The sequence below is a fragment of the Stigmatopora argus genome, chromosome 11 (assembly GCF_051989625.1).
Source record: "Stigmatopora argus isolate UIUO_Sarg chromosome 11, RoL_Sarg_1.0, whole genome shotgun sequence".
Classification (NCBI taxonomy): domain Eukaryota; kingdom Metazoa; phylum Chordata; class Actinopteri; order Syngnathiformes; family Syngnathidae; genus Stigmatopora; species Stigmatopora argus.
This window is the reverse complement of record NC_135397.1, coordinates 13,368,960-13,592,172: the sequence shown is the minus strand read 5'-3', so window position 1 is coordinate 13,592,172 and position 223,213 is coordinate 13,368,960. Positions and strand designations below refer to the sequence as shown.

Sequence of the window (223,213 nt, the reverse complement as noted above, 5' to 3'; positions counted from 1 at the left end):
CCAGAGCCTGTAAGAGCTTGTCACGTAAAAGCCCAGAAGTCCAATTGTATCTTTGTCATTCATGTGTGTTCCATTTGATAAGTATTCAATGATGCATCACGGGTTAAATAGCATAGTAAATCACCAAAATGCAACACTTGAGGAAATCTAATCACGATCTGGACCCATTCCAAGGATTATTTCCCAGCATCCATCAGGAATATTATCCTCACGCTCGGAGGAACAACATTGCGGGTGTGGCCACACATGGAGAAAATTAATCATGCTATGTTCCAAAAAGGGTGTGGGATCGGAGCTGTTGGTCTTCTAGAGATTTTCAACCTTTTTACTGTTATTTCTGTCTCAAAAAGCATTTTATTAGACATTTGTGTATGTGCATGGGTCCGCAAATGAAGATTTTTGAAAGTCAATAGGAATAAATGTGGATTTTTTTTGTTGATCTTTATGTCTCATCTCATTTTCTGAACCGCTTTATCCTCATTAGGGTCGCGGAGGGTGCTGGAGCCTATCCCAGCTGAGAGTCGGGGGGCACTGAATTGGTGGCCAGCCAATCGCAGGGGACAAGGAGACAAACAACCATTCACGCTCACACTAAAGATACGTAGAGCCAATTTAGAGTGTCCAATCAGCCTACCATGCATGTCTTTGTAATCTGGGTGGAAACCGGAATACCCGGAGAAAACCCACCTGCGAAGAACATGGAAATTCCGCTCAGGTGGACTGACCTGGATTTTAACCCAGGTCCCCCACTGTGAGGCCGACGTGCTAACCACTCAGCAGCCGGGCCGCCCTGATCTTTATGTGATAATGTGAATTTATTGTTCAATGTTAACGTGTTAGGTTTAATGTGTCATTAAAAATGAATGTGCCACATAATAGTCATTATTTCAAAATTACTTTGTCAACTTGACACCTTTATTTTATATTTTCCCAAAAATTGGGTGGGCTTCTCTTCCACCAGGCGAGTTTTCTGGGGGAAAATGTTATTTAATTGTGTCTCTGTTTGTTTGTTTGTTTTATGTCGAAAAAATATTTTTGGGGGCAACGTTGGATTTTTCGGCTTACTAATGAAAACCCTGCATCAAGTTAATTTTTGGAACATTTTTAGAGTTGGAATGAACAAGAATTATTATTTTTTTACTAAAAAAGGAGCAATAAAATCTAAATTCCATCGTAAAAAGAAACATGGATTGGACATCTATGTCCCTCAATGGCAGTTGACAGATTTAATAGTTTGAATGAACTGCCTTGCTAACCCACCATGTAAAAAAAACAAGTCACAGGAAGCATCTCCGCTAGTGCCTGCAGCTTGTCTGTGTCATTTCCTAGAAAACAATGTGGATCTGTCACCCAGCGCTTTGCTTATGTGACCGCTTTTGTCCAGTTGCTCGGCGCCAAATAGTTGACAAACAAACCTCATTTGTCCCCCTTCCTGAGGAACCCACAGAGCTTTTGCACTTGCAAACTTATGCGTATACGTGTGATGTGTGAAATGAGAGCAGGCCAGGTAAGCCCACTCCCCAGGCTGCAACAGAAGGCCTTTGTGGGCCCTTCCGAAATCAAAGCTTGTGCTCTTGCTGACTGACAATCAACTCGTTTCAATGCGGGGTCACATTCGACAGACAGGGTTAGTTTAAAAGATAAAGACAGAAAAAAAGGAGATGCCAAAGTGATCAACTTTAGCCACTAATTGCTATGATTATAAACCTCAAGTCATTGAACTACTGAAACAAAATGAGGCTCTCAATGCTTAGTAAAAGAAGTGTGTGTATATATATATATATGTATTTATAATGCACATAAAATAAATATAGTAGTATTTACTATCTTCACTATCTATCTCAGGGGACCACCCTTTTAACTATTATTGTTAGACCGCCTGGAGGGAGGTCTCAGGTTCCCGCTCGCTTTTATTCTTTTTATTGTTATTCATCATTTCGGGAAGTATACTAAGTAAAATTGCTAACCTTTTGTTATCCATCATAATGAAATTTGGTAAGAATATTCTAGGAGTGTTTTCACATTGATCCAGAGACAGATTTTTATTATTTATTTATTTTCTCTCACAGAAATGATTAGTTAAATGAATTAATTGTAGTAATAAAATTGAGACTCCTTTGTTATGCATGAACAGATCAGAATGAGATTTGGTTGGAGGTATATTCTCAGAATGTATACGCATGAAACCCTAAAGGATGACTTAATTTTTTTGTCTCATGGCTGATTCATTATGTAATTAGATGTGCACTTGCTTGTAGGTGAGTTTTCATTTTAAACAAAAATAGCCGAATAGGGGTTAAAATGTCATCAAGCCATCGTCATGTTAGCCGACGCAGATAAACGATAAATTACTTTTTGGTTTGGTTTGATGACATTTGTGCGCCTGTGCGAGGGTCCGTTGTGATGTAAATTTTGGTTGACAGCAGAAAATGCCTGCCTGTTTATACTGTTTGTGTTTTGAGTAGCACACTGTTGATCAGAATGACGTGCCTTGACTGGCGGAAAGACATAAAACAGATTCTTAGATAAAATACCAAAGTTGACCAAATGCATTACCCACCAATCGTTTGGCGCGTTCTTTTCCTCCCTTATCTCCATTCTCATCCCTCAGCACTTTGCCTAATCACTCTCTTGCATTATCAGCCCGTTCCGTCCCTCCCTCCATCCCATGTGCATGTCAAAAGTTCAGACTCGTACTTATCATGACAAAGGCGACTCCCTATCCCTCACACACGGCCTGGTGTGTTGCCTTTTCAACTCTGTCAGGAGTCACTGTTTAGTAGGTCACGCGATTGTCTCAGGTCATCCCGCCAGCTATTTGGACACCAGAGCATACTAATCTTGGCCTATGTCATGCAGAACCCAACATGATCATGTTCCATTGCTACACGTGCTCTCGGGGTCTGTCAATCTCTATCTTACTCTTTGTTCTGCAAGAGATGTTTGCCAGAACGGCCCCGGTAGCCACAATCAAACAAACAAGTCAACCACCCTCTTCGGGCCTGTTTGGTATTTTAGGTAATTGATACGTAAGGGGCTCCCTCACAGCCCAGCGCGCCCAGAGAGAGGGGCCCCTGTTCGTGACGGGGACCGCAGCGTAAGAAGCCGACTTCCTGTGGAGTGCCACTGCGAAGTGGTTGTCGAGGAAGCCAACCCCCACCCGCCCCCTTCAACTCTCAGGGAATACTGCCTTTCACTGTGAGAACGTTACACTCTTGTTTTTGACGGGGTGTTCCCTGACATCAATGCAGCGATGCCTCACTTCAGTCTCCTCTCCTCGATAAACCGAGTGTTGTCATCCATCAAGAGACACTTCCTTCGTTACAGAAATTAATACAATCAGATGACTTTGTACTAAATGAGAGTTGGTGTTGCAGTTCGAACCTCAGTCCACAATTGGACAAAAATCAGCATTCAAGACAGTCATTGAGTCTGTTGCCATCGGTACTCGGACGTTTGGTCGAAAGACGTTTGGTCCCCGGACGTTTGGTCGACGGACGTTTGGTAGAACGGACGTTTGGTAGAACGGACGTTTGGTAGAACGGACGTTTGGTCGCTGGGTTCGCGAGTCCCGAGGTTTGAGTCACAAGACTTACATTTGTTTAACCCTAACCCTATTCACTCAATGTTAAATAATAGTCATTAAATCCCTATTCACCCAATGTTAAAATCTATCAATTGCATGCGAACCTGTTCTACCAAACGTCCGTTCTACCAAACGTCTGGGGACCAAACGTCCGGGACCAAACGTCCGGGGACCATGGTTGCCATCAAGGAGAGAAAACATCGTTCTCTGCCAACCCGTCAAATTCAAATGGATATATATGAATATATATATTATTTGCATCATGTTGATGGAACATTACAAATCTTGATTATTACTATTATTGCGTCATCTACTGGAGATTGTGCCTCTGGATTATGCATGTACAGAGCAATAAAAATTGGATCATTTCCACGAAAAACATGTTTGTTAGATTTACTATCTGGGACGCCGAAAAGACGAGTTGTCCAACGGATCCATCGCTACGGTGATTAGTGTACAGAGTTGTACGTCCTACAACTGTCTGTTAGGGTTAGTTGGGGCGTTGGTTGGTTTTGTTATACCTTTTTCCCTGTGTGTCCTGTCTGTGTGCTTTTCGCCTCTTGTGTCCCTCCGGGCTTCCCTTACTCTCGTAACCAGCTGCGTGTACTTTGTGATCAACCCTTGTCTGTCTATTTAAATCCCATGTGTTTGTTAGTCATTGTCGGATCGTCTGCTTTGTTTGTACTATGCCGTGTTTCCATGCCAAGTTCCTCGTTACCCCATGTCTTTCACTTCAGGTTTAATATTATTTGCATCATTTCCACTCTTGCTTTGTTTCCTGTGACCCCCAACTATTTCCTTCACTTCCTTACGCTGCCCACCACAACAGGACGTGATAACCGGGAGCTTCCTGCATATTTTTATGTATCACCAACTCCACCCTTTGCTATTTTTTGTGTTCCGGTGCCTGTAGGCTTTCGCATATGCAGCACTGTTTTTGTTCAGTCACCTGACCACCTAGGTCTTCAAAGCAAGAGTGTGTTTCCCTTTAGCCCAAGGCTGCCCGGATCTATAATTTGGTGTGAGGTGACACATCGCAGGCCGCCACTGAACAGCCATCAGTAGTTAATTGAAACGGACTGAAGCAACGCTTTGACTTGGGAGGAATCGTGATGGAATTTTAGCATTATGACATTTTATAATGCAGTGACAGTTCTTAATTGAGTATGGATTAGATATTTGCTGCAAAACTCGAGTTGAGTATGGTGACAGCTCTTGGGAAGAAACTGTCCTTAGTGGAAACCGATGCGGACATATGACTCAATGAAAAACAGGAGTTCAGAGTCATTGTCTTTATTGTGCGATGAGTCCGAATATGCGATTGGAAGTGGAACAGACGAGGAACGTGATTCTTGGAGAATTTCAAACTGGAACCACAATCACCATAACATGACACAAGTGAGGGAGACACAGAGAGAGAGAGGTCTTGGCGCGGAAGCATCTTGGCCTCCATTAACATTAGCGGACGCCTACTGAATGGTAAATGTCCAACATTTAAGCCTCTTGACTATACTAGAAGTAACCGTAGCAATTAGAAAATGTATAAGGTAAGTGATAATATTACCTAAAACAAGGATTTTTTTCATTGGTGCAATTTTGGCTAACATTAAATGCAGTCACTTTCTTCAGCCTTATGTCAGCCTTTTTATCAATCAAATTATTAAACTATTTTGTGTTGAATTTGGCTGCTAAATATGTCATAATATCCATCAATCAAGGTGTTATTTTGCTGCATGCTTTTGTTTTCAAGGTCTGACTTTTCACAGAATGTTCTTGAGCATTGCTGAGCAGAACAGGAGGAATGTGAAATATGTCTGGCCATCCGTCAAGCAATTTTCATTCATTTTACAAAATTTGAATGAATCCACATCTGAATAATGATTAGATTAGATAACTTTATTCATCCCTTATTTGGGAAATTTCACTGTCACAGTAGCAGGAGGGTGAGAATACAGACACAGGAAAATACATTTTAGACATAAATAAATAGGTAATAAATAAGTAAATAAATAAATAAAATAAAACTATAAAAATAAATATATATAAATAAGTAAATAGGTAAATAAATAAATAAATGAATAAATAGATGAATAAATAAATGAATAAATAAATGAATAAATAAATGAATAAACAAATGAATAAATAGATGAATAAATAGATGAATAAATAAATGAATAAATAAATGAATAAATAAATGAATAAATAAATGAATAAATAAATGAATAAATAAATGAATGAAGGAATGAATAAATAAATAAATAAATGAATGATGGACATGTTATGCAAACAAGGACATATTTCAAATTGTACTAAAACTAGATTTTTCTGTTCCACTCTCCTGCCTCCATCAAAATTTCTCCCAAACAGCTGGTTGTTCTCATACCACTTCCTAAGTCAGGCAGTCAATGATTTTATTCTAGAATTTATTCCACCTATAAAACGGCCCTCCACTGTTTTCTTATTGCCGCCTGCGAAAGTGGCCGCATGGGAGCGATTAAGAGCTACTCGCCTATTACAGCTCGGCCGTCTGTGTTTAAGGTGGTGCACCTGTAAATACTAAAAAACTAAGTGGTACATCTGTAATTCAAAAATGTACCGTTAACAGCGTCGCTCCCACTATTCACGGAGCGCAAACATCACACAAGAGTTGAACGTCTCCCCGACAAAGGTGCAGCTGCAGACATTTGTCACATGACTGTGACAAGCCTTCATATCCACGAGGCCTTTGTGTGTTTGCTGCATTCAGGAAGTGGGTGTCAACCTTCACTCATCACCTGCTCGCTCAACTACAAAGCGGCAACTACTTTCTTGTCTCTTGTGGTTGAGAATTCAATCCATCCTCCTTCCTTCCCTCTTGGAAGTTCTGGTAACCTGTTCAACGAACAGGACTCAATTTTAGACATAATTAAAGTATACATTACACAGGAAAACTGATACCCAAACATGATTTGAAATACGTTTTGTAATACGTAATAGTTTTGTAAGTGCATTTTTAAAACCAGTATCACAGGTTGTCAGCAACAAATAAAAATTTAAATTGCGTGTTCGGTACTCTCAGTAATTTATGGCTTTGACGTGAGCTGAGGGAAAGAGACTAACTGATAACATGCTAATCTTGAGACATTTTGATGGAACATTACAAGTCTTGATTATTACATTTATTGTGTCATCTGCTGGAGATTGTGCTTTTGGATTATACGGATTAACGGATCCATCTCTGTGGTGATCAGTGTACAGAGTTGTACGTGCTACAACTGTCTGTTAGGGTTAGTTGGGACGTTGGTTGGTTTTGTTATACCCTTTTTCCTTGTGTGTCCTGTCTGTCTGCTTTTCGCCTCTTGTGTCTCTCCGGGCTTCCCTTACTCTCTTAACCAGCTGCGTGTACTTTGTGATCAACACTTGTTTGTCTATTTAAATCCCATGTGTTTGTTAGTCATTGTCGGATCGTCTGCTTTGTTTGTACCATGCCGTGTTTCCATGCCAAGTTCCTCGTTACCCCATGTCTTTCACGTCAGGTTTGATTTTATTATTTTGATTTCTATGTCCTTGTTATTTTCTAAAGCAGAGGTGGGCAAACCGGTCCTCGAGGGCTGCTGTGGGTGCAGGTTTTTGTTCCAACCGATCCACCGCAGACACTTTAGCCAATGAGATTTCTGCAGAAAACAAGAAAAGCACCTGACTGCAATCCATTGATTGCACTTGTAGGACACCAGATTGGTGAAAAGGTGTCCACTTTATGCATACCTGTCAACCTCTGCCGATAACTGCCCTTATAAATGATTATGATTCCCCTTACAACCCCCCCAAAAAAACCTTACAAACAGTGTACGAGTTGTACGGTATTTGTAAGGTTTTTTGGGGGGTTGTAAGGGGAATCATAATCATTTATAAGGGCAGTTATCGGCAGAGGTTGACAGGTATGTTTATGGGTTGGAATGAAAACCCGCACCCACTGCGGCCCTTTGTGGAATAGTTTGCCCACCCCTGTCCTAAAGTCTCTGCCTTAAGTATTTCAAGTTTTGTGAGAGCACTCCATTCCACCCGTCCTTTGATTGCTTCCCTGCATTTGGGTCCAATTACCTCCGACGCTGCACCAATTGTGACAATGTCTCCGTGATACGAGAGGAGATCACGTCTTTTTGCTTGACCTTTACTGGTATCCTTTTGTGGTGGCATCACAAATTGCTAAGTTTCTGCCATTGGCTGTGATAGGCCTCCAATCTATTTTGACCCAAAGGGCTGATAGTGATTATATGCCGCTAACTTTAAGATTATCACCGTCAGTGGTACCGACTGAGTAAAAAAAATATAAGAAAGAATGCTTAAAGATGTAATGTAAAAAAAAAGGCCGGACGGTGTTCGAGTGCTTAGTCAAGATCATTAGTTAGCTCAAGGGTTCAATCCCCAGTGGGTTCCAACTGTCTTGTGTGGAGTTTGCATGTTCTCTGTGTGCCTGCATAGGTTTTTTCCAGGTACTCCGATATTCTCCCACATCCCAAAAACATTCATGGTAGGCTGGTTGAACACTCCAAATTGCCCCTAGGTGTGAGCGTGAATATTTGTCCGTCTCATTGTAACCTGCGATTGGCTGGTAGTTGGATGGGATAGGCTGCGGCACCCTCGTGACCCTTGTGAGGATAAGCACAACAGAAAACGAATATGCATATTATATATAGACATTTTATGAGAAAAATACGCAGAAATTAAGAATATCTAAAGGGCTTGTCCTCCCACTGTGCAACTTTTTGTATGTCAGCCTCTAATTCCAAAGGATTGTGAATATTAGGTGAATTGAAGTTTGAAGAATGATCGGAATAACAAATTCCGTAATTGTTTATTTTAGAACAGGTCTGGATTAAATTGCAAACTTCAGTTTCAACATTTTTGCTCAACCTGAGAAACTGACAAACTTTTAGGCTGCAAGCTGTGGGCTTAACTAGTTCCTGTAAATGAGATGCAATTCTGCTTTTTAAAAAAACTGCCCCGAAGCACCACTCTGTTGGTGTAACATTATATCTTTTATCCACACTGAGCTGGTGTACCTGTTTCGCCTTGCTGCTAAGGCTAAAGTGGTAATTTTACACGACTGCCATAGTGGCACATGTTCAGACAAGACTTTAGTCAGAAAACCTACCAAAAAATAACTCGATGCAGCATCTTTTCACCTGTACCTGTAAGCAAATGAAAGTAGATTGGAAAAAAAATGATTTATTTAAACTCCTGTTTCTCAAACCTATTGCAATGTGTTACGGCTGTCAGCCTGGGTACACTATATAGTAGGGTGTGTTGTTTTGTGTGTGGTTTCTTTTTCTTTACAGGTACCTGGAGCTGTGGCTCCACCCCTGTCGCAAAGCCTTGCCCAGGCCAACACAGCTGTGACTACTTCCCAATCATCCCTCCTCCAATCAAGATCCACTTCCTGTCCTTATTTAAACCCTTTTTATTTTGCAGTTTGACCCTTGACCTTTGGCTCGTGGCTTTTTGGCTTTCTTGATGCCTTTGACTCCCTGACTGCATGTGATTGTAAATGCTGAGGCAGTGGAGTCCTTACTTTCTTGAGATAGCACTTATTGTCTAGAGATAAGTACGTTTAGTTTGCCCCAGCTTCACCTGGCATTGTAAGTACGCTACTCATGGTTATGTTGAGTATTTATGTTGATAATTAATTATTTTGGGGCTGCATAGGGGGACTTGAGATAAGTTTAGACACCCCGGGGTATACATATAGTTTGTTGCATTTATACATGTAGTTCATTCCCCTGTCTAGACTTTTATTACATCAGTTCTGACAGTGGCAACCTTAGGCCTTATTTCCTGTATTTTGTGGGTGTTCAATTGAACACCTGTCTGGGAGGGTGGTTTTTTACTGTTTTTATTTGAGGATGCCGCTTTAATATCTTTTGCTTCCCCTATGTTGTCCCGTAGTCCAGGTTTTGGTGGATATTGTTAATAAATCCTCATTGAAGGCTACGTGCAATGTGTGTCTGGCTCGTCATTGACTGAATCTTTCTGCTGTGGTAGTTGCGACTCCCTGGTATAGTTTGCCATCAGGGCGAGTCGTAACACAATGCGTAAGAAGTCCCGTCACAATTAATCCACTAAAGAATCAATCAAATTAATTGAAAAATATTTTGCCGAGCACATAAACGTTTCCCTTAAGACTGCAAAACCTATTTTTGGCCTTTTCACACTAGTAGAATATATGTCTTTGATCTGTTTTTTAATTTTAATTATTTTATTCATTCAGTTTCCTTAGTGCTCATCTTCACAAGGGTTGTGGGGGTGCCGGAGCTTATCTCGGTCAACTATGGCCACCAGCCAGAAGACACCCTAAATTGGTAGGCAGTCAATCTTTATTTATGAATTTACATTATTTTATTTGGAAAAAGAAATAAAATGAATATTTCTGTTTTATGAATTTCTAAATTATTTATTTTACCAAAAATAACATAAATGTTCTTGTTTTTTAAAGGTATTTTGTTGAATAAGTTTGATATTTTATTTTAATAAAAAAAGGTGAAAATATCAATCAAAATATTCTCATGTTATCTATTTTTAGAGAGGTTGTTGACCCTTTTCATCCTTGTAAATTGCTAAATTTTTAATATAAAAAATATGGCAGGGCAGTAAGCCACCTGATGGTGTTATAGGTTGACTTGCCTGACTTCAGTGCCAGCAGGTGTGGGCTCAATTCCCGTTGGTGGCGGTATGATTGTGAGTGGGGTTGTTTGTCTCTCTCTGTGTGTGCGCTATGGCTGACTGGCGACCAGTCTAGGATATAGTAAGCCTTTCGCCCAAAGTCAGCTGGGATAGGCTCCGGCAACCCTTACAAGGATGCACAGTATGGAAGATGAATGAATGGCAATCCAGTAAAAAAATTCAAATTTTTCTTGCATATGATAAAACCAAATGATTATCTTAATGAATCAAAATTACTTATCTACTTTTCCCTAGAAAACAGCGATATATAATAGTTAAATATTTATTCCAACTTTTCCTCAGTGCTTATTTTGCACATTAACAGCTAAAACATTAAGTTAAGAGGGATAATAATTATCAGTGGTTAATCAACTAGACAAATATTAGTTTGGGCCAGCCACGTAAGTCAAAATCTCACTCTTCCTAACAGAGTGATAGGTCACCAAAATGCAGATGGCGCAAGCGTGCTTTGCCTGCTGATTGGGGTCATGTTCATTCCTGGCAGGGTGGTAAAAAAGAAGCCCTTTGCGGTGTTTTGGTTTGATCCCCAGAGCCAAGTTCTCCAAGCGGGACCAGATGTTAGTGACGCGATCCAAGCATACGCAGCCGTGGCCCCCACGTGAACACCTGAGTCTACTTAGCGCATGGAAATGGACGGTACGGGGTTCACCCTCATTATGCCGCCCTTTCACTTCTTAATAATCACTTCTCGACATTTTGGCAGCCAAATAGAAAAAAATCGAAAGACGCTTCACATTTACCATATCGGCCAATGAGACATTGTCATATTTCTCATCTGGATTGCATTAGTATCAAACAATAAGGAGGGCTGATTCCTATTCCATATCCATGTGTTTTTCTACCACAAATCTGATCTACTTTTGATTGTTAACAGATATGCTAAAATAGCAAGACTTTTCCTGTGCAGGAAATCCTCAATTGTTGGACTTGGGAATGATTTATTGTAGGTGTAACACAGACTTGTAAGAATAAATAAGCAAAGTCAGAAAAATAAAGTTGAACCTCAAATGTCACATTTGGAAATTGCGAGAGTTTATGCTAGAAAAAAGGAGAAAAGAAAATAACCTCAGTTCAGTTGGATTTAACTCTTTTAGTACATGTTTTTTTTCTTTAATTCACCGCTTATCTGCACAAGGGTTGCAGGGGTGCTGGAACCTATACCAGCCAACTATGGGCAGTAGGCGGGGACACCTTAATTGGTTGCCAGCCAATCGCACAGCACATGGAGATCAACAACCAGACCAACCTGCCATGTATGTTTTTGGGGTTGTGGGAGAAAACTGGATTACCCAGAGAAAACCCACGCAGACATGGGGAGAACACGTCAACTCCCCACAAAAAGGTTGAGACCCAACCACGAGTTGCACTCTATTTTATCATTTTTGTTGGACCTTTTTGTTTCACTCAGTGGTTGCCAAACATGGTGATCGACAAATGGTCGCTATCCGCCCTTCCATTGAAAATGGATTGGACGCCTATCACTGTAAATGGGAGTAACTAAGCAATTTGTGATGCCACCACAAAAGGATACCAGTAAAAGTAAAGCAAGTAGATGTCATTAGAGCATGTTTGTGATATGTCAATTGCACTGCTGGGAGTTCCCATAAGACCTCTATTTGAGCGGCACCTCTAATAAAACGGCACCTTGGTGGAAGAATTGAAAAATAGAACGGCATCCTCTAATTGAACGGCACCGCTAATTGAACGGCACCTCTAATTGAACGGCACCTCTAATTGAACGGCGCTACCGGGGAAAGTTTGAAAAATAGAACGGCATGCGGTTGAAATAGAGGTTTTACGGTAAGTTAAATTTTCTTGCACAATCTTTGTACTGATGCAGTTGAGGCCAAGATTGTGTTTTTTTTATTAAATCACAAACCCGATTGAAAAATGTGACGTCTTCACATTGACCTTGTCGATGTAGATTTTGGAGGATGAAGTCAGTCTCACTGCGTTGGCCCAGCTCATGTATTCTTTTCATGTGTGGAGGAAGCTCAATATCCTGTTGCATGCAGCCGCTTAATGCTTACTACAGGCAGAATGGAACCCAGGGCCTCCCGAACGCCGCTTGAAAGTAATGCCAAAAAAGCTTTTGGGGCACGTGATATACGAGGTGTGCGTCCATCTCAAAGCGGTGGCTAATGGGCAAAAAGGGGAGATGTGGTTCTCATTTCCAGTGCGATGCGGTGTAATGGCTTGCAAGTTGAACAAATGCGAAGATTGGACGCTTGGGAAGGAGATTTACTCGACCACTTTTGATCTTTTAGTGTCTTATGGACGTCCATTTGGATCTTGAAGATTAGTTCCACCAGCAAAGTCGACTTAAAGCAGCTTTAAAAGTTGCACGTTTGCTGTATGTGCAGTACAGTCCATATATATATTTTCATAGTAATTATTTTGCAATATTTATTGTTGTGATTGCACAATCTATTAGTCTAGGCAAAATATTAGGATTGGCAAACTGAAGCACAATTCTCTAACTACTCCAAACCACCACAATAATTCACCATGGCCAGGTTTACCAGAATTATTTCTTAGAACTCATTCATTCATACATTTATTTTCTGAACCACTTTGACCTCTTACGGTCACGGGGGTGCTGGAGCCTATCCCACCTGACTCCGAGCTAGAGGCGGGGGACATCTGGAATCGGTGGCCAGCTGATTGCAGGGCGCAAGGAGACAGACAACCATGCTTACTCACACTCATACCTAGGGGCAATTTAGAGTGTCCAATCAGCCTACCTTGGATGTTTTTGGAATGTGGGAGGAAACCAGAGTACCCAGAGGAGACCCACGCAGGCCCTGGGGAGAACATGCAAACTCCACACAGGTGGACCAACCTGGATTTGAACCCAGGACCCCAGACCTGTGAGGCCAACGTGCTAACCACTCATCCGCCAGGCCACCTCTTAAAATTTCGTTATTTCTAATTACATGTTGCTCCTCTTTTGTGTCAAAATTTCACATTAAAATTTGGAGGCTGTGAAATTAGGTTATAATGGCCTTTTATTATTTGGATTTAGGAGTGCCGGTCATATTCCTTGCCCCCGAGCCAGTTTATTTATTCCAACAGTGGCTACGTTTACATGGACATTTTTATTTAGAATACCAATACTTCATGTGCACACGCCATTTGGAATATTTTACCCCGATCCAGCCCATTCTGATCAAGATTCTATCCCAATATAAACCGAGGCTGTTTATGTCAATTGATAATCCGATCGGATGAAATAAATTTGTTCTGACCAAAAGTATGATGCCTGAAGAGTATGTCTGATCATAATTATTTTTACCCAAATGCTGAACAGATAAAGGAATTTTGTCCATGTATATTTAGCCACTGTCACCACTTGGCACAGCCTCAATGAAATGTACATCTTTTCTTTTGGTGTTTTCCTTAAACATTTTGATTATTCTGTTGCTTTGTAGTCCATCAACATGCAAAATGCATTTTGAAACCTCAATAGTTTTTCACTTGATTTTGATCCCCTAAAAATGATGTGATTAAATCTATATAGGGTGGCGGGTGAGTAATTAGCTTGTCATTCCAAAAACACGCATGCCAGGCTGATTGGACAATCTAAATTGTCACTGGGTATGAGTATGAATGTGAATGCTTCTTTGTCCCCTGCTTTGTGCCTGAAATCAGAGGCTCCAGCACCCCTCGTGATCCTAGTGAGGATACAATGGTTCAGAAAACGAATGAATTGTAATTAAGCGCATTTTAAATAAGCATATGAACTAGGACAAAGCACAGCTGATTGCTTTTTTTTGTAATTAAGTGCATTTTAAATAAGCATATAAACTAGGACAACGCACAGCTGATTGCTTTTTTTTGGTTTGTTGTTTGTGTTTTTTAATGATTGGCAATACACACACCTGTGAGCAGTGGGAGGTCCACCTGTGCATAGCCCTTCCTCCTCCTCCTCCTCTTCCTCCTCCTCCTTTTCGGCGTCTTGTTTCCCCTCCTCGTTTGTCCCCCACGTCTGGTTCTCTGGTTCTTTTCAGTACTCTTCTCGGGACCCTCCGAGTGGAAGGAAGGATCTCTATAGCCCACCCTGTCCCAGATTATGGTCCCAGGGGACAAAGCTGCAGTTTAACTCAGCGACTCCACTTTTAGTCGCCCTTCTCCTTCCCTTCGGAACTCTGAAAGCGGCGGGCATGTCGCTCCATCCGCCGCGGGTCGTGCAGCTCTCCGGGGCCGCCTCGCTCGCCGTGGTCTTCGGCGACGAGGACGAGTCGGCGGCCGAGAGCCACCGGAGCTCGGCCACCGGGCTGGAAGTGTTCGCCGACTTTAAGGCGCAGAATCGGCGAAGCTTCTGGAATAAGAGGCTGGTGAAGGCCATGGACGAAGTGCACTTCCAAGGTTGGCTGGACAATTTGGTGCTTTTTATACGGGGAAGTTCGGCTAGTTTGGAGGTTCTGAGGGAAGCGTGGATGAGGAGAGCCCTGAAGTCTGCCGCCGGTTTGGTCATCAAAGTTGTCGGTAAGAACCAACCACATAGTAGATCGACCCCAAACGTTCTTAAACTTTTAACAGCAAACTATCATGTTGCATTAAATGCAAGTTGCACTTAATACACGTCTGCAACTTTCATGCCTTTCATTCTGATAACTCTTTTTATTGACTGCAATAGACCATCCTAGCCAATCCATTTTGACAGGGAGTATTGGTCAGCCGATCCATCGTATGAATGATCATTCGCTGGCAGTCTTCCCGTAAAAATGTATTGGACGTGTATTGCAGTCAATGAGTAAAACAACAACAACAACAAAAACATAAAATAATCCCTTTCCCAGTAGAATGAATGGGAATGCTATTAACTAATTGAATGTAAGTGCAGCAGGTCCTTGCATTTGTCTGGTCGTAACTCAAATGAACTCTTGTCTGCCAAACACAAGTATACCTGTCAACGTATACGTTTGTCCCGTATTTGATGTTTTTTTGATTTTCAAATTGTGTACGCCGTATAACAACTTTTGGACGGGAATTTTTTTAAGTCCGTTTTTTTTGTAAAACTGATCTCGTTTTAGCCATTTCTGCTCTAATCCGGATCGTCTCCTTCACTGGTGGCAGACGATAACATCATAGTCCACTGTTAATATTGGCATGCTTCAAGGATGATATGGGCACACGTAATCCCCTTCCACATGGCGCGTCAGCAAGCAATGTACCCAGACAGTCAAGCTGTCAGCCGCCGGTGTCATACAGCGACATCTACACAATCTTGAATTTAGTCACTAAATTTTAATGCATACAAAAGGCGCACCGACTGATTGGGCGCTAGTACGTCTCCTTTGGGGTACATTTTAGACTTAAGTGTGCCCTATGCAGGTAAATATGTGCATTTGTGCGGTTTATTATAACTTAATAAGGGGAATTGCAATCATTAATAAGGAGAACAGGTTGACAGGTATGTACAAAATGGTGTTTGAGTCTCATGCCGCCATTGAGGTATGAGCCACAGGTTTAAAAACAATATTTGATAGATTACAACTAGAAAAGATGATTATTCAATTTCAAGGATTAGTCCATTGTTGTTTTTTCCCCATGTTGATGAACCCACAATTCACTATTTGAGTTCTAGCCAGTTTTATTAATTTATGAGCTTTCACACTGAGACTTCAACATGCGTTTACAACTCTGACTAAAAGGTGTCAAAGCCATAAAATTTAGTTTTTTTTCCCAACCAAAGCACATAGAGTAATATTTCATTTTACGCACAGCATTCCAATTGGTCAAATCTGTTTTAAATGTCTAAAAGTTTAACGACATGACGTCCAGAGTGTAATCTGATGTCCTGTCTCCTTCCCTCATTTGAGTTTAGTAAATGGCATTCATTAATTATTTTAATAGATTTTCATTATTAAGTATGGTGCAGTCATATAAACAGCATGCTGATTTTTTTTGTTCAAACAAAACATAAACTTTAGCAATAAAGAATGATGTCTTCAATAACGTTATGTATTGTACTTGTGACATCATCATCCAGCAGTCCAATGTGGAGTTGGGCCATCTGTGTTATTTCAGGCCTAATGATAGCTTTGTAAGTGCGTCCGTTCCTGTTTGGTGACTTAACAATCAGGAATTCAAAATGCACCTTGTCGTTCGTGTACAAAGGATGCGAAATTGGACTTTGCAGGTAGAATTGTCAAAATGGCACTTTTTTCTTTGATTTTAAAGTAACGGCCGAAACAATTATTACAAAATGTTATCAGAAATTGGGGCACTGTCAATATAAAATGGATATAAATGAAAATATATTTTAAAAAAATAAGTACTGATGACAACTTGTCCAAAAGTGTTGTTCACACTAACTTTAGTTAAAACATGTTCACAATTTTTGTTTTTTGTTTTTTTTTGTTTTTACATTAATGTTCCAGAATGCCTTTTACATGTAAACAGATAATCTAAAGACCCCCCCCCCCCCCCCTTTCACTGACGACCTTTTTCAGTAGTTGGACTTCAACGTTAGAATTGTTTTTTTCCTAAACTACCACCTGAAGAACTTTTGTCAAATTTTTGGGTTAAGCAATTCTGTTTTGAAAACTGTACAAACATTTAAACTCTTTCTATGGAACATAATTTTATCCACATTGAATTAAGGATGTCATTTTCAAAACCTCGATTGTCTTTGTTCTCCACAGTCACAGCCTGGTTGCTGTTTCGCTTTGTTGAGTGCTAGATGGATGTCAGGACTCAACACAATCCCACTGTACAATAAATATGTCAGCCATGAATACAAAAGTGCTTCCAAACATGCAAAAAGCCATAAGAAGATTTACAGCAGCTAATTGTAAGCTTTTATTTTCGTTCCCATTTCATTTTCTTATTTGGTTTTAAATCATAGACGCTTTCCAGTTGGTTCCTCCCTAATAAAAACTGGGCTAGGAGGCATTTTGTGTTTTCAACCTCAGTTTTCAAACCCTAGAACTAAATAAGATATAGGATTGTTTCTTAAATTGGCGGTCCCAGAGAGGTGTCGCGTGAAGGGTTTGCTTTTTCTAGATACAAGCTGCCAGTCAGCCCAATTTCTGCTCAAACAAACAAATTTAAATTAACTTGGATTAATATATACAGACACACTCAAACATACGTTTAATGTAACTTTACACAAAACTGAATTCTAATTTTGTTTTAATTTTTTTTACCTTTGTTCTGGGCGGGTTAGCTGTTTGCCACGCCTCCACTCTCAAGTTCGCTATCGATGGGCGGTTTGCTGTTGTACTCCCTTCAAAATATTCCGAAAACGATGCACACAAATGTCCTCACAATAGGATAACGCACGACCACTTGCCAACGAGAAGTAGTCTTGAATGAGTGATCGCGGGAGCTAACAGGCTAAGGAAGGAAAAGCAGGAAATGCAACAGCTCAGCCTACCCACGTATTGATTGTGCGTCATGAAGTTTTATTCTGAGAAAGGGTGCCATTGCCTATCGGTGTTGTGTGCACGAGTATACTTCATTACCCAGAAAGCCCTCTTTTTGCCCGTGCATGCGCGTTGTGCGTTTCCTGGTTGATGCTAGGAGAAACTCGTCTGAATAAATCGTTCAGTGCTCGTAGATATCTGTTATACACGAAAGAGATGCAGCAAAAAAAGACGCTACAATGATAAACAGGGTCTCATGTCATGGCCACCTGGCTTGGTCGCGTCTCGAAATTTTGATTGTATCTCGGGCGAATTATTCGATCGAAATTTGCATCGTACCTCGAGCATGTCGTAGGTACAGCTGATCGTAGGTCGAGGTACCACTGTACTTGCTTGGCCTGACTGACGACATGTTCCTCACACAAGGTGCGTGAAAGCAGTGTAATATTTTTTGTGTTTAAACCATATTGTTTCCATCATCAGACATCTGAGAAATGTGCAAAGAGCATACTGAACTATTTTGTGCAACTGTCTTTCACATGGAGGTCATTTATTCTAGGTCTCTTGCATATGGCAATGGCTATTTGATCAAAAGCAGAGGGATAAAATCCCACCAGTAAAAACAACAAATATTACTGCAAATTTTTGAATTCACATTAGATGGTAAATTCTTCTTTCTTTATGACTGCATGATTGAATTATGCTGCCGTCTGGTGGTAGAGTGAAGTGAAACGAAATGATTCAAATGTTCTGCCACATTATGGGCAACATCAGTGTGCACTTAGATGACCGAATTAAATCTTCGGTCATTTTAGGTGTGAACACGGCTTTCACTTGGGAGACATGCAAAACACTTTGGAAAGGCACCATCTTGGCATTGAAAAATGATTTGGAATGAGATTGCTGTTGTCCAAACAATAGAAGAACCCAAAACTTCCTGGCAACTGCGTTGTCGGACATTTCACGTGGGAATGTTTGATTTAAGATGGAATGTCGTATCTCTTGTGTGCGCTCCTCCTTCACCCTTCGCTAAAAGAAAAATATCACATTCCCATAGAAGAATCATTTTTATGAGTGATCTGAGACCGAAGCGGTTCTTGCCTGTTTGTCTTCACTTTTCAACGGAATGTGTTGAGGATTTACGGTAAAGCCTGCCTTACTGTATGCTTTTTTCCTGTAGAGTAGTAGTTTGCATGCAAAGGGAATGGATTTGTTTTCTCCGAATTGTAGAACAAAACTTGTCAGCTACAACAACGAAAGTCTGTTTATTTTCAGGGGATTTATTCAATTGGGTTTTACTCTGGGAAAACGTATCGTCCTCAAACATATTGGTTGGACTTTGGTGTTAACGTGGGAGTCGAGCTTTGTCATCCAGCGGAAAGGAAGCAGGATGGAGACGAAGCGTGTGAGCAATGTGAGCGAGGTTGAGGCCGAGGCTTCCTGTTGTTGGCTGCCTTAAAGAAACACTCAACATGAGACACCTGGAAAAGGATCACAAAGAGGGCTCCTTTTGTATTTTCGAAAACTTAAATGTAACCAACAACAGGTTAAGTCTTCATTTCGGACCACACACACAATAATCATATGTGAGTAATTCACATATTTGATACTGTACAGTAATACCTTGACATACGAGTGCCCCAACATACGAGAAATTTGAGATGCGAGGAAAATTCAGAGCAAATTTTTGCCTTGAGGTGGGAGACGATGGTTCCCGGTGAGGCTGTTTGGGTGGCCGAGTATGCAAGAGGCTGCTTATGAGAACAGCATCGCTCTGTCTTTCCCGCCACATCTCCTTCGCGTAAAGAATCTACAAGCATCGAGCCCTACAGGTTGCATTTTTTTTACTGGAGATAGACCGAGTCGATAAGCTACTTGGACTTGAAAGCAAAGCGAGCATCTGAAAAAGACACCAGTGGAACCCTTCAAACCGAGTCGTGCTTGGTTAGATAATTTAAAAAAACGAACTGGGATACACTTGGCACTATGGCATGGAGAAGCAGCATGTTCTTTGCCTCGGTTATTGCACAAGAATGTTTAAATTTAGTGTAATGAAAGATTAAAACTTATTTTTCAGTGTGTGTATAGTAATCTAAGTTCATTTAAGTTCAATTTAAAGTTTATGTTGTGTTACAAGCGCATTGCCATCCGTCAAGTCTCTCTTAATTTATCTCCAAATACTATTTAAAGAAAAATAGTATTTTACATATACTTACAAATAATAAAAAAGAAAAGCAGTCAAAGTATTATTACAACAAATAACACAATTTATAAATGAACTGATAAGTTCATCTTTTGCAAAAATAATCGGACAATAATCAACTACCAAAATAATTGCAGCCCTACTTTAAATACTCACCTGTTGTCACCTAGAATTTGAGTTGCATTCTGTAATGTAATAGTAATAAAAGTACCCCCTATTTGTATTTCCAATAAAAACACTGGAGGCGTTCGTGAGCTCGTCAGTCAGCAGCAGCTCAGGTTTCCCTCGCAGGATTTGTTTTTATTCTCACTCTGCCCCCGACAAACGACTTGGCCACGTTATATTATGTGAAATTTACTGTCAAAACACCAGGCGCTCTACTGGCACTATGGTATGTTTGTATGAATGGCAAAATGCTGGATACTCTCTGTAGAGGTGGCAGGAAATGCTCGACATCTGTGTCCAATGAGGGCCGTCGCTCTTGATTAAACGCCGTGGGGGGTGCGTTGAGCCGACGTCTCGTACGCTGGCGTTCAGGTTGGTGGTGAAAATGGAGAGAATGCTGAATAAACATGAAGGTGTAAGAGGACACTCACACTTCACACTTGACCTTTGGCACCTCCTCAAAGAAAAAAAAGAAGGGGAAAAGGAGACAAGGAAGTGATTAGGCCGGCTTGCAAATCAATTGCAACTCGGAGAATCATTGACGAAGGAGACTGTGGAAAATACTGCGCGCTTACTCGTGTGCGGTCTTTTGGTCGCCATCTTTTTGTCGCCGTCTTTTGGTCGCCGGACTTTTGGTCGCGGTCTTTTGGTCGCCCGGACCCAAACAACGGGCGACCAAAAGTATAAGAGTTTGTATGTACATGAGTTGTCCCCTTAGGAAGGGACGTCAGTCAGGGTCTTAACAAGTTCTCCAACAAAACACAATAAAAGTACGGGAAACTTGGAGCTTTTCTTTAGCGTAATAATTAATAGGGCATTAAGTATGACTAAATAATAATTCACAGTTTGTATTTAGGGAATTTGAGCAACGATTTAAATGGTAATTATCAATAACCTTCCGGGCGACCAAAAGACCGGCGACCAAACGACCGAGTACCGCGCTTACTGAGGCTCTTCGTTTCATCTTTGTTTTTTTTATGAAAGGGGGGTTATTGCCAACTTTTTTGCATGTTATGCCATTACTCTTGTTAAATTAAGACTTGATTGAGAAACTGCAAGTTTTTTGTATTGTTTGTCTCAAAAATGGTTTCTTGTTAGCATGTTTTTTTAAACATCTCAGTGGTCTTTTTTTAACTTTATTATCCTATGATAACTTTAAATGTTTTTTGGTTTAGTGGTGTTTTAGTACTAGGGTTTCTTAATATTATTTTTGGGGAAAAATGAAACTGTTATTCTTCTATTTTCTTCCTGTATTGTAACATTTACAAAAAAACACTTATTAATTTTTGGTTTGGTCTTTCTTCCTAAGAGTTTTTGATGGAACATTTTGACACCATTATTAGAAAGTTTTTTTCTTAACATTAAACTTTTATTTGAATGCCATTACAGTATTTAAAAAAGTTTTTTTTATCCTAATTCATCAATTTCACCAACTTTTTTTCCCGTTATTGACTTTTTCCTCTTACAATTCTTACTTTTATTCTTGTTAAATTTGGTTTCTATGTTCAGACTCTTTGGTTGAATAGTTATAAAGTTATAGTCATTACCAGACAGCAAAAATAGTGAATATTTTAACTTTATTTGCGTCATTTTGTCTCTCATTCAGTACTTTTACATCCCCATTTTTAACAATCTTTATCCCATTGATCTGGTATCATTATAGTTGTACTTTTATAGCTGACTTTTTTTAATAATCACCAAGGCCAAAAAGAGACTCAGACACATTAGTAATGGAAACGAGACACTGTCCTGACTGCAAATTGTGATAGAACAGCATCAAGTGTGCATCTTTGCTGGACTGTCTGACTCTGGAAGGCCATTCATTATGTCTCCTGTCTGCCCCCCACCGTCGCGCCCTCCACATGCACACAAGTGCATTAGTATCACATTTCACAGAGAGCTCTCAAAGACACGACTGTCTTGTTTCAATTATAACAATACGGAGCAGGCTGGTAAATTACAAAACCCGCTTAGCTGCTTCTTGTCTTTAAATTTGGATTAAAGTTCATGCAGATGGTTGACTATGTGAGTGTAAAAAGTTCTTGCAGGTTCAGACCTTCAATGCAAACCAAGTGCGCATTCATTCTTGCCTTTTCTTTGGTTTTGGTTGCCATCGCACTAAAGGTTTCTATGGCGACAGCTGACAACACAAAACTCCTGGCTTGTTTTACTAGTTTCTTTTGATTTTGTCTTAGTTAGCTTAATATTTATGTTTAGGTTTCATGGGAGGGGCTTCTCTGCTAGCCCTTTCAGTCACAATGGTTTGGATGATTGGTGACTTAATAATGGTGAGGCAGCTACAGCCCAACTTTTTTGCTAATGGTGGCAGTCTTGTTAGCATCATTTTTAATGGTTTCGCTGATGTTGATAGTAAAGTGCTCTATTGCCACGTCTAGAGGGACTTGCTTTTTACGAGGCCACTTCTGCTGCCAGAAACATGTCGGTGCGCTGGGGAAGGACTCAAAGTTGGAAAATGTCCTGCACAGACAAAGAACTGAGCATTGTATTGTATTGTGTGTATGTATGTATATATGTGTATGTGTATATATATGTGTGTGTATATATATATATATATATATATATATATGTATATGTATATGTATGTATATATATATATATATATATATGTATATGTGTATATATATATATATATATATATATATGTATATATGTATATATGTATATATGTATATATGTATATATGTGTATATATATATGTATATATGTGTATATATGTATGTATATATATATATATATATTCCACGACAACGCACTCGTAAACGGAACAAACAAATTTAAATTAACTTGGATTAATATATACAGACACTCAAACATACGTTTAATGTAACTTTACACAAAACTGAATTCTAATTTTGTTGTAATCTTTTGTTACCTTCGTTTTCCGGGTTGGCGGTTTGCCACGCCTCCACCCTCACGTTCGCTATCGATGGACTGTTTGCTGTTGTATTGCCTTCAAAATATTCCCAAAATGATGCACACAAATGTCCTCACAATAGGATAACGCACGACCACTTGCCAACGAGAAATAGTCTTTAAAGAACGATCGCGGGAGCTTCTTTCCTTAGAAAGAATAACAGGAAATACAATGGTTGAGCGCACCCACGTATTGATTGTGGGTAATGAAGTTTTATTCTGGGAAAGGTTGCCATTGCCTATGGGTGTTGTGTGCACGAGTGTACTTCATTACCCAGAAAGCCCTCTTTTTGCATGCACGTTGCGCGTTTCCTGGTCTTAGGAGAAACTCATCTGAATTAATCGTTCCGTGCTCGTAAATATTGTTATACACGAAAGATATGCAAAAGAGACCTGGCTTGGTCGCATCACGAAATTTTGATCGCATGACGGGCGAATTATTCGATCGAAATTTCCGCCGTAAGACAATAATTTTGTATGACGAGCGGTCGTATGACGAGGTACCACTGTATATATATCTTTGCAGACTACTACACTATTTTAGAATTTATATCACCACTGAAAGCACACCAGCCGTATCGGCAATGTTATTTTATAGCACAACCTTTATTACTACTAGTATGTATGTGTGTGTATATGAATTAATAAATTTTTACATTTGTTCTATAATCTGTGCATTTTTAGTTCAATACTTTGTGATCTTTTTTTGGCTTTTTAAAATGATTCCTTTCCTTAATAGTTTATTTCTTCTATTCTGTGGTTTCAGACACCCTTTTTATCAATTACATGCACATTTATGCTAATGTATTTTCTGGCTGCTGTTTTTGCATTTTTAAATGGTTTTGTTTACTAATTATGTAATGCTCTGCATTTCATGCTGTTGTGGCTGGTCAGTGTGTACTGCTTTTCTATTGACGCGTATAGATGGCTTATTGTATGGGTTGAGTGATGAAATCGGACTCATGTGGCAGCTACCCAAATGGCCATGTGGCACTCATCAGGCTCAGAAGACTTAAGAAAAAAAAAAGAGAGAGAAGGTGGTCCTGTTTTTCCGTTCTCTCCCATGAAAGCATTTCATTCTCACAGGGACACAGTTTTTCTTTTTTTAATCTCTTCATCAATGCAAGGGATTAAAGTACTTATGTGGATTTCTTTGCTTTTTGCATTTGATCTCATTCTGTCTTTGAGATCTGCTTCCTACATTACCCATCATGCAACTTCATTATGACCAATCGACAAAGTCAGGTAAAGCATTTTCCCAGTTTCCCTAGTTTAATACTCAAACTGTCACTGTAGTTGCAATGGCAGCCAGCCAGCAGGTTATTCTTTCTCTGTAGGACAAAAGGAGTAGAATGCCCACAAAACAGGCAAAAAAACGAGTGAGGAGGGACATACATTTTGGCATTACAGTATTTTTTCCTCAGGTTTTTGAGTATGAATAAAAAGAATATATACTGTGATCCTTCTTCACTTAGCGGCTTTTTTCTGATGTGTATAAAAAAAAGTTCCGAAAAATGTAAGTCTACGCTGAAACTTGCAACAGGTCATCGCTCCATCTCTCAGCCCCAAAGAAGGAATATACAATAGCGGGGGAATAGAATATCATATCAAGTGACTTGAGAGGAATTATTTTCACTGAGTACAGTACTTAAAGTGTTTATGTTTTTTTTAAATTTATAGATTATATTCAGACATTAATACATTATAGTCTTCATATACCTGTAACTGATATTTAATAAATACACTTAATAATTTTACATGTGTACTTTTATTTTTGTACAAGCCTGAAAACATGTAGTATGGTATGTAGTAATAATAGGGGTGAACCTAATTTGCGGTTTTTCGATTAGCATTATCCGCGAAAAACGAGGGATTACTGATTACGCCCAAAGACAGCTGGGATAGGCTCCTGCACCTTTCGACCCTGACAAAGATAAGGTGTTTTGAAAATGAATGAACTATAAGTTGTTTATAAAAAAATAATGTCCCTTGCTTAACACGGTAAAAACGTTTTTTTTTTCACGTAGTATTCAACTTGTTGCCTGTCATTGACAAGGATAGACGTCCAATTCATTTAAATCAGACTTTGTTAGAGAAAAGCACCATTAAGTCACTTCTAAAAGATTGAATTGTCAGGAGATTATTGAGCCCTACAATGTTAATTGTTGCCTTTCCTTTTGTCTGAGCTGATCTGAGCTTTGCTCCCTGCATCTGACAGTGCATCACATTCCTATAGGAAGCGCAACACAATGAGGAGCACAGTCAGCAGTGCAAATTGACTGGTCAGGCTGAACTGTTTAGAGTTCCGTAGTGAGGTTGTGATGTCCTGCACTTCGCGTGTGCTGTTTTTTTTTTTTCAACGTTTCCCCCAATCCCCCCATGTGTCAGGATCAGGATGACAAAAAGCACCCCCTTTCTACTGATTCTTACGAGCTTTAAGTGCTGTTAATTGTGTTTTTTTTAACTTACATAAGCATCAAATTATATATGTACACAATGTCCTTTGTGGTTTTCCTCTATTGATTTTGCAAATATGTCGGTGTACAATCCAAATAAAAACACTTGGTACAGTTCATAGACTTTTTCGGCAGTATGCGCTCCTACGGCAGATGTGATGTGATGTGTTGTTTATTTCCCCTGTCTTGTGCGTAAGTGGCTCAAATGCGACGGTCGTAAATGTTTAGTTTACATCAAGTGCTGACTTTGCTGTGTTTGGGGGCGCGTGTACGAGCTTCAAGTTAAGCGGAGACCCAATACAGTTGTTATCGTTTTCGTTAGCTATGCTGTACTAACTCAACTTTATTTGGAGGAGCCAAAATGTATATAATCTAAAATAATGTTGATGATGGTGTTAAGTAAATCAATTCATTTGTAATTTAAAAAAAAAAAAAAAGTCCCATGTGACCTCCTTTATCTTTGGATTATTCATGTTTTTCCCCCCGTCAATCTAAAAGGTGTATTTATATATTATTCATATTAAATTAATTATTTATCTGTTTATTTTTTTCTCATTAGGTTCCTCAAATATGGCATCTTTCATCAATTTTTGCAAGTTACTTCTCATAAGTTTTGTTTTTGGTACTTCCAATGTATTGTTTTTGCCATTTTCACACGTTTGTGTATTTTTAAGTTGTCTTATTTTAATTGTCTTTTCCTGGTAAAGTTTTAGTACTGTTTTTTTTATCTTACCACTTAGTTTGTGTTGTTGGGAAATATTTGTTTTATTTGTTTGATTATTTTCATCCATTTATGCGCTATATGCAATATTTTATTTACCATTTTATCTTTAGTAAAAGTAGTTTCTTACACATTTTCATTGCTATGTCATTGTATTTTGTCTACAATTTTTCCTAATATTTTAGCTTTTTGTCTCGTATTTCAACCTGATACCAGATACTATGTATATATTTTTGATTGTGACCTGAGACTCTGGAATGTACTGACATTAATTCCCTGAGGTGTCATTGATTAACTCCAGTCAGATATGCAGCTCTGGTCTTTTAAATGTTCTTATTTAAGGCGTCTGCCCCATCCAGTCATCCACTTTCTGCTTCTGGGTTATTTCAGAGCATCAGTAATCTACAAGTAAGATTTTTACACTTGTACTCGTCATACAAAGAAATCTCAGTCAGTGATATGATCCAGACCCACCGGCCATGGGAACAACCATGAATCCGAAATGGCTTGATTGATATCCCATCTACATTTTTACTATCAGTTTCCCATAAGAAAGCGAACTGTCCATGGGTTCAGTTCTGATGTGGTTGACATTGCATGGAACTTACATTCAGACTACAAGAAAAAAATAATCATGTTTTTCCATGAGTACGTCTATGACAGGGGTAGGGAACCTATGGCTCGGGAGCCATATGTGACTCTTTTGATAGGTGCATATGGCTCTCCGCTAACCTGTGAGGTAAAATTTGGGAACCAACCTCTGTTGAAAAAGCTCAGTCCTGAACGCACTAATAGCGTGACCGGACGTTTGGTCGACCGGACGTTTGGTCGCCGGGTTCGCTCGCTGTCAAATTATGACAGAGTTTACTATTGATATTTTGATATTAGATATTTAGATATTAAACTCACTCTCTCTCTCATGATTATAATTTTGAGAGCTGGTTTCAATAGTAACAACCCGGCGACCAAACGTCCGTTCGACCAAACGTCCGTTCTACCAAACGTCCGTTCGACCAAACCTCCGTTCGACCAAACGTCCGGTCGACCAAACGTCCGGTCGACCAAACGTCCGGTTGATCAAACGTCCGGGGACCAAACGTCTTTCGACAAAACGTCCGACGACCCACCAATAGGAGCGTTGCGTGAGCATTGTGGCGCCGACACTATTTCCAGTGCGGCTTTAAACATTTTTATTTCCATTAGATTCTCCTGCATGCATACTCCCATTGATTATCATTGATTAGCAACAGTGTGACAATGTTGTCAAAAGATCTCAGAACTTTTGTCCTTAAAAAGTAGTTAAATTACTACAAATAGCACACATTTTAGTGTGTTTTTACTCTCCATCATAAAAGGTTCCCGACTCCTGGTCTATGATATGGGAGTCTTAAAAATACACAGGGCGAGATATGCGATCCAGCCAGCAGGCGACCTGCAGGCACTGCTGCGGGGAGTGGCGGAATTCTGCGGTTTGTCCTGGTGCTGCTGGAATGTCCAACGCAGCCAGACAGCCACGGTTCATGTGACTTGCATAAATAGACAGCCGTGGTTGGGGCTTAAGAAGTGGTTAGTGGGCAAATTTCAGGATTGTTTGGAAAGGCTTGAATTCAGGTGCGGTTGCATGCATTTCCACCTGCACTTTCTCACAATCAAACGTTTTTGCTGATGTTTTGCAGGAGACCTGACCCCGTTGCAGATGTCCCCCATTCCCCAGTCTCAATTTATCCCTTTGGCAGAGGTGTTGTGCTCCGTCATCTCAGACATGAACTCCTCCCAAGTTGTCGTCAGCCAGGAGACGCTTGTGAATCACATGAGCAGGTCACATCCAGGTCAGTAGTGGAAAAAAAATCCATCGTAAACGTTAGCGTCCCAGTTGTCCTCAACTACACAAGGATTAAAAAGGCTCTTTTTTTCAGGAATAACAATCCCAACTCAGGACATCCTCTACAGTACCTTGGGCACTCTGATCAAGGAGCGCAAAATTTATCACACGGGCGAGGGCTACTTCATCGTCACACCTCAGACTTATTTTATCACCAGCAACTTGGACCGAGAGAACACCTGGTGGACTTCGGGCTCCGCGGAGGAACCCACCTCCCCTCCTCCTATTACTTACCTTCTGAGTAACGAAATTTGCGTGGAGGGCATTCAGACAACCCCGGCGGCTCACTGCAAGTCTTGCAGCTGCTTCAATGCACTCCAGACATCCACCAGCTTACCACCCAACCTTCCCCCTCCTGCTGCTGTTCCCGATCAGCAGTCTGTCTCGGTTTCCGTCAGCGAGGGCACGGCCAAGAGCTTGAAATGGCCCCGACCGTCAGATCACAAGCCCTCGGTGCACCACCAGACAACATCCACGGCGGCAGACTGCCATGTAAGCGTGCTCAGCAAAGCCACGGGTATAGCCAACACCGCTGGCCGCAAAGAGAAAGATAACAAGTTGAGCAGGAGGTTCGGTCTCAGTTTGTTTCGTAGAAACGGAGCGAAAAAAGAAAAGCCGAAGAAAGAGTATGTCTCATTCTCAGGGCAGTTCCCACCTGAAGAGTGGCCGGTAAGAGATGAAGATGATCTTAATAACTTGCCTCGCGACCTTGAGCACGCCATCATCAAGCGCATTAACCCCGAACTGACGGTGGACAACCTGACACGTCACACGGTCCTGATGAAGAAGCTGGAGGAGAGACGAGAGAAGGCTGTGGACAAAGGTGTAGACAAGGGGATGTCGACGGATATTGTGACGAGTTCAAAAGCGCGGCACCACCACTCCAGGTCGATGAAAAGATCCGCCCAGAAGAGCTCTCGTAGTAAACGTCGGGTGCACTCCTCCCGAGAAAAGCAACGGGACAGGATCAAAAGCAGGCTTTCTGCATGTCCCCATGCTTTTCCAGAGAGGGAGGATTTGATCCCTACCCATCTGCCGGTAGAAATCCCAATTGATGAACCAGATAAAGCAGAAAATGCCGTGGAGGGAAAATTGCTTTACAAAAAACGCATTGAAAACCCCTTCCCTCCCCTGGAGACTGGAAGTCTTCATCCCGCCGCCAATTGGGAGCATTCAAAATTAAAAGAGGGCAAACCGTCAGGAAAAGACCGAACAACTCATCGCTCCAAATCTTGGGACCAGCATCAGACAAAGATGAGGTTAGCCATTAAAGAGCAAACAACGATGTCCCCAACGTCTGAAGACACGTATGATCAGGACAGGGAAACCAATCGCGACCTTCTGCCGCAGTCCGACCTTAATCTTAACTGTGATTCCCTGGCGGGCTACAACTCAACATACCCGCAGAGCTGCACCTTGCGGATCGACGACAAGTTACGACGTCGAAGGGAAGGGAGCGGTATGCAGAGCAGAGAAAACCTTCACCTCAAAGATGACGGAAACCAATTTTTGGACGCGGACCTCTCAAATATGCAACAGTACGCCAATTCTGATCAAATTTGGACAAAGAGTTCTTTACAGCGGAAGCACTCACTCAGACTAACCAGTGGCTCGCAAACGCCTGATGAGCTTTCAACAAATCTAAACTCAAAGGACGCAACAACGATACCTGTCAGCCGAGAGCAAAGTACTCTCGGTATGGTAGAACCAGTAGTTGATGACCTTGCTTCAGTAACAGAACATGAAGATGACCGCAGACTATTTCAGAGAGCAGACCATCTTGAGGATGAGGATACCGGTAGCTCCCTGTGCTTGAATGAGGAAGAAATCGTACCAAACTGCCTTCACCAGCATTTAGTTTACCATCAATGTGATACCAAATCTAAACGTCATGACTCCATCGGTCACTGTTGCGGCTCCAATTTTCACCACCAACAACTCGCCTCCATCGACAGCCACACAATGAACCAGAGGGGAACTTCTCTGACCCTCGGCAAACTTGACGTGACCACATGGATGTGCCAGTATCCTCAGCAGAGTACCTTATCCCTTCAAGATGAACCGAGCTCCAGGGAAGAGGACCTGGTCAAGGAAACGGTACACGAGTCCTGTCTTAATTCAGAGCACCCCGAACTACCCGGAGCCTTTGACAGCAGCATCTTTGACTACTGTCCGGTGAGTGAAGCGGAGTCTGACGCGGAGACCATTCGCAAGTCTACAGACGAGGCCGACGGAGAATCGACCCACTGGACGGAAGCAAAGGAATCGCCAGGGGAGGATTATCACCAGATGGGATTTTCCCGGACTACTGGAGCTGCTTTCAGCGGGCCCAGGGCGGGGGAAACGGGAGAAGCAGGAGAACTGGTGGAGAACCACAGCATAACAGGAGACAGCGGGATAGATTCCCCACGGTGAGAGGCTGTTTGTTGTTCATAAAAGTTTACATCAACACTCACTTAATCAAGCCACAAACATTTTTATTTAGTTTCCGGCAACAGCACAATCTTCAGATTGCTTCGCTTTTCTTGCTATTATTTGGAGCCACATCACAATTGTTAAGTCCATGACACAATCCAATAGAGCCGAAGGCAGGGGTGTCAAACGTACAACTCGCAGGCCTGAAGTGGCCCACTAGGGGGTCCGATCTGGCCTGTGGGATTGTTCTACCAGACAGAGACTGTGAATTTCATTCATACTGTACATAGGGAATCAAATGCCTATTTTGGGGGGGAACACGTGGGGCACAACCAGAATTTTGTGAATTGCGTGATTGAGTGCGTGCACTACTGCACTTTGCACAATTTTGACTCTGGAGTCACATTCGTTCTTTCATGCCCTGCAGTCAAAACGGCGCCTTAAATGGCAGCCAATGAGTCAACAAGGACCCTTAAAATGCCCCAAAACCAATAGAAAGTAACCTGCAAATGCCCCAAAATCAGCAGAAAGAGACCAATTAATAGGAATCGGCCCTTAAAATCCCCCCAAATTAATAGGAAATAATCCAAAATGTACAATGTCACCTTTAAGTACTCTAAAACGACAAGGAAGTAATGCAAAATTAACCAATTTCTTGCCATTGAAAAAGATAGGGGTCCAATTCAATAAAAGAGGCTCGAACGCTCAATCGCCCCTCCTGTCCTGTGTCGTCAATGGGGCCCCTAATTTAACCTTTTTAGCCGAAAATAAATCATGACGTCTAGTAGGCGTGAATGTGGCCTGTGAACCAAACTGAATGTGACACCCTCACCCTAAGGCACAGGTGTCAAAGTGGCGGCCCGGGAAAGTAAATCATGAGTGCTGACTTTCTGTTTTAGGATCAAATTAAAATGAAGAGTATAGATGTATATTAAATTTCCTGATTTCCCCCCTTTTAAATCAATAATTGTAATTTTTTAATCCATTTTTCTGTGTTTTTAGTTCAAAAATCATTTTGTAAAATCTAAAAATATATATAAAAAAAAGCTAAATAAACATTGTTTTAGATCTATAAAAAATGAATATTCAGGGCTTTTAATCCAGTTCTTTTAATCCATTTATTTAAAAAAATCTAAATATTATATCTAAAATGGTCCGGCCCACGTGAAATCAAGTTGACGTTAAAGCGGCCCGCGAACCAACCGAGTCTGACACCCTTGCCTTACACCAACACAGCTTGCTGTGACCAGAAACCCACCTGGTCTCCGGCTCCAATATCCTCCTCCTTGAATGCCATCAAAGATATTAAACGTGGTTATATTTGTAATTTGTCGCTATGAAAATTCCCTGCTTCTGAGAGATTGCAGATCTGAAACAACTGGAACAACTTGCAACATTATGAAATATAAAACTTGACATCACAGCTGCTGTTTAAATCATGTAATACTCTGGCTTCTTCGCACCAGAGTCAATTCCTAAAAAAACGTTGTAGTCAATCGGGCAAAAATAAACACTGTAGTGAGAGAAGTGGTAGACCTCCAGGCCGTATTGCTGCTTTTCATCAATTTGTGTTTCTTTCCTTCTAAAGTAAAAGGCAATAAAGCTGAACAAACAGCTTGTAATGAATGCTAACATCCAATACTTGGACAGCAGGCAATGATTTTGATAATGAAGCATAATTGCTGTGCCGTGCTTCAATTTCACAATTAAACGCTTTGAACTCACTAGTCTGCCTTCCGTGTAGGAATAGATATGTTATTGCCACCCGAATAATGCCATTTTTATCAAATATACCATGCAATATCTCCATGCAGTAACCACATAAGTTTGGCCTCGAGCAACACCGTTATTCTGGAAGGTCTCAAGAGGAGGGGCTTCCTCCAGAATTTGGACAAACTACACTCCAAGAGCAACGCCATCCGACCACAGAGCTCGCTGCTGCAACTCACCCCCGTTATGAACGTGTAAGAAGAATCTCGACATGTCCACGTGTGCTTCAATCTCAAATTCTATGCAAGTGTTTCTACAGATATGGTTTGTATATTTGTCCTTATTGTGAATATTTTCTAAAGCGGTAAAAATGTAAAACTAGCAGTGATTGATCAGTTTCCAGTGCCATTGGCAATGATCGATATCCAATCCATTTAGTTTTGGTGGGACTGGCACTTGTTTTTAGTGTCACAGAATATTGTCTAGTATAACTGCATGGACTCAGAGCATAAAAAAAGAAAAGTTAGATACCCATACAGTGGTACCTCGACGTACTATCTTAATCCGTTCCGGGACTGAGCTCGTATATCGAGCTTCTCGTAACTCAAGCGAACGTTTCCCATTGAAATGAACTGAAAACAAATTAATTCGTTCCAACCCTCTGAAAAAACATCAAATACTGGATATTGGATTGGAAAAATATTTGCATTTGTTCTAATTCGCCATATATTGACAAAGTAACAAATAATGAGTGGTTTAATAGTACTAAAATGTGTTTAATAGAACTATAAAATTAGACGTGGAGGACACACAGACGGACATACACATACGTAGAAGCAGGCGGGGGGACTTTATCCACGGCAACAACGCACTCGTAACCGAACAAACAAATTTAAATTAACTTGGATTAATATATACAGACACACTCAAACATATGTTTAATGTAACTTTACACAAAACTGAATTCTAATTTTGTTTTAATCTTTTTTACCTTTATTCTACGGGTTGACTCCACCCGGACGTTCAGCCGGAGTCTTCAAAACGAACGCATCAAGAGTTGTTTGTTTTTGCCTTCCCTTCAAAAATATTTCGAAAATGACGCGCACAAATGTCATCACAATACGATAACGTGCGATCACTTGCCAGCTTGTCAGGGTGCCTCTTTTCTACAAAATCCGAAAACTCTTGCCACTTCGTTGTAACTTTCCTGGGTGATAATCGAGGCAAATGTCTTGATAAATTCCACCGCAGCTTTCAAATTGGAACTTGCTGCTTCCCCGTGTCTGATTACCGAGTGTATTCCAGATCTTTTTTTACATTTTTCGAACCAGCCATGACTCGCTTTAAAGGCTTCTGAAGGTGTTGAAGACTCCCCCTTTTCAGATCCTTTCGTTGTTATCAAATCCATGTAAATTCCGCTGGCTTTTTCACATATAGTTGACTCGGTCACACTATCTCCTGCTAACTGTTGTGAATGTTACTGCGCCGGCGGAAAAGCAAGCTCGGTGACACGTACACCACTCTCATATTTTTCAATTATTTCACGCTTAATGTTGATTGTCAACGTTCGCCTTTTCTTTGCACAACTCTGTAACTTTGTTCACTTTGTATGTGGTATTATGCATTGACTAATGCAAAGCTCCGCCCCGTGATCGTAGATATATTTTATACACGAAAGAGATGTGGCAAGACAGTGCCTTGGCCACCTGGCTTTCTCGCATCTCGAAGTTTTTCCCGTATCTAGGGTGAATTATTTGATCAAAATTTTCATCGTAGCTCGAGTATCTCGTAGGTAGAGCTGCTCATATGCCGAGGTACCACTGTATTTCATCATAAAAAAATATTTTCCACTTTTTAGTTATGAGCAGTTGAATATTATAAACAACCTTGTTTAAATGTAGCGAATGACTTTAAAAAAATAGCTCAAAGTAACAAGACGTAGCAAAATAATACGTAGAAAAAACAATAATTAGGGAAATGTGACACGAGCTGTACTGTACTGCTAAAGTACTCCAATATTTGAAAATCACTAACTACACTGTGACAAAGTGATGTGGACAACAATGCAAAGGACCGAAAAGGTAAACTGGCATTTTTTGAAAATGTTGATAGTATCTGTATAACCCATTAATATACCATATTTATTCGAGTATAACGCGCAAAATTCTGTACCAAAAAACTGAAGCAAAGTTCGGGTGCGCGTTATGCATGAATCCCGGTGAAACACTGCCCTGTGCCGGTGATAAACTCCCCTCCGTCGCCGTTATGGATAATGGGAGACCTAGAACTTGTCTTTGTCCGCCAGATGGCGACAATCTACCTTCTTTTACAAAAGCCAGCCCTCTCCAAATAGCCTTCGGCAAGTTTATAGGGTAGTAGTGGTAAAAATATTTTTTTTTAAAAAGGAGTCCGCTATCCTTGCTCAAGAAGAATGGAATCAATTGTTTGGTGAATCTGATGATCAACCCGACTTAGAAAAATGTTAAATATTATGATGATGAATTAGACTTTTTAAATTCCATTTGAGAATTGTGTTCATATTGGTAGTAGTTTGTTTTAACAGGTTTCCATACCATATGTTGTGAATAAATGTTTTGTCATGCCGACTGGTGCAATCCTTGGTGTGAGTGGAGAAAAACTTTTTTTTTTAAATTATACCAATTTTTAGTCACAAATTATGGGTGCGCGTTATACACGGGTGGGCGTTATACTTGAATAAATATGGTATCGCTAATATAACAATACCAAACCATACAGGAAGAAAAATAAATGATGGGAGATTTGAAATCAGTGACCACAAATTGTGTGGAATCAGTTTAAAAAGCATATTAATAAAAACAGAAAAAAATGTTGGACAAATGATTTAACCATGTACAGTTTTGGTCTCTTGGATGATGTCCTTCCATTCTTGTTGCAGTGGAAAATAAAAATGTACACAGTAAGTTGTCTTAATGAATTTGCAGAAATCTTATACACTTTAAAAGTATGAAATTATGCTAATCTTGTCTTTTGAAATAGCAATGAATTTCATCCGGTGTGTTTTAAATTCCTTACATTTTAAATTGTGTTGCATGAAATATTTGAGCTAGATTTGAGTTCTTCATGTATTATTTTAGCCTCTAAAATTTGCCATGCAGTCACTGTTGAATTCTGTTCTAAGTGGTCTTAAAAAATATTGTATTGGCCAGCTAAAACCCATAAGCACCCTGCATATAGTGACATTTTCCAATCATAATTGAAAATGTATGACAGCAAAACAATAGGTGTCTTGATCCTAGATTTAATTTGGGGGGCGGGGGAAGGTTTCTCTGATCTAAAGCTCATTTTTAAGGCATGCGTATTCCCAATCTTACTCATTGATAAGCAACAGCGTAACAATGTGGTCAAAAGAATTCAGACTTTTTCATACCTGTCAACCCATTTTTCCTGTATTTTAATCATTTCAAATTTACGGCATATAACAACTTTTGAACAGGATTTTTAAAGTAAATTTTGTAAAAAAAAACTGATCTCGTTTTACCCATTTCGGATCGTCTCGACCACTGGTAGAAGACGAAAACGTCATTGTCGATTGCCAATATTGTCATGCTTTAAGCATGATATGTTCACACCTTTTCACTATATAAATACAGTGTGTCAGCAAGCAAAGTTCCCATACAGTCAAGCTGTCAGCGACATATACAGAATCATGAATTTAGTGCACACTAATTGGGCAAAAAATTATAGACTTTGAAATGCGCCCTTTGTGAGTAAATATGTGCCGCTTTGCATTTTTACGTTAATTAATTAATAAGGGGAGCAATAGTTTTCCATTCAGTTATGCAGTACTTATGTATAATTTAAAAAAACATTGGCACACTATATAGGCATTGGCTAAAAAAACCAGCCAGATATTTGTATCAGGAACAAAAAATTGCAGTCTGAATTATTTAAATGAAGATTCCCTGCATATTGCATGACCTTTTTTTCTTTCATCTTCCATACCGCCCATTGTCGAAAGGGTTGCAGAGGTTGCTGGAGCCTAACCCCAGCTGTCTTCGGGCAAAAGACATACTACACCCTAGACTGGTCGCCAGTCAGTCGTAGGGCATACAGAGACAAATGACCAAACGCACCCCCAATCATACTGCCACCAGCGGGAATTGAGCCGGCATCTGCCCACACCAAAGTCAGGCGAGTGAACCACTACACCACAAGGCAGTTTGCAAGACTTATCCTAAATGACCACCAAGTTGAACTCGAGATTTTAGTGATTTTTAAGGTAATAAACTATAAAAACAAACTAAAAGGCAGACGACAGATAAAAGCGGATTACAAATGAAGGTTACAGCCTTAAGAGGGAACCCCAACAATACATAAGAGGAACAGATACCCATCAGCGTGGGAAAAACACCAGCTATCCCAGTGGTCTTAGAATTCTCACAAGTTCTCTTGTTAATGTGAGGGTCATCCAGCCAAAACCAGCAAGTGAGAATTTTTATAAAACAAGAGCGACGCCGTCAGGATGTCGGATGAAGTACAACGCACACCAATGAAAAGCAGCACCATCATGTAAATTCTGTGCCGGATGACTTGACGTTGAATCCAAATGGACAAGACAGGAGGAGAGTCAACAGCCTTTATTTAGCCATATGTGCCACTCAGGAAAAAAGGGAGATGTTACAAGAATTGCCCTTCAAGAGAAGCCTCAATGGATTCTTTTACATTACTCTTCTACACAAATAGGCCATTTCCGAGAACGGATGAGGGGAGAAATTAAAAGACAATATACAATGTAAACACGATAGTATACGTAAAAGCAAACAAAGGTGTCATTGACGTCAAATCAAAACGAAGGGGTATGAACATAAACTAAAAATAAATTCATCCTGCATCTTTTTTGTTAATTAACAACAGCTTGGCATCCATTTCTACAGCATGCAATAAGGCACCTAACTAATACAAGAAAACGCTATGCTACACATTGAGGCAAAAACAAAGGTGGGGCGAGGGGGGCAACTTTAACTCACTCGGTACCGTTGACGGCGATACCGGTCCAATCCATTTGTGTCGGAGCGGCATTCGCTTCCAGGCAAATGGATTGGACGACGATCATCGCAGCTGGGAAGGGGTTAAAAAAATATATTGCTTTTCATGCCCTCCTATAAAACCATCTTTCTTTGCTCCCTTTCATACTCTCCTCTCCATACCTAAAAAAATATGTTTGTAAAAGTTTTTTCAGTATTTTATTATTTTTTACACATCAGTCAAGCGCCACGCCACCAGATTTCTCTACATCTCATTTTTAGTATACACAAGTCTTTAGCTCCGGTTTTGATAGCAGTTACTCGTGTTGACTATCAAGCCTATAAACAGGTTATTTAGTTAATTCATCTCAAGAGGAGGATGGAATAAGCAAAGAAAGGAGACTGGTGTAATATGCTAACCAGGGTTTTTATTCAGTTTATGGCCACGTATATCATTATATAACGTCAGCGCATCAGCCGGTCGGTATTGCTCTCTGTACACAAGAAAATAACCTCATAAATATACACAATGGCGCATTGATCAGATGTTGGAAAACACAGCATCACATAATGGAGGCCAAAAACCTGTAGAGACAACGCTGGGCATGTCAATTGAAAACTTTTTTTTTTTCGTTGGGGGAGAGGCAGCACACTAATCACCCTATACATATAAAAGTAATGGAGCAGTATTTACAGTGGAGGTGCCGAACAAGTGAAGAAAGACGAGTGTCTAATTGGAGTTTTGGTGTTGACAACCTTGTCGGGGAAAAAAGCTCCCGCACTTAACTGGGAAACTTGGTCCAAAAGGGTCAGGTAACAATTTTTCTGTTTTCGTTAAAAGTGTTCGAAAAGGGGAAGGGGCGAGAATCCAAGAGAGTGAGCGAGGTTTTCACGGAATGGAACGGGAGGGCTGCTCTAAATGGATCCGGTGGTGTCTGGAGAGGGAGGAGGAGTGGTTGAAGCCCTTGCCGCACTGGGTGCAGCGGTAGGGCTTCTCCGGGGAGAGGAGGTGTTGCTTAGGGAAGGAGTTGTTGGGGAAAACCTTGGGCGAGGGGATGGCGCTGTACTGCTCGGGCGCGGGCAAGGGGGGCGACTGCGGCGCCGGCTCCTGCTTGATATCCAGGTGGACCCTCTGGTGGCGCGCCAGCGAGGAGGAGTGGTTGAAGATCTTGCCGCAGTGGCCGCAGGTGTAGCCTTTGCCCTCGGAGTGGACCCTCTGGTGGCGCGACAGGGAGGAGGAATGGTTGAAGCCTTTGTTGCAGTGGTGGCACATGTAGGGCTTCTCCCCCTGCAGGTGCACCCTCTGCTTGGGAGGGGTGCCGAAGGCCATGGGCTTGCCCGGCTGCGGCTGGGAGAAGACGGGCACCGGCAGGTGGGTCTTGTGGTGGCGCGAGAGGGAGGACGAGTGGTTGAAGCCCTTGTTGCAGTGCCGGCAGGTGTAGGGCTTTCCGCCGGCGTGGACCTGCTGGTGCTTCTTCAGGTGGCGCTTGCGCACAAAGCTCTTGCGACACATGTTGCACTTGTAGGGCTTCTCGCCCGAATGGATCCTCTGGTGCTCCCGCAGCGTGGCGGCGGCGGCGAAGCACTTGCCACACTGCGAGCAGCGGTGGGGCTTGTCGGAGAGCACGGCGGCGGCGTGGGCGGCGTGCGCCGCGTGGGTCTTCTGATGCTGTTTCAGGTTGGAGGTGGTGGCAAAGCCTTTGCCGCACTGGCCGCAGGTGTAGGGCTTCTCGCGGGCGTGGACCTCCTGGTGTTTCTTCAGGTGCCTCCGGCGCACAAAGCTCTTCCGACACTGGTTGCACTTGTAGGGCTTGTCCTCCGAATGCATCTTCATGTGCTCCCGCAGGGTGATTGCGGCGGCGAAACTCTTGCCGCACTCATTGCAGCGGTGCGGCTTGTCTGGCAGGTGGATCAACTGGTGGGATTTGAGGCCGAAGGCGTCGATGACATCCTTACCGATGATCTCCACGCCCGTTGGCACGTAGGGGTTCTCTTTCATATGAATCTTCATGTGTTGTTTGAGACTGGCCTCCACCGCAAAGCTCTCGCCGCAGTGGACGCAGATGTACGGGTTGAGGTCCTTGTGGATCTCAAAGTGTTGGTGGAGATCCGAAATGCTGCCGAAGATCTCGCCGCACTCGTTGCACTGCAGCCCGTGCGCCTCGTGGATGATGACGCCGTTTTCCGACTCCACAGTCAGCTCGCCGGCGTGATCCGACTCCACCTTGATCTCGTGCTCGTTCTTGAGCAGCACTTCGCCCAGCAGCGCCTCGCCCGTCGTCTTGATCTCGGCGCCGGCGAAGCAGTGCATGTCGTCGTGTTCCACCTTGATGTAATCGTGGTCCGTCTCCACGATGCCGTCCACATAGGCCACCGCGCCCAGGTCTGCCCCCAGCCCCTGGATCTTGAGCTCGGTGCCGTGGATCTCCAATTCCAGACCGCGCTTTTCCTCGGTCATGATTTCCGTCTCGGCGCCGTAGTGAAGGTCGACATGGCTGTGGGCTATGACACACTCCGACCCAAGTGTGTCAAGGCCCGGCGTGTCACACTCGGTCTCTTCCGCCATGAGCACACACTCCAACCCCACGACCTCCGTTTTTGAGCCGGATGTGAACTCAACTAAGAATCGGGGTATTGATTGTCGTCTGGTTGAGCGCGCCGCCGGTCGGTGCCTTTTGTCTGTGAGCAGATCTGGAGGTAGAAGAAGGACGGCAATTGTCAAGTCCAACCTGCTATTGGCCATCAATGGTGGTGTTCGATGGCGGCTTACTTGCCTTTGAGAGTTTGGAAGTTAGCGCTTGGTTGAAAGAAGTCGGGGAAGCTCCACGGCCGTGCTGATCACACGAACTCTCAGATATCTGGAAAAGATTTAGAATTTTATATTCTATTCCAGAGAGGAAGAATTTAGCAGGTGTGAGGAGCAGAAGACAATGAATACTTATGAATCCATTCTCAACGAATTCCTAACACAAAGACATTTACACTGCGGCAATTCAACTTGTCGACGAGAGTAACTGGTAAATCGCTGAATTGCATGAAGGAAACATGTTTTATTGCTTTAATATACACTAACAAAAGAAGCACTATTATAAATACACCTAGCGATGGATTACGGACATCATAGATGTCTTTATTCCAACCTTATTATTTCAATACCTGGACAAATTTTGCCATAAAATGTAATTATCTTATTTTAAATGGAAACTCTAATCTTGAGTTCTTAATGTTTTCCTAAAAAAAATTTAGATGTTGGCAGCAAATGTCCACCAAAGTGATTGGACATCTAGCACCAACAATGGCACTGAAACATGAGCAATTCCAGCAAGTCGACCTAGTTTGAACGATTTGGATGTGAATCTTGTCCGAGGAGGTCAGTGAGTTATTCATTCATACTCTGTACCTCTTATTTCCTCACATGGTGGTGCTGGAGCCAAATCCAGCTAACAAGGGGCAGGGTATACCCCGAACTGGTTGCGAACCATTGCCAACAGAGCACAATTAGAACCGTTGGAGCTCCCACCCACACCAAAGTACAAATTTGGAGCATTGAATCAGCCCCGTATGTTTACAGGATGTGGGCGGAAACCCGCATGGGAAAGAACACGCAAACTCCACACAAGAAGGCTGCCGACAGGGATTGAAAAGCTTGATCTCAGAACTGTGAGACAGACCATTCAACCACTATGATTCCAGCAAGGATTTGAATTCTGTACAATTCTAATTAAATCATCTTAAGTGTTCAATTGTATTTCCGATGTATTAAATTGTATTAGCCTTTTATGAATTGATTAAAATATTTTTAATGCAATAATGAGTTCTACCTGCTGTCATTATATGTCATCTTGTAGGCCACACTCACTTTCTAAATATAATTATGGCCTACACTGCCCAAAATGTAATATCCACGTGGACGCCAGATCTAGGTGGTTACGTTTTTTAAATTTCCAAAATTAGTCACTTGATAAATTGACAAGGAAAAAGGGTAATTCAATTTAATATTTTTAATTACAATTTCATCCGTGGAACCGCTTGTCTGGCATCTTTTGAAAGTAGAATATTAAAACACACATATATACACACGTCTAAATGTACAGTAAAGTTAAGTGAGTTCTCCTCGGCAGAACACAGGCCAAGTGTCAATTAGCAGGCTACGTTAGCAGTCATAACGAGCTAAAGAGCGTCAAAGTAGCCAAAAATCGTCATCTGGCTCGAGTAGAGTTTAATCCGCAAACACGCAGGACAGCCACCCTGAACCCCTTTCACCTCACGCGGCCCTTTGTGAGCCATCCGACGCGACGTCCACTTTGAGACCAAGCGTCGTCAAAGCAGTGTTTTATTATCAAAATGCTGGACCGGTGGTTGAATAGCCTCGTCCCACCGCGGCTACAATAGCTCCCGTAGCCGCTAGTTAGCTGGCTACGGTCGAGGAGAAACTGGTTAACGCCGTCGGAGCATTTTGTTAGCAGCTAAGTGGTCGCCATTTAGCGCGCTAACTTTAGCCTCGTAGCAAAAACACAGCGAGCAAACGAAGTGGCTCGCAGCGATACTTACGTTGGCGAAAATACAGTTTTAAGAAGAGCGGACGAAAATTGGGTTTCGAAGTAAGTCAAGGGCGCGGTTGCCGACGCGGAAATGGGTCTTCTTCCGCGCGTATTAACAGTCCATCTTGTAATGCCACACCAGTAGTTAGCTTAGGACTACAAATGCTCGCTAAAATGGCTGCCGCGAGCTAACGTAAGCCAACTTAGCTTCCGCCCTCCCCAAACCGCATTGGATCAGCGGCAAAGCCCCGAGTCATGTCCAAATAAGTCAACTACCTCGCACCAACGTGACAAAACACGAACGCGTTTCCCCGGCAAAATACATTTGGTCATAAAACAATAATGACGCGAGGGGCTCGACAGCTAATGGCAAAGTTAGCCTGCTAAAAGAGTTGGGCTAGTAGCCCAAGATGGACAAAGATGACAAACATTGGGGGCGACGAAAGCAGTGGGGGAAGCCCAAACAGGTTCTATTTAGGTTTTAATGAAACGCATGGTCCGCACGAATACACAAACAAATGTGTGTTTCGATAACCACTCCATAACTTTAATTAGATTCCACAACTCGTAGTCTTAAGTGCGAATATAGCATGCCGCACCACCGTGAGACTTGTTCGTTGTTGGACTGCGGCACCCTTTTCAATGGCGGCCTTGCTGGCTAACTCAGCTCCAGCCGGCGCTAGCGTGGCAGCTATGTAGTAGCCGCGGTCTGCGAGCTAACCCGTCGGCTAGCCGCTTCTCCGGTTACCGGGTCCATCCCGCAACTCTAGGTGATGACTTTTAACATTAAAACACCTCACCAAGCAAACAGTTTATTTGCGTTAACTCAAGCCTACGGCGTTTACTCCATTTCTTTATGGACGCGGTAGTCGATGCAGAACTAAACAACGACTACAAAAACACAGACACTTGGGGACAATATTGCTTGTAAAACTTTCATACTAACAATCTGCAAAGCAGTTCCAGTCTCCAAAAATTTCCATGACAATGTTGCCAGGCTGCTTTAAATACAGCACGAAAGCCCAGAAACGGGCGAGCATCCGTGCAAAGCTCCATGACGTTCGTAACTATGAGAACCCCTTGCCTTGTGAGTTGACTATTATTTTCAAATATACTAAAGCAATTCGAGGAATATACCACGCCGATTTTCACGTTTCGGACATAATAACCTACCCACCTTTCTCCCTTCTTCGTCTGGAGGGGAACTCAGAGACAAACGAATGGCTCGGTGGCGTTCGAAGGCTGAAAAACAAAGTCCGGCTTGGTATGAGTCTGGTCTGGGCTCTTGTCTTGTCTTGGTGTCCCTGGTACACTGGTGCTGTGCCGAGCTGGCGCCACACAGCTCATCTGGCGCCAACGTTGGACCGCCGACGCGCTTTAGCGAAAAGTAAGTGTTGTCGTTTATCCACGCCACTTTCCCGCTACCGCCTCCTGCAGCCGGGGAGCCGCGCAACAAGGTACTACCACAACGCCACATCATAGGGGAATCTTTCAACTAAAAGTAACCTTTATATGTACAATCAAAGGGGTCCTATAAAATCTACATTTATTAATGTAAACATTTTTCCCTTTACAGTGTACAGCGTGTACACCAAAAACACCCCCTGACCTAAACAGATTAAGAATGTTGGAGTGCAAACCCCAGTGATGCGATTCTTTGCAGTCTCTGTAGCACACGTGTTTGTGCAGAGAAGCTTCGTTACTCTACAAAACATATATAGAAACAGGCTAGATTTTTTTCTCATTTCATCTCATATTCTGAACAGCTTTATTCTCACTAGGGTCACGGGGGGTGCTGGAGCCTATCCCAGTTGACTTTTCGTTAGAGGCAGAGGACTCCCTGAATTGGTGGCCAACCAATCGTAGGGCGCAATAAGACAAACAACCATTCACACTCATACCAAGGGGCAATTCAGATTGTCCAATCAGCCTACCATGCATGTCTTTGGAATTTGGGAGGAAACCGGAGTACCCGGAGAAAACCCACACGGCCTGGGGAGAACATGCAAACTCCACACAAGTGGCCCGACCTGGATTTGAACCCAGGTCCCCCACTAGGAGGCCGACGCACTAATCACTCATCCGCCGGGCCGCCCCTAGATTTTTTTTACAATATTTATTTGTCGGCCAAATACAGTCAACAAATCAGCTCTGCCGAGGCGAAGAATACGCCCAGGAGGCCAAAAGCCAAGGTGCCTGTGTGGGTGTTTGGGGTGAAATGGCAACACACCCAAAAGCTAAACACTCCAAGCTCTGCATTACCATATGTATACTAATATCCAGGCCCACATATGACCCACTGATAAAGCCTGGTGCAATGCAAACCATGTTTGTTAGCTCCTCCCCTCTCCCAGCAAAACCCCTGCAGGGCCCCGCAAGATTCTGAAGCATTCTCAAGGGGATCCCTTTCTATGTCATAGACCACAAAATCAAGATGGCCCTGACAAGGCCTATGCGTAAGATGCCCAGAGAAGGAGTGCATGGAAGCGTGGCAAGGAAATCTCGCAAAATGCATCACACTCCAGAGGGATCAATAGCAAGACAACAATTGACAATTGTTCTCAATGGCACCACCATGGAAGGGGTGCTGGAGCCTATCCCAGCTAACTATGGGGACCAGGCATGGGACACCTAGAATGGGTGGCCAGCCAATCGCAGGGCACAAGGAGATGGAAAACCATTCACGCTCACACTCGTACCTTTAACCAGCCTACCGTGCATGCTTTTGGGAAATGGGAGGAAACTGGATGACCTGGAGAAAACCCACGCAAGCTTGGGGAGAACATGCAAACTCCACACAGTGAGGAGCCACCTGGGATCGAACCCTCGACCGCAGTACTGTAAGGCCCTTCTCAATTATAATTGTACTATATTTTTTCATTACAAATATTGTATTTTCTGCACTTTTTTCATAATTTGTTATTTATAGTTTGGCTGCGACTTATGCCTTTGTTTTTTTTCTGCCTCTGGCTGCCAATAGCTTATGTTGTGTTTTTTTTATGCTATATATATATTTTAAAAAAACTGTTTGCATCACATTAACAGGTGCTTATTTGTGTATTGTTCCCTTTTTTATACTATGACTTTATCATATTATCTTGTATAATGTATAACTCCAATGCGACTTATATGCTTTTCCCTTTCATTGTGCATTCTTTGGTTAGTGCGACTTATAGTGCGAAAAATATGGTAGTTATTGTTTTTATGAAATAATTCATGAATAAATACAACATGTTAATAAACTAAATAGACAAAATTAAAACACTGGTTAGGACTTCCAAAAATACTGTAGAGTTCTTACCTGCCACTGACAATAATAACTGCAGAATTCATTATACTTGGAAGTACTGCCTGTGAATGCTTATCATTTTGTGCCATTGACTGTGCTAGACGTCCAATCACTTTTTGCTGGGAGGGCAGCGAGCAAATGGACGCTGTAAGCCCTCACAGTCAAAAAGGATTGGACGCCCAGCACTGTAAATTGTAGCCAATGAGTTGATTGAGGGCTCTATAAAGCGGAAAATAGCACAATATTCTAAAGTATATCATTACAGTAGGCAGTTTATTAAGTCTTTCTGATAGTTTTCCCCTTGTCAATATAAAGATATCATAACATTATTGATTTTAGTTTTGGTAGGCTTAGGGTTAGGGGTTAGGGTAATAATATTTATTAGTTTTCTCTCATTTTTAATTTCTCTCTGTTAGTGAGTAGTTGTACATTTAAAAGTGTCATGTGTAGTTTGTTTAGTTTCAGGTAGCACTACACGCCCACCTTCCTGACTGGGAATACTGGTTTTACAGTGTAATCAAACCACATAGCTCACATTGTGTCAGTTTCACTGAAGTGGATCACTAAAGGAACTCAACATTTCCTGTTAGGTAGATCTCATACCTCTCTTTCAAACATTGACTTAATATTATTGTTTTTCTTTCTTCTAACAAGACACTTTGACCCCCACGAAAAATGTCCAATGCCGGCACTCTGGATTTAGACCGAAACAGCACCATGGATCGATCCCGTCGCTCCTTAAGCCACAGCCAGAGCCGACAGGCGAAGCAAGGCGAGGTCTTGTGTGATTTTTGCCCCACCAGGAAGCAGAAGGCCCAGAAATCTTGCTTGGTGTGCCTGGCGTCTTACTGTGAGACCCACCTCCAGTCCCATTATGACTACCCGGCGCTAATGAAGCACAAACTGGTTAAAGCTACCGGTCAGATGAGGGAGAAGATTTGTGCACAGCATGATAAACTTCTGGAAGCCTATTGTCGCACCGATGACATGTCCGTGTGTGTCCTGTGCATGATGGATGAGCATAAGCACCACGACATTGTCCCGGCTGGAACTGAGAGGACTGAAAAACAAGTAAGTAAGCACCGGTGGCTTTCACGCCTATAGATGTCCAATCCATTTTGAACTCATTGAAGGATGGGCGTCGTCATTGTACACACTGAGTTGCAATTTATTCATATGTCAAAAGAAAGGGAGTTGTTAAAACACCAGTGTCGGGCCGAAATCTTTTACCCCATTTTCGGGCAATGTTTTTCCGGTACGCCATTGACGTTCATCGCTGTCTTTTCCCGGGAAAATCACCCCCCTGGCCCGGTTGTAATGTCTGAAAAGCTCTGGTGTTTGTATTTAATCATTAAATGCTGCTAGGAAGTGGATTTTACCCCATTTTTGTGTGTTGGTTTATTGATTATTTTTTATGTGTCGCAGCTGTAGCTGCAGTAGATTTTATAGCCATAAAATAGTTTTTGAGGGTTGGATTGATTCGTTGAAGGCGCTACGAGAAAATGCATGGACCGCCACTGAAAAACACCAGTAATAATGACAGTCCCACATTGTGTAAACAAGGCTTTACAGATACAATTCTGGTACCACTGTGGGTTTAAATGAGCTAAATATGTGTCAATTATTTTAAAGTGTAGCTAACAAATGTCTAATAATAGTTTTCTAGCTGCTGCAACCAATGTATTTGTTACATTGTTCTCTAACACTATTTTTTCTAAGTAGAAACTCTTTACTCGTCTATTTTTTTAAAGGAAAAAAATCAAAACTATCTATGTGACAAACCTGTTTATATATGTTAGAATATTGTATTTGTGCGTGTGTATGTTTTTTTTATAAGTGCACATGCATGAATCATAAAAAGACAAGACTGGAATTAGCCAAATGTAAAGGTGTGTTTATTATATATCCACTACTCGCACAAAATTAGTGGCGATATTCATTTTTTGGGTGAAATTTTCAGATGATTTTTACAGATTAATTTAACAAGCAACAAAAAGTACTGAAATATCAAAATTGATCATATCTATTCAAAAGTAGCGGCCCTTGGGCCTCACAATTATGGGGTCCTGGGTTCAAATCCAGGTCGGTCCACCTGTGTGGAGTGTGCATGTTCTCATGTTTGCATGTGCCTTGTGTGGGTTTTCTCCAGGTACTCCGGTTTCCTCCTTTAATTGTTGTCACTGATTCATTTATTTCAGATTTATTGGTGCCTATGTTGCCTTAAGGTTACAAGTTAGCCAGTAATGGGCATGTAATGTCTTCAGCTTGTAGGGTTTTCGTAGGAAACTAGTTCTTTGTTATTTTAATCTTTTATCATTTCTTCCATAGAAAAAACTCAGCACCACGCTGCACAAATCGCAACAGAGGATTGACGAGCGAGTCAAAAAGTGGCAAGATCTCCGACAAGCAGTGGAAGCTATAAAAGTAATATGCCTCAATTACTTTCTTTATGCAAATAATGCAGACGAATTTTCAATTTCAAGTCCAAATTAAATATAAACACCACAGTCATGCCTTACGATAAAGCCACTATCTTGAATCATCTTTTCCATCATTTCTTTACGCCACCAGCACTCCGCTGAGTCGGTCCTGGAGGAGAACGAACGGATCTTCACAGAACTCCTTCGCTCTATAGAGAGGAAGTACAACGAGGTCAAGGAGATGATCCGCTCGCACGAGAAGACCACAGTCAACCGTGGGGAGATTCTACTTGACCGCTTGGAGGAAGAGATCACCCTACTGAGGAAAAGACACACTGATCTGGAGAAGCTCTCACATACAGACGACCACATCCATTTTCTACAGGTGAGCCTAAAAGAGAAGATTCTACATCTTAAAATCTCTGTTTCTACATTTCACTTCATTTCTCACCAGAGTTGGCAGTCTCTATCTGGCCCGTCGGGTTACGAGGACCTGAACAACGTCAGCGTCGCTCCCAATTATTCTTTCGATGCCACTAAAAGAGCCGTAGCCGCTCTGAAATTACAAGTCGAGGAAATCAGCAAGAAGGAGACGATGAAAGTCTCTGCAGCAGGTTGGCAGATTTATGTCGCTTTGACACACCATTCATTGTCCTCTCTACTTAAACTGTCACTTTCTCCTTGGTTTGTCACTAGTGAAAGAAGTCCACATCACACAAGAAAGCGAGAAAAGAACAAGAAGAGAATCATCAATTTATACCGAAACACGGATGATGGAAGAACCAAAGACTAGAAGCGATTTTTTGCAATGTAAGTCATGGTGAAAACCTGTCAGTTCCCAATATGTGACCACCATTTGCCTCATACAGTGCAGCAAATCTTTATGTTTATACATTATTTTTTGTAGAGGATATATTCTTTGAGAAGGTAAAGATTCAAACCACATTCTAGTGCATACAGTGGGATTTATTCCTTTGAATTTTTGGCTTCAAAATGGTAAGAACACCACACTGTGTAGGGACTAAAAAAAACTGTGATCCAATAACACAGTGTTTCCCAACCTTTTCTGGGCTGTGGTGCACTTTTTGCATTGAAAAATTCTCAAAGGACACCATCATCTGAAAATCTTTTAATTTAAAACTATGTCGCCTTTATTAACAATAGTCATTCTCATCAAAGTTTTATCAGCAGGAATCACATAAATCTCCAAAATTATTCCAAAATCAATTTTTTCATGCTGACCTAATGTCACCAAAAGTTGATGTCTGCAGACCCTGAACAATTTCCGGTTCGAGTGATGCAAAAATAAGTAATGAAATATTTTTAATCGCATAATTTTATGACTTTTCTCCAAATATTACTTAAATCGTCTAATATTACGCAAAAAATGTGCTCACACAGACTTTACGTCACCAAAAGTTGATGCCCTAGAAACCAAAAAACTTCTGGTTTGTGTTAGAGAAAAATAAGCAGCAAAATGACTGTTTCACAATTTGAATCTTGTAATAGTATAATCTATAATTTAACGTTCATCATATTTTGATTTAAACCTTGTAATAGTTCAATTTTAATCTCATTATATTCACATTATTTTTTTCTCTGAATATTACATTGTATGGCTTCTTGCAATTTCCCACGGCACAAATGACCATTGCTCACGGCACCCCAGCGGTTGGGAAAGACTGCAATTACAACCAAGACGGAACAGGTTTGGCGAAATGGAACAAAGTAAAGCTGAGAATCAGCTTTAGACAAACACAGTTGTTTTATGCTAACTGCAAAGAACCATTTAACAAACAGTTTCAACATCAACTGGCTTGGTTTCTTTCAGATTCTTGCCAGCCAATTCTGGACGTCAACACGGTGCATCCCAACCTTTATCTGTCAGAGGGCAACCGGACCGCCACAATGAAGAGTGAGCCTAAGAACTACCCTGATCACCCTGAGCGATTCGACCACTGGCAGCAGGTGCTTAAATCATTGCTTGCCATTGACACAAACAAGTATTTTCACAGCCGATTAATCATTGATTGTTTTGCAGTAAGTCAATATATTGGTTTGTTTATAAACCAAAATGTTATATAGTAGCACGTCGGCCTCACTGCTCTGGGGTCCGGGTTCCTGGGTTCAAATCCAGGTCATGTCCATCTTCGTGGAGTTTGCATGTTCTCCCCGGGCCTGTGTGGGTTTCCTCCGGGTACTCCGGTTTCCTCCCACATTCCAAAAACATGCATGGTAGGCTGATTGGACACTCTAAATTGCCCCTAGGTATGGGTGTAAGTGTGCGTGGTTGTCCGTCTCCTTGTGCCCTGCGATCGGCTGGCCACCGGGTATTCAGGGTGGTACTCGGTCGTTTGGTCGCCGGTCTTTTGGTCGCCCGGAAGGTTATTGATAATTACCATTTAAATCGTTGCTCAAATTCCCTAAATACAAACTGCAAATTATTATTTAGTCATACTTAATGCCCTATTAATTATTAGGCTAAAAAAAGCTCAAAATTTCCCGTACTTGTATTGTGTTTTGTTGGAGAACTTGTTAAGACCCTGACTGACGTCCCTTCCTAAGGGGACAACTCATGTACATACAAACTCTTATACACTAACACGTCCGCTCAGTGAAACTGTTCAGGGCCATTGTTGGCTTTGATTGATGCATAGACCGTGTTGTTTTACCTTGTTTTGTCGCCGGTCTTTTGGTCGCCGGTCTTTTGGTCGCCCGTTGTTTGGGTCCGGGCGACCAAAAGACTGCGACCAAAAGACCGGCGACCAAAAGACCGGCGACCAAACGACCACACACGATTCAGGGTGTCCCCCGTCTCTGGCCCGGAGACAACTGGGATTGGCTCCAGCATCCCCTGCGACCCTAATGAGGATAAAGCGGTTCAGAAAATGAGATGAGATGTGATAAAGTGTACTGTTATTCTGAGCTTTATATTTTAGCTGGAAATGTGCAATTCAACTATAGATATACATACAATACATTGAGAAAAAAGGAGTATGGACATAAAATTTAATTTATTATGATAAATTACAATGATCGTCCTCTACTTTCATCAAGGAATTCTCAATTAGGTATCTAATTTAGTTTTTGCCCCTTTCACTTGTAAATACAATTGAAAATAGAATATAATGGTAGGCTGATTGGACACTGAATTGCCCCTTGGTATGAGTGTGAGCGTGAATGGTTGTTTGTCTCCTTATGCCCTACGATTGGTTGTCCACCGATTCAGGGGGTCCCCCGTCTCTGGCTTGGAGTCAGCTGGGATAGGCTCCAGCACCCCCGTGACCCTAATGAGGATAAAGCCATTGAGAAAATGAGATGAGATGAGAGATAATAAAATTAAAACAAATGATGAATTTCCCAATTCCACTGAAGTTGGGGTGTTGTGTTAGATATAAATAAATATTTAATATTCATAACTGATAAACTTTATTGCTGGTCATGAGTTGCAAGTCACTGTATTCTTTTCTATTTATTTTTAACACAATGTCCCAACTTCATTGGATTTGCGGTTGTACTTTTTTTAGGCTAAAAAAACTGGATTTGGATAGTTTTTTGTCAACAATTATGAAGCTGCTATCATTGCAAATGTTTATTCATTTTTTAAATCACTCAAGTGTTAATTAGCTAATTAATCTACTGTCAAAATAGTTGACGGTTAATTGAATAAGTTGTCGATTGTCGACAGTTGTGCATTTCATTTCTATTTGGAGGGCTGGACAGGATTATTCCCCTTCCAATTCTATGGCTATCAATGGCAATGAATTAGTTTTATTAAATGATGTCTAATTTTGAATGCGTTTTTTGACATTTTCCTTACCTTTTTCTTCAAGGTGCTTTGTAAAGAAGGCCTAACTGGAAATCGCTTTTACTGGGAAGTAAGCTGGAGGGGATCAGAAATCGACATAGCGGTTGCCTACAGGGGTATTTTCCGTAAAGGAAACATCAATGTGTGCAGCCTCGGCTTGAACGACAAATCCTGGAGCCTCTACTGCTCTGAGTCCAAATTCTCCTTTGTTCACAACAACAAAAGCACCGACCTACCAGTACCGAGGTCATCACGCATCGGCATCTATTTGGACCATGCCGCCGGTGTGTTGGCGTTTTACAGCGTGTCCGAGGCCATGCAGCTTCTGTACCTCACCCGCACAACATTTACGCAACCCGTGTACCCCGCTTTTAGTGTGTGGGGCTACGGTACCACCATTAGACTGTAGAAGAATGGATCATTAGGATTAAACAGGATAATCCATCAGTGGTGGTAATCATTAGAGATATTTAAAAATACGGCCTTTCTTGATTTTGACTGAAATTGAGAGAATTTTGTGTACCTTGCTTACTTTGATCAGAACAGTTAACATGCTTTTATTTTTACTGTTATAAAAAGTGATCACCAAAATGATGTTTCGTATTTCACACAGAGATTGCTTCCCTTTGTGTATGTGAAATGACTGTAATGTTAATAAATATTGTCAACATTCAAATAAAATGTGGTTCATGCATAGTATTAATTCATTCATTCATTTTCTGAACTGCTTTTCCTCACACAACAGTCACGGGGGGTGCTGGAGCCTATTCCAGCTGACTTCGGGCACAAGGCGGGGGACACCCTGAATTGGTGGCCAGCCCGAGGAGAGAGAAGACCATTCACAATCACACCTAGGGGAAATTTAGAATGTTCCATCATCCTACTATGCATGTTTTGGGGATGTGGGAGGAACCCACGCAAGCCCAGGGAGAACATGCAAACTCCACACAGGAGGATCCACCTGGATTTGAACCCAGGACCCCAGAGCTGAGGCCGTCATGCTAACCACTCAAGCCGCCGGGCCGCCCACTTGCTAAAATAATAATAATAGTAATAATAATAATAAAAGAATACTATCCACACATACTATATCTATAATATGATCTGAACTGCTTATCCTCACAAGGATTGCAGGGGGTGCTGGAGCCTATCACAGCTAACTACGGGGGAGACCCTGAATCGTTGGCCGGCCAATCGCAGGGCACAAGGAGACGGACAATCATTCACGGTCACACTAATACCTAGGGGCAATTTAGAGTGTTAAGTCAGCCTACCATGCATGTTTTTAGAATGTGGGAGGAAACTGAAGTACCCGGAGAAAACCCACACAAGCCCGGGGAGAACATGCAAACTCCACAAAGAGAGGACCAACATGGGATCGAACCCTCGAGCCCAGAACTGCAAGGCCAACGTGCTAACACGCAAAAGTAATGACTTGCCCCATAAAAAGGGTTATAAACCGCAATGACAAGTGTTCTACGGCAGGGGTCACCAACTTCGGTAGTCGAGGGCACCTAGCCAGTCTTTTTTCCATATCTCCCTTCTCCAACACACCTGAATCAAATGATCAACTCAACAGAAATCTGTCCAGAAGACTGATAACGATCCCGATTATTTGATTCAGGTATGTTGGAGAATGAACATATGGAAAACAGAGTGGATAAGTGCCCTCGAAGACCGGAGTTGGTGACCCCTGCCTGATCAAAGGGAACTCAGCAGCGCCCTCCTGCGCCACTCATCGGCACACCACCGGCACAGGTTGCGGGGGGCGGAGTCAAACAGCTGGATAGGATACCCCGGAGTGTCTCGTGGCGTCTATCTATGCAAGTCGGGCTACAAGTCGAATGCGGACGAGCTGCTACTTCTTTCCCTTCTAAAACGTCCGTCCAAGCGGCAGTTCGTCGTCGAAAACGCCGGTAAAAACTACTCGTCTTGCGTCCCTTTGGCTGCATTTCGGCTACCCGAGGAAGAGAGAGGATAAGTCGAGAAGCTCAAAAGTTAAGCAAGAATCTAGCGTTTGGAGAAAAAAACACCACTTGTAGAATCTAACAGCGAAAGGTGAGTTGAACTGAGAAGGTTTGCTGTTGATGCTCGCCTTGTTTTGTTCCTAGCTTGCGGCACCAGACGGCGTGTAGCATTCGGATTTATCATATATTGAATGAAAAGGTGACCTTACTACGTGTTCCACGATAAAGCAATACAAACGGTGGTTTTGTCGCTTGAAAATGCTCAGCATTAACAAATAGTAACGGTGCTTTTTCCCTCTGTTTCAGCAGCTATCATCAATCTCGACCTCGACTTGTTACAATGACTCATTTGGCGTCTTCGCAGATGTCAGTCCCACACAGTTAAATGTTAGAACTACTTGAGCACATTTTGCTCGGATGGTCGAAAAGGAAAAAGAGGAAAGAGGGTTCGAAGTGCCTGCCATGTCTCTGTGGGTGATACTGCCTATTAGCCTCCCAGCACTGACCATCACTGGGATCTGGGTTGTGTAAGTAGTTGCCTTTTTCATATTCATTGCACATAAAAACAGTAAAAACAAACATTAAGGCATCTGATAGTGTAGCTTTCATGTATGATTTTTTTTTTACAATGTCAGGGTATGACCCACAGTCAGATATACCCTTGAAAACTCAGTAAACCAATGATTTTTTAAAAATCCATGTACTACCAGTAGTTTTTGCACACACTAGTAAGAAAGACAATTTGGTGCAATACTAAAACAATTATGAATCATCTTTTCCCCCAACTGCATAACATATTTTGTAAACTACAGTACCCCTCTCTTTTTCAAGGATAAGGAGAAGGATGGTACTCTAGCACAGATAACAAAAATCTATGGACGGACCCCCAGTAACTGAAGGATGCACAACATGACATGTCCTTCGTGCATGGAATTGTAATAGCAAAAAGCATACTAGTGATCGTCCGATATCTGGCAATGTGACGTATATCGGGCCGATATTTGGCAATGCGACGTATATCGGGCCGATATTTGGCAATGGGACGTATATCGGGCCGATATTTGGCAATGGGACGTATATCGGGCCGATATTTGGCAATGGGACGTATATCGGGCCGATATTTGGCAATGTGACGTATATCGGGCCGATATTTGGCAATGTGACGTATATCGGGCCGATATTTGGCAATGTGACGTATATCGGGCCGATATTTGGCAATGTGACGGATATCGGGCCGATATTTGGCAATGTGACGGATATCGGGCCGATATTTGGCAATGTGACGGATATCGGGCCGATATTTGGCAATGTGACGGATATCGGGCCGATATTTGGCAATGTGACGGATATCGGGCCGATATTTGGCAATGTGACGGATATCGGGCCGATATTTGGCAATGTGACGGATATCGGGCCGATATTTGGCAATGTGACGGATATCGGGCCGATATTTGGCAATGTGACGGATATCGGGCCGATATTTGGCAATGTGACGGATATCGGGCCGATATTTGGCAATGTGACGGATATCGGGCCGATATTTGGCAATGTGACGGATATCGGGCCGATATTTGGCAATGTGACGGATATCGGGCCGATATTTGGCAATGTGACGGATATCGGGCCGATATTTGGCAATGTGACGGATATCGGGCCGATATTTGGCAATGTGACGGATATCGGGCCGATATTTGGCAATGTGACGGATATCGGGCCGATATTTGGCAATGTGACGGATATCGGGCCGATATTTGGCAATGTGACGGATATCGGGCCGATATTTGGCAATGTGACGGATATCGGGCCGATATTTGGCAATGTGACGGATATCGGGCCGATATTTGGCAATGTGACGTATATCGGTATCAGGACTTTTTTAATCCGACTGGCCGATATGAAGATATAAATTTGGGTTATTTCGGCTCAGATGCAGCTGGGCCTCTCTCCTGTCTCAGCCTCTAACATAAACGACCAGCTGCTCGTTAAGTCAAGACTTTGATGTTGTTACAACTGCTATGTTTCAATTCGCAGCATCCTTTATTGGTAACAAGCAGAGGTGCCCAGCTCCGCTGGTCCCACCTGCTTGTTGTTGCGCTATAAAAAATTCTCTCTTGAAAAATGCGTTAGACGAGAAATGAAAATTTCAATTACATGCAAAGTACAGCAAACATTTGTATACAATTATGTACAGGTATGATACAAAGAAGTTCAGCACTTCAAATCAATCAAGCAAAATGTGCAGATATGATATGAGAAGCAATTCAGCAGTTCAATTCAATCAAGCCAGAGCATCAATAGGATACCAAAATAAAGTAGCACACTATCAGTTTGAGGAATATGTAGAAATAGAATTCTCCTTCATGGGGATCCTGAAAAGTGAAAGAAAACATGAATATTCTGGAAAGAGCTAAGGTTAAAATGAAGTTTACTTACCAAAAACCAAGACCGCAACTCCCATACAGTCAGCCCAACCCCATTGGAAACAATAACCACCAAGACGAATTACCTAAATCAACCAAGCAGCAGCAACACTTTAAATGCATATTTAGCATCATTTGATTGTGTTAACGACGACCATCAACTCGTCACCCATAACTCTGCATCCATGCCCTATTTACAAAGCACAGGAGGGCCGAAGACAGCTATACCTCGAAATGCAAAAAAAATCAGGGCTAATCAAGGCTATACATGAAGCCCACACGAGAGCACGAACGTATCTACCGTAAGGCGTAGTCAACATGGAAAGAAAACGGTTTTCACGCACCTGGAAACTCGCCGAACAATCAGACATGTAAAACAACGATCCATGCATCAACTCTGCTTTCAGCTTTAACAAATACAAAGCTTGAGTTTACACACTTAAAGAAGGTGAAGAAATTCAATCACTCGCCTATTAGGATCCGTAAGCCGTTTCTTGCCACCATGAAAAAATTCAAATCTCTGCGATGCACGGTTTGGACAAACGTAGCGTGAGAATCTTAACATATTCATCCATAAGTCACGCTTTATAAGGATTATATATAATAGATAAACACACAGACTAATCAGCAAAAAGGTTTAAAGGTTTTAGTTGGTAGTTATTTTGAGGACTGTGGAACTAATTACATAATTTACTTCTAAAGTACTGCTCTACGAAAAATTGAAGTTAAGTAAAAAGTTGTGGAACCAAGTCATTTTGTGAGTAGGCGTACGACTAGCTTGACCCACGCAACTTTTGGTATTGTCTTGGTCAAGATACCTTCTGCTTTTGGGTGAGTCTTGATCTAGCACAGTATGGTTTTAAGCATAACACTATCTAACAAGCCTATCATACAAATGTGGTGATTCCTCCTGGTTCCAAGCGAGCATTGCTGATTGTTTACCCAGAATTCCTGGAATCCATGACGATTGCATGTGGATTACTTCTCCAGGAAGAAGGGCTTCATGATTGCACTTTTTTTTTTCTTAAAGGAAATGTTCGTAACAACTACAGGTCGTTCCTCTTACTTTTGTGCACTTGAAGTGAGTGCAAACCTCCTAGTCATGTTGGGGCTGACACCGCTGGTATTGTGCTGTGTTATTAGAAGAGGAATGCAAACCATAGGAGGGAGTCGGGGTAGAGAGACAGATGGCCTCGATCTAAATGTTCACTGTAGTGTATATAGAGGGCAATTTAATCCAAGCATATAATGTCATGTTATTCTGTTGGCCCAAGAATGAAATTACAAAAATCGTAGTACAGGTACAATTAATTGTGATAGTTAAATGCTGATCGGTCTGTAATTTGGTGGACTTTGATAACAAAATAAGCCTGTTGGGGTGTCACGATTATATGACAAAAGATAAGTATTTGAATAAACATTTAGAGACACAGGGTGGCCCGCTGGAATGAGTGGTTAGTGCGTTGGCCTCACAGCTCTGGGCTCCTGGGTTCAAGTCCAGGTCGGTCCACCTGTGTGGAGTTTACATGTTCTCCACACTGCGTGGGTTTCCTCTGAGTACTCCGGTTTCCTCCCACATTCCAAAAACATGCATGGTAGGCTTATTAGACACTCTATATTGCCCCTAGGTATGGGTGTGAGTTGTGCATGGTTGTGCGTCTCCTTGTGCCCTGCGATCGGGTGGCCACCGATTCAGGGTGTCCTCTGCCTCTGGCCTGGAGACAGCTGGGATTGGCTCCAGCACTTATTCAAATCCAATACGCTCTTGTTTTTTAAATTTTGGAAACATAGTTGAGTTGAAATTATTTGGGTTTTTTAATTCATTTAAAAAGGAAGATTTTTGAAAACACTATTTGGATAGTTTTTGGTTCAAATCCTAATTCCTAGCAGAGCCCATAGTACTATTATATAGCATCAAGTGATTTATCTATGAGCCGATTCGTTGATGCAAAAATACATGATGATTCGTCTATCAATATAATCTTTCGTGGCATTCCAATAATCATCCAGAAAATGTTCTATTGAACAATGTTTGCTAAAAATATTTTTCAAGACCTAATGGTGTCATCAATTACCTACTCTGTGTTGACGGGTACTCAAATGCAAGTACGATTGTACCGTACCTTTTAGTTATGTTGAAAATCTATCAACACTTGATGATCTCTCATGACACGCTGCTTGTACATTGGTGGCCCTTGTTATAATTCAATTCAACGTTTCTGAAAAGCTGAATAGTTAGTATAGGTCACGTGTATGCGCCCCTCCTCCCAATGTATTCAGGCGTCGCTACATTTCTCTCTATATCAAAACCAATTTGAACCACCCTTAAATCCAGGTTCCATCCTGTTTGCATTGGTAAGAATGTCTTGTTTTAAAGAGCACTCAAGGGTCTTTTTCCCCTGGATGTCAAAGGATGTGACCTGTTCATAACTTAGTCCTTTGTCTAAAGGGGAGTAAAGTAAATCCTGCAGGGACATATCTACGTAAAGTTTGCCATACAATGATGGCCATATTTGTATTGAGCAGTTATTTAACAACAGCGCAAATTAAGATTAGGATATCATCATGACAGCTGCTAATAAAAACATAACACTGACAAGCTTTGAAAGCATGAGCTAGGCCAGTGTTTTCCTACCACTGGTTTGCTGTGAGCAATGGTCAGGTGTGCCATGGGAAATTGAAGAAGTTATACAATGTAATATTGAGAGAGAAAAAATAATATGAATATAGCGAGATGAAAAGAACTTACTGATTAAAATCAAAATATGAACGTTAAATTATAGATTAGGCTATTACAAGATTGAAATTGTGAAACAGTCATTTTGTTGCTTATTTTTCTCTAACATGAACCGGAAGTTGTTTGGTTTCTAGGGTATCAACTTTTGCCGACATAGTCTGTGTGAGTGCAACATTTTTTTTACAGAAATTTAGGAGATTTAAGTAATATTTGGGGAAAATTCATAAAATTGTGCGATCAAAAACATTACATTACTTATTTTTGCCGAAAGTTGTTCAGGTTCCGCAGACATCAACTTTTGGTGACATTAGGTCAGTGTGAAAAAATGTTGGAATAATTTTGGAACTTTATATGATTCCTGCTGATAAAATTGATGAGAATGACTATTGCTAATATAGGTGACATAGTTTTAAATTAAACAATTTTCAGATGGTGGTGTCCCTTGAGATTTTTTTTCAATGCAAAAAGTGCCAGAGCTCAAAAAAGTTTGGGAAACGCTGAGCTAAGCATACTATATAAAATATAAAGATTAGACCCCTTGCTTATCTTTAGTACCATGGATGGTGATAGACATCTAATCCATTTGGACACGGGAGTGTTTGGTAGCAAATGATCACTGCCAGAAGGATATGGTGGGTTTTGCAAGTCTGTGGGCCTCGAGTTTGACACCAGCCTAAAAAAAATTACCAAATTTTGGCCTAAAAATAGAAATATGGCCTCCTGTCCACCGAGTCTTATTTGAGCTATACAAATTCATAGTTCATGCATCACACCCTTTCCTGTGGGTGCTCTGTTATTTTTGCACTAGCCTGGAACTGTTGACCTTTGCAGATTTTTCCCAGAATCAACCTCTTACATGTTCCAGTTGTTTGGGGGGAAAAAGAAGTACATTCTTCGCTTCACCTCGATACGTAGTTAAGAGTTTACGGCTGCCACAGAACAGCGATAGACGTCTCTTAGTCTCTTATTAGTTTACAAGAGCTGAAGTTTGTGATCCCTCACTGGTGTTTATAGATGAGGAGAAAACCATTTAGCAACGTCAACCAGGCACAGTCTCTCCTCTCATAGTTAAACGGATATCCACTATTAATCTTGTCTGTTTGGTAATATCCTTCTTTGTTTTTGTCAGTGTTCAAGATGGCATTTATCTTTAAGCTTAAGAAGTTTGTTGTCTTGTTACCTCAAGGCTATATTTCAGGCTTACCTGTAGCTTTTTCAGCCTAACCCTTTAATGGCCCCGTGTCTAATACCTCACTTATACCATTTTGACAAAATGACTCCTATTTTTTTGCAATTTGAGGAGGGGAATACTCATTCTCAGGTGATGACTGAAGTCAGCGGGTTCATTTAATAATTCGATGATACATTTTTGAGACAGCACTCTCCCTATTCAAGGATTCACGTGTTCAGCCTTGACTATTGTAGTTTTTTCCGATCGTCCATTTGTTGCAGGTCTCACCTCACAGATCAAATAGTTTATCAATACTCTAACATAGGGATCTCAAACCTATTCCGCAAAGGGCCATTAAACATTGAGTCCTCCCTTTTACTATCTTTACAAGTATAGCTTCCCTGCCTGTGCCCTTGGTAAATTGTCACGGTACTTTGTAACGCTACTAGTATTTACACTCATGTAGCATGTATGTTCCCGATGTTACAAAGCAAAAATGCACCAAGCAAAACACTGTTTTATTGATTTTTGCGTCTGAAATCATTTTTGAGGCACGAACATGGTTTAAATTATTTCATACCATATTCCCTTGCTTCAACTTCCACTGTACATCACACAGCAATGCCGCATATTCTGACAGTTTGTGACAACACCATTCATCTAGCCAGGCTGTGCGCAGTTATTCACGTGTGAGGAGCAGGTGTGCATGTCAGAAGACGCTTTATGGCACATGTGTCAAACCGATTCCGCCGAGGGACGCAGTGGGTCCTGGTCTTTGTTCCAACCAATCCAGTGCCGACATTTTAACCAATCAGGTGTCTTCTAAAATAAGTAGCACCTGACTTTAATTGACTGATTACACTTGCAAAAAGTATCCTCTTGTTGAGTTGGAATGAAAACCTGTACCCACTGCGGCCCTTTGAGGACCGGTTTGACACCCCTGCTTTATGGCAATGGGCCTTGGAAACGTACTTAAATGGCATTCAAACTCTGGGTGAACCGTTTTCTATAATCACTACAAAAAATGCTTTCTAAGCTTCCTTCAGGAAAATATTTTTGTGCTTATAGCAATAAATAAAGGGGCATTTTTTCTCTTGCAGACTTATACAGCAAATACTGTGTAGTGTATTGAAGAAAGTCAGAAAGCCATTGGCGCCTTTGATGATTTCATTAAGTTCCGTCTCATTTTCATGTCTACTTTTGGAGTAGATTAAAGATTGTCAATCGATTTCACTGACGACGTTATATCATACTATCTAAAGAACAGTAGTGGTCATCATTTGCAGATAATGGTCATTTAGTCACTCACTGTTGCAATGATGCAGCTGGTCAGCGACCTGACTTAAGTCAACATCTCTGCTGGACCGAAGCCACATTTTATAAGTTTGACTGAAGTAAAACTCTATTATCAGCTGTTGGTTTTATTGAGTTGGCCATGAGGTCATTGGCAGGGGTGCTACTTTATAGTTAGGGATACACTCAATTGCTGCAGTGAAACCAAACCACATATAAAAGATCATAATTAGGGTTTTATACCAACCAGAGCTGGGTGATAAAATGATAACAATAATTATCGTGAAATTTTTGTCTACAATAACATTAAAAACTTATAATAAAAATGTGATAATTTTAAACTGTAAATACACCACCTGACCACCACAGAGAACGGGGGCGCTGTTGCGAGACGAATGCTAGTTCCAGACCAATGCTCAGGAGAACAGGATGACAAGGAAACGTGTTTTTAGCATGCTAGCAATTGAGGCTAATACAGAGCATGAACGCAAAAAAATAAGCGACTACAAGATGCAGGACAACACCGAGCTGACCCACTAAAAGCTCCAAGTGAATTCTCCCTGGCGTTTTCTTTCCGTTTTTTTAAATGCCTGGTACCTGTTCGGCCTTATTGAAAATGTCCTTAAACCACTGTCCTGATTGGAGGACGGCCCGTAATATTTTTCTTAGTTGATATCAAGATGTTTGACCATTTTATGCAAAAATTCTGAAAACATTTAAACATCTAAAACTTGTTATCTTGGGTTAATATGGGTTAAGTTCATCCAACTTTTTTTGTTGTTGTAAATGGCCATATGTGAGGTAAATGTACTCTGTTTCTTTTTGTGAGGCTGAAAATAGTCTGCTTGCCAATGGTGATGATGTCTTCAGTTGATTGTTTCATATTGCACAGCAACTTTGGGTCTGAAGGCAAATTTATAAAAATAAAGACACCTGTCAAAATTTCAGCAGGTTTTACTCTTTACTTTTCATAGTGTAAGGAGTTGTTTTATCTTTATTGCACAGGAGAACAACAAAAAATATTTTAAAAATCATCATATTTCATATTCTCTTTTCTTATAAAGTAAGGTAACATACTGACTTTCATATTTGAATGAGGAAAGTAATTTATTTTTCACAGAAGTTTGAAGTTTCAAATTTGAAACAAAAAGATGTGATAGTTATCGTAATAATTATCGATCTCGACTGATAATTTTTTTTAATGTGATAACAATTTTTGTCATATCGCCCAACTCTAATACCAACTATATTTTTGTACAGTACGTAAACAAACAGCTTATCTTGTTTTCAAACAAGAAATGATGATTTCCCAAATAAAACAAGAGATTTATTGATTTCTTTTTAGGAAATTACATCAACTTTTTGACTCATGTAAATGTTTATTAAAAACACTGATTAAAGTATTAGTTATTGATTGGGCTTGATTTGCTTAATACAAATTAGACAAGGATTTTGGCCTTCATATTGATATCATGTTACAGTGCCATTGATGACAATGGACATCTAATGCATTGTGACTGCCTGATGTTGTCAATTGCATCCAAAGAGTTGAATGTTTTTTGTTTTTTTTAGATATTTTTGTATAATTGTTTTTTTTATTGGCTAAAATATCTAATGTACTAATGATCATCCCATAGTTTCTAATGTTCCATAAAATACTGAATGAATAGCCAGGCAAAATTCATACAACGCCAACCTAGTGAACTCCAGCGGTGTTATAATACACTAATATTGAGCAATATATTAATTGGTTAAGCAACAATCCATTGACAAAACCTCAATTGTTATCATCTGCTAGACTTGCTGTTTTGTTAAAATGGTTTTCATTCAAAAGTCCAAAATGCTCCAGAAACAAAATTGTCAATTTGCCTTGTATCTTTTATTGGTTTGGTGGTAACTGTCTCAAATGTGTGTATCGTATGAAATCGATCAAAAGCCCATGAATCAGGTTGAATTGTGCCAGACTTTTTACAAATATATTGTCCAAAGAATCAATGTCCTAAAACACGCATACCAGTACAAATATGGAAATGACACTTAAAAGGTTAAGAAGCTGATTGTTAGGGGAGCAGAGTTGCAAAAGCTAGACAGCCAAGAAGTCACAAATTAAGAAGCATCAATCTGGAAAAAGGCCAAGTACATAAACAACACCCCATAAAAGAAGTCAATTGTTGCCATTTCCTTTGGTTAATTATGCTTGCTCTCCTCCTCCAGGTATGCCATGGCCCTTTACAATCAGCATGTCTGCCCTGTGGATAACTGGTATGTCCATTTGACTATTTTTGCACTTGGCAAAAGTTATTTGTTTGGGGTCAATTTCCAAAATACCAGGTAACATTTGGAATTTAAAAAATGTACAATTTCCTCATTTAGCTTCCTTATTTTTCTTCTTCCTTGTAATTTGCTGTCTTTAATGTTATGACTTTTAATTTTGGATGTAAGAAAAATGTGATTTAAGACCACACTTACATGGTAATGTTCTGAAGGGGACTTGCACAAAGTGATGCTATTTTTTTTAAACCAAAATAAAGAATTGCGATAAGTGGGGGTGACAGTATTCGAGTGCACTGAAGAAGGTAAAGCGAATGCCAGAAAATGAGTGAATGTATACTGTTCCAGGTTTTACAACCAGTCATGCGAGGAAGAGCTGTATTTGCAGAGTGGACCAACGTTGTGCTGCACGCTTGACAACGTACCTCTCATCAGGTCAGTGAGACCTCGCCACCACCGGCTCCTGCCAGTCTTGTAGCCCTTCGTGTCTTTCTGATGTTTTAAAACAGGAACACCAGTCTATTGTTACCGCTTTGTGGATAGAAGTCACGTGAGCCGAAAGGAGACACTTCTCCTTATGCACGTGGACTGTTATGTATTTGGATGTGCAGTGGGGAAATGACTTGAGGTTGGAGTATCCTGCCTGCCACTGTCAGTTCATAAGCAGAGTCAGGCTCCACAAAACCGTGTAAACACACTGAGGAGGGGTCAGTTTACATTTTTGGGAACAAACCCAGGCGCTTGCTCTTTTGTTTAACCTTCAGGCTTTTGAACATGAAAGGCTAGTTGGACCCTTGATAGTTGTATTTTATGTAACATGTCTGGGTGAAATCTTTTCAAGGAATTCCAATAATTCATGCATTCTGTCATGAAAGGTAAATAATAATGGTGACCAAACAAAGGAGCAGAGCAGAGATGAAGCTGCAGGGGTGACGTGTCTGAAGTTTTCTTAAATTGAACATGTTTTTCCTGGCTTGTGCAGCGTCGGCAGCCTTCTACCAGTTTTGGTGAAGATAGGGTTGCCAGTTCTTGCATAGTCCAGCTGACGGACAAACACCAGAACAGGCAGCTGCAATGTAATAATCCAATGTAAACAGAATTTCAAGTTAACTAACTAAACTTGAATCCATATTTTTAGACAAACACATATGCATTCAAATAATAAAAGTGAAGTGCCCTGCGTGAGACTTCTGGAGATAAAGAGAATTAATCTATAATTGTTTTTTTTTGCTTCTTAATAGTAGGGTGGTCCTAAGTGGAGAACTCTATTTGACTGTATGAACCAAAAAACGCATGTGACTGTAGTCAGCTGAGTTGGCTTTTGGTGGGCAGCAGTTCTGGGTACAGACAGTCGCCCTCTATTTGCTGACCTCCAACAAAACATTTGCTGTTCTTTGAAAGAGAAGCTGTGTGTAAAAAGTTGAAATCTAGCAGCCTATATCTCACTGCTTATTATGATTCATACTATTTTTTTAAAATTAATTCTGGTTTATGGTTCACCACTTTGTGAACATAAATGTGAAGGGGAAAATATCTAACAACCTGCTTCAAGCTAAAATTGCAAGCAATTTAGAGATTCCACCATGTATGGTTCAGAATGTGTATGTGTGTATATGTATGTATATATATATATATATGTATGTGTATATGTATGTGTATATGTATATATGTGTATATGTATATATGTGTATATATATGTATATATGTGTATATGTATATATGTGTATATGTATATATGTGTATATATATGTATATATATATGTATATATATATATATGTATGTATGTATGTGTATATATACATGTGTGTGTATATATGTATATATATATATATATTATATATATATATATATATATGCACGCACGCGCACACACGCAGTCTGTGTATATGTGTATATGTATGTATGTATGTGTGTGTGTGTGTGTGTGTGTGTGTATATATATATATATATATATATATATATATATATATATATATATATATATATATATATATATATATATATATATATATATATATATATATATATATATATATATATATATATATATATATATATATATATATATATATATATATATATATATATATATATATATATATATATATATATATATATATATATATATATATATATATATATATATATATATATATATATATATATATATATATATATATATATATATATATATATGCACGCACGTGCAAACACGCAGTGTGAATGTGTATGTGTATGTATGTCTGTATTTCTGTGTATATACATGTTTATATGTATGAATGTGTGTGTGTATATATGTGTGTGTAGATATATATATATATTTTTTTTGCTGTTGTGTTATCATTAATGTTTTTGCTCTCTTGTCTTACAGTAAATGTGGGACGCTTCCGCCAGAAAGCTGTTTCTTCAGCCTTATCTGTAGCACTGGCTCATTCATGGGTAAGGCATCATGTGCTCAGGGTGACACAGAATTATTGAGAGTCATCCTTATTTCTTTGTTTACATTGTAATCACGCCTGAACTTCAATTTTCCAATTAATAGAGAGATACAAATTGTTAAATGCAACTGGCCAAGTGACTTAAAACACTTGTACTGACATTATAGAGTAGTCTTCCATTGTTGTCTTGAAATCGTAATGCTTTGTACTACCTACTTTTCAATTGCCTTGCAGAAATGCAGAAGCATGACTTGACATATCCAAGTATGATATTTAACTCATTGATGGTCTAGAATATAACACAAATAGTTGTAAAAGCTGCTTATTTGAATGGCCTTCCTAACACCAAACTTACTCAATTATGACATATGCATACCATTTTATCAAACTGTTTTTATGGAACAAAATAACAAACCGAGTCCCTTACACGTGTTCCACCAAGTTCCAGGAAGCAAATAATTGTCCCCAAGAAGGCATTCCCGCCAAGAATGAATTAAAAAAAAAATGCATTCGACGACCTCACACGTGTTCAATGTGTGCACTCTTGTAGAATCCCCCCCTGATGTAAAGTCTTGCGCTGGTCCAAACGTTGTTTGTTAGTCTACACGTGCTGTTCCTTGTGCTAAGTGCTGGTACTGACTGCCTTTGTGTAGTTAATGTTTCCCAGCTGTTGCTCACACATGCTGTGTGTATCTGTGTATTACATGAAGGAAATGTGCAGGGAGAGCGGGCTTGCTTCTTCTCCTTGTTTACTAAAGAGAAGTCAATGTCTCTCCCCTTATTGGCTGTCACCAGACTATTGCCTCAGCCAAACTTTTATCTACTTATGAAGTGTATAGTTTAAATTGACACACCTATCGGCACTGTTGAGCATTCATTCATTCTAGCCACGGCTGGCCTTTTGCTAAGAACCAACCAGTGAATACTGTTCTGGTCCTCAAAAGGGCATTCAGGATTTATTTTTGTAGTTATAGTTAGAGAGCAATCCTATTTTCGAAGAGTAAAGTTGAATTCGATTGTGAAAAGTAAACCGGATGTGGTTAGGTTATCCGCTTTCTGTTTAAAGTCTTGCACAAGAAGCCACACAAAGCTATTTGCAGCTCCATGTCCTGAGAGTCAAGCACTGACTGCAAATGTGTATAGATTGTGTGCGATTTTTATAGAGGTAGTGTTTATTCCAAGGTGACAGATGCTAAATAATGTTTCTCGGGGCATGGTTATTAGGAAACACTCCAAGTAGCTAGAAAAAAATAATCGTGAAAAAATTGAGATTGTAATTTAAAATAAAATAAATCATACATCACATCTTTTTGCTATATTGCCCACCCTTACTTTAAGTATGTCCCGGTTGATAAAAATTCAGAAATCATCAACAGCTGTCATCATTAGAGGCGTTACTTGTCTGGCTACAGTGGGCAAGTAGTGGCTGTGTAATAAATAGCATGAATAGGTCCAAACAGATTTAAACTCTAAAGATTAAGTAGTAAGCAATGTACTGTACTATACCCCTATTGTCTTGAAATGAGCTCATTATGATAAAGTTGAGCGTCTTTGCAGAGTGGATGTTCAACTTTGGCTTTTCCACCGCATGAGTTCTGTGCCCTCATCACCTATTCTTTGATTTTTAATTACTGTGATTATAGACAGAACATGGCATGTTAATACCTACTATCGAGTGGTAACTGCCTCGAGGGCAAAGTAGGTTAAGTTGATGTGGTATGTATTTGTACAAAAGCCCATTGTAAAATAGGGTTACTAACTAGCCCTTTAGCTTCTTAGCCGATTGAGTTATACGCACCATAGGTTAACTTGATGAAGCGATCACTAGAATTCACACTTTTATTCTTTGCCTAGACAATACTTCAAAGATAATCCATGTATTATTTCTTTGCATACCCCCTGTGGGAGAAAATGCAACAATATGTTTGGTTTGAAACCGAGCCCCAAGTGGGAGACAGTGGGGTTTATTTAACTGCAAGGTGGGGTTCAGTCCATTTGTGAAAATGTGCAAATGTAATGTTTACCCTTTCTGTGTAACATTGTCTGTGATGTTGCGACACGATGCGAAGCACGCAGCTTCAATGTTTAAATCAGCACGCCACTTCCTGATCAGGGTTTTCTGATGTTGGAGTAGAGTAATCCGGTTTGGATCGCGATTTGGAAGGTGATCAAAGCGTAGTCATGAGTGTGTGTTCGGGATAAATCAGTCTCATTCTTTACGGTCGCATAAGAAGTTATGTAATATTTGGAACTACTACCTTGCCTCACCTTTTTTTATGTGAAATGTTGACTGTGTTCCGTACCATGAGGACTACATGAGGCTTTTTAAAAATAATAAACAGAACCAACTAAGATCACAACTAGCGCTGCCATGAAAAATTGACTAACCCTATAACTAAACTAACCAATCATCACATTGTTGACAAAATTGTATAGCTTTTTTTCTATTAGTATATATATTTTTCTTTCCATTCATTTTTGTACTTTTATTTGAAAAAGAATAACGATCTTTTTTATTTTTTTTAATTTAATTTCAAAATTAAAAAAATCAGGAAAATAGCTAAAGATTCTCCTCTTTAAGATTTCTTAATCGAACCAGCAAGTCAACTAATCGCAAGAACAAACATTGACTATTAACATAATTGTTTGTGGCAGTCCTAACCGCATGCCAAAGCTGGTCCAGAACCTTTCATTGATGTGACCAACTCACACAACCGCTTCCTATTAAGTCATTTATACATCGAATAAAGGGGGACATGTACCATATTTTCTCGCATATACACCGTATTTGTAACAAAAAAAATGATGACTGAATCAAGGGTATGGCTTATATGCGCACAAATTAGACTTGACATGCACGAAACTTCAAGGTGACAAAGACGAAATGCCATAACGTAAGACAGCACGGCCGATACGGTAATTTATTTCAAAATAGAGAAAAGATAAACCGATAAAACGCTAAACGAAATTGATTTGGACGTCCATGAATGAAATTCAAGAAAAAAATAAATCGTATCTTGCATAAAACGTAAAAAAACTCACATGTGCCTGCCATTGCTCGCTCAGGGTGCCGCCATCTTACCTTTTACTGGAGACTAGAACACACTTCCTGGTTGTGACTTCCTTTTTGAATTCGTCCATGTGCAAGCAACACCCTTTCAGAATGTGCAATCCAGCAGACGATTCTTTCGATTCATACAGAAATACCACGTGCGGTGATTTTTTTCCTTAAGGTTTTCCCATCAAACTAACACATTTGTACTCCTATTAAAACCATGAATATGGAGGTGAAAATTGTGAATCAGGGAGTGTCTTTTACGAGAAAAATCATAAAATTCAACGATTTTAAGGCAATTTTAAGGGTACAGTTTATGCGTGGAGGTGGTCAATATGTGAGAAAATACAGTATTTATAATAATACAATGCTCAATTCATCCAAACAAAAATGCAAACATGGATGGTACATGTATCTGACAAGTCAAATGTTTCTTATTGTTCACTTTCCGTTGCATTTGGACATTTTGCAAGTGTCTAATGGCAACAATGTGAACCATCCTCATCTGTAATGATTAAAAACTCATTTTGTTGGAAAGGGAAAAGGTCCACAGCCGGCCAGTCTGCAGCACAGAGACTGAAATGCCATAATCTAATATAGTGCTGTTGACTTATCCCTTCAGTGAGATTGCATGTTTTTCATTTTATACAAGAGGAAGGGGAAAAAGACAAGATTGTTTTCAAAGAGATGTTGCTGTTTTTTTTCTCTAAAATTCAATTCAATTCAATTTATTGGCGAAAGAAAAGCACAAAGGCTAAGGGCCATGAACTGCATTAGGCCAAATGAATGATAGAATGCACTAACTTGTATAGTTTAGAATCAGCTGGTGTGCACCTGCATATCAGTACCCGAGGCAATAACAGTCCAGAATGTTCTTCTGTTTTACCATTTTTTACCAAAATTGTTTCTGAAATTACTCCGAAAGGATGTCTGTTCACTCTTGGCTGGCATTGACAGGTGGAAGGGCTGGGATTGAACATTCACTGCAAGCCCCTTCCTGTTAAAATGGCCTGGACATCTTTTTGCTTCAGTGACAGCCAATACTTAATCGTTAGCTTAGAACACTGGCTCCCCATTTCTTTGACTATGTAAAACATTTTTCTTGGATGTAAGTGAACTTGTTCTATGCTCAAACTGGCACTGTCATAAAACCTTAATTAGCCGTTTGTGCAATCGTGTAGCAGTTTGACTTTTAAATGTCATACCAACGCAAAAAACAAAAGCAGTCACTAGGGCTGTAGCATAGTACCGTAATGTCTTTGCATTTTGTGTCAAGATTGTGATGGAAATGTGTGGGTTTCACTTTGTTGAAATGTTTAAAAAAACATACAAAAAACACCTTTCTTGAACGTGGCTGAGGTTTCAATCAAATTAAATTTTTGATGTGGTAGTCCTCTGAACAATGTTGCCAAACAATTGTTGCATGTACTACTCCTCGCAGTTCTGAGATCAAGGGTCCAATATCTGGTGGATTCAGACCTTCCTGTGTGTTTTTTGCGTGTTCTCCCCGTGGGTGGGTGGGTTTTCTCTGGGTATTCCAGTTTGCTCCCACATCCCCAAAAAATGGATGGTAGGCTGGTTGAACACTAAATCTGGGGTAGGGAGCCTATGGCTTGGGAGCCACATGTGGTTCTTTTGATGGATGCATATGGCTCCTTGCGAGCTAAAATATAGAAAACCACTGGTGAGAGAGCTGGATTCGTACTGTGCACTTTTTACTAGGATAGACTGCAGCACCCCCACAACCCTTGTGAGGATAACTAGTATGGAAAATGAACGAATGTTTGAACTTTTCGGCTAGAAAAAAAGAAAAAAAATATATATATATATATACATATATATATATATGTATATATATGTATATATATGTATGTGTGTATATATATATATATATATATATATATATATTTATATTTATATATTTATCATTTGAGTGCAGATGACAGATACTAGTGTCCATGCATCCCCAACAATCACAAAATAAAATTAATACTATGAAGTTGAAGTGATTCAGTCACCTGGAGCATTATGTAACCAAATTGAAATAAAAATTAACAAGACAGGCTGCTAGAAAAAGTGCATCTTGAATGCAGAAAAATTCACATGACTGCTACTAGTATACTAGAAGGTCATGTTGATAGTTATGTAACGCAAACCATTATTGAGACATCTGCTCTGACATGTCCCTTTCCTACAAGAAGTGAGGAAGAGCCTATCAACTTTACAACAGCGGAGTGTTTCCTCAGTGTGACTACGCTTGCCATGACAACGCTAGTTTGGCGGCAAGCGCCCTCCAAATTCCCCCTCTCCCACAAAGAGACCGTGACAACAGTTTAGACTGGGCGTACAATATATGAGCTGCGTGTCAAGACACCAGGGGCGCCTTGTCCCCGCCATCTTGCCTCCGTGGCCCACTTTTTGGGCCCGGCCAGCCTGTATCAAACAAAGATTTCAGACAAAGACAAACTAGTGGGAGCTTGCTGGTCAGCGTACCAACAATACACCCAGTCACAACCCATTAGAGCAACAGTCCTTACAGTTCTGTAGACGGTTTTCCTTCACCCCCACTCTCCTCACACTTCCACGTCATCTCATTTTCCTGTCTTGCCAGAGTAATTCCTCTTCCTGTAATTTTCATTCTGGTCCAAATGAATTCTTGTGATTTTTGGCATAAACCAGGTGGCTCGCCTCAAGGTTAAGATTGAAGCCAGACCCAGTGGCAACACAAATTGTTCATACTGTAGTGTTTTCCTTTTTTGTATTGTATCTGATAAATAAATTATTCCCCAAGTTTGTGCTCAACGTCGATAAACGTCCAATACATTTGAACTAATATGGGATGACAAATCCCTAGACGATTGCTGCTTCACCTCCCAGTCAGGAAACATTCGACATTTATTGTTGTCAATGATAGCTGGTGAGTTCAAAGTACTAATACTGCACAGTCATACCCCTACTTATGAATGCCTCTAGGTACGAAAGTTTCAGTTTTTTTTATATACAAATGAGTGACTTGAGATACGAAAAAGATCCAAGTTACAAAATCCCCCAAAAAGTAAATGCATTTCCTTATCTGTTATTTTATTTTGTATTCCCCTTATTAAGCGATTAAAAACTAAACAAATGCAACGTGGCACATATTTTACATTAACTACTTAGAGGCTCATTTCATGCCTATGAAACATTTTAACTGTTCAGAATCAGCAAAAAAATATCATTAACATGAGACAAAAGTCCTCTTTTAATCTTGGTTCATCCATGAAAATAAATTGTAAAATGTACTGTATTCCTAAAGTTCCATGTCCCACTTGTGGATTCTTGACTCTTGTGCTATTAAAAAAATTGGCTATACATGACGTTTCTTGTTGCTCTTCCATTCACAGTCATGGTAATTGTGCTTCTGCGCTACGCCCACGTCATAGAGAAGCACCAAAACTGTGTCCTCAACACGGCGAGTCTCTCCACAGGCTGGATCTGTGCTGCAGGACTCATCATGGTGGGCAACTTTCAGGTAAATTAGCAAAGCAGAATGCTCAATTTCACTAATGTGAAAAATCTGACTCTGAATTGTGGAATTCAGCCAACAAGGAGTTGGTTTACCAACCAGTTTTTTCCCCACCAGAAAATTTACTTCATATAGATATTACAACTCTGATTCCAATGAAGTTGGGACATTATGCTAAAGATAAATGAAAACAATTTAATGTTCAAACTGATCATTTTTGCTGTATATGTAATATATAGGGTGGCCCGGTGGCGCGAGTGGTTAGCGTGTCGGCCTCACAGCTCTGGGGTCCTGGGTTCAAATCCAGGTCATGTCCATCTGTGTGGAGTTTCCATGTTCTCCTCGGGCCTGCATGGGTTTCTTCCGGGTACTCCGGTTTTCTCCCACATTCCAAAAACCTGCGTGGTAGGCTAATTGGACACTCTAAATTGACCCTAGGCATGGGTGTGAGTGTGCGTGGTTGTCCATCTCCTTGTGCCCTGCAATCAGCTGGCCACCGATTCAGGGTGTCCCCCGCCTCTGGCCTGGAGACAGCTGGGATTGGCTCCAGCACCCCCACGACCCTAATGAGGATAAAGCAGTTCAGAAAATGAGATGGAAATATAATATACGTAAATATATTATATGTATGTGTATATATAATGTGTATATATGTATATATACTATATTGTTTTTATTTTTTTGTCATTTCTCACATATTTCATACAAAATTTTATAATTTTTAAAGGGTTTGGAACCATTTTGATACAAGTTCATTTCATAAGTATAGGTACCATGGTATATGTATAAATGTATATTTATAAGAGGACATCAAATCCTTTAGAGTTTAAATAATTCCCATGCAAAATACTAAAATATACAGTAAATAAGTACATTTAATCATAAGTAAAACTAAGAAAAAGGATGTTGGAAATATATATGAAAGCCCCCCTTCTGTAAAACCTAGTGATTGATCCAACTGAGTCATGTGTGTCATGTAACTGGATTCAATTGGGCTTTGACAAAACACAACTGGGATGCAAACCTTGAAGTAAATATTTCTGAGATGACAGTGATGCCTAAATTATTCTAAAAACATGGCGTCAGATCTCATTCGAAGCATCTCACGTATTGTCAAACTCAAGGTCATGACTGCTTTCTTTTAGGCATTAAAAGTGTCCCTAAGACACACATCTCATTCAGAAGGAGGAGTCCATTAATGTTTATTAAAATCTGCCCGACAGAGTTGTTCCTGTCTGTTTCACTGTAGATGTTTGTTCTTTGAAAAGAATCTTAGTTTAAATATTTGGGGAGCTGGCTGGCTGCCTGGATGGATGTCTGCATTTGTACACTTCTTTGAAAGATGGGAGGGAACGAGAGGCTTACGGGAATGTCAAGTCGCAGTTATGTGGAAATAAGTAGTAATAAAAACTAAGAAATGCAGCAAATGCACTGGATAAAAAACACATTGCTTTAATTACACTGTTGTAACACACTGCAATCATGTTAGACATGCTGCAATGATAGTATCTTCCTTTTGGAGGATTTTTTTGCTAAGACCTATGGTCTACGGGCTCAGTCTGGAACCAAACAAGGACTTTAACTTGGCATGTACCCTTGGCATGCCTGAGGGAAGAAAATAGAGATGTAAATGATGGTGGATGAATTGTGACTCTCCGTCACAGAATGCCAGAAAGTGGGAAAAACGGTTTGGACAGCGCGACGGAAAACATTGATCATTAAGGCAGGAGACGCGTGACGACGTCTCCCGCCCTCTCGCCTGCTGTAGCTTGTAACATAAGGCGTGGTCCAGGCATGAAAACTGTGGTGTGGCAAATGAGGGTTTTCGATGTCATGCAGCTCGCCACTCTCTTGAACTCTTTCAGTGCCATTGATGATAGATGTCCAATCATGTGGGTCTTTTCCTTCTTCTGCTGTGAATTTAAATTAGTTTGGCGCTCATTAACTCCCAAGCAATTTGATGTATTGGCCCCAAATTAAAAGATAGGTAATTACCTTCTGTTTAAGGAACACATTTTAGTTTTTCAATAACACACCATTTATTATTGTTATTAGGACCTAATATCTTCAATAGCTCCCAAGCAATTTAATTGTGTTGGCACCGAATTTACAGAAAAGATAGGTATTTACCTTCTGTTTAAGGAGCTTGGGAGCTATTGAAGATATTAGGTGCTAATAAGGATAATAAATTGATAATTAATAAATGGAGTGGGTTGTTGAAAAACTAAAAATGTTTGTTAAACAGAAGGTAATGACCTATCTTTTCTGTAAATTTTGTGTCAATCTGTCAAATGGCTTGGGAGCTATTGAACAAAATAGGTGCTAATAACAATAATAAATTAATCTATAATCCTTATTAAACGTGATTTATGGGTGTGTGAGTATGTGTGTGTGTATGTTAAGATTCTTTCGCTACGTTTGTCCAAACCGTGCAACGTAGAGGGTTGACATTTTTTATGGTGGCCAGAAATGGCTGTCGGATCCTAATAGACAAGTGATTGAATTTCTTCATTCTCTCTAAGTGTGTAAACTCAATCTTTTATTTGTTAAACAACCATTTTCAAGATATTTTTTTTAAATAGCGCAACAATTGTCTTTTGTTTCTAACCATGCTTGTTTTCTTTAAAGGGGCACAAGAAAACATGTAATTTCTTTTTTTTTTGTATGTCCAGTATGTAATGCAAATTTGACATTTACGTTGACTTTGACTTTATGTTTAATCAAAATCTGGCCCGTGGTGTTGAGTTTAACACCCGTCAAATATGGCTTTTCTGATTTATTGAATTTCATTGATTTTATAGTGCTACCAGTTTACTGTGTTCACGTCACCGTATCTTTTACATATTGAACACGGCCCAGTGTCTTGTGCACACACATACTGGATAACTAGAGCAGTGCAAGCTTTCTGCATCATTACTCCTTCTTAATGATGGCAATTAGTCACACAGGGTGGGACAGTGACCAGCAGGCTTGCATGTAAACAACAGTCATGCACATGCTTTATTCACACCAATGAATGAATTATGTATGTAGTATTTATTCAATCTTAGAAGAATAATCACAACGTAAAGGAAAAGGAAGTGCAGGAGCTGAAGGGTGGCATGGAAAATGAATTTGGAGGTCCATCAAATGTAATTGCTCAGTCTGTTCAAAATAGTAAAACGCCAAGAGCTTGCTGAAAAAGAACAATTTATCCTGATGGATATTCCTGAAATTGTGGCTAGCGCTGTCTTCCTTGCACGGGCAGTTAAGGTTACATTTTGAGAAAAACAACAAGTAACAATAATAATGATTAAAAATAAATCACTTGAACAACTCATATTTCAGCCCGCGATCGTCTGCCCACCGATTCAGTGTTCCCTGCCTCTTGCCCGAAAGTAAGCTGGCATAGGGTCCAGCACCCCCTGTGACCATTGAGGATGAAGTGGTTCAGAAAATGAATGAATGAGCATATTTCAAAATATAAAAATCAAAACTGAACTATAAGTGATTGTTACAAAAACAAAATCAACCACAAAATTACAAACTTATCTTATCGATTATCCTCTGGTGTTTGATATTCATTTAACACACTTTTCAAGATGGACAAACACAAAAGTAAGCAAACAACAATATTTAAATTCAAATGTAATGAAAATGTAAATATTACAAAACATGAAGATGGCTGCACAGTGGGGAGTGGTTAACAAGGGATCAATCCCTGGTATGTTCTAGCCTTCCTTTTGGGAGTTTGCATCTTCTACCCGTGCCTGCTGGGTTTCCTCTGGGTACTGCGATTTCCAAACCAAGGTTTAAGGTTTTTTTTAGTTTCCAAAAAATGAATAAACTCCTTGTCATTGTACTAGGTGGACTATGCCAAGGTTCTCCACTATGTCGGAGCAGGTGTAGCCTTTCCCACCAGCATGCTGTTCGTGTGCCTCCAGTCGGCGCTGACGTATCGACTAGCCAAGACGCAGGGGGAGTACAACGTGGCCCACCTGCGCCTCTGCATGACCCTGCTGGCCTTTGTCGCCCTGGTGCTCAGTATCCTTTTTGTTCTTCCTAAGGTCCACTAGCATATTGACTGCCTTTGACGGCAACAGCTGTTCAATCCATTCCAGTTTAAATGGATCGGACTTCTATCGTCGTCAGTTGTGGCAAAAATGTGGGGCTCCGGGGTTCCAACATCTATCTCCTTAACGGCATTACCAGGTGGGGTGTTTTTCTGCCAGGAGAGCTTCACCCTGCAACACGCCTCAGCTATCTTTGAGTGGGTCTTCTGTGTCATCATCATGCTCTTCTATGGGACATTCGCCTTTGAGTTCGCCGGCGTGTCGGGAGACACCATGGCCGTGCTGGCCAGAGGGGGCTCACTCCACAAGGCCGACACGCTGGGGCCGCACCCACCGCCTCACCAACCTGAAAACATTACCATCATGTAGCACCTGGCACAGGATTATCCTTTCATTTCAACGGAGAACTTTCCCTCCCTTTTGCCTTGTCTGCATTTTGCACACGCGTGAAACCAAATGTTCCATCCGGACAGTGAGAGCAAAAGATTCGTCAGAGGAAGAAAACCTGTTGTAACCAGTTTTCCTCTGTCTGCTTTTCAACAAGTGACCTTGGATGATTTCCTCTTCAGGTGATTGCAACGAGGCCTTTTCATTTCATTTGGTGAGTGCGCCCGTTCTAATTGAGAGGCCGCTGGACGGCTGAAAGTACTTCAACAGTGCTGCCTACGTCGTAGCCGCTGAGGAGGAAGGTCAGGACGCGAGCAATAACCTCACTTTGACGAGTGCATCGAAACTCTTACGCAAATAGTCTTACACACAAAAGAGGAGACCTGTTATGTTTTTTTAGTCTCAACAAGGGCTGCCATAAACAATTAGTTGACTAATCGACTTAAATATGGATATGTCACAACTGTTAAATTAAACTAGTATTTACATTTTATCTGGATGTCTGCATTCGGACCCAAAACAAAGCATTTTAAAAAAATTCGAACGGAATATTACATAACTGTAGCATATCTGTTAAGGATTCAACATCTTAAGTAATGATAGAAAAAGTTCTCAATTAATTTGATAATTGATTAGGTCTCGAGTAGTCAATTCATTGTGGCAGCTCTTGCTTGAACAATGATTGTGCAAATTAAACATCTCCAAAGGTGTCCAAACCAATAACTTCATTCACTATAGCAGATATTAAAAACAATTTAACTGGTAAGGCAGTAAAAGGAATAATACATTTTCATTTTTCTCGACCTTTATCAGCAACCAATTACCAAAATCACACCATTCTTTTCATAACTCCTAGTTTAATTACAGCAGCAACTGGATCACAATATTTTCCTCCAATTTTGCATCCAAATCTTTGTCGCATTCCAAATTTTACAGTTTTCATGCATAAGATACTTTGGGTCAAAGTGTGTCATCTGGTTAAAGTTGTTTGGGTATGATGCATCTTTGTGCTTCCCACACAAAAATAATGTTTATTTGAGCTATTTTCTTAGTAAGAGAAAACGTCTTTTAATCATTTGTTTTTCATTTCAAAATATATTTTTTATTATGTTCAATATTTAAGTGGAAAACAGAAAATGTTTTTATATTTATTTTTAGACTTTACAAAATACTTTTTGAACTAAAAACACAGAAAAAAAATGGATTTAAAAATTGCAATTATTGATTTAAAATGGGGGAAATCAGGAAATATAATACACATCTATAATCTTCATTTGAATTTCATCCAAAAACAGAAAGTTGGCACTCATGATTTACTTTCTCGGCCCGCACAAAATAATGCGGCGGGTCAGATTTGGCCCCCTGATCGCCACTTTGACACCTGTGTTATAGGGGTGTAAACGACCAATTTAATTCTGATAAAAGTCTTTCGTCAGCAATCTGAGATTTGCAGATGTAATAAAGTCTTGCATGATTCGGTTTTGTTGTAAACACAATATTAGGCGCACAAAATAATACAAAGCAGTTTTAATGTTTTTGACAAATCGTTTGCTAAACATTTCAGGCATTTGAATAAACAACAATCTTTTGAGCAAAACTGAAGATTTAATATGTTGATCAATGTTCTGTTTTAAACGATTTCGATTTAATCTAATTGTTGCCTGACCAATTGATGTACAATATACCAGATTGTGTCGTTACACCCCTAATATACTGTATATATGCATTATTTCTCTCATAGTTATTTTTCTTTCTTTAATATCCCGAGTTAACATTAAATTATATTGCGCAAAGAATTATATACAATTGTGCCGTGGCCCTTTTAGCATGTAAAACTAATTCCATCTGAAGCATTTATTGATTCTATATTTCTGTTTGGGGCATTTGGAAGAGAAGGTTTGGACACCAAGATATAAAAATAACCTATTTGTTAAACATTGGACATGCTTTCAAAATTGGCATGAAAAAAAAAGAATTTTTCAATTTGCATAACAGGTCTCCTTAGTTCACTCTGTCATGTTACTCTTTGTTCGTTCTCCACGTTCAAGTCGGCTTTACAGCCATACCTTGAGATACGAGCCCAATGTGTTGAAGGACCGAGTTCGTATGTCGATTTACTCGTCTCTCACATCAACGTTTCCCATAGAATTGAACTAAATAAAAATTAATTTGTTCCCACCCTCTGAAAAAACACACCAAAAAACAGGAAATTACAATGGAAAAACATTTTTATTGGTTGTAATTCACCATCTACTAACAGAGTAACAAATAACTAGTGGTTATGATGTTTAATACACTAAAATGAGACATTATTCAGTACAACGTGGAATTCGCGGATGATAGAGTCACTTGACGGATGCGCTCGTAACGTAACAAAGTTTAAATTTAACTTAAATGAACTTAGATTCCCATACACACACTTAAAAACTGTTTTAATCTTATGTTACACTAAATTTAAACTCTCGTGTGTAATAACCAAGGCAAAGAGGTTAATGTATTCCACCGTGGCTTTCGAGGCGAAGTTCCTGCTTCTCCATACGTATTGGCAAGCTAGCTCAGTCACGCATATAACAATATTTTTCGATTATTTCATGCTTAATATCGATTGTCATCATACGCATTTTCTTCGCACTATCCTTCATTGCACCTGCTTGCTTTGTACCCATTATGTTTCCCTTAATTCTGCACTGACTATCGCAAAAAAAACGGGAAAAAATGCAACACTCCGCCCAGTGCTCGTAGAGATTTTTGCACGAGGGAGATGCGGCGAGAAATCATAAGCAGCCTCTCGCGAATTGGCCACCTGGCTTTCTCGTAGGCTCGTATCTCAAAATTTGTCTCGTATCTCAAGGCAAATATTTGCTTGGAATTTTACTCATATCTCAAATTCCTCATATTTTGGGGCACTCGTATGTCAAAGTATTACTGTATTGTCCAAAAACTGCCAACAGAACCTCCATCAGTGTGCCATTGGACACCAAAGACGTATGGACACAACGCAGACTCCCCAAGCCTGTCGAATCATTCCATCTGTGTGACTGTAAGCTTTTTACCTTCTTCATAGACTACTCTATACTATAAACGACTCTAGGGCGAATGTTACTGTTAAAAGCGTGCCAAATAGCGGGTCTGTGGCCCCGGTGCTAATATCAAGCTGCTTTCTTTATGTCTGATTGTTAAGTTACCTCATACATGGTAAGCAATATGCATTATTGAACATTATCATCAGTATTTTGGGTACACCACAAACCAAGTACAAATACAAAAACAGTGCTACATCAATTTGCGCATTTCACGAGCCATTGATTAACGGATCCAAGTGATTGGCGATAGAGATCATATAATTTAACTGGAGTGTGTGAGCAATGGAATGATCACTGATAGCCCCCCAAGATTAATTGGATTTGACGTCTATTGTTGCCAGGGGCTCTAAAGCATGATCATGATTTACTGCCAAATGTGTGCCAAGCAAAATCAATCCATGCAGCTGCTCTCATCTTTTTAAATGTGTAATATTCATCGTCACACTTGCTCAAAATGCCTTTTTTTCCGCACACTGATTGTGCGTGACTCCAAAAAAATGTTCTCACTTTCTCCCTCTACTGGGCAAACCTCATTGCAATAGCCACACTTAAATTTCGATTTTTTTTCTCTTCATGCTGGGGCGTCCAAACATTTCCTCTGCTTTTAGAAAAATGTATATACATATATATAAAATATAATTTCTTTTTCCTTTAAATGTTTACACAAATTATTCTTAATGGGGGAAAAATAGCTAAAAAAAATCATTGTTCTAAATACTTTGCAAGGAATTTGTTATCATATTTTTGTGTTCTATTTATATGAATTTAAAAAAAAACCTCAGTACCAGTGACAAAACAAAGTGCATCGGCTGGGGAAAAAATTATCAATTTTTAAACTTATTCATACAATTGCGGAAAATTTACCCTCTTTACTCATTTTAAGTACAAAATCCACATGGCCTATTTAAGAATTGTCATTTTCTTTTTCGTCCATTAAATAGCATCAAATCAAAGCATCCAACAGCAAAGTCTTGTATCGCTTTGCTTCAGCTATTCATTTCATTTTTTTGCAGTTCATTTTTAGTTGTAATTTTCCTCAAACTGCCTAAATTCAACCTTTGTTCTCATTTACCAACTTGTCTTTGTACCAGGAATGTGTTGTAGCTGACGACCCATTTTGAATATTTTGTTCGTATCGTTAGTTCGTTGCGCCGCTCAGCCACACCTTGTTTAAACTTTAGCAAAAGCAATCATGCAATCATTAGTGAATTAACCTGTAAATTTCATAGATATGAAATATGTGTATATTCAGTAGTCAATTCTGCTACCTATGTGCCTTATTATGACTTTGATAATGCGAACCAAAGAGCTGTAAATTCTATTTTGATGATTGTATACTGTGCGTGTATGCCTTAATGTTCAACAAATAAACCGTTTTAAATACGTATTTTCTTTCGCCTTTTGCGCACAACAAACAGAACTCAACATCTTTTCTTTCATGGTTTTTGTTTAATTATTTACATTGTCCTGTTGTACTTGGCCAACATATAGATGACAGCAGAGGACATTTATCACTTCAGCAAAGAATAGTTTTTTTTTGTCAAGCATTAAGACATGATGGAAGAAAGAAAAGAAAATACCAACTAATAATGCCCTTAAAAGCACACATTAAGACTCTTGAATGAAAATGACAAAAATAGAAGAGACTAAGAACTACACAAAAGCATCTTTTTCTAACATAATTTTTGCGTAATCTGTTTTTAGAATTGCATAGTAAAAATAAGATCCTTTTTTTTCGATCACATTTAATGAGATTTGAAGCTTTTTACATTCCTTTTATTTTTAAAATGCATCAAGGGACTTGGCAACTTTCAGAAATTAATAAATATGATGAGTTGATCACTTTGTGAAATTTTTAGTTAATTTGTTTTAGAAATTATATAATTTCAAAACAATAACTTTAAATTACATTGTACCATTTAAGGGCTATTTATTTTACATTTGCTTGGCATCTTTTGAAGACTTTTTTCACAATTTCTGGGCAAAAACAGACTTGGAAGAAAATTTGCTTTATGAGAAATTCTATTTTTAAATTGCATTGCAAAAAAATTAAACACTCAGCATAGGTCAGCAAAAAAAACACTTTGGGGTGGCATTATTTAGTATTAGCTTCCTTGGCATTTTGAGGTCTCTTAGGTTCGGGTTCAGAATCATGTGAGTGTATTATTAGTAGTATAGTATATTCATGAGTATGAGCACACAAACTAGGCTGGATGTGTGTTTGGTTGTAACAAGCTTATGATGAGCTAAAGAGGTTTTAATGACCTGTTAGGCAGATTGTGAACAGCTGTCAAGCTGCAGATATAACTTCCAAAAAAAGAAGAAAAAATAGATATGTTTTAGAGCTAAAGCTTTGGTTAGCAGTAATTACACAAAAAAAAGTGGTTCTAAAAATATCTCCACTTGCAGGCGTTGTACGTTCACAGCATTGAGGTGTTTGCGATTTGACAGTTATTAAAAAAATTAATTTGTATGTTTTTTGTTCCCATCAGATGTCCTTCACATTGTGCCTTTTCACATCCTCTTACAGCCACTAATACAGATCTTTGGTTTGATTGGTTTTGCTTTGGTCCATGTCCTCCAGTTGTATTTGGCATGAGGACATGGAGCACTTAGATGAGCAACTTTTTGGGAACCTCCCAGCTGAACTCGGGTCGCCCGAAATGGCCATAGGTGGCCGTTTGCTGGTAGATTGCTCGTTTCAGTTGAAGTTCCCTGTGAACATGAACATCCAGTTCGGTTTTACAGGCGTTGTTTTTCTGCCCTCTGTTGGCAGTACTGACCATAGAAATGAGACCTCTGCGGTTTTCTTACCTGACGATGACTCCTGGCCTCAGGTCAAAGTTCTTGTTGACGATATGCAGCAGCTCCGACTCGGTTTTGCTGGATGAGCCGTATGTGAACAATGAGATGGACAGGGGGTGCGCCACACCAATGGCATAGGACACCTGGAGGACATGCCCATGAGAAAATGTCTAAAGCACGAGTGCTCATTACGTCGAAGGTACTAGTAGTGGTAGATTGCCTCAGATTTGATCCAATCTGTTAGTTTCCTTCAGGCCTGAACAATGTCTCGTTTTTACCGTGACATTGCAATGTCCCCATCGCAATACTCACACTTTGTTTGAACATGCATATCTGACTCAATTAACAATCGTTAGGGTCTCAAAAAAATCTCATTAATAGATACCTGAAAACACACAGGAAGTCTGCCATAATGGTTTGAAATTGTGATTTTAGCTCGTTGGTGCCCTCTAAAATGACAAATTATCCATTTTATTAAGCAAAATAAAATTTGGGGTTGACTCAGACTATGGGAAGCCCTGTAAAATTGTCTCGTGTCCATGCCTTAAAACACGCGGAGTCGGCCGATATGGTCTGAAGTGTCGATTTTGATCGTCACGCCCTGTTGAGTTGTTTTTAAAAAAAAACTCAGTCCCCAAAGGCTGTTCCACTTAGCAATATAAAAAAATCATGGATTCTATGATGAAAAAATCTAAACAAAACATGATAAAATGTCTCAAGAAACATGGGCTGAAAACACAGGACATCTGCAAGTGCTGAAGTTGACCTTGTAGTGCCTTACATAAATTTTAAACAACTCAGCCCTTGAAGCTGTTTCACTTAGCAATCTGAAATTTAGTAGCTGAATCTGTCTACGATGAGTGGGCCTACTATAGTCTCAAAAATCCATACCCAAAAATACACAGGAACTCAGCTATTTTGACCTTTCATTGGCCAGATACCAAGCTCTAGATTAGTTTTAAAAACCTAGCTTTCAAATGCAGTTCCACTCAGCGAAATGAAAGTTGATAGATGCGCCTATGGTAGATAAAGTAGACCAACACAAAAACAACTACTAAGCCTGAAAACACACTTGGAGTCATTTGTTTCAAATCGGCGATATGGCCAGTTTCAGAGTGTATGTGCACTGTTTGTGAGAAATTGGGGGAGAGCCACCTACCTGCACCAAAACCCTCCTGCAGAGTTTGGCCTTGACCAAAGACTTGGCCACCCAGCGGGCGGCGTAGGCAGCCGAGCGATCCACTTTGGAGAAGTCCTTGCCGGAAAAGGCGCCACCCCCGTGAGCCCCCCAGCCTCCATACGTGTCTACGATGATCTTGCGCCCCGTGACGCCAGCGTCTCCCTTATGAAAGAAAAACGAGTGAGTGGAGGATTTGACCGCACCCATCTGAAAGCCTCACCTGTGGCCCCCCAATGACGAAGCGTCCACTGGGTTGCAGATGATAAATGGTCTTGTCATCCAGGTACTTGGCCGGGACCACCACTTTGATGACCTGAGAGGAAAGTTAATCCAATCGTGACCAGGTTCTCTTACAATATTTGCAACACAAGTGATCCTGATACCAATACCTTCTCCTTTAGGACTTTCTTCTGTTCCTCCAGAGAAATGTAGTCGTCGTGTTGCACTGAGATGACGATGGTGTGGACTCTCTTGGGGATGACAGCGCCATCTTTCTGCTCGTAATGCACCGTCACCTACCCGCCAGAGGACAACAAAGGTGAGCTCATTTGCCTTTAATGAATGGTCTTTTATGACAGACACTTATTTGTTATCGAATGAGATTTTATCAGCAGAAGAATCTGTGGCAGTTGTCTGTGATGAGCATGTGATTATTGAAGCCTCATGTCAAGATAGGGTTCTTTTATTCAAGCTTATGATTAAACTCGGAATTATAAAATAATCAAACCATTAGCCTGTAAAATACATGATTTATTATAAATGTGGTTGTATTTTGGATTTTATAGTTTGACTGAATAGTATTTTCGAAATTGGTTTTGACAGACTAATCTTATTTATTTCCCTTGAAGGTGTAAAAAAAAACAATATAATAAAAATAAGAATAAATACAAAAACTATAATAATAGTTTCCCACAGGCCTATCCCCATTTTTTTCCCTTTACTTTTTCTTATTTTTATTTTTTGCAAACCAATCCATAAAAATCATCCATTCATTCATTTTCTGTACTGCTTATCCTCACAAGGGTCGTGGAGGGTGCTGGAGCTTATCCACTCAAAAAAACAAAAACAAAGCAATGCATGGCTACTAGTTATTCACAGATTTGGATTATTTACGAATCCCCTCATAAATGCGACTTACGGCCGCTTTATAACCCGTACCTGTGTTTTGGAGTCGGGACGCAGCCAGGGGATGGCGCCGCTGCGTCTGAGCTCGGCCATCTTTGAGTTGAGCTTGTGGGCTAAGACAATGGTGAGCGGCATGCACTCCTCTGTCTCGTCAGTGGCATAGCCAAACATCAAACCCTTAAAGACACATCAGGATGAGTTATTTTAATTTCAAGATGCCTTACACCACATGTGTCAAAGTGGTGGCCCGGGGGCCAAATATGGCCTGCCGCATCATCTTGTGTGGCCCGAGAAAGTAAATCATGAGTGCCGACTTTCTGTTTTAGGATCAAATTAAAACGAAGAGTATAGATGTATATTAAATTTCCTGATTTTCCCCTTTTAAATCAATAATTGTAATTTTTTAATCCATTTTTCTGTTTTTAGTTCAAAAATCATTTTGTAAAATCTAAAAATATTTTAAAAAAAAGCTAAAATAAACATTGTTTTAGATCTATAAAAAACTGAATATTCAGTCCTTTTAATCCAATTCTTTTAATCCATTTATAAAAAAATAAATCTAAATATTATATCTAAGATGGTCCAGCCCACGTGAAATCAAGTTGACGTTAAAGCGGCCCCCGAACCAACCCAAGTCTGACACCCTTGCCTTACACCAACACAGCTTGCTGCGACCAGAAACCCACCTGGTCTCCGGCTCCAATATCCTCCTCCTTGCGGTCCACGTGGACGCCTTGAGCAATGTCTGGACTCTGCTGCTCCAGTGCCACCAGGACGTTACACGTCTTATAGTCGAAACCTAACGCATCAAAGTGGCACAGATGATGTCTCTCATTATACTAGTTTAAAAAAAAGTGAGGGGAAAATATAATCATATGGCTGTGGATCACCTTTATCGGAGTTATCGTAGCCGATGTGTTTGATGGCGTCCCTCACCACCTTTTGGTAGTCCACATTGGCACGAGATGTGATCTCTCCACAGAGCAGCACCATGCCTGTCTTGCACACCGTCTCTGCGGAACACCATTTCTTTTCATTTTAATAGTTTTAAACCCTTCCACAAACCGATTTAGAATAATTTAGAGTAAGGTATTTTCCGGACTATATGTCACTTTAAAAAAAAATGTTTGGCTGAAGTTGTGACTAATACTGAAGTGCAATGGGGGTTTTTTTTCTGACCACCAACTGCCTGTTATCTTGTTTTATATTTTACAGTTATCTGAAAAGTATGAGTGTGGGCGTGAATGGTTGTTTGTCTCCTTGTGCCCTGTGATTGGCTGGCCACCAATTCAGGGTGTCCCCCGCCTCTGGCCCAAAGTCAGCTGGGATAGGCTCCAGCATCCCCCGTGACCCTAGTGAGGATAAAGCGGTTCAGAAAATGAGATGGGATGAGTTATCTGAAAAACTCTTATGTTAACTGATGCCTATTTAACTCATTGTTTTCCATTTTAATATTGTTACTTTAAAATATGTTCTTGGTTTCAGATTAAATAAAAAATACCCTCCCAAAAATGCCACTAATACTCCAGTGCACCTTATATATTGTTTTTTCCTTTTCATTGTCTATTCTTTGGCTGGTGCGATTTATAGTCTGAAATATACAGTAGTATTTCTTTTTTTCAACATATTTACTAGTGATGTTCCAGTATCAGCATCTGCGCTTAATACTGCTAATTTAGGAGTAGTCCGATCCATTAGCAACAGTTTTAGTACTATGGTGGTTTTTGGCGTCTGTAGATGGGCGGCAAACATGTCCGCTGACTTCGACCACTTTTCTTGAGAAAAAAATGATAGTAACACATTTAATATTTGTAAACAGGGCATTTCTTGAAGGAGGAGATCTTAATTTAACATAAACAAAAAAAATCATGTCCTTTACTAGTTACATTATTTTTACTGGACTGAAAATATAGCTAATCGGTATCGGCGAAACAGTTCTTACATTTTTTTTAAAATCACATTTCAGGAAAATTTTAAAAAACAGTACTATTGGGACAGCCCAATACAGTGTTTATGTTGTAATTAATTACAAATATAATGTCACTACTGAAAAATGGTCAGACCCTGTGTAGAGATTATGGCTCAGTATTTAGCAGCAAGTTTACTCTGTCGACAGTTTAAAGAGTCTTAAAATCTCCAGATTTTTAATAAAATGATACCATTTAATATCAGCACTTTTTAGCATACTAAACAGGAGATCAAACATGTTTGATTGATATGATTATGCGATTTTATGTCCAAAAACTGTATTTGAACATCTCATGCTTACCTCAACCAGAAAAAAACATAACAATTGGGTTCATAATTAGGATTTTATGTAATATTAAGCATTTGGAAATAATCTTATTCAATAAAGTGAGGGGGAAATGACATTTATATATTATACATTATAAGTAAAAACCATTTTCCCACAAGTAAACAAAATAGACTTTAAATTTTAGGATGATTATAGTCAATTACAAATGAAAGTCTCAGATTGAGATTAAGCTATTTTTAACGTTTTTTGAGGGATCACTTTTTGTTTTCGTCATGCGATGGCTGAGCTCGTGAGCAGTGTCATTTTTTCTCGTTTACACGTTATTTTCCCCATTATTAGAAAACTACGATGTGTGATTCTCATACTTTAATTCTTTGAGCAAATGTATTTATATTAGGTGTCTAGGATCAGTGATCCAGGTCGACAAAATGTACGTGAAAATATATAGTCGTGGTTACGTCATTTTGTGAAAATATGACATGACTTAAATATTTGGGATTTCCTGAATGTCTGTCAGCCCAAAAATACTTCAGTAGTGAGCTTAGTAATGAAATATGGCCCATCATGTAGCTGTAGGCCTTTTCCAAGCTGAAGAAATACACTCCAGTGACTTATTTTCCGGCTGGAATTTAGCCAAAGTGTTGAGAGTTTACACACCACAGGCCACTTTGGCATCAGGGTCCTGTTTGAGATGCGCATCCAGGACGGCGTCGCTGATCTGGTCGCAGATCTTGTCTGGGGGGAAGAAAACAAATCAATAAGGGATAAAGAAGCCTCAAGTCAGACGGCGCTAATCAATCGGGAGTTGTGTATTTTAGCACACGGCTTCTAGAGAAGTTCAAAAAGAGGAAATGCATGGCGCGGTCATGGCTGGACAATGGCACGCTAAGTGCCCCATTCATCTCTCTCGCTTTTTGTGGGCACCCCTCTCAGTGCTGTGATGAAGCAATCCAACACAGAGGTTACATCAGAAAGAGCTTTGGCATTTTAAATTTACGTGGGTCATTTTCAGAACATTTGCTCAATGATGAACAGAAGAGGCAAACATTTGTAGTACAGCTTTTTTTTCCCCTATGCTGCCTTGGTTCAAAATATATATTTTTCCCCCCCTAGGTTTAAAGTCCTACTTTCTTAAAATGATTAACATAACGTTTTAAATCATTCATGGTTTAAGGAATTATTGCGTGTGAACGCAAAATCATTGCCACATAATTGGAATTCACTGCTGTGTATTGCCACAAAACAATGAGGCCTAAGTGAAAAAGACTCGTGTTTACTATTTATTATTTGTTAAAAGAACCCAAAAACTGAACTCTGAAGAAGATACCTTTTTTTCATTTGGAAGACATAACTGTATAGATAGTTTACCATTAAGTTGGTATATTAAGAAACAATTATGATTGTCTGAATGATGACAACCGCCAAGTAACTTTACTTATTGGTAAAATCCATTGATTTTTTTTAAATAAGACATTAAGTACAATTTTCAAATTAATATTAATCAAATTAAAGTAAAATAATCATATGACTATTGCAAAATGTAGTATACTGTATAAAAATGAATTACAATTTATAATTATTTTATTTTTAGATTTTTTTTCCAGAGTGGCAGGAGTAAATCATAGTGTAAGGTTTAACATGTTAATAATGATAATAAAATGAGTTAGTATTTGTTTTAATTTTAAGGGCATATTTATTTATTTATTTTTGTTTTAGTTTACATTTTTTGTATATATTTTCATCCATGATGATGATTTTTTTTTCTTCAATTTAAACGATATGAAAGCATTTTCTGTGCGCACTCACCTTGCCCTATCATATCCTAGTCTCTCCTCTCCTCCCACTTTTCTGTCCCGTTGGTTAGTTGGTGTATGAAGCTGTGATGATTTAGTAACTCTATCTAAAGCTAGGTAGCATTAATATTCATTTGTGTTTCTGTATCCCTATTCAGCATATTTTATTGTTACGTCTCTTTAAACCCATTTTCTTCTATTTTTGACCCCCCCTCACCTTCCCGTATCTGTGAGAAAAGAGCAGACCTCAGAGTATGTTATCAAGTCAAAAGATTATGCGTTGCACTTTGCCTCCAATGCAGCACAAAGCTATCAATTAAATATGAAATATACTGTACAAACAACATAATCACATTTGGTGAGAATTAATATAAGAATTTATATTTAAAAAACCAGCATCACCAAAATAGCTGACTGGTTGATTTTCATACTAAATAAAAATAAAAATGTTCCTGTCATTTGAACTACAATCTTAAATATCTACTTCGGCAAACCCTCCTATTATATTTGATCAAATGAATCAAAAATTCAACTTAATACTGTCCATGTTCCATCATTTTTGTTAAGCGGGCTGCCTCATTATGGATGGAGTAACGTGGACTTTGACAGGATTATGACACATTGACAGGAGAAAGTGGAGGGCGAGAAGTCAATGTAGTGATGCAACCATTTCATTGCAAAGTTTTTTTCCCACTTTTTTAGTGCCATTGAGGGCGCTTGGTGTCCAATCCAGTTTGACTGGGAGGGTTGACAGCAAATGAAGCCCTCCTTTTCAAAATGGATTGGAATGGCAAATCAACAAGTTATTTCATAAAATGTACACATTGAAAATGTGCAGTTCTGAACATGTGCATTTGACTTTTTTTTTTAAGTTACTCACTTTTCATGCAACCCAACACCACAGCCTGCACACGACGACCCCCAGCCCTCACTCCCCCCACTCCCAACACGTGCTATGAATGGGATGCCTAACTCGGGAGTAATATGGAAGCGTTTTAAAAAGAACAAAACCAACCTGGATGTCCCTCTCCCACCGACTCCGACGTGAACATAAATGAGCCGTCCTCCGGCAGATCACCCATTTTGCGTTTTTTGCTTACGGGGGGCAGCTTTGGGCAGTGTGCGTTTCACGGGGTGCTGTGAAAGTGGGATCCTCCGTTCCCAAGGTCGCGCAGTCCTGATGTTTGACAAGTTTATATTCCTGCCGCTGCTTGTTATTTTTCTGCAGGAGGGAGCCGAGAGAGACAACACAAGTTCTGGGTGACTAAACACCACATCGGAGTCTGCATGCTACTTTATATAGGTACAACTCACACACACACACATGCAAGCGTCATGTGAATCCGTGGGATAGTCCATTCCAGGAGAAGAGGAGGAGTAGTGGATGATGGGAGGGCTCAAAGCGCTTGTGGTAATGGGACATTAACCCCTCGTGGGATGCAAAACGATACAGTAAAGCTACCACGGCCAATCGATTGTCAAGATTAATCGACTAATGATCGAATAGCCAATTAATCAAATAACTGGGGAAAACCCACGAGAACCCGGGAGAACATGCAAACTCCACACAGGAAGGTCCAGACCTCGGATTGAACCCTCTAACCGCCTCTCAAAATTATTTATAAAGTAGTCAAAGAAAAAAAAGGTTTTCTTAAACATGAAATTAAGTTACTAATGCTGGTTTGCTTGGCTTTGACTTCATATTTGTAATTTTTGTACATTTTTTATTATACCATCCATCCTTTTTGGTTTCTTCTGTCAGGGGTAATCATATACTTTCCATGACAGATTTGGCGCAGAAAATTTACATTGAATGCCTTTCCTGATAAAGTCCACAAGTGGGAATTGAACCCAGGCCACTACAAATTATCTAGCACCTGTGTACTTTTTCTTTTACTGTAATAATAATAATGATCATTTGTCCATTAGTTCATTCATTTTCTGAACCGCCTTATCCTCACTAAGGTCGCGAGGGGTGCTGGAGCCTAGCCCAGCTGACTTCGGGCCAGAGGTGGGGGACACCCTGAATCGGTGGGCAGCCAATCGCAGGGCGCAAGGAGATGGACAACCATTCACATTCACACCCATATCTAGGGGCAATTTAGAGTCTCCAATCAGCCTACCATGCATGTTTTTTAATGTGGGAGGAAACCGGAGTACCCGGAGAAAACCCACGCAGGTGGACCGACCTGGATTCGAACCCAGGACCCCCGAGCTGTGAGGGTGATGCGCTAACAACTCATCCACCGGGCCGCCCCCATTCATTCATTGTTTAGATTTTTTAAATTTTATAAAAAATATAAAATAATTATAAAAATTATATGAAATTAAAATTATTTGTGTATCTGTGTATATATATATATATATATATATATATATATATATATACATATATATATATATAAATTATTTTTTTGAGAATATTAAGATGTCTTTTCAAATGTAATTTTGTCTTATTTTGAGATCATTGATGATTCACTGATCTATAATGTATTATGATTTTAGTATATTATATTACACCAGTGGTTATTTTTCTTTTTTGCTAGTTGCCCCCATATATAAATGTTAAATAGTTGAAAGTATATAGTAAAACGAAAGAAGAGCAAAAAAGATTTATGTTATTACTGACTCTTTGTACATGGTCCATTACATTACATGAAGGAAATAACTGAGTTTTGAGCAGACACTCACCTGTTTTTCTTCGCTGCATCCATCTGTACGAGGCCTGAGGCCGTCCTCTGCTCTCCACACACTCAAGCCCATTTCCTTATTAACAATGTTTGTCCTGGAGATATCTTCAAAAAAAAATCTCACATTAATGTCCCCTTGAATCCCTCGTTGGTGCACACACAACAAAGAAAAGCAATGCTTGTTACCGAATATAATGGTTTAGATTTTAGTGAGGATCATCATGGGCCTGACATCTAAAGTCAGGAAATCCCAGAGACCAAAAGAAAAAAAACGTTATTTCAAAAGTGGCCTAAATCTAAGCGTTAGTCCATATTTCATAAAAGATGAAAAATAACATTTACTGCATGCAGATGCAGTGGGGCCAAGATGGAGGTTCGAGTTCTCTATCAAGTCTAGACTCACACCGGATGGCGATTGGCCCAGTGTTGCTCTAAGCACCCAGCGCAAGAATGAACATGGTACAGTTGTGGTCAAAAGTTTACATACACTTGTGAAGAACATAATGTCATAGCTCTCTTGAGTTTCCAGTTATTTCTACAACTCAGGTTTTTCTCTGATCGAGTGATTGGAGCAGATACTTCTTTGTCACAAAAAACATTCATGAAGTTTGGTTTTTTAATGACTTTATTATGGGTTAACAGAAAAAGTGATCAAATCTGCTGGGTCAAAAATATACATACAGCAACACGAATTAGTAATTTTGGTGACTTAGAAAGTTGTGTCAGTGAAATGAGCTTCATACCATGGCCTCTTAACTTCTTGTGAGTGATTGAGTGACTACAGCTGGTGACTTCTCTGAGGCCATTTAAATAGTGCTCATTGGATGCAAACGCCCACAAACGCTACAATGGGGAAGTCAAAGGAGCTCAGCATGGATCTGAAAAAGCGAATCCTTGACTTGAACAAGTCAGGAAAGTCACTTGGAGCCATTTCAAAGCAGCTGCAGGTCCCAAGAGCAACAGTGCAAACAATTGTTTGTAAGTATAAAGTGCATGCCACTGTTTTGTCACTGTCATGATCAGGAAGAAAACGCAAGCTATCACCTGCTGCTGAGAGAAAATTGGTCAGGAGGGTGAAGATTCAACCGAGAATCACAAAAAAGCAGATCTGCCAAGAATTAGAAGCTGCTGGAACACAGGTGTCAGTGTTCACAGTCAACCGTGTTTTGCATCTCCATGGAATGAGAGTCTGCCGTGCAAGAAGGAAGCCCTCGGTCCAAAAGTGGCACCTTAAGGCTCGACTGAAGTTTGTTGCTGATCACATGGACAAAGATAAGACCTTCTGGAGGAAGGTTCTGTGGTCAGACGAAACAAAAATCAAGCTGTTTGGCCACAATGCCCAGCAATATGTTTGGAGGAAAAAAGGTGAGGCCTTTAACCCCAAGTACACCATGCCTACCGTCAAGCACGGTGGTGGTAGTATTATGCTGTGGGGCTGTTTGCTGCCAATGGAACTGGTGCTTTACAGAGAGTAAATGGGATAATGAAGAAGCAGGATTACTTTCAAATTCTTGAAGATAACCTAAAGTCATCAGCCCGAAGATTGGGTCTTGGGCGCAGTTGGGTCGCAACAGGACAGCGACCCCAAACACACATCAAAAGTGGTAATGGAATGGCTAAATCAGGCTGGAATTGAGGTTTTCGAATGGCCTTCACAAAGTCCTGACTTGAACCCCATTGAGAACTTGTGGACAATGCTGAAGAAACAAGTCCTTGTCAGAAAGCCATCCAATTTAACTGAACTGCACAATTCTGTCAAGAGGAGTGGTCAAAGATTCAACCAGAAGCTTGCCAGAAGCTTTTGGATGGCTACCAAAAGCGCCTAATTGAAGTGAAAATGGCCAAGGGACATGTAACCAGATATTAGCGTTGCTATATGTATATTTTTGACCCAGCAGATTTGATCACTTTTTTCTGTTCAACCATAATAAAGTCATAAAAGAACCAAACTTCATGAATATTTTTGTGACAAAGAAGTATCTGTTCCAATCCCTATCAGAAGAAAATCAGAGTTGTAGAAATAACTGGAAACTCAAGAGAGCCATGACATTATGTTCTTCACATTTGTATGTAAACCACTTGTTTTGACCACAACTGTATATAGATCTACCTATAGTGGTTAGCGCATCAGCCTCGCAAAGACATGCATGGCAGGCTGATTGGACACTCTAAATTGCCCCTAGGTATGAGTGTGAATGTGAATGGTTGTCCATCTCCTTGTGCCCTGCCACCAATTCAGGGTGTCCCCTGCCTCAGGCCCAAAGTCAGCTGGGATAAGTTCCAGCACCCCTCGCGACCCTAATAAGGATAAAGCAGTTCAGGGGGAAAAATGGTGACGTGTTAGTTTGAATGCGTTATTGGAAACCAATGGGGCTTTTTTTGCTCCAAAACGTGTGTTGTGTCTGAACATTTGGGCTAAAAAGCTCGACCCAGGATTGCGTGAATTTTCGTAACAAGGTGAATCGAGAAGAGACTTGTGCCAAACTTTCAGCCACAAAAAAGGCCTAACCTGTGATGCTTTAACCAAGGTAGTTGAGGTACATCCTGAACAGCACATTAAATAATGTACTGAATTAATATGAGAAAATAAATACTAGAAATAAAATTCCAAATATATAGGCGAGTGATACCAGATTTATTCATTTTGATGCAGGGATGAGCATCCTTGTCAGGTTCTCATCACACAAACTTTGGACACCCGCATTTAAATGCCTGTTTGCGTAGAAACTGGGCCGCTGCTGTTATGTGACCGCGTGAAGGGTATCAAAAGCCAAACAGGAACCGGATTAGACCAGAGAAGACTAGAACGGGACCAAACGGAACCCGTCAAAAGCACAACAAGCGATCCGCCTCCTATTTGTCTTGGATGGCGATGAAGAGGCTATTTGTTAATGACTGACCACCAACGAGCTTATTTTGTTTTCCTGACAAGCTCGTTCTGGTTCTACGTTAAGATAAATGCTACCTAACCACCATTCTACTTTTCCAATAAATTCTACATTGCTGATAATCTCATAATGGGGAAACCCACACTGCTCAATATGCAGCCCACAAAGGTAATGTTCGGTTTTAACAGAAGGTCTTTTAATAACATTTTGTGACTTTAATTCAGGCGACCAATGGACTGGTATATATTTTATAATAGATGCAAATTGGCTAGGAGGTGTTAAATGGTACTGTTGCCATTTGGCTAGTTATCTAAATGATTTATTGCCCCTTAAAAGAACAAATATTCAAATTTGATTCACATTTGCGTGGAGGTGGGCAAGAGGGTGAGGCGAGGACGGCTTTATCAGTCCAGTTGAAAGTCCAAAGCGAAGGCTGGTGCATGGAGCCTGGGCGGCCGGAGGGCCTCTCGCGGGGGACACCAGGCGAAACGATAAAGACCGCCGACCTTTGTGTTGCCTTAAAACAACATTTGCAAACATTACACTAGCAAACGCTCACACTAAGTCCAAACGAGTTAATCATACATGACAGTGTGACATAAGAATGAAAATTTCAATTGAAAAATGCAAAAATATGAATTTGTAAGTTTTATTTCAGAAAAACTATTCACTCGTTAATTCATTCTCTGAACCGCTTTATCCTCACTAGGATCGCGGGGGGAGGGGGTGCTGGAGCCTATCCCAGCTGACTTCGGGCCATAGGCAGGGGACACCCTGAATCGGTGGCCAGCCGATCGCAGGGCGCAAGGAGATGGACAACCATTCACATTCACACCCATACCTAGGGGCAATTTAGAGTGTCCAATCAGCCTGACCATGTATGTTTTTGGAATGTGGGAGGAAACCGGAGTACCCTGAGGAAACCCACGCAGGCCCGGGGAGAACATTCAAAGTCATGGTATGCAATGATTTAAATTTTAAAAAAATCTGTTTCAACTTTTGAATAGCTGTCCACTGCATTGACCCCTGTACATTAAAGGGTTAAAAAGTGGGGGGAACAAATTATAACAGAACTTAATTGCTAAAATAACATGTAATCATTCCCATTACATGACTTCCTATGGTAACAAAATGTGTAGAAATAACTTGGAAGTCAACCAAAGTCATCAACGTTATCAGTGAAATGAACTTCACGTCCTTTTTTGATGGCTTCACTATAACAAGTATAGTAAGCGTGGCCCTCAATGGCTGCACAGGAGGTGGGGTGCAACTCTTTCTCTGTGATTGGCTGCCTTCCCTCCCTCCCCCGAGAAGTTCAATTGGCGCTGCTGTGTGTGTATTATGTGCCAACCTAAGACCTCGCCTGAACCTCCCAAACTGTGCAAAACACACCCTGGTTATTCTCAGCATATAGAGAACATAATATAAAATTACATAACATTGCGTAAAATATTTATGACTGTAGGGTCACGTGTGAAGCAGAAGGAATGAAGCAGCTGGTAACTTGTCACCTTATATCCCAGCCCAGCCAATTTGGACCCATAGCACATTCCTCTTGTCATGCTATAGTAGATTACTATTACTAAACAACAAAACAAAATAATAATGCAATACTGATAGCCTTGTTCCATAACAATATAGCTTTGAGGATCAAACCACTTGCTAAAATTGCCTGAAGGGGGGGAAAATCAAAAGTTTACATACACTTGTGAAGAACATAATGTCATGGCTCTCTTGAGTTTCCAGTTATTTCTACAACTCTGATTTTTCTCAGATAGAGTGATTGGAACAGATACTTCTTTGTCACAAAAAACATTCATGAAGTTTGGTTCTTTTATGACTTTATTATGGGTTAACAGAAAAAGTGATCACATCTGCTGGGTCAAAAATATACATACAGCAACACGAATTAGCAATTTTGGTGACTTAGAAAGTTGTGTCAGTGAAATGAGCTTCATACCATGGCCTCTTAACTTCTTGTGAGTGATTATGAGTGACTACAGCTGGTGACTTCTCTGAGGCCATTTAAATAGGGCTCATTGGATGCAAACATCCACAAACACTACAATGGGAAAGTCAAAGGAGCTCAGCATGGATCTGAAAAAGCGAATCCTTGACTTGAACAAGTCAGGAAAGTCACTTGGAGCCATTTCAAAGCAGCTGCAGGTCCCAAGAGCAACAATGCAAACAATTGTTTGTAAGTATGAAGTGAATGGCACTGTTTTGTCACTGCCACGATCAGGAAGAAAACGCAAGCTATCACCTGCTACTGAGAGAAAATTGGTCAGGAGGGTGAAGATTCAACCGAGAATCACCAAAAAGCAGATCTGCCAAGAATTAGAAGCTGCTGGAACACAGGTGTCAGTGTCCACAGTCAAGCGTGTTTTGCATCTGCATGGACTGAGAGGCTGCCATGCAAGAAGGAAGCCCTTGCTCCAAAAGCGGCACCTTTAGGCTCGACTGAAGTTTGCTGCTGATCACATGGACAAAGATAAGACCTTCTGGAGGAAAGTTCTGTGGTCAGACGAAACAAAAATCGAGCTGTTTGGCCACAATGCCCAACAGTATGTTTGGAGGAGAAAAAGTGAGGCCTTTAACCCCAAGTACACCATGCCTACCGTCAAGCACGGTGGTGGTAGTGTTATGCTGTGGGGCTGTTTTGCTACCAATGAAACTGGTGCTTTACAGAGACCAGTAAATGGGATAATGAAGAAGGAGGATTACCTTCAAATTCTTGAAGATAACCTAAAGTCATCAGCCCGCAGATTGGGTCTTGGGCGCAGTGTGGTGTTCCAACAGGACAATGACCCCAAATACAACATCAAAAGTGGTAATGGAATGGCTAAATCAGGCTAGAATTAAGGTTTTCAAATGGCCTTCCCAAAGTCCTGACTTAAACCCCATTGAGAACTTGTGGACAATGCTGAAGAAACATGTCCATGTCAGAAAGCCATCAAATTTAACTGAACTGCACCAATTCTGTCAAGAGGAGTGGTCAAAGATTCAACCAGAAGCTTGCCAAAAGCTTGTGGATGGCTACCAAAAGCGCCTAATTGAAGTGAAAATGGCCAAGGGACATGTTACCAAATATTAGCGCTGCTGTATGTATATTTTTGACCCAGCAGATTTGATCACTTTTTTCTGTTCACCCATAATAAAGTCATAAAACAACCAAACTTCATGAATGTTTTTTGTGACAAATAAGTATCTGTTCCAATCACTCTATCAGAGAAAAATCAGAGTTGTAGAAATAACTGGAAACTCAACAGAGCCATGACATTATGGTCTTCACAAGTGTATGTAAACTTTTGACCACAACTGTATATATGTATGTCTGTGTGGAGTTTGCATGTTCTACCCGGGCGTGTGTGGGTTTCTTCCGGGTACTCCGGTTTCCTCTCAGATTCCCAAAACATGCGTGGTAGGCTGGCTGATTGGGCACTCTAAATTGCCCCTAGGTATGGGGTGTGAGTGTGCATGGTTGTCCGTCTCCCTGTCCCCTGCGATCGGCTGGCCACCGATTCATGGTGTCCCCTGCCTCGTCCTCGAAAGTCAGCTGGGATAAGCTCCAGCTCCCCGTGCAACCTTTGTGACGATGCGAGGTAAAGATGATGAACGAATGAAATGAGATCTGTAGTTGGGAACCATGATTTGACGGAACATTCAGCCGTACCGCTAGCTTCCTACAGAGGTCAGCATTGATCGAAATTATAGAAATCATAGGGTTTGAATGTTAGAAAACGGCTTCAATGAGTAGGAAAAATGCTTATTTTTGCATACCTGTCAACCTCTGCCGATAACTGCCCTTATAAATGATTATTGATTCCCCTTACAAACCCCCCAAAAACCTTACAAACACCGTACGAGTCGTACGGTGTTTGTAAGTTTTTTGGGAGGTTTGTAAGGGGAGTAAGTTTTTTGGGGGGTTTGTAAGGGGAATCAATAATCATTTTTAAGGGCAGTTATCGGCAGAGGTTGACAGGTATGTTTTTGAGACATATATAGAAAGGCCAAGTTTTCAAATATATACACAGGAAAAATAATCATCAGTGGGAAAAGGTTAAGGTGACAAGGCTACAATGTTAGGAATATACGATGACAAGCTTATTGAAATAATAGAATCCAGGTTTTAGGTCAATGCTTTTCGATGTGTTAAAGCCTCACTTTCCCTGACCTAGCCCCCACCCGACACTGTTGATGTCGACGTAACAGCAGTACCTGGTACTGAAGGCTCAGCTCAACGGCGACCTCGTTTCCCATCAGCCCACTCGAGAGGAATTCCTATTATGTTGTGTTCACGTAAGAAAAGCTTTCACTCAGATTGGACTCATTTCAGGGCTTAAAGTGCAGATCCCCACTCATTAGTGGAGAACCACAGGCCGGTGAGTAGCGTCTTATTATGGGAAATTTTCTCGTTGATGAAATTAAATGCATGTGCACCTCAGGCGGCCATGTTGACGGTCAACACCATCCTGAAGACGGTGAGCTTGTTTGTGGCCGAGCTCATCAGCTCCTTCACCGACTGGTTCCAGACGTCGCCAATGTGGGCCGACCCTCAGGTGCTGGGGGACACTGAGTTGAAGACCACCGGGGGAGGTAAAAGTGGCAAAAATGTGCCAGTTAATTGGATGTTTTTGACGGGTTCAGAGTGAATGATAATTTTTCAATTTGATGTCCAATTCATTTGGACTAAGACGGAATGTTTATCATCAATGGTAACTAAGGCTGACACATTTAATTTCCTGGTTAACAACTAATTGATTATCAAATTAATCGACAAATACTTCTGATAATCAATTGTTTAGAGACATCATTGGCCTATAATAGTAAGAATGATTATATATTTATTTTCTATTATTTTTGTCTATTTTTTTAATTAAAAAACACTTATTTCATTGATTAAAAATACTTTGATGAAAAATACAAAGCAATAAATTGTCATTTTATTTGTTTAATTTCTTAAAATTAAATTAAGTTTTAGATACCAAAATATTTTTGAACGTTTAATAATAAATATGACATCTGATTATTTTATTTTGTTAAACAGAAACTTGAAATGTTGTCTCTTTTCTGTATTATTTGTTTCGTTAAATTGAAAACAAAAAAACAAAAAGGGGGGCAATTTAAATATTCTTTGATTCATGGAGTCCACAAAAGCAAATTAATCCGCTTTGATTCAAATGAGATGTTTGCAAATATTTGCTTTTTCCTTGGAAAAATGATATTTAAATAGTGAGAGAATATTCATCCTCCAACTCTTCTCATCACATTTAGGGGTTCCAATGCAAATTTCTTGCTAAATTATAAAACCCAGAGTCATATGACTGTAATTTTATGATCTGATTAGTGGAATAATCGCAAACATAGTGGATGATTGATCAGCTATTAATTGCAGCAACTTTTATACATCAGTTCATGAGCGACACCAGGCCAGAAGTCTGTGGGAGAAGAGCGGCGCGGTGATCATGGTGGTGCGCCGACCTGGATGATTATTGTGCAGAGAGGTTTGTAACCGTTTGCTGAAATAACCTGGTAGTTGTCAAGTTTTAAAGTAACTCTGTTTTCACATTCAGGAAGCTGCGGAGCTGTCCTCTCTCGAGTCCCAGCTGCAGGACCTGGAGGTTCCTCTTTTTGCTGTTGTCAAGGAGAACCTCGGCAAGGAGCTGGACTGTTTCAAGAAGTTCTTCACCGGAAAAGTCTACGTGGATCAGAAGGTCCCGGCTTATGCAGAATAGGAATTCACTGTTGTGTTGTGTAAGCCATAATCCGCTTTCGTGTTTCCTCACAGAGAATTTTTTTCGGGCCTCAAGAGCGATTGATGTACCTCTCGGTGTTTCTGCGTATTGGTGTGTGGAGAAACCTGCTACGGGCCTACCGCAGGGGGTTCAGGGGGAACCTTAGAGGAGAAGGGCTGGTGCTTGGGGGAGTCTTTGTTATTGGACCTGGAGATCAGGTAGACATGGGATGGCGTGAATATGAGTGGCATCAATGCAGCAAATGTTTTTTCCCCCTGCAGGGTATTTTGCTGGAACACCGTGAGAAGGAATTTGGTGATAAAGTCAACATGCTGGCCATCCTCAGAACAGCCCGTAAAATACGAGATGACATGAAAAGTTAGTGCTGAGCTAAACTGGGTTTGAGGTCATTAGGGTCATGGTGGTCCTCTCACTGCATGTGAATTGTCTAAAATGAGCACTTTGGCAGTTTGCTGCCTCATTCATTCTAGTTTGCTGTGTCTTTCTGTTGAATGCTATGATGAAGATCTACCTCTAAACTCTTCTGAGAGAGCAGTTCTGATGTTTTTACGCCAACAACTACACAGCTAACCTGACGGTTATGAGGAAGAGCAAACTATTGAAGTTTCTCGTCCGTGTTATGATTAAACAAATGTGATTGAACAATAAAAGTCAGTGACTGATCATTACTGGCTCATTTGAGTTTTATTAATCATCTGCTCATCATTCAGGTTGAGAAATAAACTAATTATGATTGATTTCCAACGTACGTGCGTTACATTTTAAGGGAAAGTTGCCCCTACCAAGATGTCTACTCGAGGCACGTATTTACGTAGACATTTTGGCTAGTTTCCCTCACGGCGCCCCAGTTCAATCAGCAGTACGCATGCGCGAAATCTTGGTGCCGTCCGTTTCAGGTGAGACAGTCCGGTGTCCTTTCACTGCTAATATACTATTTATCCGATAAAGTGTTTAATGGCAACAAAAGTAGAAAGAATAGCAGTTTCTTTTTTGTAGTTGAAATGCTAACGCTAACGTGTGTTAGTTGATAGCAGCGTTAAGTTTAAAGCTTTTATTCGCAGCATTTATATCGTTGTTAGCTTGTGTTACGTATAGGCCCTTTGTTACTATAAAATAAAATAAATATGAATTGTGAGACTATTCCAGTAATACATGTTAGGGATCGTATTGATAGATTTTTAAGCGTAAAACTAGTTGTTTCGATACACTACCCGAATGACCTGAATGTCATCGTTATTAACGCCAATATTGGAGAATATGACTCGAAATATTACTTATATAGGAGTTCAGCTTGATAAGATTTTTCCTTCATGAAGAGTATTCGATTCAGAGTTTATCATCACAGACAAACAGGGTTTTTAATTTATGAAAACTGAGTTCATGTACAGTATTTCCTCTAGGATTTCTTTTCAACAGCTGGGACACACTAATTTTTATTGCAAATATTTATACATAAATATCACGTTTTTTAATATGTATTCTGATACAATTTATTTGATTTTTTTTATTTAACCGAAATATTAATAGAATGTATTATTCATTCATCTTCTGTACCGCTCGTCCGCAATGGAGGTGCCGAAGCCTATCCCATCTTAGATTTTGGGCATTGTGATATATATATATATATTGCAATATTAAAATTAGAAGATTTTTCACCAGATGATGTGCATCGCTGAATTTGGAAATACTTTTGTTGACTCACCACGACCACGTTGTATCCATAAAATTCCATTTAATCCAGGTGTAGGGGCTCCATCTATAAATTATGACGATTGCTGAACATAAAAGTGATATAACCCTAAAACAAACAGATCTCAAATATGATAGAAATTCAGCAAGTCACAGTGGCCTTTTATTTACATTACTTCAAAGTAAAATTAGGAAACTGATGACAAAAACTTTGTGATATTGTAAACTGAAATTCCCATGAGAAAGAAAACAATAAAATAAGGCTAGTTTTAACGCTTTTCAGGACAAGTGACTATTTTGCTCATTTAAAATGCTTGATATATTTTCAATTATTGTAATATGTATTATCAATTTATTGTTCACTTTTTAATAAATATATTTATTTTTAAATGAATAAAATGTTGTTAAAAGCAGTATTGATGAAATAATAAATTTTAAAAAATTACTATTTATGGCCTCCCTAACACAGTAATGTTGTCTTATTTCTTTACATTTGATAGTATTTAACTAATTGGTCATTGACAGCGATCTTTCCCTCTCAAAATGGATTGGACTTCTAGCACTGTCATTGGCAGCCAATGAGTTGAACGAGTGGCCAATAAAACGTTCATACAAACAAACCCTGCTTTACTAGATGCTCTCCGTGCTTCTGCGGTAAGATATTCTTCCACAGAAGTCATTAGAAAGCATCAATGAGAGCCTATGACACAATTACATAATCTTTACTCTTCGTTGTAGCCCTGGCTGCTTTCTTTTGTTGTCTTTGTAGGAGTGTGTTATCAGATGTTCCAGAACTCCAAGTCTTTGCTAAATGCGTAGTATTAACTTATCGGTGGCTGTTAATGGCAAGGGAGCTAACTAGATTGGACGTCTATCACCCGTAGTCGCAGTGAATTCGTAATAATTTGCCACGCACGAGTCCCTTAAAGAAGCCACGTTTCGCATAAAGCCTGTACATTTGTTTCCTTTCAGTGTTCGTAGTGTATTGCTCAGCGTGGCGATGCTGGCAGCGTTGAAGCGTATTCTTCCCACACCCCACTCCTGCCGTGGGACGTTCTCTCTGTACGTCACTCCCTATCAAACCAGCTCGATTGCTGCTTTCCACAGAAGTAGTGCCAAAGATAGTCCCGAGCCAGAAAAACGCCCTTCAGGCAAGGTTCCACACTTGGTTATTCGTTATTTGCGTCCTGCTGTTTGTTGTCGAACCGGTGCGACTATGTTTCATTACCACCCACCCAAAAACGTAATAATGAAACACGAGTGAATGAAGTGTTAAGAAATTGGAGATTTGACCTCATTGGAATTTGATGTCATTTGTGCCACAGAATTGGCGTCTGTGCTTGAGGTGGACCAGTTGGGCATGGGTATGTGGTCTCTGGGCCTGGGGGCTGTGGGTGCCGCCCTCGCTGGAATCTTCTTGGTCAACTCCAATCTGACGCTCCCAAAAGTAGGAGAAGCCTCGCTTGAACATCTCGCTGACGCCGACCTGATCTCCACTGTTGACGGTACGATAGGAAAGACTTGGCACACTCGGCGGCCTTCGTTTAGTTTTCTGTTTTTATTTGCGTCATTTGTGTCTTGGTTGTGTCTGCAGATGGCAAGGTCATCAAAGCAAAGACTCTGTGGGAAAAGAACGGCGCCGTCATCATGGCTGTCCGGCGGCCCGGATGATTTTTGTGCAGAGAGGTTGGCTTAGGCAATCAAAATGGAGAAAAATTTACTTGGCACATGTGACATATTTTATCTAGCCATTGCAGCCTGATGAAAGGTTGGCAAATAGAGAACGACCTTAAAAATAATTCAATTCTAGTTTTGAAGGAGCTTTTTGTTGAAATATACTTTAAAACATAACAAAGATGAGAACACATTCTGAGCATTAGATTACTTAGTAATTCAAGCATTCAGTTTTTCAAAACGCTGTTAAACATTAACAAAAATTAGCATGCATTGTGGAAAAATATGGAATAGTCATTCATATATCCCTAGGGGCAGCCCAATGTGGTTAGCTCGTCGGCCTCACAGTTCTGGGATCGAGGGTTCGATTTCTACGGGTACTCCTCCAACACCCCAAAAACATGCAGAGAAGGCTGGTTGAACACTCTAAATTGCCCCCTAGGTATGAGTATGAATGGTTGTCCGTCTCTTGTGATTGGCTGTCCACCAATTCATGCTGGGATAGGCTCCATCACCCCACACGACCTTTGGTAGTGTAAGCCGTTTGGTAAATGAATGTATGTACAAATGCCTCAGGAAAATTCACAGGCCTACTGCTCCTTGCCTTGCATTCCTGAGTAAATTTCTTTACTATATATATTTTTTTCATTTTAATTTTGTTTTCTATTTCAAATATTGACCAAAAGAAGTGTTGTTTGATAGAAGTAGGCTAATAGGATCATATTTTATTTTTATTATTAATTTTATTTTTTGGACTTCAGGCATGCCATCAGTATTGAGTTAAAAGCAAACCAGATTATTTCATTATACATTAGTGCATCAATGCAGTTAATTATCATTTAACATAATAATTTTTTTTTTTTTGGGGTCATATTTATAGGTCTGATGAATAATGAATGTCTGTCTTGATAATTTTATAATATTTGTAATAGGTTAGAGGTCAAGAAACACATTCTTAAGTTGCACTGTAACTTTTCAGGAAAACTAAATAGTGCTTCATTTTCCGATAAATATTGTCTTATAAAATGTTGAACTACTTTCTAGTTTTTAGGTTGTAATAGCATATTTTAAAAAAATATATCGCTATTCATCGCAATATTCCTTGCAGGAGGCTTCTGAGCTGTCCTCTCTGAAGCCCCACCTGGAAGAGCTGGGGGTCCCTCTGGTGGCGGTAGTGAAGGAACATGTCGGCACAGAGATCCAGGACTTCCGACCGCACTTTGCCGGGGACATATACATCGATCAGCAGGTCAGACGTCCTTTTTGGCCCTCGCATTTTTGACAGATTCTTTGCGGCAATAGTTGCCTTTGAGCAACACTTAAAAAAGGGAAACCAACTTTCAGAAACTTTTCTACGGGGCAAAAATGGGCGCTTTTGGGCTCCTACGCTTTGGAGTGTTGCAGAACTTCAAGCGAGCCTGGAGCGCCGGTTACCAGGGCAACATGTTGGGAGAAGGATTCCTTCTGGGAGGTGTCTTTGTCATTGGCGCAGGAGATCAGGTATGATACAGAAAGCATAACTCATTGGCTCCTAGCGACGGCGACAGATGTTAGGTAATATCGTAATGAAATAACTGGAATTCTGTCTATCGCCGTCATTCCCATTTGGGTCTAACAGGGAATCCTACTGGAGCACCGAGAAAAGGAGTTCGGCCACAAAGTGGACGTGACAAATGTTCTTCAAGCAGCCAGGAAAATATTACCTCGCAAATAAATTTATTAGAGGCCTGAGAATAGAAAAATATACTAAGTAGAATGCACTTACACTACGTTCATTATGGCCAGAGAAAAAACAAAGCTGTGAAAGATACAGTTGACTAAATATTACCTCAATTTAAAACTAGACAGGCATGAAAAACTAGATTTTGCATCTCAACTTTGTTGATGAACTCCTTGAGCTACTCGTTTGTCGCCGACACCAACACACCATGGCCTCAAGTTGGATTGATTAGCGTGCGGTTATGCGATTGGGTGTGTTACAATGATGACTTGGCTCTGTAAACTCTGCAAAGAGTGGAGTGGGTCTGATGATTTTACACATGCGTTCTACAAACGCCACCACGGTCGTCATCTTGAGGTCCTCTTGAGTGTTTGTGATGGAGATAAGATTTTGCTTGAATATGAAGAAATTAATAAATGGAGGACACCTGAAAAAAACATTGGCTTTTTATATATACTACATATATTTAAAGTGCTTGAATTGACTCCTATTGAACTTGTCATATTGAATATAAATTATATTTCAATGCCATTAACGGCAATAGACGTCCAGCTCCAATCTGTCAGTCCAATTCAAATGAAGTAATATTCACTATACAAAGTGAAAACCAAATGAGTTAAATAAATACTCACACATTTGATTATGGAGTGAAACATGTCAAGGTTTATTTATGACAACACAAGTTGTACACAGCATGATTGGAAAAACATTTCATTGTTTGATTGTCAATGTGCTTGACATGGAAATCAAATACACACAATGAGATGTGATGTAGCTTATTGGAATAATAATGACATTTTGTTGTTATATATGCATAGAGACATGGAGCAAAAACACTGAAAATAATGCTGGTAAGGGAAGACATTTTTAAATATTGTCAATATTGAGGATACATTTATAACAGCATTATCGACAAGAAATAATCACCCAAGTATTTATTTTTTTAATATTTGATTTTTGTTTTTACAAACAATTGTGAAAACATACTTGGGCAATTATTCTAGCATCACGGTATGTATCAGTACTAATATATTGACTAAAACATTCCAGTATTTCACAAGTGTGACACATAAAACCAGCAGTTTATATTTGAGCGTACTGAACAAGTACAATCTTCAATATTCAACACTTCTGTAGAAGAGTGATAGTTCTTGACAGCAACAAAATTCCTTGACCTGCGCAGTCTTGAACACAGTTTGAAATGAAGTCATGAGTGCAAAGGTGAGATTTTATAAAATGAATATGTTATGAGTACAGGAGGTTGGAATGAAACTAGTCAGGAGGATACTAACTCAAATAAATCAATAAGTGAGCAATGAAGCTTGTTGCATTAGTATGAACTGCATTAAAGCGCAAATCAGAAATACTATGATAAATATAACCTACTATAACCCCAAATCAAGGCATAACTGGAATATGTATTAGCTTCCAAAAAAAAAATCTTTACCACATCCACTTAAATTGTTTTCAATAAACCCAAGAAGAGCAAAAGTACTGTATTTCTGAAAAAAAGTGACTATTAGTAATCATCAAGAATTAATTGCAAACCAAAGCTGCGCCAACCTGGACCCAACAGCCTTCTAAAAATCTGCCTTTGATTGCGCTAAGTTTTGGCAATATAGCATGAACATTTGAGATTGTTCTTACTCCGTTCAGTGAAAAGTAGATAGGCATTCCTATTCGATTGAGCCTATTAAAAGAAGCCCACTACCTGAAGAAATACAGTACATTGTGTTTTGCTCGATAAACCCTACTACAGCAAAAAACACCACAAAATAGTAATATTAGCAAGTTTTCTCGCTGGTGCACATGTGCAGCATAGCATAACATTCAGAATATTTCCACTTTATAGATCAAGCATTGCCCACATTTGAAATGCAGGAGTGTGGTTGGGTTACGAGAAGTTACGGTCGAAGTTTCCCGATCTTGACTTACTTTCCTCACGAAAAGTGTGGCAACATTAGCTGTTTTTGAACATGTTTGTCAGTGCAAGCAGTATTTAGTTAGCTGTGATACAAAGGGCTTAAATTATGCTTAAAACAGGGTTGAGGAATCTTTTTACAGATTGTAAAATCCTCCACGATGATCTACAGTGACTATTGAAAATGTGTACAGCATACAATGCCACAAAGGGCGGCAGTGGGAGCAGGAGTTTATAACAAAACCAATAAGATAACAAATTTTTCAGCAATTTGTGAAGTGCGGCTTGTTTAAGCAGAAACAATGTTTTAAAATGGTCTGGTTGGAACATAAACTAGAACCCACAGAGGCCCTTGAGGACCTGTTCTACATGATAGAAGTGTCTCTTATTTTAATAGTTCAATTCAAAATAAGTAATACCTGTCTTCAATCATTAAAAGGCAAATTCCCACTTAATTTCTATGATAATTTGAATTGTGGATTCTAATTTTCCATTCAAAATCTATTTCCAATCTGACCTTGGATAAAAATTAGGGCTTTAATGATACATCAATCTGGATTGATTGCATCGATTTGGATCGTTAAGCAATGATCCAATCAATTAAAAAACAGGGATCAACTGCTATGAAAAAAGTAAAAAAAATACTTTTTTAACAATATGCTTGTTAAAATTGCTTCTCAATCAAATAACAAAATGCCTCAGCAACTAATTTTCACAAATGCTGTTCGTATTGCTTTTGGTGAATTGTAATTGGTAGTTACAAAATGTGACCATATTAAATTAAATTGTTTAAAGGGTCTCGAACCAAATAGTGCCAGATTTTGTCATTTCTGCAAATATATTGCTGTCCAACAAATTAATAATAAATCATAGTCATTAAATGAGTTATTTACAACTTCAATAATGCTGCCTTCACATGCTTTTGGAAAGATGATCTTTACTAATTGGTAATTACGAGTACTACATCTTGTGCTTTTGTCGTTGTAGCAACAAAAAAAACAGCAGACACAGACTTTGGTTTGCTCTTCAGCTGAACATTTTAGTAAATTTTGAAAAGTAAAAGGTCGACCCGTCTGGGAAACTCTTATCATAATGAATCCGAGTTCTCTGGGAGCAAATATGACTTAAGGGGGCACTCACATGCAATTTTCAACTCTAAAAACAGGATTTACCATAATTACTACAGCGCATGAAGGCAGCATTAAGATGGGAGGCTTTTGCTCGGAAGGAAATAAGAGTTTAACTTTTTGCATTGAACTTAAATGTATAACACCTCAATTCTGTTGATGTGAATGCTTAACTTATTGCCTGCCATGGACAGTGATTGGTGTCTAATCATTTAAACATCAGTATAATCGCTGCCAGCTTCTTTAGTTAAATGAATTGGATGTCTATTACCACAGCCAGTGTGTCAAAGGAAATGAATCAATACTGGGACCGATATTGAGGTACAATTGGAATAAATGGATGGATGTTACATTCAAGTTCACAGTACAATATCAGTAACGGATAAAATATACAGAGATGCGAATTGCTCCTCCGTGTGCTTGACTTGGTAACATTTCCAAGAACAAGATGCATAAATAACTTGTGTAATCATGCGGCTGTGCACATGAATCTCCTACAAGCCTTTGTTGAAGTAAACCATTGTGGTGGACGGGTTGCTTTGTCGTATCCTCTCTTGAAGCTCCGCCTCCAGCCCACTCACTTTTATGGAGCTGCATACAAGTTAATTTAAAAAATAAAAAAAAAGCAAACTACATTGTTAACATAGAGAGACAGGTGGGTGGGGTTTATATTGTGTGTGCTGTGTGACTGTCTGGAAATTGGTTTATTTTTGAATGTCTCTTTACGACTTTTATTGTGATTTAATTGGTTCAAGAGATTGTTGACCTAGAAATTATCCAAATGCTATTTTTTTTGGCATCATTTTTATACACATCCATTTTTGTTAATTTTGGTGGGTTTAGATTAAAGTAAAAACATAACAATAGTCGTTGAATGTCAATGATTATCTTTAGAATAAATCAAAATGAGATATTTGCAAATACGGAACACACCGTTTAAGCACCGGAACCGTTTTAAAAAGTACTGAGTATTAACAGCTATTGGATAAAACCCAACCGATACGCTAGTTTTATAGTCCAATTTTTCTCAACAAATAATTTATGAATGGAATGCACAGCTAAAATGTAAAGCCCAAATCTATAATGGTAACTAACATGATTGAAGTCAACTAATCACAGATTAACCGGTGATTGGTGTCAATGGGACCCATAGATGATGATATTTAATTTTTCTAAGTGTTCCTTTTTGTGTTACCTTTTCTGTGGGAACAGGGCGCAGCACAAAGGGGTTGCAAACACCAGGCTGTCATTCAAAGAGAAGGCGTTTTATTTTTAGCCCAGTGCAAAATGTTACCCGTCAAATCCAAGCGTTGACTTACCACAAGCCCACGAGCCCCACCTGGATCGGGGCGTTGAGAATCGGGAAGCGCTGCAGGGAGGCCACAACGCGTTTAGGTCGGAATGTGGAAAGACTCCTTTAAGTTAAGTGCAAGTACAGACGGAAGAATGTTACCTTCATAAAGGCTCGCTTCTCCAGCGCATTCATAATGACAGGAGGAATAGCTGCAAAACAACAAAGACGCTATTAACATTTGAGATCATTATAAATGGAAACGAGTGCAACACGGGTGCGTTTACCCATGGCGGGCACAGCCATGCCAATCCTGGACACAACCACTTGCACAATGGCCTGCTTGGCCGCGTTGGCAGACTCTCCTAACCTGTTTCCATTTTCATCTGTCACGGGGATACCGTACTTCAACTCCCTGGAGGGACGGAAAACACAAACATGTAGGGTAGGGTATGGATGTCAAAATATGGCACAGGGACCGGATTAAACCTGTGTATGGGCCTGATCTGGTTCTGTAAAGTATAAAAATGAGTTTTGATTTTTCCTGTCTAAAAAATTTCTGATTGCAAAACCTGTCCTTACCATTGGGTGGGGCCATAACAAGCGTGTTAAGCAAGCAAACCATTAATACCGAGGCAACATTTTCAAAATAAAATAACGGATAAGAAAATGCATTTACTTAATGGGGGATTTCGTAACTTGGATCTTTTTCGTATCTCGAGTCACTCATTTGCATATAAAAAATTTCGTAACCTGAAAATTTCGTACCTAGAGGCATTTGTAAGTGGTACAGGGTCTTTTGGTCGCCGATCTTTTGGTCGCCCGGAAGGTAAGTGATAATTACCATTTAAATCGTTGCTCAAATTCCCTAAATACAAACTGCGAGTTACTATTTAGTCATACTTAATGCCCTATTAATTATTAGGCTAAAGAAAAGCTCCAAATTTCCCGGACTTTTATTGTTTTCTGTTGGAGAACTTGTTAAGACCCTGACTGACGTAGCTTCTTAAAGGGACAACGCATGTACATACAAACTCTTATACACACGTCGGTTCAGTGAAACTGCTCATGATAATTGTTGGCTTTTATTGATGCGTAGACCGTGTTGTTTTACCTTGTTTTGTCGCCGGTCTTTTGGTCGCCCGTTGTCGCGGTCAGGGCGACCAAAAGACCGTGACCAAAAGACCGGCGACCAATCGACCACACACGTTTGTAAGTAGAGGTATGACTGTATAATTAATAGCGATGCTAGGCTCCTACTTCTGTAGAAGAGAACTATAACAAAGCTGTTGTTTTTAAGTTATATAGTGTGTAACTTGGTAGGTACAGACCATAATTTTAACGGTCCAGACCACTTGGTGGAGGTTTTTACTGCATGTGGGCCTTAAGCCAGAATGAGTTTGATACCCCTGGGGCAGAGTACAGCTGTTAAAGCAAGCTGATCTCACCTCTGTCTCATGAAGGGGATGTTGATACAGTTTGCAGCGGCAACAGCAGCGAAGGGCACAAAGCGGCTGGCGATGGGTGGGAGACGCTAAGGAGGAACAGCCACATTTAAGACCATCGGAAAAATCACATTTCCCTACGACTAATGGTTGCTTCGACAGGACCTTACCGTGGCCAGAGACTTGAGGCCCAGAGCGGTGACCACGGCGCCAGTCGTCGCACTCACGTATGTCACACCGAGCTGACTGAAAGAATAATTGGCATTTTTTTTCTTAATTAAAAAAGGGAAATTTACAAGTGATTCGAAAAATTCCTGCTAAAATTGTTTGTTTTGAAATGTTATAATTTACTGAAAGTTAGTGAACAACAAGCCACTAAAATAATTCACGAAGATCTTTTAATAGTCTCAATAATTTGAATTTACCGCACACTTATTTGAGGAAATTCAAGATCATGATTGACTAATAACTTTTTTGGTTGCTATAAATTATCAACTCACAAATTACGTGATGAATTAGTTGCAATCATATTTTATGATCACAACATAAATTAATCATACAATAATTAAATATAATTAGTAATTAAAAAAATATACTGTGCAAATAATGACTTTATGAGTGTAATGGACAGTATAGTTCTTATGGTGGGTAAATTGTGCAAGGGGGGAATTTTACTGCATGAATGGGAAAAACATGAATTCTTAATTTTTTGGGATTTGATCAATATTATACAAATAATGTACGCCGTTAACTTGTTTTTTCAGGTGTAGTGCCAGTGGTTTCATCGAGCGTGCATTTGATTCCTGGTGATAAAACCTTAATGAGAACAACTTTATATTGTTAATATAGGCAGCATAGTTTTAAATTTGAATATGTTTAACTGGTGGTGTGCCTTGAGATTTTCTCAATACGAAAATAGTGCCGCAGCTCAAAAAAGGCTTGGAAACACTGCATTAAGCTTATAGAGCAACCCTTGTTTTAGGCTGGGTACTGTTTACAGTCACTTCATCACTTGTTATTATTACAAGCTGAATGCCTGTCAAGTTTGCCACTCCTGATATGTTATTGTTGGGGAAGTGTATCTTTATTTTTATTTATTTTTTAGCTTATCCCAGCCAACTATGGGGAGGAGGCAGTGTAAACCCTACACTGTTTCCTCACCAATTGCAGGGCACATATAGTGAACTAAGATAATAAAAAAAGAATACTTTTTTAAAATAAGTAAAACGTAAAAAAAATTACATGAAAAATTGTGGATTTTACTGCTTTTTCCTTTTTTTAAAAACAATAATTTTATCCATTTCTGGAATCTAATTGATTAATACATTTTTAAACCAATGTAAAATATACAAAAATGCTTTTAACTATTAAAAAAAACAATTGCTTAATACAATAAAACAACATTGTCTAATATGAAAGTCAGCAATTATTTTAAGATTTATATGATTTTTTTTCTGGATATTTTATTTTGCTCTAGCGGTACACATTTCCCCACCAAGATATCAGATAAAGTGGTCCCTACTTGAGAGTGATGGGAGCGTCCCCACTGCGGTTGGTGTAGTTGACCACTGCATTGAAGGACTGGTTAACCCACTGCCAAAACACCACTGCCGGTGTGGTCCTGTAAACACATGACAAATGATTTTATAAAATGCTCCATGCCTTCAGTGAGCATGACGTACATTTTGCCATTGACATACAGTGGTACCCCTACATACGAGCACCCCTACATATGAGCACCCCTACATATGAGCACCCCTACATATGAGCATTTCGAGATACGAGTAAAATTTCGAGCAAATAATTATCTCTAGATACGAGAAAAATTCCGAGATGCGAGAAAGCCAGGTGGCCAAGACATGAGAGGCTGTTTATCATTGTAGCGCACTGTCTTTTTTGCCGCATCTCTTTCGTGTATAACAGATATCTACGTGCACTGGCCAGAGCGTTGCATTTTTTTCAGTGTTTTTTTTCCATCACTCAGCGCGAATGCCGGAGCGATCGCTAATACGAGCATTATATTACTTCTCGTTGGCTGCTCATAAGAACATCAGGGGCACTGGCTCTCTCCCCCGTAACTCCTCGTGTAATATCTCTGGTCGCAACTACCTCTTTGTAACGTCTCTGCGAGCACTGAGCGGAGCGTTGCATTTTTCAGTGTTTTTTCCCCCCCCTTAGCCTGTTAGCTCCCGTTAGCGGAGCGATCGCTAATTCAAGACTACTGGGCAAGTGGTCGTGCGTTATCCTATTGTGAGGACATTTGTGTGCATCATTTTCGGAATATTTTGAGGGGAATACAACAGCAAACAGCCCATCGATAGCGAACGTGAGGTTGGAGGCGGGGCAAACAGCTAAGGCCAGGAGAAGGTATAAACATTTAAAACAAAATTAGAATTAAGTTTAGTGTAAGGTTAGATTGACCTTATTTTTGAGTGTTTAGTTCTATTAAACACATTTTAGTAATATTAAACCACTAGTTATGTGTTACTTTGTTACTAAATGGCAATTAGAAGAAATAAAACATTTTTTTCCAATGCAATATCCTGTTTTTGGTGTTTTTCAGAGGGTTGGAACAAATTAATTTGTTTTTAGTTCATTTCAATAGGAAACGTTCATTCGAGTTACGAGAATATCAGTCCCGGAACAAATTAAGTTCGTATCTCGAGGTACCACTGTATTAGCTATAATAAGCATCTAGTAATCCATTTTTGACTGGGCGGAAAATGGATTGGACGTCTAACACAGTCAATGGGAACCAATAACTTAAGAGGCTTTTCAGGATTAAGCCTCTATTTCAGTCCCGTGCGGCTCTCTTGGTGCGTTTATTTAAATGAAATGTACAGTAAGTCAGTGCCCGCTTAGCTGATTAACATACAAAGAGAGAGAGAGTGACTGATAGGGCGTCACTAAGGCGGTACCTGTAGAAGGTGAGCATGCAGCCAGTGATGGACATGTTCATGGGCACCTGAGCAGACATTCGGCCAATCACGAACATCTTCTCCCCGGTGTCGGGGTGGAAGGCTGAGTCATACACGTACTTGGCTCGCCACAGCTGGTCCTCCGTCAGGCCGGGCATCAGTACACCCGCTCTAAACACAAAAGTGTTTGGACTCTACACATGACTCAGCCCACGTAGACTTTTGCCTCCTTCTAAGCATACCTGTAGTTCTCCACGATGAGGCGGGCCTCCTCTAGCGTGTTGGAGGAGAGGAGGACGTTCCTGGGGTCCGTCACCATGAAAAAGTGCTTGGCGCGGCCCATGAAGGTTGACTGGTCCCATCGCGGCTCTTTGATGTTGATGTTGAGGGGCAGATCTCCAGACATTTTGGGCTTCCTTGAAGAGGAAAAAAAACACAGTTAAATTAAAATAAATAAATTCAAATTATTGAGATTATTAAAAAGATCTTCATGATAAGCGAGAATTTCAATGTGTAGAGAAAAAAAATCAACATGACCTAGAATTTGACCCAAAATAATAATTTAGTCAAGTTAGCATTATGCAAAAAAAAAGCTGTTTTTACTCAAATGTTGCAGCAATGTTGATAACTAACGTGGAAAATTAATACAATTTTTAAAAAAAATGTGTTTCAAAGCCTGGCGCGTGACAGTGAGCTGTCAATCAAACTGGGCAAACCAATTCGAGCGTTTTCATTAAAATCGAGACATGTTGCTGTACAATTCAGAAAGCACCAAAACCGAAGAGGAATCAGACTACACAAAAATCCTGTTTATTTCCCAAATTCCACCATTTCAGCAACCCTCCTGGTTAGCCGGCTAGGCTAGCGTGGATCTTGCGCTCCACAGTCAGATTAGAGTCAAGTTTCACGAAGAGGTTTAAATCACGCAATCATCGCGTTGTGATATCACTCTAAAATATATACACTAAAAGTATACATTAAAAGCAAACGATACCTGGTTTGGAAGACGATTGACCTCTCAATATCACTGCAACCGGCTGGGAGTGTTGTGATGGTTTCACGTTCCCAACCAAGAATTGGGAATTAGGGTCCCATCACAAATTGACGATTTTCACACACTAAAATAGATACGATTCAATCCAATTAACTGTGTGTATTACAAAAATATTTACTTTTCACAAATAAACGACCGAATCTTACATAAATAAAAAGTACATTAATCTTATTTAGGGTTTACCAGATTGGAGGAATTCGAGTTTGTAATAATGTAATGTACTTGAACTCAGCACAACCCTTGTCAAAGCCAGGGCGTGTTTTTAAGGAGGCCTATCAGCAAAAGCAGTTTGTAAAATTCAAAACATCTTATTGGTTTAGAGGACAAACGCCTACTTTTTGATTGGCGTTTTTCCATTTCGCACGACGTGAAATATTGCCATCGAGTTTTTATTATTTGACTATGTCAAAAAAAATGCATATTTTTGTGTGCTTTTTAAGTGTGTCGTTAGGAATTTATATTTCTGACGATTGTGAGAAACCAAGTCGTTTAAAAATCAGTTTTAAAAAAATATATCTATATAATTTTCAAAGTATACGCGCTAATGATTGCAATGTTTATCAAATGGCACTGACGCAAAATGGCCGACAAGCGACGACGGCCGGGCCGGTTGGCCCGTAGACTGTCAAGAAGAACCGACTGCACTAATGAGACAGACCACTTGTGGCCACTAGATAGTGGTGTTTGCCACCTTATTGTTACGACGAATGCTTCTACTGGTAAGCATTAAATCGTTAACTTTGGCGCAGTTTAAACATTAACTCTCTGCTTTATTTTTAGTAATTAAACGTGAAAAGATAGAGAGCCTGACATCATCTAGCCGAATTATAATCCTTCATTATATCCCACCATATGTCACGGTTTACGCTTGATTAGTGTGTTTTGGTTTATTTTCATTCTTGACACTAGATCAGTCTTTTTGTTTGTTTGGTTCATCGTGGTTTGTGCCACAGTGTGTTTTTTGTCTTTACGATTGCCAATTCATGTCACTTGTTGTTAACTTCTCCTTGTATGTGGCCAAACAACTTCTCTACTATCTAATTATCGCCAGCTGTGTCTTGGGTCTATTTATTTTGTCTTTATCTTAAAGTCAAATCATTCCCATGCTTTTCTCACCATCTTTCCTCCATAATGAATTAATATTCTTGTTCATGATAGAATATTGAGATAAATGGACTTCTAAGACCCAGAAAAAGTCACAGGATCTCCCCAGGGTAGCTCGTCACATCAGACACCCTTGTTAATTAAACATGGCTGGAGGGGGAAGCACTATGTCTATTTTCAATTTGGCCTCCACAAACAGAGAGAGAGAGAGCGATACAAAAAGACAGTCATGCAGTTCCAAAGAGAGGAATTCCTCCTTTCAGTTATTTTGTTTTATACCTCAAAAAGGTTTGAATGACTGAAGGGAGGCTTGTAAACACAGTCTCCATGGCTCACTCCCGGAGCGAGATGCCAAACAGGGGCCGGCACCCCCACGTCCACAACCGGGGGTCCCACAGCTATACGCTGAAGAGGCAACAACAAGGACACAGACAGAGGTCTTCATCTCCAGCAGTCATCTTCATCAATCCTCCTGTACTGGGTAAGAAAGTGGCATAACTAGTGTATTTTCTCACATATAAGCCGTATTTGTAACAAAAAAAAGATGACTGAATCAAGGGTACAGCTAATGTGCTTTTGACTCATACAGTATCTCAGACATACTACGTGTGATGATTTTTCTCAAGATTTTCCCTTCAACGTAACACATTTGTACTCACTATTAAAACCATAAATATGGAGGTGAAAAATGTGAATCAGGAGACGGCTTATTACCGAGAAATTGTAAAATTCAATGATTTTTAAGGTGATTTTAAGGGTGTGGCTTATACGCGGGGCGGCTTATATGCGAGAATACGGTACACTATTTGAAAGGAGAAAATGCTGTAATTGAAAAGTGATAAGAGAAATTTGGTATTTTTAGGCAGCGATGACACCAACGAAATCCACACGGTGACAGTGGACAGGACAGTGGATGAGCGTCTCGGTTTCAGCGTGCGAGGCGGATCAGAACATGGACTGGGGATTTTTGTCAGCAAGGTGGAAGCGCGCAGCTCCGCAGGTTAGCAGGAAGGTTCTCTCCGTTATAGTGAAGTACCCATTTACCTATTTACGGGTTCTCTGACCCAGCTCGGGCCGGCCTAGCTGTGGGGGACCAGGTCGTGGAGGTGAATGGTGTGAGCCTGGAGGACATCAGCATGAGCAGTGCTGTCAAGGTCCTGACGGGAAATGTCCGTCTGAGGATGGCAGTGAGGTCTGTGGGTAAAATCCCTGACATATGCTACGCTGAGGAGAAGATTATGTGGTGAGTGGAAACACAAGGAATTTATTTATCACTTTCAATCCAGCCAAGGAAAATCAAAATGAGAGAGTGATACAATCAAACAGAATAGAGAAATATAATTCCTTAATGGAATAAGGAAAACAAAAAGCTACAGTTTGGGGAAAAAAAAACTTGGCAACAGAACTAACCATTACCACAACATCTGAAAAACATTGTTATAGGGTGGACTTGATACACAGACGAATGGTGATGATGGACAGCGGACGCTCGCTTTCCGAAGCTGCCTCGAACAGCGCCCTCTGTAGAACTGTTCACCTCTTCACCACGTCCAATGACTGCTACCTGGGCTTCAACATTCGAGGAGGACGAGAGTTTGGAATGGGAATCTACGTGTCCAGGTAATTAAAATCAATTGTTAAGGCGGTTACAGTACTTCTACCGAGTGGCGTAATGAACGATGGACTACACGTCCTCTTCTCTTTAGTTTCATTACTCTGGGGGCCTGCGTTTTAGTATTTTTTTCCCCAAGAACTTCAATCGTTTTATCAGTCTCATCAGTAAATGATTATAATACGTCTTGTGTAGCAAATTGGAACAACACGGGCACTGACGAAATAAGCATCTATTTTTTTCCATCCGACCCGGCAAAGAACTGTATTGGACAAATACAAGGAAGTGTACCTAGCAGGTGGTAAATTGTTTATTCTGTTGTTTTAATTAAAATGTTTTCCTCAAGACTGCTTTGACCAAATAATAAAGAAATTGTAGCCAGGAGTTTTTATTTTTATTTTTTAGATAAACTGCAGTAAAATATACCCGTGTTAGATGGCTATCATGTGGTCTAGCTGCTCTAGTCAATGGGATGGGAACCAAAACAAGGCTTTAGCCGGTGTTGTTTCCCTGATCAGCATTGTCAAAACTGCACCATTAAGCAATCTCAGTTTTGATTTTAAGTTTTTTTAATCACCAGATTTTTCTTGTGGAGTCAAGAGTTATACATGTAAAATATTTACCTTTCAGTAGATCCTATGTGAATGGAGCTCAAGATGCATTTATCACAATTTCTGAATCACGGGGGCGGTTAATGGTGCTTCAGCCTCCGGTTTTAACTTGTATGGTGCAATCTCATATTTTCGGGACTTGTAACCCACTTTGAATTTTGTAATCCATGATAAAACCAATAAGAACTCATCTACATACTCCTTTTCAGTTAAAGCATACGTCCTCTGCTGGCTCTTACTCGTGACGTTGTTGTTTCACATTTTTGGTACAATTTCAAAATGTATGTATCTGTGTGAATCTTGATCCTTTATTTCTGAATACGATATTATTCTATTATTTAATTGGTGTGTAAAAATCCATGAAAGTGGGTTATTAAATCTGATGCTTAATTGTCAGGATGGACCCAGGTGGCTTAGCGGAGCGACAAGGTATCAAGATGGGAGATCAGATCCTGTCGGCCAACGGGGTCAGCTTTGATGACATCACACACTGTGGCGCCGTGGGGGTCCTCAAGAGCCACGCGCACGTCGTGTTAAGCATCAGGGTGAGAATTTTTCTTGATTAAAATTCTGCTTGACCGCATTCACTTTTTTGTTGAGTCACCCTGGTGAGTTCAAGAGCTATTCATCTCAGCTTGCACGTTGTGAACTGGGTCCGTGTACATTATTGATAGGAGGGCTGGAATCAGGTTCCAATTTTCCCTCATGTTCTACTTCCAGCTAGCAGCCCTATTATAGATGCAATTCATGTACAAACAATACACAGGTAAGGTCACCCCTGAATCTTGTAAATATTTGATTGGATCTTTTTTTATGGGAACACTTAGCGACAATGACAACTTGTTAGTGTACAGCTTGTACAATCGTTAACATTTAAATGGCCGCTCAGAAAAATCTAAGGGCGCTAGGGCCACCCTAAACCGTTTTAGTTTCATTTGTCAAATGGAGCATTAGAATCGGTTTAAAAAGATAACGTACTTAAATGTATTAACTCATTGCCTCCCTCTTGAAAGCTAAAGCATCCACTTTGACCCCAGTCAAATTGGATTGGATTTTTATCGCCATAAATGGCAGTGAAACATGATCACTCAATGCCAGACACATACATATAGTACTACAGTGGTACCTCGTCATACGACCGCTCATCATACAAAATGCTCGTCTTACGGGGGAAATTTCGATCGAATAATTCGCCCGTGATGCGGTCAAAATTTCGTTATGCGACCAAGCCAGGTGGCCATGGCATTTTTTTTTTGCATATCTTTCGTGTACGTATAACAATATTTACGAGCACCGGATGAGCTATTCAGACCAGGAAACGCACAACGCCCATGCGCGGGCAAAAGAGGGCTTTCTGGGTAATGAAGTATACTCGTGCTCGCAACAGCATCCCCGGTAGCAACTCTATCATAGGCGCCGTTCGAGGGGATGCGAACACAGATGCTACAAGCTAAAAGGAGCCGCTAGCCAGCGCCCCTGAAGCTCCCATGAGCAGCGGGGCGATCGCTGATAAAAGACTCTGCTCGTTGGCTGCTCATAAGAACATCGGGGGCACTGGCTCGCAACAGCATCCCCGGTAGCAACTCTATCATAGTCGCCGTTCGAGGGGATGCGAACACAGATGCTACAAGCTAAAATGAGCCGCTAGCCAGCGCCCCCGAAGCTCCCATGAGCAGCGGTGCGATCGCTGATAAGACTGCTGCTCGTTGGCAAGTGGTCGTGCGTTCTCCGATTGTGAGGACATTTGTGTGCATCATTTTCGGAATATTTTGAAGGGAATAGTACGACAGCAAACAGCCCATCGATAGCGAACGTGAGGGTGGAGTGTTTGTTCTGTTTACGAGTGCGTTGTGTGGAAGAAAAAAAAAAACGAAGCCCCTCTCCCCTCGGCGAAATCCGCCCAATTTTAGTTAGATTAAACACTATTTCTATTAAACCACTCGTTATTTATTACTTTGTCAATATATGGCGAATTATAAGAAATTAAACATTTTTTTCAATCCAATATCCTGTTTTTGGTGTTTTTTTCAGAGAGTTGGAACGAATTAATTTGTTTCCCATTCATTTCAATGGGAAACTTTACCTCGAGTTACGAGAAACTTGTCATACGAGCTCAGTCCCGGAACGGATTAAGCTCGTATGTCGAGGTACCACTGTACTTAAAAAATACAATACTATGTTGTGAAAATGTTTTCTTTTGGCAATTTGATATAGAAAGTGAAACCAACAATTTTGGTTGAGTTATTGTACGTATATTCTCAAATGGACAAATCACAAGCAGTGTTTTTTATTTCAACATTTATGATTAATATTTTCTTCTTGTTAAAACCACAAACACAGTAAATCAAGTACTGTGAAAAGCTTCAGTGGTGTACACAGTTGGCACGTGTAATTCAAACACCTGCAAAAGGGTCCTGAGACTTTATTATGTCTGTTTTAGTTTGACTCAGAAGAGTTCAGACATAGGTCACGTGGCTTATGGCTTTATGAAAGAGTTGACTGAATGCCACAAGCCCCCTGATGTTGTAGTGGTTCACTCGCCTGACTTCAGAGCGGGCTTGATTCCAGGCGACCATTCACTCACAATCATACTGCCACCAGCGGGAATCGAACCTACGTCTGCCCGCACCGAAGTCAGGCAAGTGAACCACTACAACATCAGGGGGCTTGTGGCATTCAGTCAACTCTTTCATAAAGCCATAATTAAATTTAACTTAAAATGTGTCAAATAGTTAAAAACAAGAAAAACTGCATAAATACCCTACAAAATGCAATTCGAAAACAGCACACAAGTGTGTTCACCCATTTACATCCACATTATAAATAGTTTTTTCTTTTTTTGAGCCGTGGTTAAAAAACTAATGTTGAAATTATTGATAATATCTTGCAAAAACAAAACGTGTCATTTGAAAAGACCACCGAGGTAGCTAAGCGTAGTGCCGGACAATGACGACACAGGAATGTGTAGACTTTTTACTTGATTGTGTGTTGTTACAGGAAACTGGAAGATATCCTGCATACAAGGAGATTGTTGCCGAGTACAGCTGGCTGGACAAATGTATGTTGACCTTTACCACTAAAACAGTGTAAGCCTGTATTTTAAAACATGTTTTGAATACTGCTGGAAAGGCTTCTTGATTTTACATAAAGTAAAGAAGGGTCTTTTGACCCGGTTCAAAACCTGAGCTGACATCTGTGTCTCTTGGAGATGAACATTCAAAGAATTATATCAGATTCTACAAAAGGAATAAGTGATGGATCATTCTTAGCTCATGTCCTATCTGAGAGGCTTAAACGATTTATAGGACAAGAGGTCAAACTGCTTAGAATTCTCACAAAACATACTTGGAACATTGGGAAAATTAATCTTGGCTGCCCTTCTGCAGGTTGTATGCGTGTTCAAACACACAATCACATGTTTTTAATGCTACAGCAGATTCACACTAACCTTAACATTAATTATAGCCTCATTGTTGGGGTAGTTTAAGCATTTAAGTTTCAGCAATACATAAAACAGGGGTCTCAAACTTGCGGCCCGCGGGCCAACTGCGGCCCGCGGGACGATAATTTGCGGCCCCCGTCTTAATATGAAAGATCGATAATGTTTTTTTTTTTTTTTTTTTTTTTTACCCCTTTCCCCATGATGGCGCAGTTTAAGTGGCAGCCAGTGGCAGTAGCTCTGTCCACTCATGTTTTTCTTGTTTTACAGCATGTTTTACATGAAAAATTAGAGGGAACATTGACATGCACCTGCTTGCGGCAGGTGTGATACTGGTGTGCCGATAGCGAGCAATGATGATGTCGTGACCGGATGATTCGCCTAAAGACGTTTCGCCGACGGACGTTTGTTAGTTTAATGATTAAATACAAATACTAGTATTTGTATTTAATCATTAAACGCTGTTTTCAGCTGGATTTGACCGAATTTGAGAGCATTTTGAGCCGTTTGGCGAATGGACGTCTATAGACGTTTTTTTGCCTCCATCGCGATATCATCCAGTATTTGTATTTAATCATTAAATGCTGTTTTAGGATGGATTTGACCCGATTGCTGTCATTTTACGGCTCGGTTCTGCTACATCTGCCTGCCCAAGAGTGCTTATTCCCGGACTGCCATTGATGGTAGACGAACATTGATTTTTACTATAATTTGGACAACACCGGCGGCGGGCCGGATTAAAAATCCTAACGGGCCGTATATGGCCCGCGGGCCGAGGTTGAAAAACTTGTACACACACGATCCGGCGGGGCGAGCGTTCGAATCCCGTTTCGGCGAAACTTCCGTTCGGCCGAATGAACGTTCGGTGGAACGTCCATTCGGCGACCTGCCCGTCTGTCAAACGTCCGTCGGCGAAACGTCTTTAGGCGAATCATCCGAGTACCGATGATGTCGCTCACACTGGTACTCAGTGCGCTCAGGGAGGTTGTCTTTCTGCTCAGACCAACAAAAAATTAGAGGGAACTTTGGTTCGGAGCTGAATGAACCAATCACGGTGAGGTATACGGCTCTGGAGGGCGGGACATCGGCCGGGCTGTCCAGTGCCTCGCTCACTCACTCATTCATTCCTCCAATCAGCTGGGCGGAGGAGAAGCCGAGAGGCCGATCACTCCGCTCGGCGCGCACACTCCTCCGCTGCTCTCAGCATAGAACTGAATGAGGCGCTATGATCCGTGATCCAGCCTGTGTCAGTGTCTGTAGCCATCTCCGCGATTGAAACGGAGAGCGAAAGTGCACATGCGCCACAAACCCGCGCGACTGAATGTGAAAGATCAACCCGAGACTCATTCCAAGTGGAAAAACATATTACAGAGCCCCAGAGATGTCTCTTTCAAAGCCTGCCGTGAAGAGAAAGGTCGGTGATGAGCACAGACAGTTTCAAGAAAAGTGGGGAGTGCAATATTTCTTTGTTGAACACAGGGGCACCCCGACGTGTCTCATTTACACTGAAAAAGTTGCGGTGCACAAGGAATACAATTTGAAACGTAATTGTACTATGAGACATGCTGAGGAGTACGAAAAATACCAGGGAGATGAGAGAGCCAACCAGGTTGCCAGTCTTAAAACACGTCTTCTGAGGCAACAGGATCTCTTCAAGAAGGCTACCAAAGACAGTAATGCAGCAGTCAAAGCTAGCTACGCCGTTTGTGAGTTGATTGATCCTGTGCTAAGTGATCCCAAATGGCTCATGGACTTGGCTTTTCTTGTTGATATCACACATGAGCTTAATGTACTGAACAAGAAGCTACAAGGCCAGGGGCAACTTGTCAGTGCTGCCTATGACAACGTGAGAGCATTCTGCACTAAACTTGTGTTATGGAAAGCCCAGCTCTCTCAGACAAACCTTTGCCATTTCCCAGCATGCAAGGCTCTCGTGGATGCAGGCACACCATTCAGTGGTGAGAAGTATGTTGAGGCCATTTCGAAGCTACAGGAGGAATTTGATGACAGATTTGCAGACTTCAAGACACACAAAGCCACATTTCAAATTTTTGCGGACCCCTTCTCCTTTGATGTGCAAGATGCCCCTCCTGAGCTTCAAATGGAGCTCATTGACCTGCAGTGCAACTCTGCACTCAAAGCCAAGTTCAGGGAGGTGAGTGGAGAAGCAGACAAGCTTGGGCAATTTTTGAGAGAGTTGACCCCCAGCTTCCCTGAACTTTCCCGAAGGTTCAAGCGGACCATGTGCCTTTTTGGGAGCACATACTTGTGTGAGAAGCTCTTCTCCACCTTGAACTTCAATAAGTCCAAGTACAGGTCCAGACTTACTGATGAGCATCTTCAAGCTCTACTGAGGGTCTCCACTGCTTCCTCCCTCAAGCCAAATGTGACTATGTGAGAAGAAGCGCTGCCAGGTCTCTAGCAGCAAGGAGTAGGCAAAAGAAGCCGTGTTCAGAATATTTAATGTTCAATGTTCCATTCAAGTTCAGAAAGTTAAAGGTTAAAGAGCTGTTAATACAGACATTTGAAACGGAATAAAAATAATTCATTTTCTCTACTTAGCCAGCCAGTGTATATCTACTATATGCTCATTAGTATTATTTGGTTTTATATTACTGATTGATTTATTTTTTATTCATCTTTAAGTTAATTTATTTAATTCATTATTTTTTGTTAAAAAATAAAGATATTTGATAACGTTGGAAAGTTTTATCAGTGCTTTTCTTGTGGAAATCCTGATGCGGCCCAGTCTCACCCAGACTCGGCCTCTAGCGGCCCCCAGGTAAATTGAGTTCGAGACCCCTGACATAAAATGAGTACTCCGAACATTTTTTTTAAAGAAAAAAGTTATCACGAACAGCAAATGGGTTAATTTTTCAGGAAATATGGCCTTTTTTTCACCAAAAAGAGACATTTTTGCTTTGATTGCTCCAGATGTTTTCACTAAACTATCTGGCTAATTTAAAGGCCACCTATAATTGGGGTGACAACGTATCAGAATTTGGTCGTACATCCCCTATGTTTGATTTGACAGGTTCTGACCGGTCGTCGTCGGGTTTCTTCAGAGGATATGACTCAGAATCCTCTGTCTCGTCTTTGTCGTCTGGAACCCCGGTGGGCTCTTTCAGCGGTCACAACGTTGAGGCCCCACGCGCCACCTCCATCCAGATGGAGCTGCCTTTCGCCGCTACTCACACGGTGGGCGCCACGCTGCTGCTCAAGGACACGCTCATACATGGGAGAGCCAATGTAGGGTGGCATCAGTGTCCAGCGACCACTCAGACGGACTTTCTCACAGACCTGAGTCACCCCGGCAAGGCCATCGCCCGGTCACAGAGTCACATTACTGTATCAGGTGATGTAGATTTCACTGAATGGCAGCTTTTTGAAATACATACAAAAAATACAAAAAGTAGTTCTAAAAAAACCTAGTTCTTGAATCTTTTTTACCTTTATTAAAATCAATGTAAAAATGGGTTGGGTAATACTTTTAGGAAGGTGTCAATGTGGGATTTCACTGAATGAAATTTAAATTGGAAAAATATTATATATATTTAAAAACATGCGGACCACATCAAGTCACCTAAAAGTGAAAAAGTAGAATTGGAAAAAAACTTAAATTCAATTCCAAAATGCAAAAAAACATTAATTTACAAAATCAATGAAAAATGAAGTTTTAAATCTGTTTAAGCATAATCAAAATATATGAAAAAAAAACAAATAAATGAGTGACTGAAAAATTGATGAAAAAGGAAAACAAAAAACAAAAGGGAACATAGATTTTTTAAACACTTCAAACATTTATTTGCACCTATTAAAAAGACAACTAATACAAAATTGTAAAATTAAGAGTAAATGCAAAAAAAATAGGGGGTAAAAAAACAAACTTGAACTGGGTTGTGGTGAATGCTCTTCATGTTTACTGCTTGTTGTTGTAGAAACGCAGAAGAAGAAAAAGGAAAACCAGGATATTCCCAACCCAGAAGACAAACCGAAGTTGCGGCGCTCCAAAACATTCGTCACTCTTTTTCACAGGAAAGACAAGAAAAGCTCCAAAGGTCACGTGACCTCATACATTCATCATAGTTACACTTAAATGAACCAATTTACCTAGTCTTTTGTCAGGTTCCACTTGTGAGGATTTGAATGAAAATGTTTTATAGTTTTTCCACCTTTGATATTAGATAGAGGTAAAGTTGGGCTACCGACCTCCCCCATGGACGACCAGTCGTCCCTGTGAAATGTGAATACGTCTAACCAGCTGCTCGAACCCACCCCGGAAAAGGCTGTCAGCAGAAACTGCAAGCAGGTTAGGCCACTGAAGTGTTCATTTGTTGGGGCATCAAGAGTTTTAAAAAAATGTCAAAGACTTTATCATCAAAAATGATTGAAAATAAATTATTTAAATATGTTTTTTTGTTAAAAATTTATAAAGTGTTTCAAATTTTAAAAAAGATTCTAAAATGCATTACTATGTTCACTTTCAGTCTAAAGATGTACAGTAATACCTTGCTACCATAAAAACATTGTCCCTACGTCGTGGTTATTCACCTATAGTTTTAGCAGCGGTGGACCGTCAGGGACTGCAAGGCCTTCTCTGCTGGCCTAAAAAATATCTGAAAAACAGACTGTTAATTATATTTTGTCCATGAATACTTATTAAATAATTCCAAATTGTCTGTCAGCTTCCTTTCATTGCTTTTCCACTGGTTGTGCTGCTTCCAGATGTGTTTTCATATTTAAGCATTTAACCAATCACATTTCAGCCATTATTTGTTGCCAGAATCAGACATCAACCTGGAGGCTTTCACAATCAGTTCTGCAGGCCCTGCAGCATAAAATACGCATCCATAAAACTGTTGCTTTAACCAATCAGATTTCGAGTTGGCGACACCGAGGCTTTCTCACAGGGGTAGGAATACGTCATCGCTTTCACAAACTATGATTGGCTAGTGATAGAGTGGACTAGCCAGAGCTACCAAACTATCTGTAGCGAGCTGCACAAGCAAATAGTACAGTAAGGCTTTTTTTCTTGAAAAACGACATAGTATAGTAAGGCTTTTTTTCCTAAAAAACGACATAGTATAGTAAGGCTTTTTTCCTAAAAAACGACATAGTGTATATAGTAAGGCTTTTTTCCTAAAAAACGACATAGTATAGTAAGGCTTTTTTCTTAAAATACGACATAGTATATAGTAAGGCTTTTTAATTTGTAAAAAATGACCATGTATAGTAAGGCTTTTTTCTTTAAAAAATGACCATGTATAGTAAGGCTTTTTATTTTTAAAAAATGACCATGCAAAGTAAGGCTTTTTATATAAAAAAAAAACCGAACACACTCTTTTACAGCATCAAGACTACAAAAATGGCGACTATAGTACGTCATCTTCCAAACATGGTCATTGAGTCGGGAGGACAAATCACCTCCTATGGGCGTGGTTACGCCCATTGGTGACGCAGGTGCTTAAATTATGCGCCTGCGCAGCATCGCGTCCCTTTAGCAGCCATTTCCATGCCGTCGGTCGAACGACTAGCACCCAAACGAGGTAAGCTCTAGACTAGAGCAATTTACTGGCCTATGTGCATTTTTAACACCCTACCGGGAGATTTTTCTAGGAATCAATTGAGCCAAAACGCCAACAAATCTGTTAGTTTATTGCCAGGTCGAACACACCGTCGACATTTGAAGTATGGGCTCCTTGGCATGTCACTAGCTAGCTTAGCATTAGCCTCACGACATTTGACTTCAAAAGTATTTTGTCCGTATTCTCCTTCCATTATTGAGTCGTGGGGGAAGACTTCATTTTATCAAACAAAGCCGAGATATCAACGGTCAGTTTGCCAGGTGAAGGTGTGTTGAATGTAATGATAGTTTTCACTGCGATTGCTAAACGCCCTTTTCCAATTTGTAATTCTGTTTTTAAAAAAAAAATCATTTATACAAAAATTGTCAAGCCGACTTTCTCCTAGCTTTTAACATCAGTCTGTATATTGAATCGCTTTGTCTGGAAAGGGGAAATTAGCACTGAGCATTCACTAACTTATTTTCATTCTTTATCTTGATCATTTACTTGAAGATTTCTCTTTCCTGTAATAATTGTTTGCGCTTCCCAAATAGCTTGGTTCAATCAAGATGCAGCTATTCCCGTGTGTCCAGAACCATGCACACCCTTGAGGGGAGAGGAGACTGGGCCAAGGTATCAAGGTAATACTAATGACCAAAAAAACCCACCTAAACACATCTGTTGAATCTCCAGTCTCTGTACAGTGGGACCTTGTCATACGACCGCTCGTCATACAAAATGCTCGTCTTACGGGGGAAATTTCGATCGAATAATTCGCCCGTTATGCGGTCAAAATTTCATGATGCGACCAAGCCAGGTCTTTTTTGCATATCTTTCGTGTATAACAATATTTACGAGCACGGAACGAATAATTCAGACGAGTTCCTCCTAGGACCAGGAAACGCACAACGCGCATGCAAAAAGAGGGCTTTCTGGGTAATGAAGTATACTCCTGCACACAACACCCGTAGGCAATGGCAACCTTTCTCAGAATAAAACTTCATTACCCACAATCACTACGTGGGAAGCTCAGCTATGTCATTCCCTGTTATTCTTTCTTAGGAAAGGTCCCGCCATCGTTCCTTAAAGACTATTTCTCGTTGGCAAGTGGTCGTGCGTTATCCTATTGTGAGGACATTTGTGTGCATCATTTTGGGAATATTTTGAAGGCAATACAACAGCAAAAAGTCCATCGATAGCGAACGTGAGGGCGGAGGCGTGGCAAACCGCCAACATTTTATTACTATTAAACCACTAGTTATGTGTTACTTTGTCAATAGATGGCGAATTAGAAGAAATAAAACATGTTTTCCAATCCAATATCCTGTTTTTGGTGTTTTTTCAGAGGCCTGGAACAAATTAATTTGTTTTCCATTCATTTCAATGGAAAACGCCCGCTCGAGTTACGAGAATCTCGTCATACGAGCTCATTTCCGGAACGGATAAAGCTCGTATCTCGAGGTACCACTGTATATGATAACTTTTGCTCTTTGTTTTTGCACGCACCAGGTCCATGGTGATGTCCAGGTGATCTTCCCAGGTTGCCCACTTGAAGATGATGCATCGTCTCTGAACTCTGCTCTGAGGTTAATACCGTATTTTCACGCCTATTTGGCGCATCGTTTCTTACGCCGCAGTGTCAGTAACGAGTGCTATTTCTGTATTTTAGACACACAAAGCACGCACTATTTCGTCAGACGCATATATTTCATATGGATTAAGATCGAAATGCGATAGCGCTGGCTACCGGAAGCAGCTTATTTCCGGGTTATATTGTAATGTATCCAAGTCAAAACATTCCAATCTCACATTATTGTATTGACTAAAGTTGCAATTTACTAACCCCCTCTTATTTTATAGGTGATGTCGCGATCCCTAAGGTGAGGAGGATTTCTTTTTTTTTTTCAATCAGAAATTGCAATAAAAGAGATTTGAGTGTCATTTGTCAAAACACTTGGAGAAAAAAGACCCAAGACCCTCAATGGTCTTTTTTTTTTTTGGTGTTGCTTTTGTCTACGGGTGGAGAACACCAGCTATGCCAATCAATGTGATCCTAAGTGTGCAAATGTATTTCTTTGAATAAAAATTATAAAATGTCATGTTCCTTGCATTCTTTTGCTAGTTCTATGAAGAAAAATACATGAGTATATTTCAAAGGTTTTATTTTCCCACAAAATGGGGTAATTGAGAAGTTCACATAGGTCTTCCAGCATTTAAAGATGAGGTGGTGTTTCCATTGATGAATCTCTTCTTGGCACTGGATGGAATTCTGGGGAGAAAAAAAAGAGGGTCAAAGCACAATAGACTAAGTCCAACATTAAAAAAAATAGACCGGGGGCCAGTTAGGTCAAGGGGTTTTACCAACATCAGAAGGACCCATCTCTCTTTTCGGAAAACATACTGGATAGGGGCCCTCAAGATGTTGGTGTCAAAGGCTGTGCCACGCTCCAAAGTCACCTTTCTTTAGCGTTGATTTGGTAAACTTGGGTGGACCTTGAAGAGAAGCAAAATAGAGTATTTTTAGTACACATGACATGAAAATAATAAATCAAATAACCTGAAAAACAAGTCTTACGTCATACACGACTTCTTTGGTCTTGTAGATTTGGACAGCTTCCACCATCTCCGTGGCTTTAAACCTCTGCAAAACACCACAGCATGATTATGTCATTGCTTATTTAACCATTTTGATGCAGAAATGACTCCCATTCAATCAAAAAAATAAAATACGTCTCACAAAGCTCTTAGACGGAGGAAAAATAGTTGTTTTAACGAGTCAAAAATGACCCCTGTGCTACGGTTGAATGAATGTCTCGCTTAGGTTTTGTCAAAACCACAATTAAAAATCAAAAGGTCCAAGCCCTGAAGTCTTCCTTTAGGAAAGGGAAGGGCAAAGGTATATACGTATTCTAGAAGTGTACTGTTTATTCCTTACACCTCCACTTGATGGCACTAGTGTGAGTTACCCACACAGGATCTTGCTATTAAAAATCAACGCCAACCCAGTTAAAGTGTCTACATTCAAAATTGGAGTGTATCATGATGCTAAACAAGCTAATTTAGGAAAGCCGTGAACACTGGTCGCTGATATCTAAACATTACTGTGACAACAAAATTTCCCGAATACGGGAATAATAAAGTTATCCAATCCAATTACACGGGTAGAGGAATTAGAAGCTATTAAAAAAAAGACTCACTTTGCCGACAAACTGCTCCTTTTTGGCCGTTATGGCCACATTCTTGATGTTTCCCAGCAGTCTGTCCTCGTTGAGGGACTGAAACACACAATGGAAGGGTTTCTTTTTAAACATTAAGAGCAATAGGTGACGCAATGTAGCCAACTTGCTAGCAAACATTTGTGTTTGCATCCACGTCGGGGCTACATCACGCCAATGAAGCACGTTCCCGTCAAAAAGCACTCTTGAAATGAGAACTGGGGCTACGAAATCCCCAAAAGACAAAGTACCGAACGCGCTGCATTGTCCTGGAAGAAGTTTGTCGGGTCTTTCTTCGGGAAATCGTCAATTCTGAGCAGCTCAGCAGTCCAACGCGCCCAGCCTCCGGCTCATCCGCCATTTTGAAAAATGGCGGCGTGGAGGCGGGTCTTTTGAACTCTGACCACAGCCACGCCTCGGCCACGCCTATTACACATAGACACAAAAAAAGAGATCGTTTTCATCATAGAGTGCATTAGTCAGGGGGCTGGGGCTGCAAATACTTTTAGGTTGGGCATTAATACTTCAAAACAAATACATTGTTTTCATAATAACGTACTGTAAATACTTTTTGGTTGGGCTTTAATACTTTAAGATACAATATTGCACATTATGAACATTGCGGTGACATGCACTTCAGTGTTTGTTTTTGACTTCTAAGGTTACATACTTGGATATGCTTTTTCAATTGGGATTCATTTGGCTAAAGCAGGGGTGTCAAACATACGGCCCGCGTGCCGGAACCGGCCCCCAAGGAGGTTCGATCAGGCCCGCAGGATAATTTGAAAGTGGAAAAAATACATAAAAGACATGGAATTAATATTTTTAATTCGCTGCAATTCATGGATTATCCGCTAAGGGGCGCACTCTTTCCATCAGAGTAGAAGACAAGCCGCATCACTGAGACAGACTGAAAACAGCAGCAACTCCATAAATTTTCAGTATGTATTGTATGTGTATGTATGTTTCATGTATGAAGTTTACAGATTTACAGGACAGGCGAACACTTTCTTCATTACACATTTAAAATCACTCTCCTTAGTTTGTAAGGTGCACGCAGGGATTACATTTAGATTTTATATGCGTATGTGTAAGTGGTTTAAAAATTCCTTTCTTTAAAAGTCTCATTTAATCTTAAAGTGCATTACTATATTTTTCAGTACCAATTAAAGTTTTGTGCCTTTGTACAATAAGTGGGATCAGTTGCGATACATATTTGTGAATGATAAAAGTCAATTGCACATTTGTCTAAGGAAATATGAGGTGTTTCATGAAATGTTTTGTAAAAGGATAGTTCATTAAATTTCAATATTTTCCTAATGTTCTTGTGCTTCTTTACACCAAAACAAAGGAAAGACATGATATTTGGGTTATTTATAGCAGAGCATGGTATAATTTTAATGGTCCGGCCCACTTGACATCTCCCTAGGCCGTATGTGGCCCACGATGCCAAATGAGTTTGACACCCCTGCTCTACGCCTTACCTCGTCTGCGTGCTAGTATCCATCAGCATAGAAGAGGCTGTTCGAAAGGAGGAGATACTGCGCATGTGCTTAATTTGCGCAGCTGCGTCGACAATAGGCGTAACCACGCCCATATTCTCGCCATATTGAATGTGGAAAAGATGGTGGCTTGCTTACTGCGCTCCACAGGGGGGTTTGTCTTCCCAACTCAATCTCCATGTTTTGAAGATGACGTAGAATACTCGTGATTTTTCTGGTCTTGATGCTATAATACAGTATGTGTTAGTACACTTTTTATTCTTACCAAATATTTAGTAACATTTTTATTTAGTATTTTACATCAACTCACCTTTATTTCAGGCCATCTGACTCCATTCAAAGTTAACAATTGAAACGCAAAGAATGCTTCATTGTCTCAGCTCATTTTCTGAAACGCTTTATCCTCATTAGGGTCGCAGGGGGTGCTGGAGCCTATCCCAGCTGACTCCAGGCCAGAGGCAGGGGACACCCTGAATTGGTGGCCAGCCGATCGCAGGGCATAAGGAGACAAACAACCATTCACGCTCACACCCATACCTACTGAATAGTACTTTATTTTTGTGTGGAGACCAAATTATTATGTTTATCTTTTTTAATTCGGTTTAAAAAAAAATGATTTTTCAATTTGTTCCTTATTTGTTTGATAACTGATTAAAATGAAAGTTTTATCTTTACAATTTTTTTGTTTTAAATTATTTAATGGGAATATATATATATTTTTAAATTAAAAAATACATAATAAATATATAAATACAATAATAAATTTAGATTTTAGGTTTACATAGAATTCTTCTAAAGGACAAATGCACTCAAGGTTTGCCTAATTTGATAATTAATTAATTGTTGCTTAGTTAATTGTTCGTGGCAGGCCCAACTATTACCGCTACTAATAGTGTTTTTTTGTCTGCAGGTAGGAGTGTGTCTGGCTATAGTTCAGCCTATCATCAAGATTGAGAAAGTCTTTCCTGGGGGGAAGCCTCAATGAATCCTGCCCTCAAGGTACCATTAAAAGCAACTTTATTAACCCACTGGCGGCCTATGACAGTGTTGGAGTAATCATTATTATAAATGTGTTTGCAATGCTTATTTAGGAATATAAAGCCTTATAATATACATGCTTACTATATTAATCAATATATTTGCTTAATAGGAATAGTAATGCTCATCCTAAATGTGTAACTATATCAAACAATATATATATTGTTGATATTTTTTATGTTAGAGTTAGAATTAATATGTGTTTTCAACGAAGACAAACGCTTACTCCAAGGTCACTCCAGGACAGCTGGCTCCAGCTAGAGACTTAACAATTCACTGAGTCCTTGCTCCGAGGACTGATTACTGGAAGCCTCAACCCTTTCCCCAGATACAAGTTCCAGGATCTACAAGGACTCTTAAACTGATTTGCTCTGTTTACCTTATGAAGAAATTATTATGCTTACTGGTGCAAATTCTAATGCCGTTGTTTTGCTTATTGTGCAAATTCTTACGCAGGTGTTCCGATAAAAACAGATTGTTGTGACAGTTGTTTTTATAACCTTCATGATGTTATTCGGTTAAGCTTATACAATTGTTCAAAACAGTTGAGACAGTTGTTTTTGCTTATGCAATTGTTTAAATCAGATTACCTTTGAATGTTTTGGTTATGTGCCGCTAAATGGACCGAAGAGTATGCCGCTCGTCAGAATGTCTTGTGGACTGAGACGACGTCACAAGGCACCTCCTTGCAAGTTGTAAGCAGTTATGTTGAAAGATGTTTTTCCTTTTTTAATTAAATATTACTAATAATGATTTAAAAGGTTTGAATCATTATTCCAACAGACAGTGATAAACATCCAATCCATTTGGACTCCCATTCCAAAAGGATTCGACGTCTATTGCCAACAATGGCACTGAATCAGCTCAACCTCATCAACTCTTACAACTTCTACTACTCTCCTTTTTCGCAATTATGACGAATGCACTAAATAGGATGGTAATGTGACTCAGATTAGATTGTCATCTCTCATTCAAATAAATGACTTTTTTTAATGCACTTTTTAATCCCCTATTTGCGTAAATGGATCCAAATCTTTTCATGCTGCCATCCTCAATGGCTTCAGAAAAAAAATGTTTTCTTTGGTCTGGATAAGCTTAATTTCTTGCCAAATGAAGTCATAACAGCTGGCGAGTGAAAAGGAAGACACGCCTGATGAGTGGACACGACACAATGGTGTGTGTTTCTAACCTTTGCGCAGGTGCTTCCTCATCCTCAACAAAAAAAAATGACATGATGCTGATGCCATTCTGCAGGAAATTCGATGTTTACTTTGAATTATAGTGAATGGCAGAGAGGCCAAAAATCCTTCCTGTTCAAATGTACAATATTAAGATGATGGTATATCTCTAGTCTTTACTTAGTAATAAAAAGGCCAGGAGTGATACATTTAAATAAATACATAAAATGTATGAATTAATATTTCATCATGTATTCATTTAACGATGTATTTAGATCTTTTTAATGCATGGCAGCTTGTGTAATTGCAATGCAATATGACTTTACGCAAACCCTCCCAGAGAGGATTACAGATCAAATTATTTGATGATGTTCAAGGGAACTACAGTGAAAAAATTAAAATCGATAATTGTTTAAATAAATGAAAAATAAATCAACTAAAAAAATGAGACTAATGGAATACATATGAATGAAAATGGAGTAAATATTGTTGACCTAAAGGTAAAGATAAGCCAATAAAAAATTAAGTAAATACACATTCAAAATAAATACTATGTTATTTTATCTCAGGTAAAAGTTGAAATAAAAATCTCTAGACTATTTTGGACTACACATTGCAATTTCTTCACCCTGCTTGACCCCTTAGGTTTATAATCCAGTGTGGTTATTTATGGATTTTGACAGATATCCGATGATCCAATTTGAATACCTGTTTTATAGTCCAGTACAGTAATACCTCAACATACGAGTGCCCCGACATATGAGCAATTTGAGATCCGAGTAAATTTCGAGCAAATATTTATCTTGAGATACGAGACAAATTTTGATATCCGAGCATACAATGGACGCGAGACGGCTGCTTATAAAAACATCATGGGCACTGTGTTTCCCGTCGCAACTCCCTCGCACAAGCACTGGGCGGAGCGTTGCATTTTTTCAGTGTTTTTCCCAATCAGTGTTTTTGACAATCACATGTTTCTTACTTTGGCACTCATAATACTTAATGAATTGTAGTATAAATTTAACAAAAACAAGTGCATCTGAACCTGAAAAAAACTGGAAAAAGTTCAAAAGGAAATAAAGGAAAATCATATTTAAAAATGTGACTAAACGATTCAAGTAAAAGGTTTTGCATGTAGGAGATGAATAAAAATGAAAACATTTGCAAGCAAACCATTCTAAAATATTAAATGCAACTGGAATGTAGGTAAACTGTACTTAAAAACACTCCTTTGAAATACTAACGTAGAGACCAATAATTCATTGTCCTTGTATGCAAAACTGCATTGGCTGTCTATCAAAACATACAATTTTAATCGAATAAAATATTTACAATTGTAACCACAGGCCGGCTACGAACTCCTACGTGTGGACGACGAAAGTTCGGAGAACGTCACCCACCATCACGCCGTCTCCGCCATTCGCCGCGTGTTCGGCAACAAGGCCAAAGACCCCATGGCGCTGGTGGTCAAGGTACCCGCCGACATTAAGTGACGTCTTTATTCGTAAAGTTAACATGCGGCGCCCATTCTGTCAGAAAGGAGATAATCCCCGACTGCGCTATGACATTTATGGTCAGATTAAAATTGGTGTATTATGTTAAAAACCAGGATTTGGAGATTACAAAATGGTTGCCAGTGATTTTGGCGCAGGTTCTGCCCGGTCTGCAGCAATCTGCCACTTTGGGGCTTTAATTACATATTAGGCAGAGATTTGAGCGAGTGAGGCCATGGCACACTTTTACAGTTGGAAAAAAAACAGTACTGTTACGTTTCAGTCCCATTAACAGCGTTTAGACGTCCTGGCAGCGAATGATAAAAGCCACACAACCAAAAATAAATAACTCCTAGAATGTCGGAAAATGTCTCTATTCAATGGCCCTTTAAAACACTTTAAGATGAATAAAACAGGGACTTTTTTAGACCATGCAGGGCCCTCTTTAACATAATGATTAATTTGACTAAAAGCTTGAGTGCAATTTTTAGCTTGTGGTCACACTTAAAAAATTTCGACAAAGCAGAGGTGGTCTTGGCTTATTTTGCGCCCTGGGGGGGACAACCCTCCCGAAACCCCACATACCTCACCTCCAACAAAGATTCAATAATTTTCTGAACTGCTTATCCTCACAAGTTTTGCATAGGGTGCTGGAGCCTCTACCAACAAACAGTCATTCACACTCACACTCAATTTAGAGCATTCAACCAGCCTACTGTGCTTGTTTTTGGGATGTGGGAGGAAACCAGAGTACCCAGAGAAAACCCACGCAAGCTTTATTTGTAGACGGTTTAGGATGTGAATGTAAACTTGTTCTTTTGCTTACGGTATTAAAATGTAAAATGACCCTCCCACTCTTGTGGTCAGGTCATACCTTTAATAATATCTCATCTCATCTCATTTTTTCAACCGCTTTATCCTCATTAGGGTCGCAGGGGTACTGGAGCCAATCCCAGCTGTCTTCGGGCCAGAGGCGGGGGACACCCTGAATCAGTGACCACCCGATCGCAGGGCACAAGGAGACAGACAACCATGCACACTCACACCCTTACCTAGGGCCAATTTAGAGTGTCCAATCAGCCTACCGTGCATGTTTTTGGAATGTGGAAGGAAACCGGAGCACCCAGAGGAAACCCACGCATAAAATAAATATAAAAATATAAAGGGGTGTAGTGAGTGGTTAGCGCGTCGGCCACCCAGCTCTGGGGTCCTGGGTTCAAATCCAGGTCACGTCCACCTGTGTGGAGTTTGCATGTGCTCCCTGGGCCCGTGTGGGTTTCCTCCGGGTACTCTGGTTCCAAAAACATGCATGGTAGGCTGATTGGACACTCTAAATTGCCCCTAGGTATGGGTGTGAGTGTGCATGGTTGTTCTTTGTCTCCTTGTGCCCTGCGATTGGTTGTCTACCGGTTCAGGGTGTCCCCCGTCTCTGGCCTGGAGACAGCTGGGATTGGCTCCAGCACCGCCCGTGACCCTAATGAGGATTAAGCGGTTCAGAAAATGAGATGAGATAAAAATATAAATCCCACACCTGGCCAAAATGAGAGAAATAAAAATGCAAGTCATAGTTCCAAAAATACAATGCATGTTTGTTTATTTTTGTCATATTTTAACCATTTTAGTGCTGTTTTAGGTTCATCATTTGGTGCTCAAAAGTCATACTTAGCTACATTCTCATACCTTGTACCTCCAAGGGCCCTAAACTACCTACATACCCATATGAGGTGAAACTGTAAAAATGAAACATTTGCAAATCTATAAAATATGATCAAAGAATCCCTGTGACGAAAGTTCTAAATCTGGACTTGAATGCATTTTTCTGTGCAAAAATACACAGTCACTGTTACAACTTGCATTAGATAAACTGCCTCTTCCTCTTCACTGGATGCACATATACCACACATGAATATGATTAAGACACAAAATAAAGGAAACGGCAAAAGACAGAAAACTCCAGTCTGCTCGAAGGTGTGACTGTTGACTCCTTACTGAGAAAAAAAACGTCATTTATACAAGAAATTTACACATTTACATGGACGACGTCGATTTTATGAATCGAATGGCACGTAAAAGAAGCAAATCCAAAAAAGAATAAAAAATAAAAATGGATATGAGTTGGAGTTGCTTGGGTCTAGACCAGGGGTCGGCAATCTGCGGCTCCGGAGCCGCATGCGGCTCTTCAGCCCACTTGTACTGGCTCCCGGTGGGCGTGACAAATTATTATAATTTTTTTAATATATATTGTTGTCATTATGTGATAATTTTGTTGCACAGTTCCCTTGGAGTTTTAGTAGATACTATCTTGAATTGAATTGAATGCTTTTATTGTCATTATACAAGTATAATTAGATTTAAATAGTTTTATTTATTCATAGTTTAAATCTTTTTTATTATTATAATTTGTCACTTAAAATATACGTCACATCAACGTCAACAGTCATCGCCGTTTCCTGCTGGCAGCAACCACGGAGGGAACCCCGACCACTGCAAGCATGAAAAGAGCCCCCCTCCCCCCCAAAAAAGTAAAAGAAAATAGTTTAATTCAGCATGGGCATCTGCTTTTGCATTCACCGCCAATGACGCCGGCTCACCTGTGTGCTTGATATGTAGCGAGAAACTATTAAACAACAACAAAAGTAACGTTGAAATAGATTTTCAAAACAAGCATTTAGCATTTGCTGAAAAATACCCAACTGAAGATAAGCGCCAGAGAGCAATTTCAGAATTGCAACAAGCTGAAGAGAGAAAACTATTTTTCAACAAATGCATCAGCTCACCACAGTCAACTACTACAGCTGCTAGTTTTTTGGCAGCTCATGAGATCATAAAGAGGGGGAAGCCGTTCACAGAGGGAGAATACATCAAAGAAACGTTTATTCAAATATCAGAGCATCTATTCTCCGACTTTAAAAACAAAAAGGAAATTGTTCAGAAAATTAAAGACATGCCTCTCTCTGCAAAGACCATTAAGAACAGGACCATTAAAATGGCAGCAAATAGCAGCGGTAAGCAGATTGATGACATTAATTCAACTCAAGCATTCTCAATTGCTGTTGAGCAGACAGCACTATTATGCAGGTATGCCAATGCTGATGTGCTGCAGGAAAAACTGATTGAACTCGTACCGCTGAAGGGCCAAACGCGGGGGCAGGACATACTTTTTACTTTAATGTTTTTACAACTTTCTTTGTTCTGTTAGCCTGGCTTCTTTCTGCCACTTCTTTTTTTGGAACTATCAGCCATGTCTACGCTGTCATACACATGGGACTAGCTGTTACAATATGCAGCAGAAGGAGCAACACCTCAATGCCGCTGGAAATTCGGAGCTGGACAAAAGCGCCGGGAGAAGAAGCTATGCTTCTGACCAACCATTCCATCGTGGGATAAGATGGAAGAGCTGTCGGCGCTTACCAGCAACGGAGTCGAGGGGCTCTACTCTGCTACTGTTGTCTTCAGCTCCAGACTACTGAGGAACTGTGCAGATAAGCTTGGAAGAGTGACTCTGCATATTCTCTACCTCGGTCACAGTCTGCATAAGTTCTCCATCTTGTGGTAGACTTCCTGTGTGTGGTTCCAGTTTTTGTCCAACTTTACAACGTCTCTTTGAGTCTGTATCCGTCTTTGCTACTGCAATCAAGATGGCGCCGTTCAAGTGGCAGCCGGCGGCGGTAGCTCCGTCCACTCTTGCTCGTTTTGTGTTTTTGCTGCTTTTCTGTCTTAATGATTTGATTTGGTGATTCTTAATGATCCCATTTACTTTGATTTGCTTTGTACTTTGTGCTTTTGCTTTGTTGTTCTGTCTAATCACCCTCTGCTACTGCCACAATGAAATTTCCCGAATACGGGATGAATAAAGTTATCCAATCCAATCCAATCCAATGTTGTTTTTGTCTAAAAGAAAAAGGGATAAACACCACTCACCTAGTGTCGGTGTCTACTGACAGTGCGCCAAGTATCAGAGGAGCACAGAAGGGCTTTGTGAATTTACTTCAAAAGTCACTGGGCCGAGATCTGATAATTTTAATCCACCAAAAAGCACTCTGCGCACAAACATTTCATTCTGAATGTGTGGAAGTAATGAACCTTGTTATCAAGATTGTGAAGAAAATAATTGCGAATGGGTTAAGCCACCGACAGTTTTGTTCATTGTTAGAAGAAGTCGAAAACACGTATTCATATCTCCTGCTGTCCAGGGGGGAGGTGCTGAAACACTTTGCTGCATGTTTGGAGCACGTAAAAACCTTCTTGGTAAGTAAAGGCCTCAGCTATCCTGAACTGGAAGACCCATTTTGGCTGGAAAGGTTATACTTCATGGTGGACATGACAAATTACTTGGACATGCTGAATAAAAATTTCCAAGGACAGAGAAGCACGGCATGCTGGAGGAGATTTTGGCTATTGAGCGCAAGATGACAGTGTTCGCCAGAGATGTACAAAATGGTATGCTCTCTCACTTCAAAGAAGCAAACAATCACATAAATTGTGCCATTACTGGAATGCAAGCTGCGTTTGGAGAAAGATTCCGTGAGTTCACAAAGGAGAAACAGACTCTCTTTCTCTGTCGCACCGCTGGACAGCGACCCATCCCTGCTGAACACATCTGCATTCACAGGAGTAAGTAATTAAGTAAATAAGATCTAGAAATTGAACTGGCCGATATTGCGGATAAAGTTTGTGGGTTAACAAGTTCAAATCACTGTCAGCGGATCTTGAAGAAATCGCCTGTCAGAGGGCTACTCTCACTAAAGAGCACAAATGGAGCGTGACCGGACGCTTCGTCGAAAGACGTTTGGTAGACCGGACGTTTAGTCGACTGGACGTTTGGTAGAACGGACGTTTGGTCGAACGGACGTTTGGTAGAACAGGCGTTTGGTAGAACAGACGTTTGGTCGCCGGGTTCGCTCGCTGTCAAATTATGACAGAGTTTACTGTTGATATTTTGATATTAGATATTTAGATATTAAACTCACTCTCTCTCTCTCATGATTATAATTTTGAGAGCTGGTTTCAACAGTAACAACTTAATTTTCAACAGTAATAACTTAATTTAACTCAACTTACTTATTATGCGAGCAAGTTTTCTCAAGCATGAACATTATAAAATCCAAATACGGCTCCCGCATCACCAATGAGACTCTACAGTTCTGCGTGAAGATGAAAATCACGTCTTACAGCACCAACATAGGGAAGATCTGCAGGGAAATGCAGACACAGAAATCCCACTAAACAGGTAAGACCAACATAATTTATTAAGTTATTTAAAAAAATACTCATACTCAACTGATGTAGTTTTTTTTGTATTTTAAGGCTTGTCCATTGATCACTGGCTGTTTGCCAACAAACCCGAAGAGGACGGGAGAACACATGGAGTTACTACTATTAAACATATCATATATTAAAATTGGGCTTGTTTGTTGTATTCAGTGGTTCCAACTGTTCAAATTTAAATAAAGATGAAAACTTTTAGAAGTTTATAAACGCATTTTTGGGGGGGAAGAAGTAACAAAGTGGCTCTTTTGATTAAAAAAAGGTTGCCGACCCCTGGTCTAGAGTCACAGTAGCTATATTGGAAATGTCTGTATAATGCCTTCTACACACAAGTGTTTGACATCTATTTACACTTATAATGCAAGGAACAGTCAGGGACACCCCTTCAAGACATGTTATGAAAATAACAAAAACAATGATGATCAAAATCCTAATTTGTGCATTCATTTTTGTAGGCTTTTTTTTCGCCCTCTGATATATATATATATATATATATATATATATATATATATATATATATATATATATATATATATATATATATATATATATATATATATATACTTCAATGCATCCAATGAATACATCAAATTTAAATCCGATATTTGCAAACATTTGAACCCAATGTCAATGAGCTGAGCAATTGCAAAATAATCATTGATTTATAATTGTTTGTGACAACCCTAAGAGAATTGGCATCTTAAACTCACACTGATAGCGTTACTATATGACAAGAAAAATATGAGTAGGTGCTTTATTAGTCTATGTATATAAAAATATACAACCTTCATGATATAGATATCCTTTTCCTTATATATTTCCCTCTATAAAAATTAAGCTCTGTCATATGCTGGGTAAGAAAAATAAGAAGAATTGAAGTCTGCCTGTGTCAAGTTAAAACCCTGGTGAGTTTTTTTGGGCTGCTGGAAGCTAAATAAAGCCATCTGGAAGGAAGAAATGAAGAAAAAAACTGTGTGCATAAAAGCACACCTCAAGTTCAAAGAGCAGCCTCAAAAAGAAGTTACTGGTCCATTTTTAGTTTTGCAACACAGCTAAAAATAGACTTTTGAGCGAATAGAAGGCAGACGCCGAAAGCGAGAATCATCTTTCAACAACAGATGACTTAAAATTAAACGTTCTTCTTTCCTCAAACAATAAGCTTGTTTCCATCCGAAACAGAATTTCATTTGGTTTCCGTCAATTTTTTGACGCCCAAAAAAGGAAGACAATGTCCTTTTGGTGAAAAGATATTTTCCGTCCAGCAGTGACTTTGACACTACAAACTATATTTTAGTGAAAGAAACTTCTGAACAAACACCGTAGTAGTAAAAACAATGAACAGTAATCCCTTGAATATCGCGGCTTCACTACATCGCTGATCTTTTTTCTGGGGCATATTCTTTTTTTAATACTTTTTTTGTAAGTTCATAAAAATCCACGCTGAAACTCGCAATTGGAAGCCACTCCCCTGTCCTCTGCTTGCTACTAGAACTCGCCACTGAAGAAAAAAAATATTTATTTATTTTATTAAATAGGGGTGACCCTACTTCACGGTTTTTGGTTTATCCATGTCTGGTCTACATTAACCACAATAATCGAGGGATTACTGTAAATGTGCTTGGAACAGCAAGAATAATCTCTTTACAAACATGAGCCTTTCCACTGAATACGTGAAAAATTGGAAATTGGCAGGAAATGCCATCATTTCTTGTCCATTTTTGGATTAAGTTGAAGGATTTTCACGCCACCACTGGCACTGAAAGAGTAACATAATAGCCGACAACATTGAATTCACTTTAAATGTGTTCGGAGCATGTGGGCGGGGCCAAAATATTCAAATGTACTTGCAGATTTTCACGAATTGTTAGTTTCACCGTGATTTAATTTGCTCTAGTTTTGCTCTCCTCGCGCGTTTTTCACGGTTTTGCGCGATTTGAAAGCGCAAAAAGCAAGCGCACTGACTCGAGTAGACGAAAGGATGAATTAGTTTGTGTCCAGACTCGCTATCGCCCTCGTAGGATTGGAGTGGAACTATGTTGACATGCTTAGTTAGGCTAATATCCCCATCTAAAATACACAACATTAAGTAGCAAATGTGTAGGCGCTACCATCACATGACATGCATGCTTGTGCCGTTGTTTTGCGTAAGAAAATGTGCACGTGTCGGACATTTTTTGCAACAATCCTACCCTGATTTGAACACTTCCCAGCGCGTCAGAAGAAGACGTTTTTGTGCTGACTTTATAGTGTCGGAGTCTTTTTTCTAAATTAAAAAAAAGTGCAGGTGAAATACCATATGAAAGATCACGAGGAGTGCAGCAGTAGAGGAAGAACACACCTTTGGGAGCCGTTCGAGTTGTCAATCCAGCGGTGTTGTTTTTTTTCTTTGGCGCTAACGCGGCCCGTTTAGATCTCTGTGGCGGTGATCTCCTCAAAGTGGATGTCGTTGCTGCCGCTGTGCACTTCGTAGTCGTCCACGTCCCTGTTCTCCAGCTCTAGACTTAACTCCCGCATCACACGCTCCAGCTCGCGGTTCCGTCGGTACATCTGGATGTAGTTCTGCTGTAGCTGCTTCTGGTAGCGGATCACCTGAAGAGAGAGACAAAGTTCTTAGGCCCTCGTATCGCTTGACGTATTTTCACATACAGTGGCACCTCGACATACGAGTGCCCCGACATACGAGCAATTTGAGATACGAGTAAAATTTAGGGCAAATATTTATCTTGAGATACGAGACAAATTTTGATATACAACCATACAGCGGATGTGAGAGGGTGCTCATAAGAACATCATAGGCACTGTCTCTCTCCCCGCAACTCCCTCGTGTAATGTCTCTACGAGCACTGGGCGGAGCGCTGCATTTTTTTCAGTGTTTTTTTCCCCCCGTTAGTCACTGCGACTGACGGATCGATTGCTAATAAGAGTATATAGGAGTATATACTAATTCTCGTTGGCAAGTGGTCGTGTGTTATCCTATTGTGAGGACATTTGTGTGCATCATTTTCAGAATATTTTGAAGCGAATACAAAAGCAAACAACCCTCGATAGGTTGCATCTGAAAGTCAGGGTGGAGGCGGGGCAAATAGAGCCAACCCGGGAGCAGAAAGGTATAAAAATTTAAAACAAAATTAGAAATAAGTTTAATGTAAGGTTAGATTAAATTTATTTTTGAGTGTGTCTGCATCATAATCCAAGTTCATTTAAATTTGTTTATATTATGTTACGAGCGCGTTGCCGTGCAAAACCCCTCTCTCTCTCCCTTCACCCCCCTCTCTCCCCTCCGCGAAATCCGTGTAATTTTAATACTATTAAACACATTTTAGTACTATTAAACCACTAGTTATTTGCTACTTTGTTAATATGTGGCGAATTGGAACAAATAAAAATGTTTTTCCAATCCAATATCCTGTTTGTGGTGTTTTATCAGAGGGTTGGAACAAATTAATTTGTTTTTAGTTCATTTCTATGGGAAACGTTCATTTGAGTTACGAGTAAATCGACATACGAGCTCAGTCCCGGAATGAATTAAGCTCGTATCTCGAGGTACCACTGTATTTAGGGATACAAATGTTCGTGCCAAAGATGAAGTTTCTCAAATAGAGCTTGGGAGTACTTTTTACCTTCTCTTTTTCCTCTTGCCAAACCATCCTTTCATGGTCGAATCGACACATCTGCTCCTCATTTGTCCTCCTCTCATACATGAGCTCGCCCTTCAGCCTGTCCACCTGACACAAATGTGAAGACCATTTAAAAAAACAGTAAAAGTAGCAATGGAATACTGAAATACTGTGTTTATTCGAGTATAACGCGCAACATTTTGTACCAAAAAAAATGAAGCAAAGTTTGGGTGCGCGTTATACACAAATCCCGGTGAAAAGGTCTGTCTTTGTCCGCCAGATGGGCCGCGAGACCCCGTTCTATTGGCCGGTGCTCACACTTACAAAAAAAGAACTGAAGAAGATTGGAATCAATTGTTTGGTGAGTCTGATGAGAACGAATCAGACTTAGAAAATGTTTAAATATTATGATGATGAATTAGACTTTAAGGATTTAAAATTGTAAATTCCCTTTGAGAATTGTCTTCATACTGGTAGTTTGTTTCACCAGGTTTCCATACCATATGTTGTGAATAAATCTTTTGTCATGGTCATATGTGTTCAGCATTTGCCAGTTAACAGTACTGGTGTAATCCTTGGTGTGAGCTGAGAAAAAGTGGAAAAAAAATGTATACCAATTTTTTTCTCACAAATTATGGGTGCGCGTTATACACGTGCGCGTTATACTTGAATAAATACGGTAAGTGACATGATTGCAGAGCAGGTTTTGAACACAGATCCACCTAAAAACAGTGACAGAAAAGGCTCAGTAGCTGAAACAAATTGAGCGTTCCCTGATGCATTGCTTTGGGTGGAATAACGATGAAATGGTTAAAAAAACTAAACAAAAAAAACAGCCAGATGCAAACATTTGTTTTCAACATGTAAAATCCCATTTAACATGTTTCATTTAAATTTTTTGACATGATACGATTTCATTCGCGATTAAAGTGGTAATATGAGATTAAAGTCGTAATACAACGAGAGGAAAGTCATACAATTGCAATATCATGAGAGAAAGGTTATGAGAATAAAGTAGTAGTAAAATGACATTAAAGTCTCAATATTATGAGTGTTACTAGACACATTTTAAGATTAAAATTGTAATATTTTGAAATCAAAGTCATTTTTATGCTTATTTTTACATTTTGTGAACCAGAGGTTGTCCATTTTATGGGCTGAGAATTTGGGCAATGTAACATCACAAAACTTTGCATGGTATCATATTAGGATATTGAAATAATATTACAAGACAAAAGTCATAAATTATGACATTGAATTTGTCGTACTACTTATTTTTACGTAATATGATCTGGCGTACGGAGGCTTCAAACAGCATTTGGCGACGCATTATCGCGTTAAAAAAACACGGGGGGTCTGAATACAGCATAAGCCTGATGGGTTGCCAGGCTTTGTTGCGCCCCTGACAGACTAAAAGATATAAGCCATCAACCACGCAGGAACATGTGTCAAGAAAGAGAGATTTGTTTCACACACCGGGGGTTCAACCACACAGTGTACACTATTATTGTATACCACGTTTAGTTTCCCCACGCTCATCTCAATATTCAAGTCGTATTTAAGATTGCCAAGACAAACAGCAGCCAGACCTTTACAATCAAACAAAAAATGTCCTCTTGAATAGCGGCCAAGTCGCCAAAATTGCTTATACTTGAACAAATATTCATGCTTTTCTTCATCTTACGTTGGACAGAGCTACATCAGACAGTTGACTGTACAGTAATTCCCTTCTCAAATCGCTATAAGGAAGTCAATAATACAAAAGTTTTACTTGTGACGTTAAGGAGGAAAAATAATTCTATATTTTACATTTATTTGACTTGTGAATTTCACTGGCAATGGCTATAATTTAAATGAAGCGGAAAACTATCCGCACCCACAAACAGACCGCCACTGCATGGGAATCGATCCCACACTGCCCGTACCAAAGTCAGGTGAATTAACCACTAGGCAGCTCAGATAAACACAATTGACATTATTTTAATGCTTAGTGTTTTTTTTTCCCTCCCCAAACGGTACTTTAAGATGGCACCTTTTTGACGGACAAACGACTTATAAAAAGGCAAAGTATTGTTAATAAATGGATAGATGTCATTTGTATGTAAAATATATTTATCTACTTTTTTACCAAATTATGGTGGCCCACTTTTCCCAACAACTGGGCTTTCTGGATTGAAAAAAGCCTATTACAGTTGACTTCGGGCCAGAGGCAGGGGACACCCTGAATTGGTGGCCAGCCAATCGCAGGGCACAAGGAGAGAAATAACCATTCACGCTCACACTCATACCTAGGGGCAATTTAGAGTGTCTAATCAGCCTACCATGCATGTCTTTGGAATGTGGGAGGAAACCGGAGTACCTGGAGAAAACCCACACAAGCCCGGGGAGAACATGCAAACTCCACACATGTGGACCGGCCTGGATTTGAGCCCGGGTCTCCCACTGCGAGGCCGACATGCTAACCACTCAGCCGCCGGGGCGCGTTTGATCTGTTTATCATTTCTCTATTTTCAAATAAATGTCCGTATCGGCCGCATTGTCTTGCATTATGGCGTTTCGTCTTTGTCACCTTGTAGTTTCGTTCATGGCAAGTCTAATTTGTGCACATGTAAGCCGTACCCTTGATTCAGTCATGTTTTTTTTACTTACAATGGCTTATATGCGAGAACATATGGTAAATGTAAGGATTAAAGACATTTTAAGAAACTGTATATGAACTCTGTATGTGAGTATTTCATTCATTGATGGTGAGCTATAGATAGGTTGGCTATCTATCAGCAGCAATTGAAGGGTACAAATTAATTTGGAAACAGTACCTGTTGTCTGAGTCCCAGTAGGGTTTCTGCATTCTGCCTCTGCGCCTTGGCTTCGTCACTCTCTCCTGCCCAATTCCTGGCCAACTCATCTTCTACATTGCGGTACAAACAGGGGCTGGGTCCCCCCCTTGCCAGCACGCCTCGCCCATGATGGAGGCTCAAGCTGGCGCACTTCCCGCCAGCGGGCGTCAGGACATCCCGCAGGCGTAGGGTGTCGTCCTCGAGGCGAGCCAGCTTCTCGCGGAGCAGCTCGGCTTCGCTCTTCCTCCTCTGGAGCTCGTTCTCGCACACCTCCAGCTCTAGGGACCGCGTGCGAAGGGCGGCCTGGGCCTCTTGAGAGCGAGCCTGGCTGGCCTGCAGCTCCGATCGGGCTTCTCTCAGCTGGGCCCTCAGCACCACCACGTCCCCCGCCTTCTGGCTGAGCTCCGACTGGATCTCCTTTATCTGCTGCTTGAGCAGGGAGATCTCTCCCGATTTCTGGCACACCTGACGCCGCCGAAACACCACACCGTAAGATCCAGAGCTGGTGATTTGTCACCTTCACGAAAATTGAGAGTTCACCTCCCACTTGGTTTCCTCTAGTCTTGGACCCAACTGTGTCTGCTCTCGCTGGATGCTGGCGCACCTCCTCTCCAGAGTTTCTCGGTCCTGCAGCACGGACGAGAAGTCTTCCTGTAGTTTCTTTTTCTCTTGTTGTAGTTGAAATACCTGGTGACAAACATCAAAAGTGACCAGTGTTGGCACGTTTCGGCGGCAATAGTCAAAATGGCTTGGACGAAAAGGGGTGTGCAGTAATACCTCGTTAATCGCGGTCAATAGGTTGCAAGCCCTGCCACAATAGGTGAATAATTGCGATGTAAGGACCGTGTTTTTATGGTATCTATTGAATATTGTTTGGACTTTTAAAACCCTCTCTATACGATTATTTAACTCCCAGAGTCTAGTGCCCACTGAAATAATGTCCAATTGTGAATTGGCTTTTCCCCCCATTTCATGTTTGTATTATTGTAAAAAAATTCATAAATATTTGGCGGATCCAAGCTGCGAGGTGGTAAATCCGCGATAGTCGATCCGTGGCGAGGTATTACTACAATAATACATTGAGTGGTTAGGGAACAAACCAATCAAATGAATCAAACCACAAATTGTTGATGGTATCGCCTTTTTCTTGAAAATATATATATTTTTTTGCTGAATTAACATAATTTATTGTTATTCTCATTTATTTTTAAACTGAGGTTCCCGCTAAATGCCTCTTTCCCTTCTTTTTTTACTTTTACCTGTCGGTCCTTCTATTTTTTTAATTTATTTCATGTGAACCTTTATGTGTGACTTGTCATTGTTAAAAACAAAGTTCTAAAAATAATGATCAAAACCATCAAAATGCTTTTGGTGAAATGTAACAGATTGCATCTTCACAATATCGTACAACATTAAATTAAGTCCCTTGAATTTATTTATATTGAATCATGGCATGCTGTAATATCGGCAAAACATGGAATATTTGTCCAGAGAACCAATATCATAGAGTGAAATGCAATTGATGATTTACACCCCAATTGCAGAGTCAAACCCACCTGTAACTGTAAAACTTGCTGTGCTCTTTGTGCCTTCTGAGATGCCTGCTTCATTTTGCCGGCACAGTTCTGCCTCAGCTCCTCCATTTCTCGCTCACAGCGGCGCTGCTTTTCCTCGTAAACCTAAACATAGAACAATAGAACACAATCTCTACTTGATCAAACGTTCGATAGACAGCGGGAAATTGCAAAAAGTCATACAATGTAATATTCAGAGAGACAAATTAATATGAATATAATGAGATTAAAATTGAACTACTACAAGGTTAAAATCAAAACATGATGAATGTTAAATTATAGATTATACTATTACAAGATTCAAATAGTGAAACAGTCATTTTGTTGCTTATTTTTCCTCTAACCTGAATCGGAAGTTGTTTGGTTTGTAGGGCATCAACTTTTGGCGACGTAAAGTCTGTGTGAGCACAACATTTTTTTTGCGTAATATTAGGAGATTTAAGTAATATTTGGAGAAAAGATTAACATTAGATTGCTTATTTTTCCATCACTCGAACCGGAAATTGTTCAGGGTCCGCAGACATTAGGCCTGTTTGAAAAATTAGATTTTGGAATAATTTTGGAGGTTTATGTGATTCCTGCTAATGAAATCTTGATGAGAATGACTATTGTTAATATTGGCGACATAGTTTTAAATGGAAAGATTTTCAGATGGTGGTGTCCCCTGAGGTTTTTTTTTCAATGCAAAAAGGTTGGGAAACACTGCTCTATACTAAGCCATTTGATCAAGTGCTGGGCGATGACCGTATTTTTCAATCCTAAAACAATGAGTATACATCGCACCAACCAAATAATGCACAATGAAGAGGAAAAACATAGATATATGTGGCACTCACTGAAGTATAAGTGGCATTAAATCGTTAAATGGAGGAAAACAGGCTAAATGGGCACCTGTAAATGTAAGATTTACCATTTTTTAAATAACTCCTGACTAAAAAAACAGGCTTTCTTTCGCGGCTCACATTGAAGTAGTAATCATAGGCCAAACTATCAAAAAAAATTGGAGTGGTCAGACATAAATATATTTCCTCATTAAAACATGAATATGTGCCTAACAACTGCCAATGAAAGTTGATTTTTTCTTGCTTTAGTTCCATTTGAAATTTCAATTAGTTGAACAGTTGACGCACACACTAGTTTATACTAATTTCATTGCAGATTCCTTAAAACTATCAGTGAAAAGAACTCATAAAACCAAGTTCAAAAAAAAAAAATCTGGTTATTTTGCCTTCCAGATCACCCAGCCCTAATTCAGTTTGCTATATTTCTCGACTTTTTGCATCTGCTCTTGAGAATATTTTTCAAAGAACTACTGAGCAAGTTTAATTCCCACGGAGGAACAGACAGCAGAGCGTGATTGTTTTTACATTGTTTTCTGAATGGCAAGCAGTCAATCAAACTGAACTCATACAAATGCTAGGAAACAAAACTGGCTATGTGGAGTAAGAACAGTTTAACCCGGGTAGTGAATAGTACAGTAATAACTTGACATACGAGTGCCCCGACATAGGAGGAATTTGAGATACGAGTAAAATTCCAAGCAAATACTTACCTTGTGATACGGGACAAATTTTGAGATACGAGCATTCGAGACAGCCGCAAGAGGCTGCTTATGATTTCAGCGCACTGTCTTTCTTACCGCATCTCCCTCGTGCAAAGATCTCTGCGAGCACTGGGCGGAGCGTTGCATTTTTTCCGTGTTTTTTTGTGATAGTCAGTGTAGAATTAAGGGAAACACAAGGGGTCCAAAGCGAGCAGGTGCAATGAAGGGTAATGCAAAGAAACCGTGTATGATGACAATCGATATCAAGCACAAAATAATGGAAAAACCTGAATAGTGTACGCGTGACTGAGCTTGCTCGCCATTACGTATGGAGAAGCAAGAAGTTGACCTCGTAAGCCACGGTGGAATACATGAACCTCTTTGCCTTGGTTATTGCACAAGAAGGTTTAAATTTAGTGTAACATAAGATTAAAACTTTTTAAAGTGTGTGTATAGGAATCTAAGTTCATTTAAGTTATATTGAAAGTTTATGTTACGTCACGAGTGCATCCGTCAAGTCTCTTTCTCTCTCCCTCTCTCTCCCACTCTGCGTTGTATTAAATTTCTCATTTTATTATTAAACATCATAATCACTAATTATTTGTTACGGTGTTAGTAGATGGTGAATTACAACCAATAAAAATATATTTTTCCATTGTAATATCCTGTTTTTTGGTGTTTTTTCAGGAGGGTGGGAACGAATTAACTTGTATTTAGTTCATTTCAATGGGAAACGTGGATTTGAGATACGAGTGAATCGACATACGAGCTCAGTCCCGGAACGCATTAAGCTCGTATCTCAAGCTATGACTGTAGTGCAAAACAGGGAGATAAAGGACAAATATTTTGCCAAAATTGATTAAATTAATATTTGACTAATTGGCTACATGTGACGGTGATAGACGTCCAATCCATTTGAAGTAGGAGGGTTGCTTGGTTTAGATGGATTGGAGTAGTAGTACTCGCATACCTGTCAACGTATACGTTTTTCCCGTATTTTATACGTTTTTTTAATCATTTCAAATTGTGTACGCCGTATAACAACTTTTGTACGAGATTTTTTTAAAGTCCGTTTTTTTGTAAAACCGATCTCGTTTTACCCATTTCGGCTCTAATCCGGTTCGTCTCGGTCACTAGTAGAAGACAAAAACGTCATAGTCGAATGCTAATAGTCATGCTTTGATATGCGCATTTCCATTTCACGCGCCCGCCTTTTCACCGTCAGCAAGCATCTAAAGAATCTTGAATATAGTGCATTCTGATTGGGCACACCGTCCACTTGGGAGAAAATATTTGACTTTTGCGCCCTATGTGAGTAAATATGTGCAGCGTCTTTTTTTACGTTGTTTTTATCACTTAATAATGGGAATTGCAACCATTAATAAGGGGAATTGCTATCATTAATAATGGGAGCAATTGACCGAGGTTGACAGGTATGTACTAGTAATACCTAATAATACTGGTACTACTGCCTCAAACTCACTGCAGAGGGATGAAAAGAGCCTCTATTTCAGCATCGACAGCAATGAAAGAGTTACCGTTTCCCGCAGTTTTAGTTGACACGGTTTAAGATCCAGCACCACCACGAACCTTGTGACTTCTGGTCAAGGGAAAGCCCGGTTAAATGAAAAAGTGATTAGTTGTTGCCAAATTGTAACATCGAGAGGCACATTTCCTGATTGAGGGTAAAGTTTGAGAGTACAATTTTGAGGGTTTACTTCTACTTCAGCTTCTGAGCTATGACGCATATTGGAAAATGAATATTTTTGTTTCTTTGCCAATATCTTTGTGTCTTTGAACTTTTTTGCTGCATTGCAACCCTTTAAACACTTTAAATATATATTTTTGAAAACCCCATCTTTTCCACCCGATTCTTTGAAAGACAATGTGATGGGCCCGATTTCTGATCAGATCGATGACAATTCAATTGATGGTACTTCTTACCTGACAGATGGCGGCTTCATTCTCGTCCAGATTTTCCCGCAGATGCTGAAGCTCCACGTCGCGTTCCCTCAGCTTCTCCTCCAAATCCCTCACCACCACCTCATAGCCCTCAGTGGGCGGCGAGGAACGGCCGCACGAGCCGCTGTCCGACAGGGGCCGGCCGCGCCCGCTCAGCGACCCCGACCCGGTGCTCTTACTGGACGACGAACGTCCGCTATCCGAGTGACCGTGGGTCCCAATTCCGCCCGAAGCGTTTCTGACCGAGATCTGCACTGGCTCCGCGTTGGCCGACCCGGAGCCGGATCCTTCGCTGGGTGCCAAACTGTAGCCGGTGCTGCTGTGAGTGGGCAGGCTGGAAAGGGAGTTTCTCCCGGAGTCCGACATGGAGCAGGACCGGCTACCGTGAGCGTGTCGCCCCCCGCCGAAGGAGTCACGCTTTTCTTCCAAAGTGGAGGCCATACCGACGCCGGCTGGGTCGCCGCCGCCGGTTGGACCCGTGAGCGGCAAAAGGAGGTTGAGACTACCCTGGCTCTCTGACAGACTGCAGCCCCCCGGTCGCGGGGACAGGTAATGCACCGAGTGGCGATTCTTGGGGATTACCGGCTTGAACGCTGTTGGACGGATCAGAACCTTCTCCATGTTCTGAAAAAGACAATCACAAACGCTAGGTCACCAACTCCAATCCTCGAAGGCACCTAACCGGTCTTTTTTTCCATATCTTCTACAATCAAATAACCAGGATCGTTATCAGGCTTCTGGAGAACTTGCTGAGGAGGTGATCATTTGATTCAGGTGAGTTTAAGAAGGAAAAACAGACTGGATAGGAGCCCTCGAGGACCAGACTTAGTGCACTTCAAGAACCTGATCAGAAATTACTTTATTTAGTCTACTAGTACATCTGGAGAACTTGTATTGTATTTTAATTTCACTTTACTACGGTTGACTTGTTTTGCACTTGGGTGACTTTTCAAAATTATAACATTGCTCTTGATTTGAACTAAATTCGGTGGTTCACAGCTCATGATTTAACCCTTTATTGGGAAAGTATATATATATATATTTTTGGTCATTTAAAAAAAAGATAATAAGTGTAATCTGCATAAGATACATTTGATGTCCACATATGGATGCTAGGCCCCATTTTTTGTTAAATTTTAGGTGCAAATATTGTGTTCATGGAACGAACACGAGTTGTGACATTAATCAAGAAAAGCGTGCAAGATTAGTAGCTGACAAATGATACATTTTATCATCTCAAGTGTCTTTCTGAGCAGAATGAGGTATAAAATGAATGAGCAACTCGATGGCAGCCAGAGTCCACCAGACAGATCTACATAAATCTTTTATAAAATGCTGTTGGATACTTGCCTTCTCTAGCTGTCCGGAAACAGGGATTAGCTTTGGGGGTGGTCTCTCAATATTTCCATTTGGAGTCCTAATGTCGTGTTGTTCCTCTGAATCGCTGCAGGGACTGACAGGTGCCACGAACAGGTTGTCATTCCAGTCCCCGACAACCATCTGGCTGCTCACGTATCCCGAGATATTATCAAACCCCCCAACGATCTTTACGCATTCCTCAGTCGTCGCTGCTGAGTTGCCAGGCCGAGGTTGTTTCTTGGTGGGCAACGGTGGAGGTAGAACCTGGGCCTGGATCTGGGTCTCCTGCGTTTGGTTGCAGATCACCAACAGTTGCTCCAACGAACTAGCACTGCGGAGGGTATTATCCTGGACGCGGAAGCAGCTGGTGGCCGGCATGGAACGCCGTGGCTTGGCCGCAAATTCACTGGCCGCCCGGCAGTGCCTTTCTTGGTACGTTCGGCCCGATATGAGACTGCTTACGGAACCCATAGCTGCGGTGGAGTTGCGGGAGACCGGGGAGGAACAAGAGGCCGGTTGGCACTGCTGGACGTTGATGCCAGGGATGGGCTGGTCAGTGACGGGAAGAGCTTGGACCAGAGCCATGGTGCCAAGACGGTGTTAGCCACACCACGCACCCTGTGGGAGAAGACAAAAGATTGTTTTAACAGGGGTTCCTCAATGTAAGAGTTGAAATTTTACAATTTTTACAACATAATATCAACAGACACGATCTGTACTTCTTTGTGCATTTGGCAAAGCAACTCCCTGGCAACACCGCTGCTAATTGGCAATTCCGCTAATGAGGCAGGAGGAGAGAAAGAGTTTGTGTCCTGCGATGAGGCACGATCAGTACCATCTGCAGCTGCAGGGTAAATCTCCGGAATGTTCTCATTTGAACCCGGAGTTCCCAAAAGTCACAGCAGAACAATCTGTGCAAAGTGTAAGCGTGGCAGCAAATGAAGTCCTTCCGTTTGGAGATTAATATTATCGGCGGCGGCGACGCGGGTGAACGGTCGCCCTCGTCCTGTCGTGCCAACCTTAAATCCGTCTGGCCGAGCGAAATAATCTGCAGCAGATATAAACGCACACAGTCTGCCAGGGCTAAGTCCAGGGTGACACATTGGAACGCATCACTCAATCCCAGTGGAAATGAATGTCAGGTGATACACTGCATTATATGAGAAAATTCCCATCAAATGTTTTTTCTTGAGGATCAGGAAAAAAAACTAATCAAAAGACGTACAATTGACAAAATGAAATGACATTTGTGCAGGTTGGTTAAAAACACCACAATTCATGACATGTCTTCAGTGTTTCAAATTATAGATAGAGCACATTTTTGGGACCACTTGGGCTTTGCCATGCAATGAGTGGCATTAGTAAATTTGAGTGTAACTCATGGAAAGGTGACAGAAGTGCTTGTCAAACTACATCGTGATGAACGACAAAGCTTCTGGGAAAATATTTTGGACAAGCTATGCAACAGATGTAGGCATTGAAAGAACAAAAACACAAATTTCCTCAGCAACCCATTGTGATTTTCAAACGGGCCAGCCCTCAGACTAAAATAACAGCAGGAAGGTGGCTGCTGTGGAACTCATGCTATCCGGCCATGTGTAAGGAAAACAAGGCTGTATAATTATTAGTCATTAATCAGCCAACTCTGTCCATCATCTCCCTGAGGAAAACCTCATGACCGCATATGATCCAGAAAGTTTACGACATGTTTGCGACCTGATCACTTCCCATGGGCAAAAGAATAACACCTCATGACCACCTTCTGGCTTTTATCCCTTCGTCCCTGGCACCGCTCACCTAGCAGCCCCTGGCGAGGACCTCTAAGGCAAGAATAAAAGAATTAACAATCCTTTGAGAACGTCAAATGTGACCCCCCGAGCGCTAACCCAGTGACCTTCTAAGGAGTGGATGTGAGCTGCCCTCCCACCACTGTGACCCCTACAGTCTGGCTTTGTTCTGGTCGCTCTGACAATAAATCCTGAGAGCTAATTTGCCCTCTGATGTTGTGGAAGATTTAAAGTCCTAGGAAATTTGGACGTTAGGGAATTTACCCTGCAATGAAAAACGTTTGGGTGGCTATTCTGTTCAGAGCTGTAAACCCTGCCTAAATAAAGCTATTCCTACTTTTACCCTTTGACTGAGTGGAACTTGAAACAAAGCCAGGCGTAGAAGAGTAGATTGTCCTCCGATAAAAGGGTTGGGGATCGAATTCTGGGTCTCGCATGTACACATTGTCGTGTCCTTGGGCAAAACACATCCAAAGTCGCTCGTGTGAAAGTAGAGCGAGTCGTTGGTCATGGTCAAAAGGTTCGATGGCACAAATTGGCTGCCTCACTTCTGTCAGGTCTGCCCCGTTGTGGTTAGCCAAATTTTCAGGTTACGAAACCGTTTGATATTAAAATTTTCAGGTTAGGAAACCGTTTGATATGCAAATGACCGCCCCAACATGCGAAAAAAGATCCAAGAAATCCCCCAAAATGTAAATGCACTTCCTATATCCATTATTTTATTTTGAAATTGTCCCCGTAACATTGCAGCCTGCTTTATTTCCACTTGGAGCCTCCCACAATACAGTAATCCCTCAAATATCGCAGTTAATGAGGACCAGGTATGGCCGCGATAATAGAAAAAAATCACGAAGTAGGGTCACCCCTATTATAACTTCTTTCCTTCAGTGCTGAGTCCTAGTAGCAAGAGTGGCTTCCGCTAACGAGATTCAGTGTGGCATGGACTCTCTGTACTGAATGACGAGATGGAGAGACAGCTAGTCCTTTGGAGTTTTGATTAATGCTAAGTTGTTTTGAATTCCTAATTTGAAGTTGTTTAAATGTGTTCATGTGTTAACGTTAGCTTCCTTCTTACTGCACTGTACTACAGCACGAATAGCTTGTTATTCATTTTAATACATTAATAAATAATTTTCTCAACATTTTCTTTCATTTTTTGTCTGTATTTCACTTATTTCATACAAAAGTGCGACAATTTGATCATTTTAAAGGGTTTGTTTAGTTGGTAGTTTTTTTTTTAGGATCGTGGAATGAATTGCAGAATTTACATATAAAGTACTGCTCTACTTACAAAGAATCCAAGTAACGAAAAAAGTTCATTTTGCATGACTGTATCTTATTGCCACCTAGAGTGGAATGAAAGATGAATATGTCGTAAAGCATCCGAGTGTCCTGAAAAAATGCTGTAATAAATCCAATGCATCATTATAATTATTACTACACCATCAGTTATCATCATATATCATATAGTTGAACAGCAGGACATTCAAATCCAGACATTACCTTTTTTTACCTTAGGTGGAGAATGCACATTTTGTGTCTATATCCACTTTCTCTGTTACAAGCATCATCCTCAGCTAACAAGACAGAAGTAAGGGAAAAAAAGAAAAGTCCTATTCCCTAAAAATAGAAAGCATCTTAAGAGCTCAAACTCATACAGATAGTATTTCCTGGGATTGTTCTCTCAGCAAGATGCATTTGAGCCGTCGTTTAAAAATAAACTGCAATCGAGTCACAGCCAGACATCACAGGTTCAACCCGGGGGCACTTTACACCTCATCCTCATATTCCAAAACTATCAATTGATGCATCTTATTGTGTTAGACGGCAAATGAAGGTGGTTGCATTGCGACCAACCGGCTCACAGTAATGACAGAAGAAAGGGCTTGTCAGGTATAGTTCTCTAATGGCAAGGCACGTTAGCAAGGTCCTTGATGGGCAAATAATCCCGTTATTTAAAAAAACGTTAATACCGGCAACCTATTCCTGCAAGCAGGAGCGTATTATTTCGCAGCAAAACATCATTCCCCGCAATCGCACGCAACCTTCAAGCTGAGTTGTTCCGAAAGCTCGGCGGGACGGCCAAAGAAGTAGATGAAGGTTTCATGGGCGATGAGACAAAAGAGGACCGGGCGGGGGGGGGGTCAGGATGGGGAAAGGGAGGGGGTTTGGACTTCTGAAGAATTCCATCCAGTACCTGGCTGTCTAAAGAGAGGCGCCACAGAGGCCAAGGGAAAAGTAGGACTTGCTAATCCTGTTTGGTGTATGCATAAATGCCTTATGATGTCCTAGCAGGGGAAATCAAATGTCAATGGAGCCTCGTTACAAATACAATCATTGCACCAAAATGTGTCTTTTCCTATCTGTCTTTCTAACATTGGTTCCTATAAGACACTAAAGCATTTATACTTTGTAGCCATTCAGTCGTTAAGTAATTTTCTGTCAGTTAATCGTCACCAATGGCATTGAAAACATGATCATTCACTGGACATTTTTCGCATGAAAAACAGCCACATTGCTGGATGTCCTCCACTGTGGTTCTTTGTTTACTGTGTAGCACTCTTTGTTTATTCATCAGTGGGTCACACTGTGTTATGCAGCTATGATGTACACCCAGCAACAGAAACAAGCTAGATCAGCTTTTACTGTTCCAAATTGTACCGAGGCAGGATGAACCCAACAATTCATTTCTTTGGCACATCCCTTGCTCTTGTCATCTCTTTGGTGCGGTGATTAATTTCAAGCAATACAAGAAATCTCAAATGGGGCCGTCTAGCCAATCCCCCCCTTCCACCGGGGCTGATTTTCAATCTGCTTCTATATCGGCAACAAGCACAGCATGACTAACCATGGGAAAAGCAGCGTGTCGAGGAGAGCGACAGGTGGGAAGTGTAATATTGCCGGATCAGAGCCCCCGTGTGAACAGATATCGGAGTATACATCTGGGAACCATAGAAAGAGTCTTTCGTTAAATTATTTTTGGGATAATTTCATGGCCATGTATGTAAGAAACAAACAATGACTTAATTTTTTAGTTTCAAAGAACATAAAATGATACATGCAAGAATGGACTGGACAGCGAGACACCCCAATTTCTTAGGAAAAAAAAAAACTCCTGACCATGTTCCCATGAGTAGGGGAAGAGTCTGAATTTAGGAAAAGCACCTCAGCAATTATATTGGTTTAATGTAAGAATTTAGCGTAACATTATCACAATAGTCAATCCTTTGTAGGGCAGGTCACTATTTTTGATTATCTAATAAAAAAAATAAAAATAAAAACCTGGCGTTCACATACAGGACATTACCTTCCTTACATGGTGGATGCCCAATTCAATTAAAGTGGGAGAGTTGATTGCGAATCCGAGTGAACCACCGCTGTCATTCGGAATAAAATCTTGATCGGAATGTTGTTGATTGGTTCAGAACATTCTGAATAAGCCGCGGACATGAAACATTTTTATCAGACTTAATATGAATAATCTGAATAAATGTGTCTTTGTAAGCCTACTAAGGGTCAATCCTTTAAACGCCACTGTTGCAAAATTACAAAGTATTACTGAGTTTAACAAGGCAGGGCTTATATTATGGTGTAGATAACTACTTTGGACCTAAAGATAGTAGACACCTTTCCTTGTTTTGGTGCAAAGTTGTAACAACATGAGGCAGGAATGTTCCTTGTCACAATTTGGCACATAAAGGGTGAAGCCAAGTACTGAAACTGACTGGTGAGAAGTTGAAAGTTGGCCAAAGGAATGGCAGGAAATATTCTACCTTAGGAGCCTGGCCTGCAGCCATTAATTCCAAAAGAAAGTCAAGAGTCATGTGAGTCATCGGAACAAAACAAGATCCACTTATGCAGGCAACAGGTCTGTCGACGCGTACAATCAGTCTGCAGCAAATCCCGCTTGTATTTCTTTGACTGCCATCCAGAGAAAAGTGACTTATTAAAGGTGTCCTTCTAGCTCAGAGTACAACCAGGAGTATTTTCATGTGAAGACTTAATGCTATATTGTTCCGCCATTCTGACACCGTCTGACAGGCTTCTTACTGTCACCTTCCCCCACACGGCCTCTGTCTCTCGGCGGGCCTGCTTGAGATCACAAATGTCTGTTTGGGTGCCAAAGCTCTTTTTGTCCACTTTGGCAATGGAACAGGCTTGATTGCAACTTTGAACAAAAGCTGTGAGATCAAGCGTCCAGGCAGCTGGGACTTGATGAAGCAGTCTCTTTGAGTACACAAAGAAGGAATAAGCTCTCCAAAAGGAGTTTACTGGTAGTAATTGGCAACAGACGCAGTCCACTTTTTCCCCTCATCTTTTACAGTCCATTTGTTGTTGGTTCTGGACTTTTTTTTTCTATTTGCAAGCGTTACCAAGGAAGCAGAGGCCCGCATTGTTCGTGCTTGGGTAGGTAAATGACGGTCAGAATGGGAGACGTCTGGAATTAAGATGGATGTAAAGATCTTTCAGTGGCTTTTCTGCATTTGGGCTAGTCCAGGGGTCGGGAACCTTTTTGATGGAAAGAGCCATAAACAATTCATATTTTTTAAATGTTAATCCATGCTCCGAATTTAAAAGTCAATATACATGAAAATGTGTGCCTATTTTAGTCATTTTACCACTTTCAAAGTAGCAAAAGTCTCTGAATTCTTTTCACAACATTATTACTTTGTTGCTAATCGATGAGTATCAATGAGAATATCCATGCATAAGTGTAATGAAAAAAAAAGATTATAAGGCGCTGGGGGTAGTGTCAATGCCATAATACCAACGTAACGCTCCTATTCCTGCGCTTTCTCACCAGCAGTTTCCATAGTTTACCTCACAGGTTAGTGGAGAGCCATATGTGGCTCCTGAGCCATAGGTTCCCTACCCCTGGGCTAGTCAGACAGTGCATCACCAGAACTAGTTCACATGTAACGTGCCCCCCCTCAAAAAAGGTATCAATCAATAAAAATGTATTATTCGTCAGGTTTGATCAAGAATCAGGTAAACTACTTGTTTTGTGACAATGAGATTGTTGCTGTTATAATTAGAGCTTTCCCCTGAATGGTCGACACAAAACCCTCTCAAATGCGTTGGCATACCATATTTTCACGACTATAAGGCGCACTTAAAAGTCTTAAATTTTCTCCAAAATAGACAGGGCGCCTTATAATCCAGTGCACTTTATTTATGGACCAATACTAAAATTGTTATTACGATAAAATAAAATAAATCAGTCGATAGGGTACACCATCCTCTACAGCTCTCACAACTACGGCAAGCAGCCCCCGACTCTACTATTTTCCCCGTAGAAAAAGTACTGCGCAGTCACTGCTGGGATATATAGTTCTTTTGTCAATACACCCAGTATGACGGCGAGCACACTAATTTGGTGCTCGCCGTCATTCCGGCTGGATTTACAAAAGAACTCCTGCCGCTAGATGTTGGCGTGGACATCGACATCAACACAGCTTTACGAAGGGTGGCAGGCAGCGCCGGGCTAGTTACGCTAGCTACTAGCTAGCTACTATTTGCGCATGGATTGTGGCCGCCTGGACGAACGTATAAAACTCAGCGTTTTCGATGACTCATTTAGACAATTGTTCAATTCGGACATAGAAAATGAGGACTTTGATGGATTTGTGGGCGATGATGACGTGAGTACATTGTAAAATGGCTAAATAAAGTACAACCGAACTCAGTTTTGCTTCCGTTGCCTTTTTAAAAACGTGTTTTTAGCGTGTGTCCGTATGTTTAAGTTGGTGTATGTTTTGCCATGTCTGGCTGCGTCTTTAAAAACGGTGCGTCCTGTGTGTGTCAAATACAGAGATAGCACTCGTTACTGACACTGCGCCTTTAAATGTGATGCGCCATATAGTCGTGAAAATACGGTATATTGAATGCCATTGGCGGCAATTGCCGTCTATTCCATTTTGGCGGCGAGGCTGCCAGACGGCCAGCCCCGTGTGGTTCTGCCGGAACCCAGATTCTAATGTAGAACCCCGGGGGTTGATGGAGAGAGCAAGCAACTAACGACATATGTGAGAGCTAACACCATCTTGTGAAGACGAAATGGTCATCCTGGGACGTGAACTGTCTGGCGCATGCTTATTTATGGCTTCATTTTCAAGTTGCCCTGTCTGTATCTCTATCAAGAGGTTTGACTGAAGAAAATGAGGTTAAAGGCACAGCCTGTCAAGGAAAAATCATAAAAGCAGACAAAACATCTGGTCATAGCCTTGTCAACACAAATATATGAGCCAAGTTAAAACAATTGTATTTTTTTTGCACTTTTTAGAACTTTAGACACTGCAATTTTCTTGAAGGAAAACTGTTCTTGTTTAAATTCACTTAAAATTCCATTTTGGCAAATGCAGACGCAGGTGGAAATGGGTAGCTGTCAGTTGAAAAAGTTGGAAGATGGTTAAATTCCTGATGTGCTGGAAATGCTGTGGCTTCCAGGAGTTATTCCAGACGCCGACAGCTACCCGACGGCGGTCAGACAGGCAGACACTGGAAATACCGAGTGGGTCCATTTTAAACGCAGTGGACTTTGTTCGCGAGAATCAATGATATCACTTGAGATGTTTAACTTAGAGGGTGCATTGATCACAGACTTATATTTAGATTTGCTCAGTCTGCAGAAAGCACAGGTTTTCGATTTGAAACTTCACTACAGTTTGCCCTCTTTACCAATGTCGCTAACACCCCACGAGGGGATCCCAATATCAAATGGATATCAGTCATCAACCGGTACCAGAATACTTCAGGCAGGCACAAATACCTCAATGGATGCCATCGATGGTGGGAGATGTCCAATTTATTTTAACTGGAAAGGACTGGCAGCAATCAGTCGACCCCCAATCAATGAATTTGACATCTCTACTTATGGGACAGTAGAGAACTCAACCAGGGTTGGTTGAGGTCCCTACCGTCCCATAACCGGGCATGGTTGACTTATCTACCGTGCGATAACATGCCAAAAGTATACATGTAACTTATCATTTAATGAATTTCTCTACCACTTACCCTCACAAGGGTCACGGGGGGTGCTGGAACCTATCCCAGTCAATTATGGGCAGCAGGCGAGGGATACCCTGCATTTGTTGCTAGCCAAACCCAGACGTAAAACCATTCACGCTCACACTAGATACGTAGCGCCAATTTAGAGTGTTCAACCAGCCTAAAATGCAGGTTTTTGAGTTGTGAGAGTAAACCAGTGTACCTGGAGAAAAGTCACGCTGGGCCAGGTAGGACATGCAAAGTCCATACAGTAAGTTCAAGAACCCATCGGGGTTTTAACCCTCAATCTCAGAATGGTGAGGCGGATGTGGTAACCGTCCTCCACCGGTGTCCAAAATTTGATTTTCTCTTCTCATTCAGTGTTGGTAAATTATTATTTTGAATGCTGTTATGATGCCCATAGTTAAGTGGGCTCCAGGACCCCCCGCGAACCCTGTGGGGGTAAGCGGTTCGTAAAATGAATGACTGAATAGCTCAGTTCTTTACCCCATGGACTAATGATATTCATGAATTTTAAGACAGTGATCATGATAAATTAGCACAAGGATCATTAGCAGGGGGTTGGCGTGCTGAGTGTGATCTAACACAGTGTTTCCCAACCACTGTGCCGTGGCACACTGGTATGCCGTGAGCAATGGTCAGGTGTGCCGTGGGAAATTGCGAGAAGTCATACATTGTAATATTCAGAGAGAAAAATTAATATGAATATAACGAGATTAAAATTGAACTCTTACAAGGTTAAAATCAAAACATGATCAACGTTAAATTAAAGATTATACTATTACAAGATTCAAATTGTGGAACAGTCATCTTGTTGCTCAATTTTGTCTAACATGAACCGGAAGTTGATTGGTCTCTACGGCATCAACTTTTGGCGACATAAAGTCTGTGAGCGCAACATTTTTTTTGCATAAATTTAAGAGATTTAAGTAATATTTTTGTAGAAAAGTCAAAATTATGCGATTAAAACCATTACATCACTTATTTTTGCATCACTCGAACCGGAAGTTGTTCAGGGTCCGCAGACATCAACTTTTGGTGACATTAGGTCAGTGTGAAAAATTAGATTTTGGAATAATTTTGGAAGTTTATGTGATTCCTGCTGATAAAACTTTGATGAGCATGACTATTGTTAATATAGGTGACATCGTTTTAAATTAAGACTTTGAGATGGTGGTGTCCCTTGAGATTTTTTCAATGCAAAAAGTGTGCCGCAGCTCAAAAAAGGTTGGGAAACACTGATCTAACATAGATTGTGTGTACCTGCCTGTGGCCTCCAAATATGAGCTTGGCTTGAGGCAGCGGGGGTGTTGTAGACACCTTAGTGTCCAGGTAGAAATATTTGTCATGAAATATCTCTTGGAAATGTTAGCACCCTGTCTAAGTAGTAAAAAATAAACTGTTCCATTCCAGTGCACATGATACATTCATTCATTTTCTGAGCCACTCATCCTCACAAGGGTCACAGGGGCAGACGAAACAGAAAAACACAAAAGAAAGAAATTTAGATTCTATGTAAATAAAAGGGACTGCAGTGAAGATTTCCCTCCTACACTTGCTTTCTTTCAACCTCTCAAGCAGGGGGTGTCAGACTCGGGTTGGTTCGCGGGCCGCTTTAACGTCAACTTTATTTCACGTGGGCCAGACCATTTTAGATATAATATTTAGATTTTTTTAAAATAAATTAATTCAAAGAACTGGATTCAAATCCCTGAATATTCAGTTTTTTTTATAGATCTAAAACAATGTTTATTTTAGCTTTTTATATATATTTTTAGATTTTACAAAATGATTTTTGAACTAAACACAGAAAAAAGGATTAAAAAATTACAATTATTGATTTCAAAGGGGGAAAATCAGGAAATGTAATATACATCTATACTCTTCATTTTAATTTGATCCTAAAAAAAAAAAGTCGGCACTCATGATTTACTTCCCTGGCCACACACAATGATGCGGCGGGCCAGATATGGCCCCCGGGCCGCCACTTTGACTCGTGCTCTAAACCCAGTGTCGAGTCATTGTTTTGGCAAAAGAAAAGCCGAGTTATCTCCCACTTTTGAATAGTCTGTCGAAGAGGGGGAGGTGAACTGAGACACCTTCATCCATGACATGTGACTTTTTTTACCCAGGCCCTGTAGTTTATTGTCTTTCCAGCAAAGACGTTGCATCGAGCGATCACTTGTCGAGGCGGCGGCGCTAAACGAGTTGCTATTGCATAAGCCGCTACATTTCCCCTTCCACTGCGCTGGCCTTGATGTATAATTCACTCACACTCATCTAAGAAACTATCCGACACATGCGTCGACATACTGAAGCGTTCGCGCCATTCCTCATGTGTGTTGCTGGTGAAGTGAAGAAAGAGGAGAAGGGAAAGGACGGCAGACTGGTTTGGAAAAGTCTCATTCAGCAAAGTGAAATGAAGCCAAGACCACTTCTAATCTCTCCGTCTTCAATGTGAGGCTTTACATAAATACCTGGCTTGTGAGGTTGAGCTCTACAAGAGCCCTGGCTGGAAAAAGAGGATCTGAGGACAATAAGAAGATGACTAAAAAAACCTCAAAGTCTAAGTGGCACTATGTCCATATAAGTCAGCACAGAAAGATTGGGGGGGGGGTGACAAAAGATTTCCGTGAGACCCGCATTACACATTTACCTCACAGGTTTGGCTAAGAGATGAGGTTCTTGTGATCCAAACCCAATTTTCCATTTCAAAAATGACGTCAGCACCTCCACACCTGCCCATTTACGGGGCCGTGTTTACACAGGCTTCTTATTGACGGTCTCCGCTCACGTAAACATGTCAACACGTCACCGTGATTTCCCAAAAGAGTGGCGGGTACGCTCCGTCGCCTATAAACACATCTGCTAACACGCAACAATACGTGGCCAAGGGCACGCGATCAGTCGTCTAATCACAAACTCGGAGTGAAAAAGAATGTGTCAACGTGATTTATTCTTAGAAGAACACAACAAGTGAGAGCGCCTTGTGTTGAGCATGCATCTTCTTATCTTCCATGTGTGGTATGTAGGCCAATGCACACAGATTAAGTAACATGGTCCAACTGTCTGAGGGTAAACTAAACCAGCATTTTTTCCTCCTCCAGGGCTGTAATTTCAAATCAATACCTCAACACTCAGGGGTCGGGAACCATTTTGAAAGAGAGAGCCATAAACAATTCCTATTTTCAAATGTTATTCCTTGAGAGCCATACTCAGTTTAAAAGTCAAAATACATGAAAATGTCCGATTTTTAGTCATTTTACCACTTTTAAAGTAGAAAAAGTCTCTGAAATCTTTTGACAACATTGTTACGCTGTTGGTAATCAATGAATATCAAGGAGTTCAATGACTATCAATTTGATTTGATGAGTGAATGGATGCAGAAGACAAATGAAGAAAAAAACCTGACGTTCCTATTGTTGCGTTCGGGACTCAGCTCTCTCACCACCGGTTTCCATATTTTAGCTCAGAGCCATATGCACCCATCAAAAGAGCCACATGTGGCTCCCGAGCCATAGGTTCCCTACCACTGCTCTATAATGAACAACACTGGAGAAAGTCTTTATTTCTTTATTTCTCAACTAGAACTCATTTGCTGCCATTGCTGGCTGGCGTAGACATTCAGTCAATTTTAACAGTCAAAATGGATTGACCATCTATTCTGGTCAATGGCACCCAATCATTTACTACTGTTTTAATTACTTTTCCTCCTAAAACTTAAGATATCAACTACTAATTGAGAATTCAGTGTTCATCAAATTACATTAACATGAAATATTATCCGAATGATTTTTTTATTACTTTTTTAAAAAGTTTTTTTAAAAATACACTATTTTATTATCATTTACTGTATGTATTCTTTTGAAATACGTTTCAGAAAGGAAAAGGTAAATGCCATTTAAAAAAAAATATTTTTAATTAGTTTTCAAATGTTAAAATTTTTATTTATTTTTTTATCCACGATGAAAGCAGATGATAATCTTGGTGTAATTAATCCATCCCAATAAATCTGTGCAGATAGATTTTTGCATTATCCCCGTAAACATTTGCACAGTATTTGTAGCCCAACTTTTCCCCACGCAGTTTTTAGTTCTTGTAAATTCACAGATAAAATGTTTAATCTAAAGTGGTATTACAGTAAATAACATGATCGACATAAGAGCCGATTAGTCGACTCATTGCAAAAATACTAATCGGTGATTTGTGGACTAACAAAATAATGAATTGTTGCAGGCTGGCATCTAGACAAAGCACACTACAATACCTTTTGATACATGTTTAAAATGGCGATATAGTGTAAAATTTCAATATAAAAATGTAATGTAACACAAAAGCAAAAGGTGTGAACTATCAGCAAACTTGAAAACAATTATAAAAGTAGGGTCAGAGCTAATGATTAGCATAGTCAGTGTTTTTAAATTAGTGTCCTCATTGTATATTAGCGGGCACAACTTTTGATAAATGCAGATGACTGTGTTCTGATTATATCAAATCACATTCAAACTTGCGCTAAACAGCAGTCAGCTGCTTTTTTTTTTTTTTACCCGGACCCCTAGTTTTGCAATGTTACATTTCGAAAGGGGTGTGCAGATTTTTTCTGTTCACTGAAATTGCTTCAAAATTTCAGGAGCACATTTTGTGACATTTGTTAGTGGCCCGACTTATGGCGTTAAAAACTCCACCAAATGTCATCGTTTTGAGTTCAAAGCCTCCCTAAAATGAAGTTCACGTACAGGCATCTGACCAAAGCATACAGCTGCCGCTTGCTTTCCCAGCATTCATTATTTACCATCCAAAGATGAGAGCTGATTTAAGCTTCCAGCGCCGCTAAATCCATTAGGAATGTGTGAGAGTGTTACTGCCGAGCAACATTTTGCGGTCTGGCCTCCATTTTTGGCACAGAACACAACCAAACTTTCCTCCAGAAAACTTTGCCTTTCATGCAAATGAGACCAAACAGCAGGATGGGCACTTTGGAGTATTCACAAGCAGCTATACGCACACAGAAGCATTACATTATGCAAACCCTCACCCTGATGGAAGCCTGGCATCTCTGCTTGGATGGTCCTCTCCGCTTGTTTTGAATGGAGATAAAAACCAGTCCAAATGAGCCCGGTTGATGTACGTGTGGAGGTCTTAACGTACTCCAGGCGCCGTTGCCGCCCTCGCTTCTACGCCGCTCCGACACTTCTTCATATCCTGACACTTTTCAGAGCGGACGCCCCCCTTTGCTTATCCTCTCTGCACTCCCTCCCAGCTTGCCTGCATTAGCACCGCCTCCACCCCCCACCACTCACTCCAGCCGCTTCCTCCCTCACTTTTGTCTCCTATCACCCCTGCGCCGCCCCCCTTTCTTCCTCTTGTTTCCATCTTTTAACATGCCCCTCCCCACCTTCTCTTTTAGGACCTAGCTCTTTCTTTACCGGCGTCTGACAATATGTGATAAAATGATTAACATGAACTAACTCATTGGCTGACGGCAATAGACGTCCAAGCCATTTGGGCTGGGAGAGCTGGCGTGCGTTCAGGTGCTGTCAGCACTCCAAGTTCTAATGGCTTGGACGTCTATGAGTCACAAACAAATTTAAATTCACAACGTAAAAGATGAAAAGAGCCACACGATTGGACATCTATCAACGTCGATGGCAGTGAAAAAGTTAAGGTGAGGAACTTCATAGAAGCGAGGGATGGCGGGACGTTGAACCCACGTGGGATCAATTACATAATGTTTGATCACGTGTGCAAAGAGAAGCCAGGGTGTTCGTTAGTGAGTTCTACATCGACAGGAAAAAAAGGGTCATTTGTATGGAAATGTAATGGAGCATTTGATTCAAATTTGGCCTCAAATTGATGTACTATCTCACTGCTGACTGCCACGATTCATCGACTTGTCAAAAACTTTTCGATTATGAAATGAAATCGACAACAATTTTCATAGTCAATTAATTAATTGTTTAGTCCTGGGCTCAAATTCAGGTCATGCCCATCTGTGTGGAGTTTGCATCTTCTCCCCGGGCCTGTGTGGGTTTCCTCCGTGTACTCCGGTTTCCTCCCACATTCCAAAAACATGCATGGTAGGCTGATTGGACACTCTAAATTGCCTCTAGGTATGGCTGTGAGTGTGCATGGTTGTCGTCTCCTTGTGCCCTGCGATTGGCTGGCCACCAATTCAGGGGGTCCCCCGACTCTGGCCCTGAGACAGCTGGGATTGGCTCCAGCAATATTTTGTTGCTTGTAGCCCTTAATCCATTCGCTGGCATTGACAGTTATAGACGTCGAATCCGTTTAAACTGGGGAGGCTGTCTTAAAGTAAACATGTTTCAATGCCATTGACGGTGATACATGTCCAATCCAATCTTACTGGGGGGTGTGAGCGTATGTTTGCTCCAGTCAAAATGGATTAGCTGTCCTATGGCATCAATCGCAGCCAACAAGTTAATATTTGAAAATAAAAATTAATCCATACAGTTTAAAAAAAAAAGATCTTTTTTTCCTGATAATGACATCATTGGGGCTAATTTCCAATTATGTGATTGGATTGGTGACATAGTTAACAAACAAAAGCGAAAAAACTCAGGTTGCCCTGTGCATCTTTTCATTATTTTGAAAGCAGTCCTTGGAGAAAAAAAGGTTTGGAGACAGTGACCTCAAAATTGTCCAAATTGAGTTTTTTAACTTAATAATAAAATATTTTTTCATTAAGTTACTTAAAAAATGAATAAAAATATTTAAAGGCTATCTTTATTAATTTATGAATTATAAACATTTTAATGTTTCAAATTTAGAGAGATTGTTGACTTCACAATTGTCCAAACCCTCTCTGAGAGTAATCTCATCTCATTTTCTGAACCGCTTTATCCTCACTAGGCGCGCGGGGGGTGCTGGAGCCTATCCCAGCTAACTTTGGGCCAGAGACGGCACCCTGAATTGGTGGCCAGCCAATCGCAGGGCACAAGGAGACAAAGAACCACTCACGCTCACACTCATACCTAGGGGCAATTTAAAGTGTCCAATCAGCCTACCATGCATGTCTTTGGAATGTGGGAGGAAACCGGAGTACCCAGAGGCCGGGGAGAACATGCAAACTCCACACAGGTGGACTGACCTGGATTTGAACCCAGGCCTCCCACAGTGAGGCCGACGCGCTAACCACTCATCCGCTGGGCCATTCTGTTATATATATATATATTTTTAATACATTGAATTTAAAACTAATGGTGTAGAGCAGTGGTTCGGTGAATGCGCATATTAAACTGATGGGGTTAAGAACCACTGGTGTAGAGGTTCACTCGCCTGACTTCGGTGAGGTCAAGCGAGGGATCGATTCCCGCTTGGTGATGGTGTGATTGGGGATGCGATTGGTTGTCTGTCTTTCTGTGTGCCTTATGGCTGACTGGCGACCAGTCTGGTGTGTACTCAGAGTTTTGCCCGAAGTAGATAGGCTCCGGCATCCTCCGCAACCCTTACGAGGAGGATGCGCGTTATGCAAGATGAATGAATTGGGGGAAATGCAAACTATCTATTATTAATTTCCAAAAAACTAAGTCTTTGTATTTTCTGGATGAAAGTAGACCTATTAAGCAGACTTTGCCTTTGTCAGAAATCAGAAAATTGTAAACATCTGTTTGGGAAAAGAATAATGTTATCACTGTAATAGTAAATAACATGATTTCTTTTAGAACTGATCAATTGGTGATTGATCAACTACCAAAACAATCCTTTGTGTCTGCCCTACTACTGAGACGACTCCACCAGATCTTTCCACGTCAGTGCGTGGAGAAAAGAAGCAGACCTAGAAGCTTTTTGCAACTTGATCCACCGTTGGGATGCTGAAATGAGCTTGACTCCTGCTAATGCACGTGATTAATGCACCAACTGTTTCAGCGTCAGGCTATTTACAGATCGCACTTTGCGTGCCAAAGTGAACAACCAGTAAGAGCTGAGTAATGCTGGACAAGAGCAGACTAGTGTGTGTGCGCACACTTTTTCCTCTGCAACTTCTTACTTAAACTTTACATGTGCACCCCCACACCTACTCCCGAGTCCCTTGGTGGTCAACAAGTGAGAAAGAAAAGTTCACTTTAGCTAACCCCCTCTGCACTTTGCCACCATTAACACTGGCCATCTCACCACACGAAGAGTAACACAAAAAAGCTTTTGAGCTTCTCACAAGTGTGTTTGTGCGTGTGTGTGTGTTTGAGAGTCAGCACAAGTTTCATTTTCAAAATGTAGACGTGTAAAAACAGACGAATTTAGGTTAAAAATATGAATAAAGATCTGTCAGGACTACATTTGATGACTCAAAATCCCCAGGTAACTTTTGCATTTTTTTGAGCAACTTTCTGGCATAAACAGCATTAAAGGGCAGACAAATTGACCTAAATATAGAAAACAGTCTTTGGTTTTGTAAACTTGAATATCAAGATTCAAGAATCTATTTTAGTCGGTCATTAATTTGATAATGGATTTTTTGCTCGCAATACAACTTGTTTTAAACTGATTATGTCACTCAATAGGTACACGCCTGAAAGCACACATGCAACACTGCAATTTGTTCCTTCGTGTTCTCTTTTTGATACATTGAATTTTTTTATAGCCATACATATTAGCAATTTAGTATATGACATCTTACTTACAGTTGTGGTCAAAAGTTTACATACACTTGTGTAGAACATAATGTCATAGCTCTCTTGAGTTTGCAGTTATTTCTACAACTCAGATTTTTCTCTGATAGTGATTTGAACAGATACTTCTTTGTCACAAAAACATTCATGAAGTTTGGTTCTTTTATGACTTTATTATGGGTGAACAGAAAAAAAAAAGTGATCAAATCTGCTGGGTCTAAAATATAAATACAGCAGCGCTAATATTTGGTAACATGTCCCTTGGCCATTTTCACTTCAATTAGGCGCTTTTGGTAGCCATCCACAAGCTTCTGGCAAGCTTCTGGTTGAATCTTTGACCACTCCTCTTGACAGAATTGGTGCAGTTCAGTTAAATTTGATGGCTTTCAGACATGGACTTGTTTCTTCAGCATTGTCCACAAGTTCTCAATGGGGTTTAAGTCAGGACTTTGGGAAGGCCATTCGAAAACCTTAATTCTAGCCTGATTTAGCCATTCCATTACCACTTTTGATGTGTTTGGGGTCATTGTCCTGTTGGAACACCCAACTGCGCCCAAGAACCAATCTTTGGGCTGAAGACTTTAGGTTATCTTGAAGAATTTGAAGGTAATCCTCCTTCATTATCCCATTTACTCTCTGTAAAGCACCAGTTCAATTGGCAGCAAAACAGCCCGACAGCAGAATACTACCACCACCGTACTTGACAGTAGGCATGGTGTACTTGGGGTTAAAGGCCTCACCTTTTCTCCTCCAAACATATTGCTGGGCATTGTGGCCAAACAGCTTCATTTTTGTTTTGTCTCACCACAGAACTTTCCTCCAGAAGGTCTTATCTTTGTCCATGTGATCAGCAGCAAACTTCAGTCGAGCCTTAAGGTGCCGCTTTTGGAGCAAGGGCTTCCTTCTTGCAAGGCAGCCTTTCAGTCCATGAAGATGCAAAACACGCTTGACTGTGGACACTGACACCTGTGTTTCAGCAGCTTCTAATTCTTGGCAGATCTGCTTTTTGGTGATTCTCGGTTGAATCTTCACCCTCCTGACCAATTTTCTCTCAGCAGCAGGTGATAGCTTGCGTTTTCTTCCTGATCATGGCAGTGACAAAACAGGGCCATGCACTTTATACTTACAAACAATTGTTTGCACTGTTGCTCTTGGGACCTGCAGCTGCTTTGAAATGGCTCCAAGTGACTTTCCTGACTTTTTCAAGTCAAGGATTCGCTTTTTCAGATCCATGCTGAGCTCCTTTTACTTTCCCATTGTAGCGATTGTGGGCGTTTGCATCCAATGAGCCCTATTTAAATGGCCTCAGAGAAGTCACCAGCTGTAGTCACTCATAATCACTCAAGAAGTTAAGAGGCCATGCTATGAAGCTCATTTCACTGACACAACTTTCTAAGTCACCAAAATTGCTAATTCGTGTTGCTCTATGTATATTTTTGACCCAGCAGATTTGATCACTTTTTCTGTTAACCCATAATAAAGTCATAAAAGAACCAAACTTCATGAATGTTTTTTGTGACAAAGAAGTATCTGTTCCAATCACTCCATCAGAGAAAAATCTGAGTTGTAGAAGTAACTGGAAACTCAAGAGAGCCATGACATTATGTTCTTCACAAGTGTATGTAAACTTTTGACCACAACTGTATATGCTGATTTTTGCTGAAGAAGCCCTGGAATACATCTTTTTTTTTTAAAAGCAGGTATAGTACAGATAAACATTAACAGCAAAATTGGATTGGTCGTCTCATTACAACTACCGTAATCCCTCAAATATCGCCATCAAGGTAGACCAGACATGGCCGCGATAATCGAAAAATCGCAAAATAGGGTCACCCCTATTATAACTACCTTTTTTTCCAATGCTGAGTCCTACTACCAAGCGGAAGACATGGGAGTGGCTTCCGCTTCCGAGTTTCAGTGTGGATTTTCACATTTTTATGAACTTAAAAAAATATATAAGAATGATTAATAGCAGAAGTGAATTCGCGATAAGTGAGGTCGCGATAATTGAGGGAGGACTGTACATACACAAAAAAGGGCATAGGTAGAGTTATGAGAAAGAACTGCATCGATCCAAGCAGAGCCAATCTTTCCGGTTTTGGGAGGGACAGGGTCAGCTGGGCCAGGACAAGAAGAAACAAGGAAGCCTGTCATGGAGAAATGCTGCAAGGAGGGTAGGAAGACAGCTGGTGCTACGGTGTTGTTGTGCGTGCACAATTATCTGAGCCCACATCTCACAAATACTACCCCCCCTCAGACATGATAAGGTCAGGCCGCAGCGTCGCATGGCCCGCAGGAGGTTGAAAAACACAAACAAGCTTCACACTGCAGATAACGAGTCAGAGACACGTTGAAAGTCAGGTGCAGTGAGGTGAAAAGCGAATTTACAGAGGAAGGAAATGTGATTTGCTATCAGCCAGGTGCTCAGTTGTGAATTCGTGACCCCTCGAACTTGTAGTCACCCCTTTCTCCAAGTTCCATGCATAATTAAACCTGATCCCCTACACTGGCTTGTCAAAGATAGAGGTTTTGACTTTCATTTCCATATATACACGACTCCCAAAGTATTGCATTATTCGCCTTTAAAATCTGTAAATTATTTAATTTGTATATTAAATTGAGGACATTTCAAGCGAAACCAAAAATTTCATTTAACAATTTTAACCATCTGTAAAATAATGAATAAAGTAAAATATTGGGCAATATAGAAAAACAAAAAAATATTTGCTCACAGTATGAGCCATGTTATATCATTATAATGAGAATGTATAGTGACACTTGAGTTCTAGGGGGCCTTTGGTAAAAAAAAAGGTATTCATAGTTGTGTGTTTATTGTTTTTTAGTGCCTACTTTTTCCCCAATACAGTTGAGGCTAGATCTTGTGTTCTCGAGGGCAGCCATGAATAATCTGGTAATCGGCAGTGGATAGATTATCGCATTAAACCACAACTATTTCATTCTTTCATTCATCTTCAGTACCACGCAACCTCGTGAGGGTTACGGGCAATGTTCCCTCTAATTTTTTGTTTGTCTGGGCAGAAAGACAACCTCCCTGAGCAAACCGAGTACTGGTGTGAGCAACATCATCATTGCTCGCTATGGGCACACACCAGTATCACACCTGCCATAAGCAGGTGCATGTCTACTACACATAAATGATTTAGTAATAATAAAATGTAATGATTAATATCTATGAATGGGCGGCCCGTCGGATGAGTGGTTTGCGCGTCGGCCTCACAGCTAAAAATAATAATAATAATAATTTTAAAAAATGGGATTTTATTTTGTGCGCTCCATATGATTTGCTGTGTGCAGAGAAGACGAGAGTAGTGCGCAATTGCACACGCGCGCAGCTTAGAGGGAACATTGGTTACGGGTTTGCTGGAGCCTATCCTAGCTGACTTTGAGCCAAAGCCAGACTATACCCTAGACCAGTCGCTAGTCAGCTGTAGGGCACAGAGAGAGACACAAGACCATTCACACTCAAAATCATACCGCCACCAGGGGAATCGAAGTCAGGCGAGTGAACCACTACACCATCAGGAGGAACAACTTGGACACTAAGCTTCTGGTAACCTTCTATAGAGCCACTGTGGAGAGCATCCTGGCATACTGCATTACAGTGTGGTACGCTGGAAGCACGGCAGCAGACAAAAAGGCCATGCAGATAGTGATTAACACTGCCCAGAAGATCGTCGGCTGCTCTCTGCCCTCACTGGAAGATATTGCCAGCCCTCGTTACCTCAGCTCAACATTGTCGGGGGACCCATACCACCCTGGTCACAACCTGTTCCAGCTGCTGCCCTCTGGCAGACGCTACAGGTCTCACAAAGTACGGACAAATAGGCTTAAGGACAGTTTTTTTCCCACAGCCATCAGGACTCTGAACTTGCGGTAGCACGACACACAATCCCTTCTGTGTAATAACTTTGGGGTGCGGTAACATGAAGGACGTTGGGCGGTGATCTGCCTCCTGCTGGCTGACTGAAGGTAAGTGAGAAGACAGTGAGAGGTAAGTGATCCATTTTATTCTTTGTTGGCATCTGCGAGGCAAACTTTTTTGCAGTCGCCGGGATTTGGTTGCACTCGGGGGGGTGATGCGATGTATCCATCACGGCAGAGTGCCAACGAGTCTGAAATTATCACTTATTTGGGCCTTTTTCCGGGAAAGCGCACTTTGTGGAGAAGCACTACCAATTTCGTCATACGCAGCTGGGTATGATGACAATTAGGCTTTTGTCGAGTCAATGATGATGACAAAGCCTATGGCTGATTATTATTATCAGTTGACCTGACAACTATTTCGATAGCCATTTCAAGTAGCACTAATTAAATAACAAATAAGTTAAACAACTACACATCTTATTTACATATTTATTTAAATTTAAATATTTAGAAATAATGTTTTTTTAAATAAACGGACTGATCAAAATGAGATATTTACTGCTTTTGCTTTGGAAAATACAATATATTAAAGCATATTTTACTGTAATTTATATATGAGCCAATGAATCAACCAATGACAAAAACATTTACTCATTTGTCAACTACCCAAATCATTGTTTGTGGCACCCATTGTGTTCACCAACTTTATTAATTTTCATTCACTTTTTGCTTTATTTATGCACCGTATGTTGGTGTTGTGTGATGATTTATGATAAGGGTTTGCTGTTATATGGACTTCTAGTGGTCGTTATATATTATTGAATTTAGAAATACTATCAGCACTGTAGAATCGAGTACAATTTGCATTTAATATATAGCATGAATTGATTATATTTTAGGTACGCTAACGGGAATTTCTGATGATCCATACTAATTTACCATCGTCAAATTACCCTGTGCTAATATTTCTCATTAACAAACACTTTTTCCAAAGGAGGTTCCAATGGAACTAATGAACAATTTTAGTGCCAATGATGCTAAAACTCATCACCCAGCATCCAAATAGACGTTCTCATGAACCACCTTATTTACTGTAACTCACTGCCTGCCATTGATGGCAATTTACATCCAATTGTGCCGTTAATGGCATGAAACACACTCTTTCACTACTTGCCCTTCCAGTTTAAAATGGATTGGACGTCTATTGCTGTCAATTTGTGCTTCCTTACCTCAATTGGTTGTCCAGCTTACTCCTACTGGAGCTCCGATGGCGACGGGGCGACAGCAGACAGATTTCGTCCCTGGAGGGATCTCATTTCTGGGCCTCCACCGGCTGGCCTCTAGCCTGGAGACAAAAAACAAAGAGCAGAATTTTCTTTCAAGCGACACAGACATAGCTTCAGATGCATTGTAAGTATTATGTAAACTGAGTCTAGGTGAGTATTGGAGGCGGTAATACTGCCCCCGCCTGGCAACACTTGCGATTTACAAGAAGAGTTGACAATTCCAGAGATTTGTTATTATTTGTTATCTTAAAAGCACAAGTTTGTTGACAACATTGCCCACAAAAACATTTTGCTCTTCTGATTGCGAGATTTATTTTCTCCCCGACTCATTTCTTGTGCGGTTGATGAGGTAAGTGATCCGATATAAGTATTGATTTTGAGACTCGAGGTCAGGTTCGGCAGGTTGCCTTTTTTCAGGGAACAGGGAGTATGTTGCCAGCTGTCTTTTGTCAATATTTGGCAAAATGGACAGACACATTTTGATTCTGACATGACAAAGCGTCCAATGTCTGAGTTTATTGTTCACACACATTGCTCTGGACAGCAGCAATTTAGAGTTGCTTCAAATCATTTGAAAGTGTGTTTTGATGCATTTCAAGTGTGTGGAAGGAGCAAAAAAAATAATGAAATTTTTAATCCGTCTTGAATGATTTCCTGGGATTAACGGTACTGTCACGGTGTGTATTGTCATTGCAAATTGACAGATCACATTTTTAGGTCTTTTGGTTAATAGTTAAGCGGGATTGAACAATTTGGAGAAAAAAAGGACAATTTTTTTCTCTATTATTATCAAGAAGAACGTGATTTTTCTATTGCATTTCAATTGATAGCCTTAAAGAATCTACAAACTAGAGTGTACGCACACTAGTACTAATGTATTAAATAAATATATTAAAAAAAGTTAAAATGTCGACTTTATTTTTTTCAATGGGAGGATCATTTTCAGCAGATAATTTGGAAGCCACAGCTGTCTTCAGGTCATCATGATGATCGTGGAGCTAAAATGGCATGAAAATGACACTGACTGACTATTGTCATGCACATTTCCACCCCTTGCTTAATTGAGGAAATGTTCTCAAGGCTGATCATGTAAATTCGCAAAATCGCAAGCAATTACACTCATTCAATTGCCCAGCCATATGTTAAAGTGCTTTCAAATTTAATTTCCATGTATCAGTATGGTATCAAAGTGCCCCCAAAGAGTACAGATGGTTTGGGTCTTCCCTAAATGGGATCGACAGGATGACTTTCATGGTGAAATTAGCTTGACAGGAAGATTTATTGAGGCAAGGTATCACCTAAATATTCAATCAATTGCTGAAACCACCACACTGAATTGATTCTTAATCAATAAAATCCTAAATTAACCCGTAACTTTGTCACCCTCTCTCCATGAGGATATGATGTGAACCCCCACGGGTACAGATTACAGCAATTAATCCTAGTGTTAGATAGATTACAAGGCTGTGGCACCATATGTGCTCACAGCGGTCAGCGCACTTAACATTAACGTCCGAAAAACTCGGTTATCAATGTTATCGCTGGCCTTGTGGCGCCTGCGTTCACGGTCACACATTGAAGCGTATCGTAAGCTTTTACTGTGCTCGTCCTCTAGGAGAATTATGCCAGGCTATCCCAGCAGTGGAGGGTTGAAGGAGAAAGCAGGAGCTGTCAATCAAAAAAACTGGCTGAAACTGTGCCAAAGACACGGAGCGATCATTACCTCGTCGAAGGAGGTGGCATATTTATTTCAAGGTCTTGGAAAGGTGTGCAAACTACCCTGGGGGCTTTTACAGTTCATCAGACACCATTTTTTTGTAGTCATGTCCAACGTGTATATGTACACAGATGTGTTATTTGTGCATTGACACTTACATAAATAGAGCAGGGCGGCCCAGCGACTGAGTGGTTAGCGCGTTGGCCTCACAGTAGGGGTCCTGGGTTCAAATCCAGGTCGGTCCACCTGTGTGGAGTTTGCATGGTCTCCTGTGTGGGTTTTCTCCAGGTACTCCGGTTTACTCCCACATTCCAAAGACATGCCTGGTAGACTGATTGGACACTAAATTGCCACTAGGTATAAGTGTGAGCGTGAATGATTGTCCATCAGCTTGTGCCCTGCCCTGCGATTGGCTGACCACCAATTCAGGGTGTCCCCTGCCTCTGGCCCGAAGAGAGCTGGGATAGGCTCCAGCACCCCCAGCAACCCTAGTGAGGATAAAGCGGTTCGTAAAATGAGATGAGATAAATAGAGCACGATGTGTCTAATTGGCAATTACTGCCACGCAATCAACTACATTTGACAGGATCCGTTAATCGACAAAGAAGCCTATAGGTCACCTGTGTCAAAGTGGCGGCCCAGGGGGCAAATCTGGCCCACCGCATCATTTTGTGTGGCCCGGGAAAGTAAATCATGAGTGCTGACTTTCTGTTTTAGGATCAAATTAAAATGAAGAGTATAGATGTATATTAAATTTCCTGATTTTCCCCCTTTTAAATCAATAATTGTAATTTATTAATCATTTTTTTCTGTGTTTTTAGTTTAAAAATCATTTTGTAAAATCTAAAAATATTTAAAAAAGCTAAAATAAACATTGTTTTAGATCTATAAAAAACTGAATATTCAGGGCTTTTAATCCAGTTCTTTTAATCGATTTATTTAAAAAAATCTAAATATTATATCTAAAATGGTCCAGCCCACATGAAATCGAGTTGACGTTATCGCGGCCCGCAAACCAACCCGAGTCTGACACCCCTGCTATAGGTAGTCGAAACCAGATCTTTGGCTGTCCTATTTCTTCAACGACATTAACACCAATCACCAAATAAATTCCGAGGTTGCTTGTCAAAAGAAAACAAATGGAAAAAAAGGGCAAAGCTTCTTTGTTGTCATAATTTGTCCCATGTGATGCTTGGCCCACTTTTCGAGCCCGCTCACATTGTGTAAGCACGCGTGCATAAAACATGGTTTGCTGCTTCAATTTCTGACTTTTATTCGTCAAGGATTAGGTAGCAGACAGAGCCCGAGTCATCAGAAGACGCAAAGTAGAAGAGAGAACGCAACTGTGGTCCTTTGAACGAGAGCGAACGAGCATGGGGCTGAGAGTCAGCGAGTGAGCAGAGAACAAGCTTTAATCACTGACCTCCAAACTTACAAGACCAGACAAACGGCTGTGATTAATGAGAGCCATTCGTCTTGGCGCTAAAGAAAAGATGTGTGGGAAGTGCAGTTGGCGAGCGTCGTGCCGACAGATCCATCTGCGGGTTATATTTCACTACAGTCTTGTTAGTGCTGGATTTCACCTTTGAACGATAAATGGAGTTAGCCTTGGTGGGATTTCACCTTGCGCCAATAGAAGACAAAATTCAGGCGACATCAATTGCCAAATGGCAGTATGATTTTCCGATCTAATTTGGTATGATTATGCATTACAGTGGTACCTCGACATACGATTTTAATCCGTTCCGGGACTGAGATCGTATGTCGAGCTTTTCGTAACTCGAGCGGACGTTTCCCATTGAAATGAACTAAAAACAAATTAATTTGTTCCAACCCTCTGAAAAAACACTAAACTCGCAACGCACTCGTTACGAAACAAACACATTTAAATTAACTTGGATTAATATATACAGACACTCAAACATACGTTTAATGTAACTTTACACAAAACTGAATTGTGGCCACCTGGCTTGGTCGCATCTCGAAATTTCGATCGTATCTAGGGCGAATTATTCGATCGAAATTTTCATCATACCTCGAGCATGTCGTAGGTAGAGCTGATCGTAGGTCGAGGTACTACTGTATATACTTTGTATTTTGTACGATTATGATAGTGGTCCAGGACAGACAGCCTTTCAAATGCTTTGTTGAAATGGTAAGGGAATAAATAAGCAATAAGGGTTGTCATATGTCAACACTCACTGTCAGAGATTTTTACTGTACCGCCGATCTTCACTAGTTTCACCTTTGAATTGTTTGCCAGCCATTCACGTGTGGCTGAACGAATTATTAATATCGCAGATGATTTGGTGAGTTGTCTATGCTGAATGGCCAGTTTATTTGCTACTTAGTACCTAGTTGGATCCCTTTTTTTGCCTTCAGAATTGCATTAATCCTTCATGGAATGGATTCAATTAGATACAGGAATCATTTTTCAAAGAATTTAACCCATAGTGACATGATAGCAGCAGTTTCAGATTTGTCGGATGCACATGGTTTGTGTGAGTCTCCGGTTCCACTGATCTGTTGGATTGAGATCTGGTGACAGTGGAGGTCGTTTGAGTACAGTAGACTGTCATTTTCAAGAAACCTGTCCAAGATAAATATCCAGCCGCAGTCGCAGCTCATCAGACCAGGCAAACTTATTTCAATCTTCTGTTGTCCAATTTAGGAGAACGGAATGTAGCCTCAGTTTTCTGTCTTTAACTGACTGTTAACTGACAAGCATCCACGTTTAGTTCATTCAGAGATGCTCTTCTGTTTACCTAGGTTATAAAGTGTAATTATTTGAGTTACATTTGCCTTACTGTCAGTTGGGTATTCTCTGCTAAAATTTGGCATCAAAAGCCACTCACTGGTTGTTTTCTCTTTTTTGGACCTAGAGGTTGGTTGTGCATGAGAATTTCAATATATTAGCAGTTTTTGAAATACTCAAACCAGCCCATCTGTCATCAACAATTATGCCAAGTTCAAAGTCACTGAAATTATGTTTTTTCCCCATTCCGATACTTGGTTTGAGCAGCATCAGATTGTTTTGACCATGCATACGTGCCAAAATGGAGAGTTTCTGCCAACAGATCTCTATTTAGCCTCTTGTGCTCCATTTTTCTATTGTTACTTTAAAGTGTGTATGTTATTGGTTTCTGACAGGATAATAAATTGGGCTTCCAAAAATGCAACTCATACTCCAGTGCGACTTATTTATATATTTTGCACTTCATTTTGTATTCTTTGGCTGGAGCAACATATAGTCTGGAAAAATACAGTACTTAAGACACCACCTGTGTCCCATGCTAAATTAAATACTTAACATACAATATTATGCAATTTGTATATATTGAAAACAATTCAAAAATAAACATTCTTACAAAGTATTTTAAAAAAAACCTTCATTGACTCCTATTCAGAAACTATTAAATAACCCCCTGGCCATTGTTGACATTCTCCAACCTCCAAGTCATATTTAGTTGGGGTGGCCAGATTAGAAGACATAAAGACTCTGTTTTCATGGGCAAATATAAAGTGAGACTGTGAAAATTCCCTCTTGAAAAGCAAATGATGTTGCATGTCAGACGGCAGATGACTAATGAGGGTCTTCAGTAGGAAATCTGCCTTACATCGGTGGGCGGCACAGATCAAAAGGTGACCGCTAGGGAGAAATACAACGTTAGCTGCAACAAAGTCGGTCGGAATGTTTTCATTAACGATTTTTCTCTGTCAAAAGCTTCGCCTTCACCTTTCGGTGTCCCCGAGGCAGCGGCTCTTTCATTCGCTTGTCGTCTTAGCTCTTCAGTATTCACTGTCTGGAGCCCCCATCCCCTCCTTTCCAAATGCTTTCCTACGACTACACGCCTCCACTCAAAAGGCAAATGAGAAGGACAGATGAAGTTGCCATGGGGCTGCTGAAAACACTCAAACTGGAGCATCTGTCAGCATCTGTCTCCACTGGCCTCAAGGCGCTTTCAGCAGACACAACTTTAAATGGTTCAGCAGAGGCTACATATGACTAGTCACGTTTCCCAATGATTGCCAATCAGGCACGTGTCAATGGCATCGCCCAAACACATGGGAAAAAAATTATCCTTGCTGCCTCGGAAAGAGCAATGTGCCACGAGCTGGGATGAAAACCAGAAAGTCTTGCACGTGTCCATGTTGCACTAGTGAATGACATTTTGTCCCCCAATTTACTTGAAGTGTGCTATTGGAGCACACAAGAGGTGTCTGTGCAGGAGCCCCACAATAACTCAACAACTTAAACAGTAGTGGGACAGTTCTCACACCGTTAAATGGGCAGTTTGAATGCTTCTCTTGTGTAGCCCACTATACTGTATACTGATTCATTGCTTTTTTATGTCCCGAACTTGTACAGTAGTGTTTCTGAATTATTTTCCATGACACCACATAGGAAGTTGAAACTATTTTGAGCTTCCTCAAGCTTTGACCAACTGTTATTGAATCAGTTGTTCATGCAACTTTTATAAGTACAGTATTGGTAGCACACATTGTTATGTACTACCAATTTCTTTCCTTGTCTGCCACTGAAGTAACAGTGAAGCTAAGTACATAAAGGCGCACCCACTTTGCGGCTTCAGTACATTGCGTTTTTTTATATCAAGTATAAAAAAAAAAGTTCATAAAAATGTCTAAATTCACGCTGAAACTCACAAGAAGACAGGAGATGAAAAATGGCGGAAGTCAGGGCACTGCTTCTTCTTCTGCGCTGAAATGGGTGGCACTCAGCGCAGAAGAAGAAGCGATATTTCACAGTCAGAAGACTGACGCGCCAAATAAACAGCCAAGAAGGACGTCTTTTCTCTGGATTACATTTCGCATCGCACACAGAAAGACTATGCTGTTACCAGCATTCTTTGGATTTTGAAAAAAGTGAGAAAATAATAACGAGAATGAATAAATAAATATTTTCATGTAGTCCAGATGTGTCCAAACTTTTCCATAAAGGATCGCAGTGGGTGCAGGTTTTTGTTCCAACGGATGGAGTTTAACCAATGAGTTTTCTGCTGAAACAAGCAACACCAAACTCCAATCAATTGATTGCACTGCTAAGACATCAGAATGGTGGAAATAAACATGAAATTATTTTCATCAGTTGTAATGAGAACTTGCTCTGACTGCAGCCCTACAAGACCGGTTTGGACACTCTTGATGGAGTACAGGTTGGCCATTTAAAAAATATATGCAGTCACAACAAAGCGCTAATAGATACTTTTAAAATGTTTTTTCAAGTTTAAAAGTTAATCATTAACATTTTTAAACACTTTAGATTGTTTAAAACACTGATTGTTGACTAGAAAGTCTAGAAAACCAAATGGGGATGATTATATGCTATATTTTTTTCATGACAGACGAAAAAACAACAGAACAAATTACAGTTATGCAACTATCAAACAGTGTGAGCCAGGCTCATTAATCACATGGCTCCAGTTGAAAAACCAAGATTCACCAGCTAATTTTCAACTCAAAAGGTCATATCCAAAGAGACATACTACCGCCCTCTATAGTGCTATTCATTACAGTCATTTACAAACCGTTATTTCCCAGACAAGATATACTAGCCGTTCTTCCACACCCTTTCAATCATTTCAAAACGTACTGAAAAAATATCTTCATCGGTGAAGATGAACAAAGTGCTTTTTCCTGCACATTTTCCATTGCGTGTACACAATGTGTGGGTTCTTTTCACTCACAGTTAAGTGGCAAAGGTCAGAAAGGCATTTTGCCCCCTTGCAGTCATTGCATGTGTGTGCGTGTATGTACGTAAAAAGCTAATGGCGACTGACACGACAACTGACATGGATGCTGAGCTGTGCTGCGCTAGACCAGGCGGTATAACCCAGTAGGGGGATAAACTATAAATAGACTATCTCATCCAGACCCAAAACTCCCCCCATCCCTTTTTCTTCTTTATTGCATCTTTTTCCTTGTGCTTCTGAAGCAAAAGTGTTGCCGATTTTATTCTTTTTTTATGGGTTTAAGATCCACTTCATTCCCATACAAACATAACCTCGTTCCAGAAGTGGTTTCGTAACATGATTTTTAGTAGTCACATTTGATTCATTCCAAGGCCCCAAATACTATATTCTAAACCCTTTAAAAATGATAAAAGAGGAGAGTGCGGTTGAGTACAGAGATTTAAAGTCTTTACAATGTTTTAATATATTGACTATATTTAGATATTAATACATTACAGTCTTTTCATATGCTTATAACTGTAGTATTTGATAAATATATGTCATGATAATTGTACTCGTGTACTAGTATTTTAGTATTAATGGGGGTGATCCTACTTTGCGGTTTTTCGATTATCAGCCATGTCTGGTCTACATTATCCGCGATATTCAAGGGATTACCATATTTTTTGGTGTGTAACATTTTGCTATGTAACTCTGTGAGTGACAGGTGTCCAGCCAACCTTTTCCAAGATGGCGCCATCACGCGGAAGCCAGTGGCAGTAGCTCTGTCCATTCTTATGTTTTTGGTGTTTTACAGCCCTTCTATCTTTTTTTAAATTACATTTTAATATTTCTTAATACATTCCTCTTTAGTTTACTTTGTACTTTATACTTTTTACTGTAATGTTTTTACAACTTTCTTTGTTCTGTGAGCCTGGCTTCTTTCGGCTACTTCTTTTTTGGAACCATTCAGCCATGCCTACGCTGTCAGACACATGGGACTAGCTGTTACAATACGCAGCAGAAAAGAGCAACACCTCGGTGCCGCCGGAGATTCGGAGCTGGACAAAAGTGCTGGGAGAAGAGGCAACGCTTCTGACCAACCATTCCATCATGGGATAAGATGGAAGAGCTGTCGGGCTTGCCAGCAACGGAGCCGAGGGGCTGTACTCTGCTACTGTTGTCTTCAGCTCCAGACTACTGAGGAACTGTGCGGATAAGCTTGGAAGAGTGACTCTGCATATTTTCTACCTTGGTCCCAGTCTGCAGAAGTTCCCCATCTTGTGGAAGACTTCCTGTGTGTGGTTCCAGTTTTTGTCCATCTTTACGTCTTTTTGAGTCTGTAGCCGTTTTAGCTACCGCAACCAAGATGCCGCTGTTCAAGTGGAAGCCAGCGGCGGTAGCTCCGTCCACTCCTGCTCGTTTTGTGTTTTTGCTGCTTTTCTGTCTTAATGATTTGATGTGGTGATTCTCAATGATCCCATTTACTTTGATTTGCTTTGTACTCTGTGCTTTTGCTTTGTTGTTCTGTCTAATCACCCTCTTGCTACTGCTACAACTAAATTTCCCGAATACGGGATGAATAAAGTTATCCAATCCAATCCAATCATAGGATACGATGCAATTACGCTACGCAGCCAATCACTGCATTGACAGTACACCAATGCTATTCCAGCTAAAGTGAATGTGACACGTCCACTCCCCAAACCAAAGGACTGCGCTTCTTTTACGTTGGAATGGCTGTCGGAGTATGTGCAAATAGAAGAACAAGCGGTGAAAGTGGAAGCTTTTTCATGTGAGAAAGGTCTGTTCTGTAAAACATGCAGCAAATCTAAAGTTGTAAGCGAGTTTACCGATGGGAAAATATGGACAAAATGGAAGCTTCACTACTTCAAGTGACACATGCAGCAGAAAAGTCGTTTGAATGAAAATGAGACGTGAGAAGGACAGACATGAAAAATAAGGTTATATTGAAGTCAGATGTGTTCATATTCTAGAGACGTTTAATACGATGAAACCTTGCTGCTTTACAGCATTTGTAAACAATGCAAAACATAGAAAAATATACAACGGACACGCTGTCTAAGTTCGCTTCTTGCACCAAATGTAAAGCTCACAGTTGACAAATGAGCACACACTTGAACATTTCAAAATAAGAGCTAAGAACTCTCATATTTTTCACATTCTTCACTAAAACAGTTTTCAATAGTGTTTTATTTAAAAATTACAATTTATTCCATTTGAATGGGTCGTTTATTTTAAAATACTGTCAATGAGTGGTTAATTTTTTTTTTTAAATTGACAATATTATGGCATATGAGCAATCATTTACGAGACAATTTTTCCCTAAATTTGTTCTTGCGACAGGACTGATTAGACGCGATAGAGGTTGGTTAAGACTGCAGTCGACTGACAACCAGGCCAACAGCAACCTTGTGGTCTTGGGAGAAGGAGGGGGGAGAGGTGGGCTAGTTAAAGAGGGGAGATTGGATGGGGTGAGTGTTATGTAAGTGATGCTAATCCCTTCCCAACCTCGTGCAGAAAATGAGACAACACGGCACTGCCCTCATTTCATGAGCTGCCCTCTTCCTCTCGTTCTTCTTCACCTCCATCAGGTTGATGTATGACTGTTTCTCGCAGAGCTGAACGATGCTCCTCTGAGCAAAACGGTATGGATATAGAAATTTTATACCATCGTGTAACAGGCAGTTTCACCATTAGGATGTTCTGTGCAGCATTTCCATGTTGTAAAGATACAGTAAGAATGACTACAATTGAACCTCACACAGACCTATGCATCACAAGACAAAAAAAAAACGGTCGCCAGGTTTAAAATGGCCGTGGGTATTTCTCTTTAAAAAGGTGCTGGGGGTCATATTCAAGGTTGGGTAATTTTCTAAATGAGATTACTTTGAACCATGAGTTTATCGTGGTGAATATGATGCTGACCCTGTTTCAGTGGTGCTTTGGAAGGTTGCTTATTGGCTCCTCCCAAAAGAAATTTTGAGTTTTTCCTTGCCCTTTTATGGGCTTAGATCGGGGAATGATCCTTTGAAGGCCATTGAGACTTTTGGGATTGAGGGCAAAGCAAATGACATGATAAGAAATTCTAAGTACAAAGTATTTTGACATCAAAGGAGAGTGGCCCCTGGAACCAAGGACGCCCCTTAAGCCACCGCAAACTAGCCAATCCCCCAACTCAGACAGGACGCTCCAGTAAACTTTGACCTAGTTCTGTCTGGTGGACAGTGGGCGAGTGGGGGTACGAGGAAAAAACCCTGAACACAGCGAGGGTCCCTCTATCCCTGCCCGATATGATAGGAATATCAAAGGTCTATGAGGACAATGCATCTTTTCAATGACAAATGCCAGAGGGGGAGCTTGAGGACTCCAGCAAGAAAACCACATTGTTGTACAGTTCATTGAAAATCCAGCCACCAAACACACACAGCGCATCCTGCTGCGGACTTGATTTCACTTTTCTGCTGATCACACACAAAACAAACCCCCCGTCCTCCATTTTTTTTTATCCATGCTGCCCCTGCCGTTTCCAAGAAATTCCTCTCAGCAGACAGATACAATCCTTCGGAGCCAATTCTCTGCGGGGTAATGATATTACCAAGTAGAATCGCTCTGAGAAACCAGAGAATGAACTCATCAAAATGTATAAGTGGTGCCAAAATAACCGATCGATATGGTCCCACAATTTTTCTCCAGTTTTTCAGGGTAACCAGCACACACCCTCATTGTGTCCATTGTCAAAGTGAAGTTTTAGTCTCCCACTTCTGGTATAAATAAAGAGAATAAAAACAGGCGCTAGAGGAATATGTCCAAAAGGGCGTTTTAATAAGTGTGGGAGTGGTACAACTGTTTGTAAACTTAATTCTTCAGGGTTTTTTCCACTTTGCAAGTCAGCTGTTCCCACTTCAGCCAGTCAACCCCACCTCCATTTTCCAACCAACCCCCCTATTTAAGAATGTGCTGTTGATTCATTCAATGACTGTTCGATACTAGCTATTCAAAGGATTCGTTTCGAGTTCCCAACCCTGTTCCCCCCAGGTTTTGGGGGAATCTTCTCAGTCTTCAAAAGGCTGGATCACTGCCTAAACACAGTAATCCCTCGAATATTGCGGTCAATGTAAACCAAACATGGCCGCGATAATCGAAAAATCGCAAAGTAGGGTAACCCCTATTTTAACTTTTTTTCTACAGTGCCGAGTTCCAGTAGCAAGAGTGGCTTCCACTTACGAGTTTCAGCGTGGATTTTCACATTTTTATTAACTTGATTTTTTTTTTTAAATAACTAACACAGTGGGACCTTGAGATACGAGCTTAATGCGTTCCGGGACCGAGCTCGTATGTCGATTTACTCGTAACTCAAATGAACGTTTCCCATAGAAATGAACTAAAAACAAATTAATTCGTTCCAACCCTCTGAAAAAAACACCAAAAACAGGATATTGGATTAAACATTTTTTATTTGTTCTAATTCGCCATCTGTTAACAAAGTAACAAATAACTAGTGGTTTAATAGTACTAAAATATGTTTAATAGTACTAAAATTAGAAGGATTTCGCGGAGGGGGGACTTTTTCCACGGCAACATGCTCGTGACATAACAAACAAATTTAAATGAACTTGGATTACGTTGCAGACACTCAAAAATTAATATAATCTAACCTTACACTAAACTTAATTCTAATTTTGTTTTAAATTGTTATACCTTTCTTCTCCCGGGTTGGCTCTATTTGCCCCGCCTCCACCCTGACTTTCAGATGCAACCTATCGAGGGTTGTTTACTTTTGTCTTCCCTTCAAAAAATTCCCGAAATGATGCAGACAAATGTCCTCACAATAGGATAACGCACCACCACTTGCCAACTTGCCTGGGAAGTAGTACTCCTCTCGTATTAGCAAACAAGCTCCGCCATTCGCACTGACTAACGGGAAAAAGAAACACTGAAAAAAATGCAACGCTCCGCCCAGTGCTCGGAGACATTACACGAGGGAGTTGCGAGCAGAAAGACATTCCCTATGATGTTCTTATGAGCAGCCTCTCGCGTCCGCTGTCTGCTCGTATATCAAAATTTGTCTCGTATCTCAAGATAAATATTTGCTCGAAATTTTACTCATATCTCAAATTGCTCGTATGTCGGGGCACTCGTATGTCGAGGTATTACTGCAGCAGAATTCACTAATTCGCAATAAGTGAAGGCACGATAATCGAGGGATTACTGCACACTGGTTATTTGTTGTTTTCCTTCACTGATAATTACACATGAATATCCCCATTCTGTTATCTGTGGATCACGGAGAGTGATATGATCTGACTACACACCCGGTCTCCAATCTTCTAAGAGTCTTTATCTGGGCACAGTTTACTACCATGAAAAAATAATCCCAATCTTCAAGGACTCCATCTGGAATTTGAAACTCACGGTTGCTGGACTAATCACAGTTGCTATAAAAGTCAATTCCAACGAATCCAAAGAAGGAAAAGGACACTCAACAATACCATGCCTAACCTAACTTTATCACTGGGTGAAATGTGAATTAACACTTCATAAACTGTCTAAGACAACGGCCAAATTGTCTGGGATGTCATCCAGAGTATGCCGGGATATCATGGGAACAGAAGGGGGAGGAGGTCTTGCTCAAGAGGGTAACGGGAGTTATGTTGTGAATACCACAGTTGGGATAGAATCTCAAAATTTTCCCAGGAAAACACATGTCAGCCATTAAGAAGGGATAAATGAACCCAACTTTTTTTCAGTGAAGGAAACCATGATCTAAACAAAAGCCTTCACGGGCCCCCCTTCTTCCTTGACGCCTGGATTCAACAGGACAAGACCGCTGCAGTTTACCCAGCTGAGCCAGGAAGAGGGGTGGGGGGCTATGATGGGGAGTGTCCTGCATGAAATTTGCTATGGGGTCATCTGACAGACGCATCCTCTTAAGTGCACACAATTTTGCCGAGAAAATTATCGAAAAATGACATGAAAACAATAGGAGTGCGAACAGATCTACGACTGTTCACGTCAACTTTGAAGGAGAAACATCCTGATGAGGTTCATTGTGCTGAATCAACTCTTTTTTTTTAATGGAAAGCAGATTCTATGCCAAAAACAAAGAGGAAAAGTTATGAAAAAATCTTTGTGTAATAAAAATTGTATGTCTTTGGAATTCTGGCCATGAAAGAAAACGACTGGATACACATTTTAGACCAGAAGTACAAGATAGAGTCTTCAATGTAACAAAATACCTTTTACATCTTTGTGAGCATGAACAAACATGACTGAAACATGAACATTTTATTCCAGAAATGGGTTACTGCCAGCTGCGTTTATGTCTCTTCATATATTTTTCGCTCGGCCGACCACCTGTGAGGATACCGGTCTATGAAATAACCAGATGGAGGTATGACTGAATATTTTTGAATGCCAAGCCAAAGAAGCAGGATACAATTCTGACCAGTAAATCACAGGATCTCAAATGAACAAAAACATCTGGATCTTCCAGTTGGGCCGCTATACCTGGCTCAATTCCTCTTATTCATCAACCTTGTCTTCACAGTGTGTGTGGACCACTGTTGCAGCACAGGTCATAAAATATCCCAGTTTTAATATTTTCAGATGATAAATTACAAGTTGTTCCATCCCTATACTTGCTGCTGTGTAGCGTAAAAAAAAGAGATCCAATGTCAGGCAGTCTTTTTTTTTTCCTCTCTCGCCCACTTGTGCTTCTTATGTTTGAGGTCCAAATCATAAAATGTGCTCCTGTTTTTGATTGATCATGATAATGACAATGAAAGGAAAGAATGATGGACACAATTTCACACAGCAGCGTAAGAATAAACAGTTACGCATTGTTGCGGTAGTTTGCAGGTTTGCATTATTTAGTCTTTTATCGTTTTTAAACTAGAAAATATTTTCTGTTACAGGATTTTCTTGCATGTAAAATTTGGAGGTGACTCCTATTACATGATAAAACCTTTATCTGACCGATGTCTAATTTTAACTGTAATTGTGGGATTGCCATGCTTTTTGGATATTGCTTCTAAAAATACCAATAAAGAGCAGATCAACCCCTGTTAAACACCAAACAAAGAAAAAAATGCCATGTCAGAGGCAAGTGATGGCCAACTGTGTGGAATATTGAATAATTTTTTTAGATTTGATCTTTTAATATCTTAAAGAAGCACTACTACATATTTCCCTGGTAGAGTTTGGCAAATACCCAAGAACTCTCCAAATAAACTCCTCAGCTGGATCGCTTCAAGCGGTTTATTTTCACTCTCATTTCAAGTTAACTGGTAAACTGGGATGAAACAAAAGAAGAAAAGGCAAACATATACATTAAAACCAACATAATACCACCAAACAGTGTGCCATGAGAAATGAGGAGTCAACGACAGATAGTGTTGTACAGCCACACCATTAAGATACAGCTGTAGCTATGTTTCTTTGTTTTTTTGTTTTTATGTATAAAAGGAGACCTAAAACCTGCCTTTGTCTGCCAGATGGCGATAATCTACCTTCTTTTACAAAAGCCAGCCCTCTCCAAAATAGCCTTCGGAAAAGTTTATAGGGTAGTTGTGGTAAAAATTGAAAAAAGTTGCTCCAGCGAAATGAGCACTATTCCTGCTCAAGAAGAATGGAATCAATTGTTTGGTGAATCTGATGATGAACAATCAGACTTTGAATTTTTTTAAAAATATTATGATGATGAATTAGACCAGGGGTGTCAGACTCGGGTTGGTTCGCGGGCCGCGTTAACGTCAACTCGATTTCATGTGGGCCGGACCATTTTAGATATAATATTTAGATTTTTTTTATAAATGGATTAAAAGAACTGGATTAAAAGCCCTGAATATTCAGTTTTTTATAGATCTAAAACAATGTTTATTTTAGATTTTTTTATATATATTTTTAGATTTTACAAAATGATTTTTGAACTAAAAACACAGAAAAAAAATGATTAAAAAATTACAATTATTGATTTAAAAGGGGGAAAATCAGGAAATGTCATATACATCTATACTCTTCATTGTAATTTGATCCTAAAACAGAAAGTCAGCTCTTATGGTTTATTTTCCCGGGCTACACAAAATGATGCGGCGGGCCAGATTTGGCCCCCGGGCCGCTACTTTGACACATGTGAATTAGACTTTAAGGATTTAAAATTGTAAATTCCATTTGAGAATTGCGTTCATATTGGTAGTAGTTTGTTTTACCAAGTTTCCCAACCATATGTTGTGAATAAATGTTTTGTCAAGGCGACATGTGTTCAGCAATTGCCAGTTACCAGTAGCGATGCAATCCTAGGTGAGCTGAGAAAAACTGAAGAAAAAAATTATATACCAGTTTTTGTCACAAATTATGGGTGCGCGTTATACTCAAATAAATACACCAGTTCTAATAAGACCTTATCGAGCGAAACAACAATGTAAATCAGAACAGCATATGGTGAGAATGGCGGCTTAGACTTTTGAGAGCAGAACAAGCCCATAAAAGCAGGAAAGGTCACCCCAAAAGCAGGCGGCTACAAATGACAGCTTACAGCTGTTGTATTAGTGTATGTGCACGCTTGCGTGTGCGCGCAGGGCAAGAGAGGCTTTCTCTAAAATGTTCTGACAGCTGTCCACCATGACGTGATATTCTGTACATGACAGCTGGGGGGACTTTAAAGCACAACTGGAACTCGCTGTTGAACATATCAAGTAAAACAACAGTGGCCTAATGGAGACAATGAACCACGTTGTGATGTCACATGAAGCCTACACACACAAACATTATTTTGCATGCAACTTTCCTGCCATTTGGCAGAAAGAGCACAAACTAAGCCCAGTTTGAGGTGGAGTTTCATGTTCATGTTCTATATTACATCATGAAAACAGGGTCATGGGGGGAAATAATTTACTCAACAGAATCAGGCAACCTGGCCTAATTATACATTGATTTTAGAGATACATTTAGCCACCATATTGTAAATGTCAACTGAATTGAGATGAACAGGAGGAGTAGATCATTTGGTGTCATTTTTCCAGAAAGTTTACATGAAATTTTCTTGGGAAGTGAATTCATGTCCAATGATCATTTGATGCCAGCCTTCCTACTTCAAATGGATTGGACATTCATTGCAGTCAATGGCACACGAACGTCAACAAATTGATTGGACGTCTATTGCTGCTGACCCTGATTTCGATGACCGCCTCTGAGGAGCAACCACAAATTTGTGCTCTTGTCTGGACCTATTGTATCCCATAATTACCTACTTCATCTCCCCTTTCCAACCTGCCTGCGCTCTGGTGACAAGCCAAGGATGATCGAGCGTTTCGTGATGGTGAGAAGGAATGATACATTCCCGCAGAAGGGCAATGTAACCAGTTTATGCCGTTTTTCTACGTGGATTTGTCAATATGTGACAATTAGCGCTTTCATTCATTTTCACATTTTCAGAACTACTTATCCCTACAAAGGTCGCAGGGGGTGCTGGAGCCTAACCCAGCTAACTATGCCCAGCTAATCGCAGGGCACAAGAAGACAGACAACTAACCATTCACGCTCACACTTACAATGTTAAACCAGGCTACCATGGATGTATTTGGGATATTGAGGGGGAGAGGGGGGACTGGAGTACCCGAAGAAAACCCACGCAAGCCTGGTGAAAATATACAATCTGCACACAGTGAGGACCCACTTGGGATCGAGCCTTCGACCAAAGAACTGTGAGGCCGCCGCGCTAACCACTTTTCCAAGCAGGCCACCAATTCTGAATTATTTAACAATATTTTGGGGGATTAATCGAGTAGCTGGTTTATATAATAATCACAACATAATATTCATGTCTACTCACTATTTTAGCTGTGAATGTGCTTTGGAAGCAAAAACTATGCACTGAAAGAAGTTAGACTGGAACTAATGTGATTATGTAACTATCATTATTTCACTAAAAAAAACTATGTTCTTCCATAACAGTAGAAATCAGAGAATAAATACCCCAACTGTTAAAAGACTCAAAGAAGATGATTTGGTACATTTTAGTTAAGTAAACAATGTCTCTAAATGATTAGTCGATGAGCAAAGTAGTTGCAGATTGATTTGGTAATTGGATAATTGTCATGTATCCCTCCGATACGCAATAATCACGGCAGCATCAGTCACTATGTAGTTGGACTGGACAATCTAACAAAAAAAATGTAAAAAAAAATCGCAATTAATCATGATTAATTCACTTTTAACTCAATTTCAAAATGTATTCAACCTACTATTTAAAAAAAAAAAACTATGAGAAAAATCCTGCACTGACAACTATCTTATCCTACTTTATTAACCAAACCAACAAATAGTGCAAATGAAGGTCTCCAAAATTTATTTTGACTCTTCTACACTAGAAGGAAAGATATTAACTTCCTGACCAATCACAATGAAGATGAGCAGAGAATCGGCGCATGGGATTATTTATGATCCAATCAGACCTTGGCGGGCTTGCATCCCAACTTCATGGTAATCCATATATTAAAGTAAACCAGGATCGTAAAAAGCAAACGGTGCTTTCCGGTATCTTTGGTGACCTTCGACCTATTCATTAGGGCTTCTGGCTTTTACAAGAACGGAAAACAGCTGGGTGGGTCAGAAGTCACCGTCACAATGTGGGTGTATGACAACAGCTGCACGTAGCAATGTGGGTAACAGTGTCTGGTTACGCACACTGAGCGCTTAATTAAAAACACAGCACATCAGTCACATTAATGACAACCCACTCAGATAAATTTGAGTATTTCTCCACTTTCCTAATTCAGATGTTTTGTGTTAGTGGCATTGTGAGACAGACAGACATCCAAACAATTTGATCTTGGAGGGCTGGCAGCAAACACTAGATGCCAGATCACTCAGTTCAAATGGATTAGACGTCTATTAATGGCAAGTCTCTTCTGTCAAAACATGGTTGTACAGGTGAGAGATGGTGACATCAGGAAAAAATATATTGCAGGTACATACTTGCAACCAAAATCTGGCAGACGATCCAACAGGCAACAAAACACTTTCAGTGCGATAGACCTGTGATGGCGAACAAGTTAGACACAAAGAGCCAAAACATTTAAACTGTGGGAGTCAAAGCAACGTCAGAACAACATTAAAAAATAGTATTTTTAATGGGCTCTGATGAACTTAATATTAATAGAATAAAAATAAGAGTAACATGAAACGAGCCAAAGAGCCACAGTATATACAAAATATGATAAGAAGATTTTGACTGGGAGCCACATGCGGCTCGAGAGCCACGTGTTCGCCACCCCTGCAATAGACGATGTTAGACGTCCAACTATGTGGCTGTTTTCATCCTGCTGTGAATTTAACTTAGTTTTGAATTTGAACTGGGACCCTCCTTGCTCAAATGGATTGGACGCCCATCACCGTCAAAGGAAGCCAATGAGTCATATGCAAACGTCAGGACAGTGCCAAAGATTCTTTTGGCTCTCCAACCACTCACACCTGGGCAATCGTCAAATCAACACACGTGATTGTGATTAACTCAAAGTAAGATTTTCATCTGATTTAACATTAAACATCTTTCTTTCCAAAACACATGGACATCCATTAGCGTTAAATGAAGCACAAGTTAACACCGAGTTAGCAAACAACTGGCTCACCTTAAACATGATGTCTTGAAGCAGACGGTCAATAATATTCCACAGCGAGCGCCTTGTTTTATCCGAGTGGAACTTTCGTGACACGCGCGCGTTCAAAATGTAGCTTTTCCCCCCGATTTCCTAGCGAGTTGTACCGATCTGGCGTGCCGCCATTAACATGTCTTCCCCGCTGGCTTATCTCCTCCGTGCTTGGGAAAAAAGCTCCGTCAAAAATGGTCCAGTTCCTCGGTGTGCGAACACCCGGGGAGTCCTCTCAACACTCACAGGATGAGGGGGGCGGGTTCACTTACTTCTAGCTAACTCGGCAGTAATCCCTCAGAGAGCCGCCAGGGGGCACGTCACTAAATCACATCAACTAAAACCGCCAAAAACCACAGAAGAAGACAAAGCACCCTGCTTTATCCGATATAAAACATATAACTGTTTTTCTACATTCTAGTTACGTTTTTATGTGTTATTTTAAAATAAAATTGCGTTAATGCCTGATTGGGACATGGAAAAGCGTAGCTATTTTCTTTTTTGCGAGATTCTGTATGGAAATTGTTGGATAGGATCTTCATATCATACGGAAGCTTATTGAAATCACCTTAAAATACTTTTAAAAATAGCCCTGGCCGTTTTTCAAATTAATTCATTTTTGCGGTTCTCATCTCATCTCATTTTTTTATCCTCACTAGGGTCGCGGGGGGTGCTGGAGCCTATCCCAGCTGACTTTGGGCCAGAGGCGGGGGACACCCTGAATTGGTGGCCAGCCAATCACAGGGCACAAGGAGACAAAAACAACCATTCACACTCACACTCACACTCATACCTTGGGGCAATTTAGAGTGTCCAATCAGCCTGCCCTGCATGTCTTTGGAACGTGGGAGGAAACCAGAGTACCCGGAGAAAACCCACATAGGCCCGGGGAGAACATGCAAACTCCACACAGTTGGACCAGCCTGAATTTGAACCCAGGTTTCCCACTCTGAGGCCGACACGCTAACTACTCGTGCCACCGGGCCACCACAACCATCGTCAATGAGTTAATTTAAAAGCCCAAAGGAAGAAAAAAATGGATAACAATATTTATAGTCTATCCTTTTTTGTTATCAATATTTGGAATATGGTTGTGCTTCTAAACTGATTATACTTATAAGATACCAGTTTGGTGGAGAGCTGTCATCTTAAATATGGCATCAAAATACCACAATGCAGTTTTAGTTATGGTGTATTCTGTTTTACACCAAACAATTTGTATAAAATTCTAAATTTTCAATTTCATGTTGAAAACAGTGTAAAAAAACCGTAAAATCTGTTCTAGTATTGATTGAAATGTTGATTTTTTTAAACTTTCCAACGAGGGTTTAGTCAATGATTAATAACATTATATATACATATGATAATGTCTGAGAACAGTGAGTATTTGTCACCATTTTGCGTATTTCTCTACTTATACCCACTTCAAGCTATGATTCTAATGAATAATTGCTGCCAAACCTCCTAGTTCAAGTGCTTTGGACACGTCTAGTCCATCCCCAATTCAAAAGGATTGGATTTTTTTCATCCCCAGCGCCAGCCAATGAGTTTTGATCAGAGCATCACCTTGATGGCTACCATGTTGAGAACACTGAACTCTCAGTGAACATTTTGATTTCCGAGGACGTGATTGACAGACGTCTCTCGAGTGACTCCTCTCATCCCCTGCCTTCAAGTCTCGCCCATTTGATCCTTCACCATCCGTCAGTCAGTCACCGGCTCCCTCGGAGCGAGCCGTTCCCCTTTAAATTTTATTCGCGCTTGATTTCCAGCCCGCCAAGGCTAATATGATTTCCAGCTGAAATGAGAAACGTGCAAATATGCCGCATCCCCACTGGGCCACCGCTTAAAGTCAATTTCACCGCGTTGCGTTGGGTGTAACGATGTTTTTCCGTCTTGAGCTGAAGAGTATTTCAAAAAGTGGGGTGGCGTGAAAAAAATATTTCTTAAGCCTTTTCAGCATGAAGCCACAGAATATTCCGAATCTTTAAATGGAAAAATGATGGAAAGAATGACATGACATAAAGATTAGTTGGGGGAAATAAAAAAATAAAAACAAGGTGAGATTAAAATTTACTACATTAAAAGAGTATTTATAACAACACAATAATTATTCGATATTACAATATTAGTCCTAATATCATGAAACAGTCCTAATTTTGTGGACATAAAAAAGTCACAATGTTGTGTTGCATTAATTTAGCAAGATATTCCAACGTCATGAAACTAAAGTTGTTTATGTAATCACATGAAAACATAGTAGTGAGGTAAAAAGTTATAATTTTCATGCAAAATCTTTGAATAATGAAAGAAAAGATCAAACTTCATTGTCACAAAGAAAACTTCCCTCAAAGGTAGTTAAATTCTGTATCATGTGTTATTAAAGCAAAAAATGAAACCCCTTTGTTTAAGTTGCGTAAAGGTAGGGCATTTTCTTTCCTTTTAGAATAGTTTCATTTAAACTGCACTTTTCATCGGAACTTTAATGGCACTCGAAAATACTTTATAAAATTCTCTGCTAAACAGAAGAATACACTCGCAGCCTTTGTTCCCAATTCCCTTTGCCACATGTCTACGAAGGCCGGAGAAGCAGATCATATGACTCACTCTGCGTCCCCCACCTCGAGGGTCTTTATCCCGCGTCAGACACCTGACCGAGGCCTGACCCTCTACTTTGGTGTGATTCATAAATACCAAACAAACACCACGCGCTGCCAAGGGGACGACCACTTTAAATGAACCACAAACAACACGATGGCCGCTTCTGGCTTTTTAGTGACGAAGCAAGGTGGGCAGAGATGATCGAGCTCTTGCACTCCCACGTCAGAATGGAAAATTTGGACATTGCAAGCCAACAGAACTCTCCGTGCAAATATTTCAACTGCAAATTTATAACATTTTAATTCAATATCTTTTCCTAAATCCAGTCAAAACATTTGCTTTTGTTAACGGATTAATATGTAAGATTATTCCACTTACTTTAAGTATATATGTATACTACTTTTTGTTCTGACTAAGCCCTAAGCCCATTTAAAATGGCTTTTCACCTCAATCAAGAAAAGAAAATATTAATTCATTTTCCAAACCGCTTATCCTCGTAGGGGTTGCAGGGGTGCTGAGACTGAGCTGAAGCCTTGGCCTTTGGGGTCTGAATTTTCAAAAATACCAGAACAAACTGGCAGACTGGAGGATGAGTGGTTCGTGTGTCGGCCTCAGAGTGGGAGTCCTTGTCAGGAGCAGCTCGTTTGTCCCTCCTGGCTTGCCGTTGGGTACGAGCACCTGCGAGTGATTCACGATGACGTCCTGATGTGTGTATTTAAGCACCACAGAAGTGGTAGTCATTGTCGGATCGTCCTGCGTGATACAGCATACATCGCAGCAAAGGTACTGTTCGCCATGCTCCGGTTTTGTTTCGTTTTGGGATGTACAAGTCCTTGTTATTTTGTAAGGCGTTTTGAGTCATTAAAGTTACTATCATGAGCACAGTTCGTCTCGTCCCCTCCTGCTTCACTGCTACTGGGTCCAAATCCCTCCGATCGCGCCACGAAGTGGCCTGCGTGGGTTTCCTACCTCATTGACGATGGTTGTGGTGGCCCGGTGGCGCGAGGGGTTAGCGTGTTGGCCTCAGAGTGGGAAACCTGGGTTCAAATTCAGGCTGGTCCAACTATGTGGAGTTTGCATGTTCTCCCCGGGCCTATGTGGGTTTTCTCCGGGTACTCTGGTTTCCTCCCACATTCCGAAAACATGCACGGTAGGCTAATTGGACACTCTAAATTGCCCCTAGGTCTGAGTGTGGGCATGAGTAGTTGTTTGTCTCCTTGTGCCCTGCGATTGGCTGGCCACTGAATCAGGGTGTCCACCGACTCTGGGCGAAATTCAGCTGGGATAGGCTCCAGCACCCCCCGTGACCCTAATGAGGATAAAGCGATTCAGAAAATAAATGAATGAATGAAGCAGAACTAACTTCTCCACTAGTTAATGCCATCAAGTCTGTGAATGCTCTCGAACGACAGCGCAAAGCTGTTGTTTTGCACCTTTACAAAAAACAAATACAGCAATTAGGGACACATGGGGTCGCAGGGAGTTGATTTGCATATTTCCATAATGGTTCGATGCGCCGGCTGCAGCGTAGCATGAAAGGCTTGATACCCTTTCAGATGGCAACTCATTCAATATTGAGCATCTTGTGTACAAGTAAGCTTCTCATCTCATCACTGTCGAGGTGGATCTACGTGATGGCTCACTCGTTCTAACATCAGGAAATTATTATTTCATATCTGCTCATTAGGAAAAAAAAAACGGAAGATATTCACCCGCCACCACTTTGATTATGATCTTTACTTACTGGCTATCCAGATGCTCTTCATACATTTTAATAAGTTTTGCCATGCACGTCACATGCCCCCCATCAAGTTTAGGAGAGAAATATTCATCTGCCACGGTGGTGGTGAACGTCCAATGAAATCCATTTGAACTTTAAATAGATTGGACGCCCGTTGACGTCAAGGGCAACCAGTCATCTGTGAGACAACAGAAGGTACTTGATCTGGTTGCTGCGTGTACGATAATATGAAATAGCTGCATTTCTGTCTGCCGTCACCTATTGATGCCTTAGTTCTCAAATCAGAGCAAGTCAAGAACATGTCAGACAGAGTTATGAATAATGCAGTGAGGGGAAATGAATATGAATGAATAGAAGCAGCGTCTGCTCAAGTGGAGAATACAGCAAATTAAGTAACGGGGACATTACCGTTGACGTGTGAATGGCCCCTGAGACAATGACATTAACTTTTAATGAAAAAAGCTGTTTTTTGAATGAATAATTTCATGATTTTCAATTGAATGGTGAGATTTTTTTAATTTTATGAGCCTAAAACAAATGTGGGTGCATGAGTGGTTGGCGCGTCGGGCTACAGTTCTGGGGTCCTGAGTTCGAATCCAGATACTCCACCTGTGTGGAGTTTGGATGTTCTCCCCCGCGTGGGTTTTCTCCAGGTACTCTGGTTTCCTCCCATATTCCAAAAAAACATGCATAATTACAAAAAATAATACAAAATTCCTAGTGTTTTCTTTTAGATATGTTACATAAAACTTATATTAAGAAGAAATTAATAAAAATATAATAATACTACCAAGATGAGGAAAAAAAAGAGCATTTGGATTTTTAAAAAAAAAATAAATTCATCTACTGTCAAAATAGTTGATTATTTGCTAAGCAATTAGTTGTCAATTAGTCAATTATTCCTGGCTGCTTTAACGCAATAATGGGTCAAATCACGAGGTGTCAACACCCACGTGAGGTAAACTTTAATCCAGATAAACTTTGGATGGGAGCCGCCTCCACTAACTCAATTATTACACGAACACAAACTTTTGGAGAGACTTTGCTGACCTCCAGTGGACAACCACGAAACTGCAACTGCTGTAATGTACACGACCGCTTGATGTCACTACATACACACGACAGCCTAAAAATGTAGCACACAAAATAAACAAACTTCCAGGACCCTAGTGAGGAGAAAGCTGTTAAAAAAGTCTCTGGCAACTTCCTCTTTGACAAAATTTGCATACAAGGCCATTTGTAAAGCACCACATCCTGAAAACTAGGTCAACATTTTGTCACATTTAGCTCCAAACTATGTATAAAATGTGATGTTAAAATTGTAGTCACCTTTTTTTCTTCCTCCACTTTAACAACAATTAGTATTCAGCAAAAGACATATTTCTCTCCTTATTATGAAATAAATGTTTAAATGTGCAATCTGTAAATGAGGACAAAAAAAGTGACTAAAATTTTCAGTGAATATCAAATCCAATAGAACTGGCATATATCCCATTGACAGCAATAGTCATCCAATATATTTTGATTGGGAATTAAACCAGCACCCCAAGTCAAAAATGGCTTGGACATCTATCACTTTCAAGGCCAGCCAACGGGTTTATTAAATTTGATTTGTTAACAGGTAGCTCTTGCGTTTGGCTGGCCACCCATTCATGGTGCCTGAAGTCAGCTGTGATAGACTCCGGCACCCCCTACGACTCTAGTGAGGATAAAGCAATTCAGAAAATGAATGAATGAACATGTAGCTCTTTATAAAAACAATAGGCGTAGTACTAAGAGCCCAAATGTCGTAAATACACAGGTTTGCATCACAGTTATCCAACCAAAGGAGGAAATAGTTATTAATGAGTCAACAGTTGTACTTGTGTGCGGTCAAACCGGTTGGGGAGGGGATTGGTTAGTTTGCATTGATATGGCGGCAGCCAGGATTTCACTTCTCGTTAACCCTTATTTCTCCGGAAAGCTTTTTGTGAACCACCAGTCAGCAAAACCCATTTTGATGTCATCACTTCTCTACCAAATGCACATTTCTTGGAGATAACTGGAATTTTATCTTTCTTTTTTTCACCAAGAGGAGCACAAATGCTGTGAAAATGAATGGCTATAAAAATAATAATAAAAAATAAAATAAAACATCAGCAGCTTTATTGTTATTGTAATTGTCAACAAGGAAATGCCTAGTTTTTAAGTTTTAGTGGTAATGATGCTGCCAGCCCACCAATGTTTAAATTGATTGGACATCTATTGCCATACAATCAGTCTGTCAGTCTCATGATAGACAAATAAGGCCATCAATTCACAATATGTTAGTAAAATTCACATTTAAAAAAAAAGCAGTTTGTTTTCTCTGAAACATTGCTTTCTGAAACCCCTTCCAAAACTGAGTAGCCAATCACAAGGCACGTACTACAGATAAAGCAAATTATTCACAACTACGAACGATGTGGAGCTTCCCATGACACCACCTCGCATGCATTAAAGAAATACAAACATGCGCTAAAATGTTAGTATTAAAGTCACTATTCATGAAAGCACACCCACCAGAAAAGTTTAAAAATGTGTTGATCATACTAATATTAGTTATTGGCATGATCACTAAGGTTGCCACGATTTTACGACTAATTGACAACTAATCGATGATCAAGTTCATCAACGACTATTTGTCCAAATGCTCATTCATTGAGGCTCTTAACTCATGGGCTGCTGCTAAAGTAATATTCTGCTATTCTTCAATTTCAATAATAAATAAAAATAAAAATACAAAAAACGAATGTTTTTTAGTTTTATAAATGAAACATAAAAAAGGAAAAATAACGACACATACAATTGCATAAACAAAAGGAAAAAAACTTCAGTATTTAAAATTTTAACTTTATATAAAAATAGTATTAACTGTAAAAAAAAAAGACAAAAGGAAAAACATTGAGCATACATTTTTAAGACTTTCATGAATGAATTATGATTTTTCTTACATTAGTGATTGACCGATATGGATTTTTCAGAACCGATTAATAGTAGTTAAAGGATTTATATTCATTTTCAGTACAAGTGTAAAAAAAATTAATAATGCATGCCCTCATAGAACTTAATGAAATTATATATATATATATATATATATATGTATATATGTACGTGTATATATATGTATATATATATATATATATATATATATATATATTTCATTATTCTACCGCTATATTTATTTAAAAATATTTTGAGCATTCTTACAACTTATGTTAATGTATGTTATTGAATGTACAATTCAACTTTATTTGGATAGCGGCAAGGCAACCTAGGATTAAGGGGTTAAATTTTCATTGGTGCTGGTCCGTCTCTTGTGTGTTTATTACCAATAAAGATTGCTGCGAATTAAAGAATAGCAGTGGCAATAACATCAAAGCCCTCAAATTAACAAGCGGCTAGTTGTTTATGTTAGAATAGTGTAGCTGCATTTGAGCACAAATAACCCAGTTTTGAATTGATTTCTTCATATCGGCTGGTCCGAGTAAAAAAGGGCCGATACCGATTTACGTCAAATTGCCAAATATTGGCTGGCCGTATATACGCACACATATATAGTATATATACACATATACATACATATATATCCACACATATATATGTAATATTTTTAAATAAATTATCCATTTAAAAAATTAAATAGAAATAAATTAAAAAACAATTAAAAACGAATGAAAAGAGCCATGAGTAATAAAAAAAATAATTTCTAAGAAAATTTAATTAATTAAAAAAAAAGAATTTATACAAATACATTGTAAAATAGGTGTGGCCCATGTGTAATTTCCTCTGGGAATTTTGGATTTTATTTTTTTGCTTTATAAATATCTCGTGACTTTACAAAGGTTAACTCTTTGGCCGACAACAGGTGTTTTCAATTTCAATGTTTGAAAGCATATATCTTTATAGCGAATCAAAATGAGATATGCTTTATCAGTAGAACAATGACAGTAATATAGCAATAGCTGAACACCTGATTTATATATCCGATTCTTTGATACAAAAAAACAAAAACAAAAACAAAAGCGTTTGTGGCAGCTGTAGTGATCACAGTGGGTTTATCTTTCATGAACGGGAAGGTACCGACACATTTGACCGGATGGTGGAATCCCAGCTTTTTCTCACTGGATTTCAATGGTACATTTTCAACTTGGCAACTCCTCAAGCCTGTAAAGTGATCCTCGGTCACAAATGAAGTGAGGTAGAAAGATTGTTTTCCCCTCCATCTCACATTTTTGCTCTTCTAAGCTTGGCCTAAACGGAGCTTTCGTCCGGCCGGGGCATCAGCTGAGTGCGTTTGCGCTTTTCCAACATCTTGGTAAGCTCATCGGAGAAGGATGGACCATCCTGTCCCGGTGCCATGCTGTCGGCATCGTTCTGGGCGAGCAACACGTAGCTGTTGCCGTTCATGCGCCGCAGGACGCTGGGCAAGGTGGCCGAAAGCCCGCCGTGGAAGTCACGGTCCGGCGCAGTGGGCAGGGGCGGCGCTGGCGGAGGTGCGGCCGACTCCGCGTTAGGCGAAGTGCGAGCCTCACCCGGGACGATCTGGAGGAAGCCCCCAGAGTGGACACCATTGCAGACGCCGTTCCCGTTGCCGGAAATGGTTTTCAGCTCCAAGTGGGCTGAATGCCGTTGCTTTTTTTGGCGGTTTCGCTTCTTGGGCGGGTGGGCGGCGGCAGCCGCGCTGCGTAGCGAGTACTTTCCTTGGTTTCCCACACGCAGGCAAAAACCGAGGTAGAACAGAACCACAGTGAGAACCACGCACAGGCTTCCTAAAATGGTAATGAGGGATAGATACAAAGCCTCCATGTTTTTGGTGGAGAGAAACTCTGACTGGGGCCTCCGAGGGGCGACCGCTGGGGCCCCCTCGGAGGGAACGGGTTGGGGCATGGCAATGGAGCGGTGCCTAGGTTCTTCCGTGGGCGGCGGAATCGGCTCAGGAGCCACGGTGACATTGTAAGACACCAAGCCTACCCGAACTTGGTTCTCCACGGCGTAGCAGGCGTAATGCCCACTCTGGTCTAAGCGCGCGCTGATTAGCAGAAGCCCGTCGGTGCCAATCCGGAAACCGGAGCTCAGGCCGTAACCGTGTAACTCCTGGTCATCGAGGGTCCACGTGGGCGCAGCCAGATTGGAGCTCAGCTCGCACTGCAGCAGGACGTCATCACCCACTCGGACCGAGCGACTGCGCGTAGGCACAACTGAGAGGATGAGGGGAAAAAATGCAATTTCAGATGACATTTCAAGGGTTTCCAAAACAATCACCTCTAAAATTTTGATTAATCACTCAAGAGCCAACTTTTGTAGGATTGCACCCACCGTCTTCTGTGTTGTCACACCCTCTGTTGCCTTGTTGGATGTCTTGGATTAACGACATTCTGCAAGTGAGAAAATATATGAGCGCACTAATATGGATAAAACTTGTTTAATAATGATGTGGCGCCGCTGATGAAGATAAAAGTCCAATCCATTTGGAACTAGTCTTCCCTCGATTATCGCAACTTCACTTATCGCAATTTCACTTTTTCGCGATTTTTTTCTGCCATTAATTATTAAAAAATATATATTTTTATTTTTTTCAAGTTCAAAATGTGAAAATCCACGCTGAAACTTATAAGCGGAAGACTCTTGCTATTAGGACTCAGCACTGAAGAAAAAAAAGTTTTAACACTACTTTGCAATTTTTGGATTATCGTGGCCATGTCTGGTCTACATTAACCGCGATATTTGAGGGATTACTGCATAACCCTAACCCAGTCCAAGTAGGAAATTGCCAATGAGGTCACATTACTTGCACACTGTTGTTTGCAGTACAAAATTCAATTAGCTCATACAGTGATCCCTACTTGACGGTTGACGTTTTGTAGATTCACCGTGTCGCGGAATTTCAAAAAGCATTCATCAAAAATTCAAAATGAAAAAGTACGCATAGTTTCATTGTCCCAGCAAGTGAAAGATACCTCTAGGGACTTTATACATATTCACTGGCACTCATACAAGGCGATTGGTTGCTGGAGTGGGGTCATCTCGTGAGCCGATTGGCTGCCCGGGTCAATTTTCAGTGCTAATTTTCACCATTTCCCCCAGCGGAATTTTAAATGTAATACATAAGTAATATATACAGTATCGCCAAATCTGTGCATATACTCATACTTCTCAGTCTGCGCGATGCACAAATATTAGACAAGGGATACTCACTAGATTTTGTTTCCTCCTATACATGCACAAATTATGCGAGCAGACAAGACAAAATTATTTTGTGACAGCCTTCACACATTGATTAATTTATTCAATAGAGCCAGGCTGTGTTCACATGATTTTTGGAACTCTGTGGCTTCTGTTGCTTGTGACAACAACAGCAACACATTTATTTTACAAAAATTCTCAATTCTCTTGTGAGGATAAAGCGGTTCAGAAAATGAAACAATAAATGCAAAGATTTCAACAACAACAAAGAAGCGCCCTATCAAATATGTTTTCTCATTCACGTGACTTCAGTTGCCGGAGCCAGAACATTCCTGAACATCCAGTCAACATAAGCTTAAAGAAAAAAAAATAGGACTACAAGAATAGTCAAAATATTAAGTGATTAAAGTGGCAATATAACAAGAATGAAGCTATAGCTTAAAGTCGTTATGTTACTTATTTTTACATTATGGGAACTGGAGGTTGTTCGGGGTACGTGAAGTTCAGCTTTTGGTAAAGGTCGGTGTGTACACAAAGCAGTATTTGGCGTACACGGCCCCTCTCAAAGTACCATGGTGCACGCAGTGACCTCTCCATTTTAGGCCTATATTGTCATGAGGAGTTGGAACACTGTGCACACTTTTTGTTTACTTTCAGCAGGCTGTTGTATCTCCCAACAGAGGGATGATGTCATCATTTTTGGAATGCACACAAAGTCTCAGTCACTCTCTGGTGCGGCCTAACTCACTTATCTGTGTAGTGTGCGACATCCACGCAGCAGTTGCCGCTCCAAGCGCAGTGCGGATCCCTGGACAAAACGCAGTCGTAGCAGGAGGCGTACCTGCCGCAGTCGGAGAGGGGCAGCTGCAGCACGCCTGAAGGCGAGCCCACGTACACGCTCATCTGTAGTACGACGGCCATATAACAAACACTGTGACATATGCACAAGTGTGCGTTCATGTGTGTGTGTGTGTGCGTGTGTGGTAGCTAAACCTGTTGGACAGAAATGAGCACGTTGTCCACAGTCTGCGCTTCTTCAAACAGCTGCAACTCCTCAATAATGTGCAGCTGAGCTTCCACGAGGACCGCCTTGTGCAACCAGCCTTCATCTAATCAATCAAAATATGAATTTCCTGTATATCTATTGACAGTGAAGGTTTGATTGTAAAAACGACAAGCAGCATCCCCACCTGTTCCCATGTATAACACATCATATTGCAGTCCATCCAAGCCTGGCACGGCAATCACAGCCATGTGTGTGTAATCCGTGGTCCTCCTGAACAGCAGGGGGTGACGGTCGAATGCCTGGACTTGTTGGGACATGAGTGGGTGTCTTCGGACAAAGTTGAGCACATCGTTGGGCAGCGAGGTGGACACGTTGATGCCTCGCGATCTCGTGTCGTCTGTAATGCACTAAAGGGAGGGAAAAAATAGACCAAATGAGTTGATTGGCACCAAAAACTAAGCCTTCTTGGTGTTTTTTTTTGGTTAACATCACAGTCTGCGGTTGGCTGTGCGTCGGCCAACATGAGTCGGACTTCAATGTGAATGTCTATTTGAGATTCGGGCAGAGGCCAACATAAAAACTATCTTAAGGCGATACCTTAAGATGTTTACCACTGGGTAGATGGAGAAAGGCATATGAGCAAGTGTGCCGCACGCTGGATTTCTGAGATCATCAATTTCTGTACTTAACTCCACTCAGACCATTCTGTCCCATGATTGAACGATGTTTGCTCATATGTAGGTATGTTTCAAATAACAGAATCCAGCAAAAATTGCAATGTGAAAAAAAAAACATATTGCATTTTGGTCTGGACCCAAGGTTTGTACGGTTCAAAGTTTGTAGCCAAACTTGAGATGAGCAACTCAAAGTGAAAGCATTAAAATATAAAATGATGTGTTGATGACATGCCATGATTTTTTTTATTAATTTACATCATCGGCTGTTATTGATAGTGCTAGACGTCTAATCCAATTTGACTAGGAGAGTGTGGCAGGCAGCAATCAATACTCTGACTCTTAGTCAAATTTTGACTAGCAACTCAAAATCAAGTTGTTAAAATAGTACTGGATAATATCATATCATTATTACTAGACTGTAACAATTACATTGTAATTGATAACGATTTTGACATCCCAGCTCACATATTTTATTTACAAATATTACAAACCCCTTTTCGCAAAAAGGTTTGTACCTCAAATTTTGGCTTGCAACTATATAAATGAAAAATATTTTTTAATATAGCCGTAAATCATTAAAATATATTATGCGGCCTCACAGACATTCGAACATAAAATCATATCATATTCATTCATTTTCTGTGAACGGTGAGGCCGACGCGCTAACCACTCGTTAAAAGGGCCGCTATCCTGAGTAATAACAGTACTTATTAAAAAGAAATATAAAACCTAATTATATTATAGCTCCTAGCTTCAGTATTAGTACAAGTATTAAAACTGAAAATGGATAAATAATGATGATATCAGCTCGAATTGCCTTTCTCGAGAACTTCATTTACAAGTCAGTGCACTACTGTATACATTCATGCGTGTGTTTTTACCGTTCCAGGTCTTGGTTCAGGAATTTTTCCAGTGTACTCCTTCCAGTTAGAGCCTGAGCCTTGCGTCTCCATGTAAGGTCCTTGAAAGGCGTCTTGGATGTCAGACAACGAGAAGCGACACACTGCAGACGCCTTAATGCTCTTCCTGAAAAATTTCCAAACATTTTGAAACACACAGTGAATGAAAACAAAGGGGGCAGCCGTTACCGAGGTGACCGCAGAAGTAGATGAGCGACACATTAAAAAAAGGAAAATATGAAGGTTAAAGGAAAAAAAAAAGTGCTTTAGTCATTGTCTTCCATTGGGGGGCATAAATGTCTAGTCAGTAAAATTATTCCATCAATGGCATTAAATGAAATCTACTAGCTGCATTTTTCAACTCACCAACCCAGGCCAAAGATGCCATAGAAGAGCGTGTCCCGCGTGGCGTTGCCTGGCGCGACGAAGATGCTACGAAGCTCGTTGAAGTAAAAGTCGTACTCAGGCAGAGAGCAAGCCAGTCGCACCTTGAGGAATGATGTCCAGCGCTTCTGAAGTGTCAGGAGGCCTCCTTGGTCACCCTAATGGGAGAAGAGGGACAAAAAAATCTTATCTCATCTCATTTTCTGAACCGCTTTATCCTCATTAGGGTCGCGGGGGGTGCTGGAGCCTATCCCAGCTGACTCTGGGCCAGAGGCGGGGGACACCCGGAATCGGATTTAGAGTGTCCAATCAGCCTACCATGCATGTTTTTGGAATGTGGGAGGAAACCGGTATACCCAGAGGAAACCCACACCGGCCCGGGGAGAACATGCAAACTCCACACAGGTGGATGTGACCGGGATTTGAACCCAGGACCCCAGAGCTGTGAGGCCGACGCGCTAACCACTCGCTCCACCGGGCCGCCGACAAAAAAAACAAAAAAACAATTTAACTAAATTAAGGAATAGTTTTTAATAATATTTACAAAACTAACGAAAACTAGGCTGGCCCGGTGGTGAGTATTGCTCCAAAATAAATCACTTAAAACACTCCGCTTTATGTCTGGAGTCACGAAGATCATTGGTTTAATCATTGTAACTAAGGGGAGACGGGGCTTTTTGCCAAAGGTCAATTGTCAAAGGTCAATTGTCAAAATGCCTTTTGTGGCCCCTTCTGTTCTAGTTTTAAGGACCGCCAAGTTGGCGTCGACAACTGAGGCCGGCCGGGCTCACCTTACAGATACGGGCCACCCGAGCCACCCTGCTGTGGGTACCAGAGGCGGCGCTCCGCTGCTGGCCTCCACCCTCGTTAAAGAAGAAGTAGATCTTGTCGTCATCGCCCACTGTGCTGTGGGTTTCCCTCACCAATGTCGAACCCACAAAGTTGGCCTCTGGAACAGCAGTACAACAAACAAACGGTGATTTAAATAATTAAAATAATTATTCTCTATCTTTCAATTATTTTATTGACAATTAATGTCATTTGTGATTCAATTATTTGCTCAGTTGTAATAAAACAGCAATTCTGTCTTTTTTACATGTGCTTTACTACTAGTACTAGTATTCACTAGTCATATGAATGTTCAAATTAAAAGATGGTTATTGATCAATTTAAGGAAGAAATGTAGTTCCTTAAATTTGGATTCATAATTTAAAATTTGAGTCCTTTACTCATCAAAAATCAAATGAAAACTATTTAGAGATTAAACTTCAATTAAAATGTAAAACGCTTTATTATAGTGATAAAATAATATTTTTAAATAAAAAAATACAATTATGACAACCTAACCAGTGAAATTTGAAAACGTACTGGTAAATTTAGTTAAATTATAAAATGTGTACCATTTCGTTAATGAATTTCATCAACCATATACTACTTAGCAAAATCCATAATAATGTGAATGAAAGTAATCAAAATTGGACTTGGGGAAATATAAAATTCTTGGTTTTATATTTTTTATTTGATTATTTATTAAAACCACAATTGGTAGAGGGAGAGAGTTGTGAAAGCTGCTGGACTTTAAAGGAGGAACACGTTGGTTGGGTTTATGGCGTGTCACGTGACGGCGAATGTGGACAGATGGCAAGCAGTAAGTAGCCATGTTTTGAGTTGGTGCAAGTTTTTAGTTTTCACCAATGTAGAAATAATTGAAGTGAAAGATCATCGGAAGAGGATTCACAAGGGGTCGACTGCTTTGTACTTGGCCGTGGTTTGGAGGGAATTAAGGCGACTTTCACGAAAGACGAACCTCATTAAATGCTGCAAAGACTGTCTCGGAAAAGTATCCAAAAACGACAATGCACACTTCTGAGAAAACTCCTTGTCAAAATCTATTTTATGATAGCTTAGTTTTGCAACGTTAGCGGTTGCTATGAACTGCTGTTTGATGGCATTATCACCTTCAAAATATCTAAAAGAACTTTCAAATGCAAGAGATCGTCTACTCCATTTGCCATCTTGTTTTGCATTATGCATTTTAGCTTCTATGGGTCTTGTTGTCTTTAGTCATCTGGATTTCACAAGCAGTTCATCCATGAACTCTGTGTAACCAAATTACAATTATTTAAGGAGAATAATAAATGTAGGTCTATTTAATTTTTCCTTAGTGCTTTCTGTGAACAAAAGTTAATGCTTTAACATTGTCAGCTCTAATTATAATTCACAGTTATTCAGAAAAAACAGGGAAGGCAACAAATTGATCATGTTTAAGACACTTAAAGCTTTGATTCCCCTAAAACACGTGTCAAAGTGGCGGCCCGGGGGCCCAATCTGGCCCGCTGCATCATTTTGTGTGGCCCGGGAAAGTAAATCATGAGTGCCGACTTTCTGTTTTAGGATCAAATTAAAATGAAGAGTATAGATGTATATTACATTTCCTGATTTCCCCCCTTTTAAATCAATAATTGTAATTTTTTAATCAATTTTTTCTGTGTTTTTAGTTCAAAAATCATTTTGTAAAATCTAAAAATATATTAAAAAAGCTAAAATAAACTGTTTTCGATCTATAAAAAACTGAATATTCGGGGCTTTTAATCCAGTTCTTTTAATCCATTTATAAAAAAATATATAAATATATCAAAAATGGTCCGGCCCACGTGAAATCAAGTTGACGTTAAAGCGACCCGCGAACCAACCTGAGTCTGACACCCCTGCCCTAAAGCTTTTATTCCCCAAAAGTTTTTAAAAACTTGGTAGACCCACCGTTTAACCACCGAGTTGGGGCGGACTCAGTCATGAGGATCGGAGTGTTGCGGCGGATATCCGGGAATCTTCGAAACTCGTACTGGGAAGCAGTAAAAAGCTCCTGGTCTGACAGATAAAATCAAGTGTTGAGGGATAGCAGGACATATTTTAATTTTGCATAGTGAGCACCAGGTGCGTGTCGAGGGTCCCTACCAACGATGAGGCCAGTGTATCCCGTCGTGGGGCCATAGGGGCATTTGTCTCGACCTTCTTCGGGTCGGGACATCCAGAATTTCTCAGCCTCCTGTAACAGAAAAGGACGGACTATGAAAGCCTTGCACTCCCAAACTCAGCGTTGTCAAAGATTTGTGTTGCCGTAGCAACCAGACACCTATGGTGTGGCCTTGTTTGTCTGAAGGCTGGAGTGTGGCTTAGATAAGATTCTGTGCAAGCTCGGGGAAACTCAAGGTCGGAGCGGCATTCAATTCAAATGAATATAATCTGGGAAATGGTGACATAGAAAACAACTGAGACTTTCCCTCATTTTGGTCAGCCATTCTGGGTTTTCAACAAGGACATAGGCTGGTGAATATTAGTTTACAGAAGTCCAAGGTCAAGCCATTTACCTAGTTAAAGTATTAAATAGATATATCTGTTGACTGAAATTGAAAACTGAAAAGAAACCCACATTCCCACCTCATCTTCACAATGGTAGATGCATGTATATTTAAATTGGAAATTAAAATAAACAAACTTGAGGCCTAACCAATGTACGTATAAATCTGACTTTTTTTTTACATTGTAGTCTAAATCAGGAGGCGCTGTTAAACCAGCCTTAAGAAGGAATTGATATAAATATTTGAGTTAATGTTGTAACTAAATCAGTAAAGAATATTTGGTTGCATTTTTTTGCAGGGAAATTAGGTGCAATAAACTAATAAAAGCTAATTAATACTGAAAACAAGTTCCAGTTTTCGTTAGTACAACCCTCAGTCACTGTCAAATAATTTAATGCGGCTCCCTGTTGAAAATATTCATCCAGGTATGACCTATCGATACGAATGTGACGCATGTTTTTATATTGTTGGTGACAAATATGAAGCCAGCCTTGAATAATTTACACGGCATGATTAATAATAATGTTTTATGAAAAATGTTTAAAATTGTTTATACATATATTCGGAAACCTCAATGAGTGAGTGTTGCAAACGCTGGTTTTAAACTTTATTTGAGTTATTTCCTCAGTAGTTTAAGTCATAAGAATGGATGAAACATACTATATAAGCACACAGAGGACTGAAGGCGTAGGTCCCGCACATGTAGAGGTGTGTGGCGTTGAACCTTTGCAGCAAGCGAATGTGATTGAAACACTCAGTCTGGCGTGAGAGTAGAAATAAAAGAACATTAAGTGAGGTAATAAATACAATATGATGAGAAAAGGAGCAACAGCCACCTTGTTGTCTTTTCCCTTAAGAAGACATTGCCGCTTTTGCTCGGGGGAGGCCTCCCACACGATCTGATGTAATATAACGTACAGGAAGATTAAAAACAGGAGCTTACATTGGAAACATATAACACAATGAGCCAAACTCACGTTGAGGGCAGGGACGGCCTCGATGTCTGTGGCGTCCAAGGCGAACGCGGCCTCGCGGGCACCGACAAAGAGACGGCGACCGTCAGCCTCCAGAAGCAAAGTGCTGTAATTGACTGCGACTGGTGAGGCGAAACGCTTGAGGCCTTGAACATCTGAAGTAATGAGACAATAGTTCACTACCCAAAAAAGGAGAACAATTTTTTTTTTTTTATTTTATTACTGGTTCCCATTGACGACACCATTACTATCAGCAGCAGAGAGCCAAATTTTCTGGCAACAATGGCTTTCATATAGTTTTTTAATTCTAACCAGATTTTAAATAAAAGAAGCCTCATTGATAAATTAACTCATTCATCCATGTCATTGAATGCGTTTGGCTACTGTGTGTGTATACGTATTAATCCTTCAACTCACTGAGCATACAACGACGGAATAGAAAAGCAAACCCTTTTGAAAGTCGGCATTATATTCCTCTCTATTCAATTTTCACCGCCATGAAAGCGTCAGCCTGGCTAAGAAATCAGCGCCACCGCATTCTAAATGGAAAGGGAAATTAAATTTTCAGTTGACAATATCTGCAGCCTATACGTGACAGCAAAATATATGCTATAGTTTGATGCTCACACGTTTGTATTCAGTGCATGAAAAAGATAACCAAACCACAACCTCCAACATAAAATGTGATTTTATCGCAAGTTTTTACTATTATTTTTGACAAAAAAATATTGGACGATAATTATCGTTATCGTTTTATCGCCCAGGTCTATATATGTATGGTTCCTCCTTCACGGAAATTCACTTAATACGGATGTTTATGGATCGGATTAACCACGAAAATCGAGGGAATGCTGTATTGCCGCAATATCGTCGGGGTCCGATATTATTCAACCAGGTATCAAAATTGAAGCAAGTGGAGTAATAGTTTTAATTTTACAATAAGTGCATGTACAAAGTCTATTAAGGCTTTTGAGAAAAGGAATTTGCTGTGAGCACTGTGTCAATGAACCATGAAATAACATTCATCAATTCATGAACATTTAAACTATTTAAACAAACATCTCTTCATAGTCCCACTCTGCCTTTGTCAGCATATGACAAGCCTATAATTATATTGAAGAATTCTCACTGGCTTGAAAAAGTAGCCCCACTGAAAATAGCCTTTGACTTTATTTTACTACCCATACACTTAATATTGTTGGCTAATTTAACACCTTCATGAACCAAGTTCTAAAAGTTTTATTTTACATTGAGCTAACAAGTCATGAAATTCAATCTTTATGGATTATTGAAAAGTAGCAAACTTATTCATTTGTGGAGAAGTGAAATTCTTTTTTTTTTTAAACTGAATTGTTGTTATTGACAGGGATTTATGTCTGATTCATTTGACTGAACATGCAGCTGTGCTTCAACTTGACATCTGACTTGGTTAAGCCAAATAAGCACTCGATCTGACTTTCTCGAAATCTAGTTCCTACTCTAACTGGACTCAACTTTCACAACTTTAATTACAGAGTGACCTCTGACTTGCCCAAAAGCGGCTACCTCCCACCTCTCCCTCCACGCTGCCTTTCATTCCTGCCGACTGAGTGTGCACCGAGACCTTCTCCGCGGGAGAAAAGAGAGAATTAGCAGGTCGCTGTGTTGGACTTCCGGAACATTAGATACAAATACCATATTATTCAGACTATATAACTTGCACTTAGTCTCTTTTTGGAAAATTGGAAAGTACACCATATAATGCATCACGTCTTAAGTATGAATTCTGGTTATGCTTAATGAATGTAGAGTTTGCATGGTCTCGCTGTGTCTATGTTGTTTTTTTCTGGGTACTCTGGTTTCCTCCCGCATACCAAAAACATGCATTGTACCCTGGTTGAAAAGTCCAAATTGGCCCTTGTTGCGAGTTTGTCCATGAGTGGTTGTGTGTCTTGTTGTGCCCTGCGATTAGCTGACAATCGATCCAGGGTCTACCCCACCTACTGCCCATAATTTGCTGGGATAAACTCCAGCACCCCGAGTAACCTAAAATAAATAAGAATATTTATTGTCAAGAGGCATAAAAAAGAGATCTCGGCATTTTTGCGGCCAAATGGAATGTCAAAATAGGTGTTTATTAATTGGATTATCTATTCGTCATTTTACCATGAAAGTCCTAGCTAGCTACATCTGTATATTTTGTGCAATTAAATATTTGGATCGATATCATTTGGTGACATTGACGTATGTCATAGTAATCCATTGTGACTTGGAGAGCCAAATGAATTGGAAATCAATTCTCATCAATGGCGATGATTTAAGATAAGTATATCAATGGGGTGACAACAATTATGAAAATTAGTAGATAAAACAATGTATCTGCGCAGATGTAGCCAACATTGAGAACAGTTGTCATGGTGACAGCACCTCCCTTAAAGAAGCGATGCAGTCTCGGCGGGGATTCTGAATAGGACGACTTAGACTCTTTGCTTAAATGTCACATTATGGTTTCATTTGATTCATTTATCCAATCTCTCCCACTCAAACACAATTTGAGGGAACGTCTGCTCCATGTTACAGGTTGGGATTCAGACTTTGATTTTTACTTTCGACTTAATACAATTTCCGTTAAGATACGTTTTGCTGGCACTGATCCGATACTCATATTTTCAGACCAGTAAAAATGGGGAAAAAAACATAACCCAAAAAAGGACAAATCATGCTTTTCATATTAAAGTGAGCCCTGCTGGTAAATATTCTAAGTGCTCTGTTTACATTCCCTCTATGGCCACCAAGGATTAATGAATAAAAACATTATTTAAATTCTTATGTTTTTGATCAATACCTCTGCCTTGCTATTTTGGATAGGGCAAGTTGCTCCTAATGTGAAAGATTGAGAAAAAAGGCTTACTGCTATGTAAAATAGTGACGCGTGGTGTCACGTCAAGGTCCGGCGGTGGTCTGAATGGGTAGGCGGCTGCCACGCACACACCCACGCTCAAAAGCAGCAGGAACCGCAATGATGGCCAGCGGCCCACCTTCATCTCCGCACGAATCCAATGAGATCACACAAACATGTTCACACACAGGCCAGGGACCTAGAAGAGGGTAACAAAAAACAGGGATATGACAATTATTTTTTCTTTTTTCATTGGCTGCCGTTGACCGCAATGGCTGTCCAACAATTCATTTGAACTAGGAGACAGCGAATAGTCGTTTCCCAAATGGATTGGACATCTTTTGACGTCAATGGAAAAAAGGGAGCTAATGACATTCCTATCGCCTCACATCAATACAATATTTTTTGTCATTGTAAAAAAATGTACAAACTTTGAATATTGACACTTAAATATGGGAAAACACTGTCAGTGTGTGCCTTGAGATAGGAGTTTATTTCACCAAGCGTGCATGCTAAAAAAACGCAAGCGGGTATTGAAAACCCTTTTCCCCAATCAAAGAAAAGTATATGCAATCTACTCGTGATCGGACATTTCGTCGCTGGACAATTTATCGCCGGACAATTCGTCGAACAGACATATCGTCGCTGGACATTTCGTCAACGGACAATTCGTCGCCGGACAATTCGTCGCCCCTAACCCTAACCCCTAATCCTAACCCTTAGGGCACGTGTCAAACCGATTCTGCCGAGGGCTGCAGTGGATCCTGGTCTTTGTCTTCTAAAATAAGTAGCACCTGACTTTAATTAACTGATTACACTTGCAAAAGGTATCCTCTTGTTGAGTTCAAATGAAAACCTGCACCCACTGCGGCCCTTTGAGGACCTGGTTGACACCCCTGCCTTAGGGGATAGTGGTTAAGGTTAGTTGTTAGGATTAGGGTTAGGGGATAGTGGTTAAGGTTAGGGTTAAGGATTAACCCTAACCTTAACCCTAAATATAAACCAAACCCTATCCTTTAAAAAATCTGAAGTAAAAACTCTCTCTCATGATTTTAATGTTGAGAGAGAAAGATTACCTGGTTGATCGCTTTCAACAAATTATTTATGCAACAAAGCAATCGTTCGCGAGGAAACAATCGTTCGACAAAAACACTCGACTAAATATCCATTCGACATATCGTCCGGCGACGATATGTCTGTTCGACGAACTGTCTGGCGACAAAGTGTCCGGCGACGAATTGTCCGTTGACGACATGTACGGGCACCAATCTACTAGGTAGGCAACTAGCCAAAAACGGATTAAATAATTGTACTTATTAACATTACTATAACACAGTCATGCAGACTTTAAATAACCCCTAGGTATGAATGTGAACGCAAATGGTTGTTCTTTGTCTCCTTGTGCCTTGTGATTGCTGGCCACCAGTTCAGCGTGAACACCCCCCACCTCCCACATGGTGCCCGTAGTTAGCTGGGATAGGCTCCAGCACCTACTGCAGAAAATGAATGAATTGTGACAAAGCAGCCAAAAACTAATACAATAATTGCACTTCTAAATAAGGATAACACAGTCATGCAGACACAGACTTTCACAACGACAACCCCTATGCAAAGGAAGTTGCGACACTGTTACACATAGTCGTACCTCTAATTATGAAATTATTTGGTTCCAGAACTTTTTCCGTAACTTGAAAATTTTGTAAGCAGGTGTACTTTATATGTAAATTCTTTAATTTGTTCCACGGTCCTAGTACAACTACCAACTAACCCTCTTTAAATGTGAGGAAACACAAAAATGAGACAAAATGACAAGGAAATTATTTTGTAATGTCTTAAAATAAATAAAGCATGTAAAATTGTGCCCTGCGCCGCTGAAATCATTCCCTCCGCGGCCATCATTATGGGAGACGTAATACCCGGGTTTGTCCGTGTCATCATCTACAGACAGACCATGATGTCATCAAAAGACTCTGAGAATCTGAAGAAATCATTGCATCTAAGCGACAAAGCCGAAAAACCATACTCGATGACCACAATCTTCGGGTCGTTTAAACAGCACTGCAACACAAGAGGAATGCTAGAATAAAGGAAATAAATGAATAATAATCTATAAATGAGCTTTACCAACATCCATAAAAGGCTGACCACTGCCACCAAAAAAATATAAAAAGACAAAAACATGCTGATGTCTTCGCTTCTTGTCTTATCCAACAAAATCTGAGAAGTTTATCAGGTATTTCGGCATGGCAACCTTGAGTAGTATCTTGCATAATGGTGCGAGCCAGTCCTGAAGCACGCAGGTCTACATATGTAAATATTCAACGTGTTCAAATAGGAACACAGCAATACAGCAGAGTGGCGCTTGATTAGCCTGTTGGCTTCCATTGCTGGCCACGGATTGGACGTCAGTCAATGTAAATGATGTAGTCACCGTCAACAGTAATGAAAAGGTGCCATCTTTCTTTAAAGGCTCATCTTTGCTTTTATCAGCTCGCGTAGGAGGCGCGCTGAGCAGCCATTCAGGAGTCATTTATCTGCCTCGTGCACTCTCAAAGGGCTGTCAAGGCCTCGGCGTGAATTCAAGCGTCTGGTCCGTCAATCTTCCGGAGTGGTCCTGATGTGGAAGATGGAAGCTTTCAAACAAGCATAAAAAGGAAAGCCCAACTACTGACGATTATGAGCTAAGGGGGCTAAGAACTGGTGTGATGCTTCGACAGTGTCCTGGAATGAACTCCAAAATGGGACACTTTCAAGTCACGACACGCTCTGATCAAGGATAAGCAAATGAAAATGCTGCCATGATTCTCATTAGTCTGCCTCTTGATGCTCATTCATGGGTATTGATGGTTTTAGCAGCATGCATACTAAATGGTCATCTTTTTGTTTTCACAATGCAACACCAAGACAAATTTCAACAGTTAACTTACTCATATAGCTTTCTTTATATTTGAGAGGACAATGGTGCATTGACTTGAGCCCCAATTGAAGATTTATTTTGAATTGTTTCCTGGCGGACGGCCCGGTGAATCAGTGGTTAGCGCATCGGCCTCACAGTTCTAGGGACAAGGGTTCGATCCCAGGTAGGTCCTCACTGTGTGGAGTTTGCAAGTTTGCCACCCATTCAAGGTGTACCCTGCCCAGTGTCCATAGTTAGCTGGGATAGGCTGCAGCACCCCCGTGACCATTCTGAGGATAAGTGGTTTGGAGAATGAATGAATTGTTGTTTTCTTTATTATGGGAAATAAAGAAAAAAAAAGATTTGAATTAACTTTTTTCTACTGTAAGAAGAGACTTTTTTTGTTTGCTATTTTACTGTCACAGAACACAGAAATCTGCATGAGTTAAAATTGCCAAGACAATTATAATGTTTTTTCTAAACAGATTGTCATTTTTTAAACTGAGAATGCTGTAGAAGTTAATTATGTGCAAGAGAATGAAGAATCATTGCGTAAATACTACTAGCACTACCACCAATAATGGATAACTATCAATTATTCACTATTTAAATAATCATTTGAGATATTGTTTGCAATTTACAGTAGTTAATTTTCTTTTATTTTTGTAGTCCTTGATAATAGACTTATTATCGTTGTAATTTTCCATAACTTCTGCTTCTTTGTCTAAAAAGTTCTATTGTTGACTAATTTAACGCCTTCATGAACCAAGTTCTAAAAGCTGTGTTTTACATTGTAGCTAGTTATATGTGAGGTGATTAGTTCGATAACCACAAAACAATTGGTGGTTAGTCACCCATCAAAATAATAATTTGCGGCAACCCTAAAGTGTACCTAGATGAACTGGTTCTGGTGTGACTACTTCGAATCAAGGCCTACAGCTCTCATCTTGTTTGTAAAAGCATGCTCTAATGCTGACTGTGTTTCGCACCCGATTAAACGAAAGGAACAAAAACATGTACCGTAATAACTAGCATATAAGCCGCACCCTCAAAATTGCCTTTAAATCAGGGGTGTCAAACCGATTCCGCCGAGGACCGCAGTGGGTCCTGGTCTTTGTTCCAACCGATCCAGTGGCGACATTTTAACCAATCAGGTGTCTTCTAAAATAAGTAGCACCTGACTTTAATTAACTGATTAGACTTGCAAAAAGTATCCTCTTGTTGAGTTGGAATGAAAACCTGCACCCACTGCAGCCCTTTGAGGACCGGTTTGACACCCCTGCTTTAAATCATTGCTTCACAATTTTCACCTCCATTTTCATGGTTTTAACAGGGAGTGCAAATGTGGTACTTTGAAGTGAACATCTTGAGAAAAATCATTGCAAGTGGTATTTCTGAGATACTTTATGAATCAAAAGCACATTATTAGGGTCAATATCATAAGGAATTAAATCATCCAGTAATGTTTTTTATCTTACAGCAAAACAGAAAATAACCAACAAATAGTAAGTGTTACTTTGCCGACATCTACTGGTGAAAAATAGTATATTTTATTACTATTAAACCACTAGTTATGTGTTACCTTGTTAATAGATGGCGAATTAGAAGAAATAAAACATTTTCTTCCAATCCAATATCCTGTTTTTGGTGTTTTTTCAGTGTGTTGGAACGAATTAATTTGTTTTTAGTTCATTTCAATGGGAAACGTCTGCTTGAGTTACGAAAAGCTCGACATGCGATCTCAGTCCCAGAACGGATTAAGATCGTATGTCGAGGTACCACTGTAGTTTCTTTAAGCTCGTAAAAAATGCATGCATCATTAAGAGAGTAGTAAATACAACAGTCAAAGGCATTGTGCCCTTTTAATAAGCTTTCTGGTTGAACTGCAGTTTGTTGTCTGCATTGACTCAACTTTGCTTCCGTAGCAAAGACAAAAGGCAGCCGCAGCTGGGGCCGCTTTGCTTTTTCTTGAGCTTTGTCATCAGTCGAAAATGGCCAAATTGTGCGCCTTTGTTTAGTGTCAGAGAACAAGGATGCGGCCCATGTCCATTAGAATAATAGACAAATTGTACCACGGGCACAAAGCACAAACATACTCATGTTGATCCACAGAGTTCATTCAACTGTGGCGTCGGTTTGTGACATTATGACACTGACTCACTCCATTCTTAATACCAGTTCACTTCTGAGCGCTCCTTAAAACAATCAGAACACAACGACATTTAATGAAGATGAACAGCTTCATTTCATAGCATTTCTCTTGTTTGTAATATTTCCCCAGAACCACAAATGTAGAGGCAGGCAAAGACAAAAAAAGGTAGCAAGATGAGGCAAATGTTTATCATTTATAATCCCATTTTTGGCTGAAAAACATTAAACTAGTCAATGAGGAACACAAAGTATATGCAGTACACTTAAGTTCCTACGCTACCACTCCTCCCAGTTCAAAAGAATTGGAAGTCTCTCATCTCATTTTCTGAACTGCGTTATCCTCACTAGGGTCGCGGGGGGTGCTGGAGCCTATCCCAGCTGACTTCAGGCTGACAATTGGTGGCCAGCCAATTGCAGGGCACAAGGAGACAAACAACCATTCACGCTCACACTCACCTAGGGGCAATTTAGAGTTTCTAATCACCCTACCATGCATGTCTTTGGAATGTGGGAGGAAACCAGAGTACCCAGAGAAAACCCACACAGGCCCAGGGAGAACATGCAAACTCCACACAGGTGGACCAAACTGGATTTGAACCCAGATCCCGCACTGAGGTTGACACGCTAACCACTGAGCTATACTCTATGAGTAACAAACTTAATTTTAATTTTAATTTCACAACAGAAGGACGGAAAAAGCCACTTCATTGGACATCTATAATCGCCAATGGCACTGAAAGAGTTAACCGGCTTTTCTGGGCCACTTAAGTGTTATTCCCGAGTTAGATTTCAGCCCCTTAGCCTCGACTTTGACACCTGTGTTTTAAAATGATTTTTTTTTGTTGTAACCCTCCCACACGGCAGTGAGATATGATAGTAAGTTAATAAATAGCTTCAGTTTGATTATATCACCAGCTGGTTCTTGATTTGTCAAGTAGAAGGCAACATATGTTGACAAACGCCTTTTGAAGCACGAATTGTATAACAAATGACGTTAAGTGAAGGTATTATAAAGTGGGCGGTGTTGTTTGGTCTTACCTTAAACGCGTTGGGTTCGAAGAAAAAGCAGAAAAGCCACTCATTCCAAGTGGACTTTAGCCCTTTTTAGTAGTCCGGGAGCTCACTACTCAAACACATTAAAGCAAGCCAAACCCGCCCACGACGCTCACACTTGGACCTCCAATAACATCTTACTTCCCTATTTTTTTAAGCGTCCCTTTGCCTGTTGACTTCATTCGGTAATATAGCTGCTTTTTACGGCCGGCGAAGACGTCGCTCGCGGTGCGACTGTCAGTGTGACTGAGTGTGTTGCGGATGGACTAAAGAAGGGGGAGAGAGAAAAAAAAAAAGAAAGGTGCACCAGTGCAACCTGTCTTTTAAAATCTCAGTTAAGGGGGGTGCAGTGACACCAGCAGGACGCGTGGAGAACTGCAGAAATCATTTGATGGCGCAGATCTCCATTTTTATTATTTGTTGTTGTTGTTGTCTACTTATGTTGACTAATTCATTATTTTTTGCTTATTTATTGATTATTTCTTTGTCTGTTTATTTGTTGTTGTTATTTGTGCATTTCATAGTGAAGCTTTAAATCTCATTATACTTGTATGACAATAAAAAGCATTAAATTCAACGATTCACATTAAGATTGTAGAAAGAAACGGGTGCTTTTCCCCCAATATTTTTTAATTAGTTTAAGTTTAAACCTTTAAATCGGAATAATTAACAAAAAACAGGCAATTAAAACCCATGGCACATTGGTTTAACCCCATTTCAGGGGGTCACTGGATAACCCCAGAACTTGAACTGAAGTACTTCAGTATAAAAATGATCTGGCATTTCAAAACAAAAGTACTACTCTGAAATGGCTAATCTGATAGTCATTTACGCCATTTGAAAAAAAAAATCAATATTTTTTT

At 40.3% G+C, this 223,213-nt stretch overlaps 11 protein-coding genes and 2 long non-coding RNA genes across 26 annotated transcripts; 7 read left to right on the top strand and 6 right to left on the bottom strand.

The window, feature by feature from the left end:
* Positions 1–14,248: 14,248 nt before the first annotated feature.
* stox1 (storkhead box 1) lies at positions 14,249–37,183 on the top strand. Of its 2 annotated transcripts, XR_013303842.1 has the most exons (5): positions 14,249–14,794; positions 27,835–27,987; positions 28,075–30,451; positions 32,270–32,489; positions 36,166–37,183. XR_013303842.1 is itself a non-coding variant. In XM_077613063.1 (4 exons), exons 1-4 carry the CDS (start codon positions 14,470–14,472, stop codon positions 32,421–32,423), a joined length of 3,009 nt encoding a protein of 1,002 aa, XP_077469189.1. In that variant the 5' UTR covers positions 14,249–14,469; the 3' UTR covers positions 32,424–35,107. The 2 variants fall into 2 exon arrangements, 1 of the variants encoding a protein (XP_077469189.1); XM_077613063.1 differs by lacking the exon at positions 36,166–37,183 and having other exon boundaries at positions 32,270–35,107.
* On the bottom strand, positions 36,770–43,135 carry LOC144084533 (uncharacterized). Of its 2 annotated transcripts, none has more exons than XM_077613065.1 (3): positions 42,890–43,135; positions 39,946–40,029; positions 36,770–39,862 (listed from the first exon to the last, which is right to left on the bottom strand). In XM_077613065.1, exon 3 carries the CDS (start codon positions 39,735–39,737, stop codon positions 38,061–38,063), a length of 1,677 nt encoding a protein of 558 aa, XP_077469191.1. In that variant the 5' UTR covers positions 39,738–39,862; positions 39,946–40,029; positions 42,890–43,135; the 3' UTR covers positions 36,770–38,060. The 2 variants fall into 2 exon arrangements, with proteins under 2 accessions (XP_077469191.1, XP_077469190.1); XM_077613064.1 differs by lacking the exon at positions 42,890–43,135 and adding an exon at positions 41,723–41,921.
* Positions 43,136–45,466: 2,331 nt separating this feature from the next.
* ftr14l (finTRIM family, member 14-like) lies at positions 45,467–51,928 on the top strand. Of its 3 annotated transcripts, XM_077613715.1 has the most exons (8): positions 45,471–46,072; positions 47,330–47,425; positions 47,573–47,806; positions 47,876–48,035; positions 48,118–48,231; positions 49,091–49,129; positions 49,253–49,389; positions 51,255–51,928. In XM_077613715.1, exons 1-8 carry the CDS (start codon positions 45,677–45,679, stop codon positions 51,636–51,638), a joined length of 1,560 nt encoding a protein of 519 aa, XP_077469841.1. In that variant the 5' UTR covers positions 45,471–45,676; the 3' UTR covers positions 51,639–51,928. The 3 variants fall into 3 exon arrangements, with proteins under 3 accessions (XP_077469840.1, XP_077469841.1, XP_077469842.1); XM_077613714.1 differs by having other exon boundaries at positions 45,467–46,072; positions 49,091–49,389; XM_077613716.1 differs by lacking the exon at positions 49,091–49,129 and having other exon boundaries at positions 45,481–46,072.
* A 963-nt stretch (positions 51,929–52,891) lies between these two features.
* On the top strand, positions 52,892–81,560 carry LOC144084904 (transmembrane protein 150A). 3 transcript variants are annotated; one of them, XR_013303952.1, is made up of 9 exons: positions 52,892–53,287; positions 53,503–53,723; positions 63,032–63,079; positions 63,437–63,523; positions 65,461–65,528; positions 71,966–72,093; positions 75,933–76,110; positions 76,279–76,828; positions 79,478–81,560. XR_013303952.1 is itself a non-coding variant. In XM_077613719.1 (8 exons), the coding sequence occupies exons 2-8, from the start codon at positions 53,614–53,616 to the stop codon at positions 76,506–76,508; spliced, it is 849 nt and encodes a 282-aa protein (XP_077469845.1). In that variant the 5' UTR covers positions 52,892–53,287; positions 53,506–53,613; the 3' UTR covers positions 76,509–81,560. The 3 variants fall into 3 exon arrangements, 2 of the variants coding, with proteins under 2 accessions (XP_077469845.1, XP_077469844.1); XM_077613719.1 differs by having other exon boundaries at positions 53,506–53,723; positions 76,279–81,560; XM_077613718.1 differs by having other exon boundaries at positions 76,279–81,560.
* On the bottom strand, positions 81,039–90,048 carry mat1a (methionine adenosyltransferase 1A). Its single transcript, XM_077613717.1, has 10 exons — positions 89,785–90,048; positions 87,634–87,711; positions 85,610–85,732; positions 85,406–85,518; positions 84,753–84,896; positions 83,984–84,109; positions 83,815–83,907; positions 83,574–83,756; positions 82,424–82,557; positions 81,039–82,324 (listed from the first exon to the last, which is right to left on the bottom strand). The coding sequence occupies exons 1-10, from the start codon at positions 89,849–89,851 to the stop codon at positions 82,222–82,224; spliced, it is 1,164 nt and encodes a 387-aa protein (XP_077469843.1). The 5' UTR covers positions 89,852–90,048; the 3' UTR covers positions 81,039–82,221.
* Positions 90,049–98,549: 8,501 nt separating this feature from the next.
* LOC144084906 (peroxiredoxin-like 2A) lies at positions 98,550–100,768 on the top strand. The gene is made up of 6 exons (XM_077613720.1): positions 98,550–98,729; positions 98,793–98,943; positions 99,760–99,851; positions 99,921–100,061; positions 100,136–100,300; positions 100,364–100,768. The coding sequence occupies exons 2-6, from the start codon at positions 98,799–98,801 to the stop codon at positions 100,463–100,465; spliced, it is 645 nt and encodes a 214-aa protein (XP_077469846.1). The 5' UTR covers positions 98,550–98,729; positions 98,793–98,798; the 3' UTR covers positions 100,466–100,768.
* A 120-nt stretch (positions 100,769–100,888) lies between these two features.
* On the top strand, positions 100,889–105,623 carry LOC144084476 (peroxiredoxin-like 2A). 2 transcript variants are annotated; one of them, XM_077612941.1, is made up of 7 exons: positions 100,963–100,999; positions 102,765–102,943; positions 103,118–103,297; positions 103,387–103,478; positions 104,575–104,715; positions 104,811–104,966; positions 105,085–105,623. In XM_077612941.1, exons 2-7 carry the CDS (start codon positions 102,793–102,795, stop codon positions 105,178–105,180), a joined length of 816 nt encoding a protein of 271 aa, XP_077469067.1. In that variant the 5' UTR covers positions 100,963–100,999; positions 102,765–102,792; the 3' UTR covers positions 105,181–105,623. The 2 variants fall into 2 exon arrangements, with proteins under 2 accessions (XP_077469068.1, XP_077469067.1); XM_077612942.1 differs by lacking the exon at positions 102,765–102,943 and having other exon boundaries at positions 100,889–100,999.
* A 1,082-nt stretch (positions 105,624–106,705) lies between these two features.
* Positions 106,706–115,013, bottom strand: sfxn3 (sideroflexin 3). Its single transcript, XM_077612939.1, has 11 exons — positions 114,883–115,013; positions 114,131–114,304; positions 113,889–114,059; positions 112,493–112,591; positions 111,141–111,216; positions 110,974–111,059; positions 109,813–109,940; positions 109,688–109,737; positions 109,554–109,603; positions 109,430–109,477; positions 106,706–108,825 (listed from the first exon to the last, which is right to left on the bottom strand). Exons 2-11 carry the CDS (start codon positions 114,292–114,294, stop codon positions 108,729–108,731), a joined length of 969 nt encoding a protein of 322 aa, XP_077469065.1. The 5' UTR covers positions 114,295–114,304; positions 114,883–115,013; the 3' UTR covers positions 106,706–108,728.
* A 482-nt stretch (positions 115,014–115,495) lies between these two features.
* LOC144084669 (PDZ domain-containing protein 7-like) lies at positions 115,496–126,387 on the top strand. 3 transcript variants are annotated; one of them, XM_077613299.1, is made up of 9 exons: positions 115,496–115,661; positions 116,335–116,527; positions 116,909–117,046; positions 117,115–117,289; positions 117,490–117,666; positions 118,667–118,814; positions 121,267–121,327; positions 124,743–125,063; positions 125,647–126,387. In XM_077613299.1, exons 2-9 carry the CDS (start codon positions 116,341–116,343, stop codon positions 125,802–125,804), a joined length of 1,365 nt encoding a protein of 454 aa, XP_077469425.1. In that variant the 5' UTR covers positions 115,496–115,661; positions 116,335–116,340; the 3' UTR covers positions 125,805–126,387. The 3 variants fall into 3 exon arrangements, with proteins under 3 accessions (XP_077469425.1, XP_077469427.1, XP_077469426.1); XM_077613301.1 differs by having other exon boundaries at positions 121,267–121,355; positions 124,837–125,063; XM_077613300.1 differs by having other exon boundaries at positions 115,618–115,661; positions 116,369–116,527.
* Positions 126,388–126,893: 506 nt separating this feature from the next.
* On the top strand, positions 126,894–129,371 carry LOC144084671 (uncharacterized). 2 transcript variants are annotated; one of them, XR_013303874.1, is made up of 4 exons: positions 126,894–127,254; positions 127,827–127,913; positions 128,782–129,047; positions 129,133–129,371. It is a non-coding gene; the product is annotated as an uncharacterized LOC144084671 (long non-coding RNA). The 2 variants fall into 2 exon arrangements; XR_013303873.1 differs by having other exon boundaries at positions 126,922–127,254; positions 128,782–129,213.
* A 46-nt stretch (positions 129,372–129,417) lies between these two features.
* LOC144084670 (uncharacterized) lies at positions 129,418–132,142 on the bottom strand. 3 transcript variants are annotated; one of them, XR_013303871.1, is made up of 6 exons: positions 132,128–132,142; positions 130,739–130,913; positions 130,470–130,547; positions 129,848–129,913; positions 129,634–129,765; positions 129,418–129,541 (listed from the first exon to the last, which is right to left on the bottom strand). It is a non-coding gene; the product is annotated as an uncharacterized LOC144084670 (long non-coding RNA). The 3 variants fall into 3 exon arrangements; XR_013303870.1 differs by lacking the exon at positions 132,128–132,142 and having other exon boundaries at positions 130,739–131,218; XR_013303872.1 differs by lacking the exon at positions 132,128–132,142 and having other exon boundaries at positions 129,674–129,765; positions 130,739–131,217.
* An 11,162-nt stretch (positions 132,143–143,304) lies between these two features.
* Positions 143,305–195,786, bottom strand: lzts2a (leucine zipper, putative tumor suppressor 2a). Of its 2 annotated transcripts, XM_077614064.1 has the most exons (9): positions 195,510–195,786; positions 176,395–176,510; positions 153,850–154,476; positions 152,482–153,123; positions 148,977–149,099; positions 147,961–148,107; positions 147,400–147,885; positions 144,587–144,691; positions 143,305–143,555 (listed from the first exon to the last, which is right to left on the bottom strand). In XM_077614064.1, exons 3-9 carry the CDS (start codon positions 154,441–154,443, stop codon positions 143,373–143,375), a joined length of 2,280 nt encoding a protein of 759 aa, XP_077470190.1. In that variant the 5' UTR covers positions 154,444–154,476; positions 176,395–176,510; positions 195,510–195,786; the 3' UTR covers positions 143,305–143,372. The 2 variants fall into 2 exon arrangements, with proteins under 2 accessions (XP_077470190.1, XP_077470192.1); XM_077614066.1 differs by lacking the exons at positions 176,395–176,510; positions 195,510–195,786 and adding an exon at positions 167,689–167,875.
* A 6,206-nt stretch (positions 195,787–201,992) lies between these two features.
* LOC144084685 (semaphorin-4G-like) lies at positions 201,993–222,659 on the bottom strand. The gene is made up of 15 exons (XM_077613327.1): positions 222,336–222,659; positions 216,263–216,449; positions 213,376–213,527; positions 213,235–213,297; positions 213,059–213,157; positions 211,995–212,085; positions 211,800–211,907; positions 209,831–209,988; positions 209,022–209,197; positions 208,638–208,782; positions 207,264–207,486; positions 207,067–207,182; positions 206,822–206,976; positions 205,207–205,265; positions 201,993–205,088 (listed from the first exon to the last, which is right to left on the bottom strand). The coding sequence occupies exons 2-15, from the start codon at positions 216,393–216,395 to the stop codon at positions 204,142–204,144; spliced, it is 2,625 nt and encodes an 874-aa protein (XP_077469453.1). The 5' UTR covers positions 216,396–216,449; positions 222,336–222,659; the 3' UTR covers positions 201,993–204,141.
* Between the last annotated feature and the right edge of the window lie 554 nt (positions 222,660–223,213).

Excerpts from the sequence above, each read along its gene's own strand:
- LOC144084669 (XM_077613299.1), top strand. The coding sequence starts at position 116,341 with ATGACTGAAGGGAGGCTTGTAAACACAGTCTCCATGGCTCACTCCCGG. Across the intron at positions 116,528-116,908 it reads CATCAATCCTCCTGTACTGG|GCAGCGATGACACCAACGAA; the intron begins GTAAGAAAGTGG and ends TGGTATTTTTAG. Across the intron at positions 118,815-121,266 it reads ACGTCGTGTTAAGCATCAGG|GAAACTGGAAGATATCCTGC; the intron begins GTGAGAATTTTT and ends GTGTTGTTACAG.
- mat1a (XM_077613717.1), bottom strand. The coding sequence starts at position 89,851 with ATGGGTGATCTGCCGGAGGACGGCTCATTTATGTTCACGTCGGAGTCG. Across the intron at positions 85,519-85,609 it reads CTACGATAACTCCGATAAAG|GTTTCGACTATAAGACGTGT; the intron begins GTGATCCACAGC and ends TTGATGCGTTAG. Across the intron at positions 82,558-83,573 it reads GCAGGAGGGTTTTGGTGCAG|GTGTCCTATGCCATTGGTGT; the intron begins GTAGGTGGCTCT and ends CATGTCCTCCAG.
- sfxn3 (XM_077612939.1), bottom strand. The coding sequence starts at position 114,294 with ATGTCTGGAGATCTGCCCCTCAACATCAACATCAAAGAGCCGCGATGG. Across the intron at positions 109,478-109,553 it reads GTGGGGCTCGTGGGCTTGTG|CCTGGTGTTTGCAACCCCTT; the intron begins GTAAGTCAACGC and ends TTTGAATGACAG. Across the intron at positions 108,826-109,429 it reads GCCCTGTTCCCACAGAAAAG|CTCCATAAAAGTGAGTGGGC; the intron begins GTAACACAAAAA and ends ACTTGTATGCAG.
- LOC144084533 (XM_077613065.1), bottom strand. The coding sequence starts at position 39,737 with ATGGCGGAAGAGACCGAGTGTGACACGCCGGGCCTTGACACACTTGGG.
- lzts2a (XM_077614064.1), bottom strand. The coding sequence starts at position 154,443 with ATGGCTCTGGTCCAAGCTCTTCCCGTCACTGACCAGCCCATCCCTGGC. Across the intron at positions 144,692-147,399 it reads TACTGGGACTCAGACAACAG|GTGGACAGGCTGAAGGGCGA; the intron begins GTACTGTTTCCA and ends CATTTGTGTCAG. Across the intron at positions 143,556-144,586 it reads GGCAAGAGGAAAAAGAGAAG|GTGATCCGCTACCAGAAGCA; the intron begins GTAAAAAGTACT and ends CTCTCTCTTCAG.
- ftr14l (XM_077613714.1), top strand. The coding sequence starts at position 45,677 with ATGTCCAATGCCGGCACTCTGGATTTAGACCGAAACAGCACCATGGAT. Across the intron at positions 47,807-47,875 it reads ACCACATCCATTTTCTACAG|AGTTGGCAGTCTCTATCTGG; the intron begins GTGAGCCTAAAA and ends ATTTCTCACCAG. Across the intron at positions 48,232-49,090 it reads TAGAAGCGATTTTTTGCAAT|CGGTTGGGAAAGACTGCAAT; the intron begins GTAAGTCATGGT and ends ACGGCACCCCAG.
- LOC144084685 (XM_077613327.1), bottom strand. The coding sequence starts at position 216,395 with ATGAAGGTGGGCCGCTGGCCATCATTGCGGTTCCTGCTGCTTTTGAGC. Across the intron at positions 213,158-213,234 it reads TTAAGGGAAAAGACAACAAG|ACTGAGTGTTTCAATCACAT; the intron begins GTGGCTGTTGCT and ends CTCTCACGCCAG. Across the intron at positions 206,977-207,066 it reads TGCTCATTTCTGTCCAACAG|ATGAGCGTGTACGTGGGCTC; the intron begins GTTTAGCTACCA and ends GTCGTACTACAG.
- LOC144084904 (XM_077613719.1), top strand. The coding sequence starts at position 53,614 with ATGGTCGAAAAGGAAAAAGAGGAAAGAGGGTTCGAAGTGCCTGCCATG. Across the intron at positions 63,080-63,436 it reads GTCTGCCCTGTGGATAACTG|GTTTTACAACCAGTCATGCG; the intron begins GTATGTCCATTT and ends ATACTGTTCCAG. Across the intron at positions 65,529-71,965 it reads TAGCACTGGCTCATTCATGG|TCATGGTAATTGTGCTTCTG; the intron begins GTAAGGCATCAT and ends TTCCATTCACAG.
- stox1 (XM_077613063.1), top strand. The coding sequence starts at position 14,470 with ATGTCGCTCCATCCGCCGCGGGTCGTGCAGCTCTCCGGGGCCGCCTCG. Across the intron at positions 27,988-28,074 it reads CATGAGCAGGTCACATCCAG|GAATAACAATCCCAACTCAG; the intron begins GTCAGTAGTGGA and ends TCTTTTTTTCAG. Across the intron at positions 30,452-32,269 it reads AGCGGGATAGATTCCCCACG|TAACCACATAAGTTTGGCCT; the intron begins GTGAGAGGCTGT and ends ATCTCCATGCAG.